The 288,358-nt window shown below is 45.0% G+C and overlaps 5 protein-coding genes across 8 annotated transcripts; 2 read left to right on the top strand and 3 right to left on the bottom strand.

The window, feature by feature from the left end:
• The first annotated feature begins 61,507 nt into the window (after positions 1 to 61,507).
• Positions 61,508 to 187,322, top strand: TMEM131 (transmembrane protein 131). 2 transcript variants are annotated; one of them, XM_080917167.1, is made up of 41 exons: positions 61,508 to 62,493; positions 100,205 to 100,266; positions 109,638 to 109,678; positions 119,592 to 119,660; positions 130,119 to 130,242; positions 139,239 to 139,355; positions 140,512 to 140,634; positions 142,770 to 142,850; positions 145,988 to 146,138; positions 146,233 to 146,289; positions 147,232 to 147,293; positions 150,715 to 150,823; positions 152,056 to 152,164; positions 152,868 to 153,021; positions 153,109 to 153,279; positions 154,655 to 154,765; positions 154,854 to 154,988; positions 155,319 to 155,423; positions 156,967 to 157,053; positions 160,151 to 160,303; positions 160,396 to 160,471; positions 160,590 to 160,707; positions 163,551 to 163,689; positions 163,802 to 163,911; positions 164,262 to 164,328; positions 166,947 to 167,098; positions 167,346 to 167,488; positions 167,991 to 168,177; positions 169,092 to 169,277; positions 170,321 to 170,479; positions 170,811 to 171,394; positions 175,242 to 175,420; positions 177,372 to 177,499; positions 180,437 to 180,564; positions 180,741 to 180,890; positions 183,300 to 183,456; positions 184,187 to 184,308; positions 184,402 to 184,498; positions 184,700 to 184,797; positions 185,375 to 185,526; positions 186,341 to 187,322. In XM_080917167.1, exons 1-41 carry the CDS (start codon positions 62,316 to 62,318, stop codon positions 186,620 to 186,622), a joined length of 5,613 nt encoding a protein of 1,870 aa, XP_080773293.1. In that variant the 5' UTR covers positions 61,508 to 62,315; the 3' UTR covers positions 186,623 to 187,322. The 2 variants fall into 2 exon arrangements, with proteins under 2 accessions (XP_080773293.1, XP_080773292.1); XM_080917166.1 differs by having other exon boundaries at positions 185,372 to 185,526.
• A 3,249-nt stretch (positions 187,323 to 190,571) lies between these two features.
• Positions 190,572 to 208,364, bottom strand: ZAP70 (zeta chain of T cell receptor associated protein kinase 70; the record flags this gene model as incomplete). Of its 3 annotated transcripts, XM_080916786.1 has the most annotated exons (13): positions 190,572 to 190,695; positions 191,591 to 191,703; positions 191,800 to 191,940; positions 192,031 to 192,223; positions 193,173 to 193,379; positions 193,721 to 193,913; positions 194,231 to 194,282; positions 194,441 to 194,484; positions 194,568 to 194,652; positions 194,745 to 194,883; positions 200,954 to 201,114; positions 201,707 to 202,117; positions 208,302 to 208,364. In XM_080916786.1, the coding sequence occupies 13 exons, from the start codon at positions 208,362 to 208,364 to the stop codon at positions 190,572 to 190,574; spliced, it is 1,926 nt and encodes a 641-aa protein (XP_080772912.1). The 3 variants fall into 3 exon arrangements, with proteins under 3 accessions (XP_080772912.1, XP_080772913.1, XP_080772914.1); XM_080916787.1 differs by lacking the exon at positions 208,302 to 208,364 and having other exon boundaries at positions 200,945 to 201,114; positions 201,707 to 202,108; XM_080916788.1 differs by lacking the exon at positions 208,302 to 208,364 and having other exon boundaries at positions 194,231 to 194,276; positions 201,707 to 202,108.
• Positions 208,365 to 224,207: 15,843 nt separating this feature from the next.
• LOC308421205 (uncharacterized protein C2orf92) lies at positions 224,208 to 245,609 on the bottom strand (the record flags this gene model as incomplete). The annotated part of the gene is made up of 8 exons (XM_080917479.1): positions 224,208 to 224,340; positions 225,950 to 226,100; positions 228,707 to 228,808; positions 231,045 to 231,146; positions 237,383 to 237,466; positions 238,442 to 238,516; positions 241,288 to 241,350; positions 245,525 to 245,609. 8 exons carry the CDS (start codon positions 245,607 to 245,609, stop codon positions 224,208 to 224,210), a joined length of 795 nt encoding a protein of 264 aa, XP_080773605.1.
• A 6,097-nt stretch (positions 245,610 to 251,706) lies between these two features.
• Positions 251,707 to 262,178, top strand: ACTR1B (actin related protein 1B). The gene is made up of 11 exons (XM_080916682.1): positions 251,707 to 251,866; positions 253,378 to 253,442; positions 254,692 to 254,767; positions 257,730 to 257,855; positions 258,106 to 258,230; positions 258,388 to 258,604; positions 258,791 to 258,883; positions 258,986 to 259,160; positions 259,706 to 259,767; positions 259,904 to 259,944; positions 260,100 to 262,178. Exons 1-11 carry the CDS (start codon positions 251,819 to 251,821, stop codon positions 260,200 to 260,202), a joined length of 1,131 nt encoding a protein of 376 aa, XP_080772808.1. The 5' UTR covers positions 251,707 to 251,818; the 3' UTR covers positions 260,203 to 262,178.
• A 4,810-nt stretch (positions 262,179 to 266,988) lies between these two features.
• Positions 266,989 to 268,830, bottom strand: COX5B (cytochrome c oxidase subunit 5B). Its single transcript, XM_080916879.1, has 4 exons — positions 268,670 to 268,830; positions 268,103 to 268,176; positions 267,827 to 267,926; positions 266,989 to 267,182 (listed from the first exon to the last, which is right to left on the bottom strand). Exons 1-4 carry the CDS (start codon positions 268,770 to 268,772, stop codon positions 267,070 to 267,072), a joined length of 390 nt encoding a protein of 129 aa, XP_080773005.1. The 5' UTR covers positions 268,773 to 268,830; the 3' UTR covers positions 266,989 to 267,069.
• Positions 268,831 to 288,358: the final 19,528 nt, after the last annotated feature.

Below are 288,358 nucleotides of genomic sequence, written 5' to 3'. Positions count from 1 at the left end.
TTCTGAAGGATGGAAGTCTGAGATCATAGCATCGGTAGGGCCAGGTTCCCTCTGACCCTCTTTCTCTGGCCAATTTGATTCCATCCTTGCTTTAGCTTTTTTCCGTGAGCAGGAATATTTTATACCCCTTGCCTGGTATCTGTATCATCTCAAAGTCTGTCTGCAATGTCACATGCTAGTCTCTGGTCTGTGTGTCTCTTCTCTACCTCTCACAGAACAGCCGTTACTGGATTGATTTCGCCTATGAAGATGGAAGTTGTAGAATTTGTCTACTCTAGTACGACGTCATGGAGACTTGGTTTCATCTGCAGGATCCTATTTTCGGAAATGTCACATTCTCAGCAGCCAGTGGAAAAAAACTGCAACTTCTTTTTAGAGGCTACAACTCCAAAAGGGCAACTAAAAAGCCAGTGAAAATCTGGCTGGAGAGATGGCTCAGCAGTGAAAACCAACTGACTACTCTTCCAGAGGTCCTGAGTTCAATTCCCAGCAACCACATGGTGGCTCACAACCATCTGTAATGGGATCTGATGTTCTTCTGGGGTGTCTGAAGACAGCTACAGTGTACTCACATACATAAAGTAAATACATAAACATTTTTTAAAAACAGTGCAAATGGGTGCAAATCTTAGAAAACATTGTACTCCTGGGTCATCTGAAATTTTTGGTGGATTATAATATAATTATGAATAACATTTATCTCTTTTTTTAATTCTTTTAACTAAAAAAATTATATGATATATATTGATTATGGTTTTTACTCTCCTCCAGTTCTTCCCAGGTCGTCTCCATTTTTCTATTGTTGAGGGCTGTGCCCGCCCCACCTCACCCCACCTCACCCCACCTCACCCCCCCTCACCCCACCTCACCCCACCTCACCCCACCTCACCCCTACAGAGCTGTAGCCATTTTGTTCCATGCCCACCAGCTATTTCACAGTTGCTGTCATATGCTTGCCGGTCATTGACACAGAAAAATAACTTGACTCAGAGCAGGGTCATGCTGACCACATACCCTGTTATATTCTGCATGAGGCTTGTCAATCTTAAGAAATTCCACAAAAGCGTAGGACCCATCAAATTAAAGGTCAGTATAAACTGTTATGTCTAAAATGGCTTTAGTCAGGGCTGACCACTGAGCAACACTTCCTGCATCTGCACATGTGCTCACTGTGGTTTTGTGATTTTTAGCCTTTATTATTGACAAAGAAAGATGTTCAGGGTCAGAGCCTCAGCCCTGAATTCTGAACTATGGCCCTGATCCATCAGTCTTAGGGTAACTGTTTAAACATCTTGACAACTCCTCGACCCCAAAATCTATCCTCCTACCTTTATATTCACACGTACCAAAACATGCTATAAACACATGGACCGAAAACAAACAAATGAAAAATAAACAACCCAACAAAAATGGAAAACAAAATAATCAAGGAAAAAGACCAATAAGACAAAAAAAAAAAAAAAAAAAGGACTAAACAAAGCAAAATGAGAATAATGTCTAGGAAAAAAAAAATGCCACTGAGTTCGTTTTGTGTTGGACATGGCACTGTGCCTCATGTAGTTAGTGTGCCCAGTGAGACTCCATTGGAGAAAACTAAATGTTCCTTTGTCTGCAGGTATCATTTGTAAATACTTCTTAGCAGCTGGGACCCATCTGTCTTGAACCTGTGTAGACCCCGTGCTTCTGATGCTACCATGAGTTCAAATTTTCCTCCTCCTGTTGTGTTTGGAAGACACTGTTTCTTGGAGTCACAGGCCACCTCTGGCTCTTACAATCTTTCTGCAACCTCTTCCACACAGATCCCTGACCCCAAGGGGAAAGGTTTGCTGAGACATCCATTTAGGTCTGAGTTTAAGACTCTTAACTTACATACCTCTGATTGCAACAGCGACAAGTATTTGAAGGCTTCCCTGACAACAATTAACAATCTAAGACAGGCTTCCTTAAACTCCACACTACAGACAGCTGAAGCAGTCTGGAAACCCTAGAGACCCCTTTGTATATGAGAATTCCTACAGCTAGGCTGTGTCTGCAAGGGCTGATAGGCTGATTTGTAACAACAGTAACCTGGAGGGGTTGGAATGTTGCAGGTCCAGAGCTTAATTACAATGTATCTTGAGACCTCATTAGCCACTAAGTAACCATTCTTTGCTCTCCTCTGTACCTCACTCAACACCTTGTGACAAATAAAACCCCCTTGGAATGTATTAACAAAACCCAAGTTTCTCCCAATCAGCATGCTAAGAGTGCTGTCTGACAGCATTCAAGGCCTATAGCAAAGCTTGCTCCCATCCTGCTATAACCAACCTACCTGGTGTACCTACCTGAAAAAATGACTTGATTTATGGCTCTCTTTGTTCTCTTACTATAATCAGCTCATGAAATGCTGCCTCACTGGAATGTGGACTTTGTGGAGACATGACAGTCCTCGGGCAATGTTCCCTCCTTCCCTCCAGAATAAACTGCCTCTTATCACTATTGAGCTGAAAGCTGTGCTTTGTGTTGACATCCTATTGAGGAAAAAAGTTTTAATACTAATAAAATTAAGTACGTAGGAATGCAAGGGAAAGCAAGTAATTATACAGAAATATAATTTTCAATATTTATTTTTAAAAGATTTACTTTTGGGACCAGGAAGAGCAAACACCCAGATAGACAGGACTGGCAAGAACCAGGTGAGAACGGATTCCAACTAGCCAGGGGACAGAGAGATCTCAGCGGAGCACGCAGAAAGTGAGCGCCCGCCCAGCTTGATCCAGGGACCCAGGAACCTGGCAGCATTGGGCCCTCTGTTCCCAGCGGTTTTTGGGGTGCACAACAGGCACTTGGACCATGCCGCACCAGAAACAGCGGAGATCCAGGGACACAGGCCAGGTACAAGGGAAAGGTGAGAGCCAATCAATGACAACAAGATGGCAAGAGGAAAGCGAAAGAGCACACCCCAGGGAAACCAAGACAACCTGGCAACACTAGAACCCAGCTCTCCCATCACAACAAACAGTGGAATGCCAAAAACTCCAGAAAAAGAAGACTCAGACCCGAAATCCTACCTCAAGTTGATGATAGAGATCCTTAAACAAGAACAGAAGGAAAAGCATAAAGAATTAGAAGCTTTTAAAGAAGAAACAAAAAAAACACTCAAAGAACTCAAAGAACTAGAAGAAAACAGAACCAAAGAGATGAAGGAATGGAAGAAGGAATTTAAAACGGAAATGGACACAATAAAGAAAACACTAAAAGAGACAACCCTAGAGGTAGAAATCCTAAAAAAGAAATCAGGAGTCACAGATGCAAGCATTTCCAACAGACTACAAGAGATGGAAGAGAGAATCTCAGGGGCCAAAGACAACATTGAAAACATAGACAAAACAGTCAGAGAAGATGCAAAAACCAAAAAGCCTCTAACCCAAAATGTGCAGGAGATCCAGGAAACAATGAGAAGACCAAACCTAAGGATAATAGGAATAGAAGAGGGCAAAAAATATCAACTAAGAGGTACAGTAAATATCTTCAACAAAATCCTGGAAGAAAACTTCCCTACCCTTAAAAATGAGATGACCACAAGCATAAAAGAAGCCTACAGAACTCCAAATAGGTTGGACGAGAAAAGAAATTCCTCCTGACACATAATAGTCAAAACACCAAGTGCCCAAAGCAAAGAAAGAATACTAAAAGCAGTAAGGGGAAAAGGTCATGTAACATATAAAGGCAGACCAATCAGAATCACACCCAATTTCTCAACAGAGACTATGAAAGCTAGAAGAGCCTGGACAGACATCATGCAAACCCTAAGAGAGCACAAGTGACAGCCCAAGCTGCTATACCCAGCAAAACTATCAATCACCATAGATGACAAGATGAAGATATTCCAAGAAAAAACTAAATTCACACAATATATGACCACAAACCTAGCACTACAATGAATTATAGGTGGAAACCCCAATACAATGAGGGGAACCACCCCATAGTAAAAACAAGAAAACTTCTAAGCAAGAAAACCAAAAGAAGAAAGACACACAGGCACAATTCAACCTACCAAAACAACAATAGCAGGAAAGAGCAACCACTATTCCTCGATATCTATTAACATAAATGGACTCAACTCCCCAATAAAAAGGTATAGGCCATCAGACTGGATACATATACAAAACCCAGCATTTTGCTGCATACAGGAAACTCATCTCAGAGACAAAGACAGACACTATCTCAGAATAAAAGGTTGAGAAAAAAACCTTCCAAGCAAATGGCCCCAAGAAGCAAGGTGGAATAGCCATTCTAATATTGAATAAAGTAGATTTTCAACCAAAAGTTATCAAAAAAGATAAGGAAGGACACTTTTTACTCATTACAGGGGAAATCTGTCAGAAGAAACTCTCAATCCTATGCTCCAAATACAAAAGCACCCATATTCATAAAAAAAACCCTACTAAAGCTCAAAAAATAAATTTTGCCCCAAACAATAATAGTGGGAGACTTTAATACCCCACTCTCACCAAGGGACAGATCATGGAAACAGAAACTGAACAAGGACACTGCAAAACTAGCAGACACTATGAACCAACTGGAATTAATAGATATCTATAGAACATATCATCCTAAAACAAAAGAATACACCTTCTTGTCAGCACCTCACGGCACCTTCTCGAAAATTGACCACATAATTGGACACAGAACGAGCCTTAATCAATACAAGAAGATTGAAATACTCCCATGCTTTGTTTCAGATCACCCTAGTCTAAGGCTGGCCTTTAATAACAACAAAGACAACAAAAAGCCCATATACACATGGAAACTAAACAATGCTCTATTAAATGATAGCAGGGTCAAAGAAGAAATAAAGAAAGAAATTAAGGATTTTCTGGAATTCAATGAAAATGAAAGCACGACATACCCAAACCTATGGGATGCAATGAAAGCAGTAGTGAGAGGAAAACTCATAGCTCTGAGTGCTTCCAAAAAGACACTGGAGAGAGCATACACTAGCAACATGACAGCACAGTTGAAAGCTCTAGAACAAAAGGATGCAGATACACCCAAGAGGAGTAGATGGCAAGAAATAATCAAACTTAGGGCAGAAATAGACCAAATAAAAACAAAAAGAACCATTGAAAGAATCAGCAAAACCAAGAGCTGGTTCTTTGAGAAAATTAACAAGATTGATAAACCCTTAGCCAGACTAACTAGAGGGCAAAGAGAGAGTATCCAAATTAACAAAATCAGAAAGCAAAGTGGAGAAATAACGACTGAAACTGAGGAAATTCAAGAAATCATCAGATCCTACTACAAAAGGCTATACTCAACAAAGCTGGAAAATCTGGAGGAAATGGATGAATTCCTAGACAGATACAAGATACCAAAGTTAAACCAGGACCAGGCAAACCATCTAAATAATCCCATAACACCTACAGAAATAGAAGGAGTCATCAAAAGCCTCCCAACCAAAAAAAGCCCAGGTCTAAATGGATTCAGTCCAGAGTTTTATCAAACATTTATTGACCACATAATACCAATACTCTCCAAACTATTCCACAAAATAGAATCCAATGGAACACTACCTAACTCATTTTTTGAGGCTACAATAACCCTCGTTTCTAAACCACACAAAGACCCTACAAGGACAGAGAACTTCAGACCAATTTCACCTATGAACATTACATAGTTTCTTTAGCCTTACAAAGTTTCTGTAAGGCTAAAGACACTGTCAAGAAAACAAAACGGCAGCCAACAGAGTAGGAAAAGATCTTTACCAATCCCACATCAAATAGAGGCCTAATATCCAAGATATACAAAGAACTCAAAAAGCTAGACACCAGAGAATTAAACAACCCTATTAAAAATGGGGTACAGACTTAAACAAAAAGTTCTCAATCAAGGAATATCGAATGGCTGAGAAACACCTAAGGAAGTGTTCAACATCCTTAGCCATCAGGGAAATGCAAATCAAAACAACCCTGAGATTCCACCTCACACCAGTCAGATTGGCCAAGATCCAAAACTCAGATGACAACAGATGCTGGCGAGGATGCGGAGAAAGAGGAACACTTCTCCACTGCTGGTGGGGTTGTAAACTAATATAACCACTCTGGAAATCAGTCTGGTGGTTCCTCATAAAAATGGACATAGTACTACCTGAAGACCCAGTTATTCCACTTCTGGGCATTTACCCCAGAGATGCTCCAACATACAACAAAGATACATACACTACAATGTTCATTGCAGCTCTATTTATAATAGCCAGAAGCTGGAAAGAACCCAGATGTCCTTCAGTAGATGAATGGATACAAAAATTGTGGTACATTTACACAATGGAGTACTACTCAGCTATCAGAAACAATGACTTAATGAAATTCTTAAGAAAATGGATGCATCTAGAGAATATCATCCTGAGTGAGATAACCCAGTCACAAAAGAACAGACATAATATGCAGTCACTGATAATGGGATACCCACCCCAGAAAGCTCTGAATACCCCAGAAACAACTCACAGACTGTTCAACAAAAAAAAAAAAATATATTATAATTAAAATAGAACTGTATCACGTCCCCCTTTCCTTCCTACAGCCCCTCCTAGTCTCTCTCCTATCCCCTCAAATTAATAGCCTCTTTTCCTATATTGTTATTACATATATACATATGTGTATGTATATGTACCCACAAATACTTAATTACAACCTTAAAAAATGTATTCGTATACTTTTATGCAAAAATGCTGAAATTTTGTACATTTATCTTTGTTTTTTAAAATAAAGTAAAAAAAGATTTACTTTTGGTAACATTTGTAATGTATGTGGTATGTATGATGTGTGTGAAATGTGCGTGATGTATGTGTGTGATGTGTATCTGTGATGTGATGTGTGTGTGTGTAAGGTGATGTGTGCTCATTTGCATATAGTACTCATGGGGGCCAGGCGAGAGTGTCACATCTGGAGCTGATGTTACAGGTGGTTATAAGCCACCCAATGTAGGTGCTGGGAACTGAACTCTGGTCCTCTGGAAGAACAGCAGAAAATGCTCTTAGATGTTGAACCATCTTTCTAGGCTCCTGTATATCTATAAAATGAATATAAACATCTGGAGACATGGGCAGCAAACAGGCCATCAATGATGACCCCGAAGCTGGCTGCCACCTTCCTGTCTGCGGCTGGCTGATAATCCTAAATGAAGGAAGTGCCGGCTTTCAAGCTTTCAACTTGAAAAATTTACAACACGTTTGAAGTTTACCAAAAAATTACATAATTTTTCCAATCTAAACTGATGAACTTCTTGATTCTGTCCTTAGAATCATAGAAAGTCTACCTGCCATCTCTAAAAGACACAGAGAGTGTGTTATTTTCGGATGCATATATTTTAATCTGTTATTCTTATTATCCTCATTGTATTAATTACTGTGTGTTTGTGTGAATGTTGGTGCACATGTGTTTGAAACTTTTGTGAGTTGCCCTTTCCTTCAACCTTGTGGGTCCCAAGGACAGAACTCAGGGAGTTACATTTACACAGCTACTCCCTTTACCCTCGGAGCCACCTCACCAGCTCAAGGAAATGGGCTCCTAATTAAGAAGCTAATGGCCCTGGGGGCTGGGTTGGGAGTTAATTTTGTGACACTGTCCACATTGAAGTACTCACTTTAAAGTGGACTGTAAGTCCTCTCCATCTCCCCCTCTTTCTCCCTCCCTCCTTTCCTCCCTCCATTCTTTCTTCTCCCTACCTCCCTTTTCTCTTTTCTTCTTTTCTCCCCTATCTCTCTGTCCTTCTTCTCCGTCTCCTTCTTCCTCCTCCTCTCATTCTTGTTCCACACAGAATCCTGGGATCCCAGATCTGTATATGTGCCACGAAGGAGGCTAAGACAGAAGTGTGGCAGCCTCTGAGAGACAGCAGGTGAACCACAGAAAGCAGGGTGGAAAAGGACCTGAGAAATAACTGAATAACTTGGATGACAGACAGACTGGCTGACATAGCAGAAGACATTGACCGGTACAGATTGCTAATGCCAGTTGATGACTCATTTGATGGATTTGTGAATATTTGAAAGGTGTTCATGGACAACCGAGACATAACCTTGGAGCATGCCTGCCGCATTTCCTGTATGCCTAGAGCCAAAAAGACAAAGCTGAGTTAGAATGCTTCCGATGAATCTCTCTCTGTATGTGCAAGTTTAAAACCTAAATAGATCAATAAGTAAAATGCTGCTACTATTTCACTGTCTACTCAGAGCACTAGATTTACAGGCATGCATTGCCATGGCCTCTGGGCTGGATCTATTTTAAAAGCATTAAAAGACCTTCCACCAGAGAACTGTCATGGAGTCTATGAAACAGATTGTCCATGTTAATAATAGCCCTTGGTAAATCCTTAACCATGCTTGTCCCTTACTCGGTGTAATGGCTCAGTGTATAGGGCTGAGCTCCAAGCTTACCTCTAAATGTCTCTGCTTGTCTTTCACTTGACATACACCATAAGGCTGTGCTCTGTGAAAGGAAAAACACAGCCCCAAGTCTCTGGTAAGAGGAGGCTCTGCCATCCATCCATGTAATCTAAACAACCCACCTTCCTGGATCCCAATTCTGCACAGCCTTGCCTTGTAAAGGGGCCTGGGCTAGACTTCCAAGTCACAGTCCAGCTTCAGCCCTTGGAAAAGTCCTTAAGGGTAGAGCTTATTGGCATGGGCGGGGCTTATAGGCATGCCCTGGACACCCAGCCTGTTTGCAGGATGCTGAGATCCAAAGTCCAGACTAGACAGTAGCACAGCAATCACTTTAACGACCGAGCCTTTTCTCCAGTCCCCATTTCATCATAGTTTAGTACCTTTTATTCATTAACGATCAACGATATTAATTCAATGTGACAGACATTACTGGGTTGAATCACTGCTCAAGGACTAAAAGATAACTTGACAGAAGTTGGCCCCTTGTGTGTGTTCCCTGTGATACACAACCCTTCACTAGGGAAGAGAGCACTGTCTACATCATAGACTTTGTCCTCTGTTCCCTAGCCTGTAATTATTAAAGCAGAATTATGTAACATCAAATGCTGCTGCATCTGGTGGTTGGATCCAGCAGACATCTTCCCAACAATTCCAGAAGAATTTCCACCATTGCTTTTGTTAGGTGATCATTGAAATAAAAGCATAAGAGTTTAACATTTTCTCCTATGTGCCAGGTGGTGGTGGCACACACCTTTGGTCCTAGCACTCGGGAGGCAGAGGCCGGCAGATCTCTGAGTTCAAGGCCAGCCTGGTCTACAGAATAAGTTCCAGGACAGCCAAAGCTACATGGAGAAACTGTGCCTGGAAAAAACACACACACTATCAGAAAAAAAAAATTCTCCTGAGTTCACAGCTCTCCGGAGAGGTATGCCTGGGTGCCAGGCTGATGGTAGGTTTGATGGAATTATCTTCTAATGTCTACATGCAACCTCCAAAGGAAGAGTGTAACACACCCCTAAGATGATCACTTCTCTCTCTCTAAATATTTTTGGAAAGCAGAATATAGATTTTGAGAACCACTATGCTGGTCTTGAAATCTATATTCTGAAGAGAGATTCCTTGAAGACCTTGACTGTGGACAAAGAGATTGACAAGATCAACAAGATAGGTGACATGTATGTCTCTGTAAACTGAGACAGCTCTGGGACTGTCTGAGACTTGTCTCTGTACGGCCAATAGCACTATTGGGTACAACATTCTCTTGACCTATTACTATACACCATCCTTTAAGATGGCATGAATGGAAATTTATATTGTAGTTTGATTAGGTGATCAAACCAACCTCTGAAGAATGGCAGTTGTCTTTTCTTATTGGTCTTCCTTAATCAATCTGTGCACCCTGAACATTCCATATGAATGTCTTTACAGACCTATGTGTTCTTTGTAAGATTTGTATATTGTAGAATAAAAGAGAAGAAAGACATTCATGACAAGATTCAAACTCTGGATGCTGAGATTCTGAAACCTTCCATTCCAGTTCCTTGCTTGAGTCTACCTCAGCTACACCAAAGCTGTTTCCTCAAAAGACTGGCTTCCAGGACAGCCCAGAACAGCAAACTTGCCCGTCCAGCCTTTCAGACTGTTACAGTCAGGCCTTTAGCTAAGCAATGAACTTTGTCAGCACATAGAGACTGGAAGGCAAATGATACCAGCTAGGCTTCCTTTGACAAAACTACTTTTCCTATTTCCCTTTGGACCCTCAGAAGAGAATTCTTTATCCCAAATCAACTAAAATAAGCAAAAGAAGAATATAGTCCTGCTCCCTTGGGTTGGGTGAATGGTTCTGGTTATTAAATTATAGATAAGTTGTCATTTTAAGGGATAGTTTGCAAATGTTATAGCTTTGGACAGGGAGAAAAATAGAGTATTCAGACTCAAGGATTCCTGCCTTTCCTTTTCTATATCCTTCTTTCTTAAGTAAAAAAAAGTGGGGGGAAATGATAGGGGAGATATAGTAATGTCATAGAAATAGAGAATTAGACAATTGGGAACAGGCTATCAAATTTACTCTTAAACAAAACATTGTATAGCCATAATCTTACATTTGTAGAACTCTTTACAATTAATGCAAACTGAAGTTATTATTATTTACACTGAAAGAGAATTTATAGATTGATGAAGATTTAAGGTTTTTATTGGTATAAATTTTTTATATTAATGCAAAATTTGAAATTAATATTGTTACTTTTTGATAGGCATTTGTACCTATGCAATTCATTTAATAATACAAGGCTTAGACCCAGTCCTTCTACAGCTGCTATTAAAAACTGTTTAGGGTGATTAAGTAATGCAAGCTAAAGGGCAGATATGAAACACATGGTTTTATTAGATTCTGATCTAATTTTATGAGGTGCTTTCTTAATTTTTTTCAAATATAAGTAGCTAAGTGTAGTCAAGGTTTAATAATTCAAGTATACTATATATTGTATAAATATATAGTATAGATAGTCTTCAAAAACATCAGAAATCTACAGAATCTGACATTTAATTATTTTATTATTATTAGAAATTTAGACTAGAGACATGTCTGCTCCTGACAATACTCCTTTTTACAGTTCAAAGAAGATACTGAGCATCAAAACCTCCACATGAACTTGCTCTAGTAGTGGCGAGTTAGCCACCAGACAAAAATAGCCTTATTCATCAACAGTAAAAAAAAAAAAAAAACCTAAAAATACTGTCCAGAAAAGAACACACAATGCAGGATAATCAACAGCTTGGCTCTGCCAAGACAGAGTAAGCTAGTACTTTGTAGTTCCTGCTTCATTTAAGGTCTGTCAGATGATCTTGGACCAGAAGGCTGAAGACTGATGCACCAGCATTTTGAGGAATGAGGGACTGTCCAGGTAGTCAGCTGTCTCTACCAAATGTTTAAGTTTTGAAAGCTATATTTTGTGCTTCTTATATACTTGGGTAGTATTTAATTCATTCTTGGATTTCTGACAGTTTTGGGCTTCCTATATTGTCAGGTAATATTTAAGTCATTCTCAAATTTCTGATAGGGTTGAAGACTAGTTATAGTCTCATAATCAAACTCAAGTTTTTTAGCACTGAGAGATATGATATAGACTTGAAAGGATGAATTTTAAACGGCAATACAATCTAAAATCAGAGCATAATTCAGGTATGGAATTGTAAGCTCTTTAAGTTAGGATAAATGGTAATGATTTACCTAAACTGTCAAATATAATAGACTGAGTGTTATATCTTATATTTTATAATTTGCATAATTGGAAGGGTTGTTCTCTTTTATATCTGAGAGAAAAGAGCCTTTTAATTGGACAAAAAGGGGGAACTGTGAGTTGCCCTGGTGCTGTTTGTATTTTGATATTAATTCTGCCTCCTCAAGAGGGGATGCAGCTGATGAGGAAGAGATGTACTCAAGTAATCTCACTGAACTTCCTCTTCATTCTAACTGGGCAAATAAAAGCTAGAGCCTATGATTGGGCAGTGGAAGGGAAAGGGGACTGGATGTCCCAGAGGAAGAAGGAGAGAGGGAGAAGAGGGAAGAAGAGGAGGTGGAAGCCAATATGGAACAGAACCACATGGCCTGAAGAAGCTGCAAGTAGCAAGGGGTCTCATAGCTGGAAAATAAATTAGTATAGTGATAGATCTGCCCAATCTAGGTGATAGCTGATAAATATAATAACTGGGTTGTGTGAGTATTTTATATGGGCTTATTGGGGTAAAAAATTGCCACAACAGGTGGGCATGGTGGTACATAGCTGTAATCCCATCACTCAAAAGGTTGAGGCAGGAGAATTCTAAGCTGGAGGAGCACCTGGAGGGAAGACCAACATCCAATACATTTCAAAACATCATCAGACTCAAGATGACTTATCCAAGATCTCCACTTTTCCCATTCCCTGCTAACCAGTAAGGAAATGGGTCGATAAGGTCCAAACCAAAAGGCATAATACTATAGAGGGAACAGCCTTCGGCTGGCAGGTGTGCCATCTACAGGACCAGCTTCCTAAGTGCTGGGATTATAGGGTTGAACTGTTAGGCCAGGCCTTTTCTGTTTCCTTTCTTCCTGGCTAATACTGTATTATTTGAGTGCTTTAGTCTTCTATTTGAATTTATCTATAGCTTTATTTTAATATTATATGAACTTTTATCTAATTTATTAAACAGTCTTAAATAGTTTCTCTGTGGTCTTTAAAAACCGTTTTAGAAAGCATTACCATTTTTTGCTTTCATTATTAACCGTGTCAAGACCAGGAGGAAAGACAGGAGGAAAGATAGACTAGATGACTTTTTGTTTTGGTTTGGTTTTTTGAGACAGTGTTTTCTCTCCATAGCCTTGGCTGTCCTGGGACTCATTCTGTAGACCAGACTGGCCTTGAACTCCTTTGTGTGTAGAGGACTTCCTTTAGTCATTATTTGGGGATCAATCTGCAGGTGACAAGTTCTTTACTTTCCCTTTACCTGTGGATGCTTTTTTTTTTTTTTTTTTTAGATTTATTTATTATATATAAGCACACTGTAGCTGTCTTCAGACACACCAGAAGAGGGCATCAGATTTCATTACAGATGTTTGTGAGCCACCAGGTGGTTGTTGGGATTTGAACTCAGGACCTCTGGAAGAGCAGTCAGTGCTCTTAACCACTGAGCCATCTCTCCAGTTTATTTTTTAAACACTGTGCCAGAAAAAAAGACTCTAAGCTAAGAGTTCTTTCAGCTCTCCACAGGGTTGGTGCCTCCTCAGGTCAGCCTCCAGTGGTTTCTGATAACAGCTCTCTTGTCATTAAAGCTCCTTTTGCCCAAAGAGAAAATCTTCCTGATCTTTTTTTTTTTTTCTCTGTGTTACCTTTCAGACCCCGGACAAGGGACGGAGGTGAGTGTTTTACATGTCAAAGCAGACCTGGCCTCCAGGTTCTCCCAGCATCCTTCAGTCTCTACCTCGCACACCCGGACCCAAACTCTGATCTTTGAATATCACAGGGGCTGGGCTGCCCTTCCCCCAGGGGCTCTTCCCCATATAATCCGGAAGGGTTGGTCTCTCTCTCCCCCTCTCTCTGTCTCTTTCTCTCCCCCCCCCCCTCTTCATTGGGACTTCCCTGGCCTCAGTCCTGGCAGGCCTTGAACTTGCCGGAAAACAGCTTCCCAACAAACCTGCGTTTACTATACTGTAATCCGGTTTTAACTGGCTCATTACACCGCTGGAGAAATGACTTAGCACTCTTTAGTCTTCAGACAATTCCTCACATTGCCTGTGCTGACTTCTCCTCCTCCTCCCTCTTCTTCTTCATCTTCCTCCCACCTCCTCCTCTCTCCCTCTTCCTGTTCTTGTTTCTTTTTAGTGTTTTTTTTTTTAAACCTTAATTCCCTTGTTGTATTCTTGTTATCTTTCATTTGTGCCTTTATGTTTCTTATCAAGTCTGAGAATTATTTCAGTCCCTACGTCTACTAGCACTTAAAATTTTTTTTTTTAAAAAAGAGCTCTATTCTTTTGAGACTCTAATGAGACAATTATTAGGTCTTTTGTCACAGTGTAATAAATGCTGAGATCTAATCAACACTAAATTTTTTCTTTTGAAATTTCAATTTACAAAATGTCTCCCTTTTCATTCCTCCCTCCAAGCTTTCCCATATACCACTTCCCGCTCTCCTTCTGATCCACGGTCTCTTTCTGTGTGTGCGTTACTGCGTGCGTATATGTATATAGAAATCCACATACTTGTTTCTTGAAGTTGGGTCATCTCTGTTGCTCTAGCTTCGTACTCTCTCATTCCCCGGCTTCTCTTTACTGAGCTTGCCTGTTGTAGTTTCTGGGATGCTGCGCCGTCCGGTTCTAAGATGCCCCACTTCTTCATTTGCATTTATCCTATGCCCTAACCATGTGCATATGTGGGAGGAGAGGGATGCATGTGAGTGCAGGGACGCACAGGCCAGGGGCCTCAGATTCCCTGGAGCCGGAGTGACAGGTGGTTGTGAGCCACAAATATGGCAGCTAGGACCTGAACTCATGTCCTCTGCAAGAGCAGCCAGCACTCATAACGCTTGAGCCTTCTCTCCTGCCCCTCCACTCGAGCCATCTCTCCTGCCCCTCCACTCGAGCCATCTCTCCTGCCCCTCCACTCGAGCCATCTCTCCTGCCCCTCCACTCGAGCCTTCTCTCCAGCCCCTCCACATGGTTCTTCTTCGTGGTTCTGGTTCCGTTACTAGAATCTCAGTTGGTTTTGTTTTCAGGCCTATTCATAACTGCCGGTTAAGGTTTCTTTGCCTCTGTAGATGCTTTAAAATCTCCCTCAGATGACCTCAGTGACTGTCTGCCACCTCAGGGCTGGAACTTATTCATCATTTTAAAATTTACTTCGTGAGCTTTCAGGTTCCTGTTACAATGGGTTACTTTTCTATTGTCTCATACATCTTGAGCGCTACGCTCTGAGATTTTGGGAATTATTTCAAATGTATTTTACTTGCTTCTTTTGATAGTCTATCAGGGGAAAAAAAAAATGAGTGGCTACCTCATTACTGCCAGGTGAAAGGAGAGGCCCAGGCTCTCTTTCAACATGACTCCTTCAGCACTAAGGGAGAAGTGGCCTTCTCACTAAGAGGTGCAGGTCAACATTCTGGGCCCTTGTACGCTGTACCTCCTTAACAGTTAAGGACAAGTGGGTATTGTCACAGGACCTTCAGGTGCCAATGAAGGTAAGCTTGTTACCAAATTGCACAGCAAGGAAACTCAGCCTTAACTTGCATCTACTGGGAAGAAGGACCTCAGTAGCAAGCTTCAGTTTGTGGAAGATCACCAAAAGACACAATTTCTAACATAATGCTCTCAAAGTCCAACAAGGAACTTCTGGGAAGAGGGAGCAGGTATATTGTTGCTGTTGTTTGCAGTATTGGAAATTGAGCCCAGGCTCCATGTATACCAAGAGCTTCACAATTGAGCTTCCCCTGGAACCATTGGCATTTCCAGATCTCATTTCCAGCTTCTGCTTTTCCCTGGAACAATGCCGTGTGTGTGTGTGTGTGTGTGTGTGTGTGTGTGTGTGTGTGTGTGTGTATGATATAAATATATGGAAATGTCTATACACATATTCCACATATGTATATATGTATATATGCATGTATATGTGTATATACATGTGTATGTATATGTGTGTATGATACAAATATATGTAAATATGTATATACATACATTGCATATATGTGTATGTATATGTGTGTAAGTATATGTATATATATATATGTATTATATATGTGTATGATATAAATATATGTAAATGTGTGTATGAATGCATTCTGTACGTGTACACATGTGTGTTTGAGTGTATGTATACGTGTATGTATGTATTACATGTGTATATATATGTATGTATGTATGATATAAATATATGTAAACATGTGTATATGCATATATACCCTGTATACATGGAACTTGCCACAATGTTATTCTTCAAGTCCTAAAGTTCCTAGTGTTGTGTTTATAAAAAGAGAAAGAGAGGAGGTATATGTTCATGTACTACGGAGGTGTAGTGAGATATGGGGGAAGGGGGTGCCTCTGGTGGGCCCATGTTGAGGCATCCCTTCCCCCTGAGGGATCAGTCACATGACTGGTTTACTCAAGAGAGGAGTAGAAAAGTAGAGGCCAGGCCATGAGCATGTGGAGAGAGAGGGGGGAAGGCAATGGGGAGAGAAGGGACAAAGGAGGAAGAGAGTAAGAGAGCAAGAGAACTAGAGAGCAAGAGAATGAGGAAGGGGCAAGCAGCCCCTTTTAACATGTCAGGCCTACCTGGCTATTGCCAGGTAACTGGGGCAGAGCACACCTGGCTATGGACAGGTAAGTGTGGGTTGGAGCTTAGACAGAATGCTAACACCTAGTCTGTCTGTTGTCCCCTCCTCCACCATTCAGAATTTTCTGTTTGTCTGATGAATAATTCTCGGTATTAATAAAATATTAATTTAGATGTATAATCACTCCTTTGTATCTCAGGGTTTCCCATCCTCAGATTCACCCAAATAAAAATAAAACAATATGCCTGTATCAAGAGGGTAAGAGCTTGGTAGGGTACACAGGCCCTTTCCATAGCCTTTATGCTGTGGTTGATACTTTGTCATCTAGACATGATTTAACGCCAGTCGGATGACACATGTGGGTTATGCACAAGTACCATGTGATTTTACATAACCTGAGCAACCCAAATATTGAGTCCTGTGGGGTCTGCCAAGTTCTGTTTGATGCTCACGTGGCCCATATGCAAAGCAGGTGCTGATGTTGGGATTCTGTAAACCCCACCCTCAGCTAGGTAACCCCACCCCTCAGTTACCTGGTAATAGCCAGGTATGCTCTGCCCCAGTGACCTGACACTATAAAAGGGGCTGCTTGCCCCCTCCTCTCTCTCTTGCTCTCCTGTCCTTGCCTCTCCTCTTCCCCTTCCCCACCTCCCTACATGCTCATGGCCAGCCTCTACTTCTCTGCTCTATTCCTCTCCCTCTCCCTCTCCCTCTCTCTCTCTCTCTCTCTCTCTCTCTCTCTCTCTCTCTCTCTCTCTCTCTCTGCCTCTACTCCCCCATGACCTGAATAAACTCTATTCTGTACTATTCTGTGTGGCTGGTCCCTCAGGGGGAAGGGATTCCCAACATGGATCCCCCAGAGGCGTCCCCCTTGCCCCCAGGCCTCGCCACACCTCCATGGGTCATATCCCCCCACTCTCTTCATCCTTTCCCTAACACTGGTGCTGAGAACCAGAACGTCATCTTCTAACAACAGCTGAAATGCCCATCCTATAAATGGGTACAGTTAGACGTGGGGAAGAAATGAGTTTCACAGGTAAATCAGAAAGCCTGTCACTAAGGTAGCTTCTTCCAGAGCCTTGACATCATTGCCCACTCCCATCCCTTGCACATAGGGTAATACGGTGCTGGTGCCTAGACTCGGTGAATCCTTCACTTAAATTATAAAGAATTTATTAGTAAGAAATATACTGCAAGTTAAGAATCTATAATTCTTAAATTATATAATACTAAATTATAATAGCAAATACATTAAAATTGTTTATATGATATAATTTATTTATTATAATAAATATATGTAATATATAATATATGGTATTGTATAATCTATTATATTAATATGTAATAATATGCTGTATGCAAATATAAGTGTGTTATATACTTATTTATTAATATATTAATAATATTAATCCATTATATATGGTTATGATATATATATATATATATATGTAGTATTAAAATCTCTCTGAGTCTGCTGGAACGATAAAACATCCTCAAGGGCTTGGTCCTTTGGTTCTCAGGCAGACCACTTCCTTGACTGCCTTGTGTGACCCATGCTCATACATCCCTGCTTCAGTAGCTACTACTGCCCTCTGTCCCGGCCAGGGCTCTTTTTCTCCCTTTATAACCTCAAAGACTCACATTTTATCCTGGCGTTGACCCAACACATACAACCAAAGAAATAGTCATGAGCCGCAGAGCCTACCAGAGACTTGGCTGCTTAAACCCAGCCTCGGTAGTGTAATGTATTAATGCTTTATCTTTAATATCAAAAGTGGTAGCAAAGGGATATCCAGCCCGTCACACTGCCTCAAAGCCCCTCCAGTTCCACGGCTCAATCAGAACAGGGCACGCAGGCCAAGTACCCCCTTTAAAGAGTCCTTAGAGCTGGCAGGGGTGGAACAGGCTCCTCACACACTCCTGGGCTGTAATATCCACGGGTAATCAATCATGGTTATTTGTTGTTCGTCAGAGACCCAAGAAGGGACACTAAAGCAAGGGCACGTCGTGAATTCTGGCCTTATGTTTGTGTTGGGGGCGGGGGGGGGAGCACAAAAGCCCGTAGGACTGTAAGCTCAGCCATTGGTGCGGGCAGGGACAGCTGAACTGAGACTCCAAAGGCCAGCCTGAGCTACACGGACAGGGAGGTGTCTCAAAAGTAAACAAAACAAAGAATGGGGGTGCAGACTTGGACGGTCCTCCACTTCCTTGTCAGTCTTCCACCTTTGAGACCCGCCAGTAGAGCTTCGGTTCACCCCTTATTTGGGGGCGCATGTCAGCCTTTCCAGATGAAACGCATTTCCTGCTAACGTCTGCCACGCTCCGTGCTTGTTCTCTCTGCTTTCTTGTGTTGCTACAGGAAGACTCAGCAACGTTCTTGTCACGATTCCCAGCAACAGCTGACTGGCAGGGAAGGCTCCTCCTGGGCCCACAGCCAGGCAGCCGGCAGGAGCAAACTCTACGGACTGGACTTGAGGCCTCTCAAGCAGCAACCTGAGAGTATAAGGAACCCAGGTTGGCCAGGGCCAGGGCAGAGGGGGTAAGGGGCCTCCCCATGGCCTTGTGTCTTGCTGAGCTTGGGGTCTCAATGAGCAGCAGGTGTACCCGAAGGTGGCCACAGGCGCCCATATGCCCATCAATGTGGAGATTGGATACCACCCATGCTAACATGGCTTTGGCTGCAAAGAGTTAAAAACAGGAATAAAAAGTCTACCTGGGGGAGGAGCCTATGGTGCAGTGAATACCACTGCACCCAAAGAAAACCAAGCTACAGAACCTAGGTTTTTGCAAATGAGGGCTGCCTAATGAGCTAGCTCAGACTATTTAAAGTCTTTGTTTAACCCACTGGGGACTGACAGCCGAAGGACAAATAATTGGAGGGGCCCCTCGATAAAGCAAGTAGGCGCATTTATTTTTTAGCAGATGCATTTATGATACCTAGATAAAACATCTTTAAATATATATATATATATGTTCCATCTCTGCTGGGAATCCTAGCCTATCCGGGTGTTGGCTCTGTATTACATTCACAGTCTTGCTTGGTAATCAATTTTACCCAAGTATAATTTACATATAATTAAATGTACACAGTCTGATGCTTTTGACAACTATAGCTTGCTGTGCAGCCACTGTCACGACAGAGAACATTTCCATCACCCTAAAAAGTCCCCTTCTCCCCCTGCAAACAGCCTTCACCCTGATCATGGCCCCAAACCACAGTTGACCTGCTTTCCATCAATGCACACGAGTTGGGACTTGATTGAAATTTCACATAAATCTACCCTTTTGTGCCTGCCTTCTTGTATCTGTGTAAGGTGCTTTTGAGATCCTCCCTATGACCCTCTCTAGAATGAAATAAAACAAAACAAACAAACTTGTGCCGGTGGCAGCTTGTCCCACGAAAGGAAGCCAGCGCTATTTCAAGAACAAGTTTCCCAAATTAGGAGACAGCTCTCCTCCGCTGGTCTGAGGTTCCCGGCTGGAAACTTTCCTTATTAGAAAGGAAAGGATCCAAGCTAGTTGTGCAGAATGAGCTTACCTTGGTGCTAATAAATTATTAATAATTTCACTTTGAATTTAGTATCCTCATTAAATTGAAAGGATGAGAAAGAGAAAAAGGTAAGCTTAGGTTGGAGGGGAAGAAACTCATGAAGACAAAAATATTTATAGTAGAGATCTTGATGAAAGATGGTATGTGTTCAGTTTTCAAAGCAGGTTAGTCTCTAAGAAAGGCAGCATAGGGGCCAGACTCCTCTGTGTGTGTGTGTGTGTGTATACATATATGTGTGTACACGTATATGTATATATGTATGTACATGTATGTATATGTGTGCACATGTATATGTATATATGTATATAGTGAGTAAAGCATTCATCATACAAGCCCAAGTTGATTTCAGATCCTCATCACCCACAAAAACACCAGGTTGGTGTTGCAGCCTGCCTGTAATCCAGAGCACTCAGGTGACAGACACAGGGGACCCTTGGAGCAAGCTGGCCACCCAGGGAAGCTCTGAAATGAGAGACCTCCTCAACACATTCAGTCGAGAGCACTTAAAAAGACTTTCAACCTCAACCTCTGACCTTCACACTAATTCACACACACACACACACACACACACACACCAGAAGGCAGTATATTTCATCTTAAGGTGTAAAATAGAAATCAAGTAATTTTAGTGGTCAACTCTAAACACACACGTATACAAAGAATACCAACTTTCCTCAGTAGGTATGAGATATATACATACATGCATATGTAGAATTATAGAATAAAAAGGTCATGAATTTGAAGGGGCAGGGGAGGAAATAGGAGAAGGAAGGAAAGGAACAGAAATAATATAAAGACTGGGCATGAAGCTCTTAAAAAAATGCAGATTTTATGGAAAGATGGGATGAGTTTTAAAATGTTTATGAAGCAGCAACCTCCATGGCTGCCTATGCCACCCCATGACAGTACCTACTGCGACCTTCAGTTACAGAGGACTGACATTTGAGCAGCAGCCACCCCAAAGATACACAGTGATGTTTTAAAATAAATCAACTACTGAAACAAAATGTAGGTGTTGAGTGACAGGGAAGGCATACCCAAAGGTGAGTGAGGCTCCGGAACCATTACTAACGCCAAACAGCACAGCACAAATGGTTTAAAGCCCTGGAGGAAGGGCAGTCAGTGAGAACACACAGAGGGGGTTTCTCTGCTAGACACCTAGCCTCAGTTTTTTGCCTTCACCAGAGAAACAATGTTTTCTTGATCATCTCCTGAGGTCAGTGTTTCTTCACACACTATCCCCAGAAGTTAAGGAGAATGTGTTTATAGATGTCTGTCCCTCTAAGTACCACACACAAAAATACCTGAAGTGCCCTAGACGTTCCTTTCCCTGACTGTCTCAACCAATGGTCGTTTTCCAAGTCCTCCGCCATCTGACTAAGAAGAGAATCTCGAATCTAAGCATGCATGCTTTACTCTCTGCACGAACCGGTTCTGGAGACTGAAGGGCAGGGCACCTGCCCAGCTGGGAGTCTTCTGGGAGGACCTCATGGTAGATGACATCACAGTGGCAAGACGGTTTGTGAGATGGGAGGTCATATTTCCAAACTTGACCCCACAGGGACTACAATCCAAAGTGCCTTCTAACTGACATCCCCAGTTGACCTTAGGGCTGGTCACTAAACCTGGCCTCTCCCAGATGTCATCAACCTCTTAATATTGCCACACTGGGGACCAAGTTTGTGACACATGAATCCTTGGGGGACAGACAACACTTCAGCACCAGGCCAATTCATTCTTTTCTCACAAACAGTCTGGGGTCATCCACTCCACCAGCCCGGTTCTTGTGACAGCTGGGTGACATTGTGACATAACTGCCTGAATTTATGCAGGGACTTTAGACCCAGTTAGCCCTTCCTCAATCTAGAGCCTTCCACAGGCCCTTCTCTGGTGTCTAGTTCAACTGTGTCCTCCAAACACGATCAGTTGATTTCTGACTCCTGCTGTAGGATGTGGCTTCATTTGGAGATACCCTCGAAGTAGTTCTAATTAGTGAAGAGGCATCTGTCCTAGAGAAGTGTGCCCTTCTAATCCAGCAGGGCCAATATCCTTATCAGAAGATGAACCGTTGACACCGACTTCCTTGTCAGTAGGACCCTAAAGCCATCTGGAGCTATGATTAGATCCCTTGATAGCTGGTTATTGCCTCCCTGGATTTATAATAAGAACAACTGTTAGGTCTCGAACCCAGAACAAACTGCTCAGGTGTCTATTTCACATGTCAAAGCAGACCTGACTTCCAGGTTCTCCCAGCATCCCTCAGTCCCAACCTGTTACAGGGTAAAGCTGGCATACCTGGCCCCCTGTGCCCAAACTCTCCAGTCTAGGGGCTGGGTTGCCTTTCCCCTAGAAGCTCTTCCCTATATAATCCAGACATTTACATTACCTGCCCCCTCCCTTTAACCTTTTACCCTCTTGGCTGCTGCACCTGGTTCCCTTCTCCCTTCCCCTCCCCCCTTCCCCTCCTCCACTCTTCTCCCGTGGTTCTGGGTCATGCTCTCTCTGGACTCTCCCAGATGTCCCAGCCCCTGGCTATGTTCTCCCTTTTATCTACAATAACCTTTCTCCTTCACCACACCTAGCCCCATTCATGCCCTTTTCTTTTTTCTTTTTCTATTCAATAACTCAGTTATTTTTATTGAAAATCAAATTATGCAATACATTTTGCTCAAGTCTTCTGTTCCCAACTCCTCCCAGATCTTCCCTTCCCCTTCTCCATCCAACTTCATGTTCCTCTCCTAAAAGCAAGAAAGAAACACACACACACACACACACACACACACACACACACACACACACAAGAAAATCAAAACAAACCAGCAAAAGATCTATAAAGCAAAAAAAAAAAAAAAAAAAAAGAAAAGAAAGAAAGAAAGAAAAAAAGCCAAAGCAAAATAAAATAAAGAGCCCTCAAAATTACCAGAGTTCATTTTGTGTGAATTAACTATTCCTCCATTTTAAATTAAATTGTTTTTAAATGTAAATCAAGTTGCATAGTCCTCAGGGAAATGAAGTTGGTTGTAGGTTGTTAAGGTTCAAACCCGGGACAACTGGCTGAGGTGTGTCTACTTCACAAGTCACAGCAGACCTGGCCTCCAGGTTCTCCCAGCATCCCTCAGTCCCTCCCAGTTACAGGATATGGCTGTCATATCCCACCCTCTACCCTGAACAGTCCAACCCAGAACCTGTGCTGCTCTTTTCCCCAGAGGCTCTTCCCTATAGATCCAGACCTTTTGGTTTCCCGCCCCTTTCCTTTCTGCTCCTTTTGTACCTTTGGCCTTCTATGTGCTACACTTGGTTCCTCGCCCCCTCCTTTCCCTTCCACTGGTTGGGGTCACGACCACTTTGGACTCTCTCAGATGTGTGTCTCTGGCTTTGCTCTCCCTCCAGCCACACACACATCTATAATAAAGTTTTTCCTCCACTATACTTAAGGACAGTCATATGCCTTCCTTTCCTTTTTATTTCTCTTCTTCACTCACTGGTGAGGGTAAGAGACCATGGGGTGCTGTTTTCCTCCCTAGTTGGTCTGTTTGGTATTTGATTCCTATTATGGTTTGACCTCTCAAATGGTAATGAGGTGACTTAAAGGACTAAATGAGTTAAATCTCTGGGGAGTGTGGTTGCTCTCTTGGGACTCTCTTAGTCACAGCGAGAGTGGTTTGTTACCCAGTGACTTTGCCACACTCTCCTGGCCCTCTTGCGTGTTCTTTTGCCGTGTGCTCTCCCCCACTGGCATCTTCCTCTTCTACGCATGGCGTTCAGACCTCTGGCATGAGCTTTCTGGATGGAAAGGGAGGTCAGCAAGTGTTGCTGCGATACAGAGACAAACAGACTAACTCGTACTGGAGTTTCAGCCCCTAAAGCTGTGGGCAGAGTAAACCCCTTTACTTCAGGTACTTCTGTTATAACAACACAAGTAAGGACATTCCTCTGTTTATTTTAAAAAATGCCAGCCCCTGCAAAACTTGACGCTTCTCTTGGTTTCCTTTCCAGTTACTGTGACAAGAAGCAGAAGCGATTTAGAGGAGAAAGATTCATTTGGTCCAGTTTACAGTCACTCACAACAGGAGAGTCAGAGTTTGAAACAACTAAAGAACATCATTCAAGTCAACACAGAGAGACCAAATGCTTTCCTCTCAGTGGGTTCTCTCCGAATTCAGTCTAAGGCCTACCCCAGGAAATGGTTCCTGTAGGTCTTTCATACCTCAGTTAACTCAAGAAAATTCCTTACAGACACGCCCATAAACCATCCTAATTTAGATGGTCCCTCCCTGTGACTCCCTTCCGGAAGATTCTAGTTTGTGTCAAGGTGACATTTAAAACTATCTCTCTAGTCCACAGTAGCATCAGCCTGCTGTGGCCCCAACAAAATGGCATTATAGTGTTGTTTGTTTACATTTTTTGCCTGGTAGAAGCATAGGAAATGTATAATCCTTTTCAGTCACCAGGCAGAGGGACAGGCTGTGCTGTGCCATCATGGCTTTTGCATAGGACAGCTTGGCCATCCGCAGAGACAGCATTTGATAATTCTCACTCTAAATGCAGTGCCTGCATTGGTAGCACCAGAAAAGACCATACTCCCAACCCACATTCAGTTCCCTAATTAGGACTTAAAACAACTCAACACTCAGAAGAGCGGCCAGAAAGTGAAGCTTTCAGGTTATGCAAAGCATTTCTGGGCACTTCTGGTTTTGAAACTGTGATTTGAAGAGGGCAATTTCCCTTTTTATCTGAGAAATCACCCCAAAACAAAAAGGAGACTGAGAACAGGAACCAGAATCTCCCTCTTCAAAGAAATGAAAAGTTAACTGTAACCCCCCGAATCGAAACAGATAAGGAAGGGCTTCCCCCAGGGAATAAAAGTCAGGGCAGCCTCTGGAGAAACAAGAGAGGGTGGTCAGGTTCCAGATATTCTCAGCAAAGACAAGGAAAAAGAATTTCTCACAACAAATGACACACCCTGACACACTCAAAAACCAAGGAGTCAATCCATTTGAAAAAAACGGAAGAGCAAGCAGGTTCAAGATTCCCTACATTGTAAACTCTGGATTCTTGACACTAGGAAAGGCAGGGCAAAGAGGAAAAGAAAGGGCCCAGACAAGGTCAGTCTTCACAGTGAAGTGAAGGCGGGATGTGGGGGAACCAGTCTGGCCTCTATGAAACCTTGCTTCAACAGGTTTGGGGTCCTGGGGAGATGGCTCAGCAGCCCAGGGTTGGTCCTCAGCACCCACACGGCAGACCACATCCTCCTTAACTCTGGCTTCAGAGGGTCCTATGCCCTTTTTGGACCCTTTGTGACACGCACACATGGTCAAAACATCCATACACATAAAATAAAAATAACTTAAAAAGAAGAGGCAAACAAGGCATTATTCCACCATCAATCCTGACACCACCAGGTAATAACAGGCATAAGAGAATGTGAGAAAACAGTTTCTATACACCCCCACACAACTGAAGGGAGAGGAGGCGAGTCCTTTACGGTTGAGATGTATGAGTTTATTTTTAAACATCAGGACGGATGTTCCAGATTCAAGGAATCTCGAACAAAGGTGATAAATTATTTCTCCGCCCGCAAAACAAGCCAGTTCAAGCCAGATCAGATTATATTAAAGGCAGGTTTATCGGGAAGCTGCTCTCAGGCAAGTTCGCTGGCCCCAAGGTTGAGGACTAGGGATGTAAACAAGGGAAGAAGGGGGAAGAGAGGAGGGGAGGGAGACCAAAATGTCTGAATTATATAGGGAAGAGCCTCCTTGGGGCTGGAAAGTTCGGGGTCAGGGTGTGCAAGGTAGGGACTGAGGAATGCTGGGAGAACCTGGAGGCCAGGTCAGCTTTGATATGTAAAATATGCACCTCAGTCCCTGGTTGGGTGGGGGAGTCCGAAACCAAACAGAAAACAATGGGGTGGAGGAGTCATACAAGTTCCTCTCCCAGGTGAGGGACCCTCACTCTGGAGGCAGACACAGAGACACACAAATGACTTTCTTTGTTTCACTCAGTTAATTCTCATTAGCATTGCGACCTTGGGGCTATGTTAATGAGACATAGTAACAATCTCTAGGGTCTTCCTGGTGTATTGTTTAGTGGTGCTGGGGTAGAACCGAATGGTAGAGCAGTGCTGGTCTTTCTGTTGTTACTAGGGTTCTATTATTAAAAGCTGCCTATTCAGTGCTTGAAATGTAGAGAGTGAGACCAAGAAGTTGAACTTACCTTTAGTTCATTCAAAGGCAGCATGTGCTAGCAGTTCTGGAAACTTCCTTAGACACACTAAGTGCCTGTTTGCTGTGGTGGCTTCCTCAAGGTTCCTCCTAGTTGCAATCATGAATAATGTTGAATAATCCTTGTGACAAAGTTCCAAATTAGATGACAGTTGTAAAGGAGGAAGGTGGCCTGGGCCCTACTGCCTAGGAGCTCTCAGCCTAGAGGGAACTGACTGGAAGCCCCGGGGGCCTCATAGTGAACACAGGATCCGGTGACATCTCTGACTCAGCTTCTCAAAGGCAAATGTAAGGCAGGGAGGGAGATGATGGAGGACCACAAGGGAGGAGGTGTCCTACCAGCCACTGCCACAGGGACACTGGGCTCTGGAACACACAGCCAACCCCCATGCTGCTATTTAATTAACCCACCAAACCATGGCAGAGAATGAGCATTTCTTCAACTTGGCCTCTACTTCAGTTTATTTCTAAAGCATCTGAGGAGGATTGTAAGAACCTGCATCAGGATAGGATAAAAATAGTGTTGAGAACCTAAAGAGCCCTTGGACAAGATTCAGTCTTTCTGAGCCTTCACACATACTTAAAGGGAAGAGCCCCAGCCTCTTGTGGGACATGGGACTCAGAGCACCAGAAACAGCAGCAGGGGGACCTGGGCAAAGTTTGTTAGCTTTGACAGTGTCTCTCTATTTTATGGCCCTTTCTCCTGGAACTCAGAATCCTGCTGCTTCAGCCTGCTGAGTCCTGGGGTTACTACAGGTGCAAGCCACTATGCCCAGTGCAGGAGACCTTCTCAAATGAAAAAAGAAAGGACGGAAGAGAGAGAGAGAAAGGAAGGAAGGAAGGAAGGAAGGAAGGAAGGAAGGAAGAAAGGAAGGAAGGAAGGAAGAAGAAAGTTAGGAAGGAAGGAAGAGAGAGAGAGAGAGAGAGAGAGAGAGAGAGAGAGAGAGAGAGAGAGAGAGAGAGAGAGAGAGAGGGAGAGGGTTTTTTTGTAGAGAAAAAGGAGAACATAGCCAGAGTCGGGTGCCTGGGAGAGTCTGCAGTTGTCAGGGCCCTGAGCACTTGAGGAAAGGGAGGGAAAGGGAAGGAATTCGAAGAGCAGGAGAATCAGGGGCAGCAGGCAGACCGAAGGTACAAAAGGCGGAACGGTAACCAAAATGTGTGGATTATAGAGAAAAGGAAAGCCAGGACTCCTAGGCTGGAGAGCTCAGTGTGGGGGCTGGGTATGCAAGCCAGGACCCCGGAACAGGTAGAGACTGAGGGGTGCAGGGAGAAGGAGGCAGCAGGTCTGCTTTCATATGTTGAATAGGCACCTCAGCTATTCGGGCATAAAACCTAAGGGCATCCTACCAAACTGTTGCCTAAAGAAGGCAAGCACCACAGTACCCTCCGAGCTCTATAAATACAAAACACATCACACACCCCAAACACCAGCGCCCGGCTAATCATAGGTGATTTATGCGCATCCCCTCCTCCCCCAAACATGGGCAGGTGTGTTCATTCCCAACCCACCAGTGCCCTCGGCAGATATTGTGGATTCACAATAGGTTTATTGGCTGGACCCTAATACAACTGGTATCCTTATAAAAGGACATTTTCATACGGGTGGATGCACAAAGGGGCCGAGTGAAGCTGGAGGCACTTACACAGACCGAGAAGCACGCCCCAGTCCTCACTGATAGGGTATTTCTCCACCGCAGCCAATGAGCCAATTCAAACCAGATTAGATTATATTAAGTGAAGGTTTATTGGGAAGCTGCTCTGACCCCAAGGACCAAGGCCAGGGAGATCGCCTAGGGAGGAAGGGAGGAGGCGTGCCCAACGAGAAGAAGAGAGCTGGAGACCAAAAATGTATGGATTACATAGGGAGGAGCCTCTGGGGGAAGGGCAGCCCAGCCCTTGGTCTGGAAAGTTCAAGGTTGGGGGCAGGGTATGCCAGATAGGGACTGGGGAATGCTGGGAGAACCTTGGAGGCTAGATCTGCTTTGGTATGTAAAATATGCACCTCCTGTCACTGGTCCCCGGGTCCGAAGCCAAACCCCACACTTCAGGAAGTAGGTCCTTCCCCTGTGAGTTCCAGGAAGAACATGGCCTCCTTCCTTACACCTTGATTCTGGACTGTCAGCCTCAACAACTTGGAGGTAATAGTTGACAACTGTTCTCAGCAACCCCAGGAAATGATGCTGAAGAAATACCGTGCAGTAAATTTGAACAACTATAGAAAGAGCACAGGAAACTATTTACTTACTTATTTATTTACATATTATCTAGAGAGCTAGAGAACACGAGAGGTTATAAGAGCTGTCCCCACATCATCTGACGGCATTTGCACGGAAAACAGAAGTGTGGCGATCAGGCTGGGAGAAGGGACGCAGAAGTCTAGTGGGGAGAGGTTTACGAGGCACAGTGAGAAATGTTGGAAGGAGTCACAGGTACTGGGTGATGCTGGGATAGCTGGGAGGAGCCACAGGAACTGAAGGAGGCTGGGAGAGCTGGGAGGAGCCACAGGAACTGGAGGAGGCTGGGAGAGCTGGCCAGTCGTGGCTTTGATATGTTAAATAGACATTGGTTGGTTGGTTAAGGAACTCTGCATCCTGTCCGAAGCCAAACGAGGCTGCCTGGAAAGGAAGGAGGGGCTTCCCGTTAAAACCTGAAGAGAAGAGGGCCATTGTTACTTCTTCCCCTTAAGAGGGTTCAGTTGAACAAAAGGTGAGACAGACACTGAGGAGGCCCGGAAATGAGCCTTCAGAGACCCTCCCAAATGAAGGAAAATATCTGGCTCTCAGAGTTGATGGAACACTCCACATCATGTGATTTAGTCTGGGATAGCCACAGACACATGGAGGACCAGGAGGAAAATTCACACACACACACACACACACACACACACACACACACACACACACACACACACACACTCGGACTTGTGTGGAGTGTGTTGACTTCAGCTTTGGTTTTCACTGATATACTGCAGTCACATGAGACATTGAAAATGGTGTGGGTTAGTGTATCTCCTGCCCCAATTAAATCAGAGTCAACCTGTCACTGAGATCTTTCTCACTGCTTTTAACATTAATGTACAGGCCCGTCACCATAGCTATAATTTTTCATCTCAAAAAAAATGTTTCGTAGATAGAATTACATAGTATATAACTTTCTGAGGCTTATGCCTTTATGACTTAACCTTTGTGGTTGATTTAAGTGGCTGCTTCTATCAGTGAGGGTTCCCTTTGCTTGCTGAGTATCATGCCGCATCATGAATACAAGATGACCCTCCCTGATACATAATTTCAGTTACCTATGCTCAGTGACAGTTCAACCATATTAAATGGACCAAGAATAAAGCCACGTGTAAGCTTTAAATCACACACATTCTGAGTCTCCTGATGAAAGCTCACACCAATCCATACCATTCAGCTCCATCCCATTTAAGCTAATGGGTCACCTGTTGTACAGCAGATCCAAGTGTTTATACCACTTGCTCTCAAGTCATTAAAGGGTTGTTAGTTTCTATTATCATGTGTATGTGGCTTGGTATTAACACTGTTGTGGTTTCAGGCATCCACTGGGGGTGGGGAGCTTGGAATGTGTCTCCCAATTTGTTTAGTCACCCATTGAAGGACATCTGGATTGCTTCTAGTTTTAAACTATTGTTAATTTTTTTAAAAAAATCAGCTATGTATAGGTTCCGTTGAATAAATGTCCAGGAGCACACCTGCCAGATGTTTGGCTACTGTGAGTGTTTTGTGCTCTTCCTTAGAGGGCTGCCACACTCATCCCATGGGAACAGCATTTTACATGGCCACCAGCAAGTTGGGACCGGCCTGTTTTTCACATGTGATACCACTATCTTAACTTTAGGCAATCTGATAAGTAGACAGTGAGGATCATATTGTGATTTTAATTTGCATTTCCTTAATAGCTAATAATATCCAACACCGTTTCACAGTTGAGCTCTTTTGGTTTCTCAGAATCTTTCTACGTAGCCCAGGCTAGTCTTCTGTTTCAGCCTGCCGAATGCTAGGGTTCCAGCTTGTGTCTCTAATAAAAACTGCTTCATATCTTTTTATCCATATTCTAGCTGGGCTGATTTTCCTAGAGAACTTTATATCACACACACAGTTGCCGAGAGTTTTCTATCATGTAAATCATTCGAGGCAGGCTTCGCAAAGACCGATTGCTGACAATGTTTTCTTTATTCCTAGTTGTCAAGTTTCTTAACAAAAGCAAATAATGCATTTTCCAAATGCTTCTCCTTCATCAGTTGAGGTACTCAAGAGGCTTCTAGATTCGAGCACTGGACATGGTACGTACCAAGCTCTGGTTGATCTGAATGAGGCCTGCATAGAAGGGATAAGTCCCACTGCATGATCTTGTCCACTTCCTGCTAAAGATGACTGGCTTCTGGGTTGCAGTGGGTTCCTGTCGGTTCTTGAGAGAAAGCCGAGGCTGGTTTTCTTTTTGAGCACATGGAGGGGGACTGTCTTTCCCCAGCATGGAGGTAAATGAAAGTGTTCCCTTCTCTTCCACCGTGAGTGAAAAAGACAATGTGGAGGGTGAGAAGGTTCACTAGGTAAAGAAGATCACTGCCAAGTCTAACGAACTAAGTTCAACCCCTGGGACCCACATGGTCAAAGGAGAGACATGATTTGCGCAGGCTATCATCCAACTTCTACATGCACTTGTATAAGATCAATCAATCAATGTAAAAAGAGTGAAGACATTTTATAAAGTTGATGCTGATGCTTCTTGGCAATTAGCAGAGTCTTCTAGAGATACGACATATACCAGGATATTATTGGACATGATCCTTAAATTATAAGCTTCTTTTTTTTAGTGACCGTGGAGCTCGGTGGGTTACTTGGCTTGTTTTTTTTTTTTTTTTTAATTTATTTTTTAACAACTTTATTTTACAAAACAAAGATAAATGTACAGATTTTAAGCATTGTTTGCATAAAATTATACAATACATTTTTGTCAGTACTTTTTTCAGATTTTAAAATAATTTTTACATAAAACTGTATGAATGTATTTTTTTAGTTAGTACTTGATTTTTTTAAAGGTTTGATAGTATGCATTGAAAACTTAATAGTTACAATGAGCATAAACTTGGCTTGTTTTAAGTTTTGGAAGCTTGTGCTCTTCAGGACAAAGTCTATTTCTTCCACGTTGTGAGCTTATGAGAATGATGTTACTCTTAGCTGTGCTTGTGTGGACCTCTCCACGCATCCTGATACCCTGTGTCAGCCCTGATCATCCTAAGCTATGTATTTTTGAAAGGACAACATAAACCCCATTTGTCTCCATTTAAAGACCAGGCTTGATTTTGAAAAGAAGGTCCTGTTATGATTTGTATATGCTTGGCCCAGAACTAGGCACTACTAGAAGGCATGACCTTGTTGGAGTAGGTGTGTCACTGTGGGTGTGGGCTTTAATTGCCAGTCTTAGCTGCCTAGAAGTCAGTCTTCCACTAGCAGCCTTCAGATGAAGATGTAGAACTCTCAGCTCCCTCCTGCAACATGTCTGCCTGGATGCTATCATGTTCCTACCTTGATGATAATGGACTGAACCTCTGAACCTGTAAGCCAGCCCCAATGAAATATTGTCCTTATAAGAGTTGCCTTGGTCATGGTGTCTGTTCACAGCTGTAAAACCCTAAGACAGGCCATAAGGCACCAGCTCCAGGAACAGACTGTAAAATCCAGAACAAGATCATAAAACCCCCTCCCAAAGAACAGCTTGGACATGACCACACGAATGTAAAAGTATCTTATCCTAAGATGAGTCATCTGTGCTGGGAAGTCTTATCTCATCCTGTAGTTACATGTTCATGACACAGGACTGCCGACCAACTGACCACCTGACACAAGCCAATCAAAAGCCGACCCCTGTGGCTTCCCCTGCACGCACCAATGGAACTTTAGATCACTTAACCCACTTTCTAAATATAGAAGAACTAACATAGTAGCCAAAGTTACACTAATGTCTCTGCTCTGGCCCCTGCCAATCACATTAAAGATTACCTAATCCTTCTAGAGAGTTCCCCTGGTTCCCTATAAGACAGCCTATATGCCTTTGTCTGGGGTTGCCATTTTGGAGAATGGTTGGTCCCAGCATGCTGGATGTTTCTGCAAAATAAACGCTCTTTGTCTTTGCACACTCTTTGAGCCTAGGGTCTTCCATCAGCAGTTTTTGGACCCTTACATTTTTCCCCTTTGTCAATCCTTTGCTAGAAGCCCCCAGTATTACTGATGTTTTTGAAGGGTCAGCTCTTTGTCTCATGATCTCCACATCCACAGATGTTTCATGGCTGAGCTAAGCTGTTCACACAATGCAAGACTCACCCCCATAAAGCACACAACGTTCAGAGAGTGGGCCCATGTCACTGCTGACCCTGAAACCTTCCTCTCACCCTACAAAGCGGTTTTAGCCATGGTTACTGCTGCCCAGCCCTCCCATAGTACTCTGACCACAACTAGTCAACCTCGTTTCTCTGGATTTGCTGACTCTGGGTATTGTGCAGACAGACAGACTGGGGATGCCCATAAGCCCAAAGTCAAGAGTCTAAGGCACAAGGATTTCAAGTGTGAGGCCAGCCTGGGCTAGGCAGGGATAAGGAGGGAAAGAAGAAGAGGAAGAGAGAGATGGAAGAAGATAATAATTATCGCATGAAGTTTTTTTTCCTTACTGTATTTTCATTACTTTATCATTTTCCAACAATAAAACTGTTGACGAAAAACACAGGTCTGACCTCAAGGGAGGGGAGAGTTTATTATGGGCCAGATGTAACTAACCATATAGTCCAGGAACAGAATAGACTCAGGCTATCCCCCCAGTGACCTGTTCCATCCTGGAAGCATTAACTTCTGTATAGCCACACATCAAGACATTTACAACATTCACTGAATGGGGTCCTCAGCCAGGCTGACAGGTTATAATAACAAGGCTAACTGAGCGCTGAGGCTCAATGGCTAGCTGAAGGTATTTTAGCCTTTTGATTAGTGGTCCGATAAGAATACATTTTAAAGGTTTAATCTGGTAGTCAAAGGACAATAGGTCAGATACCGAGGAGAACAATGAAGGGCTATTAAAGAAACTTACAATAATCCAATATTCTGGATCAGCAACATTCCAACTCTTAGCAATCACAGAGCTCCAATCAGTGAATCAGACTTGCAGACTCTTGAGCATTAGGTCAGGTTTCTTCAGCTCAAACAGCATAAATGGATGCTTTGCTCCTTTTTTTCTAATGCTTGTGTGCTGGTTGAACCCAGGGCCTCAAACTTACTAGACAAGTGCCCTACCTCTAAGCTACATCTCCAGCCCCTTCTGTCCTTCTTTATCCCTGAATAATATTCCATTGTTTATCTGCATAGTTGAGATCCGGAATATTGCCCAAGGGCCTGTGTTTTTATTAAGAGCTTAGTCCCTGATGTTATTAGTGAGTCAAGGAGTTTGGTGCAATAAAACCTGGGGACATTCTCTCTCTCCCTCTCTTCCTTGTCTCCCCCACCCCCGTTATGAGATAAATAACGTTCCTCTCTATGTCCAGCTGCAAAGGTAACTTTTCTGGGAATCAACCTGCAACAGCCAATCATGGCTCCCAGACCTCTTGAAGAGACATCAGCTTCCTTCCTTCCATTTTTTCCTCCCTGGTGGTGGGTTTTCTCATTGACTGTGAGCAGTTGGTTTTCAATGGCTGCACAGAACACAGCTGGCTGACTGAAACGCCAGAAGACTCAAGTTGTGCCTGGCTTTTCATGTGTGTGCTGGGGATTTGAACTTAGGTCCTCAGATTTGCATAGCAAGCTCTCTGAGTGGGGCATCTTCCCAACTCCCCAGTTGTTCCTGCTCCAGGGAATCTTGTTCCTTTAAGCAAGTATTCTGAGATTGATGGCAGCCCTTTGGTTCATTTCCAGAGTTCTTAAAAACAAAGAAACGAGCAAACAAGCACATGTTGATCCTGAAATGTCTGCTGCCCTTTCTTAACGGCTTTTGGGAAGAGTTCTGCTGGTCAGTTGTGGCTGTTTTCGCTGACATGGCATAGGATGGATTTGGAAGCCTTTCTTCTTCTCTGTGCTACAGTTTTCCACTCTTTTTCCTGTACTGTTGCCCCAAGGCTCACTCTTTACTTGGAGATCATTTCAAAGTATTTTTCATAATCCCAGTGTTTAGAGTTTCCCGTTGTCTTTCTGTTTTCCGTTGCTATTTGGATATTCTAGGAACTTATTTTTTGTGTGATTTTTTTTTAAGTCTTTAAGATGTCTTAAGGTTTATATTTCTTATTATTTTTCAGAATATGATTGGATATGAATGTGACTGTGTCGTAGACATTTTTTAAAAAAAACAATACAAAAGCTGGGCATGGTGGTATTATAATCCTAGAATTTGAGAAGCTAAGGCAGGAGGATTGCCAAAAGTGAAGGTCAGCCTGGGCTATATAGAAAGATCCTGTTATAAAGTCAAAGAAGAAAAGGAAGAGGAGGAAAAGGAGGAGGAGTGTTACACTGTTGCCAGGAGTGTTTTCTAAATAGAATTAAGTTTTGTTGGATGGTGGTGCTGTTCAGGGATCCTGTATCAGAAAGAGCTGGGGAGATGCCCCAATAAAAGAGTTCGCTATACAGACCTGAGGACCTAAGTTCAAATCCCCAGCACACACATAAAAAGCCAGGCACAAACACACATGCACCCATAACCCCAGTGCTACATATGGGGAGAAGGGACACAACTACCGGGCCTTGCTGGCCACCAGCATGGGTCTAAGTTCTCCCTCTCTGGTGAGAGACCCTGTCACAAACAAAAATAAAGCAGAAAGATGGTCTCTATGTACATATGAATACCTACCCTTGCTAACATACAAGAAGAAAACCTTGTAGACTTTGGTTTAAGTCTTTCTATCAGTTGTTAACAGTGGAGTATAGGCATTCTTGTTGCTTACGTACCTGTCTATACACAAAGACACATACAATTAAAGGTACACACCTGTCTTCCTTACTTTTCGACTGCTATAAGAGACCACAACCAAGGCAATAAACTTTGCTCCAGATCCCAGTTCCAGAGTGTTAGAGTCTGTGACCGTCCCGTCAGGGAACATGGCAGCAGGCAGGCAAGCATGGCACCGGAGCAGTTGCTGAGAGTTCAAATCCGATCAACAAGCACAAGGCATTACTGGGAATGGTGTGGGGCTCTGAAACCTCAAAGCCCAGCCCCAGTGACATACCCCTTCCCAAAAAGCCACACCTCCTAATCCTTCCCAAATAGTTCCCCTAGAAGTCATCTAGGAAAGGCTAAGGCAAGCACGTGAGCTTTCTGGAGATAACCTGCTGTTCTGCACGGCTGTGATGGGTGCACTCTGGAGAGGCATGGCCCCCAGAGACTTTATCCCAGGATTGCTCCTTGCTGCTGATACACCTTTCCTGCCACTATGACATAGCCTAAGGATTCTTGGGCATCAGCTCATTCTATTGGGCAGATTTCCTACAGATAACATGAAGATAAACGTTATGAATTAATGCTATTTAGATGAAGTAATGACTTTAGAGAATTTCTGATTTGACTCAAATACTTTTAGGAAGAAAGTTTTAAGAGATGGTTTTAGTTGTTTTGCCAGAAAGATGTAATAAAGTTAAAAATCAAGAATAGAATGCCCCCTCTTCATAAAATAGTAAGTAAAGGCTGCATAATAAGGAATACAATGAGTTTTCATAATTACACTAAGAAGAGAAATAAGCTTGGGACAGATTTGTGATCAAGGGAAAACATTCATTCTAGGTGGGTCCAAGGATGAGGCCACAGGCCATGGGAAATTGTTGCTTTGAACTTATAATGAGCTTATAGAATGAAGCACTGCTTGGAACTTATTATTAATATTCATTCGTGACTCCTCTTCTGTGTAACATTTTATCTATGAAGTAATTTTCTAAAGAACATTTGGCTAAAAAGATATAAAATGCCTAATAGAGAAAATAAAATGGGGCTGTTGGAGCTCTGCTCCATTCATCAAATGTATATATGTGTATCTGTCTATATGTATCTACGTACATATGTATGTAGGTCTGTGTGTATGTATATAAATATGCATGTACACTTGTGAAATTGATGAAACAGGTGGTCAGGCCCAACCAGTGTGTGTGTGTGTGTGTGTGCACGTGCACACATGCCTGCCTTTCTTTCTCTCTCTCTCTCCCCCTTTCTTCCTCTCTCTCTCTCTCTCTCTCTCTCTCTCTCTCTCTCTCTCCTCTTCTCTTCAATTCTCTTCTCTTCTTTTCCTTTCTTTATAAAATTACCAGAAGCCAGCTTCTGGCCTCCAGAACAGTAAGAGAGTTAAATGGCAGAGGTCACCAGCCTTTGACCTTTATTTATATTTATTTAGTTATTTGTTTTTTAGATTTATTTATTTTATGTATATGAGTACACTGTAGCTGTCTTCAGACACACCAGAGGAGGGCATCAGATCCCATTACAGATGGTTGTGAGCCACCATATGGTTGCTGGGATTTGAACTCAGAACCTCTGGAAGAGCAGTCAGTGCTCTTAACCACTGAGCCATCTCTCCAGCCCCGCCTTTGACCTTTAAACACTGTATTTCACCTCACTCAGTACCTGACCCTGTGTAGTCTGACCCCTGTACCCAAGCACTCAAATACAGGAGCTGAGAGTGTAGGCCATTGTTACTCAAACCCCCACAGCACCCATAAGACTCATCAGAATCTATTGTTAGCAGTGCTGAATCACCTCAAGGAACATCATTCTTCCACCCACCCACTTTTCAAATACAGATTGACAGCACTTCCTACCTGCATGCTGACTACCATAGCAGATGCTGTCTAGGTTTTTGCCACAATCTGAAAGAACGAAATGGTTCCTTGACTTTGCCCCCTGTCTCCTGACAGGTCATTTTGGCAGGTGGAGAGTTAATGGGCACCAATTCTTTATCCCAACATTTTGGCTTCTGTGTCGCTGCCTTAACAAGCTCTGAACAGGACAGGCACCGTAGCCATGCTGGTGTGCGGAAGCTGCATAGAGTCCCACCCTTAGACAAAGAACTATGGACAACTAAGAGGTTTGAGAACTAGAGACTTAGCCTTCCTCTAGAAAGATGCTTCTGATTGATTGATTGATTGATTGATTATCCAGTAGCAAATTGTCAGCACCAAAGTCATGAACATGCAAGCAACATGTACATATCAGCAGAAATTAAAGAAGAGGAATCTAGGAATTTGAAGAGGGTATATCACATAAGGCATTTAAAAACAAAGATGGAATGAAATGAAATTATATATGCATATTTTAATAAATACTTTTTAATTTTTAAATCAGAATACAAGGTATTAAATATTGTTATGACATTTTCAAACAAAGTATGCTTTACATACAAACAAAGTAGATTCTCCCCCTGCCTTTCCTTTGTGTCCCCCACCCCAGTCTCTTTTCCTATTTCATGGCCTAGGTGTGATTTTTTTGCCCATGCCCCTTCTCATCACCTATTTTTGAATCTGTTGTTTTATGATCATTTTGTCAAAATTGGAAAATGTTCTGTGGTGGTTTGATTAAGAATGGTCCCCATAGGCTCATATATTTGAATGCTTAGTCATCAAAGAATGGTACTATTTGGGAAGGATTAGTAGGTGTGGCCTTGTTGGGGGTGGGCCATGTGGCTCTGTCTTCCTTCTACCTATGGATCCAGATGTAGAACTCTCAGCATCATGTCTCCTGCACGCCACCATGCTCCCCACTGTGATGACAAAGGATTAAACCTCTGAAACTGTATGCCAGCCCCAGTTAAATGTTTCCCTTTATAACTGTTGCCTTGGTCACAGTGTCTGCTCACAGCAAACAAACAGTGACTAAGACCGTGCTGCTTCCGTTATTTCTTAGTTCCATTAATTATTTCTTTTCTCATTTAAAAGTCCAATGGCAGAAATGTTTATTTCTCACTATAATCCCCAAGCCTCTGCTCATTTCTTTCCTGTTTGCTTCTTCCGGCTTCTCCCTTTCGGTCATTGCTATTCGATCTTCAGCTTGGCACTCTCTTCGATTACAGGTCTCCTAATACCATTTGAGTTTTTTAACTCGATGACACTGGTTTTGGTTTTGATGGTTGTACTTTTCTGTTCTATAATTTCATTTGTCCTCTGCTATTTTTCAATAATCATCTGCTTTCCTGAGATTATCATTTTGCTTTGTTTTGATTTGTTTCTGTCTGTGTTCTAATCACTCTTTATTGCTTCTGGAAATCTTTTTTTTTTTTTTAAAGCTTTTCTTTTGCTCTGTGTGGAGGTCTCTGCATGCTTGTTCAGAAGAGGGTGTCAGATCCCATAGAGCTGGAGTTACACAGTTGTGACCTGGTGTGGGAGTTGAGAATGGAATTCAGTTCCTCTGCAAGAGCATCCAGCATTAACTGCTGAGTCATCTCTCCTGACCCTCTTAAGGCATTTAGTTATCTAGTTAGTTAGTTAGTTAGTTAGTTAGTTAGTTAGTTAGTTAGTTTGAGACCAGGTGTTACTATGCAGCACTGTCTAGCCTCTACCTTTTTTTGTAGACTAGGCTAACCTCCGACATATAGAAAATCATCTGCCTCTGCCTTCCAAGGTCTGGGACTAAAGGTATGTGCCCAAACCCCTAACCTCTTTCTATTTTTAAGTTTTATTTTTATTTTTAATTATGTGTGTATGTGTGGGGGTTTGTGCACATGAGTGGAACATCCTCAGAGACAGAAGAGGATCTTGAATCTCCTGGAGCTGGAGGCACAGGCAATTGTGAGCCACCTAACATGAACACTGTGACCATGGGTGCTGAGAACCATACTCTTGTCCTCGGCAAGAGCAGCATATGCTCTTGTCAAGTGAGCTAGAGTCTCTCCAGCCCTGCCCTGCCCTGCCCTGCCCCTCGAAGCATTTTTTTATGATGGCTGATTTAAAGCCCTTACCGTGCAGTTCCGACCTCTGATTCATCTCAGTATTGGAATCTGTTCATTGTGACTTGAGTTATGATGAGTGATTTCCGGTTGTATACTGAACAGTTTGGATTATTACATTTGACTGTAAAACCCTACCATCACCACCCTTTTTTTTTTACATATACTCATTTATTTTAGGTGCAGGTAGAAATCTGTTCGTGGACCCACCTCCCTGATGGCCTCGCTGACACCATCCTGACAAACAATTGAACAATGACTCACATTACCTATGAATGAATGACTACTACTAGGGTGGAAATTCAACAAGCCTAGTAGTCCCATCATAGGCTTCCTTGTTGTCTACAAACAGCACAGACTTCAATCCCTGCTAACCAGGAGGACAAGAACCATGACCTACCCTGCCAATCTGCCATGACCGTGCCTACCTGCCATAGAGCAAGTAAATGAAGATGCTCAGCTAACCCCTGGGCTCCACTGCCCATACCGAAGCAAGAAAACTGGAAAACAGTGTGATCCCCATACCTGGGAAGTGGAGGCAGGAGGATGCTAAGTGTCACACTGACCTGGGCCAGAAATCAAAACTCATTGCAGAAAGGCAGATATCTGGGTGGGGCTCACTGTGGGAGGGCAGACTTCCTTGACCTAAGCCTCTCTTCTGGTCCCATGGTGGGGAATCAGCCTTTCCCCCTCTGTGCTTTTCAGCTGTTTTCAGGCTGCAGGTTTAACGGGGCTCCATTCAAAATACAGGGGAGGCAAACAGAAAGCTGGAGGAACTCACTCCGGGTTCGGGGTCCTCAGCCAGTCTCCACTTGCGCCACCTTTCAGAGCCTCTCTGTGCTTTCATGTGCGAGGGGAGACAGAGACACAGGAAGAACGCAAGTAAGAGTTCCTTTTGGACTAGATACAAGACCGCTGGTGCTTTTGTATGAAGATCGAGCATGGTGTGGGAAAGACATAATGCTACATAAAAAGACGCTGAGGGTGGCGGCTCCTGTTGAGGGCTTGGAAGGCATTGGCAGTCCGAGGCCAGCCTAGAGAGCCTGAACCCCTATCTCATCATGAAGGAAAAGGGGAGAGAGATGGGGACAGGAGAGAGATAGGGAGAGAAGGAGGGAGGAGAGGAGAGGTGAGGTGGAGGCAGAGGGAGGGAGGGTGGGAGGGAGGGAAGAGGAGATGGAGGAGGAGAACATCAACAGAGTTTATTTAATGAAGTGAAAGAAATTAAACGGAGTAAGAAGGGCGGTGTGGTTGAACACCCTTCCCCTTATTTTTTCCCGACTGATCCCACTTTCATGTCCTGAAATTCTCAGAATAAATACAACCAACATCCCCGATAAAGCATTCAAAAACCTCTCAACTCATTTTGAGTAAGCACACACGACCTGCTCCCCCCCCCCCCATTACCTCTTGATCTCAGCCTTCACTTTCTTCTCATTATGAATCTATTATCTCTATCTCAAGGGCATTTGTCTGGGAAGAGGTGAAAATCAAGAATTGGACTATGGCTCCGGTTCATCTCCCTCACTCTCCCCCAACCTCTCCCAATGCCCCCCACTCCGATCAGCTGCCTATCTGCCCTGCTCCAGAGAAACCTGTCCCATCTCTCTGATCACTTACAACCTAGGCTGCTATTGTCTTGTTTCCACACGAATTAATTTGCTAATGTCCCAACCAACACTCTGCTCTGTAATTCTCCCCCATCTACTTCCTTACACTCAGCCTTAGCACTTCCCAGAAATGTCCAGAGCCGTGTTCTCACTGAGGTTTAATTAAACGTTGCTAGAAGTTTGGGAGACCTCTGGTACACACAGGACTGGAAATGTCTTGACAGACTCCCACGCAGGTCACCTCTGCTGTGAGGGGCCCATGGTTCTGAGGTCATGTTCTGTGAACACAAACACAAAAGTCTTTCCTCTCCACACCGTTTCCAGACTCCTGAGCGAACCTGTGCCTTTTCAAAATATTCTGTTGAACTTTAATTTCTCATGAGGAGGATGGTGGTGATGGTGGTGACGATGATGATGGTAATGGAAGAGATTCCACAATATCTCTCCCTCTGTGGCTACCATAAACTAGCGGACAATATAGATGAAGTCTTTGTAGGTGTTAAACAACACACAACAACACAAGTCAAGGAGCCCAAAAAGTGAGACTCAAGACTGCCCAAATCTCTGTCTTAGAACAGCTTTCCAGTTGAAGAACATGATGGTCTAGTTGAGAAGGAGGAGAAAAATAACGATGTTGTGTAGCTTCTGGGGCTGGAATCCGAGAGGGCACTCAGTAGAGGAAGAGAAGTCCATGAGGGATGGTCTGTCCATGGATGGGGCAAGGCCCTCCCACCCCACTCCATCCCCCAATAGCTTGACAGACAGCAGCCATGGCAGTGTTGAACAGCATTGACAGAGACGGCAGAACAAAGCAGTTCTTGATGATGGAGTTGACTCCATTTCGGAGACCAGCAGGAAGACCCTCACCTGGTCAGCATCACATACCTCCCGCAGAGACACTGGAAAGCTGGAGCCTAAAAAGACCCAAGAGCAGGATCTTCCCATCCTTATTTTCTCCCATGTGTATGTCTATGTGTGTGACGTATTCATGCCTGCAGTATACCTCAGTGTGTGTGTGTGTGTGTGTGTGTGTGTGTGTGTGCCACATAGGGGCCAGAGCTTGATATCAAATGCTTTCCTCAATTGCTAGACTCTCTCTCTCTCTCTCTCTCTCTCTCTCTTTCTTTCTTTCTTTCTTTCTTTCTTTCTTTCTTTCTTTGAGGCAGGTTCTCTCACTGCACTTACCAATTCTTTTAGACTTGTTGCCCAACAATTCCCAGGGAGTCCTGTTCTTGCCTCCCCAGAACTGATTATAGGCACTAACTGTCTGTGATGGTTTGTATGTGCTCAGCAAAGGGAGGAGCGGCACTGTTAGAATGTATGGCCCTGTTGGAGTGGGTATGGCTTTGTTGGACTAGGTGTGTTACTATGGGTGCGGGCTCTAAGACCCTCATCCTAGCTTCCTGGAAGCCAGTATTCTGCTAACATCCTTTAGATAAAGATATAGATCTCTCAGCTCCTCCTACACTATGCCTGTCTGGATGCTGCCATGTTCCCACCTTGATGATAATGGACTGAACCTCTGAACCTGTAAGTCCACCCCAATGAAATGTGGTTCTTATAAGAGTTGCCTTGGTCATGGTGTCTGTTCACCTCAGTAAAACCCTAACTAAGACGCTGTCGCAGCTGACTTTTTAATGCAGGTGTCAGGGATCAAACTCCGGGTCATGTGCTTCCCCAGCAAAGCTATCTCTTCATCTTCTCCAAGTCCATCTTCATGAAGCCCAAATCCAGGTCCCATCAAAGCATCCTTACTTCAGAGGGATGTGGGATGAAGTGTCTGCAGCTGAGACCTGCTGAGGTACAGGGGTTGGGGAAAGCAGGTGTGCTTCCTACCTATCAGTACTCATGAACGTAAAAGCAAATCTACATCAAGTCACAACGATTGGCTGCTGGTTGATTATCAAGGCATCAAACTAACTCCTGCAGGAAAATATAACGCACATTCTGGAAAACGCAGGATAACAGCAGTTATGATGTGTTCTTTGGTAACTCAACAAGGAGAGAACCCCAACAAATCAAAGCTATGAAAAGTGTAAATTCCTGAAACAAAACACATTTTATTTAAGAGGCTTTTGTTTATCTGTTTTTGTTTGTTTGTTTAAGAATTCTGTAGGCAGGTATGTTGAGAACTGTGTCTCAAAAGGTACATTCAGGTTGGCCTGCTGTGTTATTTCTTAAAACTTTTAACAAGTTTCAGTGTTTGGTGGGTCTCCAGTAGGGAGCATTAGATGCAGCATGTCTGCTCTTTGGCTGTAGAACTCAGCACTTGAGAGATCTGTGACTTGCAGGACACTTTGAGGATTAGCCCTGGCGTTTTCAAGTCCAGAGTCCTGTAACTGGGCTCGTTCCCTGGCCTACTGTCCTCATTGCACCCACACTGGGAACATTTCCTCTGCTCTATCAAGTGACACTGATGCCCTCTCATCGATCTAATTCATTACTTATCTATCAAAACTTAGCTTAAGAGTCCCTTTTTAGAACTGGGGAGAATGTGCCTGCCACCAGCAAGCATGGCAACCTAAGTTGGGCTACTCAGTACCCATGTAAAAGCCACAGTGAAGTGGTATAAGGGTAACCCTAGTACTGCTAGGGTAGGGGTGGTGAGGAGGCAGACAGGGGCATCCCCTGAAGCTAGTAGACAGCCAGCCTGACCCAACTGATGAAATTCAGGTTCAAGGAGCAACCCCATCTCAAAAACTAAGAGTGATCCGAAAAGACACTCAACCTGACCACACATCGCATGCACATCATGTGTGTGCACACACAGTAACATAACAAGCTCATCATCACACACATACAGCACACCGCGCGGGTGCACACACACACACACACACATACACACACAAATCAAAAATTGTATTCCTTTTTCTTATTCCTCTGAAAGTTTCCCCAAAGTTCCTCTCGTGGAATCAGCCAGAACTCTGTAGAAGTGCCCAGTGCCTCACTATTGCCATGCTATAATTGCAGGGTTCCATCTTGTGACCTCCTTACAGGGTTGTCACCTCCTCGAGGGCACGCAAATTGTCTGAGTCATCTAGATTTTCTCAGCCACACAGCACGAGGCCAAAGGGTTGGAGGCATCGTAGACATTCGTGGGGTGAACAACATCTTACTCCAGAAGGCGACAGCCAATGGAATGCAGCCACCAGGATAATACATGTTCCAGTTTTTAGTGGCACGAAGGTGAGTCACACAGTCATCAGAAGTGTTGTGTGCTGTGGCGATTAAGGACACGCCCTGAGACCAGACTCTGCCAGGGCTTGCACACATACTTTATCTCTCGCTATCTTTATAGCTTAAGGTGATTTATCTAGTCTACCTTAGCCTTAGAATTCTTGTCTGGAAAGCTAGGGCACCCACATTCTCTTCTTCCAAGGATATGAGAGGATTAAATGATGGAACCAGAGGAATGTAGTTACACAGCATCGTATACATGATGCTTGGTGAGTCGTGGCCATCTGAATCCTTACCTGTTTCGGCCTGTCATCTGTCTGCTACCACCTCCCCTGGGAAGCATCAGTTAACAACATTTCCCCTTCACCTTCTTCCTGCACCTAGCCCGCCTCTTGCATCTCCTGCTCCCCAATAGCACCATATTCACCCCTGCATGCCAGCATGGTCCAGCCTGTGCTTGACCCTCATGGCCAGACTAGATCTGAGTCTTCATCTGCTCTTAGTCTCTCAATCTCCTCCTACAGTTGTTTGCATGATGTGGCATTTGGCTGTGTTCCCCCATTGTTGTATATATGCAACTTTAGAAGGACTATGGCCTTACTCAGTAGAGCCCTCCACACATTCTGTTTCCTTCTATGACTACATCCTAGACTCAAGGCCCAGGGGAGAGCCATTGCAAGAGAGCTCTGGACGCAGCAGAACATCAGAACAACCCCTTTGAGATCATGGTGATTGTACAGCAATAGTCACATGTTCAACCACAGCAGCTAGAATGGCTGTTTGTGTCAGACACAGGCAACACTTAAGATGACCAGACATCATAACTTGTCAGTGTAATGTGTTATCATTTGGATGGTGCTAGGGGGCATTGACAGCATCTCACACCTCTCAGATGGTGAGCCATATCATGTTCCTTCCTCATGCTCTGGGACATGCAAGGGAGGAAAGAAAGACCATTCCATCACCTGGAAAGCTAGCATCAGAGGGTGAAAAGATGGTGAACTCTAAGAACATCAGTTGAAGCACAAAGCACAGAAAAAGATTGCTAGGGATTTAGAAAACCTTGATATCTAATTTTGGCCACGGCAGAGCAAGGAGATCTCAGGCAAAGGTTTTTTTTTTTTTTTTTTTTTTTTTTTTTTAATCAAATTCCCTTCTACAAAACCATGTGGACAAGTAAGTGTCTGGGGCAAGTGCTTTCTCCGTTCAGTACCTCACTCTGATCTTCACTGTAGAAAAACTGGCCTACAGTTGTCTCTTCAGATGGAGACCATGAAGCAATATGAGTCACAGACTATAAAGTGATTGGTCTGGCTGTCATCAAGGACATTCAGTGTGGACTGTGGGCATTACCTTGTGATAGCTGGACTATATCACTGCAGGAGGATAAAGGTTATTGTACATGTCCATAGGCAGTGAGAGATGCAGGAGATGCATCAAATGGTGGGGTATAGTTTAAGAGCTGATGTTTTAAAACAGCCCAAGCAGGTTGAAAGAAAGATTTGAATAAAAGAAGATTTGGTATAGTTCCAATGAGTCCAAAGGAGTGGGGGGATGGAGAGGATAGGGATGATGGGGAAGATAGGGAAGATGGGGAGGATGGGGAGGATGGAGAGGATGGGGAAGATGGGCAAGGTGGGGAGGATGGGGAGCATGGGAAGGTGGAGAAGATGGAGAGGATGGGGAAGAAGGGGAGGATGGAGAATGGGGAAGATGGGGAAGATAGGGAGGATGGGGAGGATGGGGAAGATGGAGAGGATGGGGAAGAAGGGGAGGAGGGGGAGAATGGAGAGGATGGGGAGGATGGGGAGGATGGAGAGGATGGGGAGGATGGGAAGCATGGGGAAGGTGAGGAGGATGGAGAGGATGGGGAGGATGGGAAAGAAGGGGAGGAGGGGGAGAATGGGGGAGGATGGACAGATGGATAGGACGGGAAAGGTGATACACTAAAAGAACTCGCAGAGAATTTACTGAACTCAAAGGAAGAGTGCTCAGGCTGGACAAGCAAACTGACTAAGGTAAGTGAAAAATCATTCAACTAGAGTTGCATTACAATGAAACTGAGGCATGTCCAGTGTAGAGACAAAATAGAACTTCTTCTTAAGAAAAAGAACTGAGGGGCTAGAGAGATGGCTCAGTGGTTAAGAGCTCTGACTGCTCTTTCAGAGGTCCTGAGTTCAAATTCTAGCAACCACATGGTGGCTCACAACCATCTGTAATGAGATCTGATGCCTTCTTCTGGTGTGTCTGAATACAGATACCATATAATTTTACATAATAAATAAATAAATCTTAAAAATAAAAAATAAAAGAAAATTTAAAAAAAGAAAAGAAAAAAAAAAACTGAAGCAGATTACTGAGAAGTTTTGTTTTGTCTTGTCTGGTGGCCTGGCCATCTTCAGCTTCCAGCCAAGGAAGAAGGCAAGAACTGATGAAAAGCCAGGCTTGTCCAATGGAAAGTGAGATATTTGGATCATGCAATTGCTTAAGCTGGGGTCCGACTCTACTTGACAGCTCCTGGCCTATAAAGCAGAGGCTATCAATTTACAAAATGCATCTTTTTAAGGTTTTGATTTGATTATTGCTAGTATGCATCCTCTGCACATACAAACATGCACTTGTACATGTACGCACACATGTGTGCATGCATGAAAACACGCACACAGTGCACATACGCATGTCCACACACATACATGTGCACTTGCATATGCACACATAGGTATACGTGCATGCACAAACATGCACCTGGCCCTACTTGGCACATAGACATAGTGTTCCACCTTCTTTTGGGTCTGGAGACTATACTCTAGAGTCTTTTCCTCCTGTTGCACCTTTCCTCCTGGAATACCTTTCCTTGCCTTTGAAGGGCAAGTCCTATTATCCATTGAGATATCAGATTAGATTCCACCTGCTCACAAACATCTTTCTGGATCACCACCTTCCAGCACAATCTAAATTGAGGCCCCACCACAATTCATTCACAACACCTTTTTCCGACATTGCAATCACTGGGGTTTGTAGCTTTGTACTCCCACCAGAGAGCGAGGTCTGCAAGACAATGGCTAGACTGTCTGTGTCCACCAGGCCTATTGTGAATATTACTTGTATGAATGGGTAACTTTGCCCGATTTCCCAGAGGTAATGGGGCCCAAGTGAATGACTAACAGGTATTAAGTGAGGTTAAGGTTTCAAGTTTGCCTTAGTCTCTTGAGAAAGTCACTGATATTGGGCATATACAAGTAACTGCTCAAAAGCAAGATTGTTCTGTTCTTGTTTTTTGAGATAGAGTCTGATTATGTTACCCAGAATGCTTTGAGTTTTTCAGAATGATCCTCCTGTTTGGGCCCCTGAGCAGCAATGGCTAGGTGTGTGCCATTGCTGGGATTGAAGGACAGTTTCTGTTTATCTGACGATGGGGAAGATATCACATGTCCCAAGGCCTCCTTCCCTACGTGTACTCAGAGGGAACAAAGTCAATATGGCCCTATCTGTGCATTGAGGGCCTCCCAGATCTGGTCCCGTTAGTCTGAGGAACTTAGAACAGGGTTGGGGTTTTCTGCTCTCTCAACCTTCTTCTGACCACCGATGCTGCCACCGCCTCAACCCACACCACAGATCCTCCTCGTGGAAAGGGTGGGAAGACTCCTTCTTCATTAGCAACTTATTCTGTTGAAGTGTAAACTCGACCTTTGAGAGCTGACGACCTGGACACAGACCGGGTGATTCCAGCAGGAACTGAGACTCTCTTCACGGCTTTCACTGGCAGAGCAATTTGGGGAGAGGGGATGGGCATTCATTTCAATTAATGCGTCTTAAGCATCTTCTCTGGTTTGCGAAAGAGTCTGATTAAATGACTTTGATGAACCCTTCTCTTGGGGGGAGAGTTCAAGCAACATGCTTTATGTTTCTGAGCTTTCGTCCATGAACAGAACAGATCACAGAGCTGGAGTTCAGCTGTGGTAAAGAGCACAGGCATACTTAGACCTCACAGCGGGGCTCCCCAGACTGAGTCATCAGGAGTGGGGACCATGCTTATGAACTTTCAGGAGACCCTGCAGATGGTGTTGACTTGAACCAATGGTTACTACTTCAGGTGTTTCCTCTTAAGTATAATACCATACTAATACCTCAAGTTTGTTAGAAAACCTTGACAAATGATATTGTGAGCTCTCCCTTCACAAGATTCTGTGGCTTTGGTTGTAGGATTTATTTGTTCAAAGGGGACTTTAGAAGAATTATTTGTTACAATTTATTTCTTTTTATTTTATGTATATTGGTGTTTTGCCTGCATGTGTGTCTGTGTGAAGGAAGGTGTTGTAGTTACAGACAATTGTAAGCTGACATGCAGGCACTGGGAATTGAACCCTGATCCTCCAGAAGAGCAGTCAGTGCTCTTAACCACTGAGTCAGCTCTCCAGCCCTGAATTATTTGTATATAGTAAAAGAATTCTGGGTACTAATGCTGGGTTAATCCATATGACTCTCATATATTCATTGTTTAAGTTAAATGATATGTAATCAATTATATTTGACTTAATGAATTATATCCATCACACCAACTCGTCCTTTGGTTTGGGGGGTGGGGCAGCTGCCTTGGATAGTGTGATATCTTACCGAGAAAATGTTCCCATGGCCTTCGTGATGAGAAAGCAAAGTGTAGGTGTCTGTCCGCCAAACTACTCCTCCATTACCAAACAGCGAGTCCTAAGAACTAGACGAAAGGTCTTACATTAGGCCTGAGAATCCAGAACTGAAACAAACAATGGAATTGAGAACAGAAATTACAGGCACAGTGAAAAGCAGAACATGGCTGGGGCACCCATGTGGGGGTGGGGTGCCTCATCATTGAACCCAATAGGTGAGAAAAGTGACAGATATGGGGCAGTATCAGGACGCTGGCCTGTGTCTCAGCCTGCATAGAGCAGAAGGGCATTGTGTCAGCCATCTTTGGATGAAGAAATCACCCTACCTCTCCACGGGAGTATTGTACATAAACTTCTGTCCCTTCACCTCTGGGTAAAGGTGGGACAGAATGGACTTAAATCTGCTTAATGCTTTTATCTGGTCAGAATCAAAGTGAGGTACAGAAAGCACCCTAGGTTTCTTGCACACCCAAGTGCGTGGAGTGGAAAATACCCCACCACACAGAGTTGCTGTTGCTCGGTACCTGTAACTGTCATGGCTGCCTTCTTTCCAGAAGCCTTAGCACCTCCACTGTATGGCTCAAATGAAGATCTTTAACATACCCCAGCTTCCTGTTTGAGACGCCATCTTCTCCAACATCTCCAAGAATAGACTGCCCTTGCTCTCTCCCTCGCCTATTCATGCCTTCTCCTCTGTTTTGTTCATTTATTCTACCGACACCACACATCAGAGAGCACCTTAGGTAACAGGAATGTGGCAGGGAACAGATAGGTGTCTCTCTCCTGAAGACTGTGTTCCAAAGGGGGATGTAAACCAATCAATAGGTGATGTGCCAAGAGATGACAAGCAGTTTGATGGTAAAAATAGTCAGGGGAGGTGATGAAGAAATATAGAGGAAGGGACTATTTTTGAGTGGTCAAGCAGGCTTTGCTGTCAGCCTAATTTTGAGCAGACAGCCCTGTTAGCTTTCAGAAATACTTTACAGACATGACATCCTCTGATGATCTGCCAAGTGGCGCTTGCAGCAGTGGCCCAAAAGAAAGGCTAAATCAGGTGACCTCAAAAAAAGTAGACAAATGTTTCTAAAGTATACACCTTTTTCTTTAAAAAGATCTGTTTATTTGTTATATATGACTATACTGTAGCTGTCTTCAGATACACCAGAAGAGGACGTCAGATCCCATTACAGATATTTGTGAGCCACCATGTGGCTGCTGGGATTTGAACTCAGGACCTCTGGAAGAGCTCTTAAACACTGAGCCATCTCTCTAGCTCTAAAGTATACATCTTGATGGATGAAAGAGAAAGTAGAAAAAAAGACAGGAGGACGATAGGAAAGAAAGAAAGGCTTGGGAGATGGTTCAGTTGGTAAATGAGGCCATGTAAGCACAAGGACCTGAGTTCAAATCCCCAACACCCATGGAAAAACGGGGCACTGTGGTGTGTGGTACATGGCAACACTGGGGAATCAGCAAGCAGGGCTTGCTTGACAACTAGTCTGGTCAAAACAGTGGATTCTGGGTTCAGAGAAGAGACCTTGTCTCAAAACACTGGGAACCATCGAGGTGCCTGGTGCTGACCTACAGCTTTCACGGGTCTGAATACATTCGTGCATACACACTCTCACACACATACATGGTAGAAGTGAACTGTTAATAACAATGGGTTCTGTAACATGCCCAATATTATATTTAGTGAAAGAAAAAAAAAAAAAAAAAAAAAAAAAAAAAACTATGACAAAGCCTAGACATCAAAACTGCCTAACGGATGTTTCTAAAGAACAGTTGGCCTTCTGTATCTAGGCTTCCCAGTGTCAGGATTTAACACTCCATGGCCTGGAACTATTAAGAAAATAACAGGGTAGTGTACTGAACACTCCATGGCCTGGAACTATTAAGAAAATAACAGGGAAGTATACTGAACACTTACAGACCTTTTCCTCTTGCTGTAGTATTATTTACATGTTACCTAAAGATGATTCACAGTTATTGGAATAACCATAGGTGCAAATGTGCTGCCATTTTCTGTTTTCTGTAAGGGACTAGAACATGTGTAAATTCCATTACCTGTGGTCAGATCCTGAAACCAATCCCCCGGGCTATAGAGAAATGGCTACAGTGTGTCTCCTTGTACTTTCTTGATTGAAAAGGCTGAGGTTCCGAAGTTCTTGGTTCCAGCCCTGCTCTAGAGTTCCACAGGCAATAGACAGTAGCTTGTGGAAGGCCTCCTCTTGACTTCAGGTAAAAACAGGTGATACTGTGGAAACAGGGAGGCTCTGGAGCAGGCGGACCCAGGCAGGAATGGAAACCGAGATGGTGAAGTTAAACTACGTACGCAGATCACACAGCTCAGTCAGGCTGGGATGAGAGCTCAGGCAGAACGCAAGAGAATTATGCCAAGAGAGAAACCAGCTGATCTCGAAAGAGTGCGTATCTTCCTGTTCTATTTATGCACTGCTCTCTTCTCTGCTTTCCGACTGGATCTCACCATGTAACCAAAGTTCACAATCCTCTTGCCTTGGATTCCTAAGTGCTGGATTTGTAAAAACTGTTGAAATAATAAAACTGCAGAGATAGGGAATAGAATCCAAGTTACAGGAGTCAAAAGACGTTGTCCATAGTTACTACAGAAGAGAGCATCATGGGTAGCCTCTATGGTGTTGAGACAGGTTGGTGTGTTGCCTGTGGTTATGATCACACAAAGCTGTGTGTGACAAATTTCTCAGAACTAAGCACACAGAAGAATAAATCGAGGGCTGGAGTGATGGCTCAGCAGGTAAAAGTGCTTGTCCAGTAAGTGCGAGGTCCCGGATTCAGATCCCTGTGCCCGCATGAATGCTTGGTGAGTGTAGTGGCCCTCCTGGGATTCCAGTACTAAGAAGGTGGAGATGTGGATCCCCAAAGCAAGCCGGCTGGCTTGACTAGTGAGCTGAGTTGAAATACGAAACACTGCTTCAGTGAATAAAGTGGAGAGCAATCAAGAAGGAGGGCCACTTTCAGCCTTGGACTTAGACACACCTGCACACAAATGTGCGCCCACACATATGCAGATGTACACACATGCAAACAGAAGAATGAATTAAGTCTGGGCACAGTGACACACACCATTAGTACCAGCACTCAGAGGCAGAGGACAGTCAGCCTGGACTATAAAGAAAGTTCCACGACAGCCAAGGATTATGTAGAGATGCCCTGGAGAGAGGGGAGAGGGGGTGGGGGAGAGAGAAAGGAGGGGATGAATTATATTGATGAAAAGGTCTCCATGGGTGGGCTTCGCAGTGGTTTCTGGTCTTAATCACACACTATAGGACTGGAGAGACGGCTCAGTGGTTAAGAGCACTGACTGGTTAAGAGGTCCTGAGTTCAATTCCCAGTAGCCACATGGTGGCTCACAACCATCTGTAATGAGATCTGATGTCCTCTTCTGGTGTGTCTGAAGATAGCTACAGTGTACTTACATATACAAGAATAAATAAACCTTAAACACACACACACACACACACACACACACACACACTATAACTATGCAAGACATTCCATCATTAGAACAGGGAAGGTATTAGGTGAAAGTAGCTAGGACTTTTCTATTTTTGTTTCTTAATGCTGTATGTAAATATATAATTATAATAGTAAAACCCTTTAGCCAGATGGTGTGATATTAATATTTTCTATTACGCTGTGACACTGCACTTCTTTCCTTAATGAACAAGGAGAATACTTTGAACTTAAAGGCCTCTTACATTTATTTGCTTCAATCCTTACTTTCTCATAATGTTGCCCTCACAAAACATCTTGGCCTCGTTTATTTAGATTTTTTAAATAGGGTCTCATATAGCTTAGGCTTGCCTAAAAGTTGCTATGTGCTCTCAGCTGCCTCTCCAGTCCTGCCTGTATGTGACCATCCTTCCTGCCATGAAGATAATGGAATAAATCTCTGACCTGTATGTCAGCTCCAATTAGATGTTTTTCTTTATAAGAGTTGCCATGGTTTTGGCATCTCTTCGAAGCAATGCAACAGTGACTAAGACAATTAGTAGCTAAAGGAACTACTTACCAGGGGCTGGAGGGAGTGCTCGGAAATTAAGAGCATTTACCACTCTTCCAAAAGACCCAGGTTCAATTTCCAGCATCCGCCTGGTACCTGAGAACCATCTGCAACTGTCTGTAACTCCAGTTCTAGAGGACCCAACACTCCCTCTTGACCTTCTTACACAAAACACTCATATCTCTATATCCATCCATCTATCCATCTATCCATCCATCCATCCATCTATCTATCTATCTCTATCTATCTAGATGTAAATAAACTTAAAAAATTAATGGTCCACATCAAAGGAGGGAACCTATTTGTTTGCACTGAGTGCTATGATTTGGAAGTATCTCTAGAAATCTTGGGTTACACACTTAACACTTAGGCGATGCCTTTGTGAGATACTTAGGATTAGATGAGGCCCTGAGGTTGGAGCTCTCACAGTGAGCTCACTGGCTTTCCGAATGGAGGAAGAGTTTGGCTTCCTCCCATCATTAATACCCTTCTGTGGTGTTACCATAGAGCAGGAAAGTTCCCCATAAGATATTGGCAACCTGCCATGTTGGGTTTCCCAGGCTGTAGAACCATAAGAATATGTTTTTGCTCATAAATTACTTTGTCCTAAATATTCTGTCATAGCAACAGAAGACAAACCAAACCACCAAGTAACAGTCCTCAAGAGGGTGGTATAAAGGGCCCTGGGAATATCTGCAGTAGGGATTTCAGATATAAGTTCTGCCAGTGATATTATTTAGACTCATCTTCAATATTCATATCTCTTAAGAAATTGCAAACATCTGATTAAGCAACCTTAGGACAGGAGTTCATAGTCGATCCACCAAGGCAGGGCAGAAAATGTCACCAAGAACAAGGGCTTGTATCTATGTGCAGGGTATCAGCGTTTTCAGGAGGACAGCATCTATGCCAGCCTTCTCCAGGGATTACCTGAGCAAAAATTTCCTTTAGAAAAAGGCATGCAGTAGCTTGACTATAGGGTGTCAGGCTCAGAAGAGATTTTTGTTGAAGACTTAGGATCTCTCAGGGAGGAAGAACATTCCTGCTAAGGCGTCACGTCACGTCCCAGGTCACACTCAGACTTCTGAATACCATGTAGACATCATAAGTCTCTCTGCATACTGTGTTACAGCACAAAGGATCTTGGGAATCCTGCCAGTGTCACAAGGTAAACAGGGGAGTTGAGCTGGTGCAGAGCTGGACCTGGGCCATGTAAGCTACATGAGCAATCTTGCCCTGGGAAGGCTCCAGTCCCTTTGCTGGTGCTGCCAAGTTGGGCAAAAGCTACTGGCTTCAGATGCTGGGCAAGTGTAGGACTTCCTTGGGTGAGCATTTCCCAGAGCTCGATGAACTTTTAGGTTGACTCCATGGGTACCGACAATGGTCTAAGGTCTCTTGTTATCCATCCATAGAGAAAGTAACCTGAGGAGGATGCGGGGGGGGGGGGGGAAGCAGCTGAGGATATATTATAGTATCTGTGAGTGTTTCACACTTTTTATTGTGGAAAATTCCAACCTGTCTAAAATTAGAGGCATTAGCCTAAGGATCCAAGCTCTATGCACCGACCACTCAGCTTTGATCACTGATCCATAGCCAATCTTTGATCATTGGTGGCCTTGCTCACTACTATTCTATGGATTCCCTTAAGAGTGATCTCATTGTGTCATTTCATCCACAACTCTAGCAGTATGGATTTCTGAAAGGCATGGTCTCTTTTTAAATATCTATTATAGCTAGCCGTGGTGGTGCATGCTTGTGATCCCAAATCTTCAAAAGCAGAGGCAGAAGGGTTATGAGTGTGAGGCCAACCTGGGCTTTAGAGGGGATCCAAACTACTTTACCCTACATAGTTAGATCTTGTCTCAAAAACAGATGAGCCAGGCTAAGCAGGTGCGGTAGGATGTGCTTCTAATCTTAGCACTCAGAAGGTAAGGAAGGAAGACTGTGAATTCAAGGCTGGGCTGAGCTACATAGCATCTTATTATTAAATTATTCCAATATTTTAATAATATCCCATTTTATTAAAAAATTGTTCCAATATTCAATATTTTTCTATTTCTTTTATTATTATTTTAATATTATTTTATTATTTATTTTAAATTATTTATTTTATTATTATTCAAAAGTTTAAAAAAGAAAAGAAAGAAAAAAGGCCTGGCCTCCCTACAACTGCTTTTAAAAGTATTCCCAGAGACTAGAGCTCAGTGGTTAAAACCTTGTAGTCTTCCTGCAGAGGACCCTAGTCTCATGTCAGAAAGCTCCAAGGGATCCAATACTCTCTTCAAGTCTCCATGGGCACCTATACTCCTGTGTTTATAACTCTCAACACACACACACACACACACACACACACACACACACATCACTGAAAAGAAAAGAAACCCCCCTTTAAAAAAGCAATCATAATAAAATATATTAAGGCAACAAACAAGCAAACTGTAAGGCTGTTCTTTATAACTTGAGGGCTCCTGGAGAATAAAGTTTCCATCTTTTTTCCTCCTTCAGGCCATCGTTGCATTTCTCTATTCCATACAATCCACTCCTATCCACCCCCCTAAAGAAGACAACACCCGTCACAGGACTATATGAATAGTCTCATCTTCATTTCCCAACTGTGTAAGAGGACGGAGCTCCACCCGTGTCTTGAAGTTAGCTCTGATCACATGACTTGCTTTGGCGCATGTGTCAAAGTAGAAGTAATGAACTGTCAGTTCTTGTCAGAAATCTCAGCTGATGGCAGGAGACACTCCGAAACCCTCCTTCCTCTCTGCCCGGGGTGGCTGAGATTATTTATCAATCCTGAGTGAATGGATATTAGGAGAGGGAAACACTGAAACTTATCACTGCAACACCCCACTCATGGTACCAATTTCTGTCCTAGTTTGCTTTGTATTGCTGTGACCAAAATCAACTAGGGGAGGAAAGGATTTATTTGCCTTATGGGTTCAGCATTGAGAGAAGCCAATCCGAAAACTTGGAGGCAAGTACTGGAGCCAAGGCCATGGAGGAATGGTGCTTATTGGTTTGCTCCCCAGGGCTTGCTCCTTTTATATAACCTAGTACTTCCTGCCTAGGGGTGGCATCTCCCTTAGTAGGCTGAGCTCTAGTATATCAATTATTAATCAAGAAAATGCCCTAGGGATTTTCCCACTGGCCAATCTGATGGAGGCAATTCTTCAGTCGATGTTGCCTGGTCCCAGGAAGCTCTAGTTTGTGTCAAGCTGACAAAAACTAATGAACAAAAGCAGCCTCTATGACTCAGGTAAAATACCTGGGCTTTAGTTGGAGATTTCAGAAACCTCCAAGCAACAGTTAAGTGTGTCTTAGTGAAAACCTGATTGAGGTGATTTCATTCACCTTGGTGTTTTTGGTTTGTTTTTAATGATTTATTTAATGTCAGCTGGCATTTTGCTTGCTGATATGTCTGTGTGAGGGTGTTGGATCCCCTGGCATTGGAGATACAGACAATTGGAAGCTGCCATGTGGCTACTGGGAGTCGAATCCCGGTCTTCTGAAAGAGCAGCCGGTGTTTTTAACTGCTGAGCCAACTCTCCAGCTTCTCATTCAGCTCCTAGGATATTCATTAATTGTTCTTTGCCATCATTTCTGTTGAGCAGGACATTTTTAAAATTCTTTCACCTTTAATAATTATAAAAGTGCTTTGCCAAATAAAACCCCATAGTCACATAAACCTTTCCATTAATTGGTCCTGAAGATGGAACAGAAGGCGTGACCCTGGCCCAGGAGCTGTGTCTCCCTCCACTCTGCCATTATCTTGGACAAGTCCGAGAATTTCTGGGCCTGGTTTCTCTTTTTAGCAATGATCATTGTTGTGACACAGACACTAACAAGTGTCTGTTTACATTATGTATCTCCTTGAAATTTAGTCCATTCAAGCCTTACAACTAACCTATTCACTTTTTAAAATCACTGTTAAAGGTAGGAAAGTGTGGAAGCTGAAATTGAGTAAGGCTGAATATTGGTCATACCATGGCCAAGTACACATGAAAAGTTACTTCCTGGCATTTTCTTTTTTTCCAGTGCTGAAGGTAGAACTTGGTGTAGAAGGTGTATTTCTTATAAAAGCCCATAGGGCTCTCATGATATTTATGGTTATTTCCAAGTCTAACTATATTGTCCAAACTCCCTCATACAAAGCGGTTCCTTTACACGGAACTGTGTTTTCCACAGAGTATCAGGACGTACTTTATGAAGACCAGAGACTGTGGCATTTTCTTACCTGTGTTCTCTTTAAGGACTCAAAGCCTCAAACCTTTCTAACAGCTTGATGGGATCTAGCGTTAAAAATGAGTTACCTGTTGAAGCCTGAAAAGGGAATAGATTCTAAGTGTTCCTACTCAAAAAAAAAAAAAAAAAAAAAAAAAAAAAAAAAAAAAGCAAGTGTGTGAGGTAATGCTAAATGGCCATTAGCTTTGTGAAGTCATCCCACAATGTATACATTGTTACAAATTATGTTGCCACATATAGCAAACATATACACACTGTATTTATTTATTTAAAATTATTATGACAGTCCTCCTGCCTCTGCTTTCCCAGTGCCCTGCTACCCCACCTGGCTTCGAACTTTTGTTAACTGTGGCCACTGCATTAGTTGCTTTTCTCTGGTATTCTTTCTGAGTTCTGTGTTTGTTAGTGAGGGTGGGTTGTGGCTGTGGCTGTGGTCACCGATGAGATCTTAGTTCATGTGAGTTTGTAAATTGGAAAGGAATCTGATTTCATTGAGGAATATATAAAGAAAAAGATATTCAGATAGAAGCCCAGCTCAGTAGCTTCTGCTTGTAATTCCAGCTTTTGGGGGGCTGACACAGGATGGTCAGGAGTTTGAGGCCAGCCTGGGCTTCTAAGCAAGACTCTGTCTCAAATAAGAACAGAAACAACAAACACCGTTGTTCAGCTAGGAGGAATCAGACTGAAGCATGGAATCCACTGCAGAGAAGTCCAGCCATTTGCTCTACCATAGGGTAATTTCCACAGTCAAACTGCCTCAAAGCTGAAGTTTTATGAACTAGGTTTTTCTTTTGTCTAAAAGCAGTGGAAACCCACCAAGGGGCTCAAAACCTCTTCCTACAGTTTTGCCTTATCCTTTAGATAAGGTGTCCTGTGTGCCCCTGTCGCTCTGAGAAACCAATCAGATCTCAAAGTCTAGGGCGTGGTCTGAGCCGATCGCTCTGTAGACTGAAAATCAGAGATGATATGTGGTGTGGATTCTCGGCCACTCAACTGCTGTGGGCTTTGTTCATACATCAGAACACATGAATGAGACAACTGAAGACAAAGGGGATAATCCCTGGCGTGCTGGTGAGGAGGAGGAGGAGGAAGAGGAGGTGCTTGAGGCAGAGGGAAAGCCTAGAAAGTAGGTCCTGGAGCTACCAGCATGGCAGTGGCCAGAGACACTGAGATACACACAGCCCGGAGGAGTGCAGGAGAGACAGCTGTCAAAGACCACAGTGAGCAACATTGTGTGGCACTTTGGGAGCCATCGGAAGCTCTTTGGCTTTGACACCGAGATGAGATCTCTGTAGCAGTGTCAAGTATAAAACACAGGCCACCCAAACTACATGCATACATAAAAATCAAAGGCACTTGCTGGAGAAGCAGTTTGTAAATTGGGAAAAGTCAAGGTTTCCTTTAGTGCTAGACAGAGGGAAGGTGGAGAGAGGGTGGTCCCTGGTGGTCATGCTAATTGAGGATTAAAAACAAAAATGCATTCTGGGCAGGGCTAAGTAACACTGACAGATCCTTCTGCAGTTGGGTCAAATCAGGACCGATAGTGGGGTCACTGGAAGTTACTTGATCAGCTCCAGTTGTTTCAGAACCAGGTATTACAGCATCGTATTCCAAGGTGATGTCTCACAGGCTGAAGTCAGAAGTGGAAATTTCCCCCTTTTCAGGTTGAAGTGGAGATCTATCCTGCTTTATCTGAAATCCAGGAGATAGCAGAGCCCACACCAGAGCAGAGGCTACAGGCAGTTTGGGACCGAATAGAGAGCATTCGATGCCTAGGGCTTTTTTGCCCTGAACAGCTTGAGGGCTGGAGTTACCCTGGAGATAAGAACAGTTGTGGGTGGAGTAGGTTTGGGGAGGGGAAGATTAGAGGTCACCCCAGTTTAAAATGACTGTGAGACTCGAAAGCAAGGCAAGAGTCAGGCTGGTGTGTAAAGTTGCATCTGGAGATGTGGGTAGTGCTGAGTGGCAGGGAGCCATGTTCGCGTGTGCACTCTCGGGATTCCCAATAGTATCTTCGAGTGTGTGTGTGTGTGTGTGTGTGTGTGAATATATAAGAATACACATACACACATACAGGGAATGATCAGTGGTGCGTTGGTAAGGAGGTGGAGGTGCTTCAGGAGAAAAAGAGCCTAGTAGGTGGGCCTTGGAGCAGCCAGTATGGCAGCAGCCAGAAACACTGAGCTACACCTGGCCTAGAGACCATGGTGAGTCTGAACGCGTGGAACTGTGGGAACCAGCATGGGTACTTTGGCTTTGACCTGAGGTAGGATTCTCCTGGTAGTCTCCTCAAATATTCTGTGTAATCATTTTTGGGATGGAAACTGGTCAGTGATTTTTTTTTTTTTAAAGTCTCACTGTATAAGATAGTGTTTTTGGAAACTAGAAACTCTCACTAATTATTTTTGTGACTCCTCCATGAGCCAGACATTATAAGTTTTACATATACATTTTATTCTTATTTAAAATACAAACAACCTGTAATTTGGGCCAGAAAGACGGGGGGGGGGGGGGGGGAGGATGAATTGGAAGCCCAATGCACCAGTGGCAATTCCCGGATCTGCGGTAGAGAGCCAAAATGAACAACAAAATTGCCAGTCTCCATAACCTGAAATGGCCAGTACTAATAAATGGAGAGTTTTCAGCTTGGAGCACAGACCAAAAATCTCCCAGACAGAAAGTACTGATGGCTGAGCCTACTCTGTTCAGAATGTCACAGACCTGGAGTGTAGCAGGATGATTTGTATCGGCAACAAGTTCCCAGCTGTGGCTGGTTCTAGGGATTCGAACCAGTTGCTCAAGGGTTTTCTCTGACTTTTCCCAGCTAATAGCCTCTGCCTGTAATGTCCAAATCCTGCTAATGTTCCAAAAGGTGACTGTGGTAAGTTCCTCCTGGCCTTGTCATTCACTCTAGGTATGACATTGCCAATGGCTGTCAGGTGCAGGGGAGGTTTTGACCTGATAGAACCATCTTGGCAAAGATAATCTAAAAGGCTCTTGAATGGCTGCTCCCTTTAGCAATCAGACTATTCAAATGGTAGACCCCAAGGAACTGGAATTTCCCCAGGAATCTCCCAATGAGGGAAGTGAAAGGCTGGGGACCTGGTGCCAGCCTCAGGAGGAACCTGTCACCCAGGAAGAGATTTGCCACAATTCTGACAGCTTCTAAAACTGGAAGGAGGCTGTGGACAGAAATGGGAAGGTCCAAGCCTTGATCAAGACTGCTTAGGTATCAACACCTTTTGCCCTCTGTTTAAACTCAGACTGTGTTACACCACTAAGATGGGCTTGGGGGAACTTTAACCCTCCTCTTCCCACTGTGGCCACACTGAATAAATCTCCGTGATCTGCTTTTCACTTAATTGTCTTTTTAATTGGTGCTCCTGAGGAAGAGGTCGGCCAAAGACTACCTTACCTGTTTAGGGCTGCAGCTGCTCAAATGCTGACTCTAAAGAGTCAGGTTTAAGTATTCCAAGGAGCCACTTAAAAATAAGAACACAGCTAAAAAATACACACTTAGGTATAGGGTCTCGGTAAAAACTTGTGTTGAAAAAAAGGGCCCACTACAGAGGCAGTAGATTAGTGAGAAGCTGACCTCTGTTGAACCTGTCCGTATAGGTTCCAGGACCGATGACACACACATGCAAATGGTTTCCCACGGGACTTTTGAGCCCAGGGCTAATATGGAATGTGGTTGGTGCCTGCTTGAGAGAACCAAACTTTTCAAGGTCGGAGGGACTTGCTTGATTAGGCCTTGGCTGTGGAGGAAGGGCAATTGCCAGCACCCTGGAGGCTAAACTATGACCCAGTGAAGCACTTACATATAGCCCTGGGCTTAATTTCTCCCAGTGTTAAAGACCTTCCATATAAATCTCTTGCCTTAGGCACATTTAAAAAGCCAGTTTAGAAATAATTACTGATATTTCATTACATTAAAAAGAAAATATAAGCCCTGGATTGGATCCCCAGAACTGAAAACAATGAACTCAAATTTAGTGCTAGTATTCATAAAAATTAATGTTCTTTTAAAAATCATTAGCAGTCATGGATAGTGGCACATGCCTCAAATCCCAGTATTCTACAGATTTTTAAGGAACACAGTGAGTTCTAGGTCAACCTAGGCAACAGAAGGAGACACCTGGGAGGTGGGAGGGGTGCTTAGGGAGCAAACCAAAAGTCATCAGGGGTGAGGTCACCTTCATAATATATTATTAATTTATACGGTTGCTTCACAAACAGGACGACAGCACGTTGAGTACCTTTAAAAAAAGACTTTCTGAAATCCTATTTTCATTTTTAGCTTGTTCTAGGACATGCAATAGGCAAATGTGGCCTTTTAAATAGATCGACTAACTCAACCAAAAGCTGAGAAAAGCAAAAAAAGATTCTGGCCAGGCTCTAGGGGGGAAGTGACCAGGCTAGCAAACTGTGACAACATCCTTCCCCTTCTCAAAAGTGCCTAGATTAAGACTTGTAGAGAGCAGACACACACACACACACACACACACACACACACACACACACACACACACACACACTTTAACCTAGGAAACATGAGGTGGCTTCTTACAGGAGACCAAGACACAACGCATTTGTTTTGGGCCTTTGAAAGGAGTGCATAGAAACATTAATCATTCCAAGACAGAGAAAACCCAGTCTGGCTTCTATGGAGGCACATTTCACCATGTTCCCCCACCCCTTCCCAACTGATGCTTTTTGCACACACGGTAAGTTTCCAAATACAAGCAAGCAAAGAAACAACACAAAGAGGTTTCCTGTAGATAGGAGGTACGAGGATTCTATTAAACCCCTCTTCGGTACGCTTTGGAAGGCACAAACGTAAACAGAGCGGGTTCCATTCTCAAGGATGCACTGCCAGAAATTGAATCGGACCCTGAACACTCCCCACGTCAAAGCTACCGAGGGGCAGAGGTGTGACCCAGAGGAGTCACTGGCACGGACTGTAGGCGCTGGGCTCCGGATGCGCACTCAGACCTCTGGAAGGCTCCGACATTGCAGTACCACTAGACTCGAGCTGGTCCTGGCGTCGGAGGCGCGGCCGGCCCCGCCCACGCACCAATGCGGCTGCGCAGCATCCCTCCCAGTCTCCCCCACGTGACTGCCATCACTGCCTCCGTGAAGCTCCGGTCGCCATCTTAACTTCTGGCCAGCCCCGGTCCCTGTCCCTTCTCCTCCCGGGCCGGGTAGCGGTGACAGGGTGCGGTTGGCCGCCCCGGCCGGTCCGGTCGGTGAAGCCCGTGGGGTTCTGAGGGCGGTGCGAGGAGTCGGAGCTCACGGAGTCCACGACGAACACGCGAACCGGCGGGCCGCCCAGGTGTTGGCACGGAGGGGGCGGGTCCCTGCGTTCCGCCCCGCCCCTCAGAGGCCAGCGCCGGGGCCCGCGGCCCTTGCCCGTTTCCAGTATGGCCGCCCGCCGTGCCTGACCCGCGGCCTCTCCGTTCCGGCTCTTCGTAGGCGATGCCGATCCCGAGGCTGTGACTGACACTCTCGCTCCCACGCACGCACCGACCCGGACCCACGCCGGGAGCCCGAGCCCTGGGCCCACAACCGCTCTCTCCGGCACCGCGGCCACAGCCCGGACCACGGCTCCCGCGCCGCTGCCGTCGCCTCGCGGAGAAGGGTCGCGCCGGACCTCGAGCTCGGCGGCCCCCGACCGGCCAGGATGGGGAAGCGGACGGGAGGAGGAGCAGCCGCCGCCGCCGCCTCCGCGTCCTCCCGGGCCGGGCTGGAGCCCGCGGCCGGCCGCGGCGGGGGTCCTCGGAGCGCGGCCGCCGGCCTCCTGGGAGCGCTGCACCTGGTGATGACCCTCGTGGTGGCCGCGGCGCGGGCTGAGAAGGAAGGTGGGTGGCCGGCGGCGGGCGGCGGGCGGCGGGCGGGAGAGGGAGGCCCGTGGCGGGCGCCGGCGCGAAGTTGCTGGGTTGCTGGGTCGAGCCCCGTCCCGAGCCGGCGACTCCCGGCTCGGCGAGCTGTTTTTGTCGGCCGCGCGCCGCCGCTCCGCGATTCTTTCCCCTCGCCTTTCCCCGGTCTTCCCTTCGTCTGCTGTCAGTGCCCCTTTCAAAACTTCCCGAGCTCTCCGGACGTTCTTGCTACTTGGCCCGCTATGTGAGGAGGCACCCCGCTTCTTGGTGGCTCCTGCTAGATCGATCGTGGGACGCTTTTCTGGTTTCCCCTTTGTCGGGTTTTAAATTGTGCATGCGGACGGGGCTCACTTTAAAATGCTGAGGTTAAAAAAAAAAAAAAAAAAGAGCGAGACTGATGGAAAGGCTTCGATACATAGTTTATAAAATTTATATTTGCTGGGACATCTCTTTGAAGAGGCTCTTGTTTCTTTAGTAGTCTTCAGTATCCTTTTGCGGTGTGGAGAATTGTTTGCTTGTTATTAGCCCTAAATAGAATCTCGTTTGCTTCTAGTAAGCTACTGGAAGCCGGTTTCCATTTCTGCTTTAATATCCTCACGTAATTCGGTGCCTTTCTCTTTGATGTGTGAACCCTTAGAAACAAATGTCAAGTTCCCAGCTTGCATACTCTTTACCTGTAATTCACAATTGAAGCCTCACTCGTGTTTTAAAAACTCCCCTAATATTGATATTGTAAGGCTGTAAAACTGGTGCTTTGACAAGGTTAGAAATTACTTTGTAATATTGAAGATCAAAACTGATTTGGGGGCCCGGGCGGAATGGGGGTGGGGGACGGGCTCTGGATTACCTGTTTCTGAACATGAGCCCAAGAGGGGGAGGGAGGAGTGTGAGCATTCATTCACAGAGCCTTCAGGAATTAATTCACAATAAATGCTGCCTTAAAAAAAAAAAAAAAAAAAACACTAAGAAAACTAGTTAGATTATCTTTCATTACACACCAGAGGAATTCTACAAGAAAATTTCTTGCCTTATAATTTTGAAGTTGTTTTCTTGTATGATTTTAAAGTCTCTGTTACTGTCCAGCAGCTGCGGAGGTAAACCAGATTCGCCTTAAAGTGCAGCTATGTGTCAATTTATTATTTATATTCCTTAGAAACATTACCTTTAACTCTAAACAGCCTTAGTCTGGTGCAAGCAGGGATTTGGCAGAGGCAAGATTATTTTAAACATAAAAATGCTGCTTTAAGATGGCCAGGTCTGAGATTGTCATAGTTACTATTTATGATCCCTTGCTAGTTTAATGTTGTGATGGGTGACCATGGTAGCCAACATTTGGACATGTATGTTGAGGAAACCCGTTTTAGTTTGATAATTGAATGGGCATGTCTTCTTGTGCCTCACAGAGGGGCACTTGCTTTGCTTTGCTGTTGGTTTCCTTGTGTGGTACAGGCATACAGTAGGCGCCTAGCTTTTTCCAATTGTCATTTTATACTCTGATTTTGGGGGTACAGTTAAGTAAGTACAGTTATTGTTTGAAGACATTAGTCTTAAATATACTTGCATATTTTTCATTTGTACAGTTTACAAGTGCCCAAGCACCTCTCTAATATCCATAAACATATGTAAGGGCTGAGCCAGTAGAGTAGCTGCCAAGGTGTTAAGTATGAAAGGAAGTGATTGAGTCAGCCCCTGGGCCTGGCTGAATCCTTTGTGGCTGTGTTGTATCTGGGGGAACAATTTGTATGGACCAAATAGTTATTGAAGATATTAGGAGTAATTATATTAATATAGATCATATTCCTTGGTCTCTCGTAAATAGGTCTGGTTTTAATCAAACGTTCCCCCCAAAAAAATCTCTCAATAAATGTTCTACTCTCTAAACATGCTTCTAGATCAAATTCCAGTCATGTTTTCATTTTGAATAAGTAGGGGAAATGGAATTGATTTTCGCCCAGGATTGTGACATAACATCTTTGGCCTCTGCTGTGGCAAATATAACATTTGCCCCAGTGCTGTTGAGTTTTTTTGTTTTTGTTTTGTTTTCAGAAAGTTTGTCAGACTTAAAGATAGCTAAGTTTAGTTTTATCTCTTTACTCCCTGAGGGTCTTCTATGTCAAGTAACTTAGTTTGACATTTCCAAGAAGGGATCTACCAGCAAGTGTAGTTCTCTGTGTAGTTTGTATGTTTGTATATTTTTCCTGCATTGCAGTAGAATTTCCTAGAAAATCAAGACAAAGTAAAAGTTACTGTCTCCTAGAGGAAAGCTGCAGGCAAAGCTGGGTTGCCTAATGAAGTTCTGAACATTTGAACCAGATGGTCATTCATTCCTTGTCTTAATATCCTTAGATCTTAACACATACCTCAACTGACCTGTGAAGTATGTTATCTCTGGTCCTGAGGAAAGGGACCTTGTTTGTAAAAACTTTGGGATAGTTGCCGGAGTGAAAGTCACTATAATTACAATGGATAGCCTTGTTAGCCTCAAGAGATTTCCTGAGAGTGACGTTTGCATACTGAAAACAGTCTCTTTCTGTCTGCCTCTCTGTAATAAAATAAATTATTAAAATATGCACAGTGAAGATACATATATGTTATGACTTTTGATGGAATCTTGAGTTATAAATCAGTCATTATGGCAAGCAAACTTTATTTTTAAAGTTTTATGTGTTTGAATGTTTTGCCTGCCTGTAAGCATGTGTGCTGTGTAAATACCTCATGCTCCACAGAAGAAGGGAGCATGATCCCTTGGAACTGGAGTTACAGATGCTTGTGAGATGTCTGATGTGGGTCTTGAGACCTGAACCTGGGTCAACCTCAAGAGCAGAAAGTACTCTTTAACTGCCAAGCCACTCCTTCTTCATCATGTGCCCAGCTGATAAGTTTTTAAAACATCTTGTCTATTAATTTTTTTGTGAATTGGATTTTGGAAGGTATGACTTTTGACTTACTCTAAACTTACTATTTACATACTTTGTAAATAACGCTTGGGACTGTTTCATTCAGTGACAGTTTGAGTCTATGTATTTCCATTAATTGGTAGTTAAAGGCAAAGCCAAGTCTGTAGTTAAGACTTTGTTTATTTATTTTCTGCCCATGTGTGATGCTTTCATGCATGAACTTTATTTTCAGCTGTATTTGTGTCATAAATACAGAAAAACGGTATTCTCTATGCAAAGCATAAGAACCAACTGCTTAGGACTTACCTCCAGAAGATGGGAGATAAAAACTTGTTAGTGAGTTGTCTGTCTTGGGCTCATAGAATCCACTAGAGAGAAGATAAGCACTTTCTAAGGTAAAGTTACATTTTAAGGAGAGTGAGGTGTTTTGCCCTTTGGGTAGAATGGCTGCATTTTAATTCAGTCTGTTAAATAGAGTAGAACAGTATGAACTCCATGAATGAGCTTGTTTTGCTTTTTCTAAAAGCTGTTCAGTCAGAAACATTGGAGTGCTATAGTTGGAAGAAGTATGCCCTTTGTTTTCTGATAAGCATCTTCCTCCTCTCCAGTATCTCTCTGTAAATTCATACAGTCAGTCCAGAGAGTCACCTGAAGAGATGAGCTTTGGAAGCAGTTGTAAAATCATCTCATTTGTTACCTAAACATGTTCCTCTTGGCGGCACAGTAAGTATGTCTTACTGGGTTCTCAGTACCTTAGAAATGCTCACCCCTGTGGCTTGAGATTTCTCTTTGGTTTGCCAAACCAGGAGGTCTGAATTCTCCTTTTTGTCTGTTGAGAGCACCTTGGGCCTTATGTGAGGAGTGGACGTTGTACTTCTTGGTCGTCACTGTGTCCTAGCCAGCTGTCACTGCTCTGCATGTGCCAGTTGGATGGTGTCTGTCTGCATCTGTGTGTCTGGCCAGCAGCGTACACTAAGGTTTGGGCAGGATTAGATTACACCTCCTCCCATTTCTGGTTATTAGTGCCAGTCTTGACCCTTTACTTGGTGGTTCCAGTGCCGATGACCCCCCTTTGGTCAGCTCTTCCTACGAATTTCATCATCCAGCTCAGGGAGCCGGTCCACAGCCTCCTGCCTCCCTACGTTTGCTGTTCGTGTGCAGTCCTGCTCCCTTAGCATGTGGAGTCTGTTCATTCATTTTATATCAGCAGTCAGTGACTCTACAGCCTCCTTCACCCGGACTAGACTTTCTGTGAGGGATCTGCAGCATGAACATAGTTCAGAATGAAGATTTGCTTGAAATGATCCCACCTTCCACTTTTTTCCAAACTGATGATCTGGAGTTTAGAGTCAAAAATAGGTAAAAATCCTCAGGTGTAATTGTCTTTAGGAAGTGTTACAGTAGGATATTGGGTAACACCGTTTTTTTTTTTTTTTTTTTCTTTACCTACCCCTGTGTTGCTTTGTTTATAGCTAGAATGAGTTGCTATACTTACCTAAACCTTCACTCCTGGGGCTGAATGTGTGTGCTCATGTGGACCCACATTAGGTTTCCAACACCCACATGGGAGGCTCACAGCTGCCCGTAACTCCTCCCCTGGGAGCTTTGATGCTCCCCTGCACTCATGCACAGCGCCCCACACTGATTCACAGCAAACACATAATTAAAGTCAATAAATAATAGACCATTGTTGCCTTGACTCTAGCACCTTTAAGATTTTCAGATCCTCAAAATAGTGAGACTGGCATAGTGCTCAGGTTATAGCTGGTAGATGGCAAGGCCAGGACTCCATGCAAACCATTGTTTGCCTGAGCCATACTATAGATCCCAGTGAGCATTCATGCGTGCAGGTGTCATGTTAGGGTCTCACTGAAGAAAGAGCAAGCATGCCTGTGCACCAGCTAGTTGGTAATTGTATTTTCTAAGACTGGGTCTCCCCATGACTGCCTGGAACTAGCTGTGTAGACTGGCCCTGAACTGGTGTAGATGATTGCTTCTGCCTCCTGAGGGCTGGGATTAAAGCTGTGTGCCACCACACCCGGCTAATTCCTTCAATCTCAGTAGTCATAGTCTGTCAATTTGGAAAACATTAAAATGTTCATAGCATCATCAGAATTCTTAAAAAGAAACTTCCCTATTAGTGGATAGTCCAGGGTGTTGAATATTTGCTGTTGGTGGCTACTGACTGTTGAGTTAAGCAATATTGCATTCTGCAAATGCTCCTTGACTCTTTTAGGTGACAGGTTGGTCTAGACCTGGGCATTATTCTTAGAAGTTGATCTTACATTAAAAAATACTAAAGAGAATACAAAGGCCTGGAGTAGAATTTGTTGTGTTGTTCATTGTTTGAGTTTGAGACAGAGTCCTAACTGTGTTGCCCAGGCTGGCCTTCAGCTCCTTATTCTCCTGCTTCAGCCTCCTGAGTGCTGGGATTGCAGGCAGCCGCCACCATGCCCAGAGAGAATTTGCTTTGATAGAGAAGGAAGTCTCTGTTAGACTTCAGCTTGAACCCCAGGGTTTCAGAAGAAGCTTGCTTCTAGTGCTCTGGTTTTTCTTACAAAGACCTTTGAGAAGTTTCCCTTTGCTTCATGGGGCAAAGGTCTGAAAAATGTCTAAGAGGACCTTTGACGTGTTCTGTCATGATAAGAGTGTAACACCTGCATTGCTTGTATGTCCTTTTAATTGTGATGAAATCCCACAACATTTACCATATTAACAACCATTTTAGGTGTGCAGTAGTTACATTAAGAATATTCACGTGTTGTGCACTAGGTCCCCAGAACTCTTTCATCAAACGTCATTGGAACCCCTTCGCCTATAAACAACTGCCATTCCATGCCGGCCATGGTGTCTGAACTTGATGACAGTTGCCTAATACATAAATGGACTCCCACAGCATTGTCTTTTTGACTTGTTTTATTTTATTTGGCATGATGTCTGTAAAGCTTATGTTGCAGCATGTGTTGGAATTTCTATTTTCTCCCTGTGTGGGCCAGGATGGCCTCGACTTAGGAGCCTCCTTTCTGAGGCTCTATAGTGCTGGGACCCTAGGCAGGCAGTCACGGTTTCTCCTTTCTTTCCTCAGTACTAGGGATTGAACTCAAGGCCATGGTGATGCTAGGTAAGTGCCTGTCACTCAGCTGTACCCCTGGCTCTTTTTAATTTTTATTTAGACACACCAGAAGAGAGGATCCCGTTACAGATGGTTGTGAGCCACCACGTATTTGCTGGGAATTGAACTCAGGACCCGTGGAAGGACAGTCAGTGCTCTAACCACTGAGGCATCTCTCCAGCCCCCAGCTTTTTTTTTTTTAAGAGACAGGATCCAGGATCTTTCTAACCCAGGCTAGACTTGAACTCGGCAATCTTCTTTCCTCAGCTTCCTGAGTGCAGGGATTATATTTGTCTTCAGCCATGTTCAGCCTGGTTTATCATTCAGTTTTTAGTGTACAGAATAATGGGTTTCATTATGACATTTTCACGTACGGATGTCATGGTGCCTTGTTACTATTTGCTCCTGCACAACCCTCCCTCTCTTTTATGTCACACGCTGGAATTTCAGTACCGTGTATCGTTGATGCCAATATGGTAGTGAATACGCAGTATATGGTAGAGGGTGCTCAGTGTTTGCCTCTTCTACTCTCACGATTACCTTCCAGGCTGGCTTTTTATGTCTCGAGTGTGCACTAGTATACCCCCTTCCCCACCCATGTAGGCAGGAAGATTACAAGTCAAGGCTAGCCTAGTCTACGAAGTAAGTTCTGGGTCTATCAGGGCTACATAGTGAAATATTGTTTAGCAGTCTCAGAAAACAAACAAACTACCCCCCCCCACAACAACAAAAACAAACATGGGGAGAGTGAGAGTGAGAAAGAGAAGAGAGGGAGATGGGCTGGGGCTGGGGGACCAGAGAGGAGAGATGCCTGCCTGCATGGGCTATGAGCTGCAGTTCCAGTTGGGAGCCACCTGGTGTGGGGGCAAGGCACTAAACCCGGGACCTTCCCAAGAGCAGAAAGTGCTTAACTGCTGAGTTATCGCTACAGCCCTGGCAAATAGTTTTAAAAACTAAAATTTCTTTGTAGCTATACTACTACATTTGTGTCAAAGAATGTACTAGCTGGAAACTGCACCTTCAGTAAAGTTTGGGAGGTTGTGGAAGGTAATGTCACTGTAACTGACAAAGTGTGAGCAGTCTGCTGAAGACCTGGCAAGACGCTGACAGGTTTTCCCGTTTGAATAATGCTGATAAAGGAAGCGATCCGTTTTCAGAGGGAGTTAATGGCACGGAGGTACTTTTTGTATCTCACTTCATTTCCAGAGAGCTTAGAGATGCAGTTTGTCATTCCAAAACTGACAGAGTGGGTGCTCTCAAGCAGCACTCAGGTAAAGCCAGATCACTTTTAAACCACTGCTGCGAACCCAGGCTCTCTGAAGTGCTGCTCTCTGGTTAGCAAGTGGAGTAGTGGTCAGCACCCAGCAGGCCAGGGCATGTTCTAGATGCAAAGTTACTTCTGGGGGTGGAATAATGGTCGTGGTTATGTCGTAGATGCAGGGAGGCACTTCGTATGAGTGGCCGTGGTTAGCACGGTCAGCAGGCAGCAGTGGCATGTTCTAGATGCAGGGAGCTACTTTTTGTTTAGTAGCTTTGGTTACTGTTCACAGGCTTTACCTGGGCTGTTGACTGGGCCTAAGGGAAGGTAACTAAGAATCGTGCCAAAGACAAAGATGTAAGAAAGAAGATTCAGGCTGGGAAATCAATCCAGTTTTATTGGAATCCTATAGATTCTTATAAACATTTCTGGATATTGTCAGTTTCTTCCTGACTGCATCTGGATGAATTAATAATAGTCACAGAGTATTGTGGGCTTCTTGACATTAGGGCATGTTATCACTAGTCCTAGCCATTTAAAGGGGTTCACCACACCCAGGCATGGTGGTACATGCCTATAGTCCTAGTACTGAAAAGGCTGAGGTAGGAAGTTCATGTTGGAAGCTAGCTCAATGACATAGGGACAGTTGCGCCCCCCCCCCCCGTGTGTGTGTGTGTGTGTGTGTGTGTGTGTGTGTGTGTGTGGAGTTCTACATTGGCAGGTGTAAATTTTTGTTTTCTAACACATACTTGAGAGAATGAGATTTTAGACAGGAAAGGTGTCCAGCTTACCCTGGGGAGACTTTGGTCCATGGCTGTGAACTCATTGCTTTTAGGTTTGTGGCAAAGCATGGTGATAGGCTGTGGCAGAGCAGAGTTGTGCAGCACAGGATATACCAAGAGCGCAGGTCCCAGCTCTTCTAGTTTTCTCCATTCCTAGTAGCACTACTTTGGAGACGCTGCCTCTTGGACCCAGACCTTTGTAGCACACTGGAATCCAAGCTAGCTTCAGGAGAAGCCACAAAATAGTGACTACTTCTAGGTGACCCCAAATGTAGGGAAAGTCCTTCTTTCTGAGCTGATGGCCTTTACACACCTGGTTTCCAGCATTTTAGGGCTGTGTGCCAGGTGAACTTGCCTATAAGTGGAGACCGCTGCTTCCCTGATACTCCTGCTGGGTAACTGCTCAGGCTGCCCAAGGCCTTTCTTGCTTTCAAGTGTGGCGCTATTTGCATTGCATACCTCAGCATAGTCAATCCTCACAGGATGACAGCCTCCCTCTCTGCCTTATATTGGTTTAGCCTTGGCTGGAGTGTACCTGTGGCATACTGCCCAAGCACTGCTGGAGGGACTTGTGACAATTTACTCAAGATTCTAGTTTTCCGTAAGGAGAGGTGGTGTGATATGTATGAGCTCTTTTCCACACTTACAGCTTACAGACTGACTGTGGGAGGTGCATCTCCCACAACCCCACCTGTGTATCCTGGCTGTCCCAGAACGCCACCTGTAGACCAGGCTGGCCTTGAACTCAGAGATCTGCCTGCCTCTGCCTCCCTAGTGCTGAGATCAAAGGCATGCGCCAACCACTGCCTGGCAGAGGCTTCTCTCTCTCTCTCTCTCTCTCTCTCTCATTCATTTCTTTTAAATTAAGCAAAAACTAAAACCAGATCATCAAATAAAGTCAAATAAGTGATGAAAAATTGGTTCTCTTCCTTTTTATGAGAACCCCCAACTTATTGTGTCTTCCTGTTCTTTTAAAAAAAGATTTGTTTTTATGAGTCTGAGTATTTTACATGAATATATGTCTACTTGTGTGCCTGGTTCTCACAGTTACAGATGGTCGTAAGCCGTGGGTTCTAGAATTAGTGCGTGTAACCTCTCAGCTCTCTCTCCAGTCCCTCTGTTTCTCACTTCAAAAGTGTATATTGCCAGATTGTCTATGTTTCAACATACTGTATGAGGACAGCCACTTCCACTTACTGTTTCCTTTTTTTTAAATCATTAAGTCACACTGATGAAACAGTTACTGTGGTAAGGCTGGGCACCCTGAAACACTTGCTATTTCTATTTCTGTTTTATTGTTTTTTTTTTGTTATTTTCCCCATTGACATTTGGATTTTTAAACTTAAATGAGTGCTTAATTAAACACAGTGTTTTTCCAGGTTTCTATTTGTTTTGGAATTATTTTTAATTTTTCTATTATATTTAATCTGTCAAATCTGCAAACTCCCATTTTTCTAGCTTTGTTGTTATTTCTCAAAAGCCACACAAAGCCCCGTGTGTAACAGTGGTATGCTCACTAATATTTCATCTTCACGCTTCTGTTCTGCAATGCAGATCATAAACATACGTATGCATATATTAACTTGTGCTATACGAGACTGGCATTTTTATAGGTACAGAGTGATTAAATAGCATAGCAGAGTTTCTACCTAATATTGATCTGTATTTTTGTATGAATTATTGCATTGACTAGAATTTGAGAGCAGTGTTAGATGTAAGTAGTAAAATGACACCTTGTCTTATTCTAGTCACTGAGGTAGAGACACCTTAGGTGCCTCACTTCCAAGTATGATTGAAGTATTGGATTAAAGTTAGATGTTCTTGATATACTGCTCTGAAATACTTTAGTTTTAAGTGCTATCAGTAGAGGTTGCAATTTACCTGGTAATATTGGGCATTTTGATGGTGGTTTGGGCTGTGTGAAGGACAGCAAGCAGCATTCTCCCAGTTGAGCTAAGACTCTAAGACTGTTTCAGTCTTTTTCTTTTTGGTTTGGATGCTTTGTTTTGAGACAGAAGTGTGCGAGCCCGGAAGTGTGCTCCACACTTTGTCAGGTGTGCCCTCAGGCTGAGCCACTGTGAGCAGCTGCATCTCTCATCTCTGTAGAGTGTGGCTTTTTAAAAACTGCATCTTAAAAAAAAAGTTTTAAAATAGTTGAGACACTGCAGGGAGCTATATTTAGTATCAGCAGCAACAACAAATGTCTGAAGAACAAACTCTAAGAACCGGGAAGGACATGATAGACTCCGTTAAAGACACTTGTACCCGGTGGAAAACACAACTTACCATCAGTTCTCATTTAACCTGATAAAACTTAAAAACATGAACAGAACTTTTTGTGGCATTGGGAAAATTGATAAAGTTTACATAGAAAACAAATGTGGAAATGCTGGGTGGGTACTGGAGGATGGAGCCACAAGAGCGCAGTGGGCACCAGCAGCTATTGCGACAGGCTGTTAAAACTCTCCTAAGTGAGGACCTAAGGGATCCATTAGTGGGTACAGTCGAGTGGAGTAATGGACCAAAGTCTGGGAGGTTCATGTAAGATGACTGGCAGTCTGACAGGGTGTCCATGTGATCAGCTCTAAATAAATACCTTTGAACCCGTTATTGGCTTCCAATAGAAACTTTATTAGGTTACTGTCATAGTGGCTTAAAACAACACAAATCGTTCTCTTATGGTTTTTAAGGGCAGAAGTTTTAGAGCAAGGCATTAGTAGGCTGTCTGACTTTAGTGGCTTACTCTGTGCCTTCGAGTCTTCTCACTTATAGAGGCTCCTCCCACCCCACCCCCCACTTTCTCACACACACACACACACACACACACACACACACACAGTAATTTTGTTTTGTTTTGTTTTTTTGTTTGTTTGTTTTTTATTTTGTTTTTGCTTTTTAAGACAGGGTTTCTCTATGTAGTCCTAACTGTCCTGGAACTCACTGTAGACTAGGCTGGTCTCAAACTCTGAGAGCAGCCTGTCTCTGCCTTCCAAGTGCTGGGACTAAAGGCATGTGCCACCACTGCCTGGCCTTCATGATTCCTTTTAAACACGAGTCCCTCTTCATCCTGCCTGGTGTCTTGTTTCTGTTCTTTTTCTCTTTAGTTATCTGTGGGATCCTCATGCTTTTCAGACAGAGGAAGTTTGGCTTGACAGCTTTTAACTTTTGTTGTGCCTTTGGAGATGATTTTTTTTTCTTATTATTTATTTTAGTTATATGAGTACACTGTCACTGGCTGTCTTCAGACACACCAGAAGAGGGCATCAGATCTCATTACAGATGGTTGTGAGCCACCTTATGGTTGCTGGAATTTGAACTCAGGACCTCTGGAAGAGCAGTCAGAGCTCTTAACCGCTGAGCCATCTCTCTAGCCCTGATTTTCTTTTTTCTTTTTTCCCAGTGAGGGGTGGAAAATGAATTTTAATATGAATTACCAGCCTGATAGTTCTTGCTTGGTCATCAATATTATCCTTTAAATGTATTGTTGGTATTGTTTGGGAGTTTTGCATTTTTTTGTCCCCAGGGTCACTACTGCTGTTTTCTTGTAACAGTTTTGACAGAGTCAGATTGACTCATAGTCCGTGTTGACAGCTGTTTTTGTCATTTGCTTTGGAACAGTTTGTACAGCATTGGTACCACTGACACTATTGGACATTTTAAGGCACAATGTAACATTTTAGAACATAGTACTCTTTAGTTTTTTTCCTCCCTTAGATGAGCTTTGGTGACTGAACCTTAGATTTGGGTATTTCATTTAAGTTGTCAAATTTATCAACAAAATTATTCCTAATATTTCCTTGTCTTTTTAATATTTACTAGGCCTCTCTTGTTCTTGGTATTTATAATTTGTTCTCTTGATGAATTTCGTTGCCCTAGCTGTCCTTGAAGACCCCCTTGAAGACTCTGCCTTGACCTTCTCGGTGCTAGGCTTATTTCTGATACATTTTTATTTTTTATTTTGCTTCTTTAGGATATAATTTGCTGTTTGTGTTTTATGATTTTTTTTAAGGTAAAAACTGATTTTTGGCCTTTAGTAGGTATTTATTGAAGATTTTCTTGTATCTATAGGTTGGATGTGCTTTCTGTCTTGCCCCTGTACTCCATTGTAGACGCTCTGAATAGCCCACGGAGGATGAAGCTGACCTTTAGCTGACCTTTTGGATCAGGTTTTGTGTTGAGCTTTCCACAGGCTGCTGTCTCACCTGCTCGCTGGCCTTTCCTCCCAGGGTCTGATCTGCTACAGTATCTGATACACTGTACATCTCACTGCAGTGTCCATCTGTAGAAGTACTGCTTTATCTTCTTCTGTATTTTATTTCTCTTTTCTCTACTTCTTTTTGCAGTGCCAGGGCTCAACCCAGGACCTTGGGCATGTTAGGCAAGTCTTGCACCACAGAGCTACGATCCCGGCCTCGCTTTTTCTACTTAAAAAAATTAGGTTTTTGGTACAGAAGACTGAGTCCAGGGTCTTGCATGTGCTTTTTTAACTTTCTGCTTTGAGATGGAATTTCAGCAAGTTCCCAGCTGACCTTGAATCTACTGAAGCTATGGCAAGACTTGAACTTGATGTCTTCCTACTTCAGCCTCTAGAGAATCTGGTGCAGCAGGCCTTTGCCACAGCCAGAGGCTGCCATCTTCTTTCTGAATATATAGAGCACATGTATGTTTGTCATACTGTGTTGCACACCTCTCAGTTCTAAATGAGTGATGGCTCACTGTTCTTACATGTTTTCCTGTGTGCTGAGTAACCTCAGGCTGAGGTGGGTGGTCCTACATTGGTGAGTGCTATTATGGCATTCTTTATTTCCTTCTGTAATAGTTGTCATCTCCGAGGATTACTGCCTCCATCTGCTAACCTAGGCCTAGTTCTAGAAACTTTTAGTCACCATTCAATTGTATCTAGGCCTAGAATGGTTTCAGCCTGGTGGGACTTACTGCTGAATGAGCTCACACTTTGTTTTTTTTCTGAACTCTAGCTGGTTGCTTCAGCTCAACAGTTCTGGCTCAAACTCCTCTCCAAGCTGACTGATTCAGTGTGGCTTCTCACTCTGCCTCTCTTGAATGGCTCTGCTTGGCCTCAAACCAACTTTGGCAATCTGTTCTAATCTGGCTCCTTCTCATTCTCTGGCTCCTTCTCTCTTTACCTGGGTCTAGCTTGTTTTCTCTTCAGCCCGTCTCTGTACCACCGTCCCAGTAAAACTTCCTCCTTCCTCTCTTCTCTCCCTCTGCACTGCCCTCTTTAGAAAGTTCCCTTTCCTCTCTCTTCTCGTGAGAGCTGGGCAGATGCTATTCTGTTAGATCTGTCTCTGATCCATCACTTTGTCTGCCACTCAGTTAGACATCACTTTCAAACATGGCTGCTTCCTTCCACAAACTAACTTTATTCGCATTGTCTGGGATTAAAGATTTGTGCTAAGGCTGAGCCACATACAACTGAAAAGAGGGTGTTTTGTTTTATTTTGCTGTAAGTAACAAATCTTGGGATTCACATAGTAATCAGGTATCTTGCAACAAGATGCTGGTATCTTTATTCCTTGTAAATGTTTTGAGCTATGGCAGAAGATGCAGAAAGTGACTTGGAAACATTTACACTCCATTGAGGTCTTGCTTGTTGGTTTCTGGTGATGCTGGCCTTGAATAAGCAGGCTCTGTTCTTTGAGCAGCTTCCCCAGTCCCTTGAGGTCTGTAGCAGGGTGGCTCAGGGTGGATTGTTCTCCAGAACTGAGGCATGACTTCTTGGTATACCCTCCAGTTTTCTATGAGTCATAGGGTTTAGTTTTGTTTTCAGTGTCATGGGTTGGAATAAGTGGTGCTCCCGACCCTCATGAATGCCAGACAAGGCGTCACTAGTCCTTTTGACCGACTCCTTCCCCAGCTGTAGTTACCTCAGGTACATGTGTGGTCAGCAGTTTGCTGAGTGCTCCGTGGAGAACCCCCATTCTTCTTCTTCTTCTTCTTCTTTTTAAGAAAATTTGTTACCCTTTCAGATTTATTTGATTGTGTGTGTGTGTATGTGTGTGTGTGTGTGTGTGTGTGTGTGTGTGTGTGTGTGTGTTTGTGTACATGGGTGCCCTCAAAACCCAGAGGTGTCAGTTTCCCTGGAGCTGGAGTTAGAGGTTGCTATAAGCCACCATGTTTGTGTGGGGAACCAAACTGAGGTCTTCAGCAAGAGCAGCCAGTGCTCTCTATCACTAAGCTGCCTCTTTCCCTCATTCTTGAGGTTCCTCTGCTGCAGCTCCCTTCCCTGGCGTTCTTTCTCAGGAATCCTCACTGCCTGCTGTCTGTAGTCTCAGCTTTGTCTCAGCTTTAACTTGGAGAATTTGCTGGGCTCTGCTGGTTTCTCCTGCCACACGAAGGCTAGCAGTGCAGCACTGAGCCCGCTCCGCCTCATGCTGCTTCTTGCTTCCAGTCTTCAGGGTATCGGGCCACCCAGGCAGTCAGAGTCATCTCCTAAGAAGGATCAAATAGGACCGTGACTTCCACTGCACCCGTGGTGGCTACTCCTCACATGACCTACCATATTCACAGGGTCTGGAGATGATGACGTGAACCTGCCAGGACAGGCTTGTGGGCATTATTATGTACTCTACAGATAGACGTTTGTAGTACCACAGTCCTCTGCCTCAGGCATTTTCCTTTTTATAATATGGATAACTAAGGTATGATTTTATATAAAAAATTTTAACGTGCATGCATGAAACCATATTAGAAGTAGCAAGGCTGAAAACCTGCTTTTTAGTATGTTGACTTTGTATAGCTTTTCCTTTGTAAATTCAAGTTAGGGTTTCTTTGTGTCGCTTTTGCTGTCCTGGAACTCATTGTGTAGACTAGGCTGGCCTCGAACTCAGAGATCCACCTTTTGTTGCCTCCCAAGTGCCGTGATCAAAAGTGCCACCACCCTCTGCTGTAGGTATTTATTTAACCAGGTGTAACTCTCATCTTTATGTTGATATTTTCTCAGGCTTTGGGACTTGTTAATTTCTACAAAGTTTTCAAGCTTATAAAAAAAGGCTACCATACAAGTACAGTTTCAGGAAATATGTCAGTTGGCTTTTTCCTCTTAGAAACTGTATAAAGGTATTCCTTCCTCTTGCTTCTGTTTATCACACTAATTTACCTGTTGCTTTTACTTGTTTATCAGACAGAGCAAGTGCTTACATGCCTGTGCTCTTTTCCTCGCAGGCCTTCAGCAGTGCCATGTGCCAGCAGTTCCAGAGCTCCCTCGCAGATGCTGGTGTTGTAGGGACTTGATCCTTCCCAGCACACAGCTGCTCTGCCAGGGCGCATCACTCCACAGAAGCTGCTACAGCTTTCGCTGGGCGCAGTACTTGACTTCTGTCTTCATACATTTAAATCACGACTGATAAACTGAGGCAGATGTCACTGTGCATGGGGAGTCAGTGATGTCGGTCGTTCTCTGTCCTCTGTCTCTCCCTGTCAGCTGCATCACAAACTTGACACATCAGAGGGCTTGCAGGTCAGTGGCCTGGGCTGCTTTGGAAGTGCACAGGTGTTGCTGGGTCTGCTGCTGCTTTACTTTCTGCTGCTCCTCCAGGGTAAAGATGAGCTAGACAGGCCCAGAAGGGCAGACTGTTGGAAGCTGGTCACAGTGCTTGGCGATGCTTTGTCTTTGTGGCAGAACTCAGTCTGAACTCTCTCTGCTGGCCCTAGCCCTGGGACCCTGTCAGCTGAGCACCCGTTCTTTTATTTTACCCATCTGGTTTCTGCCTAAAAGTCATTGTTTGCTACATAGGCAAGTCAAAGATTCCCAGATGAATGGTTCTTATATTAGTTTGTCATTTATTAGCCATGCAGTTTCCTGAGTGGCAAACTGCAGATGCTGGCTTTCCTTGACTGTGATGTGGGCATGATGTGTTTCCTGCATTCTCAGGCACTTTGTATAGGATGAGTAACGTTAGTTAGCTTTTTACATGGAGACATTCTGCACCTCGTTCTGTCTTCTCTACACTCTTAACTTTGGCCAGCGTCTCTGCTTACATCTTTTTACTCTTCTTATTCAGTAAAGCTGCATAAAGTTACTGTATTCATCGATAGCTTTCTTCTTACTGAGCAGCTCACAGGCAGAGTGGAGCCTAAGGATGGACTCCGTGAATCAGTGCATTGCTTTAAGGCGTTTACTTGTGTAGTGTATGCCAACCTTTCATTCTACTCCCTTACCCAGTGTTCCAGTAGAAAAGCAGGTTTCCTAGTGTATCCCCTGGAGGAGTCTCTTGCTTTGCACTTCAGCTTACAGCAGCACTTTCCTGGAAACGTTTCAGTTCTGGCCATAGCTGCACTGGGGTAGTAATTCTCAGTTGCTGGAGGAGAGGTGGACCACGCCAGGATCTTAGATTGCAGAGGTGACTGGCCTGGAGGCAGATGCCCATATCCCTGCAGAGCTCCACCCCAGACAGGGTGTTTCAAAATGTTCGGAGCAGAATTTAGAGCAGCGACTGATTTGCATTGCATGATAACATCTGGTAGCTCTGGGATGGATGAAAAGAAATCATGTGATGGATGCAGCAGCACTGGGGAGAGTGTGAACTTGGGGCTTTCTCTATCCTCAAGTATCTTGATGATATACATATTAAGTCTGTTTCCTGTGAGCAGACTATCTGTAGGGAAGGATGAAACAGTCTTTACCAGGTGGGTGTGGAGATAGATTCTGACTCACTGCAGGACTGTACTCAAACTCAACAGCAGCCTATCAAGAGCTATGTCAGCCCAGAGATACTCACTGGAAGATAGCAGAGAAGGCTTGAAAGGGTCAGTAATGAGGATCTGTAAAGGAAATGGTTTTGAAAACATTAGATAGGCTTTTAAGTGTCTTAAGAGAAGGGGGAGGTTTCAGACTAGCAGAAGTCTGCAAGGAAGGCGGTAGCTGGCCTAGAGCTGGGAAGGACCTGGTGATAAAACAGCAGTGTTTATCTAGGCACACACGTGGCCACTCCTCTCTTCAAGGGGCTGCTTATAAGACACAGTCCAAGTTTTCAGTGACTTCATGTCTGTAGAGGTGGAGATAAAGGGCTTAACTTAGATGCAGTAGTTACAAATTGTTCCTTAGTGAGTGAATTTATCAGTTAATTAACATAAATGTTGCCATATCCTTTATTGTAATGGGAGGTTCCTTAGGAAACTGGCTTGAGTGGAGAGTTGGAGATGGCCTGTAGTCCCTGATAACAGTAGCCAGGAAGCTTGCTATGGCCAGTATCTGTCTGCACATATGGGACAGGTGGGGGCTGTTGAGAGCCCCCGCTCCTGCACTTCCCTGTAAGCCAGCACTGCTTGACAGTTTATAAAGATTTCTGTATCTAAGCAGCTCCTCTCTTAGGGTGGAGAGGCCCCATTAACTCTCAAGAGGCCCCATTGCAGGGAGAGAGGGGGCCTACTATTTAATCTGTAGTATACATGGCCCATGGCAAGGGCTCAGTAATTCTGGCTTAACCAAAAGTGGAACTATACTTAGGAACTGGCTTCTGTCCCTCTCAATGTTCACCTCAGGAGTGTTCACTGGTATCTTAAAGTCTTAATACTTAATATACTAAATATACTTAATACTAAAATCCACCTGAATTTTAAATTAACTTTTTTTACATTTACTTTGTGTGCATATGAACACATGCACACAGCTATGGCACATGTGTGAAGGTCAGAGGACAACTTGGTTCTTTCCACCATGTGAGTTCTGGGGCTAGAACTCTGAACTTAGGCTTGGCAGCAAGTGCCTTTACTGGATAGTTCATCCCACTGGGCCTTTTAGTTTATTGTATTTGATAAATACAGATTTTGTGAGCCCCTATCTAGTAGTTACTTATTATTATTATTATTATTTGTCTTGCTTCTGTTAAAGACATGGTCTCAGCTAGATGAGCATGGCCTGTGTAGTCAGAGGATCCTGAACTGCTGTTCTCTTTGCCTCTGTCTCCTGAGTGTGGGATTACAGATGTGTAACACCATACCCTGTTCATTTGGTGCTGGGATGGAATGGAGCATGCTCAGTAGACAACACTATACCAGTTGAATTGTCTTCACCCCTTTCACACCTCTCTTTATGCAGGCTCCAGCTAGGTTAGACTGAACACTGGTAAGTTTATTCAGTAGCACCATGCCCTAAGAGAGACCTGGAAACAGTCTTCTATATGATGGCTGAACAGGCAGGCCTCTAGTCAGACACTTAGCTTAACTGTTGGTTGTTGTGATGGGCCTGGAATTGGGGACGGGACGGTCTAAATGAACTGGGACCGTTGGGAAAGGCACACCTCAGGAGGAACATCTGCATACACACTCAGTGTGAGTCAGTCTGTGTGCCTCCTATCAGGATTATTTTCTTATGAGCCAAGTATTCAGCTTTTAGGAAAGCTTTTGGGATTCCCCAAAGAAACAAGTGACTTCTAAGCTGTCACTGCTCAGGATGAGTGACCCATTTGGGAGCTTAGGAAGCGAAACACTGTATCTTTGTTATAATGCATCTGTGCCTGCAGAATCTTGGGTTTCTTCTTTTGCTTTCTGCTCCCTACCTAAAAAAGAACAAAACCAGAACAAACAGGAAAAGATAAGCACAGGAAACGATGGTGGAAGGCAACGCAGTGCATCAGGATGTGAGAGAGAACGCTTAGGGTTAGAAAGCAGCAGAGACTCCAGGACTGACTCTGCAGGCCAATCAAGGATCCTCAGTCTGGTTTCCCTCAGTCTAAGTGGGAATAACTTTAAAGGTTCCTCTGCTACCCACCTTTACCTTCTCTCCCTACTGGCAACCCTTTTGAAAAGGTTCCCAATGCAATATTTTATTTACTGGATATACATTTTTACTATAAGTAATCTAAGTACTTATTTAAATACCTTCCATTTAATCTTACTGTTTTTTTAAAGATAGATTTATTTATTTGTTTGTTTGTTTGTTTATTATATAAGTGCACTGTAGCTGTCTTCAGACACACCAGAAGAAGGCATCAGATCTCACTACAGATGGTTGTGAGCCACCATGTGGTTACTGGGATTTGAACTCAGGACCTCTGGAAGAGCAGTCAGTGTTCTTAATTACTGAGCCATCACTCCAGCCCTCTTACTATTTTTTTAAATGTGTGTTTTTGCCCCTATGCACATGTGTATGTGTGTGTACTTGTGTTTGTGTTCACAGAGGCCAGAAGAGAGCACTGGATCCTTGGAACAGGACTTAGAGGCAGTTGTGAGCTGCTCCATGTGAGTGCTGCTGGGAACCAAATTTGGCTCCCCTGCAAGAGAAGCAAGCACTCTTACCCACAGAGCCATCTCAGTACCTTTATTTTTATGTTCCCTCTTTTTGGCCTGGTCTGGAAATGAAATAAATGGAACCTCCTCAGATAGCTGATTTCATGGCACATACAGGTTTAGCTCCCACAGTGTGTAATGATACACCTCACCTTGTCAGTGAACATTCTACATCAGTGCTTTTTGAATAAGCTGTTGGTCTTAGGTAGAATGTAAAGAAGACATATAGTCATTAGCTTCACACACACACACACACACACACACACGTTGATTGGCTTCTAATGGAGAACATAGCCCTAGTGAGGGACTTAGGGCAAATCAAGCTAACTCAGTTTTACTGAGTTTGAAGCCCAAACTCAGCTCCTTAACATGTATCTGACTTAGCAGTCTTGCCTTTGTTTCCTAAGTATGTTTGTGTGTTCATCACCCCTGAACTCTGGCTGTATAAATCAGAGTGCTCCGGAACTCACCATCTTCCTGCCTCAGTTTCCCAACTGCTGGGATTTCAAGAGTGTCCCACCATTTGCAACTATAAGTATGCCTTGTTTTGTTTTAAGTAGTGGGTGGATCTATGAACAGTCTAAAGCTTGGTCAGAGCAAGCATATGCATACATCTTCCTGATAAATGATCACCTTACCCTTGAGTAGGGGACAGGCTCCTATCTCATAGAGACGGAGCACATTTGGGAGATGGGCTTGCCTCTGACCTTGAGCAAGTGGTTTAGCCCTCATGTCACACCTGTCTGATCTGCTTGGGTGGGTACCATGGAGTACTCACCTTCTGAGGTGTGTGTGTGAGTACTGAATGGTCATGAATAGGCATGGCAGGTAGCAGGAAGTACGAGATCAGGACTAGCTCTTGTTGTTGTTACATATTCGTAGTGTGTTTCAGAGGGAGGCACTTATGTAATACCAGGCAAGTCACATTGCAGTTATTTTTAGCTGGACTAGACCAGTTCCTTGGTCTGAAGATATTCGATACATTCAGCTGAGCAAACCCATTCATTGAGGACCAGTGTGCCAGACATTGGGTTGGTCATCAGCACCCCAGCAATGAAGGGATCCCCACCCTCCAGGAGTTTGCATTTTCTTTGTAGTGTTCTTTGTCTTCCCAAAGTGCTGTCAAGATCAGGACACAGATTTCTATTTGAAAAGCAGGAGAAATTCTAAAAATCAGGAGCCATCCATCCATTCATCCCTCATCAACCTACCTACCTACATTTCATGTGTTTTTTTTTTTTTTTTTTGCCTGTGTGTAGTGTGTAAGGGTGTCATCCCCTGGAACTGAAAGCACAGAAAGTTGTGAGCCACCATGTAGTTGCTGGGAATTGAACCTGGGTCCTCTGGAATCAGTTTTCAACAGCTGAGCCAGATCTCCCTCCAAGATAGCGCTCACGCTTGTGTGTACGTGTGTGTGTGCGTGTGTGATAGATTAAAGTACATTGTTCCTTCTCAGATGTTACTATTACCACTCTAGGAAGATTCTGTCTGGGTTGGATATGGGAAACGGTTGTTGGTTTATTAATGCTGAATTATGCTGCAGTGAAAACAGCCAACTTGCTTTGTAAGATTAACATGTCTTGTGGATATGTTGTCTTCATGATGGTGAAAAATGTATTTATCTGTATCAGATAGTGAGAGCAAAGGAATAAATTTGGTAACTTTACACTTAAACTTTTGAATTTTCAGAGCAGGATGTGGTAGTATTTTCTATGTTCCCAGTGTTTCAGAAACTAAAACAAGATTGTACATTCTTTTGCACATTAGACTGCACAGTTGATTTATTCCGTTCTATACAGGATCTTGCATTGGTAGCGGCCGACCTTGAACTGTTATCCTCTCCCCTCCAGATGTTGGAATGACAGGTGTGCAACTACAGGAGTAGTCTTTTTTTTTTTTTTTTTAATTAAGAAAAATGTGTCTGTATGCATGCATTTGGCCTTGTGCCCATCTGTGTGTGGGTACTCTTGGAAGCCAGAGGAGGATGTTCAGATCCTGTGGAACTGGAGTTAAGACTGACACAGGTGTTGGGAACAGAACAAGAGCAGTACACACCTTTAACTGCTCTTGACTGCCAAACCATCTCTCCAGCCCCTGCTGTTCTTGGTCAGAATCTTCTTTTCGACTGGGTTTTCTTCTCAGGGCCTGCTCTTCTCCTGTTGTTTTTATGTGGTCCTTCTCTCTGTACTCATTGAAGTTTTAAGATCCGGCTAAAAGAACCACATAGCAGAAGTCTTGGGATACTGCCACCTACACCTAATTGATCTCAACTCAGAATTACACTTAGGTCATTTATTCATGTGCAGGCAGAGGAAAGGAAACATGGCAGCTTTTTAGGCTAGCCTAGGCATAAGCTAGTGTGTATCCTGGAGAACTTCTTCGTGCTGTTTAGAAGCCATTTTAAAATAATCTCCGATGGTTGGGAAGCTAGTGAAGTTGTGCTGATCTTTTTTGGTTTTGTTTGGTTTTTAAAGACATATCCCATTGTCTTGGCTGTCTTGGCACTAATGTAGACCAGGGTGCTAGGATTAAAGGAACGTGTTACCACCCACCTTAAGCTGTGCCAGTCTTGTCCTGGGCATTCCCATTGTTCACTACACACGTGCTCAGCACAGGGTTCCATGCACATCCCTGACAGGAAGTACTGGTAGGTTGTGGCTCTCTCATGTGTCCCAGCTCCTCATGCATACTTTGTAGATAGGGACCCAGCTCTGACCCAGAGTCTGTGCTTTCCCCAGTTTTCTTTAATAGTAGCTAATAATAAAATGTAAATTTATTATTAGTTAACCACCTCATCCCTAAAAGCATTCCAGAATCTGAAAAAAAAAAAAAATCTAAAACATTTCAGTTTGTAAATGTTTCCAGTATATGACACTCAGTTTGTACTTGGTAGTTTATTTCTGCCTTAGGAATTTTTACCCTTCTTCCCAGTGAATTAAGCCAGTGTACACTCATTACCCAGGAGCACAGAGAGCACATAGTAGGTGCTCTAGACACTTGTTTTCCTGCTAGTTTTTTTCCATTTGATGTGAAGGGGGCAATAAGGAAAAGAATTTGCAATGGAATTGACTTAGAAGGGCATGTGCCTGATGTATATTATGTTTAGTGATAAAAGTGGACCTATTCTTAGCTGTGTGGGATTTTTGTTTTCCTCAGTAACATTTATTTAACTATTTTAAGGAAATCATGGAAAATATTGACTTCCTTCCTAATGATGGTATCCCCTGAGGCTTTCCTACACTGCCACTGAGTTTGCTCCACACGAGTGGTATGTGACTCTGGACCTAGCTTCAGAAATGGGAAATGACTTGAGCAACAATTACAAGGAAGTAGAGGTCAGAGGTCAGCATTGAGTAAACTCAGCTTAAGAGTAGAATGCTATAGCAGTTTCCCACATTCCTCAGCAGTGTTTTGGGCACTGAAGCTCTTTCCATTGAGAAAGGAGAAGAGGCCTTTGACTGGTAGCTGGGGCTCTGGGGTTGTGTGGGAGTTGTGGCAGTTACTGCTCTTGGCAGCTGGGGCGATGGAGCTGTGTGGTGGAGGTGCAGGGCAGCCGCCGTCTAGAGACGCTTCCAGGAGTGAACCCTGGGTTTGCGAGTTTCTTAGAAGTAGATTGGACTATCAGAATATTCCTATGCCCAGCTGCTTTACCTGAGCCTGTGGGGAGAGAAATGGATTTGGGGAAAACATTCTGATTTTAAGGATGTTTTATTCTTTCAGATGTTAATTCAATCCAGTGCAAATATTTTGAACTTTAAGAGTAATGTACCATATGTGCTTGCATAGAGCTAGAACTTGTAAGAGTGTGTGATACAGTATTAACATCGTATGTTGTTTATTCATTTGATGATTTAATGTATAGTCCCAGCTTGTGATCCTGAACTTGTGATCCTCCTTCAGCCTCACAGGTTCTGGGGGTAGAGGCACGTACCACCAACCACTCCTAGTTCATTTTTTGATTCCAAACTAATGTTCTAGTAATTACAGTTTCATTGTTTACTTTCCTTTCTCTTTCACTCATGCGCACACATGTGTTGGAGACTAAACTCTGGTTTTCATACATTTTACTCATGTTCTCCCACCAAGCTTTACCTGACTAGTTACTGGGATCTCTGGGTAGAAAAGCCATGGAAATACAGCACATAAGAGTCTGAACAGACAAAAGTAAGGGCAGCTGTGTCTGTCTGCAGAGTGTGAGGGCTGTGGCAGGAGTGTTAAGAGCTGCCTTCTGGGGGGCCTTATCACATTGTTTTATTCATGACACCCTCTACTAATGGAAGAAACAGTATGGTGACTACATTTTTATAGAATGCATTTCCCCCAAATTCCCTCCTCTTTTTCTTCATTTGTTTCATAGGAATAATTCTTATGCAGTAAGCTTCACCAGTTTTAAGCATTCTCAGATTAATTTTATAAGTGTGCAGCTGCAGAAACAGGACCTTCATAGAGATTTCATGTCTTGAAATAACACGGGCTTCTTCACAGTTAGTGTCTCCCTTCCTCAGTGAACTTGTTGCTTTGTCTAGACTTTCAGATTAGTAGATTATTTTGTATGGAGTCTGAGATTTTTGACTTGGTTCACATAGCATAAGCTTTTGAAACCCTTGTGTTGTGTGTGTGGTGACTTAGTTTGTTGCTAAGTGGAGTGATTCCTCTGTATGATGCAATGAACATTCATGACCTGCTGGGGAACTTAGCTTTGCTTTTCTCCACCACTTTGTAGCCATTGTGCTTAATTGTTCAAAGTTTTATTTATTTATTTTATGTATGTGAGTACACTGTAGCTGTCTTCAGACACACCGGAAGAGAGCATGGATCCCATTACAGATGGTTGTGAGCCATATGAATGTCCAAAAAGCCTTTTTTAAAAAAGGTATTTTTTTCTTTCTTGAAAGCACCTAGAATGGATTGATGTGTTTGATCAGGTGGTGATGTTTAATTTTAATAAACTGTCAAACTGTCCTCAGTCTTGTGAGAGTTCCAGCTCCTGTGTAGGGCATCTTTGTCAGTGGGTAGTACTGAGTCCTGTTATTGTCATTTACATTTGTGAAGTGCCTAATGGTAGGCAAGGGGCATCTCCTGTTCTCTCTGGCCATTTATAGAACTTTTGTTTTCAGTGAGATCTTCTTAATTTTTATTGAGCTGTTTAATAAATTTTTGAAAGTTCTTTGTATCATGGGTGTGAATGTTTAATTAGATATATAGTTTATACTTTTTCTACTAAGTCGGTGTTTTCATTTTTGTCTTTTTTTTTTTTTTTTTTTAAATGGATGTAGGCCTGGAGAAATGGCTCAGGGGTTAAAAGCTCTTTCAGAGGACCCAGGTTCATTGAATCAATCGAATCAGTACCCACATGTCGGATACAACCGTTTATTTATAACTCCAGCTTCAGAGTCTAATGCCCTTCTCTGGCTCCTGCAGGCGCCATACACTCACATGGTGTACCTGGGAGCAAGGCACCATACACATAAAAATTAATTAATAAACATTTTTTGGTTGTTGGTTTTTTGAGATAAAGTATCACTTTGGGTCTCACACTCTCAATCTTGTCCTTGTGACCACAGCACACACCTAGCCATAAACAATGGCTTTTGAGGGTAAATGTTTTAAATTTTAATGAAGTCCAAATTAATTTTTTTCCTTTATGAATCTGTACTTTTTGTGTCCTGTAATATTTTCCCCCCTGTTCCAAAGTTACAAAGATTTACAAAGGTTTGCATGTTTGTGTAGAATACTATAGTTCAGGCTAGGCGAGACTGTTGTTACTGAGGTCTGTAGTGCCCTCCAGCCCCAGCTTCCCGGGACTTGAGTTGTTGTGTATGCCAATTCGGCTCTTTTAGCACAGTAAATGGAGACTTTCTTCCATCAAATTGCTGTGGCACCCAGTGCTTTAGATTGTCTGTTCTATTTGACCTCTGTCGGGTGGAGGTCAAACACATTCATATACCACGCCCCAGGCCTCTTCTACTTTATGTTGTTGTGGCTCTTTTCTTCTTTTGCTTTGTTTGTTGAGACAGGAATGCGTTATGTGCCCCAGAACTCTTGTTCCTTATGCCTCAGCTTCCTGAGCTGGCTAGGACTGCAGGTGTTAACCACCCTGCCTGGCTGCTTTTCAAATGTCTCTGAATGTCCCTGAATTTTAAGCTTATGAAATTAAAGTTTATAATTGACTCACACATCAGTGAGATCATAAGTAGTTTCTTCCTCCCTGTCCTCTGAGCTAGCTGGTGTTTTCTGTTTATTGCTCAGAGTAAACACCAACCCTGGTACCCAATCTTGTATAGCAACCAGGGAGACTAGAGGGAGGAGAATACACTGATGCTTGTGTGTTCACAAAGCAGATGCCAGAGACGATGAAAGTTATAGGAACAGTAAAACCTGCTGTTCAAAGGCAGGAAGTACTTGGATATAACCCAACTTTTGGTTTGGGGTCTCAGATTTTATTTGAAGCTACTGGATTGGGAACCTGTCCAAACCCAGTAGTTTCTTTTTTGTCTCTTTGTAAAATCTCTCACATTTGACTATCTGGTTTTAAGATTCTGTTGAACAATTCTTCTAACTTAAAATTTATCAGATAAGCTTTTAAAGACTGCCAATGAGTGAAACTATTGAGTCGTGTTTAAAACGTATGTTTAATAGTATTAAAGGGTTAGTTTATACTATGTACTAAAGAATTATAGTCTTCAAATCTTTTTCTAATTATAGTACACTCAATTTAATATTAAGCCTACATGATAAACTTAAATGAGGCCCATGTTTTTCTAACTGCTTGGAGTTGTTAATTTCACATAAAGCCGTTTTAACTGTTAAATGTTTACTTGTGCATAATGCAAGTCTTTGTCAGCATCATTCTCCTGCCTATTCTGTTCTTTGCTTCGGTTCTGGGGCTTCCCTCTGAACTTTATAGAGTACGGTTCTTACTGTTCTTAAACGTGGTTGTTGAATTCTGAAGGGCATGAGTGCTTATTGGGTGTATGGTCTCATTTGTCCCTCCCTATAAGGTTTCTCTGTGTAGCCTTAGCTGTCCTGGAACTTGTTCTGTAGACCAGGCTTGAGCTCAGAACTTAAAGATCTGCCTGACTCTGCCTCGTGAGTGTTGGGATAAAAGGTGTGTGCCACCAACTTCCCTGTAACATTTTTAGTTTTTGATTGCTGAGCAGTTTTTATTCCATACTGGTAAGAAACTTACCTGACTCTTGGGCAGGCAAAGAGGAGTTCATATGCAACCTCCTTCTGAAAAAGAAATAAAAAACGAAAATATAGATAAAATAACAACAAAACAGAATATTATATTGTGGAAGCTATAGTGTGTCACAGGATGTCTGTCACACTGTATACTTTGTCCACACTTTTTTACTTGCAGACGTTCATTGCTGGTATGGTTCGAGGCCTCTGGTTTCTGCTACACCATCAATACTGGCTCTTCACGGGGACTCCTCCCAGATTTCCTGTTGTTGCCCTGTGTCATGGAGGCCCACAGCTTTGAATCTGCAGTCCCGAACCCTTCATAGGCTCCAGCGGTTCATAAATGAGGCAGATGTTGAGGTGGGCCAACTCAGAGCCCGGGATCTAGGCTGGGCAGTACTGAGCTGGTGAGCCTGCTAGTTTTCCAGCACCTACATCAAGGCCTGCTCTCCTGCACTGCTGCAATGCCCAACTAGCTTACTGGATAGCACAGCCAAAAGGGGTGTGGCCTGCTCTCCTGCTCAGGGCAGGCTCCCCCACTTCAGCTCTACTAGGCTGCCCAGCAAGGTTCAGGGTCTATTCTCCCAAGGGCTGAGCTATTGAAGGATGGGACCGAAAAGCTTATTATTCTTGTCACAGTTAGTTTGTGGTCGCAGTAAAGACACCAGTCACTGTTATAACCAGCACTCCCCACTTGGCATGTTTAAATGAACTTACTGCACTGATATGTCTTGTAAAAATACATGTAGTTATCTAATGTCATTTTTTATACCTATGTAAGTGCTCTTCTCTTTGTAAATGGTTTTTCTTCCCCTTCCTACCTTTGTTCCCCCTTTCTGTAGCAAGAAATTGTAACCCTCCCCTTGAGCCTCTGGAGTGTAGGGAATTACAGTGTGTTATACTATCACACCAGGTCTAAACTTGTTTGCAGTAATCTCAGCCTTACAAAGTGTGGGAGGAGCATGCTGTACAGGTGAATAGCTGCTGTTGACAGTGCCCACAGCTGCTTCAGTGTGTGCTGTTCACCTTCCCCCAGCACTTACGTGAGAAAGCCAGGCCCAGCACCACATACGTGGAACCCCAGCATGGGTGGGGAGTCACTGTCCTGTCAACCTGGTTTCTTTGGTGGGCTCCAGGCCAATGAGAAAACCTGTCTCAACAGCAAACACCCAAGGTGCATAGCTCCTGAGGCACAACATCTAAGGCTAGCCTCTGGCTTGCATGCGCATGCAGACAAGTTCATACAAAAAGAATTTTTATACATGAAAGAACTGTAAGTATGAAGTTCTGGGATATACATTATCTTACCCTGTGCTTATATAGTATTTAAAATGCAATTAAGGTAAATTTTGTAGAGAAGATTTAGGAAAAACACAAAATCGGGTGTTGTCCTTTTGTTGTTGATTTAAAATCTCGAGTGGCTTGGGTTGTAGTAGTAAACAGTTTGCCTAACAAGGGCATGGTCTTTGGTTTGAAACCCACCACCAATCAACCTCATTCCACCCATTTGGTCTTGAAACAAAGCAAAACAAAACAAAGAAAAAATATTGAACAGAGCAGCCTCCTTATACATACTTGTAACCCCAGCACTTGAGAGCCTGTGGCCAAAGAGTACACTTGCAAGGCCAGCTTGATCTACAAGATGAGTTCTTTCTTAAAAACAAAAGAGCAGAAACTAAGACAAACAAAAAACAAAAACAAAACCATCCAAGGGCTGGTGATGTAGTTCAAAGGCAAAGCTGAGCTGGACTGGCCCTACCTACCTCTTGGGTTCTGGTCGCCTGTTCCCAGAGACCCACTTTCCTGAAGAAAAATTGCCACAGTGTCTTAGCCTGGGCACAGGCTGTGTGCTTAAAGGGGTTTGCCTGCTGATCCTGGCTTTTTTTTCAGGATTCTTACTGTCCTCTTTTTACTCATGGTCTTGTTCTAAAATGGAAAACAGTACAGGTGGTTATTGGTGGTGGTGGAGGAGGAGGAGTGTGTGTGTTTTGTTTTGGAAACGGGGTCTGGGTGGACTAGAACTTACCATGTAGAGCACGCTGGCCTCAAACTTGCAGTAGTCTTTCTTTCTGCCTATTCCTCTGCCACTGTGTCCCATGACTGTTTTTGTTAAGGTTCTCATTTGTATCAGGGGGAGGGTCCTTGTCCAGCTCTAGCCATTGTGCCTACTGGGGTTTCCACCTTCTGTCTCCTTTAGCACTTGTGTTCTGAGCTTCAGCTTCTGATCCTCTTGTCATTGTGGTTTGCTGTGGACGTCAAACGTGTGCAAATTGGAAAACTAAACCTTTTATTTCCTTAAAAGACAATGGCTATTTGTGTTTCTTTAAAAAAAAAAAAAAAAAAAAAAAAAAAAAAGGTCAGAAGATTGTAAAGTTCTAGAAGGTCTATGTCATGTTGGAGTTACAGACAGTGATGGGCATCCAAAAAGGCTCTGTACGGCCTGAGGGGCTCCTGCCACCATCTCTGTTCTCTGTTCTCAGGCCTCGCTTCATAGTGCTCTTCAGTGTCTGGCTTATCACTAGAGACACAGGAATACACTCACAGCTAACCCCAGGCTCCATGAGGAGCCCTCGCGGGTAAACCAGGATGTGTGTGGGAGGAGCCGCATCCAGGCACTCTGCCTCCTCTTTAGGCTTGCTGCTTCCTCACAGCAAAACACGGCCAGTGCTTGAGTAAACATGTCAGAAAGTTTTCCCTAATAGTTAGATGCCCTACACGATGAAATAGTTTTAGATTAAAAGCGAACCTGAAATACTGTGATTCTCTGACCAGTGTTCTTAGGGTCTAAGCTTTCTACAGAGAGACAGCTCTATGTCAGATCAAAGCTGTACAGGTGGAGCCTCACAGGGACTCAGGGTACAGGTCATGTAGACAGTTCTTTGGAAATGCACCTTTGAAGGCTCGCCAGCCCTTCCTGCCTCCCGGGTGACTGCCAGGCTGGTTCCCACTGTGGAGGTGACTGTGGTGATAGAGTTAGAGAATGGGAGCAGAGCCAGGTGGTGCCACCAGTTCCCTGGGTGTGTTGGGTGTCTTTTACAATGCAGGCCGGTGCTCGTTCACTAGTTGTCCCTTTTTGTAAAAGAAAGGCTTTCCAGAGCTCTTCAGTGATGCCATTTTCTTATTTGTTCTTAAATATAAGTGCACTGTAGCTGTCTTCAGACACACCAGAAGAGGGCATCAGATCTTTTTACAGATGGTTGTGAGCCACCACGTGGTTGCTGGGATTTGAACTCAGGACCCCTGGAAGAGCAGTCAGTGCTCTTAACCGCTGAGCCATCTCTCCAGCCCTGCCATTTTCATAAACGGCATCAAACCTTTGAAAGTCAAGATACTGTCACCGGTAGTCTGTGTTTACAGAAAGCTGTCCTGAGATTTTCATAGGGTTTGTTTTTTAACTCATGGATCTATTGAAAAGATTGGACATATTTACATTTTTTAGTCAGTGAATGTGACGTTTGCCCATTTAGACTTTTTAAAAAAGTATTTTTCCATCTGAAAATATTTTTAAAAGTTTTGATTTCTTGTAAATAGATAATGTGCTTCAGTTTTTTCAGTCCCTGTCATTGCTCTCTTCTACCCCTTGCATTTCCCACTTTCTTCCCAGAAAGGCCGATGTCTCCCCCAACCCTCTATCCCCATGCCCACCCCCACCATGTCTTGTTGCTTTGTGACCCACCAAGTAGCGTTAGGGCTGCTTTCAGGATGGTCGGTGAGACGGTACTGGAGCAGGGCAGCTTGCCAGGAGCTGCATCACTACTTATGGAGGCGTTGGTTTCTTTTCCATCTTTTTGTAGATTTCAGTATATGTGTACTATACAGTACCAGGTATTTTATTTTATTTGAATAATTTCTCACATATTTATGTTCCTATATAGAAACGTGATGTTATTTGTGGGTTGAGTTTGTATCTGCAACTTTGCTAAATTTACTTATTCTAAGTAATTCTCTCTCTCTTCCCTTTTCTTTCTTTTCCTCTTTAGTACTACAAACACAATTATCTAGTCTGCAAATGGAGATAGCTTTATTTCTTTGGGGAAAGGTCTTCTGTGTGCAGGGTTCCTGATAGCGTGTTGAACAGAGGCGGCACGGAGAGCCTCCTGCAAGCTGAGCTTGGGGCAGTCCCACCTCCCCTGCCCTGTAGACAGCACTGCTGTGAATGAGCTCAGGCTTCTGACTATTGGTAGTTACATATGAGGATAGTTAAGTTTTAAGTTTTTTCGTCAGCTTGTATAACTTGAACAAAAGCCTTGGCTATAGCGTGGAATCTTTCTACATTGCTAGGATCATTTTGTTAACATTTTGTTGAATAATATGTTGTATACATTAAAATTAATTTGTTCTATAGCTTTAAAGTAACATTTGATTTTACACTTGTAAGTATTTTTATTTAAGTATTTATATAATCTGGTAACATTAGTTACATGAACAGTTGCTAGGCAACAATTATTAGCATCTACTTTTAAAAGTTTCATTACCCTTTAGACTAAATAAGGCTAAATATCTGTTAAGCAGTTAACTTACCACCACCACCACCCAGTTTCTCGTACTTTTATGTCCATTAATTTGCCTACTTTAAATACTTCATGTAAGTGGAATTAGAATATTTGAATTTATGTGTCTGGATTAATTATGTCCTCTACATAATGTTTTCTGACTGATGTTTCCTGGTTATATGTTGCACTTTTGTTGGTTGATTCATTTATGGTGGACACTTTGATTGTTCTGTTTGTCTTCTGTTAGTCTTTTTCTTAGCAGGCAAGGAAGCCCACTGACCTCAGGTCTCAAGTGGCTGTTGTGAGTGGTGAGGTCTGTAACTGTAGTTTTCAGAGCCACTCCGGTGTCATTTGTTCTATCTGTCCTGTGGGGCTTACAGGTTAACTTTGGGTATTACATTCCTCCCTTGTGTCTTGGATCAAATCCTTGGCTCTGTGATAGATACTTGTTTATTTTGGAACTAACAACCATCAGCTTAATGGTACCCAATATGGATTAGCATTTAGTTATTGTATTAGTGATATAAGAGCTAGCTGTAATTACCAGAAGCAGGAGGGCCAAAGGCCCTGTGATGCTGACATCAGAGTTACTATCCAGAAGGAGTCTGGAAGGAGTCAGGGCCCAGTCATGTGTCTCAGGTCTCCTTTTGTAGTGTTGCTTGAGTACAGCCAGATTATAACCTGAATAGTTTGTGCAAAAACAAGTTTTCGAAAAGCTGTATAATACCTGTTGGTTCATAGAGAACTTTCCTGACCTTATATGGTGTACTACTATTGAGTACAGCAGAGCATTCCATGACTCAGTTTACCAAAATAGCTAGAGCTTATTAACAATGCTGCAAAAGCAAGGTGGTTAGACATATCTCCTAAAGTCAGTCTCTGTTAGCCTGAAAAGACCTTAAGCCCATCTCTTGAGTATTATTTAATATTCAGTGCAATTTGTTTCATATTTGGTCCAAAATTGTGGATTTGGTTTTCTCAGGATAACACCAGTCTTTCCCACTGAACCATCTCACCAGTCCAGCTTTGTATTAAATATGGGGAAAGATAAGGGTTTATATTTTACCTTTTACATAATAAAAACTGCTGCTGACAGAAACAACGCTCTAATTACAGAATGTCTTTCCAACTGGAGGGGCTCCATACAAACCAGGATAGACAAACATTTGCATTGGCCCAGCTCTTTTTTTTGAAACAAAATCTTGAGCAAACAGAATTTTTAAGAAGCTACGTGGGTCATTAACAGTGAGTCTAGCATAAAGCCACTGTTTCGGCCAGCCTTAGTTTACTCTTCAGCTTGTCCTCAAGGCACAGGTTTGATTAATAAGCAAACGAAGACTTGGCAGATTGTGGTGCATTAACACAGGGCATCGGAGCTGCCAAGAGCAGTCAGGGAGGCCTCACTGTGGGAACAGAGGAGACAGCACCATGACAGGCAAGGTGGGCTCCTGAGCCCTGCATGTGTGGCGTTTTGTCTTCTTGGTTCTCATAGAGGAGTTAACACCCTCTTTAGCCAAGAGAGCCCATGATGATCTGAAAATAAAGACCGCTCAGCATACACTCACATGTGCACACACAGTTTGTATCTTTGGAAGTTACTTACTTGGCTATTTTTATAAAAAATTTAGAATGTATGTCAACTAATTATCAGTTGCAATATCTGGGAAAATTTTCCTTCTTCAAAAGTTATAGTAGAAACTGTCAGTGGTGGCGCAGGCCTTTAATCCCAGCACTTGGGAGGTAGAGGCTGGCAGACTGAGTTTGAGATCAGCTTGATCTACAGAGTGGGTACTAGGACAGTCAAGGTCACACAGAGAAACATTTAGAAAACAAACAAAAAATTTTATGGTAAAGAAAGACTTGCCTTTATAGCATAAATGTCACCCTCCCCCTTCAATTCTGGGAATTGAACCCAAGGTATGTCTAAGGGTTTGAGGATGAGCCACTTTGAATGTTGATAGCACGGTCCTCTGGGCTGCTGTTCCAGCCCAGGAAAGGGAGAAATGACAGTGCTCACTTTTCTGCCTCCTGACTGTGGGTAAACTGTACTGGCTACTTCATGCTCTGCAGCTGGCCTTGCCTGCCACGGGGCCCATATCCCCTCAAGTACGATCCAAAGTAAGTTCTTCTTCATTCTTTAAATTGTTTCTTCTCAGACATGTCCTTGGTCATAAACAGCAAGGAGAGTAAATACTATTGCATTTCCACTGTACTGCTCAATATGGCCTTATTGTCCGTTTCCTCCCTTTCCTTTTGTCTTTTTTCCTCTTTCTTTCTCTTCCTTTCTTTTCCTTCCTTCCTTCCTTCCTTCCTTCCTTCCTTCCTTCCTTCCTTCCTTTCTTTTTTTTTGGAGACAAAAAAACCCCACAACTCACGATGTAGTCTTGGTTGGTCTCAGATTTATAGAAATCCACTTGTCTGCCCTCTGCGGTATGTGCCACCACCTTGACACTCCAGAGTTTTCTTGTTTAATTGTTTTTTTAAGACAAGTTCTTGCTGTATAGCCCAAGCTAGCTTCAAACTCAGAGTACTCTTTTCTTTGCCTCCCAAATCTTAATGAAATAAAATAGATAAAATAATAACTTACAATGGCAACATAGTATCTGATTCTTAGCTTGAAGTTTAAAACAATGGAAATTGATCTTCATTAGCTACTTATGCTTTTATTATATCTGATTGCGTGTCTCAGGTGCAGACCTGGCTGCCCTCAAACTTCTCCCTCCTTCTGCCTTTGATGGAGGCTGGGACTACAAGTGTGGGCCACCATGTCCTGCTCCCTGATTACTCTGTATGCTTTTTATGGTTTATAACCTAGTAACTGCCAGTGCTTGTCTTAGTTTGGGTTTCCAGTGCTGTGAAGAGACACCATGACTGTGGCAACTCTTGTAAAGGAACTATTTAATTGGGGTTGCCTTATAATTCATAAGATTAGTCCATTGTCATCATGGTAGGAAACATGGCAGCCTGCAGGCAGGTATGGTACTGGAGAGGTAGCTGAGAGGTCTACATCCAGATCCTAAGCCACCAGGAAGAGATAGCAACACTGGTTGTGACTTGAGCATCAGAGACCTCAAAGTTCACCTCCAGTGACACATCTCTTCCAACAGAGCCACACCTACTCCAACAAGGCCACACCTACTAATAGTGTCATTCCCTGTGGGCTTATGGAGCCATTTTTATTCAAACCACAAATACTCAAAAGGATTAAATATGTGGCTAATGTCTTCCTGTTTTAAGCATATAATCTAAAGTTACTAAAATTGGTCACCTAGGCCAAATATTCTAATTTTGTTTCATTAAATAATAAATTCAATTTTTATAGTTAAAGAGAGTTGATAATATTTTTCTTTTATGACTATCCTAGCTACTGCTATTAAATTTCCCAGTTGATAAAACTCATAGTATTCTTCTAATCTAATTAAAAGTATTCAGCTTGCTGATGCTGTGTTCATCAGTTAGATGGGTGTACTATGGCCCTGTTGAACAGTTAACAAGCCCCACCTCTTGCTGGCTCCTCTGCTGACTAGGTGTGGAGCTGTTAAGGAAGTTCCTGTTGTGTTTCACGTTTCGAGCCACTCCCTAGTTAAGCTATTCTTAACTAGTACAGTGTCCTTATGTCAGTAATTGTGTCTTCAGGGATATAACAGAAATATATTCTGGATGTGTTAACCAGTGAGAAGGCATGGAGAATGAAGTGGGTAAGCTGGGCACTTACATGGTGCTGGAGAGGTAGCTGGCAGCACCATTGAGTTCATGGTGCTTTCTTTTATGGCATTTTATTCAGAGGTTCTTGTATAGAACTCATGGGTATCAGTTCTGAGATGAGATTATAAACTAGGGCGAGAGGGAAAGGTCATCTGTGCCATCACAGACTCCAGCATTGACACCCAAGCAAAAAGATGCGTTTTGTCTACATGATCAGTGTTTATATTGGATTTCTGTATGTGCTGAGGACTGGAAGAGGTGAGCAGAAATGGAACAGTTCGGCTCTGTGATTGAAAAAAAATGTAGAGAATTTATGGGTTTTCCCAAAACAACATCACCAAGATTACTGCATGAAGAGGCCTGGAAGGCCCAGTGAGCAGGAAACACCATCCAGTTAGGCAGTATAATCAGCTAATTTCTTAACACTGCCTGGCTTTCCTTTTGCCCTCTTACAGAAGTGAGGTCATTGAGGTTTTGGTCTTGCTATCTGTTGTTATGCTGAGTGTGGGGTACCCAAGACCTGGACTTGGGGTGGGAGGAGATCCAGGAAGGGGAAAGAAGGTGGAGGAAGAAAGAGAAGCCACCAGGGCCCCAAGGGCTGGCCCACTAGAGTTAAGAGCAGCCCAGAGGAAACAATAAAAACTCGGGGTTATTTATAGGAAAGTAGATGCTAATAACTTAGAGGGTAGATATCTGCCTAGCTCTAGTGCTATTTAAGGCTTATTGTAAATATAAAGGTTGTGTGTGTGTTTTATCTGGGAACTAAATGGTCAAAAATGAGGTAGAAACCCTGGGTCGAGATTAAAATTTTGTACACACTAGGTATGTGAGATTGCAGAGTGGACTTCCACAACCGAATTCCACAACTCTGGCATATGGGAAGCCAATGAACTCCATATTCAGACAATGATACATCACTGATTTACATTCTTTAAAAAATAAGCTTTACATTTTAGGACAATTTTAGATAAAACAGTTGAGAAGATAGCATAGTACCCGCACATCCTACCCCCAGGCTCCCCTATTGTACACATTTCACACTAGTGTTTTACTTTTTTAAACAATTAACAAACCAGACTCAAGCCATTCTTATTAACAAAATAAGATGCTTTGCCCAGATATTTTTAGTTTCAGTGCACTGCTTCCCTTATATTCTAGAATAGCATCTAAGAAGTCACATTTATAGTCTTGGCTCCTTAGGTTTTCCTTGTCTGTGTTTGATGACCATGACAGTTTTGAGAATCACTAACTAATCAGGTATTTTGTAGGTCACGTCTCTTAATTAGGATTTGGTTAGATCTTTTCTCACTATTAGGCTGAACTCGTGTACTTAGGGGAGGATTTTTCTATGTCCTATCAAGAGTACATATTATTGATACAACTTTTCAGCTAGTGTTGCTCTTTCTTGATCTAGCTGAGGTCTCCCCACTGTAAAGTTGCCCTTCCTTCCCATACGGGTATTCTTTAGAAGGAAGCCATATTGTGTGTAAAAAAAGTATAGGGTGATACCCCTCCCCCCTTTCTCTCTTCCCAATTATTAATTTAGTATAATTTGCCTGTTTCAGTATGGACTTGGGTATTTGTTCTTTGATGGGTTACAGCCCAGGGACACTTGGTCTGCTGCTCAGACTGCTGTAGCCTTAGTCACTTGGAATTCTCTGTTAACTGTTACTTCTCCGTACAGATTCTCATCAGCATGTTTTAAATAGATTGTTCCTGTTTTAGTGCAGTGTTTTTTCTGATGATGCTCTGTTCCCATTGTGTCTGTCTTATCCCAATCCTAGATTTTCTCTTGAAGCCCCAATTCATTCCATTGGAATAGTCTCAGAACTTAGGCTCTGGGTGTAAATGTGGTCATTACTACTGGGTGTCACTGGCTGAGTAACGAAGTACATCTCTTTATTCTAACAGGTATGCACACATATGATGTACCTTTCTTCCTTAGGACTTTTCTTTTTAAGATTTATTTATTTTTATCTTTATGTATGGGTGTCTGCCTGCATGTTTATCTGCACTATATATATGCTGTACATACAGAGGAGGAAGAGGTGTCAGACCCTCTAGAACTGGAGATACAGATGGTTGTTGGCTTCCATGTGAGTGCTGGCAATCCAGCCTGTGTTCTCTAAGAACAGACAGTTCTCTTAATGCTGAGCCATCTCTTCAGCCCCATACCTGTGTTTCTATTTGTAGCCCCCCCATGCTTCTGTGAAAAGTCTTAGTCCAGCTGTGAGGGACCTGACATACTTTGCACACGTCTGTACTCAGTCATTCAGTTCTGGTGAGTACAGTGGCATCAGACTTGCTAACTTCTGTGGAAACAGCCTTCATACGTTTGTAATACAAAAAATGAATGGTTATGAATAAAACTGCTTTAAGGAATGTCATATAGATTTACCTGTGGACAGCTTTCAGATGGTTTTGGTAATTGTTAAGCTCATCATTAGCATATTGTATAACACAGCTACTGGCCTTTGCATATGTCATCTTTGCCTTATTTAGTGTGCATTGTTTCTTGCAATAGAGTAAGATTTGTTTGCTAGTGTCCCATGTAAGTGCCCATCCCAAGGCATATTGGCATTGCAGTGGATCCGACGGTGCAGTCAAGCTGCTCCATTAGGTGAAAAATGCCTGCATACCAGGGTCGTGTGCAGCCAGCTGATCAACTCTGCCTTTCTCACAACAGCAGGGGTGGATCAGTATTTTCAAGGCAACTTGCACAGCTGCATGATCAAAGCTGTCTTCGTACTGGTCTTGATTACACAGCAAAGCATTTCCAAGTTCTGAGGCATTTCTTGTATTTCCTTCATAACCGTTACTCTCAAACAAGCAGTGTTTCATTGGTTTGTTTGAATGCAGCATTGACCCCAGGGCCCTCACACATGCTAAGCACACGTTCTGCTGTTGATCTACATTCCCCAGTAAGCAATATATTAAAATGTAAAATTGTATTTACTGCAGGTAAAATTGGGTTTCTGTTCCCATCAGTGATGTTTGGTTTGTTTTCTTCACAGCATTCATTCAGTCAGACAGCATAATAGAAGTCCTGCGCTTTGACGACGGAGGGCTACTACAGGTAATGCTCTTGAGCAATATACAACTAGTCTCCCCAACCCTCACCCCACCCCCAGAAACCAATGTAACTCATTTTCCTGAAGTATGTTTTATGAACTGTAGACAGTCAGGGGAGTCGTTGCATGGACTTTCTACTAGAATTACTTTTTAGAGTAAACATTTTTCTGACAAGTGAACTCCATGTGCAGTATGGAAGCTACAGGTGAGTCAGTCAGAGTCTGTCCTATGGCTGTGAGGACGTGTACAAGTCAGGTGAGATGAGATTGGGTCTGTCAGCTCTCTGGTTGTTACAGTGTGTGGAGCCTCAGCATTTACCTAGAGAAGAACTTGTGTGCACAGTGGGCAGTTTATGTCTTGTCCGACTGTCTGCCACTTGCATGCTAAGTTGTGTCTTTAACTGTAGGCTTAGCCACTGCACCAATGACAGGCTGTCTGTGATGACAGTGTCAGGTGGTGTGCCTGCTATGCTGTCAGGTAGCATGCCTGACCATAGCTCACTCATTTTATGTTCAAGGGAGACAGGGTTTAGAAGATGTGCCCAAGATCCCCTGACTTTATAGCCTGGGACTGACCTCAGGTTCCTGTTTTACTCCCAGTGTGAGCATCTGCATTGCATGATGGGTTTGGGCTAGTTTTCTGTTTTCAGACAGGTCTCACTGTAGCTCAGCCTGCATTGTACCATTACCAGTGGCACATGATACATTTCTGACTTGTGTTTAACTGACTCAGCTCTTCTGAGAGAACCTCACACTGTAACTCATGGCTGGCCTGGAACTTGTTTATAGACTAGGCCTGATGATTTCTTCCTCCAGCCTCCCAAGTGCTGAGGTTCTAAGTGGGAACTACCACACCCGACTAAACTCTGAAAAGATATTCCTGTAGCTTCTAGTAAAGATGGGAAAGTTAACAGTTTAAGTCCCATCAGGCAATACAGAAAACAGTCTCACTAAGGTGGCACCTGTCACTTAGTCACATTCCAGCCTTACCGAGATTGCTGCAGAGCCTGATGCTGAGTGCTGTGTGCAGTGAATTGTACCTCAACTTGTAGGAATTGTTAATGTAATAATAAAACTTGCCAAACTCAAAAGCCGTCAAAATCTTGCTTCCCTTACTTTATAGAACTAAGGAAAACAACATGCACACTAGAAGTTCTAATCTCTTAGCCTGTGTTTAGCCCTTGTCCCCTCTGTTTGGCGAGGCTATCAATATTTACTGTACGGAATAGGTGAGGAAGACTGAAGGATTCCTAAGGTGGGCAGGACACAGGGAAATGAGTATGAAAAGGGGGTTTTATTAAGACTTGGCATGACAGGATGCCTTGACTGCCCATTTATGTATCACTCCATCCCAGCTAATAGAATGCTTCCCCCAGCTTGTTCCTTTGAAATACAAGGGCAGTTTATGAAACATTTTCCCATTTATGAGCATTAATCCCCTCCTGACCTAATTTATATAAGGAAATGAAGCCAAGCAAGGAAAAGTATAAGGGAAGACTATATGCTTGTCATGATCCTACCAAATAATGAACAGAATTCAGAAAGGTATTGGAGGTGCACACCGTTATGCCCAGCACTTAGGAAGGAGGCAGAGGCAAGTGGATCTATGTGACTTTAAGAGTTCAAGGCCAGCCACTCTACAGAGTGAGGTCCAGGACAGCCGAGGTTTAACAGAGAAACCCTGTCTTACACACCCCTATCCCCAAAAAGGACATTGGAGTATGACTCTAGCACCTTCATGGTGAAACATGCACTTTTGTGTGTCTGGAGGGCAGTATTAAATTAGACATTTAAATTAGGAACTTCAAGAAGTCTAGAATTGTGTTCATTTATTATTTTAAAAGAGTCAGTTATGAGCTGTAATTCCTATATAGATGCATAAAATGTGATAAGAGATTTGTACAGTAAATCGATGTGTATACCACTCAGCTTGGAGCAGATATAAGCCACCACTGGCGGATGTAAGTACCCTCAAGTTCTTGCAGTCAGTGGCCTCGAAATGGATAATTATGCTGAAGTTCATGCCAATTTCCTTTCCTCTAGCTTTAGCTGTCTGAGCTTTAAGTTGTAAAGGCTGTAGTTTCACCTGTGGTTTCAAACCTACATGTTTTGTACTGTTTTTGGCTTCTTTTTCTCAGGTTATGTTTCTAAAGCTTTCTGTGTAGATGAAAAACTTGTTTCAATTGCAGCTTCCAAGGGTATGGGTGGGTGGGCTCAATTCAAGTATCCTTTCTGTAAGTGCAGATACTTTATTGCTTCTAGTTTTCAGCTATTAATTATGAATAAAACTTTTCTCTAGTAAATAGCACGCTTCTCATAGAGTAAGCTATGACTAGTAGGTTGTGTGTCTTCAACTGAAATGGTCTTTTATGTTTCGTTCTGCACGTGTGTTTGTGTAGATTTCTGGGAGTCAGGATATGAGTTTGTGCTGTTTGCTCTGTAGTTCAGGTAGAGGTAGAGGCCTTTGCCTGCCAAGCCATCGGGGTCTTTGGTTTTAATAGACAGTGACAGTGGTTTCCCAGTTTACAATCCCACCGTCAGGAATTCCTTGATTTACATTCAAACACCTTGGCACAGCCCACTAGAAGCACCCCTCCCTTCTCCGCTTAAGAATAGTCTATCACTATTCTTACATGATGGGTTGTTCTCTTGACTTAGGTAATTGTGACTTCAAATAAACAGAAATTCTTTATTCATGAAGTTTAGCTTGTTTAGTATGACTTCTGTCTGGCTGAAGAACCAGATCATGTGGTTGGGAAGATAGCTCAGTTGGTAAAGTGCTCGAATAGAGGTTCTATCTCCAGAACCTACAAGAGGAAGTTGAGCTTGGTGGTGGGCACTTGTGATCTCAAAGCTGGAAACAGAAGATTCCCCAGGGCTCATTGGCCAGCCAGCCTAGACTGTCAGTGAGCTCTAAGTTCGTAAGAGACTTTATCTCAAAAACCAAGTGAATGACTTCCTAGAAATAATACCCAGGGCTGACATCCAGCCCCAGTGTGTATCTGTGAGTCCACACACATATGCACTTCCACACATATATGTTCATCCGTCCATCCATCCATCCATCCATCCATCCATCCATCCATCCATCCATCCACCCATCTATCCATCCACCCATCTATTCATCCATCCATCCATCCATCCATCCATCCATCCATCCATCTATCCATCCATCCATCCATCCATCCATCCATCCATCCGCACACTCTGGATGATCTTAAATTTAGAATTTCCTTGGGCTGCTCTCCTTAGGTACCGCTGCAGTTTCTAAAATAACTTCAGTGGAGGCAGAGGGCAGAGCGCACAGCTTCCTTGTTGCTGTTCAGTTGTTTTTGTGTCCTTTGCTGAGTGTCCTGCAGTACTTTGTTACCTGCTTACTCTTCAGCAACACTTCTCCTGGTCGGCTGCTAATTCATGTGGGAGCTGGTTTTCTGGGCTCTAGCATCCTGAGCCTGTTTGTCTTTGCAACTACATTTTTAAAAGTTTTGATTTTTATTTCCTTCCACTTCGACATGGTTCTTAGTAACCACGTCTTTGTTGCCTAAAGTCCTGTGCCTTCCATATGCACTTGTAAACTCTGTATGTACCGTTGGGTTGTTTCTTAGGATCTGAAATCAGTTTGGAGAGAATTAAAACTCTTTGTGGGAAATTAAACCAGTATACACTGTGCAGAGTAGTAATAGCACCCTGACAAATAGAATGTGCAGAACATTTTACTAGTGCTAAGGGGCAGATCACAGGAAGCTACTAGCACCTTCTTTCTTACTGCTGAGTCTTGGTGTGAATCATTTCTATAGGGCACTCAGTTACTGTGGTGATGGGTTATGTGCACAGAGCCATCTCTAGGCCTCCTGTCAGTAGTCAGAGCTAAGTTTCAGGTTACAGTCAGCACCACTCTACCTCCTATGAATGAGCTTCATGGACAACCTACTACTAGCGCACCTGAAGCTTCCTACAGATGCAGCTGGAAATCACATTTGACTGCAGCACAAGACTTGAGTGAGAACTAGCAACTGGGGCACCTGAGCACCATAGTGGGCAATAACAGTAAACTGCGCTAGGCCATGCTACGTCAGAGGGGCAGCAGTAGATAGCCAGAGCTCTGCTGGGACTGAAGCCTGCCTGCTTTGCACTCAGTTTTCCCTATTGTTTCAGAATCCCCCTTTTGTTTATCTGTAAGAAAGCCCAGTCAAAGCTCTGCACACCAGAGCTTGATAGAAAGCCTTTTCTTGGTTAGATGCACTCATGTTGCAGGAACGTGAGGTCTCCTGGTGATAGAAAGTACAGGTCTGTGGTCAGGACACTATTCCTTTAGAATCAAGCTGATATTGTTCAGCAGGGTGTTGTTCTGAGCTCTGTGAGCTATTCTGGTGAATAAGCAAGCCAGGAGATCATGGACAGCCTTGCATTTATAGCTGGTTTACAGGTGACCTGGGGGCCCCAAAGTACACAACTGTATGGAGTGAGGGCACAGTCATCATCTGGATTCTCATCTGACTCTGGCTGCTTAGATAGTATTTGAGGATCGTAATCAAGTCCACCAGGAGCGTTTCCATTATGTCTCATATGAAGACAGGTTGTATGGTGCTGTCTTAGGAAAGACTTTGATATGTAGGGATTTAGTGGCTTTGGAAGTGAGACACTATGATACTGCTGCTTTTTACCGTCTAAGCAAGAGTTGGCAATTGTTCTGTAAGGATTAGACATTAGCTGTCTGAGGGATCGGGCTAGCGGTCTCCGTTTAACCACTCAGCTACTGTTACTGTGGTACAAAGCAGTACCTGTACTTCCATCCCTGGTACCTAGGAAGCAAGCATAAAAGCAGTGGCAGAGTGGCTTGGCCTGTGGGTTATAGATCAACAATCTTGCGGGGTGGGCTCTCTGTTCTGTAAGGGACAGGGAAGAGAGAAGGAGCTAGGACCCAGTTTTATGAAGGATTAGAATATTCACCTGTATTAAGAGACATGTCAAAGTTTACAGAAATTTGGAAAGCATAGAAAATTTGGGTATTGCCTAGGCATGCTTTATTTTTGGTTGGTTTTGCTCTGGAAATCAGATGAAGTGTCTGTGTGTGCTGGATAAGCACTTTGTTGCTGAGCTATAGTGGCCTCTAAATTCTTAAGTGAATGCAGTAGGCTTATGTAAGCAGCTTAATGTACAGAAATCAGTAAATTTACCAAGTAATAAATGAGTGAGTGATAGAACCAAGCCTTCCCCTAAAGCTTCCCACATAGACGGAGAAAGTGCTGTCTCCACTACCCAGATGCAGTACTCACTGATGCCTGGGTTCACTTCTCGTGCTGCTTGTTCTCGCTAAGCGTGGTTTTATGTTCTCACTATAGGCAGTTTTACAACGTAGCAATTAATTTTATACCACAAACAGCCATTCTTCATCAAGTCAGAGGTCACAGGAAGTAGTCATAATTGATATGACAGCTGGACACTTTAAATTATAATGCAAGAAGATGTTATTACAAATAAAAATTAAGGGGGCTGGAAGGTGGCTTCATTAGTTAGCTCTGCCTGAGGACCTGTACTGGGATTAAGACACCCAGGCATGGTGTATATGTAACCCGAGAGCTGGGGTAGGAGGGATGAATCCTTGGAACTCACTAGCTAGCTAGTTTCTTCAAATTTGTGAGCCCCAGATTCAGTGAGACCCTTGTCTGAAGAAATAAGGTGAAGAATAATAGAGAAAAACACCCAACATTGACCTCTGCCACATATAGGCATGTTTATGTACGTGTGGACACACAAGTACAAATGAAAACTATAATTAGTAACATATCATAAAGTTCAGGAAAATTTACATTTTGAGCTAAATAATTAATTGTTTGGGGAGTCAAGGGAAGACTGCCCTGTGCATCGTAGAGTGGACATTAGTGTCTTTGTCCACTTGATGGTAATAGTACATGCTTTGTGACAATTAAAACGTCCTTAAGGTTTGGGGAAGAAGTTTAGTGGTGGTGATGGCCTCACATGTGCAGGGCCGGGTCTTGTCCTGCACGTGGAAGCCCCTAGCTAGACTTCACTCTCAGCCCACAGGAATCCGTGCGACCTGGCTAAGGAAACTGAGCTATTGTGAGTTGCATTTATGATGAGAACTGACAGCATCCCAGAGCACATAAGTGCTCATGCAGAGGCTATTATATTTGATTGAAATAGTCAGTTTTCCTCTTGTGAGCCCTGTTGAGAGATTCGGAGCTGTCTGAAACATTGTGTTCAAATTGGTGGTGAGCACTGCATGCATGTAGTGAATTGCATGTGGGAAGGAGTGTGTCCTCTTCTGGATAGGCAGGATAGAAGGATAATCTGGGTTCACTTGGGGATCACCACCTTGACTTTCTCAGACTCTGGGAACTTTCTTTGAAACACTAGTGGTAGTCATTTGTGATGGCTTACATGATACAGATAATTTCTAGGATCCAGAATTCTCCTGCTACGCTCTGTCATGGACTGTGATGGGCCAACTGTCCCTTCACTCAGATGGTATAATCTGATTATTCTCTGTAGAGCTGTACTTTTTAATGAAGTAGTCAGTCATCTTTTCAGATGGTTGTGGACCATTTACTCCTCACCCCCACCCCCTGTGTGTGTAGGTGCAACTCTTGCCTGCTTCCTGTCATGGAGGTCTAAAGTGGGCATCAGATACCTCCCTCTAAAACTGTAGTTATGGATAGTTGTGAACCAACATGCGGGTCCTGGTAATGAGGTCCTCAGCAGGAACCAGTGTCCCTGACTCCAAGCTATTTTCCCCAGCCTCTGTTTTCCTGGAGTTAATTTTCTATTCTTGTTCTTTGTTTTTATTTCAGTCCCCACCCCCTTCCTTTTCACTGCTGTGTGAAAGGAACTCTCCTATTAGGAAACCCCTCCTGGTGCACTTACTCACCATCACTTGCTCTGTTCCATTGTTTTGCCGCAGGTCTTGTGTCTGTTCATTCCACAGGATGTGTTTGTGGTTAAGCCTAGCTCCTGCCATTCAGTGTACTGAAGGGCGCTTGGTCTCTTCCACCTACTTTTTACGTTTTCTGTTTTGCTGCCCCATGTTTAGGTCCAATGTTAAGATACACCTTAAAGACAAATTTAAACTTTTATTTCTCCACTTACCTCAGAATTTATTATATTTGTCTCCTTTTAGCACTTGGGACACAGTGTCTGCTTGCTATGAGATTTTAATTATTATAGCTTTAAAGATTGTTATGTTGTGTCTGCCTTATACTTCAATAAAAAGCATTTATTGTTCTTCTAATATTATTTCTTATTGAATATCAGCTAATTTTTTATAATATGTTTTCATAAGGTTTCTGTTGCTGTAAAAAGACACCAGAACCAAGGCAACTTTTTTTTTTTTAATTTTTTAATTCTTTTATGTTATGACTACACTGCTGCTATCTTCAATCACACCAGAAGAGGGCATCAGATCTCATTACAGATAGTTGTGAGCCACCATGTGGTTGCTGGGATTTGAACTCAGGGCCTCTGGAAGAACAGTCAGTGCTCTTAACCACTGAGCCATCTCTCCAGCCCTCCAAGGCAACTTTTATAATGGGGAACATTGACTGGGGCTGGCCTTCATCATCACCATGCTGGGACATGGCGGCATGGATGTGGTGCTGGAGAAGGTGCTGAGAATTCTACTTCTTGATTCCTCAGCAGCGGGAGGAGATTGTGTGCCACACCGACTGTAGCTTGAGCTCTAAGACCTCAAAGCCACCCCACCAGTGACACACTTCCTCCAATAAGGCCACACCTATTCCAAACATGCCACACTCCCTAAGAATGCCACTCCCCATGGCCAGAGGTTCAAACACATGAGTCTGTGGGGGCTATTTCTAGTTAAACCACTACAGATGGTTTCCTGGTTTGTAATTGATCATCTTGAATAATTTTGCTTTTCTCCTTGTGCTTCTTCTACATTGTCTTTATGATGTTTTATTCCTCAAAGAATACACAGGGTAATAGATTTCTTGAGTTTCTGTTGTGTGGGAGCATGGCTCCTTATGCTCTGATGTTTTCATCACCCTTCATTGATCTATGAACAGCATACAGTGTATGTGTGTAAATTACACAGATTGGAAAGGTTGACATGCTGTTTTATACTGGAAAATTATAACTATAGTCCAATAGTGAGCACACCCAGCTCCCCTAAAAGTCTCCTGCACTCTTATTCTCTGTCTCTAGGCGACCTCTGTTCAGCTTTCAGTCACTGAGTTCCAACATTCACCATAATAGTTTTGAGATTTACTTATGATGTCGTATATATCAATAATTTGTCTTTTTGTGGCTGAGAAATACATGTTATCAAAATTTTGGTTCTAGTAAAAACAAAAAGCTGTGGTGAACATTCAGATACAAGTCATTGTGTAGATAAATGCTTTATTTCTAGAAGTTCCATAGAGCTGTTATATTGTCTTAAACATTTCTTTCCAAGATTAATTTGTGTACTGTATAAAATAGGGTAAAGGTTCCTGTTTCCTCACTACATTGTCTGGTTCTGTCTGTTGAGAAGACACTCAGTTCTATTGAATGTCATGATGCCTTTGCTGGAAGTTAGGTGATTGTATACATGTCCATTTCTGGACTTGCCGAGTTTCATGAACCTATCTTTATGGCACCACTACTGTACTGTCTTGATTACTAAAGGGTTTTTTATATGTATAAGACATAGAATTACCATTTTTAAGTATGCTGTTCAGCAGAGTTAAGTCTGCTCATACTATTCAACAGTGACCTCCACCGTCTAAGTCAAGAGTGTCTTCCTTCCAAATTGAGGTTCTTTATTGAGCAATGGTTCCCATTGCCTGCCATCGGTGACTGTTCTGTTCATGATTGAGACTGTGCTACATGTGTTACAAAGGTGTACCCATACAGAACATGTCTTTCGAGAGTGATATATGTCTCTTAGCACATTGTTTGTGGTTCTCAGGATCTGCACACTGAAGTGCTTCCTTATTTCTGTAACCAGTTCTCAATGTGTGTTTGTTACTTAACTAGTTTGCCCTCCGATTCCCACTGTATCTTCAGCTCCATAATGGCAATAGCCATAGATCCCAGCACTTCACTGGCGGTTGGGAGGAAGGGTACACTCTGGGGCTCATGACCTTACATGAAGAGATTGTAAAGGAGACTTACCTTCAGGATTTGTATTGTTTGCCAAACATAAGGAAACCAATAGCATTAGTTTGTGGTGTTCTATATGTGCTTAAAATTGAACCAAATTATTCTTTTACATGATTTGGGACAGGGTCCAACCTGAAAATCAAGGGTGGGAATGGGCTGAAAACAAAAGACACAATAAAATATGTTGATGTTTCTTCTGTCTGTCATAAGAAACTTTGGCTTTGGCAGTTTCATTCTTGTTTTCTTCATTTTACAGACTGAGACGACACTTGGCCTCAGTTCATATCAACAGAAGAGGTAAGTAGGACTTGCCTGTAGCAACATGAAAACATGCTTTCAATCCTCGGATCCCGCACCACTCTCACTCCCTCTTCTGGGTTACTTTCTGAACATGCAGCATTGTATTATAAGACATTCTGTCCTGCTTTGCTTTTCATTGTGTTGTCATTTGGTTTGCTTGATTTGGGCCAGGATCTTACTATGGCTGGCCTGGAACTTTCTATGTAGACAAGGTTAGCCTCAGACTTAAGAGAAATCTACCTGCCTCTGCCCCCCAAGTGTTAGGATTAAAGGAGTGCACCACCACACCTGGCTTTATGCCATGTCTTTCTAAATACCAGGTTTAAGTGAATTCTCATGTGGTGCAGTAATGTAGCACATTACTCAGGAATAGTGTCCAAGACTATAACAAAGACCTAGAGTAATTGCCTGGCAAAGAGAAAAGGTCTGTTTGACTCAGTTTTGAAAATTGCCCTCCCAACACAGCATGGCACACCAACTCTCTCATCAGAGAGTTAGAGATCGAGAAAGGGTTAGGGTCCCACGGGCTTCTTCAAGGGCATGCTCCTAATGACCGAAAGCCTTCTCACCAAGTCTCTCTGGGACCAAGCTCCCAAACATGGGCCTTTCAGGGGCATGTAAGATTTACACTATAGGTCCACCCCTGCCATATATAAAAGGGTCTTTACTCAGAACAGAGGTACCCCTGTCTTGCAAGAGTATCATCAGGTTTATAAGTCCTTAGTGGGCTCTAGAACAGGCACATCCAGAACCAACATAGAAAGGCACACCCTTATTCCAGCAGATTGGAAATTAGCTATGGAATTATCTGGTTTATAGTTATGGAGATGATATTCATCCGTTACTAAAATCTGGGCTTAGAGCTGGCTCAGTGTAGCCATTAAGAGCACCTCTGCTCTTGCAGAGGAACTGGGTTCAGCTCCCAGCTCCTACATGGTATGGTCTTCTGACTTGACAGTCTAGCATTGTAGTCTCTTTGGTTTGTCTCATAATGAATATGGACTTTTGCATATTCACTCTATTTTCTCTGTGGGCCAGCCTTTCCCAGCACTCAGGAGACAGAGGCAGGTGGATCACTGCGTTTGAGTTTAGCCAGGTCTACAGAGCAAGTTCCTGGACAGCCAGAGCTACACCAAGAAACCCTGTCTCAAAACAAAACAAAACAGACAGCAGCAGTGTGGAGGGGGAGGGAAGAAGCTGTCATAACTGAGAGGAACTGGTAAGAAGTGTTAGAGAGGTGAGGGGTTGATCAGCCCGTTTGTCATATCTTAGCATCTTCTACATGCTGGGGTTGTGGATGCACTTCTTTAGGATCTTGGAGGACAGAGATACATTTCTGAAAGGCTCTAGCAAATCGGTGCTATGTTTTTTTTTAGAGGGTATGGCACCTGAAACACAAAGCTCTGGATGGTGTCTGTCATCTGTGAGGGTGTCCTGACTTCAGAACCTGTGTACTGGGACTGACTGAGGGCACCTGCTGTGCATGGTCTGCTGTTATGTATGCAGTCTTTGGTGGGAGATTAAGAATCTCTGCTTAGATAGTTATCAGTTCACCAACTGTGCAGCATTATAAAAAAAATCCTGAGAAAATTTTTTCTTAGCAAACTGGGATAATGAATTCACCATGTGGCATATATTGTGTATAGTGAAAGGCAGTGCAATTATATAAGGCTGTTTTGAGATGAAATACAAACATTTATGTGGGTACTAACAGCTTGCAGATACAAGCAGATGACTGAAAGTTGTAGGATATATGAGTCATTCATTCATTCAGCAAATATTTACTAGGATTCTTATGTATAGCAGACATTGTTCTAACCACTACCATTCATTCTCCATTGCTATAGAATAAGTTATTAATACTCCAGCAGTCTTAAAAACAGGATTCTTTGTTGTCTAAGTCAGAACAGGTTATCATCCAAAGCTGCAGACTGGAGTTTGGGTGAGTTTGGTGGCCCACCTGTAACACCTTTGGCTTTAGCAGTTTCTTCTGAAGGGTTGACAGGATATCCGAGGCAAGCTGGCTAGCCAGATTAGTCATATTAGCCAGGACTCAGTAAGAGACTTTGCCTCCACGCATGCCCAAAACTCCCCATAAGGTGGCATCTTTGAAGTGTCACATGGAAAAACTGCCATTGTAGAATGCTACACTCTTCAAAAATATACTTTAAAAATAAAGACATTTCCAGACAGAGGTAAGACAAATGTTGGCAAGAAAGAAACACTAGTCTAGCAAACATTAGGACGTGTTAAAGGCTGAAGGTAATTAAGCCATTCCAAGTGGAAACATTTAACAAAAGAATGAAAAGCATCAGAAAAGTAAAGTATGTTGATGCATAGAGAAATGTTTTCTGATTAAATTTTAATTAGCAGATTTATAGAAACGAACAGATTTTAGGAGATTTATTGCATGGCATGTAACCCATGTATAACGGTAGACCAAAAGACCCGAGTGGAGCGCAAGAGTTGAGCTCTACCCTGACTTGTGTAGAGCGGTGTGTTATGTATAGACAGTGATGAGATGAACCCTGGAACTATTAAGGTCACTTTAGAACGAACAAAGACATACAGCTGACACAGGGGTCAGAGATAAAATGGTAACTGAGAGTTTTCAGTTATTCTGCTTTTAAAAGGTAGGACAGAACAAAGGGACCAAAAAGCTGTCAGAAAAACAACAAACCCTAGAAAACAAGCAGCAACACGGTAGAGGGGAGCCAGTTGAGCGATGCGGTGCATGAACTGTCTGTGCACCAGGTGTCACACTCACTGTGCACATGCTCTGCACAGTGACACCAACAACACCTTTGTTTCTAACGTATGCTTAATACTTTACCTTTTTACCAGTATTTTATTTTTGGAGAATTTAATACAATGTGTTTTGAACATGCTCACCTCTTGTCTACCCTCCCATTCCTTCCCACCCTACTTTGAAATTATTATTTTTTTCCTCTCTCCCTCTCCCCATGGAATCCAGTTTGTGTTGCTCAGCAGGTCTTGGGAGTGGCTCTTGCCCTGGTGCTTGATAGACCTAATAGGGATCACATGGTAAAGAGAACTGACTCCTTCCCCCAGCAGCTGTCAGATGACCTAGCTCCCTAGTGGTGGGATTCTGTGCCTGCCCTCTGTCATCTCTGTGCTGGGGTTTATCAGGCAGGAGCTGGTTCAGGGCTGTGCATGCTGTCATAATAGCTATGAGTTCGGGTGTCCATCTGCTCTACTGTGTGGAGAGCATTGCTTCCTTTATCTACTACCTCTGGCTCTTAAGATCTTCCTGCTCCCTCTTCTGAAGATCCCTAAGTCTTGAGAGGAGGGAGGGGTGAGATATGAACGTAGAATTTAGGGCTGAGCCACCACAGTCTCAGTCTACAGGTTGCCCCATTGAAGGTGTCTGTTAACTGCCATCTATGCAGGTCAAACTTCTTTGAAGAAGGTTAAGAGATGCTCTGACCTATGAGTATAGTGCTAAGCCACTGGGGGGTTGTTTTGTTTTGTTTGTTTTTTAATTATTTTCTACACTTATCATAATAATAGCATTGGGCCTAGGGCCTAGGACTATTTAGCCACAGGTTCTTGGCACCTTTAACAGTTCTTGGTTGATAGGAGTTCTACTTCATGGAACAGTCCTTAAATGGAATCAAAAAGTCTTTGATAACATTTGCACGGTCTCTTAAAAATTATTTTAGAACTTAGCTCTTCTCTGTGGGAAGTAGAGTGTGGAGGCATGGGTGCAGGTGCATGCGTGGGAGCCAGAGGGTATCTTCTGTGCTAGTTCTCAGCTTCCACCCTGCTGAAGCAGGGCTGGCCTTGTTTCTGCTGCAGTTTACTCCAACCTAGCTGTTCTGTAAACTTTTCAAACTATCCTCCTGTTTCCAACTTGAACTTCATCACAGGAATGCTAGGATTACAGCTCATGGCGTTGCTCTGGCTTTTTTCTTCTCTCTGGGCACAAAAGTCAGACTTCAGACTTAGGTAGCAAGGGCTTTTACAGACTGAACCATCTCCCCAGCACTAGTGCATTCGTGCCTGCGTGTGTGCATGTATACAAATGTATGCATGTGGAAGTCAAAAGTTGACCTCAGGTGTCTCCCTCTGTTGTGCCTTAGGTGTTGAGATGGGTTCTCTTACTGACGCTGCAGCTCACAGACTTGGCTAGACAGGCCGGTCAGCAAGGCGCAGTGATGCTCTCTGCAGCTTCCCACGCTAGGGTTCCAGGTTACACTGTGATGGGCACAAGTGACCATGCCCAGCTTTTTACATGGCTTTTGAGATCTGAACTCAGGTCCTTTGTGTTTATGCCGCCAGTTGTTGTCTTAGCCTGTGACAAGTGATTATTGTGTAAGTTAGGTCAGTTGTCACATTAATGTCTTCCCTTGTGTTTACTTTCCTGACTCTTAAATAGGATATATGATTTGTTTTCCTTATCTTTATAAAAGACTTTGGAAAAGCAAAGGAAATAAAAAGAGTCAGTGTCTACCTATTTATTTAGCCCAGACCAATCTCCAGCTCATTCATAATGGGCAATAGTGAGCCCACATAGAGAGGCTGAAAGTGTAAAACACGCAGAATAAAGTGTCAGTCTTTCATTAGAATTATTTGCAATCTGGGCAAATTTTTTTAAAGATACCAAGAACTCGTACCATAAAAGAAAAATGATAAATTAGATTTTATCAAAACTAAAAATGTTTGCTGGTCAAGATCCAACTACTAAAAAGGCCAGGGGCATGTGTTGTCTGTGCCAGAGTCCCAAGATGTCCATAATACACAGGCAACCACGTAACTCAGACAGCATCTCTGTCTAAGAGAGGTTAGAACAGACCCTTTAAAGAAGACAAATAGTTTGATAAATAAATGGAAAGACATTTGATATCATTAATATCATTAGTGGAATCCATATCAAAACTAAAATGTCTGATATGTATCCTGTATTACTCAGGGGAAAGTCCTGTTCATTTATCTTAAGTAGCTGCTCATCTATTGTAGAAGTCATATTGGGAACTACTTAACTATTAATGGTTGTAAAATTTTATACCCCCCCCCCCCCATGTTTCTGTAATGATTTTTGTGAGTCAGCATACAAAATAGTGCTTCTGCTGCCAGATGTGAGAGACTGCTTACAAGTTCAGATTTCTCAGCTTTGTACTACATGCAATGAATCAGACTCTGAAGATGGGAGCTCGTAATTTGCATTTCCATAGGAATTCTATGAGTTTAGGTACAAGTGGACCATACTTTTTTAAAAATACCGTGTCTAGGTAGCACCTTCCCCACCCCTACTCCCACCCCTGCTATAATCTCAGTGTTCATGAGGCGGAGGCATGAAGAGCAGAGATCTGGGGTTAGCCTAACTACAGAATAAGACCCTGTTGCAAACCTTTCCCATACTGAGTCAGAGTAACTTTTGTTTAGTTAGTAGTTGATTCTAACACACATCTGTAGAATCCCTAACTTAACACCTCAGCATCAAGAAAGTCCTGTAGATTTCATTGTAAGTCACCTGCTTAACTTCCAAACAGTAGAGTCATTGTTTCCTAGCTTGAGATCAGAATGCATTTCTACACCTCCAAATCTGGAGGGAGGTGTGTTCCTGTGTACTCACGTGCAAGAGTGGGCACAGATGTAGAGAGGAAGTGTACTGACTGGTTTTGTGTCAACTTGACACAAGCTGGAATTATCACAGAGAAAGGAGCCTCAGTTGGGGAAATGCGTCCATGAAATCCAGCTGTAAGGCATTTTCTCAACTAGTGATCAAGGGGGGAGGGCCCAGACCATTGTGGGTGGTGCCATCCTTGGGCTGGTAGACCTGGGTTCTATAAGAAAGCAAGTTGAATAAGTCAGGGGGGAGCAAGCCAGTAAGTGACATCCCTCCATGGCCTCTACATCAGCTCCTGCTTCCGGACCTGCTTGGGTTCCAGTCCTGACTTCCTTTGGTGATGAACATCAATGTGGAAGTGTAAGCTGAATAAACCCTTTCCTCCCCAACTAGCTTCTTGGTCACGGTGTTTTGTGCAGGAATAGAAACCCTGATTAAGACAGGGAGAGACAGAGCATCTGTCTGTGGTCTGTCTATCTGTCTGTCTGTCTGTCTGTTCATGTGCATATGTGTACATGTGGAGGCCAGAAGACAGCATCCAATGTTGTTCCTCGGGCATCACCCACCCTTCCTTTGTGAGGCAGGATCACCCACTGCCCATTAGTCTAGGCTGATAGACCAGCAAGCCCCTGGGATCTCTTTTCTCTGTCTCCCTAGTGTTGGTATTACAAGTGTGCCCCCCACCATGCTGGACTCTTTTCATGTGGGTTCTGGGGTTCGGACTGAAGTCCTTGTGCTTGCAAGGCAAGCATTTTACTAAGATAGCTCCCCAGTCCTGCAAATAATTTTTCATAAAAATTTAGAAGACAATTATTGATAATTCAGAGCAAATAATTGCTCAAGAAAGCATAATAGCTGTGTCAGCACCCCAGGTTGGCCCGCACTGAAACTGACAAAGGGAGATCGGCCGTTTTCATACTGTATCCCTTCCATTTTTTTTCTGTATCATTTCCAAATATTTGCGCTGTTACTAGAGTATTAAATAGTGTCTTGCCATAAGTAAATAAACATGGTAGAATCATCTTATTAGTTGCAGATACCTGACAGCCATGTTACTGCATTTTTAGTTTTTTAAAACAAGGCATTATATGAGCCTGTTTGTGTTGACCCATTTGAAATTATTTTTTAGCGTGGCTCTGCTGTTGTCTTGAAAATACAGTTATGAAGGACTCATCTTTCACTCTGCTTCCTCCTTTCTCATTTGTGACTGTTAATCAATCCCATTAACAGTTGCTGGGTGCTGCTCCTGCTGAGTTTACAGGAGGCTTTAGCACAGAGCATTAAAACCTACTTCTAAGGAGGTGCCAGGAAAGGAAGTGAAAGTGTTCCTTGTAGATGACTTGTCTACAGTGATTGTTCTGGGTCTGGACAGCGCATATGGAAACAGTTGGAAAGCTGGAGACAATGCTCCGGCAGTGAGACCAGAACTGGGCAGGATGTTCTTTTATATAAGCAGTTGCCTGGGTATCCTGCTACTGCTTACTTAGCTCCATTCAGATAAGATACCTTATTTAAATGGTCCAAACGATGTTCTTCATCTTTCCACACAGCCCTTTCTTCTTTTAGTCTCCCACTCACAAGTCATCAAAGTCTCTAAGTCCTCCTTGGTTCCTCTCTCCTACCCTTACAGTCCCGAATCAGTACAACTGTTGTCTAAGTCCCAGGCTCAGGAAGCAGCTGTCCTCTCCACTGCGTGGGCTGCTGTAGCACTGCCCTGCTTCCTGCCCGGGTTTCCTCATCTGTTGTTCTTCACACTGCAGCCCACAAGCACCCTGCTACACAGTGTCCAATCCCAGGACTTCTTTGTTAAAGCACTGCTGTGCTCCTCATTGTCACGGAGTCCCTGAAACAACTTAAGGTGTATAGCCGGGGACGCAGTACTGTCATGGCAGACTAAGGCAACTGTCATTGCATCCTCAGCAAGGGAACAGGAAGCCAGGCCAGGTTACAAAGCCACAAGCCCTGCTCCAGTGGCCCAGTTCCTCTAGCACAGCTCAACTTTCTGAAAGTTCCACAACAGTGCCACTAGCTGGGGCTCAGGTGTTCAGACACAAGAGCCTATAAAGAACACGTCACATTCAAACCTCCACAGCTGGAGAGGGCACTTCTTACATTTGGAATAATAGCACACTCCTCACTGGACCTCTCACCTTCCCCTCTCCTTTCCTTCCCTTCACTGGGAGTTACTCTGTCTCCTGATTCTCCTGATTCTCCAACTCGCACATTCCCACCTTCTACCCTTGGTCTCCACCACCCAAGCTTTGGGGTGCCCTCCTCACTCTGGCTTTGTCCACTTTGCTGGGTATGTGAGCAATCACATTTGTGTTAAATGCATGGACTTTGTTCACGCCTACCACTTCAGAAGTATTCATGTGCAACTTCCAGGATAGATTCTTGATTCTGTGAGCAGAAGAGCTAGATCATGATCTCCTCTGTCCCTCTAACACTGAGCGCACATGTGTGTGTGATTAGTGATCATGATTGCGTCAGGCATTACCTTTTCCTTTCCTCAACTTGGTATGGTTTTAGACTAGCTTAAAACACACGAGCTAGGGCTGGGGAGTTGGTTAAGAGCACATGTGCTTCTTGCAAAGGAGCTGGGTCCAGTTCTCACAACTCACATGGAGGCTCACCACCTCCTTGGACACCAGGCACACATATAGTGCACAGACAGACATACGCACAAAATAATAAAATAAATCTTAAAAAAGCAAAAACGAAAACGAAACAAAAAGCAGGTGCACTGACCATGTCTCATTTTAAAGTAACCGAGAATGCTGACCGTGCCATGGCTAAGGAGGAGTGGAAGTAAGAACGGCCTGTCTGCAGCCGAGTCTGTGACTGTCTCCCAAGAAAGAACTGTGCCTTCTCCCCCTGTAGTTTTGTCTTAGCACAGTACGGTCTTGAGCTTTGCTGTGTTTTTTCCTGTTTCTGTCATCTTGAGCACGCGCATGTAGAAAGAGGGACGGATGCTCAGGTAGCACAGAAGGAAGGACACTCCAGATCAGCAGAGTTCAGAACATTTGTGGAGTTTCTGCTTTCAGCTCAGTGGCCCCCATTCCATTTTTAGTGTATTTCCTGGATCTGCTGAATGAAATTACATCATTTAGGAACTTGTGTTCGTATGAATTTATTGTGCAAGTGATGGGAATATAGTAGTCTCAGATTATATGTCTCATTTCTTCAAACAAAAATATCAGAATTCATCTTGAAAGTTACTTTACTGGCTGGCTGCGTTTCTAACTTCATGGTATCTAAACATAAGATTTTACATATGGAAGCACCATTTATTCCCAAAGATGCTCCAGACCTTCCATCACACTGTGTCAGGGTATCTGAGGCTTGCCATACAGAATCCTATTTTGTTAACAAGTTGTAGCAGCAAGTCAAGTAGAAATGGTACTTGAATATTTCGGCTAGAATGTCGTGTAATAGTCTTGGTTCAGTGCTCCAGTTCTTTGAAAGTTCTAGACCAGATTCTTTATGTTTAGTCCTTTGCCACTCAGTTGGAATGTGATTGTAATTTTTATCTCCATCTTATAACAAATCTATATAATTGTATTAACAACTTATCATATTGTGTCAAAAAAATCTAAGAAAACATGTTAAACTATATTGTTACCAATAATACCAATCAAGTAAATGTCATTAGTCTGTTGAGAAATATCTGCTTTCCCAGGCTGTTCTGTAAAGAGCAAGCCCTTTTTTTTTCTTTCTTTCTTCCTTGGTGGTTTGTTTTTTCCTCCTTTTGTTTTGTTTGAAATAGGATTTTACTATATAGCAGAGGCTGGATTTAAAGGCACACACAAGCCTCCTGCCTCTACATTCCACGTGCTGAAATCATAGGTACTTAAAATTATAGGTGTCTCTACATTAGCTCATTTACTAAAACTCATTCATTGTTTTCTTCTGACTTAGAAGAATGCACTGCACATTCCCAGGAAAGCCTGAGGTTCTATAATGCGTCTGTGTGTGTGTGTGTGTGTGTGTGTGTGTGTGTGTGTGTGTGTTTGTGTGTGCAGGTTGCTCTTGTGCCTGGAAACTATCCATCTTGTTTTTAAGACAGGCTCTCATTGGTCGGGCCAACTGACTAGAGGGTCTTGAGGATCTGCTGGCATTGCTGCCTCAAGGCTTACAACCATACCCAGAGGTTTTTGTTTGTTTGCTTTTAATGTGGGTTTTACATGCAGCTCATATCCCCCACTTTACCAACTGAGCAGTCACCTCGTCTCAGTTCTTTTGAAATTCCTGTTCTTCTGAAATGCTTTCTTGTGACAGAATTAAAGAGCTGCTTCTCACGCTTTTTCTTTTTCTTTCCAGCATTTCTCTGTACCGGGGTAATTGCAGGCCCATACGATTCGAACCACCCATGCTGGATTTCCATGAGCAGTAAGTAACTTGGAGCTATAGCACAGTTTGACTTGCATTTCCCCTGCCCTTTGCTGTGTTAGCTGTGTGTGGAAGCTACACATGCCTGTGCTCAAGCCTTAACAAAGCAAATGATGTTGAAGCCCTTTGAGACTAGAACACTGCATCTGTTAAGACTCTGACATGGTATAAACTAAGAAAGTCTGAGCATTGTCCACCTGCTGCGCTCTGATTCAGAGGATCCTGTCATGAAGTGGAATTCACCTTGGAGCTTCATCTGATAAACACTTTGTCTCTGGCCTCTAAAGTCACTCTTATTGTCACTTTACATGGTATGACGTTCTTAAAGTGCATGTGTCAACATGTCACCAGTAATATGGTCACCGGCCCCATGAAAGGTTGTATAGCCAATGACACAGATATAGCTGAGCCAGTCGCCTCCTGCTTAGGGACTCTAGTTTCACACATCTCAGGTACTCAAGGAAAAACAAGTGTTTGCCCTATTGGACTCAGTTGCAGCGTATAAGGGGGGCATCCTGCATTCATCACCAGGTACAGAAGACTTTTCAAAGGCTCAAGAGCAAGCTGTGGATTAGTGTCTTCACAGGGAGCACGTGGTCTAGGGTTTGGTTCTCTGTGTGTGTACGAATTCAGTAGTATGGCTTACTTGGGTGTGGGCAGACTGTGCAAATTTATTTTGATTTTTATCACTAACTTAAGCAATTGTCTATGCTGTAAGCCTGTTCTAAATGAAGTTTAAATGTTATACACATTCTTGTGGGTTTAATTACTCTTCTGCCCTTGGGAATATGGGTTCGTCAGTCCATTCATTCTTCTTTCCTTCCCTCCCTCCCTTCCGTCTGTCTTCCTGTTACTACTAGAGTGAGTTTCTAAGCAAAAACGCTAAAGTTTCTGTTTTCAATTTTTGAGCCTGGTAAATAGGTAGTAGATTTTAGACAACATGTGCTTTGCTGAGTCAAAGGTTCTAACTGTCTTTTACAAGAGAAACATTTGTGTTCCACCTTCTTAGACATTTTATTGTATCAGTGTTTTAGGTCTCTTCTGGCTAAACAAACAAAAATTAGAGTGTTCTTTTGTTACTGTCAAGGTTTACTCAGCTGCTTTTGCTGTAATATACACAATCAGTTTAAGTGCCTTTCCCATAGTTCCAGATGTAGAAATCAAATTTGTCATTTGTATTTTCTGGAGCAAGGCCTGGTAGTTTGCCCAAGAATCAAATGACACTTCATAGCCTATTTTTTTTCTGATGATGATATTCTTACAGAGATGATGGGTAAGGGGCTTGGGCATGCAGAGAAAAGTGTGTGCACTTCTAGATAGGGTCAGTGTCAGAATCATTGTATAAGTAAAATTGACTTCATTGGTATTTAGTTTTAAAGACCAAAATGTTCAGATAGGAAATAAATGTTACATTGTTCTGAGGCAGGTCTAAGTACTGTTAGTACTTACTTACAGTAAGCCTCAGGAGAAGGTAGCTTTTCCAGAGGTTAAGCAGGGAGGGCTCTGCCTTCATGAGTTATGCTGTTGGCTCAGGGTGCCCACTATTCCCATACAATACCTGCAGCAGTGTTAGGACAAGTCAGGAAGACCTGGACCAACACCTTGATTATGAATCTCCCAGCCTCAGAACTAAAAAGAGGTAAGTTTATTCCTATGTATACATACATAAATATATACATATATTGAAATTTGTGTGTGGACATCTGTGTGTGTCTATGCCATATGTTCATTTAGGCACAAAAAGAATATCGGGTCCCCTGGAGGGAGTTAGAGTTCACTGTGAACCATCCGATGTGGGTACAGGGAACTGAACTCAGGTCCTCTGGAGAGAGGAAATGCTCTTAAGTCACTTAGCTATCTCTCTAGCCCTTGTTCACACCCAGGGCCTTGTGCATGTGCTAATCAAGGATGTTCCCACTTTGTGTGTGTGCAACTCCCAAGCCCAGAATTCCTATTCTTTATGAACTATGCAGTCTGCTAGAACAGCACAGAATGCTCTAAGACAGGTGAGTGGTAAGATTGCAGGAAGCACAGAGTTCTTAATTCAGTTACAGAATATATCACAGTCCTCTTTTAAATGAAAAATATTTAGCAAAAAGGGGCATGTATTTGGTGTTTATCAATATGGTTAATTTTTTAGAAATAAAGGCTTTTCTTTCTCTGTAGATTTACCTTTGAGTGTGTTCTGAAGCTCGATTGTTGAGCTCCATGCCTACACTGTGGAGTTAGCTAATCTCAGTGCTGTTCTCAGGTGTGGATTTGAGAATGAGGAGGAATTCACAGCACCAAAGCTGTATCAACATCAACACTCTTGCAAAAGTTTCATCTAGTTTTGTTTTCTCCATTTGGTGTTTTGGTTTTTGGTTTGCGTATGTTTGTGTGTGTGTGTGTGTGTTCATGTGTGTGGCTAGAGATGGATGTCAGAGGTCAGCGCTGGGTGTCTTCCTCCATTATTTCCAGACAGACTGGCTGGCCAGCAAGCTCCCGAGATCCTGCCCAGCAGTGACATTACAGAGGTGTGCCATCACACCTGGCTTTTTACATGGATACCAGGATCTGACCTCGTTCCTCACTCGAGGGCAGCAAGAGCTGTACTGACAGAACCTTCTCGCTGGCCTTTCATTTCTTTATTGAGGGTGCTTTGTTTCATTTCAGTTAAAAATACCTGAACTGAAACTAAAGGTTCATGTCCTCTTGCCCCTTCTGCTGTCTGTGGGTAGCATTTTGAGCACACACCTACATATTCACCCCATCTGGAGCCTGCCGGGAGCACCTTTCCTCTTGTCCCTCCATACCTCTGGCAAAAGCCTGTGATTCCCAGTCTGTCCCTATTCCTCACTCAAGGAGGCATCTGGGTTACTTCCTCTCCTCTGGAGCCCTCACTTCTATTCATCAGGAAAAAGGTTTCTACCAAATTTATGTATGCTCTCCTGGCTCTGCTACCTTCTCTTGGCTCAGGCCCTTGTTATTTGAAAACTAAGACTTTTGCTACATACATACCATTAGTATATATGTATATTATATATATATATTATATGTATATATGTATAATATATATATATATTACTGACTTATGATCCATGCTGTCAACAAATTATAATGTTAAAATTTGATCATGAGGCCAAGGAGATGAGCAAATGGATCTACTGCCATGCCTGATGACCTAAGTTCAATTTCTGTTATCCACATGGTGGGAGGAGGGAACACACACGGGAGGGGGTGTAACACATGTAATTACCATTTTTATAAACTTGATCACTTTATTATTATCCTCTCTCAAAAAGTCCTTTAATGGCTCCTGCCATCATGATAAATGCTGACTTCCTTCATTTCTTATTCCACTTATATGGAAAGCTGTAGACTGTCTTTCCAACTTAGGGCATGTTCTACATACCTTGAAAACAATCTCCTTCCTTTGTTTTTAAAGTGTGTGTGTGTGTGTGTGTGTGTGTGCACACACACACACACACACTCTCAAGCACATGTACATGAGTGCAGGTACCCATGGAATTCAGAGAGCTGGAGTTACAGGCACCTGTGAGCCATCAGGCATGGTTGCTAGAAACCAAACTCAGGTCCTCTGGAAGCAGTAAATGCTCTTAACCATTGATCCCTCTCTCAAGGCACCCTAAAAACAGTATTTCCCACACATAGGAAGTAGACAAATGATGACTGTATACTGACTAGGGTAGCAGCTGTTCATTTTTTTACATTTGTGTGTATGTAGGTCAAAGAACAACTCATGAGGATTTAAGTCTCTTTTCACCATGTAAGCTCTGAGAGTTTTATATATTTCTTAGACAAAGGACTCTGTCACTGAACCTGGAGCTCATCCATTCAGCCAGACAGCTGGCCAGATAACCTCAGGGTCCTTTCTGTCTCTGCCTCTTTAACGTTGGAACGATATATGCCCAGGTTTTATGTGGATGCTGGGATTTACACTCAGGTCCTCATGCTTGAACAGCAAATGCCTGATCAACTGGGCCAGCCATCTTCCCAGGCCTTCTAGTTGTTAAGCTGTCTACAAGTAACAGGCACCATGATCCAGTCATATTTTTAGCTATCATTTCCATGTATTTACAGAATTTGAAAATTGGCATTGAACATAGATTGCCTATCGTACTTCTGCTTCAATCACTGCTGTAATTGATTGTAAACAAGAGAACCCTGACTGAAATTCCTCAAGGCAAAAATAAGACTGATTCAGCCACCATAGCAGACAGGCGGGTCCACATTCTCTGAGGCGGCCAGGATTCCCGTGTCCTCACCTCGCCCACTCTCTCCTCGTTACCAGTACTGTTTCCCTAGTGACTGCTTCCACCCTGCCTTCTGTAGCCTTCTTTCTCTCTAGTGTAAAATATCTTAGCATAGGGCGGTGGCCACCCCAGGTGGATTCATTGTCCAACCCTGAAGCAGCTGTGTGAGAAGTGCTATCAGTGGATGTGTGCTAGTCCTAGTTTCTCAGGGTTTCAAGAGAGAAAGCCCATAGTGGGCAGCAGCTCCTATTGAAGGCCATCTTAGACCTTGACTCCTCATGTTCCTGAGGACCAGTCAGTAGAGTTCAGTCCTGTTGTGCATAACAAGCTTCACAGCTTGTCATCTACAGATAGAAAGTGCCTTCCCCTGTTCCATGCCATCTTACCTGGCACACAGGGGGGTGGATCACCACCTAAAGTCTGGTTTGAAGGTCAAGACTGCTGTTGTCACACACAGACATACCCTTAGAGGATATAGATGGGGTTCCTATCCTGACTTCCTTTGATGTGGAAGCGTAAGCAGAATAAGCCCTTCCTCCCCAAGTTGCTTTCATGGTGTTTCATCACAGCAGTAGAAACCTAAAACATGTATTTCTAAGTAACATAGGCTCCCTTTTTCTCTATTTTGTGTGCTTTTTAATTTGCTTTCTGGAATTAAATTTGAAGCTGGAACTTAGCAAACACTCAGCATATTCTCCACCTTAGACCAGCCTGGGATCCCTTAAATGTGCTTAGAACACTTACTTAATATTCATAGCTCTCTTCTAATGACTGGCTGGCCAAGGCCATGCCTACTCTGCTACCCAGAGTTATAGAGAGGGTAGGCCTGCATAGCTAAAGCCCAGAAAGAGATCTAGGACCAGAGTACAATTTCTAGTGACTGCATATGACCTTAAAAAGAAAACATGGTTCTGGCCAGCGTAAGTTAGGGTCTCTATCTGCACTAACACAATGAAGCTTTCTGGAGAGACTACAGCAGACCTTCTGCATGGCTGAGGGAGCAAAGGAAACCAGCTTGGCTTCTATTGTGTTTCCCGTGAGGGTGGTGGAGGTGGCAGTGGTGGCAGCATGTGGATTCTTTGGTGTCATACCACGAGGGAGCATAGGGTCTTTGTGTCCTGCCTAGATGTGTGTTGGGGGTGGAGTGTCAGTGGCCCACGAACTGCAGCAGCGTCATACCAGAAGTGGAGTTTATCAGTTACCCATGACACCTTCCAGTCCGGCCCCTTGGGGCTGTGTGAGGCATTCCTGGCTGCCTTCTGGGAAACCAGCTGTTCTCACGTCTGTGGTCACCTGGATTAGTAATGCTCATCTCACCACACAGGTGCAAAATTAGCATTCTGAAGAAATGGGACGTTTAAAAACAATTTTTGTGTCTCTATGCCTGTGTGTGTTTATACCACATGTGTGACTGGTCCCGGGAGAGGTCAGAAGAAGGCATTGGACCATAGAGCCACAGCCAATTGTGAGCCACTGTTTAAGGGTTTAGGTGCTGGGAACTAGACCCAAGTCCTCTGCAAAAACAGGTGCTCTTAACCACTTCTCCAGACCCCAAATAGGTTTTTCTTGGCTTTTTTTTTTAATTAGCCTTATCTTTAATGTTTAATTTCTGCTTCATCCTTTCTCTCCTGCCCAGTTTCCAGTTAACACTCTACAATGATTTGGGTACTCCTGACCTCCCCTTCTTCCTCCCCAAATTATTTATGCCAGCGTTATTAAGTGTTTTCTGTTTCCATAACAACATCTTTCTCTCAGACTTTTTTGGGGAAAGTAACACTTTTATAAAAGAAAAAAACTAAAGTGTCATTTTTGTTCTGTTTTCAATACAAAACCACAAGGGCCTCAATGATACTGAATAAATCAACTTTGTAAAGGAAATAGGAATTTTTAATTTACATTGACATTCAGGGTAAGGAAGACCTTTCAGTAATCTTTAGTCTAATCTTATCCCTGGAAGAAATTTCTATATTTACTTCTATACATTGACCAAAGTAACTTACAGAATAGAGTTTATTTGATCTCATGATTCTAAAGGGAACATCTTTCATGGCCAGAGCAATAACAGTAAGTAGTAGCAGGTCTGACTGCAAGGGCCTGGAGGCTGAGATCTCAACATTCTAAACTGCAAACATGAAGCAGAGAAAGAATGGTGAGGTGGGGAGCTGATGTACTCTCAAAGTCCTCCTAAACCTGTCCAATTAGAGCAACCAATAGGGGTGAAGTGTTCAAATGCCCAAGCCAATGAAGACAGTTCTCATCAATATCCTATACATCAACCAGCTTCTCAAGCCATCCTCACTTGCCCTGGTCCCTTCCTAACTTATCTCCCTCCAGCTTCAAGTCTTCTGTTATCTCAACCATTAAGACCAATTCATGCTCATGTGGTTTTTGAGTTTGTTTATATAGTGGATCACATTGATGATTGCTGTATATTGAACCATCCCTGCATCTATGGGATGAAGCCTACTTGATCATGATGAATGATCGTTTTGATGTGTTCTTGGATTCAGTTTGCGCGAATTTTATTGAGTATTTTTGCATCAATATTTATAAGGGAAATTAGTTTGAAGTTTTGTTTCTTTGTTGGGTCTGTGTATGGCTTAGGTATGAACATAATTGTGGCTTTGAAGAATGAGTTGGATAGTGTTCCTTCTGTTTCTATTTTATAGAATAATTTGGAAAATATTGCTATTAGGTCTTCTATGAAGGTCTGATAGAATTCTGCACTAAACCAATCTGGTCCTAGGCTTTTTTTGGTTGGGAGACTTGTGATGACTGCTTCTATTTCTTTAGGGGTTATGAGACTGTTTAGATGGTTTATCTGATCCTGATTTAACTGTGGTACCTGATACCTGTCTAGAAAATTGTCCATTTTATCCAGATTTTCCAGTTTTGTTGAGTATAGGCTTTTGTAGTAGTATCTGATGATTTTTTGAATTTCCTCAGTTTTTGTTATGTTTTCCTTTTCATTTCTGATTTTGTTAATTTGAATATTGTCTCTGTGCCCTCTGGTTAGTCTGGCTATTAATCAGGGTTTATTAATCTTGTTGATTTTCTTAAAGAACCAGTTCCTGATTTTGTTGATTCTTTGTATATTTCTTTTTGTTTCTACTTGGTTGATTTTAGCCCTGGGTTTGATTATTTCCTGCCCTCTATTCCTCTTGGGTATATTTGCTTCTTTTTGTTCTAGAGCTTTCAGGTGTGCTGTCAAGCTGCTAGTGTATGCTCTCTCCAGTTTCTTTTTGGGGGCACTCAGAGCTATGAGTTTTTTCATTGTGTCCCGTAAGTTTGGGTATGTTGTGCCTTCATTTTTATTAAATTGTAAAAAGTCTTTAATTTCTTTATTTCTTCCTTGACCAAGTTATCATTGAGTAGAGCATTGTTCAGCTTCCATATGTGTGTGGGCTTTCTGTCGTTTTTTGGTGTTATTGAAGACTAGTCTTAGTCCATGTTGATTTGATTGAATGCATGGGATTATTTTAGTCTTCTTGTATCTGTTGAGGCCTGTTTTGTGACTGATTATATGGTCAATTTTGGAGAAGGTACCATGAGGTGCCGAGAAGAAGGTATATTCTTTTGTTTTAGGATGAAGTATTCTATAGATATTTGTTAAATATAACTTCTGTTAGTCTCACTGTGTCCCTGTTTAGTTTCTGTTTCCATGATCTGTCCATTGATGAGAGTGGGGTGTTGAAGTCTCCCACTATTATTGTGTGAGATGCAGTGTGTGCTTTGAGCTTTATCTCTTAGACATTTATTGCAAGCAGTAAAGGATCTTTGGAATAGAAATTTGTTTCACTGAATTCTTTGGTCCATATAATTATTAGGTCCAGAAAAATTGGCTTCAAATCTTCAGTTTGAAATCAGTGTGGGGAAGGTCTTTGTCCCTAATTACTTTCTGGTATTCCAGTGAAATCAATGAGGCTCCCTTCCTAAGAGTTGTTTGGTGCCATGTGGCTTTCCACTTCTAATTCTTACTTCCACGTTTGCTTTTATAGCATGACTTTGTGAGAACTGCAGGACTCTGTGGTGACTGAGTTGTACAAAGTGCTGATGTTGAGCTTCCTGCCCAAGGCTGCTCAACAGAGTGCTGTTACCTCATTCATAAACTTTATCTAGGGGCACTTGGGAAACCATTTCTGCAGCTGTTTCCTGCCTTTGCAGTATCTTCTTACTGTGATAGAGGAAATGCACCACTGACCACAGGATTGCAGCTTACCTTCCCAGCTACTCCGGTTCCTAGACAATCCTACTCAGGTTTCCTCCCAATTCTTTGGAACCTAGGAGTCCTCTAGAATCTTGACAGTCTAGAATCTGAACAGTGTGGTCTTGCAGCACAGAGAACAAAGATGCCCCACTGCTCTGCCTGTGTTCATCTGTAACTCTCCCACTGTTCTCTCTGACTCCTCTGTTTGGAGCAGCCAATGGAAACAAACAGGACTAGCACTGGCAAGGGATTGCATATTTGTTTAGCTTAATTTTTAAATTCAGCTTGTTTAGCCAGGCAGCGCACACATGCTGCTTGTGGTAGACAGAACTGTCAGATGAAGGGAGAATTTCCAGTTTCTAATACACCTGTATACACCTCCTAGCTTTACAATCAAGCACCAGTCCAGATATGATGATAACCAAGGTTCTAAATCCTATGACCTTTAAAATGGAGGGCTATCTGTGTGGGCCGGACCTATTCCCAAAGCCTTCAAAGACTGACTTCAGAGTGAGGAGCAGAACTGTTGGCTTAAGTAGGAGAGGAACTTGCAGCAAGGTTTCTTTTTTCTTTTTTTTTTTTTCTTTTTCTTTTGCTGGTTTTGGAAGTAGAGGTGCTGCATGGCAGAGGGTCAGAGCAGCATGAGTCGAGCCAGCAAACTAAAAGCATTTAACCGAGGACTGTGTTCTGCACAGGAACCCTGTGTACCCACCCCTCTTCTGCAATAGTCACCGAGCCTTCATCGTAGGGGTTGTGTTGTCTAGATGTGTCTGTTGGAGTTGGGCACCCAGTGTGGATTTACCCTTCCTTAGTTTTTTAATTTTAACATTGTTTGGAGGCATTGGTGGAGGAGCAAGACTAATAAATAATAATAAAAGTTACCATTTTTAAAGGAACTTAAAGCCCCTAATTTGTTTTCTGAAACTGGTGAAAATTATCAAACTATTCTTTGGTTTGTAAATTTCCCAAATGATAAGTTAGTCAGAGAACTGAATTGAAGAAAAGGTAGGGATAGAACATGTATGCTGTGCACTTGACACAAATAGAAAGCACAGCTCTGGCTGTGCTCAGCTGCTTAGGCTCTGAGGTCTGTGCACAGACAGGGACAACAACTCCTCTGCAAAGGAGCTGGTTGTTCACAATCTGAAGGTTCTACTCTATTCCACCGTGCAGAATCTGCGCGGTGGAAACCTCACTAGTTACTTGGGTTGAAAACGTCAGATTCTGGAGGGCATTTTAATATTGAAAGGGAGAAGAAACAAAGCGATCGAGCGAGCATGTGACGTGTGTTCCCACACATGCCTCTGTCTGCACTCATTGAATGATAAGTGCACTATGCGGTGAGTACATGCTATATATATCCTTTGTCTTTGAAGTGCTGAAAATCTTGACAGGGACATAGGACTGACATGCCAGTGAGACCATCAGCCCTGAAAAAGACTCGTGCAATGCCAAAAAGGCTGCAAGGATATGAAGTGCAGTGTGCTGCAAGACCAGACACACTAAGATTGCTTTTAAGGGACACCAAGGGGACATTACAGTGGACCTTTGAGCCATTGAGGATGTATTCCATAGTGTTCCTAGAGAGGAGGCAGTTTGTTTGCTACAGGATCAGGTCATGGATTCAGGTTCAAAGTGTGGCTGTGGGCAAGTTAATGAAGCTTTCTTCTGTCTCCATGTCCTCTGTTTAGAGTGGCAGAAGTCCCCAACTCCCAAGATATCTTTATCCAGATTTGCTGCTAAATGTGTCTGTCTGTGGGAAGATCAGCCTAGACCGGATGGTAGACATCATCCAGCTGGAACCTAACCCAGTGTGTGACATAGAACCGACACTCAGATATCTGTTGAGGGTTGTGTGCATTTCACTGCTTTACAGTATTTGCATATGAATTCGCTTAATAATCTATACATTCGACTTTTAAACAATTACTGCTTATTCTAAAACCTACAAGTATCTTTGAATTATTTCTGACAGTTTTCTTTTTATTTTTGCAGGCCAGTTGGAATGCCAAAAATGGAAAAAGTCTACTTACATAATCCTAGCTCTGAAGAAACTATTACTTTGGTATCAATATCTGCTACCACATCACATTTCCACGCATCATTTTTTCAAAATAGGGTAAGCTTTTCTACTAAGAACTGCTTTTGTTTGGAATTGAAATTCTGCATTTTATCAATAACTTTATTTTGCTCTGATTAAAAATTGCTTCTAGTATTTCCATACTTAAGTGTCAGTTTGTCTCATTTCCTAAGAATTATAATATTATCCTTAAATGCACAGTGTTCTCCCTTCAAGTAACAGTAACTGTTCTAGGGTTTCTAAGCATCTGAAAATCCAGCCTTCTCATAGCTGGGGTGTGTGTAGGGGGGGTTGTTTTTGGTTTTGGTTTGTTTGTTTGTTTTCCTAGACAGGATTTATTTCTCTGTGTAGCCCTGGCTGTCCTGTAGCTCTTTCTGTAGAGATCCGCCTGCCTCTTCCCCACCCGAGTGCTGGGATTAAAGGTGTGAGTCACCATCACTCTCCTCACAGGCAGGCAGGTCTTCAGCAGTGAGTTTCTGTCGCTGGGCAGTGAATTAGGGAAGTTTGCTGACTTCAGCAGGCGCTCAGTCGGGACTAGACTTCATAGTTCAGTGAGTTGTCTGACGGCATATTGGAAAATGGAGTTAAGATGGTCTAGGCTCCGTCCCTCCTATCAGGGAGGCTCTGAAAGGAAGTGGACCTCCAGACTCATTAAGTCTTTGATGGAATTACTTTGTCTCTGGTTGCATAACAGAAGTTTCTATGGTTAAAATGGCTACAGTTAAGGTTTTCTTATCCCTCTCTTTGAAAGTGTTTCTAAATAAAGGGTTTGAACATCAACATATTGCTTTGGTAATTAAAGTTTAATTTCTCTGTGGTACTCATGGAAAATATTCCTTTCTTAAAGTATTTCTTAAATTTCCCTTGAGCTATTTTTTTTAACCTAAAAGCTATTTCACAGTTTTTATTAATGTATCAGCGGTCTTAAATAACAAAATTCTAATACTGAGGGAGATAAGTATATAAAGGAGGACTAGGTCTCAAAAGAGTCATGGTCAGAGATTAGCCATCCATGAGTTACCTCATACATGGCCATAGCAAGTGCTACACACACTGTAACCTACCAACAACACCACCTCTCTGTGTGGGTATGGGTGTGACTGTGTGGTATATGTCTGTGTATGTAACCTTCTGAGCTTTCAGGCACTGTTAGTGTGCAAGTGTGCTAAGTTGGAAGGCAAGGAAAAATGGAAAAATCCCAAAAGTAGTGTTTGATTGTGCTACAGTTACAAAAATGAATAGTTAACAATGTGTTGACTCACTGTGCTAATTCCCATGATGCTTTGCTCTGGATGTTCAAGATGTCCTCTGTTCCTTTGACTGCTCTCCAAGCCTAGAGCAGGTGTTGCGGCTACTGCTGGATGAGGGAAATGGGAGGAGGTAGGGGTACAGCTGAGGTGCTGGAAGTCCCTGTGAGCAGCTACAGCTTGCCATTACCTGGTAGCCACCTTGTGGGATGTGGAAGCCCATGTGAGGTTGTGAGTTTTCAAGACAATACAGAAATAAGACTCTGTGTCTCTCAACTTACCTGCATTTGAAACGAGTTGAATTTACTGAGACAGAGTAGAGAACCCAGCATAATTAGCTCTGCATAGCCGGCTTAATACCTCTAAATTATACTCTCCCAGAGACATTTCTGCTGATGGACTTTATATAAAGAACATATTCTCTGGGAATTCCTGAGAAGATAGATTGTGTGTGCTGTCAGTCAGTTCCAGGAAGCAGAGCTAAACAGTGAACACCATGACTGTCACAGTGTGTCTGTGGACTCATCGGGTCAGCTTTATGACAGTTAAGATGGTGGCCATAGTCAGCTTCCATCTTCGCTTTTCAGAGAATGGGGATGGGGTGAGCCTTCAGGGAAAATGAAAGTGTCTCTCCCGTGCAGGAGAGCAGGCCTTCCTGTATATCCCCTCTGACTTAACTCCCCTCGACACCCCCAGAATCCCCATCACTTCTTATTTGTTTGGGAAAAGGGTGTTTCTTACAACGCATGATGGTTTTATTACCTAATAACATGTCTATATTAATGTCCAGCCAATAGAAAATAGAGAAAATTATTTAAATGACCAAGTTTTATATAGCTACATCTGTTACATCTTTAGTCTATAGATGAAATTTAAAACTTTTAAGCCACTTGCTTTATTGTTATGCTTTAAAATAATGGCTGGAGAGATGCTCAGCAGTTATAAGCACTGGCTGCTTGCTCTTCAACTCCTAGGAACCATACAGTGGCTCACAGCCATCTGAAATTCGATCTGATGCCCTCTTCTGGTGCGTCTGAAGATGGCTACAATGTACTCACATACATATAATGAATAAGTCTTAAAATAATCTTGTGGGTTGAAGGCTCTTGTGAGCATTGATGATTACTTTAATTAGGTATAGAAGCCTAACATTGCTTATACCACCTTAGGTTAGACTCTGATATCCATGCATGTTGTCAGAAACCGGGATATGTGTGCTATACCCTAGGGTGTAGTATTGGACAGATAAAGAATGAAGCCTTTCTTTATATGGAATAATATGCATAGTGCGCTCCTCCATAAGAAAAGTAGGTCATACAGAGAACGGGCCATTTCATGAGAAGCAGTGCTCTCTCCCGGTTTGCTGTGTTAACAAGAGCCAGGGTGCACTGCAGGTAGCCATGTGGTGATGAATGACGTGGAGAGGGTGGGACTAGAGGTGCTTAGAGAGCACTGACTACATGTAAGGTAAAACACACTACTGTTATAATTTATAGCATGGAGGAACTATAAATTTAAAAACCAGCTTTGCCACCTATATAGAAGTAACAAATGCATTAATTTAGCATATATTGCCAGGATTTATCACTGAACAAGAGATCTCTGCTCATGATACTTACCCCTAGGGGAGGTTGATGACTTCAGCAAACATAATAAATATACTTAATGAGACCTAAGAAGACAGCATAATCTAAGAAAAAGAAAAGCAGCAGGGCACAGTTGGTGCTGGGATGGTTCGGGTTTAAATAGCAGGCAGGGTCTGACCTGAGACTCCAGACAGGTCCTGAAGCAGCAAGTCACAGAGCTCTGCTGGGAAAGGTACCCAGGAGGAGCAGGGCCTCCACTTGTGAGGGCTGCTGCATGCTACATAAAGACCAAGGCTCTGGCTCTTTCTGAAAGAGGGAGGCATCAGAAGAGCTTAAGCAGAAGAATGGAATTGTTACAGTTTATTTTAAAACAGTTACTGTTGATCAAAAATAGAAGATAGGGGAGAAATCAGATGCAGGACTGCTCTGGTTACCTGCTGTGTGAGTGAGCTTTGTTGGATTTTCCAGACTGTGTGTGAGTCTTTCCACTTCTTCTAGATATTAAATGTATAGGCATATGTATAGGCATGGGGTTGTATGTAATGCCATTTTTTGCAGGGAAGAGTAGACATAATCATTTTCTTATAACAATTTTATACATATATAATCAGACTATTCACATTTGAGCAAAAATGTGGTATTTGTTTCTCTGAGTTGCTTCATTTGCTGGGGTGCTTTTCAGTCACCCCCGTTTCCCTTCGAATGTCTAGAATCCATTGTCCTGACAAGACGTCATTGCGCATGTCCACATGCTGGACAGCCAGGACGCTCCAGATCTAGGCTGTTGTGAACAGCACAGCAGTAAACATGGCTGCGCTAGTTCCTCTGGTGTGCTGACTGAGACCCCCTTAGGTACATGCCTGGCAGTGGTACAGACTGTATCACCTGCTACTTTAGTCTAATTTTCATAATAGCTATGACTGTTTTCATTCCCACAGGCTGATGTTCACCTCCCTTTGCTGACGTTCTCTTCTTTGTTGCTGTTTTCTCTCTCAGTCTAGGATCAGTCTCCTTACCTCACTCATCTGTGTGGTTGTTCTTGGGGGTTTTGGATATCATCAGCTGATTTTGCTGCTTTGGTTTCTGATTCTGTTGAGTTGTAATCGCAGGAGAAGCTGTATCTCTGTCTTCCCACGTTGCAGTTTGTGCATGCTTGTTTCAATGTCTTCCTGTTTTATTTAGTGAGCAGCCTGCCTGAGAGCTCAATTTTCTTTCCACTTAGAAAGGAGAAGGCAAAAAGCTATAGCATCTGTAACACTGAATCTTGAAAGACAAAGAAATAGACCAAAAATAAGGCAAACCCTACCTGCACATCACTGTTTAATAAAACTTGACAGCACTAATGGAGAGTTAGCTTTGAAGTGAAGAAGCTATTTTGAGTGCAGCTATCTAGACAGCTCAGTGGTTAGAGTGCTTGTTGCTCTTGCAGAGGATATAGGTTGTTCCCAGCACCCACTTGACTGCTCACAACCATCTGTAACTTCAGTTCCAAAGGCTCTGGCACCGTCTTCTGACCTCATCAGGTACCAGATACACAGGGGCTGCACAGACAGACATGCAGGCAAAAGACTCAGACACAAAAATAAGTCTTTTTTTTAATTACTTAAGATACAGATGAAAATAACAAATGGATGAGGTAAAAGAAGAGACAGGGAAGAGAGAAATAGAAGCAAAGTTAGAAAACAAAAGAGGAAGAAGAGAAGCATGAAGAAAAGAGCAAGAGGTTAGACCAAAGAAAGAAAATGAGGCTACAGAGGAGGACTCAAGTTCAAGTCCCCAGTACCCAAATAAAAGCTGGTTACACAGTGTGGTCTAACACTAGCACTCCTACAGGGACATGGGGACAGACATGGAAGAGTCCCTGCAAGCTCTTAGGCCAGCTAGCCTGCAGTTTGCATTGGGAATCAACAGAGACCCTACCCTGTCTTAAGGGGGAGGCAGGGAGTCGGGTTACTTTGCTTTTCCTGGTTCTTGTGCCTGTGCATTATTCTGACATCATCCATTCACACCATGGCACACATGTTCCACATTTACATGTACGCACATGTAAACATGACCAAACTTAGATAAGTAAAAGGGAAATAACAAAAATTAAAATGTAAAAGATTTTTAAAGAACAAATTAAGTCAAAAATACAGATGAGTGAAAAACCGGCAAACCAGAGCAAGCACAGAAAGGGAAAGAAAAATATAAACAAAATTAGCTAATGTATGAAGGGGAACAAAAACGGAAGCCCAAAGCTTTTCATATGATGAGAAAAAAAAATACTCCTAATGGTTTAGAAAAGGAAACTGGATAGCCAGTGGGGACACTGTTAATGGGTGCTATTCCTCTGGGTCTTTGAAACTTGGAGGTTGCAGGTATGTGCAGATATGTGCGGGTCAGTTGAACTTGAGGACTCGAGTCTTCTGTGTCTGTGCTGGTCCTTAGCCTGTATTGCACAAGTGTACACTGTCTCTAGGGCTGTCTTTAGTCTAGTACTTTCTCTTCTTTGCATACTAGAGGCTCCTACTAGTCATACTTGGCTTTTCAGTCTCCCACTTAACTGAGCCCCAACTCCCACACCCAATTCTTACTCAAATTAATGGTCTCTCTGGGGTTGGGGATGAGGGGGTGTCTCCTGAGTGTGTCAACATTGGAGAAGCTACAAAGGCACATTCTCATCACTTCATTCACTGCCCTGCTGGAGGAACGCAGCTGTGGCTGTTGGTTGGGGAGTATCCTAGAGCTCAGAGTTCTTGAACTCACAGCAGGTGGCTCTAGAGGTCCTTTCACCCACATGAGTCAGTGGGGGGAGGGCTGGTGCAAGATCTTGCTCACCCAGGAATGTGTGCAAATGTGTCCCCCTTCTCCCTCTCCCTCCCTCCCTCTTTTCCTCTCTCTCTCTCTCTCTCTCTCTCTCTCTCTCTCTCTCTCTCTCTCTCTCTCTCTCTCTCTCTCTCTCTCATGATGAATTCTGGCTGTTCCTGTCTCCACGGAAACTTAGCTTTAAATGGTAGTTGTTTCTTCAGATAGCTGCTAGCTAGACACAGCAGAACTCTCTACTGCTGACCCATCCTCAGAGAGACCTATAAATAGATTTGAGCCTTGTGAAAGCTGTGGTATTGTCCTGAGCGAAGGGCTGGTGGCCCCCTTTCACCAAGTCTCCTTGTTTACCTCTCAGATGAGGCTTCTGTCCCCCTCCCCCACAGCTTTGGCAACCCTTCAGTTGCTCCAAACTTTGAGCTGTCATGTCTGATTGTCCTCTGGGGTCTCTCTTTGGAGCAGTCTATTATGTTGGTAACACAAGCCCAACTGCCCAGATCCACCCTCATCTCCTTTCCCCTCTAACTTGGCTTGTTTGTTTTGTTTTTAACTTTTCAAATTTGGTTTGATTGCCCAACTATTCTTAGGAGTGAGGAGTTCCTTAAAGAGTAGTTGACCTGCCGGGGGTTACACCATTAAAGAAAATTGACTTTCTTTTCCAGTAGCTGTAAATTACAAATAGCTCCTCAGTTCAGGATAGGATTTTGTGCTCATCTCCTTCTCTTCCATCCCCTCTGCTCTCTCTCCATTGTCTGTCTCAGGCTTATATAAGTCTTGTGTTTGTTGTTCATGGAGTTCATATTTACAACTGCCCTATTGTATCCAGAAGACAGTATTCCTTGAAGTTATCTACCACCCCCACCCCCATCTGAAGTCTTCCGTCCCTCTCTCCTGAAGAACCATGAACCTTGGGATTTGGGTGGCCCCTTTAGGGCTGAGCAATCCCAGTCTTCACTGTCTCTTTGTTAATTGTCAGTCTACTGCAAGGAGACACTTACCTGAAGAGAGTTGAGAGATGCACTGGCCCATTAGTGTATTAATGCAATTTATGTCAGTACCTGGTCCATTTAGCTGAATAGTAGTGGCTGCTCACCAAAGCTGATGAGTTACAGGCTGTTGGCCCCATGAACAGTGCCAGGTATGAGTTCTATCTCATGGAGCAGGCCTTAGATTCAAGCATACAGTAGTTGTTAATGTCATAGCTCATACCGCTGGTACACCAGTGATCATATCTACAGGCCTGTAGGTATTGTAGCTCTCGGGATTCACAGCTGGATGACATTAATGATTACTTTTCTTCTCTGGTAGCATCCATAGCACCCTCCAACATTGTGAAAGCTAGCCAGTAGGGATGCAGCTTTCAGGTAAGTACTAGATAGAATTCCCTTGTTCCATGACTCAACAATGCAGTGTCCTTAGCAAGAGCATTGGTAATAGCTTGCAGTGTTTGGAACTCTGTTGGCCAATAACTCAAAAAGAGAGAACCTATTCCTGCCGCTAGGGTTTTTATATGCTAGCATGTGGTATCTGCTTAGGGTGCTGTCCCCCATTATAGGGTAATCCCATTTAAACTCTTTATATGCACATGCGTGCTCACACACACTCGCGCACACACACATACATTTTAAGAAGCTTCTATGGTAGCAGGTTTCAATATGGCTTTTCAAAAGGCTTTTAGTGTTAGGTGCCCCTTCCCGTGTTCTGTCCTCTAACCTGCCCTCCCACCCCACTCCATTTAACTCACCTGATATGTTCTGTCCCTATCCTGTGACAGACCCACTTTTCCTGTGGCCCTTTACTGGTTTTCTGACTTCTTTTGGTATGGAGCACTCTTCCTGTTTGTAAACCAGATATTTCTCCTTCACCAGGCTACACAGAGGCAGACAATGTTTGACCCTCTTTCTCACGGGAGCCTATATTCCTTTTACCTCCCATAGTGTGTAGATGTACAGTGTATAGTATAGACCACGTAGAAAGCTGTGCATGCTTTAGCTCCGTGTGCCTGCCCTCTCTTCACACATTCTATAGAGTTGACCATCAGCTTTATAGGTCTGAAGTACCACCTTTCATTTATTTATTTTGCTGCTGACTGTTTTTTGCTTTCTGGTTCATCAAATTTTACCTGACTTTATTCTTTTTACTTACTTTGGGTTTCAATTTTTTTCTAGCTTCTCATAGCAGAAATATAAATTTCTGGTTTAACGCCTGTATGTTCAAAATATGTAATGTTATAAACTTTCTTCTATTGTTTTAACTTCTCCCTGTGTTTTAATATATTGTATTTTCAGTTCAAATCAACTCATGAGTATTTATGTTACCATGTGACTACTTTAATAGCCAGTGGGTTATTTAGAATTGTATTGTGGGACGTTTACCAGACTTAAGTTCATTCTTAAATTCAGGATCAGGTGTGAATTCCTTCTAGTGTTTATGGGGGGGGGTGCTGTATTCCACTTGACACCATGCCATCTCTAACAACTGTGGATGAGTGCTCTGTGTGCCCTGTGTGATGGCACTGTTGTCTTTCATTCTCTGCTGTGGTGAGGCAGCGTTTACGTTCCATCTCTGTTTGGACCTGGTCATCATCCATACATCTTTTGTGATGGATTTAGGAAAAGTTAGGATTTCTTCCCCCCACTACCCCTGGGCTTTGTTGCTGATAATGTAGGATAAATGTTCTTTCTAGCTTTCTTCAGCCAGAGCCTCAGGCCAGCTTTGAGCTGTGATTTGGGTAGCATTTTAGAGTTCTCACAATAGAAGCAGAATGACAGATACTGGTAGCTTTGCATATTAAATGTCCTCAAGGCTGCATTGCAGCAAAGCCTTACTCTTGAATGCCATGGAATGTCCTCCATTACTTTATTGTAATAAAATTTACTTTTACCAGTTACGGTGACATTCTCAGTCTACGGGAAATAAAAGGAACAACTCCCTTCTTTCCTAATTTAAGTTGCTGGGACATTTCATACTTCATATGAACAAATGGCAGAGGTCAGAGGATTGAGGCCTAAGCTTTTTGTTTATAGTACAACATTTTATCTATATAGAAAGCTTAGCTCCAGCCCCGGGCCTTTTGTCTGGTTTTGGAGCTAACAGTGTCTAATTAGGTACTTTATTCCAGTCCAGTGACTTTTGAATGAAGAGAGTCTATGGGAGCTTTCTGAGCAGAACTTTAGGCTGGTAAAGCACAAAGACAGGTAATGAAGGCATCTTTTATTATTTTCCATTGTACAACAATGTGGCTAACTTGAAGGTTGAATGTTGAAAGGAAAGCAGCCAGTTTATGGAAATGATTGTAAGATGTGTTTATTTTGTAGAACTTTAACTATCTAATGTTGGCCAGTAGGCTCTGGCTGTTTTTGATAACCAGTTTAATTTTCTTGCTTTTCTTTTTCAGAAAATTCTTCCAGGAGGAAACACATCATTTGATGTAGTTTTTCTTGCAAGAGTAGTAGGAAATGTAGAGAATACTTTATTTATTAACACATCTAACCATGGGGTGTTCACTTACCAGGTAAGACCAGAGTTTATGTTTCCAGTAGAGACATAACCAGTGAATCTGATAACCTTTAGGAACCTGGTGTGAACTCCAGGGAGAAGAGGAAATATAGGACATTAGACTTAGGAGAGACTTGGAACACTTACACACTGGGCCTCGGTGCGCGGGGGGGGTGTGTTTTATTTATTCCTTGTTGTTTGTTTGTAGTACAGGAAACGTGGTGAGGCCCTCACATATTCTAGATGTACACTCTACAAGATGGCTGTCCCGCTGGCCACCTTGTCAGCTCCGTGAATGACCATTACAGAATGAAGGGCTTGGCTCTCTGGGGGCACAAATGTGCACGCCGTCATAGTCAGTCTACAGTTTCTGCGGGTTACAGTCAGGTTGTTGTTGAAATGAGCTTCAGGGGCCTGCTGCACTCTAGTGTACATCTGTCCTTTCCCACAGCTGGTGCCCCTCCAAGTCTGTCCTAAATATACCTCATCTGTCTGCTACTCTTGGCCCTGCCCCTGCTCTCTCTCAAGTGCCACCTCTGCATTACAGGGTATCTATCTCTCCTGCTACCTCTCACTGTTCCCCAGCTCCTTCTCTTTCTATGACTTACTTTATAATCACAACACATTTTATAAGAGTCTGTACCTTTACCACATCCGCCCAGTACTAGAGTAAGTGCTAGAGTAAGAGCCGTGAGCACAGGGTTCATCAGTGTGTTCGCTACTGTGTATGTGCTGTGTCCGGCACAGCATAGACAATAAATAGTTGTCATTTGAATAGCTGCCTTTCCCTGTTAGTTAGCCTAAGTAAGATGTTCCAGTGTGGGGTTAACTGGAGCCTGGGCTTCATTGCTGAGCACTGTCTGAGTCTCGGCTCCATCTCTTTCAATAGTTGGAGTGGGGAAATGTTCAGATCCCTGTTTGCTTCTGTGTGTAGTCCATGGTCTGCTGAAGGGCTGTTCACATTTTAGTTCCTCGTGTACTGAGGTCATCCAGAGTCATTCTGGATGCATGTATAGAGTAAAGCAGGTCTGTGCCGTGACATCTCAAGAGGTGGTTAGCATTTCTCATATCAAAATTAGACCAGCTGCTTTCCAGAGATAATATGGAGTTGTAACTGTGAAAATGCTAGTTTACAAAGCAACTCAAAAGCTTTTTATTTCCCTTTGAAACAGGTATTTGGTGTTGGGATTCCAAATCCGTACCGGTTAAGGCCATTTCTTGGGGCCAGAGTTCCAGTAAACAGCAGCTTTTCACCCATAATAAACATACACAATCCTCACAGTGAGCCTTTACAGGTGAGTGTCCGTCCTTTTCCAGAGGGTAACTCTAATCCTCATTTTGTGGGAATTAGTACCTGAGATCTCAAGCCTGTCAGAGTTGCCCAGACTGTAGAATTAAGTAGTAGGGTTTTATAGATGGGCTCAAGAGATGCTGGTAAGTCCACAGCTGGTAAATGTTACCCATTTTTCTCAGTCTCAGTGTGACCTAGTTATCTTCACTTTGGATTTAATTTCTCTACTCCTTTCCCAGTTACTCCTTGTTTGTTTGCTAAAGGTGTGGAGTCTTGCCGGCCTCACACTTGCTAGACAAGCATTCTGCTGCTCAATTGTGCTCAGAGTGTGTGGCCTTCACAATACACAAGGAAAAGCAAGCAAGCAGAGAATCTTTTCAGCTTGTCTTGGGGTTTTGTGAGTCTTACTGCTTTGTTCTCTCTTACTTATTCCTGGGAGAGTCTGATAAGACAAGTAACAGAGTCCCCTAACTTTGCTTCAAACTTATTAAAGCTAATACAGTGTATCTATTCTTTGTAAGCACTAAAGTTCTCTACTATTAAAGGAAAGTTTCCTGCCATCTTACCTACTCTCTTCCTTAATGTTTACCTACAAGAAAGGAAGACATGTGTCCATACTGTGTCCATAGTCAGAACCTACCACAGCTTCATGTCACCAACACTGTGGTGAACACTGGTGACAGCCTAAACATCCATCAGTGTGTGGATGTACAGGAAACTGATGTAAGACCAGGCAAGTTGGTGTACATTTCTAATCTCAGTACTTGAAAAGGATTGTGGGTTCAAACCACCTTGTTGTACAGTTAGCCAAACAAACAAAGGTAACCTAAAGATGGCAAAGAAACGAACTGTTAATATGACATGGTGAGCCCCAAGGTAATTACACTGAAAGGAGGAACAAAACGGGCCGGACATCAAAGCACATGCCATGCACTCTGTCTGTAGAAAACTGGGAAAGGGCTGGGAAGGATAAGAATACTTTTTCTTCCAACACAAAGTCCTAGTGCCCAGCTCCCACTTGGAGACTTGGCACGGTGGAACTCACCTGTAATCTCAGCACCGTGCATAGGAGGAGAGTCGGTAAGACACGGGACTCTGCACCGACACAGACTAGGTTTGCCTGGGAAGAGGAGGCCACAGAGAGACAGATAAGCTCAACGGTATAAGGAGGATGTCAGAGCACTGGCTGTACCTGGTATGGAAAGAGCAGTGTTGGCCTCGTGCTGGGCACAGAGGATCAGCAGTCCCACGTTCATGTCACAAAGCGTTACAGGCAGGAGCCTGGAGACCACATACCTTCGTATTTCTGTTTTAGCTGAAGCATGGTGACTACACATATTTATGGAACTCTCCCATTTCAGTACATGTCTGAAAGAGAACATTAATTCTGTACAGTTGCCTTATTCATCACTTCCTACTCTGTGTATTAGAAACACTGGGAATCCTCTATGATCTTTGAAATGGCCAGCTAACTGTTGTCACCTGTAGTTCCCTCCATACCACAGACCATGAGATTTTGCTCCTGTCCAGTTTGCAGAGTTGACTGCACATTAGCCAGCCTCTCTCTCCAGCCTCTGTGGTATTGGGGTCCAACCCAGGGCTCTGCACATGCCAGGTACACACTCTCTCAGCTCAGAAACAAAGTGTTATGATCTTAGTAGAATTGTACATGTACCTCAGAGTGTCACGGTTCTCGTGGTTATTGGACCCACCACTAGATCTAGCTAGATACATTTTTGGTTTTGTTTTTCTGAAATGGTCTCGGGTAGCCTAGGATGGCCTCAGATTGTGCAGCTGCAGATAGCCTTGAATTCAAGATTGCCTCAGCCTCCCAAGCTGAGAAGCCAGGCATGTGGCACTGCACCCAGCCTTAAACTTAAATTTCAAAAACATCGTCATTTAATTATTTTTAATTACTTTTAATTTTTATTTTTTAAGAGGTGTTCTGTTGCTTCCTAAAATCTAATTTCTGAAACTACACTGCTTTGAAGTTTACTTTTCAAAGTTACCTTGATTCCGTGTAGAAGTCCTGTTGCTCATGCAGATGAGCACTGAGAGCCGGCCATTGCCCTGCGCGTTCAGCAAGCTGCTGGCAGTAATAGTGGCCTGGTCGTGACCGTGCTGTGTGCTTTGTCGCAGGTGGTGGAGATGTACTCGAGCGGAGGCGACCTGCACCTGGAGCTCCCGACAGGTCAGCAAGGAGGCACCAGGAAACTGTGGGTGAGTAGAAGCGGAGTTTGTTCTCCGTGCTCGTGCGAAGGTTTACTCCTACCATTCACTTCATACATTATGAAAAAGTTCTGGGAATCTATGGAAGAGGGCATTCAAACCAACATGACAGTCTTTTGATGTTCAGCATGAAGAATGGATTATGAACATAATAACTTCAAACAATATAAACATGAAATACTTTACAAAGTGAAACGAAACGTTGGTTTTAGGTGTTTGGTCATAATGATTCAACACAAAGGGAATTGATCTAACTTCGTCTTCAGATTCCGTTCAGTATGCAAACAAGGCGGCATTTTTACATAAAAGCCAATCTTGTTCAACTATTTACTGTCCGAAATAAGACACTTTCAGAAAATGTGCCCAAAATTTTTGTTTAAAGAAAATTCACATTAAGAAAACTATTTTAGGCTGTGGGACAAGAGTGAGGGGTGACTAGAAAGATGGCTCCGAAGGTAGGAGCACTGGCTCTCTAACTGGGATTCCGTCCCTGGCGCCCACACAGCGCTCTCGAGCTCTAATTCCAAGGAGTCCAGTGTCCTCTTCTGGCCTCCTTGTACACCAGGGAAGCATGTGAAATGCTCAGGCATGCAAGCAGACAGAACACCCATACACATAAAATAAAAGTCAACCTAAAATCACACACGTGTGTATGTATGTACACACACAAAGTATGAATCTTTGTTATATTATCTCAACAATAAAATCATTTTGAAATGGCTTGCCACCCATAATTACTTAAACTTGGTTGTATATTGGAACATGTCAGTTCATCCTTAGATTCAACAGGGCTTAAGAGAAAAGGTGTATTGTGTGATTTCATTTTAAAAGAAATAAAACTCATTCTGTATACCACTGCTAAAAGAACCCTTCGAGAATCTTTTCATCTAGTATTCATGTTCAAAAGTGGAACTAGAAATATGTAGCCTAGAAGTCTGCTCTGAGAATGAGCCTGCCACCCGGGGCTGGAGAGATGGCTGAGCAGTTAGGAACATACACTGCTCTAACAGAGGACCCAAGCTCAGCGCTCAGTGCCCACATGAGCTGGCCTAACACCACCTGCAGCTTCAGCTCCCGGGATCTAACTCCTCTGTCCTCAGTGGGTATGTGCACACACACAGACATGCTCACACACAGTGAGGCACTGAGAGGCACAGCTTACTTCAGAACATGAACTCCAGGCTCCATCACTTCTGCTGGGCTCTATAAGAAGTCACCTTATATCACATGCTTCCTGTTACATACATTTATAGAAATCCACAGCATGAAATGTTTACATCAAACTTTGAAACTTTGATACAACGACAATGTTTTGCTCAATTTTCTCTTTCACAGGCTATTGACCCATTGTGTATTTACAACTGGGGGGAGGGGAGGCTTTGGATGTATATGTCTTTGATCTGGCTTCCTGTCATAGATTGTTTTCTCTTCCTTGTGAAATTGATAGGCAGTGCCTAGTAAGTGTCTACATGAATAGAAAACCACTTAGACTTGTACATAACTGAGGTCTACAATGAACCTGGCAGAGATCAGCGTGACCTTTAATACCCAAAACAATTGCAAAGCAATAACAAGTAATGATTCCATGGATGAGGAAGCAGTCTGTGTCCTCATGCTAGTGGTTGGGGGGGGGGGGGGTATGTTGTCTTCATCAGGAATTTTATCTGAGACACTGGAGAGTTTAAGCAGGTTTACTGAACAAAGACAGATTGGAGAGGGCTGTTCCTATAGTGGATGTAACAACCCAATCGTGTTGTGGGTTTTAAGTAAGTTTTGTGAATATTTATGAAGTAGGTGGCATGTTTGTGACATAAAATGGTTCTTTCCCCTCCCAAATCTTAGTACATTTAGATTATTTTCCTGCACCACAGGTAGTCCTTCCCATGATCCTTTAGAAAGGTCCTGAAAGGGGATGGAGGCCAACTACAATAAAAATGATTTTCTAACAGAAGCAGGATCTTCTGAAGATGCAGACCTTCACTAGTGCATGGCGAAAGTGCCCTGCACCTTAGATTTTTGGTGTACTGAGAACACTGTCTTCAGCCATGAGGAAGTTTAACAATGAAGAGTCTCTCAAACCATCAGGAGATATAGCTCAAGAGGCACAGCTATAACTCCTGTGGTTACCTTATAACCTGCTGCTTGGGTCTCATAGTTGATGTCTAGGTTTTATCATGAGAGCTGGAGCCAGGGCTTTACAAGAGGTTGTAGGCTGTGGAAGCAGGATCAGAACTTTGGCTGTCTATAGATATCCTGTGGCCCAACTCCAATGTTCCTGTCGTCTGCCTGATGTCACCCTTCCCACTTCACTATACATCAGAATGTCCCAGGGATGCTTCCTAGAGATGGAAAACACATCTGGGTTTTCCCCAGGAGGTTTCCAGTTACCTGTTTTCTACTTTGAGACTACAGAGTTAAGAAACCAGTAGGTGAAGACTAGTAAGTTCTAGAACATGAGGTTTTCCTAAAATAAACTAGAAGTGGTTTTCAAGAGAATTCCTGTGATTTTCAGACAGCCAAATAAGTTCTAAAATCTGGGGGGAAAATTTATATACCCACCTCTGTTGTGTTCCAGTGCAGTGTGTGTATGGGTGTTTTCATTTAGAAGACTGAAAGTTTATGGTGTACTTGAATTTCAAGAAATTTACTTGAATGGACTAGGCAAAGTGTTGGGTTTTAAATGAAAGAAAGCAGAATTCAAAGCCAACCTGGTTATCATCTGGAGAACACTATGTACTTGTGGAAAATACTGTCCTCTGATAGGGATATTTCCATTGCTTAATTTCAGGACTGAATACATAACTAACATGTTATAAAAACAAAACAGCTGATTGTCTAGACTAGTCAGGCTCTTAAGAGGTTTTTTTCACCTTATAGTTATTTTCTGACCATTGGCTTGACTTACTTGTCTTGACACAATATACATCACCCATTATGAAAAGCTCATTCTTTTGTATCGTAACATTCTCTAAGATTGGAGGTTTTATGTGCTACAGTCAATGATGTACTATCTTTTCTTGGTGGATGTATGAAGTAAGGGTGCACCTTCAGTCTGTCACCAAAATGAATAAACGAGGCAGTTGTGCAGCATCTGGGCGCTTGCTACATTGTAGTCTGTTTGCTCACAGGAAATCCCTCCTTATGAAACCAAAGGGGTGATGAGAGCCAGCTTTTCCTCCAGAGAAGCAGATAATCATACAGCCTTCATAAGGATAAAGACAAATGCATCAGACAGCACTGAGTTCATCATTCTGCCGGTTGAGGTTGAAGTTACAACAGGTCAGTGGAGAGCTGGATGAATGCAGTTTCTTGTTTCCAGCACACCCTGTCCTGGCTAAGAGAATGACCATTGTGCACGGTTCTTTTTTCCCAGCTCCTGGAATCTATTCCTCAACTGAAATGTTAGATTTTGGAACACTTCGAACACAAGGTACAGTAACAAAAGCCTTTATGGGTCTGACTTACTTTTTTGTTGCTGTGAAGAGACACCAAGACAACTTATAAAAGAAAGCATTTAATTGGGACAAGGGGGAGTTGCTTAGAATTCTAAAGGTTAATGCATGAACACCCTCTTGGGGAGCATGGCAGCAGGCAGACAGGCATGGAGCTGGAGTAGTAACTGGGAGCATACATGTTATCTGCAAGTTGGAGGCAGGGTGGGACTGGGCCACAAAGCTCACCAACAACAAGGCCACACCTCTCCTAATCCTTCTCAGAACAGTTCTACCTCTAGGGACCAAGCATTCAAGTGTATGAGCCTGTGGTGCCAGTCGCCTTCAGAACATAGGGTCTGAAATAATCCAATTGGGATTCAGTTCTGGTGGCTGTACTTGTAATTCAGCTTTGAAAGTTATTTCTCAGTTGGTCCTGTGATCTTGTAGAAAGTGTTTTTAAGAAGCCTACCTCCCAGGTGAGAAAATAGATTGAGTTAACTTGAATCTTCAGGTAGAAAACTGAAGCAGAAAATGGTTTCTTAATCCAATTCCTCACACATTCAATTGTGACGAATGTTTTTTTCAGTAGTAAAATGAAGGAAGTTAAAGACTTTTTCTGGATTTTTTTTTAAGGCATGAATTATTTGGTTGCATTCGAATGGCATAATTTTATTTATCCTAAGTGAGCAAAGAAAATTCTAATCATAAAATTATAAACAACCAAGCTAAGATTATTATTATTAAGGGAAAAGTACAAAATTGAGATTGATTTAAACAATTTGTAATTAAGACTTACTTGTCCAGGATTAAAGACCATATTTTTGGAATTTGATTTGCTTTTTATATGATAATTTTTGTAGTATCTTATAAGGTAAAGATTCTAATTTGCCATAAAGAACACCTCTTAAAGAAACACTTCTCTTCTTCCATTTCAACAGATCTACCAAAGGTTTTAAATCTTCATTTACTAAATTCAGGAACAAAGGATGTACCAATAACAGTAAGTTTTTAAGTGCCTGTGTGTGTGCACGCATGCACATTTGTGTGATTTAACAGCAGGGCTAAGTCCTTGCTCTGTATTGTGGTGGCCTGTAGACTCTTGGCTCTGTGGGATATGAGAATTCTGGTCTTCATTCATCCTTTTCACTCGTTCATTTACTAATTGTGAACATCACGTGTGAACTAGGCTGTGTCCTGAGAGTGGAGTTATGAGTCAGACTGCCCAGGCCTCTTTATCACTGAGCTCACTTTGAACCCAGGCTTCTTTGGATCCATCTCAGTGTGATAAGAAAAGGACTAGCTGACTTACACTTTGTAGACAAACCGTAGCTACTTTGGCATAAGCGTAGAAGAGAGACCAGCCAGTACTGGAGAGGTCGCAGTGGCAGACATTTATTTCTTACATTCACTGAAAAACTGAGTTTTCCGAGAACCAGGGTTTGCTTTGTGTTTTCCTTCTATTTCAGCATTTCTTTCAAATATTGTTACAAGATTAGAGCCTGGCATGTCTTTAGAGAGGTGTTTTCCTCTAGTTAAGCAGTGCTAAATGTTGTGTTTTGTTAATTTCTCTTTCAAGAGCTGATTCTCTTTTTAAACACTGTAGTCCTTCCCAGTGCATGATTTTTAAAGAGCAGGGAGTTCCAGATGTGTTCCTCACCTGACCGTGGACAGAAGGCCCACATTCAGGTCATCCTGTCATGTGGCACTGAGAAAGCAGTCTTCCTGACATCATAGACACCTGTGTGCCTCGTATGTCTTCAGAGGCAGGGTTGCATGAGCAGTCCATGATAGCTGATGAGTAGGAACTGTTTGTATCCATTGCTGTCTGCTGTAGTAAAATGAATTTATGCATAAAATATTAAGAATTCAGTTGCTATGTGCTAACAGGATTTACCTTTGCTTGCTGACATGCTTCAGTGTGTCTTGAATTTAAAAACAAAACAAAACAAAACAGGGTTTCACTATATAGCTCTGGCTGGCCTGTATGTAACTCACTGTGTAGTCCAGATGACTTTGAACTCAGATCCACCTCAGCCTCCCAAGTGCTGGGATTAAAGGCGTGCACCACCATCACACCTGACTTAATTACTGAGTGATAATCTGACCTGAAATCATGAGAAAAGGCTAAAAATATATTAAGAACAGATAGAAGCTGTCTCTCCTGGGAATCTTGCCATATTTCCCACTTCTTAATAATCTTTAAATAAGCAGTAGTTGGTGACTAATACTGAAATGACCAGTATAATTAAGTTCATTACAAAGTAATGACTTTGTAATATTTTCTATCTTAAGTTACCAGAATGAACTTTAAGTATTTTATTCTGATTTTTTTTTTTTGTTTTGCTTTGCTTTGTTTTTATTTCCTTAGACAAATGAGTTTTACCTGGTGATTCAGGTTTATGTTTATGAGTGTATACAGTTCAGACTAATATAAAGTGACTCACCAACTGCATTTATTTACTTTTAGTGCAATGTGTTTTGAAGTGATGACTCTAAATGTAAATTTTCCCCTTGTTTGGAAATGCTTAAAGTATTGCATTTGAAGTAAAAGAATCATTTTTCCCAACATGTATTTTAATTTCTTCCTGCTTACAACTGTATCTCAGCAAAAACCATGACTTGTTCTTTTCGGCACAGCTTTGCATAGGCTGCTGCCACACAGAGCGTGCCACAGTGGTTCCTCATGAACTGCTTCAGTGTGTGAGCATGTTCGGATATGTCTGTCTGTGCTTCCATTGTTGCTGTCTCTGTTCCATGAAGGCCCTCTGAGGCCTCAGCCTGCAAGACCAGCTTTCTAGCCAGCCACGAGCTTATACAATCACTGGACTCTGTAGACAGAGAATATCTACTCTCGTCTCCCAGGATGTTCTTACCAGTGGGGAACATGAACTGAGGGTGTGGGCAGTTCAGGCTCCCTGAACCCCTGCCATGCGTATCTGCTACGTTCCCTCGCTAGTGTATAGAATATATAAAATAGTACATAGAATAAAAGCAGTGAGACTTTCTTCCAATTGTAGCTTAGCTAACAGTTCTAGCAGTTCTTTGTTTACTCTCAGAAATACATATCCTTGAGGGACTGAAGAGATGTGTATTACAAATGGTTGCTAGTAACAGTGAGCTTATTGATAAGTAAGATGTTGCTATGAGCAGACCTTCTAGTTCCCAGCCCCAATCTTCAGGGTACAGTGAGGCAGATGAGAAGATCTAAGTGCTGGCAGAGCAGGCGGCCTTGAGAATTCCAACACATGCATCTGCAGGAGCCATCCTTAGGGCCAGCGCCCAGGCCTGTAAGGACTTGCTAGCACCTAGGTAATGGCAGTACATGGGAGAGTGAGCTGCTCTGGCAGGCCCTGGAGTTACTATAATCTTCTTAGTTCCCTGCCATAACAAACACCACACTGCAGGGCCAGTGTCTTTTTTCATGTTCTTCACACATTGTGCCTTCAGGGGATTCACGTTTGATGCTCAGACTGGGTAGAACTCTCCTTTATAAGGGTCAGCCTAGAATGGAGAAGGCCTTGCCAGCCATGTGAGCAAGCATGTGCTTCACACAAGGAAGGTTGTCTTCTGTGGGAAATAATAGGCTTTGGCATCAAGTTTATACAGTCCCAATAATTTGATAAATACCTAGAATTTGGGTTACTGTGCAATACTGTGATTCCATGAAGATACTTTTGTTTGCCAGGATGTCAGACAAGTGGCCCTGTACCAAGTCAGGAGGCCCGACTGTTTAAACATTGCATTATACTCGAAGGCCCTCTTTATCAGAACAGTGTGGGTGGAATTGGTATCTTTTAATTCTATCAGTTCAAATAATTTGTATCATTTCGGATAATAAAAAAATTAACTAGACCTTATAATGTGTTAAATTTTAAATATACACTAAAAGTACACCATTTACTTGGGGGGGTGTTTTGTTTTAACTTTAAGTTTGTGTGGTTAGACCTGACTTCCTAAGTTGTAAAGCATCTGAGCCTCACTTCCAAGTGCCTCTGTGACTGGCCTCAGTGCCAGCCTTGCCCTTTGGCCTTGCTTACACTGCAGAGGCCACATGGAGGTCACAGTGCCCTGAGGTATATACTCATCCTTCCTACTAGGGACAGTTCCAGGGCACCTTTGTGTGTAGATTTCTTCAAGAAGGATAGGTCCTGAGATGTCTTCATGTTCCTTGCCTTACAAAGATGTTCATGTAGAGAGTTAAGACCGTTAGGTCTTCTGTTGTGAGTTGGTCCTGAGGTTTAGACTTAGTCATCTCCTGCTTTCCCACCACTCCGCTCCCTGGGGCATTCATTCTTGTGAGGGCCGGCAGTGCACTTGTCTTACTTCATTCACAGCTGCTATAGCCACTGTGCCTTGATTGGAGTATGCTTTACTTTCTAGCTAAACTACTACACTAAAATAACAGGTTTTTTTCTTTGCAGAGTGTTCGACCAACACCACAAAATGACGCTATAACGGTACATTTTAAACCAGTTACATTAAAAGCTTCTGAAAGTAAATATACCAAGGTTGCAAGCATTAGTTTTGATGGTAAATATTCATTTTTTTCTCCTAGAGTGGTTATTATTTTGATAAACTAGAAAGCATCTGTGTTCATGAGTTAATAGAGAAATCCAGATTATTTTAACATTACTGCCTCAATTGATTTTCCCCTATGAAAATTAATCATTTAACGTATCTTATAAATTTATAAAGTATTATAACTTCATAAACCTAAATCAGTATCTATAATCAAGAAACATTAGCAGATATATTAGGGTTAGAAATTTCTGTAATGTGGGAAAACTTGTCACAGTTATCATAATTTACCTTAATTATGAAGTCATTGGTTGTTTTAATTAAGTGATAATATATTTAACTTTCAGAAGCACATTTTGGTTCACAGGCAAAAATAATCTTTTTAACGTTTTTATATATTGACTTTTTAAGCAAAGCAAATAGCTCTAAGTTAAAATAAGAGCCTTTGTATATTATCAAACTAGCCACTGTCAGACGAGTGATATGTATCATTTGAAGTGTTATTTCATATCTACAACCATGCCACCTTGGGCATACCCAGTCTCACCTGAAACATCAGCTCAGACTTCAGCATTTTTACAGTCTGTCTTCATTCCATTTCACTTGTTTTAAGAGAAATTTACTGAATTTGTTATTGCAGATTTTAAATTATGGCATAACAGCTGCTTAACTAGATACACAATTAAATAAGCACTGAACTCAGAAGAGGGCCTGTGGTCCTGATACCCTTGATACCCTGTTGCTCCAACACCCACATCTTAGAGTCCAGCTCCTCGGAGGAGGGCAGTCAGTGAGGGGTCAGCAGCCTGCCAGGCTCAGCAGTGTTTGTGAGAGTGTGCGGTCCTCACAGGTTCACCGTACTGAGGTTAAGGAGTGCCTCAAGCTGTGGGGAAGTGACTTGTACTTACTTGCTAGTGATGAGCCTGTTTGTTTCTACAGGGAAGAGAACTGCTATATAAAATCTGAGCGATGTTTGTAAGACAAACTTCAGTTTGCATAAAGTCACTCAGACTTAGAAGCAGTAAAAAGTAAGAGGCTCTGTGCAGGCCTGACAGCTTAGCTTGTGTTCAGTCTCTGAAAAAGCACAGGAGGAAAGAGATGACACTTGTGTGTGCCATGACAGCTCACCCACACTCACACACGTATCACACAGACACACACAATAGGCAAATGTAATTTTTAAAGTTTATACACTCCACCCCCCACACACTCAAATAAATAGATTTTTTAATGTTTCCTTGCAGCTTCAAGAGCAAAAAAGCCATCTCAATTTTCTGGGAAAATAACTGTTAAAGCAAAAGAAAAGAGTTATTCTAAACTCGAAATCCCCTACCAAGCAGAAGTTTTAGATGGGTGAGTTTTGTCTTGAAAGAAGGTTTGTAACTTTTTGTTTGTAATTTTTTTGCTAATTGATAAAAGTTCATCTAACCTGTGGGTTATTGTGACAAGAACAATCAACTGTAAGGAAATCTGTCTGTGTCCTGTTCATTTCTGACTTTTTAAGGTGGAAAAAGAAAATGGAATGTTATGGTTTGTGTTAGATTTAGTAACTTAGAAATCAACTTGTGTTTTTTCGATATTTAAATCATTGGACCCTTTTCCACCATGTCCTTCTGTTTGAGGTATGTCAGAATGTTCCTCAGTGACTTGGCAAATCCTTCTGTCCCTTCCTAAACCCCTAAGTCCTTCTAGGCCCCTGATGTGCAATAGCCCCTGAGATGTTGCTCTTGTCTATGTACCAGAAGCAGTGAGTGGCGCATCCACACAGCCTACAGGTGCTTGCTGTGGCCATGCACGTGGTGACCGCAGCAGCATTAGCCTTCCTGCAGCTGAGCTCTCCATCGATTCGGTTTTGTGCCATCCCCCTTCATTTCAGTATTTCAGGAGTTAAATGTTAAGTCATGTGGTGGACGAAATTGTAAAAATTACCATTAAATACTATAGTTCTGAGTCCATGCTGTGGTCCTTAATGCTGAATGTATTCTAAACAAGCTTGGGCTCTAAATTAGCACATGGAAATAAGGAGGGTTCATCCTGCTTTGTTTTCTTCCAATAGTTATTTGGGGTTTGATCACGCCGCCACGCTGTTTCACATCCAGGACAGTCCTGCTGACCCAGTGGAGAGGCCAATTTACCTGACTAACACTTTCAGTTTTGCAATCCTCATTCATGATGTGTTGTTACCAGAAGAAGCCAGAACAATGTTTCAGGTACGTTGAGCCAGAGCCGCTTGCTTGGCATTCGGCCGCTCGAGCAGCCAGGTGAGGCTAACCTGCTTTTCTCTGCTTCATCCCCAGGTGCACAACTTCAGCAGCCCAGTTCTAATTCTTCCCAATGAGTCGGGGTACATTTTTACCCTGTTTTTTATGCCATCCACGTCATCCATGCATATAGACAACAACATTTTACTTGTTACCAATGCCTCGAAGTTTCATTTACCTGTGCGGGTATACACAGGCTTTTTAGATGTAAGTATGCCTCTCTGCTTTCGGATGTTGTCAGGCAGTTGGGCTACACTCTTGTGATTCACACATTGATCTGACTCCTTCCCAGTCAGTGCTTTCAGGATACAGAAATACACACACACACACACACACACACACACACACAGGATTCCAAAACTAAGGGTTGCTATCCTTCAGCGTCCAATGGAATTGATCTTGGAATCTACTACAGATGCCCAAATCTATGCTTATTCCCGGCCTTTATGGAGAGCCTATAGCATTTATAGCCAGTGACGTTCATGTGGGACCTACAGATTGGGAAGCCTGACTGCCCGTGCTGTGTTTTGTTCTAATTTAGAAGTTAGAGTAAGGAGTGGTAAGTGGAACACAGGTTAATATGTAACACGGTGCTGTAACTGAACTATCACTTTCAACCTTTTGCATTAGGAAAGCACTTTCTAGCTTTTCTTCAGCATGTGTAACTCCCTGGATCCATTGCCCTTGCTTCTTGGGACATTTATAAAGCACAGGAAGGGTTGAGAAAACACAGTTTCCTTCTGAGACTACAGGATTGAGGAGTGAGTCACATAGACAGGACTGGACACACAGGAGGAAGGACTGATTCGTGTTCCCACTGGGACAGCACAGGCCTTGCTGGCTGCTCAGAGGAGTAAACCACGGAAAACTTAGGGATTACTAACTTTTGGAATTTTCCCTTGAGTCTTTTCCCCCCATGATATATTTAACTCCTTTAATTCCAGTATCTATCTAGAGCTTTTTCTAAATTATTTTCTCTTGGTTTGCTTAAATTGTACTGACAGAGTCTAGAACAGAGACAAAGGAGAGTGGTGGGCAGGGACACTGTTAGGAAGCTCAGTGCTGACCTTGATTGGTTATAGTTGAAAACACCAGGACAACCCAAGAACCAGAGAAGGAGGCTGGGTGGTAAAGAAGCACATTGGGCAGGTAAAACAGACAGCACAGAAGTGAGGTGTGGAAGTCTTCATGGCACAGAAACCCACCTTTGGTAAGTGATAAAGAGCAAGGTGGGACATGACCAGGACTTACTTCAGCTAGGTTTGTGCAGCTCGAGGGCTCAGTCCAGGCAAGGAGTTAATTATTATTTGTAATCTGGCCTCGTGAGAGCACAGACTTCTGCCAGATTGCAGGGGCTCCCTTGGCTCTCCTAGTCCTTCAGGGAAGTAGCTGCTAAGAAATGGCTTCTCTCCATCCCTGATTCCTCTGATCGTCCTTGTCCGAAGTTCTCTGTGTATCAGCTGCATGTATAGACATAAGTAAGATACGGAAACTTCAGTGTCTCCTAGTGGTCACTTTATTCGATAATATTGTTAAACACATGTGATCTGGTGTTTGATACAGTCTTTTTCTCTCTCTCTAGTACTTTGTATTGCCCCCCAAAATAGAAGAACGCTTCATAGATTTTGGAGTACTGAGTGCTACAGAAGCAAGTAGTATTTTATTTGCAATTATAAACAGCAATCCAATTGAGGTAAAGAAATTGTTTTTATCCTCAATTACACTGAAGGTCTCATGTTTGTGTTGCAAGATCACAATCACTCTGTGTTTTCTCTTTGAAGCTGGCAATGAAAAGTTGGCATATCATAGGAGATGGCTTATCAATAGAGCTTGTAGCTACAGAGAAAGGAAACAGAAGCACCGTGATCGCAAGCCTTCCAGAATTGGAGAAGTCCTCTTTACCTGACCAGTCCCCGGTGAGCGAGCCGGCTTACTGCTTTGGGTTAGATGGGTGCTTCAGGCCCGAGTGAAAGAGCGGTGTGCTGTGTGCACCACATGGCAAGTGCCTTGACACGCTTCCCAGGGACACTGCAGGGGCCGTGTGGGGGTCATTCTTTTATGATGAGGGCACAGAGGAATTGGAGGGATCTCTACCACACTATGAAAGGTGTGCAGCTCTGATGCTGTCACACAGGGTCTACACACGGCTCTGTGTAGGTACAGCTCACCCCCAGAGCGCTCCTTCCCACTTCAGTAGGACCCTTGAGCCTGCACAGCTACTAACGATGCCATTTTTACTGCTTCAGGTGACATTAGCTTCGGGACACTTTGCAGTGTTCAGAGTCAAACTTACTGCCAAGAAGCTAGAAGGAGTCCATGACGGGGCCATTCAGATCACAACGGACTACGAGGTAAGCACATTGGGGGTCCATGCCAGTTAGGTTTTCTGGATCTTTCTGTCTGTTGTTAACGACTGTGCACACTGGTAGGGCTTTCCAGTTTTTGTAGAAGCCAAGAGCTACATTTATTGAAAGTATATTCGTTTTGTACCTTTAACACTGAGCTTTTCAGAGCCATTTCAGAACACGGGTATTCATTACCTCCCAGTTTTCTGCTAAAACTTATACTTTCCAACTAAACCACAGTTTCAGAAAACTACCCTTAGCACATGAGAATTTACACTGTTAAAAACCTGCCTGCAGAAGATTACCACATAGAGGTCCTGACTGGATTTCCTGAGCTGCAGGTCTGACTCTGCACTCATTTTTTGCAGTACTCTGGAGTTGATCTTAAATTCACTAAGATCCTGATTACATTTGGCAGATCTGATCTTTTTTTTATTTTATACTTTTGATTTTTTTTTTAATAACGGGGCTGGAACTCACCGTATAGCCTAAGCCAACTTGAACTAGCAGCCCTCCTACTTGAGTTTCCCAGGTGCCAGAATTACAGGTGTAGGGTTGCTTGCCTGTCTCAGACCTAAATACTTTTAATTTAACACTTACAGATCTTTGGGCGGTTGAGTACTTCTAAATTCAACAAGTTGCTCTCTTTGTCCTCCTGAGTGGTTTCAGCACACACAAATCCAGTGGCAAAGTAAACAGAACTGGCTATTCAAATAATAAATGATTAGCGTATATCCAGTTACCTCCAAAAGTGAGGAATTCATACTTAACATTCATATAGAAGTAAGTGCCTTTCAGATTGAGACAGTTTTGTTTTTTGTTTTTTTAATGGATGAAAATAAAAATTAAACACAAGGGGCTGGAGACATGGTTCAGTTAGGAGCACTGGCTGTGCGTCTAGAAGACCCAGGTTCAATTCCTAGCACAATGGCTCATAACTATCTGTAGTACCAGTTCCAGAGGATCTGGTGCCCCCTTCTGGTCTCTGCAAGCACCAAGCATGAGTGTGGTAGGTATTCAGGCAAAGTAGCCATACAATTATTAAACACAAATATTCCCTCATACACTGCATTCATGGTTCACTTGTGATACTAACTAAGAATAAGCTGGAATCCTAACTCCAGATTGTTCAACTTGTCTTTAAAATTTGGGTTGAAATCCATTTTTGTCTACAAAACAATACTGAATTCTGTAGCTGTAGAAACCCTGGCTGTCTACAGATGCTGCTTTAGGAGCACAGCTTTCCTGCCTCATCTGTAGAGGACTTGCGTTTTGAAAAGCTGTTTTTATTCCTCCCCTGTGACTTAGTCTTAACTGTTTCTAGCAGGTAAATGAGTATTCTCTGGCAATGTATTGTTTTCGTTTTATAGAAACCTTGAACAGATTAAGAAAGCTTCCAGGGTGGTTTTAATACTGGGTTTGAGTTATTGTCAGTATATGACACAAAATAAGCTTTGTCTTTTTAACTCCTAAAACAATGAAGTAATTGTCAGTAGCAAACATCCCAAACTTCTTCTGATGTGCTGTGGTCTGCCTCTTCCCTCCATAGATCCTGACCATCCCTGTGAAAGCTGTGATCGCTGTGGGCTCGCTGACCTGTTTCCCCAAGCACATGGTTCTTCCCCCTTCCTTCCCAGTAAGATGGCTCACACTTTGCTTGCTCATTGTTTTCTGTTGCTTATAGCTCGAATGGGAAAGACACTTCCTGCTCTCAACATTCACTATATAGTGAAGCACTGTGCCAGGTTCTTAAGGGAATGTAAAGTGGAATGAGAAATAGACCCTCCCTCAGGGAGATTTCCATGAAGAATGGGAACTGGAGGCTTGGTGTGTAAAGCAGAGGATGCCAGTTGCCCTGCAAAGTAAAAAGGGCTTGGAGAGAAAGCATCTTGCAGCCTAACTCAACAAAGTCTTTCCAGCAAGGCCTCCCACTGTTCGAAAAAAAAAAAATGGACTAAAGAAATGTTATGTTTTGTATAGTTTTACACACACACACACACACCAACCAGTGAACTTTATTTTTAAACATATGAAGCTGTTTAATTAGGTTGTTAGCAATTTAGAAAACCAGTTAGTAAGAATACATCCTGTTGTCAGAGAGAGAAGCAGCTGCACCAGGCACCAGGAGGTTGAGGGCTTTGACAGAGAGCCATTTTTAAAGAGTCCTTTGGGAGTTGGAGAGACGGCTGTGCGGATAAGGGCACTTACTGCAGAACCCAGCTGAGCTCCAGCACCTGCATGACAGGCTGGCTCACAGCTGTCTGTAGCTCCCATTTCCGGGGACGCAGTGCTCTCTCCTGGCCTCCATGAGGTCTAGGCACACATATGGTCCGTGTACATATATGCAGACAAACAATCATACACACAAAAGCAGGCACTCTTGCTGCAGAAAAAAACCTAGGCGGGCATGTACAGACAATTTAAACACCATCTCCAAAAATTTTATAGATGCTTTAAAAATGTCTTTATGCTAGGGGAAAAAATCCACATCGGTTTTTATTCAATAGGATTAAAACCCAACTGAATTGTTTTTCTACATAGGAATATAAATAGATATGTAGTCACATAAATAAATGCATACAATATACAAATAAACTGGGATTTTACATATAAAACTAAATATATGCAACATAAGAATAAAATCTCTAGATGTAATCAATATCTTTTTAGTTATATTTTAATTTAAATATGATTAAGAAGTTTTCAGTTGCTCTGAGGTAGTTGGCTCAGCAGGTAAAGGTGCTTGCCACGCCTACTAACCTGAGTTTACCAGGACTCACATGAGGGAAGGAGAGCACCCTGACCTCCACACGCACTGCGTGATGTATGTCTGAGTTCACCACCACACACACACACAAGTAAATAATGTGATTGTTTTAACTTAAAAAAATAAAACACCTGTATATAGGTTATTAAGTAAAGGAACTACAAAAATACAAATATTTCTTGACTACAGAAGGAGTTTCATGTGTGATTCTAGAAGACTTTCATAGTTTGATGGTTTTTCACAGCCTGTCTCCCTGGTGTGTTTCTGGAGGTCCTCTAGGAAAGGAATGAAACACCTTTTATCCCAGTGATGGGATGTTAGTAGGTGATGTATGTGAGGGAGATGGTAGAGAGGGCATTGACAAAAGATATTACACAGGAATCATCAACTCCTTGAATGTCCCAATGAGGTCAACACATTGAGGCAACTGAGAGAGATGAAGCCAGAGGACTCAGCTGTGCCTCAGAGTTTGAGCCTTGAGAGAAGAAATAGGAAATGCACTGGTTTTTTGAGGAAGAGTCAGGATGCATTTGGCAAATATAGGCAGGTAGAAATGGAATCTTCTTGAGGTAGAGGTCTAGTGGGTAGGAGATATGGATGCCAGATTAATAAAGCCTAATCCAAGATTCTGCCCCTTTTAATATAAAATTTTAGTAAGTTCATCATATTTAATATGGGGCTGTAATCAAGCCTTTACCTTCTTGTGTTGTACTATGTCCTGACTGTATATTACACCCACACTTTGTCTTTCATGCACAAGAGCCTTATTCTTCCTCAGGCACCATTAGTGCTTAGTGCACACCAGTCTCCTCACTCTCCGCTACGGAGCCGTCTGTCAGACAACATTTCAAGAAAATTATAAGTAGAGTTGCAAAAGGAATTTCATTTTTTGATCTTTATGTGGCCCAAGGACAGACCAGAAGGAATTACAGTAGCTGTAGAAACAAGATGGCTGCCAAGATGGTGGTGCATCTGTTTTCTGGGACTAAACATTAGAAAAAGCACATTTCTTATTTGATAAAATTCTTTTAAGTGGATAAGAATCATATGTACAAAAACATAATTCTGTATTCAGTCAGAAAGTTTACGAAGGAAAGCTTGTAATGTACTTCTTAAGGATAATTTGAGTCTTTTTTAACTCGAGATTTACTAATTTGATACCTTCTGAAAAAACGAAGCTGGTACCTGGTAAGAACAAACACTGATGAAAACTTTACTCTGGGCTGGAGAGATGGCTCAGCAGTTCAGAGGCTTTTGTGGAGAGGATAGTTGAGTTCCCAGCACCCACATGGCAGCTTGTACACAGTGCACTTTACATATGTGCAGCCAAAACATTCATACACAGAAAGTAAAAATAAGTAAATCTTTCTGGAAAAGAAAAGATCTAATTTCTAATTTGTATGCTGTTTTGTAAAATTCTTTGGTAACTTATATGGTATGTGTTTTTACTTCTAATTACTATTTTCTGAGACAAGAACTACGTGGCTCTGTCTTCTGGCCTTGATCATTCACATGCTGACAGTACACGCATGTACCCCCATGCCAGCCAATAGCCTAAATTTTTAAAGAGATTTCGTTATCTCTTTAATGGCAAAATTACTGTTGTATTTATAAGGAAAGCAATTTAAAGAATATGTTTCAGTCTTTCTTGGTTAGATTTTAGAATACAGTTATTTTGGTGTTAACAGACTTTACATTACAAACCAAAGTGACCCTTGTTACTTAAAGCTCCCTCTGTGCCTTCTTGGGTACTTGGTGTGTCAGCACAAACTGAATTCCTGTGAGTTCATTCCAGAACTTCTGGAACATGCACAGCAGCAACAACAAAACAGCTGTCTTGTGATGTCAGCTCTTCAGGCAGGTCTCATGGTCCTCACTTCAATAAAGGGATGGGTTTTTGGCTCAATTGCATATTTAAAAGGTTGTCAATTGATGAAAATTCTAAATTTGTGTTTTCTTCTTTCAGGGGAAAATAGTTCACCAGAGCCTAAGTATTATGAACTCCTTCTCACAGAAGGTGAGGATACAGCAGATAAGGCCTTTGTCAGGAGATGGGCGATTCTACTACAGACGACTGCGGGGCAATAGGGAAGACTTGGAGCCAGGGAAGAAGTCAAAGGTTTGTTAAATCTGTGAGTTCCCGGCTGAGAGTACTTTGTGACTGGCCATCTGTGCCTTCGGGACTCATGGTTGTCCTGTGATTCTTTACAGATTGCAAACATTTATTTTGATCCTGGGCTGCAGTGTGGGGACCACTGCTATATCGGCTTACCTTTCCTATCCAAATGTAAGTCCTCCACCCACCTTACCTTCACTCTCCTGCCTCAGCACTGTAGAACTCACTGGAAGGGGTACTGGTAAGGGGCGATGGTTGAGTCCATGCTGACTTGTGCTTCCTCTTTTAGCTGAACCCAAAGTGCAGCCCGGGGTGGCCATGCAGGAGGACCTGTGGGATGCCGACTGGGAGTCCCACCAGAGCCTGTTCAAAGCTTGGATGGGAATAAAGGAGAATTCGGGACATAGGTACGGGCTTCTGCTTTACCGAGGGTTTCCGCAGTGGGCCACGGGCACTTGTGTCATTACTACTCTGTAGGCTTCACTGTATTTTTATATTGGCTTATGTTAGTTTGCAGTTACGGCAATATCACATTGTCATTGTTAGCATGCATCGCTAAGAAATGCACACGCTCCTGTGTCCGTGTATGAGGTCTACTCGAGATTGTGTACATAGTGACTGCCATGGCCACCTTAGACTCGGTGGTAAGGGTGAGGAAAAAGGCTTGTCTGTCATTGGCCTCTCCAACAGAAGACTGAATTTCTTTGTTCCTTATGAAAAAGCTCCTTCCTTCTTTAAACAGGGCCCCTTCAATGGCCTCCCCACTGCATCTTTGGCAGGTCCAAATATGCCACTGGAGAACCAGTGCTGGGCCTGGACTCGGACCCCATGTGGCTTTGGATGTGGTGTTGATCACAGTAGCCTGGCCCTATCACACACATAAGAACATTTCCAGAAACAGCAACACTGACAAAAGTACTTTCTCACTTAGCTAACTTGATATATATTTGTAAACATCACAAGATTCTATAACAGTAGTATGACATTTTAAAGCATTAATTTTTGTTAGCATACAAAGAATGGGTGTCACTGACATCTTTATGTGCACTTTGTTTTTGCTGTCCCTCTGCCTCTTTGCTGGTCCCTTTCTTTCCTGAGCAGGATCCCCTGCTTTTGCTCTCATAACGTATTTTCATTACCTTCTTTTAGTACCCCTCTTCCCTTCCATGAGACCTTTCCCGGTTCCCTCTTCGCTCTTGGCTATTTTAGATGGTGCAGTGACAAATACTGCTATTAGCAAGTATCTGTATAGTATGTTGCCCTAGCAACCGTAGGGAATGTCCCCTGGATAACAGAGCTATAGTAGTTGTACTGTTAGTTTTCAAGGAACCTCCATACTGGTTTCTATAACAGCTGGCCAAGTTTCTGTCCCCACCTGCAGCAAGTAAAGGTTCACCCTGCCCATCTTCACTAGTGTTTGTTGTTGGGGTCAGTTGGTTAGTCAGGGGAGTGAGTGTGTGTGTATTTGTGAATAATAGCCCCCCCAATCTAACCCTAACCCTAACCCCAATCCCAATCTCAGAAGTTTTAATTTGCACTCCCCTGACGGCTAAGGATGTTGAAGACTTCTTCAAGTGTTTCTGGACTTTGGTTTTTCTTCCCTTGAGAACTGTCTGCTCAGCTTATTCGTCCATCTGTCCACTAGATGATTCAAACCATTAATTGTTGAGAATGAAGTTTCTATATTGTGAAATTTTTTCCTTAAAGTTTTCTCATTAAAAGTGGTTCCACCAAGTACACAAAGACTTGTAAAAACCCCCGAGAAGAGCTCCTTTTTTCCCTGTGTCTCCATAGTGGACCTTGGGAAGTGTAGGCAGTCTCCAAGTGTTAACTCATTAGTGCAGCCAGAGAGCCCCTTCACTACCACCACTGGTGTCTTCCTTCCAACATGCTCCTCGCCAGGGCCCTGGGCTCCCATCTGCCCTCTACCTCCTTATCTGGTTGACAATGAGTGTAACATTCTCCATGTGCCTACACTTGTGTTACTTTGTTTGTATGCATGTTTCAAGAAACTCTGCTCCTTTTATATTGCCTGTATGCATACTTGTCAGTACCCCAGAATCATAACTGAGTAGTACTGACTTTGAGTGTGCTTTGGTGGTTGGACCCAGATACTTGGCATTTACAAATACATTTCAGGTCCTGAACTCCTGACTCTTGAACACATTAGCAGGGCTGTGTTCAAAGGAGGTCCTGAGCATGGCTATGTTGGAACACAGTCTGTTATTTCCTCTTGAGCTGACATCTTCATCATGTGAGGATGTTCCCTTGGTTTTATATCCAGAGGAAAACAGTGGTTATATTGAGCAGGACCTCTCTCCGAGTATCCTGCTAGGGTGTCTGCATCCTTCCCATATAAGCTATGGAAGAGTTTTAAAGCCCTTGAATAACTGTCCCAAATGTTCAGCTTTCTTTATTGAATTAATAGTTTTAAGTATCTTGGAGGACTAGGCTGTTGTACTTCAGTGGTAGAGGGCTTTTCCTAACATGCATGCACTGGGTTCAGTCCTCAGAACTACCAAGAAAAACGTTTCTGAAGATGTGCACACATTTGACAGGTTACTGGAACTAAAGCTTGTCATCCTTTGCATACTCTGTACAGAGCTACAGCAGGGTGTTGTAGATAAACATATGACATCACTGAGAGATTAGTAAAGCTGCATGCCCACTCACAAGTATGGCTTCTCTGTCACCTCCTCAAGGAGCATCACCCAAAATGTGCAAAGAACATACAAGCCAGACAAAACGGAGGTGGTGGTGAGCTACTGTGGATGTGTCATAACTTTCGCACTCTTAGCTCATGGCTGTGATCACCTGTATAAAATCTCTGTAGGACCAGGCCTGTCAGCACCCTGTTGTGGAGTTCAGGCTTCATGAGTATCTGTGTGCAGATAATGGGTGATGTTGGGGGAGAGACATGTTTGCCAGTGGTGTAGCCCCTGGCAAGGTAGACAAACACCCACTCCATACTCCTATAAACTGCCCTGAGACTCACTGGGTTGCAAGAAGAAAAAGAAAGTAAGTACAGGGTAACAGAGTGACTATTGGAACAAATATATCAAGTTTATGTATGAAAGTAAAACTAACTCATCATTGTGCAATAGTAACATTTTAAAGTTTAAAAAAATCTTGGAAAATAGAATAAGCTTTTGTTTTTAGAACCATAAAAAAAAATCTTAAGTATGATTTCTTATGTTCAGAAAACTCAAATGCTTTGTTTTTTATACTGACCTAAAAATTGTTTTTCTAGGTTGAATGCTATGTTTGAAGTAAATACAGACCTTCAAAAAAATATAGTATCAAAAATCAGTGCAGAGCTCTCTTGGCCTTCCATCCTTAGTTCGCCCCGGCTTGTGAGGTTCCCACTCACTAATACAAATTGCTCTTCAGTAAGTATTCAAATGCAGTGAGTGCTCAGAAATGTGCCGAGTGTGGTTAGGAAGTAGATGCTCTAACTCCTCTATGTGGGTCTCCACTAATGCATCTTGGCTTTGCTTTAAGGAAGAAGAGATTAGCTTAGAAAACCCTGCAGATGTCCCCGTGTACGTCCAGTTCATCCCACTGGCTTTGTATTCCAATCCCTCCGTCTTTGCAGATAAGTTAGTCTCAAGGTAAGCATTTCTGAGATGGTCAAAGGGTAAACAGAGTCTGAGTTTCCTGGGATTGGGTTGGTATTGAATTGAACATATAGAAAAGCTTTCAACAGAATGTAAATGGGGAGCTCCCACTTAACAGATTTGTAAAGAGACAATAGACAAAGCAATTCCACTATTTTCTTTTTAAAAGTGAGCAAAATATTAACTATAACTGATAGCCTTTAGCCCTTTAAGTGGTATTAATATACTACTGGTCCCAAGACCTGCCAAAAGAGAAATTGGCAAATAAAAGCACAAGCTTGGTTATCCTCCACAATCCCTAGTTGTGATGTTTATGAAGATAAACATGCATTTTTTTATTTTAGGTTTAACTTGAGTAAGGTGGCCAAGCTAGATTTGAGAACACTTGAATTCCAAGTCTACAGGAACACTGTAAGTACAACCTCCACATCATTTATGGTGCCAGAATCAGGGCCAATAAGAAGGACACCTGCGGGCTGTCCTTAAGCCGAGCTGAAGGCGGCTATTGCAGTCCAGGAATTGACTTGAGGCAGAGGAGACCAGGAGTCAGGGGGTTGCAGATGCACTGGGTGTGCCAGAAGGTTCCTCTTGATGGGCATTAACCCTATAGTCAGCAGTCAGCCCACGATAGCTCAGCATAATACCACCTAGAAAGTCTGAGACTGTACATGAAGGAGGTAATGCAACATTTTATTTGTAAATGTTAAAAGATTCAGCTGAATCCTTTAATCATTCTTTCTGTATGTGCATTTGAGACCAATACCTGGCTATATGCGTATCTGGCACAGCTGTGTATGTTTACCTCAGTAGATAATGGTGACTTTTATAATAAATTGATTTGTTCTGGGAATGAAAGTGTCCTCTATTATTTAGGTAAGTGACTACTAGCCACTCGTTATTGTATCAGGCCTTGATGTGGAGGGTGCATGTCAGCTAGGAAGGTTTAACAGGACCCTGCAGGCTGGCTAGGGTCTTCTGCCTTATTGTCTTTTTGCCCAAGACCAGACTCAAGCCTTATTCTGATTAGGATGTTTGTCCTTCCTGTTTAGAGCACATAGTACTATTATGTAGAATGTCTCCCCAGCCCTGGCCAGCCTGCTTGCTTTGTAGTTCTTCATCTCTGCAGTCGGAGGTGAGAACACACACAGTAGTGTAGACACTCCTGATTCCCGTGTCTTTCTCTTGGGCTCTCGCCTTGCTCCTCCCATCCATAAAGTGCCATTGTAGCAGGCACTGGAAGTCATTGAGAATTGCCCAGTTACTAGAACTTAGTTTCTTCTGCTTTGATAGGGAAACACAGAAGTAAATGAGCTGATGATCTCATGCAGTAACATTTGCAAGACATAGGACACTGATCTAGTCTCTAGAGGACAGACAGATGAGGAAAACCTCTGGACCTCAGGAGGTTTCCAAACAAGAAATTCTCAGTGTGAAACTATAATTGCAGAGAGTTCTTTAAACATGCTTCCTTTTCAGTCCTGTCCAGTTCTAGAGAGGCATGAGTTCTTGTTGAAATTTAATAAATTATGTTTGCTATTGTTCAAAGACATTTTTTTTCATTAAAAATGCAGACTGGGGAGCAAACAGTGGGAGATTTAGCTCACACCCAACAGCTAGTTGTATCAGTCCCCACTGCTCTTCTGATCAGTGTAGTACAGACAGCATCCTAAGCAAAGAAAATGCATCTGTCTGTTACTACAAAAAGGATTTCTGAGATCACCCAGGGGTCCCTTGGTCAGTCTACCTGACCCTTGAGCCCACCACTGCACAAGTATGGAGCCCATTGGTGCTGTTTCAGGGCATCATACTATCCCAAAATGCGTCTTAGACTATCAGAAGTTAAAATAAACTAGTATTTTGGAATGCATACATTCTTTCATTGTGCTCATAAATGGGGCCAGCATGATGGCACACACACTTAATCCCAGCACTCAGGAGGCAGAAGCAGATGGATTTTTTTTTTGAGTGTGAGGCCAGCCAAAGTTACATAGTGAGACCCTGTCTTAGAAAGTGGGTGGAGAGGATAGCCAAGAAGAGCTTATTTACAAAGGAACTTACTCAGGCACTTCGGAACAATCAGCATTCTGTTATCTTAGTAGATTGTTGATAGACACCAGTGTGATCTGTAAAAGGAAACATTTTCCTTCCTAAGCAGGAGTTAAGCAGTGTGCTGCACCCAGTCCATATGGTCCATTATCTTTGTCGGCTCATGCTGACAAAAGCAGATGGGTCTGTGTGCATTGACCCAGTCATGCCAAGGGACTCAACTCACTCTTTCCACATGTCATCAGGACCATGACAGCCCTTCCCTCAGAATGTTTAAACTTAGTCGTCTTTTAAAAAAACAAAACAGAATAATCTGTCTTCATGTTGAAACTGTGTTTTTTAACATAAAACAAAAGAACTCTGGACCATTTTAAAACTGGCTATAAAGTCTTATTTAAAATTTCAAATTAGTTATATCTTAAATCAGATGCCTGCAAAGCAGTAATTAGGTACTTAGTCTGCAAAATAGGATTAAAGATTGGTCGAGTAGAAGTCAACAGCACACATTGACTCATTTTGGAGGGCTTTCTCCACTTCCTGCACAGGGCTCCTTACCAGGCTGCAGTATCATAGGACTTAGGTGCTAATTATCAGTCTGCCTACCTTCTAGTCTTGAGTGTTGGCTTTACAGTAATGTTTTGAGCTATTTGTCTTGGGTCTGTGTCCCTTCCTATATGTGAATTGTATTTCAAATTTAAACACACACGTGTATATGTTAAAAATATCTGTATACAAATACAGAATGCATAGAACTTGAAGGCTTTGTAACTGGGAAATAACGTCTGTGTTTAACTTACACAGACCCGGAATGCATCTCACTAGCTCCCCAGCTCTCAGAGCTGGTGCCTAATGCACAGAGGATAAACTTGTCTATATGATCAACTCGAGAGGCTATATATACTAGGCCTAGAGGGGGTCAGGGACAGATGGTTTTTCCAGAAATCATATTAATGATTCGTGTTTGTTTATAACAATAATTCAAGGCTCATCCACTGCAAAGTCCAACAGGATTTACAGAGGGTCTCTCTCGGCATTTCATTTTAAACCTCATTTTAAAACCTGGAGAAAAGAAATCTGTCAAAGTAAAGTTCACTCCACTTGACAACAGAACTGTTTCTTCCCTGATCATAGTCAGGTAGGTTCTGGATGTGCGTGTGGGTTGGTTTTCAGGGCTTACCTTGTGTCACACAAGACCATGAATAGCATCTTTTGACCACGTGAGACTTAACATGAAAAATATGTGCTCTTTGTACAGTTTTGAATTTTCACCCATAAAGTCAACATATTAATAATTTCTTTGTGGTTGTTTACAGTGTTAGAACTTGTGTGTCAAAAAGTATGCGAGGTTAATTGGAGAAAATCCATAATGTTCTTTTTCACAGAAACAACCTGACTGTCATGGACGCTGTGATGGTCCAAGGCCAAGGGACAACAGAGAACTTGAGGGTGGCAGGCAAGCTTCCAGGTCCAGGGAGCTCCTTACGCTTCAAAATCACAGAATCCTTGCTGAAGGACTGCATCGACCGTGAGTGTTCTGAGGAAGGCCTGGCTTTCGGCCATCAAGGACCCCAGAAGCAAGAATAGTGTCCATATGTGCACACCTGCCTTCTGGTCAGGAGCACTTAGTATGCTGAGAGAGCTCCATGTCATACATCAGAGCTGTTTGACTTGGCTCTTGCGTGGGTTTATTCTAAGTGTGAAAAGTATGAAACATGCCCTTTTTACCGTGACAGATCAGAGCCTGCCAGGGAAAGGCACTCTGCAAGTCAGGGTGTGGGAGGCTGAAACAAGGGATGTAATTAGTTCAGACCCAGTCAGGAGTACATACAGAGACCTTACTGCCCAAAAATAAATACATGAAGCCAATTAATTATAACTAAGATGACAGATTCCAGTGAATGGCTGGTCTTTTTGGCATGCGGGGTTGATTTGTAACATCCAGCATACTGAAGCTCAAATGTACCTCGTTCACACTGGAAGCACATGACACCAAAATTTATCCACATTTGTGATTTTCCCCCCTTTAGGTTTGAAACTAAGAGAACCAAATTTCACACTGAAAAGAACATTCAAAGTAGAGAATGCAGGACAACTTGAGATCCGTATAGAAGCCATTGAAATCAGTGGCTATGTGTGTGAAGGATATGGTTTTAAAGTGATTAACTGTCAAGACTTTGCACTCAGTGCCAACGCCTCTAAAGACATAGTCATATTGTAAGTATCTTCTTGTCTGGTTCACCACTGTGCAGAGATCCGTTTCCATGGTTAAAGGGTCTTTGTCAGGGACTACAGAGACGGCTCATTGGTTAGGAGCACTGGCTGCTCTTCCAGAGGAGCTGGGTTTGATTCTCAGTACCCACATGGTGGCCAACAACCTTCTATAATTCCAGTTCCTGAAGTAATCTGTCCTCTTCTGGTCACTGCAGGAACTGAATGTGGTGTACAGACATACATGCAGGCAGAATACCCAGACACACGTGAAAATCAGTAAATATTGTTAAAAAGTCTATCACAAATGTATTTATTTTACTTTTTCCTACTTCAGCTAAAATATTGATCCATGTGTTTGTTTCCAGCATTGCAAAGCTTCCTCTGCCCTTAAATTGGATCATATAATCTTAGAAACCAATTTCAATATTTCTTCCAAGGTCATAAAGCATAAGATATTAGTGTGACTTTGAAGTGTCTCGGCCACAGAGCAGAGACCTGCGCCTCACTTTTGCTATACGTCCAACATGGAGGCTTTACCCAGAGACAGCCTCTGTGCCCTCAGGGTTAGGTACAGCTATTGAGTGATTGATAACAACCTCTGCCCCTGGATTACACAACAGTTCTATGACTTTCTGTGACTGTTAAGATCAGCACTGAGTGTATATTGCTCCAGGCCACCTGAATGTTCAGGGAAGGGGGAGGCGCTGTTCCTCACAGTGTATACAGCGAATGACAAAGGAATCACAAGTGACTGCAAGTGTACAGGAAGTGACAGCGACACTAGGGATGCGACTCATTGTGTTGTTTTAACAACATCAGTATGAATAAGTCACATTTAACAAAGAAAAATGACAGAACAGAGAAGACATTTGTGCATCTGTTTGAAAATAAACCTCACTACTGTTCCTGTGTCTTAGGTTTACTCCAGATTTCACAGCCTCTAGAGTTATTCGGGAGCTGAAGTTTGTGACAAGCAGCGGCTCCGAGTTCGTGTTTGTGCTGAATGCCTCTCTTCCATACCACATGTTAGCAGCTTGTGCGGAAGCCCTCCCTAGACCTAACTGGGAACTGGCGCTTTACATCATCATCTCAGGGGTCATGAGGTACAGTGACTCCTCCTCAAACAGCACCTCCACTATGTCAGGCTCGTGCACTAGTGGGACAGTTAAACAACTGAACCCTTCTTGGGTAACATAGATAGTAAAGTCTTGCTACCTTTGAAAGCTGTTTAACAAATGAAGTCTATGCTATTTCATAAGAAAGCAAGCACAAAATACCAGGTATACTTGTCTTATTTGGACATACATAATTAACATAATGATATGCCTAAGCAACATAAGAATAGAACTATTTCTGAAGGCTTCTGCATCCTTATCTTTTTATCAGTTTATTTCTTTATGTATTTTAGAGACACAAATATAATAAATTTATAGCTACTTATACATCCTTAAGGGAAAGAGAATTGAACCTCCATCCAGTTCCTCTGTGCCAGGGTCCGGGATCCCACCCTGGAGAAGAGAAGGGGAGGAGGAATGGGTGGGAGGGACTTGGTGAGGGGGAGCAGCGGTTGGGGCGTAAACAAATAAATAAAAATTTTAAATACAGGAATGCTTCATGGATTTGCACGTCAGCCTTGTGCAGGGGCCATGCTGTCGTGCCAAGATTAGTACGTGAGCTGCTAAAACTAGCCCATCGAGTTCTCTTGCTCAGGAAGGGTTGACCTGCAGGTGTCTCCTGATCCACTTCATTGTCTTCACACACGGCTTCTATATAGGGCTGTGAACTTTTAACGTTGGTGTGCAGAGACTGGAGAGACGGCCCAGTGGTTGAGAAGGTCCTTGATGGCGATCCCCCAGAGGACCTGGGTTCAGCTCACCCACCTATAACTCCAGCTCAGGAGAAGCTGGTCCCTTTATGGCTCCTGTGGGTACTGCATGCAGGCAGTGTGCCAGCTTACCTGCAGCCTGGACACCTAGGAAACTGCTCTGTAAACTCTGGCCTCTGACGCTTCATTTTTGTCTTTCCTTTAAAATTGTTAGAGACAGTTTGGGGTCTTTACATCATACTGTAGTTATCAAGAAACCTGCCTCAACCAAACTTATCCTTGTTTTGGCAAAGAATGTTGACTCGTCTCTCTGCTCCACAGTGCGCTGTTTCTTCTGGTCATTGGAACAGCCTATTTGGAAGCTCAAGGAATTTGGGAACCGTTTCGAAGGCGACTCTCCTTTGAAGCGTCAAACCCGCCCTTTGATGTGGGAAAGCCATTTGATCTCAGGAGAATCGTTGGTATTTCATCTGAAGGAAAGTATGTTCACATACTGAAAGTCCACTTTTTAGTGCACATAGACTTGGCAAATGTGACTACAAGAAATGAAATACTAGAGATCTTTAAAAAGACTATTCTGGTGCTCAGTTACTGAGACCTCATGAGATTTCTTATCAGACAAAATATGCTTAGTTATTGGTTAGAGTACTAAGCTGATTTATAACTGTCAGAGGTGATAAACTGTAGAAGGTTGTAGCTCTCGCCAGTACCTGCTTCTGTTTTTAGTTTCTGGGTTTACTAATGAAATTTTTTTCTTAGTATTAGGTTGGAAATTGTTGCTTACTGATTTCCAATTGATCCATTTTTTCAGCTTGAACACACTCGGCTGCGAACACAGTCATGGTAGGGGTTTCTATAGTAACGCATCATCCCGGCCTGGTACAGGCAGTCACAGGCAGTGTGGCTCATCAGTCCACCCACACAGCAGCCATGGCGGCAAAAACTCAGCTGACATGGACAACATCAGAACCAAAAACAGTTCAAGTATGTCAAGCAGGACTTCTCAAGCAGCCGCCTCACAGTCTACAAGCAAAACAAGCCCCCTAGCCTCAGAGGCAGCTGCAGCATCCCAGGGTCACAATGCAAGCAGGAAGTCCAAAGGGGCAAAGCAGGGCCAGCACAGCAACCAGCACCATAGCCACAGCCCACTGGAGCAGCACTCACAGCCTCCACCACCAGTGCCTCAGCACCAGGAGCCACCACCTGAAAGGCTGTCTCCTGCCCCCCTCACACACCCTTCCCACCCCGAGCGAGCCAGCACCACACGGCACAGCTCAGAGGACTCCGACATCACCAGTCTCATAGAAGCCATGGACAAAGACTTCGACCACCACGACTCCCCGCCCCTAGATGTGTTTACAGAGCAGCCTCCATCACCGTTGTCAAAAAGCAAAGGTAACCCTGTCCTTCCCCTTCACAAGAACAAGGCATGTGATTAAGGAGCAGTCAGGATCATAGGCAGTGTAAGCAGCAACTTGGCGGTTGTTTGGTAGCTCAGACCCACCTCCTGGAGAAGCAATGGCCTCTCTGTACCGCAGTGCAAACAGAAGCAACTGCTTGTCAGGAAACTGTTCTTCACTTGCTTCTCCAGATCAGAAATCTGTTGGTGGCACTTCCTGCTATTCTTTGGGCTGCTGGTGAGAACTGTGTTACAGTCATTGTTAAAAATTATTTTGAGGCCAGGCAGTACTGATGCACACCTTTAATCCCAGCACTTGGGAGGCAGGAGGATCTCTGAGTTCAAGATCTGTCTGTTCTATAGAGCAAGTTCCAAGACAGATAGGTACACAGAAAAACCTTGTCTCAAAAAACAAAAAGATTTTGAAAACAGGGCTAAAACCAAAACCATCTACCTCTTAACTCAAAAATAGGATTTCTAGCTGTACATGGTGACACATCTGTAATTCTAGTTCTGATAAGGTAGAGACAAGAAGTTATAGGCTCAAGGTCAGCTAGCTACACACTGACACCTCTTCTCTAGATAGGAAAAGGGGTACAAAAGAAGCCAGTAAGGAAATAGTTGGTGAAACCAGGTACCCAGAGAGGCCAGCTCAACAGGACAGGGACAGCAGCAAGTGATGGCCATGTACACATCGTGGTCTTGTGGGCAGAGGCATGAGGGATGTACCAGATTTGTGGGGCCAGAAGGAACCTTACAAACAGGAAAAGTGTGAGCAAGCCAAGGGATGGGAAGTCCAAGGCCAGTTGTGGTTAATGAGGCAAAAAGTGGCAGCAAGGTCACAGTGAGCAAGAGCAGGCTTTTCAGAGTGGCAGTGGGGTGGGGACAGACACATGGGTGCAGCCTTGTGCACAAGGTACTGAAGTAAAGAGGAATACGGTTTATTGGCAGTGGCAAGGTCTCAGACTAGAGCAATCCAGAATCACAAGATTTTGGGGATTCAGAACCTTGGGAAGAAATGTGGCATATAGACCATGTGATTCCTAAGACTACAAGCAGGCTTTCCATCAGTCCAACTAAGGTGGTGCAACCAAACGTCATCGGTCTTGGTACATTTCATTTCAAGCAAGTTAGGGGACGACAGCTTTGAGAGGTTTTGACTTTCAGAATTACAGATTAGGCACAGGAGACCAAGGGAGAAAGTCCCTGTGATTGTGTGTATGCTCCTTGCAGAGCCAGGAGAGTGCGTGGGCTACAGAATAGCAGGCCAGGTGCCATGACAAGACACCATGGCCAAGGCAATGCTTTTAAAAGAAAGCATTTGATTTGAGAGCTCATGGTTCCGTGACCGTCAAGGCAGGGAGCATGGCAGCAGGCGGGCCGAGCGCTCACATCATGAGGCAGAAGACATTGCTGACTAAGACTGTTGTGAAACCGCCAAGCCCACTCCAAGGATACACTAATCTTTTTCAAACAGTTCCACCAACTAGGGACTAAGCCTTAGGGAGCATTATTACTCATTCTACTCCCTGGCCCCTTAGGCCTGTGGCCATATCACAGTGCAAAATGCATTTAGTTCATCTTCCAAGGTCCCTACAACTTTTCAGTATCAACACAGTGGAGAAGTCCAAGACTCTTCTGAGACTCAAGGCTACCTCCTGACTCTAACCCCATAAAATCAAAATGCAAAGCACATGTCTAACACACATGGCACAAAATATATATTGCCATTGCAAAAGGGGGGATGGGCAGGCATAGTGAGAAATACCAGCCAAAGCTTGACCAAAGCCTAAGGCAGAGTGTGGCTGTGTTCCCTGGGTCAGAGGGCGTATGTGGCTCTCCTGCCCTTCCAGCTCCCTGAGGACAACTCTCCCTCCTGGGCTGCTTCCACTTGCATTGTAGCTCTCTTTGGCCAGTGCCCCACGGCTCCATCATCCCAGCATCTTGGGTCTCTCCTGTACCCCAGGTCTTACTTCACAGCTTCACATAGAGGCTCCGTGGACCTTCATGCAGAGATTCCCCTGCTTTCTCTAACCACAAAGGGAGACTCCCACCTTTTTATTCCAATTCCTCATGACTAAAGCCAGAACCTCCTGTTCAGTGGAGTCTGGAGCCTGGTCCTCTCCTTGAATTACGTCTGCATGAGCCTGGGTTTGTTGCTGATTTGGGGACCAGAAAAATCCCTTAGACTTTTTCCTTCACAGATTGTAAGATCAGCCAGGTGAGGTCTTGCCTCAAGGGCACCACTTCCTTCATCCATGTTTTATTTTGTACCAGGACTTTTATTTTATTTTATAGCACAGGACTTGGCTCTGATGGTAAATCTGCTGACCCTCTCTCTTTTCTCAGATTGTTTTGGTTTTGTTTTGTTTTGCTCTGCTTGCTCTTTCTCATTGTAGATCTGCCTAAAAGTGGTCACTAATAACCTTGAGAAAGTGACACTGTTCAGCAGCCTTGAAAACTTCTCTGTCAACCCCCTTAGCCCCAGGCAGATTCTTAAAGTAAGGGCAAAAAGCAGCCAGTCTATGCCAAAATATTCCAAGCGCAGTCTGTGATCTTAAGTAGGGCCTTCATAGTCCACATTGTTCTCATCCCTGCTGTCTTCCGCCCTCCTCCTGGGGTGGCCCATTGAGCCCCACCTACAGCATTCAACCATTTTCTTAGCCCAAAACCCCAGAGTTCTCCTGTCTTCTCAAAAAAACAGCATGGCCAGGCCTGTCACTTTGAGCCTCCTTAGGAAACCAGGAGACTGAAGTACCAAGATGAGGGGTAGGCTGCAGCACGGTTGAGCAGGAAGAGTACTCACTCCTGCAGTATCCTGGAACCACATTGACGGAGGAGCCCAGAGCACCAGCTAAGCAGTAAGCAGAGTGCAGTAAACCATTACAAAACTGAGGTGCTGACCACAGCACCATAGAGGCTGACGAATGAGACTGGGGTATGACTCTGTGGAAGTGCTTGCCAAACACATACAAGACTCTTGTAAAATTTTCTATTTAAAAATGTTGTCTCTTACCTTCAAACCATACAAAACAATATAGGTCAGTTTTAGCCCCAGATCTACTTTGCCAAGCCGTTACAGATGCTAAGGTTTTCATCCCAGCTGAGTAGTTAGCAGATTGTTTGAGGTAAGCATCAGAAGTCTAGATGAAGTCAAATAGGAAAGCACTATTTTAACTCGTGTGTTTAGAAAGGATGCCAGGAAGATGCTCTCAAGTGTGGCCTCTGCAGGTCTGGGGGCTCAGTTGCAGGTGCTAGAATCTGGAGATTTCTATGCCTCTCTCGCGTTGTCTGTAGAGTGTCAGCTCCACGAGGCAAGGACTGACTTGTTCAGTATTGTGTCCCTGGTCTTGGAACACGGCTAAAAACTATGCTTCTGTTGGTTCTGGGAGCATGTTTACTCTGTCCTTAGTGACACTGTGTGTCCTCTGCTCTTCTAGGGGCTTTTTACAATTCCTCACTTTAGTCCTGCAGATCATGAGCCAGGATTGGACCCAGCAGGGGTGTTAGCACACCCAGGTGACACATCACCAGCACAAGAGGCCCTGCCGTGCTCTGCTGGGACTCTTTAACAGCTCCATCACCTTCTGGCAAACATTCTCAGGCCTGTTTGCCAGATCTGCTGACAGACGTGCCACTTGTAATAGGGGTATAGGCAGTTGCACGTCAGCCGTGTCTCAACAAAGCTGACTTTAAACAACCTCCTCACAAAGACAAACCTGACGGGCAGCTGTAAGTCAAGAAGGAAAAACTAGTCCAGCCACTCCTAATAAAACTTGGAACAGCTCTGTGTTTGAAGCTGTTTGACCAAGCTATGATTTTACTCCAATTATTCATCCCCAGGGAAAGGAAAGTCTCTCCAACAACGCAAGGCCAAGCCTCCGAAGAAGCAGGAGGAGAAAGAGAAGAGGGGTAAGGGGAAGCCCCAGGAGGATGAGCTGAAGGACACTCTGGCTGACGATGACAGCTCCTCCACCACCACAGAGACCTCCAACCCCGACACAGAGCCACTCCTCAGGGAGGTATGTGGATGTGCACCGTGGGACTTGAGACCACCTAGCTCAGTACAAATTAATGTCTCCTGTTGTGTCTCTCCTGCGGAGCGTGTGTCCTGTGTGTTATTTATGCCTGCACTCTCCCCCTGCAGAAACCAGCCCAGCTCTGCTGTTGGGTGACTTTGTTTCCCCTGGAGAAGAGTATTTGGAAATATTAGTCTGAAACTGAAACCCTGCTGAAATTAGGGAGCAGTGGGATGTAATCATGAAGTCTGTTCATGGCTGCAAACATCAAAGAGTAGAAAGAACTGAACCTGTTCACTGTCTAGCAATGCTGGGAGCAGGGCTCAGTAACTGCTCACCTCCCTATCAGTTGTCTAGTAATGCTAAAAACAGGGTTCAGCAACAGCTTGCCCCCAAGGCAGAGGCAACAGTGGCTCCCCCAGAGGGAGTAATGTAGCTGTCTTTGCTACTTTGTGGGTTCATCTTTATTCCACCCTCCCCACCCCTGACACTAGACAGGAGAAAAAGAAGGGTTGAGGAGAAAGATCTCTGAACCTAATTTTTTTCCTTTTGTTTCTTTGAACATGGCCACTAACAAACTGCAACCAACCCTCGATAAACAACCAACAACCACATATCCCACCTCTTGGGGTCTTCGAATTTATGTTCCCTCTGAAAAGTTCCTGGAGTTCCAAACATTACACAGTCACGGAAATTATTTGCAGCTGGCAAAACCATACTTCTTCAAGGGCACAGGCAAATCATGGTCAGCTGCTGTGGACAGTTTAAAATGAAAACACATTCTTATTTCTGTGTTTAAAGAAACTGAAATTCAAGAATTTCCAAAAATGTCATTACAGAGTAGGTTCAATATGACATTAGTGGTCACAGGGACCAGAGCCCAGCCTAGGACACATGAGCACATGGGGGCAACAGCCATGGGTGACTTACACTCAGAAGGCCTGCCACGCCAGGTCCAGCAGGGCGGCTGTAAGTGCTGTGTCGAAGGCAGGCTCCGACTCGCCTTTGGCATTTTTTATTTTAGGTTTAGGTCTAGGATTCTCTGTGCAGCCCATAACGCTGTGGATCAGAATCTGGCTTCTGGTTTCCCTCTAATGGCCTAAGGAGTCCGATCATAATCAGTGCCGGCTCTATTCACCGAGTGATTTCATGTTTCACATAGGATGCACACGTCCACGTGTCCCCTATCCTCTCTGCATTGCCTTGCAGTCGGGCTGGTGCCCTATCTACGTCTATTTCATTTGTAACTGTGCTGGAGAATTGGACTTGGTTCCCATTTTAGCAAATGACCAGAGAAGCAGGGGACCTGCTGGTGGGGAGGGTACCGAGACACACGCCCACGGCACCGAGGGGAGGGTACTGACACACATACCCACGGTACTGGCAGTTGAAGTGGACCACCGAGGAGTAAGCATGCTAAGTGTCTCCCTGCTGCTCTCTTAATCTGAGCTTCCTCTGAAGGATCACATGTGCTAGCTCTGTACTGTACTCTCTGCTGGATCTCTCTTAGGAGCAGAGCCCAGGCTTACTCCCAGTACTTTAGGAAGAAGCTAATTCATGCTGCCAATAATCACCTCCTATTGACATGTAAATGTAAATAAACTAAAGGACTTACACTTCAGACTCCACAGAAGACAATTACACTAAGTTAAAAACAGCTAAAACATTGACAAGTTCAACAGATTTCAAAAAGGGAGTTTATGGGGACAGGCACTGTACTGTACTCCTGTAAACCCAGATTCAGGAAGCCCAAACATGTGAACCTTGATTTCAAGGCCACACCTGATCTACAAGGAAATTCCAGGCCAGCAAGGAGCTATGTAGTGGGGCTCTGTCAGAAAAAAGGGGGTTGTCATTTCTGCAGTCTGACATGTATAGCTGTCCCTTGGATTTTGTTTTCATTTCCATTGTCTTACTAGTCCTTCTGAGCAAGCGGCTGCATCTGTCTTTACAGGATACAGAGAAGCACAAGGGGAGACCAGCCATGCCTGAAAAACAGGAAAGTGAACTATCTCAAGTGAAGCCAAAGAGCAAAAAGCTCTTAAATGCTAAGAAAGAAATCCCGTCGGATGTGAAAGGCAGGTGAGTGTCTGGGGTTGCTGCTGGGAGCCACTTCTCTAAGACAGCCTCTCGTGTCTAATGTCTGCTGGTCAGGTGGATGCTTGGGACATGCACCTGCTTCTGATGCCAGGCATGGACAGGGCAGGGTTAGCAGTCTGTTGTGAAAGCTTGGTTTAATACATACACCCACAGCACCGTGTGGGCAGAGGTAACCTTGATGGGCCACCCGCTGGTACAGAGCTAACTTTTCTCAAGAGCCTGGAGTCTGCAGTGTCACAAGCCCAAGGATGCAGTTGGGATCTAGAATTCTGTGCTATAAACCTTAGAAGAGTTTTTCTTGCCTGAAACATGTTCTGGGATGATGTCCCCAACGAGACCAGTCTACCATGGGAGAACTCTGGTACCAACGGCAGAATTCAGGCAGGCTCTATAAGGAGGCTTTCTGTGGACTGCTCCCCAAGAAAATGAATATGTTGAGCTACTGGGTTGTTGACAAAATTTCTTCATATTTTCATAAGCTCTGGGCTAGCATCTTTCTAATGAACTGATGTCAGCGTTAACATGGTGGAGGTGATGATTGATGGCAGATGGGGAGTGAGGCGGGAAGAGGAAGGACAGGAGGACGGAAGGACAACAGCCTCTCTTGGTTAGCGCTGTTAATCTGAGCCTTAGATTTCCAAATGCAGTCCTATAGCTTCTGCTGCCTTTCAGTCACCAGCCCTACTTTATAGTATTCACATTCAGAATTCATAGAACAAAGTCTTTTTCAGACAATGAAAGATTTCCTTAGACGAGAGCCCGTTGTGCCCACTGAGGTACAGTAGTAATGGCATGCTCTATTGTCAGACATCAGGTCCACCTTTCATTTTGCCTCAGAATCCCATCTGCCATGCTGCTGTGTGTGTAAAGGAAATGTGCACACATTAAAGTGAGATTTATCTGGAAGCTTCTTAAGAGTTTTAACTGAAGGAATGGCTCAGAAGCCACCTCTGTCCGCACCCTGCCCTGCTCCCTAGAAAAGTACCAGGAATGTGGCTGCCAGGAGAAGCATGGGGCTGGGTGGTGGGGCTTCCAGACAACTGAGTGAGCCTGCAGACATGGGACTTAGCTTCCGCTGGAGTAGGAGATCCGCCCAGCTGTTAGCAGACACTATCCACTGATCCTTTATTCTGCATAGTAACCCTGCCTGTTGATTTAGTAATCTGCAGTAAGCAAAGATAGACTGCTAATCCACTTGGTGGCAGGCTTAGCCCAGGATCCACCAGGGAGAGCCTTCCTTGTCTCAGTCACCACCCTGCACCCGAGAAAGGCCACACAGTGTGAGACATGAATAAAGACCAAGCTGGCGTCTGAAGTCTGAACCATTCTCACCCTTGATGACGGAATCATTTCAAGTCAGTTGGCTGTTGTCCATTTTATTTAAAAGCTCTAAACTTTTTTTTCTTTCTGGAAACCATCTGGCTTAATTTGGAATGTTGACTTAGCAAAAAATAAAACCGTCTGGCACCTTTTTTTTCCTTTAAAGCCAATTAATTTTACAGTGGCAAAGTTAAGCTTTGTAAAATAGACACCCCCCACAGTTACAGATGACTCACCTAAAAATAGCTCATACAACCTCTACTGGGGGCTGGGGGCTGTGCTTTGGGAGTCCTTCTGCCATTTTTAGAATCTGGAATTTTAAACTCACCCTGCCAGCAAGGAGGAGAACAGAGGTGGGGGAGGGGTGCCTTCGTTGCTGTTGTTCCAGTTTGTTATGCTACTTAAAACTTTACTAATCTGGAAAAGAGGCCATTTGGTTATCTCTTTTAACTAATTTCAGCAATACTTAGGGACCCTGGCATAGTAGCATATAATTTTAATCCCAGCACTTGGGAGGCAGAGGCAGGAGTTTGGGTGACTTGGAGGTTAGCCTAGTCTACATAGTTCTAGGCCAGCCAAAACTACATAGTGAGACCCTGTTTCCAAAAAAGAAAAGGTGTGTGCGCGCTTGCATGAAGTCACACTTGCCTTCCTTGTTTTCATGGTCTAACAGGGAATAGATGAGGATTTGGGGGCTGCTGGTTCTGAAAACCTGGAACTGTTTGGATGTTTGAGCTCTAGAATCAGTACAGTGCTTTATTTTTTACCTTGAACCCAGCAGGAATTAGCAGCAGCCTAGAAATGAGAGCTTGGGGTTAGAGAGGTGCAGAAAGAGCTTGAACACTCAACAAGGTGGGGTCTAAGGGATGTGCTGACGTCACACACAGAAGGTCAGGTACTGGAAGCATACTTAAGGAAATGTGAGAGGCACAGCTCAGAATATACCTGTTGGAAGCTGGGTGTGTGGTTCTAGCTCCTCAAAGGCTGAAGAGGGTCAGAAACTTAAGCCAGCCTGTGCAGCTCAGCAGGCCTGCTGAGAGTAGCTCAGTAGGAAGAACCTGACTGGCACGTGCAAAGCCCACACTTAGTACCCAGCACTGGAAAAGGAGAAAATAAAAGTTATACAGACTTTGCAGATCTGTCCCAACAAGCAGAGTGTCAGCTTTCCTACCGTCAGCAGCCAACACTGTCCCCAGCCTGACTGACCTTGGTGGCATCACAAACGGCTTTGTGAAGGGCACCTTAGTCCCCCACAGGCGTGCTGCTGTTCTGCAGGGGCTAGAACTTGTCTCCACTCGTGTTGGAATTTGTGTTGGAAAATACAGGAGTCCCAGTGTGGCACCGCTGCCCTTGCTGGCTCTAAGCAGCAATTCCATGCTCGAATTTCCTGAAGCAGACACTGCACGCCACTCAGTGTAGCGGAGGTTAGACCTCAAGTGTACATGTCTATACACACACACACTCCCAGAATGTTTAGAGCAAGTCCAAGTTTAGAACTGGGTAGGTCATATCTTAGGAAACCCTATAAATAAGGCATGCAACTGAACTATGGGATTGCTCCAAACATCAGGACCCACGGTGTGACATCTTGTCTTTCAGTTCCTTTGAACTACCATATACTCCCTCACTGGAAAATAAACAGCGTAGAAATCTCCCAACCAAGATTCCTCTTCCAACTACACTAACAACAAGTGGATCCAAATCACGAAATCCCCAGAAAACAAAAGGTATTGTCATGTTGATCACAGATATTTTTGATTCACTGTTTTTTGTGACTGCCAGTGCCCCTTAGTGCAGTGGCTGCAAGCTGTGTTGTGACCCAAGGCTGTGTTGAGGGGCCACTGAAGCAGCTCGTGAGAGGAAACCCTTCCCACATTAACTTTGCTTTCTGCTTTCTGCACAGGTACAAGTAAGTCAGTGGAGAGCAGGCCAGCCACCCTCTCAAAGTTCCTCCCCAGCAGTCAAGAACTGGGCAGTACCAGTAGCTCAGAGGGCGAGAAAGACTCCCCTCCTCCAGAGTGGGATACGGTGCCAGTTCACAAGCCCAGCAGCTGTAAGTATGGGTTTAGAAGCCACTGTGGTCCATGGCTACACCACCTTCAGGTGCGGCAGGGGGGTGTTATTTCCATAAGTGACCACTGTGGGTGGCCTGCTGTAGCCAGCCTCAGCCAAAGTGCATCTGTCTGGCCAGGGACAAGGAACAGTGTTGGAGACTGGGCTGCTAACACCAGAGACGGTAACAGAGCCAGAGCACCTTGGCCAGTGGGAGGAAAGCCTGAGCTATGTCTGCACAGCCCTTCAGTGCTTTTCTACTGAGAGACGGCCTCGGCCTGCTCTCACCACCAGCCCCACTGGAAAGTTCTGCCAGGGCTCTGCTGTCTCCAGTGTGGGCAGAGGAAGCCAGTGAGTGTCCAGTTCGCACTGTCACTGTCCCTTTTGGACACCTCTACTACCTTAGTGCCTAATTTTTCTTCGACGTCCCATCTTCCTTAGACCCCACCTTCAAGTGCACATTAGCAGGACACTGTTGGCTTCAGAGCTGAGTCAGGACAAAGCATTAGTCAAAGGACTTTTGTATCCTGTGTGCATGGTCAGGATCCATTCGGCAGCCCTTAGCTGGAGGCTTGCCTTGGTTTCCGTTGCTGTGATGAAACACTGTGTCCACTGAGAAGGAAAGGGTTCAGTCAGCTCATGCTTCACGTCAGTCTGTCGTCATGGAAGTCATGGCAGGAACTCAGGCAGAGGCCATGAAGTACTGCCTACTGGCTTGTTCCCTTAGCCTGACGTTATAGCACCACAGGCTTACCTATAGGCCACTCTGGGTGGGAGTTCCCTTTTCTCAGATAACCCTAGCTTGTGTCAAGACTAGCCAGCAAAAACCTTGTACCAATAAAGGAAGCCAAGAATGTTCTTTATGGCTTAAAAGGCAAGAAAGTGCCAAGAAAAGGTCAGGATGTGGTACGCAAAGCCAGAGCTTCTCTAACTTGGAAAAGCAGTGTGAGTTTAGCCTCCGCTCTTCCCCAGTCTCAGACCTCCTCTCTTCTGTTCATCTGCCTTTGTCAACCGCATCTGCACACAGAGCTTCCCCATAGCTCTCGGGAGAAACAAGCCAATAGAGGGCACTAGCCAGCTTTTCTCTCTCTTTCTCTCTCTCTCTCTCTCTCTCTCTCTCTCTCTCTCTCTCTCTCTCTCTCTCTCTCATCTCTCTCTCTCTCTCTCTCTCTCTCTCTCTCTCTCTCTCTCTCTCTCTCTCTCTCTCTCTCTCTCATCTATGGTGAGCTGGCTCTGTTGCTTTTAGGTCTATAGCAAAGCAGAAAACATGACAGAAGGATGTGGCTGAGCAAAGCTGCTCAACTCGGCAGCCTGGAAGCACAGAAATGGGGACAGGGAGGGATGTGACCATGAAGGGCAACTTCCTCAAAGTCTGTTTAGCTACTAATCCACTAACAGCCCTCACCTATGAGCGATGCTGCTGGAGTAAGCCTTCAGCACACCAGCCTTTGGGCACAGTTCCTATCCAAACCGCACCAGAGTGTGGCCTGCTTCCAGTATGCCTTCCTTCACCAGGGGCAGGTCAGAGAAGGTACCCCACAAGAAATGAACAGGGAAGGAAGGATCTGGGCATTTGTATAAAGTCTCCCTTCAACATCAGTGTGCTGGAGACTTCCAAGAAGCTTATGAACAACTCAGGCAAGAAATTTCACACGCACAGCATTTGTGATGAGCACTGGGCGCGAGCAACAGCAAAGCAGCCATAGAGAGGTCACCTCTGTGGTCAGGAGTGGGCAGGCTCCAGGCTTAAACAGTGATAAAGGTAACAGTACTACTGGGCGCGTAGAAGAGAGAAGGTGACCCTGACCATGGAGAATAGGGACTATGGGCTTCAGAAGGGAGCTATGCTTAGCACTGATTTTACCAGGGTCCTGACATGCCCCTGAGGGTTTAGAGAGCAGTAGCTTGTGCTACACAGCTTTAGCTGAGACGTGAGATCAGCACAGCACAGAGTCCAGAAGCAGGGCAGGCTGGGAGGGAGCCCCGGGGGCTGCAGTGTGTGGTGCACAACAGGGCTACTGAGAGCCACAGCCACACCGTTCGCACATAAGGCTGAGACAAGGAATCTTGTTGGACTTGAGGGCATTCAGCCTATGTACTTCAGCTGCTGCAAGTTAAACCCTGGAAGGAGGCACAGCCTCCCTCTGGTCCTCAGACAGTGGCTCCAGCTGCTCATAGGTAACAGTGGAGAGGCCCAGCCACCCTACCCCTATCTGTGGAGCAAGTGCTTGAATTCTCTGAAGCCCCGGGGCCAAGAGATTCGAATTTCCCTTCTTAGAATCTCCAAGTGGAATGCATAAGTCTCCATTCGTGTCCTTTATAAAGCATTTGAATTTCACATCAAAAATGACTGATTGTGAAGAATCCAGATGAAACTGTCACATTAATGGGACCTTTTGTTAATTTCCAGCTACTGACAGTCTTTATAAACTGTCTCTGCAAACCCTCAATGCAGACATTTTCTTAAAACGCCAGACCTCACCAACACCAGCCTCTCCTCTGTCCACCGTTCCCTGCCCATTCACGTCCCGTGGCAGCTACAGCAGCGTTGTCAACAGCTCCGGCAGGTAGGCTACTCACACAGATGTCACACTTTTGGTCCTGCTGCACATGAGCCCATTTTTCATTATTAGGTCCTTTAGCCTGGATTAGCTCTTTCAATGTTCCAGGCACCTGACCCCAGCAGTGACCTTATCCTATCTGGGAACACGTCTGTTACTGTGTTTTAGAACTGAGGGCAAGCATCCCACAATGGAGCACTTCACCTAAAGTGCAGACATGGAGTGCACAGGCAGGCTCACCGCAGGGCACTTTGGCTTAGTGGCAGGTGACCTCCCACTGTACCAACAGGCCCAGTATCACACAGGCATCATTTCCTCCACACAGGCTTCTTGCAGAGCAGCAACAGAAGCAGTGACCCATGCGGGGGAGGGATCTTACTTACTGGGGCCCCCACTGTAATCATGTCCAGGGGAAGAGCCCTGAAGAATGGACCTGCCCTGCCAGCCACACCAGTTGGCTGATATTCTGCAGGTTTCTTTGCCAAGGGGCCTTCTTCAGGTTCTTCCAATGTGACCCCCACCTCTTCCCATTCCCAAAATTGTGATACCCACCTTGGTCTCTTTCCATGCTTTTCCAGGAACCCCTCATTTTCCATATGGTTAACTCTCTTGGATCCCAGAACACTTTCACAGGGCTTCTCTGTGCTCTGAGCCATCCTGGGCTGCCACCCCTGGGTGCCTGACACTGCTAACTGTCGGCACCACCAGTGAGGGGAATTCTTTCTTCTTGCTCTAGTGACACAAAAGCAAAGCAGCCGAGCAGCAGCAAGAGCAAGCTGACAAAGGCAGCATCTGTCCCGGGCAAGAACGGCAACCCCACCTTCGCTGCAGTCGCAGCAGGCTACGACAAGAGCCCCGGTGAGTGGCCTGCACCCACGGCTACCACACCTGGGCGTGGCCCACGGGCTCTGTCCAGCTGCGCCTCACACTCATTCCCAGTCCTTGTTGCAGGTGGAAATGGATTTGCTAAAATCTCTTCAAACAAATCAGATTTTTCCAGCAGCCTTGGCATTTCACACATTCCTGCTGACAGTGACGGCTCTGACAGGTAGGTGGGTCACCCGTGGCCAGCAATGAGGTTGAGACTCCCCGGGGCAGGAGACATCTTTCCTACAGCAGCCACGTAGTAGATTCCCCCCTTCTCTGTGCCTTCATATCTGAGCCCCCAATTGAAGCAGCTCTCCATGAAGCTATAGATGGATCCCGCTCACTAACCACCATTTTGTGTATTTTCCCTTGCACCATTCAGCTCAGGTTTGTGGAGTCCTGTCAGCAACCCCAGCAGCCCTGACCTCACCCCCCTCAATTCGTTCTCAGCCTTTGGAAATTCTTTTAATCTAACAGGTGGTAAGTATTCAGCCCTGGGTCTGTAAGTAGGAAGCTTATAACAACAAAAGGCATGTGCCAAGTTAGGGACACTTGGTACAGGAGGCATGGCTGCCATCAGAGCAGGGGGCATCTTTCAATGCAACAGCTGGTAACAGGTTATATGGAGGTCTAGGGGAAGGGCAGGTTGTACTTCTGTCGTGGGGGGCTTCTGGGAACCCAGCACACATCCAGAAACCATGTGGAAGTCCTCCCTAATCCCCTTGCCTGGGCACAGCAGGACACAGAAGTGCATGCCTGTTGCCTTGTGCTCCACAGCGCATGCTAAAGCGCTTCTAAGAGGGATTCTGGTCTCAAGTCCAGTCCTGCATCTGTGGGGCAGTGTGTTTGCATTAGCCATGAGGTCAGGACCAAACAGCTGAGTCCTGGTGCCATCTAGTGATGACTGCGTTAGATGCTCACATTGTGACCGTGTCCCCGAATTCTTGGGAGCTGATGAGGTGTCAGCTCACATGCATGGCACTGGGGTGTGTTGTTGAGACACATCTCATCCCAGAGGCCTGAGGCGGCTTAACCCACTGCCTCGTTTTTTCAGCAGTTTTCAGCAAACTGTCACGAGCCTGCAGTCAGTCATCCCAGAGAAGCTGGAATGAGTTCAGCAGTGGCCCCTCCTACCTTTGGGACTCTCCAGCAACAGACCCCAGCCCTTCCTGGCCAGCCAGTTCCAGCTCGCCAACCCACACAGCCACTGTGAGTACCCAAGCCCCATCCTTTGTCATTACCAGTCCTGCTGTCACATGGACTGTGCTGACAGTCACAGACAGCAGAGACACCGGAAACGGAGGGCTGTGCTGTCAGGGTCACACTTCTATCTTACGTTCTGCCCACGGTGCCCTTCAGAGCCATTACAGCCAGAACACTGAGGAAACTGGGGCTGTGGTTCAGGCCCCAGCTTCCTCCTCACAGGACCATCATAGCTCAGCCTCTTACCCGGGTGTGGCCCTGGCCATCCGATCTCAAGGGGACAGCCCTACTCCTCCCACAGCTGGGGGGTTGCATGTGTTTTGTTCCTGAGAGCCCTCACCCCCTAGCTCGTGTGCATTCTCAAAGTTTTCTGCAAAGATTATGCATCCTGAAGGTCCTCTACCCAAGAAAAAGAATAGTCATCCTTTATAAAATAGTAAAAGCTTTGCTTCAGAAAACCCCAAGTCACACGTGCGTGGTTGGTAGGCAGTGCTGTGAAGATGGAGTCATAGGAAACCTGACTTAGCAGTAATTCTGCCTCTGCTCCATAGCACCGCGACCAACCTGAAAAGCAGGCCAGCAGATTCTCTGTACACATCAGGAGGTAGTCAATCACTTCCACACTACTTGGTTAGCTTTGCCTCTTGATACAAGTTAGCATAGCCAGGACCCAGTGAGATCCAGGCTCAGACCCTGCTATGGCCAAATATATGGAATAGTCTTTAAAATAAATAAAGACTGGAGAAGTCTGTGGACCACTCCATTCCCTGCCTGCCCAGCTCACCCCACACTCAGCATTGTGTTTTCTGTTTTGTCATAGTCCATCCTTGGCAACAGCAGTGGCCTGTGGTCCACCACTCCATTCAGCAGCTCAATCTGGTCCAGCAACATCAACAGCAACCTTTCTTTCTCCACTCCAACAAACACACTGTCAAGCATCAGCCTCATGGGCACGGAAAACGCCACCACCCACGCTCCTTCCACCTCCGGTCCAGCTGACGACTTGGGACAGACCTACAACCCCTGGCGGATATGGAGCCCTACAATCGGAAGAAGAAGCTCGGACCCTTGGTCTAATTCACACTTCCCTCATGAAAATTAAAATTAAGCAAAAAAAAAAAAAAAAAAAAACCGAGTGGGGGCCCCTCATCCTGATCATGATATGCCAGTTCCCAAGACATCTGAAGGCCTCACTGCCTCCAGCCTCCTCCCCGCAGGGCAGGCTTGTTCCACCCGCTTCTCTCACATCTTGTGCAATTATGATGCTCTGAGATTTGCTGCTGTGCTTGTAGACAAAAGTCTGGACTCAGCCACAAACTACAACCTGTCCACCTGAAATCTTGACTTACCCAGTTCCCCACCTGTCTCTTCCTGCCTTCTTTATCTGTAAGAACACAAATTGGGCATTGCAGATAAGGGAGTAATTTGAAGTGATTGACAAGTCCTGGCATGTGACAATTTTACTAAATTACCAAGTTCGGTTTTTAATAATTTCACAATATTATGCGCCAAGATCTAATTTTAAAAATGTATGAGGACTTTGTGCTGAAAATACAGAGTATTTTTTTAAAGTAAGGCTATCTTGGTTTAAAAGCAGACTACAGAAATGTAACCCAGCCTAAGAACAGTGGCTGAATGGAAAGCCCAGTGGAACCACACGCATTCTCTGTGCTGTTTGTACTTGAGGTATGTACCATTTGTATACCTGAACGTATTTTAAAGATGAACTGAAATACAGAGCCAAGTCTTGACATTACAAGACTGTGTATTTCTTAAAACACAACTTTGTGTTGTGCTTTGAAATAAATGATGCTTTTTTCAAAAGCCTTGAATTGTTTTGTTCTGCTTTTTTTTGCACTAGCCAAATTTGCCACCACAGTGGGCCGTGGTGTCATTTAGTGTCCCTCTGGAGGTGATCAGTAAAGAGGTGTCTGGCCTGTCAGGGCTACAGTCAGCTGTGGGCTACTAAAAATTCTCCCGGTGATCAAGAGGGTCTCTGATAGGAAATGACTCAGAAGACTGTTGGGATTCAGAAGTTCAAGGTCATCTCTTACTACACGGTGACTTTGTAGCTACCCTGGACTTTGGGGAAAGCCTGTCTCAAAAACAAAGATAACCAACATAACCGGGGGCGGGGCTGGAGAGCATACTAAGTAGTTCGCAGCTCTTGAAAAGTGGCTGACGCTGGTCATAATTCTAGCTCCAGAGGACCTGACACCTTCTGACCTCTGTGGTCACAAGTACGCATGCCGGCAAAACATTCACAAGCGCAAAAATAAAACCACGAAGCCGAATAGGGTCTCAAGTCACTCCTCCGGACTCCTTGTCAAGGCGGAGGGAAGAAGGCAGGAGGAACCCAGCAGCTACAGAATGTCAGCTGGGGGGCGACATCCACAGGCAAAGCAGAACCTGGGGTTAAGAAAAGCCTACGGGACCGGGGTGGTGGTGCGTGGGGGCTGCAGGAGCAGATGGTATTGGAAAGGAACAAGGAGAGAGGTCCCACCATACAGCCTCATGGGGCGGGGGTGGGCTCAGCCCCCACTCTGAGCCCTTCTAAGGCCCTTCTCCAAGGCTGCTGCCGCCCCTCCCCCTCCTCCTGGCTGGTGGCAGAGAAAATTGGGAGGGGTTTCTCTCTACAGCCGGGCTCAAGCGTCAGGCTCACCCGTCCTTGTAGTTCCTCAGTTCCTTTGGGATCTTCCCATTCCTTGTTCTACATTTACTTTTACCTTTACAGCCAACGTTCGCAAAGAAACTGAGAAACGGGACGGTTAAACGACTTGCCCTCCCCCACCCCCGGTGGGGCAACTGGGGTTAAATCTATAAGCATAGTATGAGTTTTCCTAGGGGCGAGCAGCAGAAAAGCGTGCCAAGCAGAGGCCACGCTAAATACAACGGCCAAAGAGCCAGGATGTGTTCTGCGGGAGGGTGCGGAGCCCGGGTCCCAGAGGCTGGCAAGACACATCCTGTGAACGGGTCTGGAGCGAACACTTTGCAGGAGGCAGAACCCGGGCCGGAAGATCGAGTGGGAGTCTGAATTCTGTTCCCTTGCTGAGAAGCTGCCCGAACGAGGACAGGTGAGCGCCCTGTGCCAGAACTGAGCCCGCCTTTGCTTTGACAGTGGCGCCACCCTGTGGTGGTCGTTTAGAACTGCAACCTCTTCAGAAGATTCCGTCATTGCCAAACCGTTCATTCCTAATGGATGATGCTTTCATACCAAACCAAACAGTATGCTGGCCATAAAATCAATAAAAATGTATTTAGTTTCTTAAACGTTCGTGCAACAATATGTATCATTATCCAGTAACAAGTGAATTCTAATACAACTGAAATATTTGCAAAAGGAAATTAGAATTTAACAGACATTCTAAATCCTACCACTGAGGAAATTTTTTTGATTAACTTATTAGAAATTTAAAAGACTATTTAACTTTTAATACTGTTTATGAATTAGTAATACAGCTTACATACGCAGTAATAAAGTCCTCTTCTAATGAAAAACATTTATCTCGCTATTCTCAAGGTACTGCTAAGGGATTTTTCTCTTGGTTTCGGGGTGGGTTTTTTGGGGGGTCTGTTTGGAGTGTGTGTTGTGAACATAGGGTCTCATTATTGAACCCAGGATCACATGCAACTTGTGACCTTCTTACCTCTGCCCCATAAGTAAATCTTAAAGACAAAATGGGGCGGAATAGAGAAGTACTCAGTACTTAAGGGTGCTTACTGCCTCTTTAGAGGAACCGAATTCAATTCCCATCACCAGTGTCAGACATCACAACCACCGGGAATTCCAGCTCTTCTGGCCTTCCCAGACACCCGAAAGCACGTACAGTTAGTTCACTGTCGAGACACACCTCGGACACGCACGCGCGCGCCCACGCACAGAATGAAAACAGATAGTTAAATCAAAATAAGCTCTGTACCAGAACCTCGCCGTCTCAGCATTGCCCTGATTCGACACTATGCACGTGTCGTGAGGGCTCCAGGACTCCTCGCTGCCCTCAGTCCCACACAGCAATTCTCCTGGGACCCCCATAAAACTTTCACAGCCTTTCCTGAGCGTCTGGCTTCCCACAAATAACAACTAACTTTCCTTTCCCAGAATTCCCAGCAAATCTCACCTCTCATTGGCTCTAAGTATGATGATACACTCCCCATGCCCCCGCCCCCAAATCACTCTGTCCAAGGAAAGGGGACATTGGTTGGCTGCTGAGGGAGGAGCCCATCTCGCTGAGCGCACAGGTGGCACAGGTCGTACCATTAAAATCCTGGCTCCATTCCACCTCACTTGTTGGGTTATGCCCTCCGTTTCTTGGGTGGGGAAACTGAGGCAGGAGGCCTTAGGGAGTTCTGAGTGGACCTAAACTGGCACTCAGGATTTAGAGTCATAAACTGGACCCTTGCTGTGACTGCCCCGGGAAGTTGGGGTGGAAGACAGGTAACAACCGAGTCAGGACTGGATGTGAGGACTCCGTCACAAGGCCTGAAAACCTGTTTCAGCTGGCTGGGGAGGGGGGCAGGTAGTCTGTAAAAACGTCTCCAGGTGATCCTGGTTTGTAGCTGTTACAGACAAGCGGGTGGTGTCCAATCTAGTCAGGGATGCTGAGGCCCCTGGCACACACAGCCCTCAGCCCTCACACCTCCGTCTCCAAGTTAGCCCTGGTGCCTCTTTCACCTGAAGATAACCCTACCACAGAGACGTGGGGATGCCAGCCCTGTCTTCCATGGGGTCCCTAGAGGAGGTTGCTCCGGTTTTCCTTACCCGGTCCTTTCAATTGCCCAGCCCTTCCCAAGCTCCTGGCCCAGAGAGGATGAGAAGACTGGAGTAAAGAGAAGAGTTTATTCTGAGGAGGGACAGGGACCCCTGGAGGACTCCGAGCTCCCCAGTCAGAAATAGCAGAAGTAGACTTTGGGAGCACATATCCTCTCAGTCCCACTGGTGATGTTTACCAGTGCCCCATCATCTCCATGAGGTAGGGAGAGTCACGTGGGACAGCCGATCGGGCTCCTGAACACTGCCCATCCTGGACAGAGGGTGTAGGGAGGCCTGAGGCTCAGCCGCACGCAGCCTCGGCCGCCTGTTCACACTGTGGGGATCCCTCAGCCCGGCTAGCCAGGCTGTAGTAAAAATTCCGAATCCGTTGTTCCACAGCCAGGAAGTCGGGGCGATCTTCCCACCTGTGGGAAAGACCCAGAACCCAGTGTCAGCCAGAGGGCAGAAAGGTACCAAGGGATGGGGAGTTGGGGCAGACTTTTGGGGCTGGGGGGAGGGGTCTGTTGGATGAGGTCTCCTTGGTGTGAGATCGATTCTGGGGTGGCCAGCCTTAACAAGCAGAGCTGTTGCCTTACAGAAGACAGACACAGACGCACCGGGGCTCAGAGAGGACAGTGCTGCCCACAGGGAGCAAGGATGCCAAATACAGCCATGTTGGGCGCCTGAGCCAGGCACAAGCTTACTCAGGGACAGGTATGTGGCTTGGGATGGAGGTATCAAAGCGCAAGCAGATTTGACCAGGGGGGCGGGGTGGGATCTGGCTTGGGGCTCTGGGTCTTTTCTGAGAGAGGCTGAGTTGAAGTGGGAAGCATGGACCCATCCCTGTCTGTCGGACTGTCTCAAAGTCAACGCTGCTCTGTCTTACAGCGTATCAAATGTCGGGATGCCATATGTCACAGTCGCTGGGAGGTGGCTCGTTTGAGTGATTCTCCTGTCATCTGATCTGGGTGGGGTCGGGTGACTGAGAAAGGCTAGTGGCTTCCCCAAGTCTCTGGATGCTGAGTGTCGGCTGGTAGGGGTTGACGATTAAGCACTGGAAAGTCATTCCAGGCGTGGGACACTAACAACACGTTGGGTGACCATGTGACTGTGGTGGTCTAGTGTGCCAGTGGTGGCCATGGCTGCAGTGCAGGGCCAGTGTGTTGGGGAGCCCAGCACGGATGGGAACGGATTCAAGGTAGAACTAGGGTGTGAGTCTCTGAGTGGAATACCAGGGTAGAGGTAGCGCTCATTGGGCATGAGAACTTCTTCTCCAGGCCCCGGACTGTATGGCCACATCCCCTCCCACCTGGAACTCACTTGTATGTCCAGCAATCACTCATAAGCGCGTACATTTCGGGCGGACACTCTGGCGGGCACTCCATCCTCTTACCCTGCTTGATGAAGTCCAGGACCTCGGGGCCCTTCATTTTCTGCTCAGACCAGGGACAAAGGCACATGTGAGGAGCCAGGGGTTCCCCACACTGATCCACCTCCCCAGCCCACCACTGCCAAACTGCCCAGCCTACCTTGTAGGGCTTCTGACCGTAGGAGAAGGCCTCCCACATGGTGACGCCGTAGCTCCAGACGTCACTGCGGCTGGAGAACTTCCGGAAGTTGATGCACTCTGGGGCATACCACTTGAGAGGCCACTTCCCTGCAGAACGGGCCTGAGAAGGGGAGGAGCTGCTAGGACAGGAGCCTGGGACCCCTCACCCACCAGCCACCTCCATCCTGGGCACCGCTGGGGTGGGGCTTACTGTGTAGTAACTGTCATCAGCACCCAGTGCTTTGGACAGGCCAAAGTCACTGATCTTGGCGTAGTGCCGATTGACCAGCAGAACATTCCGGGCTGCCAAGTCACGATGCACAAAGTTCTTCTCCTCCAAATACTTCATGCCCATGGCCACCTGGTGCAGTAGTTCAGCCACGTTGCTCACTGGGATCTCCTCCCTGGGGTGGCGGGGATGGCGGAGTCAGCCTTGTTTCCCATGGCGCATGGGTATGGCACAGAAAATGGGCGGCGGTGAGGCGCTGGCATGTGGACCATCCTTGTTGGCAGTGCCAGGTACTAAGAGCTTTATTAAGTGTTCAATGCTTACAGGAGCCCTGGGCACAATCCTGCTGCCACCACCATGGTGCACATGGGGAAACAGAGGCAGTAGCTCCTCTTTGCAGTATGAGTGTGGGGATGAGAGTAGGGCAGGCATGCCCACGAGGAAGTAAAGTGGTGTGCACTCTGACTGTCTGTGTGTGTGTGTGTGTGTGTGTGTGTGTGTGTATGTGTGTTTCGGTTTGTGTCAGTCTGTCTGTCTGTTTCTCTGTGTGTCTATATGTTTGTCTATGTATCTGTCTGTTTGTGTCTCTCTGTGTCTCTGTCTCTCTGTATCTGTGTGTGTGTGTGTGTGTGTGTCTGTGTCTGTGTCTGTGTCTGTCTCTTTCTCTGAGTATGTATATCTGTCTGTCTCTGTGTTTCAGTGTGTGTCTGTCTCTCTGTCTGTCTGTGTGTGTCTATGTGTCTGTCTGTCTCTTTGTGCCTGTGTGTGTCTATGTGTCTGTCTCTCTGCATGTATCTGTGTGTGTGTTTCAGTTTGTGTCAGTCTGTGTATCTATGTGTTTGTCTATGTATCTGTCTGTTTGTGTCTCTCTGTGTCTCTGTCTCTCTGTATCTGTGTGTGTGTGTGTGTGTCTGTCTGTCTCTTTCTCTGAGTATGTATATCTGTCTGTCTCTGTGTTTCAGTGTGTGTCTGTCTCTCTGTCTCTGTGTGTGTCTATGTGTCTGTCTGTCTCTTTGTGCCTGTGTCTGTGTCTGTCTGTGTCTGTCTCTGTCCGTGTATGTGCCTGTCTGTCTGTGTTTGTGTCTCTCCCACCCCACCCCCGCCCCCCCACCCTGTGAGCTCACTTCTTTCCAAGCAGGAACTTGTGCAGCGGCCCGCCTCCCGCCATCTCCATGACCAGCATGAGCGCCTCTGCCTGGCACACGCCGATGAGCCGCACGATGTAGGGGTTGTCGAGCTGGTGCATGATCTGGGCCTCTCGCATCATCTCGTCCTTGTCAGCTCTCTCTGTCCCCTGCTTCAGCACCTTGATGGCCACATCGATCTGCTTCCTGCCCAGACACATGGCCACAGACAGACACAGCACAGGTGGGAACGGGGCAAGCACGATCCACATCTGACTCTATTGTCCCCCAAGTTCTACGGTGCACCCTCTGGCTCGCTGCCAAGACAGCCTCCCAGGGAGGGCTTACATGGCCTGTCAACACAGGTAACAGGGTGCCCAAGCCCTCCTTAGCATAGGCCAGTGTCTTCCTCTCAGGACTCCCAGACTTTCCAGGTCACATCCCACCCACTCTAGAGTCTGCTTCTCACGCAAGTTGTCACGAGAGACCCCAGTTCCCACAGCGCCTCTGCTTTGACGCCCACACCGAGGCAGAGGGGTTCGCCATACTTGCGCATGCGGTAGACGCCCTGGCGCACGGAACCGAAGTTGCCGCAGCCGAGCTCGATGTCAGCCACGAGGAGGTTCTCTCGCTTCAGGAAGAGCTTCTTGTCCTTGAGTTCCTCGGGGTCACTGTAGGGGCTCTCGTACACACTCGTGTCCATGGGCATCGGCCGCGGCTTGTCTGCCGACGTGAGGCGTGCTGGGTATACACAGACAGTCGTGGACTCCCAGGTTAGAAAGGGATGAGGACAGGAGAGGGGGAGGGGCACGCAGAGAGCACAAGACGCTCAGACACACCGGAAACATGGACACAGGCCATGATTTACCCACATGCGTCAGGATACAAGAGACACAGGCACATGGGCAGGCAAGATGACTATGAGCATCACTGTGCACAGGGCAGACCCCTGGCAATGGCTCTGGCTTTGTCATCTCTTGCTAAGTCCCACAGGCCAGTCCAGGGACCCCGCTTTCATCCGGGCACAAGCATACCCACAGTCTGTCTGTCCTGCTCACCTGGTTCAGGGGTGTATCCATCTGAGTTCAGGGTATCAACTCGTCTCTGAGGCTAAAGGTCACAGGGTCAGCAGCAGTCAGCAAGACCCAAACCTCTCATAAGACCCATGCCCACCGGGGACACCCCAGAGACAGTCTTTCCTCCACCCCAACCTCCCTCCACTCATCTTCCTGACGTCACGCCTCGACGCGGAGGTGTCATTGGCTCACCTGGGAGAACGTGGATGGGTGGGCTGGGAGGGTGGGCGCAGCAGCTGTTGGGGAGCAGAAGGAACAGTGAGTGTGGAAGGCAGACCTCCTACATGCCCGTCTGACTCCTGTCTCTGTCGCCTCTCACCTGCGGCGCTGGCGCTGCTGTTGGGACAGACCTCCTTCAAGCGGTAAATGAGACCGTCCGCCTTCAGCTTCAGGTACTCCACCAGCTGTGGAAAGGGGTGTGAGGTGAGGCATCCCCCACCCCCCGCCGCCCCAAGCTGAGCACACCGGGGTTCTCCTAAGAACACGGGCGGCCTACCTGCCACAGCGTGTCAAACTTGGTGCCTTCGGGGATGCAGTACTTGCCAGCCTTGTCCTGGCTGATGAGATAGTGGTACACAGTTTTCCCGTAGACTAGGGACAGCGCATATGTGCCCTGCTCCTTCCTGGGCCTCAGCCTGAAGTGGGGGAAGGGCGTCACTGAGAGAGGGAAAAGCTGAGAGGACAGGAAACACGAGTAATCCAGAGGCAGACTTGAATCCCTACCCAGGGGAATAGTGATGGTCCACAGAACGTCGTGAAGGTAGGTCGCCCATCCACAAAAGCCCTGTTCCTCCACAGTGGTGAGACACTTGCTACCCACTGAGAGGCAGTTATCCTCAGGGGTACCCAATCACAAGGGGTACATTCAGCCATGAAGGACAAAGGGACCCATAATCTCTGTGTGTGTTCACACGCATACACACAGTGGCTACCATCCCTGTGCATACTTGGATGCTTGTGTGCAGGCATGTATGTGCACGAACACACACACACACACACATGTACCAGACACATACTGAGAATCAGGCAACCTCACATGAAACCCCATGGCAAAAATCACTCAACACCTCAAACAACACAGTATCATATGAGGACTACTTAACCACCCGTGAATGATACCCAGCCACTGTGATGGTTTAAATGAGAAGGAAACCCCAAAAGAACATCTATGTTTGGTCCCCAGATAGTAGAACTGCTTGGGAAGGATTAGGAGGTATGGCCTTGTTGGGGGAGGTGTGGCTTGTTGGAGGAGTGTGGCCTTGTTAGAAGAGGCATGTTATTATACAATATGAGAGCTATGTAAGTTAGAGGTTCTTCATCTGAGCACTTTTTCCACCACCCCATTCCATACTCATACTTTTCATGTCCTCCTAGAGGCTTTAGCCTGGTGGTATCCTCAAATGACCGGTCCTTATTTGTCCATAACCTGGGTCCCACAACCAGTATCCCAACCTATTCTGGCCACCTACCAATGCAGTCCAAGACTTCAACAAAGACCTGTTCTACCCGAAACCACTCACAGGTCCCTTCTGAGCCACCTTCACTACCCTCTAGCTACCCAGACTTCCTCTGTTCTCCTCCAGGGTCTAGCCCAGTAAGTACCCTTACCTCCCCATCTATAGGTTTTATATATATATATATATATATATATATATATAACCCACTAGATTTGGCCTGGCTCCCACAGCCAGCACATAGCCTTCATAGTCTAACCTTCACTGTAGAGGATCCCAGGGTTGGCACGGGATCGTTCCTACCTAGCCCCCAAATCACAGGACTTTCCCAAGTCATATTCAACCTTTCCATCAAACAGATCTACCTGCACACTCCAGGCTGAGAACAGAGAGCCTGGGCTCCTGTGTCCACCTGCTTTCCTTCTGTCCAAGCTTTTTCCAACATCTAGATCCAACCTTCCTGTCCACATTCCATAACAGATTTAGAACAAAGGAAGTTCACATGCCCAGACTTCATCACAAGAATACCAATATTAAAGATCAAACCACTAACTTTTCTCCAAACCCCACCAATCCTTAGAAAAGTTTGCCAACGAGGATTGCTTACATCATTGGTTCTCAACCTGTGGGCTTTGACCCCTTTGGGGATAGAAAGACCCTTCTATGGGTGTCCCCTAAGATCATTGGAAAACACGGATATTTACACCAAAATTCACAATAGCAGCCGAATTAGAGTTTATGAAGTAGCAACAAAAATAATTTTAAGGTTGAGGTCACCACAACAGGAGGAACTGCATTAAAGGGTCGCAGCATTAGGAAGGCTGAGAAACCACTGCCCTGGACGAACTCCAGGATACAGAAGTTAGCCAATCAAAAACCTTCTGGAAGAATTTAGGGAGCTTAAAGAAGACACTAAGGAATGGGCCGGTGAAGTTGAGGAGAGAAAGCTTAAGGAGAATAGCTGCCGGAGCAATGCCCAGGAAACACAAGTGTGAGGTTGAGGGAGGGATGAAGGTAATATCCAGGGCGGGAGAACAGGAGACTCAAGCCGACATGAAGGCGGAACTGAAAAACCCCAACTAGAAAACTCAAAAGCAATGCACATTGAAGGAATCAGGCAGGAGAGAGAAAAACAGATCTCGAAGATAAAGTAGAAACTCTAGACCACATATGCAAGGAATACATACACACAAACACACACACACACACACACAAAACTTTAAAAATAGTAACTTTGGGACACTGTGAAAAAAACCAAGCTCTAGAACTATAGGTGTAGGTGGTGGTGGTGGGCAGTGGGGAGAATCTCAAGTTACTGGCAGAGATAAGTTCTTCAACGAGATCATAGAAGAAAACTTCCCCAAGTCAAGACATGCCCACACATATTCAGCGACTCACAGAACACCAAACAGACAAGACCAGAAAAGAAAGTCCTCACAGCATGTCATTAAAACATTAAGTATATATAACAAAGAAAGTGTAGTTAGAGGGGCCAAGGAAAAAAAAAAAACACAAGTTGCATATAAACATCAAAAAACATCAGATTCCCCAGTGAAAACTTTGAAGGCCAAAAGAGCCTGGAACAACGCAAGCCATGTTCTAAAAGACTGACTGCCAACCTGTGGTTGTTTGAATATGCTTGGCCCAGGGGTGGCACTATTAGGGGGTGTGGTCTTGTTAGTGGAAGTATGTCATTGTGGGTGTGGTCTTAAAGACCCTCATTCTAGCTCCTTGGAAGCCAGTACTCTGTTTGCCTTCATAACAAGATGTAGAACTCTCAGCTCCTCCTGCACCATACCTGCCTACATGCTGCCATGCTCCCACCTTGATAACGGGGACTGAACCTCTGAACCTGTAAGCCAGCCCCACTTAAATGTTCTGAGAGTTGTCTTGGTCATGGTGTCTGTTCACAGCAGTAAAACCCTAAGACGCAACTTAAAATATACCCAGCAAAACTATCTGCCATGATTGAAGGGGAGAGAAAAACTTTCTACAACATAAACAGCCTTAAAATCTGTATAGCTAAAGGCTGTGAGATGGCTCAGTGATTAAGAGCACTGGCTGCTTTCCCAGAGGTCCTGAGTTCAGTTTCTAGCAACTACACAGTGGCTCAGGACCATCTGTAGTGGGATCTGTTGCCCTCTTCTGACATGCGGGTGTACATGTAGCAGAGCATCCACACGTTAAATGAATGAATGGATGGATGGATGGATGGATTAATTAATTTTAAAAATCATATAGTCAAACTCAAAGAAAACACAGAAAGCCTTATTTGGGGACAAACGGGAATGAGCATAGCAGACAGACTGTAGAGAGAGATACAAAGGCACGATTATTAAAACAGAAAATAACAGAACACAGTATCAATACCCTCAATTCTCCAATCAAAAGACACAGACTGAGGGACCGGATCAAGAAACAGAAATCCCTCTCTCTATCGCCTACGAGAAACACCTCAGTTTTAAAGCTAGGCACCTTAGCATTAAAGGGCAGACAGAAATACTCCAACCAAATAGGACCAGGGAGCGAGCAAGCAGGCATTTCTATCCTCATAGCTGATGATAAAGGTTCAGGAGGAGAACCTGCCTGGTTCTCCAGCCAAAGCCAGCCTCGCCTAATTATCCAGAAATCTGGCTCTTCATAGTTTTTCTTAGTCTCTCTGACCATCCTCTAAATAAGTCACTGTCCCTCGTGATACCACTGTTTGTGTTTGTCTCTCTGCCAGTCCCAGTACCGCCGCACCTGCCACGCCCCCACCGGCCCAGTCACGCCCATCCCACCGCTCTGCCACGCCCCCACCGGCCCTGCCACGCCCCATACAGCGTGTTGCCATGCTCCCCTACAGCGCTGGGCCTCCAAACCTCTTTGATTCGCCTGTTAGCTCTGGTTTTTGTATTTTGCTTTTTGCTTTTGTTTTTTTGAGATTTCTCTTGTCTCAGTTGACTACTAGCTCTCAGCCTGCAACTTGTGGTTGTGTAAAGTGTTTGCAAGCTTAACCTTTGGGCAGTACCGTTTTGCTAAACAGCAACCAACCATGGCCAGTCTCCGCTGTTGGAGGCTCGGAATCCTACCTGCCACATGGGCTGGAGAGCTTTATGTCAACATGACACAAGCTAAAGTCGTTTGAGAGGAGAGAACCTCAATTAGCAAAATGCCTCCCATAAGATAGGACTGTAGGCAAATCTGTAGGGCATTTTCTTAATTAATGACTGGAGGAGGCCCCATTGTAGGTGGGGCCATGCCCGGGCTGGTGGTCCTGTATTCTATAAGAAACCAGGCTGAGCAAGCCAGTAAGCAGCACCTCTTTATGGCTCCTGCCTCCCAGTTCCTGTTCTGTTTTGAGTTCCTGCCCTGACTCCCTTTGATGGTGAACAGTGATTTGGAAGTGTAAGCCAAATTTAAACCCTTTCTTCCCCAAGTAGCTTTGGTCATGGTGTTGCGAAGCAGCAATGTTAACCCTAGCTAGTACACCCTTCCAACCTACTGAATCCCAGCCGAGCTAGCCTAAATAGAATTGCTCAGAGGGCTCACAAATTTGTAAACATCTGGTGGGGTCAGAGTTAATAAATTCGGGGACAGTTTGTTACACAGCAAAAGCTAACTGATGCAAATGCAAAGGTTTCCTCTTAGGCAGGATGGGGGGGAATGCTTAAGCTAAGTTATTCAAAGACTGTCTTCTCTGGCTGGAGAGATGGCTCAGCAGTTAGAGCAATATTGCTCTTGCAGAGGACCCAAGTTTGGTTCCCAATATCACAGTTGCCTTTAATTCTATTGTCAGACAGATCTGACACCTCCTCAGTCACCCTCATACAAGGGAGCATCACAGATACCTGCACATTTACATAATTTAAAGGAATACTGTTTTAAATTCAAACACACACATACATTGTACTCTAAGTTGAACCTCGTCTCTTAAACTGTGGTCAAGGGGACTGAACAAAGCACACACTCTAATCCTGTGTATATCCCCAGCCCTAGCAAATTATTATTAGGCAGAATTTAAGAGCTATCTCAGGACTGACTGGGACTACATCTCAGTGGTAGAGTACTTGCCTACAGTGGGCAAAGTTATGGGTTCAATCCCCACATTGTGAAAAAAAAGATGGAAAAACACTATCCCTCCAATTTAAATTCCAACACATTTTAAAATATTATTTCATTATCTAATTTTGCCTTCAATATATCCCAACCACAGTCCCCCCCCCCTTATTCCTCTTATTTCCATCCTACTCTATCTCCCCTCTCCCCAAGATCCACTTTATTATTATTATTTTAATTATTTGTATGGGAGGCCGGGTATGTGCCTGTGAGTGCCGGCACCTGTGGAGGCCAGAGGCGCTGGACTCCCTGGAGCTGCAGTTACAGGTGAACATACGCCACCCCGTGGATGCTGGGAACCGCTGGTCCATCTCTTCATCCCTTTATACACATTCTTCCCTATGCAACAGACAGCAAAGTCCTTGAGAGAATGGTAATTCTGGGGAGGCCTGCAGGTTTTCAGCACAGACCTCATGTGTGGTGGAAATCAAGGCTCAGTTCTTCCGAGTGGATCGTGGGAAAGGGACAGCCCTGGAGAAGGAGGCGGAGCCCTGCAGGGCGCCCAAGAGAAGAGAGGCCCTAGGAACTGTCCCCCAGGCTACTTGGTGTAAACACCGGGCTCTCTTGGGGTCACAGAGAGGGGCAGGCACCAACTTCTCCTATCTGGCTGATATCTGAATAACATTTATACACAAAACACTCACACCCAAGCAAGAAAATAGCACCTGGCCGGGCTTTCAAATGCCCAGCAGGCTTCTAAAACAAGCTTCAAGAGTCTCTTACCAGAACAAGCTCATGAACCCAGACACACACAGACCCCGTCACACAAGGAACAGGGGCTGATATCTAACTTGCCCACACTACTGCTTTACATGTATTAATTCCCGTGATCCTTTACACAGCTCTCGGGCAGATACAGAACAGATTGCTCCAATATCCTCCCTGTCTAATCCACATCATCGCCTGCTGCTACCCAGCCCAAGTCCCATTGTCTGCAGGCGGCAAAACCTAGGCTCAATGTAGGCGCACCAGATTTGGAGTCCTTCCAGTTCACTATGAGGACTTTACGGTATCAAAGTACCTCTGCGCATGTGCACACAGACATAGTTGCTCTCCTAGCCCACGTGCACACTCAGGTCTGCCCACCTGGCACCCAGGATTTCAACCAATAAGCCCTGGCCCCTCATCAACTGCACCCCCATGCCCCACATACAGGAACTTGCCGTCGGTCTGCTGGCCGGAATAGAGTTTGCGCTCGGCCTCCTCGCGAGTCAGGCTGCTGTGGTACCAGGGCATTCGCTCGTGGGCTGTGGTAGCAATGAGTTTCTCCACCTGTGGGGCCTGGCTGATAATGGCCTGCTCTAGTGCATCGCCCTGAGAAAGGGAGAGAGAGGAGTGTTAATGGGAGTGGCCAAGTGGCCAGCCACCAGAACCCACTTGCTTGCTCCCTGTAAGAGGAACCCAGCCACCTAGGCACCACTAGGGTGTGTCTGCAAGCTGTGGGGGGGAACCCCCCACCCCCGTCCCCACGCGCCATGTCTAAGGTCTCCTTCCTAATACAACCAGAGAGGCGCCGTGGCCAGGTTTCACCTTCTAGCCCAGTTTGAGGCTCACCAGCTTCAAGATCCTACACAATTTCTGGCTCAAGCATACACAGCACATGCTGTGAACTACAGCCCATAGTCCCTGTCTGCCATCCTTCTGTAGGCCACAGGCCTGCCCTTTTGTGGGCACCTTCAACCACCACTCAGGCTGCGCAAGACAAGCAGCCACCAAGCCCGGTTCCACACATCATCCTACCAGGTCATGGGCTCAACTAGGGACTCAGCACTCTGTCCCTCCCAAATCTCAGGCCGTGGAGCATCTAGCAGGTCAGTGAAACAGAGCAACCCTTGGGGACAGCAATCCTCTCCGGCCACCATGCCCCGCCCATGCCCCGGCCCCGCCCCTCTGGCTACACCCTCACCTCCAGTTTCCAGGTCTGGCGCACGTAATCGCGCACCATAGCATCGCGCAGGCAGTCGAAGACCCCGGGCTGCGGCTCGAGGCCGGGCGGCCGGTTGCACGGCTTACGCAGGTTGCAGGGCAGCCCGTCCGGGTCCTGCGAATAGAACTGGCAGAGCTCGGCCGGGCCGCAGTGCGCCTTCCCGCCCGCGATGGCGTACGTGCCGTTGAGTTGGCGCTCGATGGGGAAATGGTGGAAGCGCACGTCGTGCACCAGCGACAGCACGTAGCCGCCCAGCGAGCGCAGGCACTGGCGCAGCAGGAACAGCCCGTCGGCCATGCCTGCCAGCTTCAGGTGCTCCTCGGCCTCGGCCCGCGAGATGCTGCCGTAGAAGAAGGGCAGGTGCGCCGCGGGATCGGGCATCGCTGGGCCCTGTGGGTGCAGAGGCGTTCCACGGCCGTCAGGTGCTGAGCCCCTTTGCACAGGAGTCAGTTCCAGAAAGGAGCTGCCCTGTCCTGGCACCCGCTTCTGACTTTTCAGGGACCTGTGCACAGCATCCAGACGCGCCGTAGGTCCTCAGGCCTGAACTGTCCCTTTGTTTCCCAAACACATGTTGCTTTTTTTTTTTTTTTTTAAACATTTCAGACTGAAGATATTATACATGAAATACTGTCCTTCTCTTTCCCTTTCAAAAGCCACACATGCTCAGGTGGTGGTGGTCGGTGGTGTGATAGGAGTGACCATTACCGCTACAGATTGAAGTCTGGGTTTTTAAGAATGATGTAAGAGAGAAAAGAAGTTACCATGGCTAGAAGGCCCTCCTCCTCTAGCCCAGAGCATGAAGATAAGGAGGAACCATCTCCTCAAAAAGAACATTTATAAGGGAAGCTGGGCGCTGTTGGCGCATGGCTTTAATCCCAGCACTCGGCAGGTAGATCCAGGACAACCAAGGCTATACAGAGAAACCCTGTCTTGAAAAAGCAAAACCAAAAGAGGAGAGTGTAAGGCAGAGTAAGGCTAACCACCAGGGAACCTGGCCCCAGCCTTCCTGGCTTCACAGAAGATGCCCTTGGCCTTCTGCAAGTCCCTCTGCCTGGCCCCTCTGCCTGCCTGAACCAGCTTTGGAAAGTAAGAACTAATCTGACCATCTATAGAGAGATGGTGAAGAGTCAGGACTTAACCCTAATGTTAACTCGGATGCAACCATTAGGACAAAATGGGGTGTGTGGTTGGGGTGAAGAAGGGAGCAGGGACAGGCATGGTGGCTCGGGTCTGTTACCCCGGCATTTGGGAGGCTGAGACAGGAGAGTCATGTGAATTTAAAGTCATCCTATGATGAATAGATAGATGAGTGGACAGGTGGGTGGGTGGACAGATGGATGGACGGACAGACAGACAGATAGGATGGACACATAGATGATAGATCTGAGATAGATACATAGACAAATCGGAGGATAAATGATAGTAAGAAAGAAAGAAGGAAGGAAGGAAGATCTGAGACAAATAGATGGTAGATAGATTGATAAATATATACTAGACAGATCTGAGGTAGATAGACAGATAATCTGATAGGCAAGTGATTTTAAATTGTCTACCATGAACCCCCTGGAAAGCTGCTAGTATCCTATATCTTGTTCGGGCTTGGGTTACACCAGTGTCTGAATTAATCAAAGCTCCAAGTGCATTAAGATTTATCATATCTGCTCCATCAGAGAACCGCACAGTGCTGAGCCCCAACTGCAGATCTGCCTGCAGAATGTTCAGGTGACGGGCACTGTGACTCACGCTGATAAACATCTAAAGTACTCCCAGCCGGTGGAGAGGGATGGGTAAGAAGGCTGTCCACTCTTATCATGCACATCAGTTCTAGAAAAATCTCCGCAAATACTGAAATATATACTGAAGAGCAAATGCACACTTAGATCCCCTGGCCATATGGCCAATATATAACTACTGGGGAGGAGGCTTGAGGTGGGAGTCTCAGCCCAGGTTGGCCTCAAACTCATTATGTTTGTTGAGACTGTTTGAACTCTTGATCCTCCTGCCTCCACCTCCCATGTACTGGGAATATAAATGTGCACCAATACACCAGGCTTAAAGGTATGGCCTAGGCAGGCCTTGAACCTGTGATCCTCCTGTCTCATTGTCTTCGGCATCTGCCTAACAGCATTGGGTTCCCATCAGAGCCAGCTGTAGTGTGTGTGTGTGTGTGTGTGTGTGTGTCTGTGTGTGTTGTGTATTCCACAACACCTGATTGACTACCCATTGTTGGGCTGGATCTGGATCTGTCACTGAATCTCTGCCTCATATGAGAAGACCCAAGAAATGTGCCGCCCCACAGGAACAAGAAGCAAAGCCCTATATTGCTCATGCTCTGTGGCGATGTGATCATCCATGACTCAATAATTCTTTCCGTTCAGTGTTTATCTGCAAAAGGTGGGGGAAACACCATATTATTTTGAGGATTGCAAAGTTTAGGCAGCAAGTGAATTCTCAAGTGCGGAATCTGTGAATAATGAGGGCCGATCTCTCTGATAAGGGAGCCGACTGTGAGCTGCAGAACCCAGGGCTAAATATGAGACCATTCATTTTTTCCTTCCTCAGGATTCTTGCTTTTCTGCAATGTTGGAAAAAATTAGCTCATCATAACAATTGCCTGTTACTGAGCTGACCCTGGAAGACTCGGAAGGGACTCAGTGTCCTCCTTATGCAAACGAAGGCAACGGGGTGTACGGACAGGCTTTGTAACTGAGAAAGGCTGTGTCTGCTAGGAGTGTCCAGGAATGGGCAGAGATAGAGATTGAAGCTGAAGAAGATACTTGGGTGGGAGCAGGTCAAAGCCATGGTCTGGGAAGCCAGGGCTGCAGATCACATGACACAGGTGCATGACGGGAAGCCATGGACTGCCCCGCCCCTTAGCAGTTAGTGGCGAGCAGTAATCAGAAACCCGCACGATCAATGGTACAATCCTTGTCTTTCCACTGGACAAGGGTGTCTTCCAAACTGGCCTGGTGATACACACTTGTGATCCGGGTACTCAGGATGCTGAGCCAGAAGGCTTGAGTTCCGGGCCAGCCTGGGATACAGTTAAGGCCGGCTGAGATACTGAGACCCTGTCTCAGAAAACCAAAAAAGGAAAGGGAAGGGATGGAGAGAGGGAGGATCCTTTAATGTTTGAAATTATTTTGTTTTGTGTATATGAGTGTTTTGTGTGCCTGGATGTCTGTAGATCATATGTGTGCCCGGAGCCCACGGAGATCAGAAGAGGGAGTTATAGACAATTATGAGTGCATGCGGAATAAAACTCAGTGCTCTTCTCCGCTGAGCCCCAAGAGAACCTTTTCTTAAAAGAGTCTTTTAAGAGAGTATTTCAGGAGACTACTTGAAACAAGTCACCAAGTTACAGGCTCCTTGGAAAAAAAAGTAGAACCTTATAGAAAAATCTCCAAGGGAGTAGTTTTATAGCAATTTTTATTCACAACTGTCAAACGTTGAATGTAGTGTAAACATTTCTCAAAGGGTAAAGAGAAGCAGGGGCCTCCGGTGCAGACAGCACAGCAGCATGCCAGGTGACCGAGTGACCAAAACAAAGAGTGGCTGCAAATCGGGCTCCGTCAGAACCGCAGCATGGAGACCCTGTCAGTGACTAGAGGGTCCTGAAGGAATCGGGGAATAGTCTACAGTTTGACAAAAGTAGCAGTTTCTTGTCTGCACACATCTGTCAGATCAGACCTCTTCCATGGGGGCAGAGGATGTAAACTCCCTCCATTTTTAAACAAAGGTAGGAAGAGCAGCTGCGAAGTTTAGACACGTTCATGCACTCAGCAAGAACCGGAGCGGGAAGACTTACAATGGGTCTGGTTGGCTTCACTCCTGTCTCCATCTCTGACCCTCATTCCAGCTCTCATCCAGCCTGGCTAGGGTGGTACCAGGCAAGCACCTGCTGCCCCACACCAGGTCCTCTGGGTAATGGGTGTCATGTCACCTCCCTTCTGTTCGGTCTCAGATCTCTCTGGTCCTCACAAGGTCCCTGGCCTGACCCCTTTGGCCCTTAGACTTCCTGTGTGTACTTTCTCTCTCTCTCTCTCTCTCTCTCTCTCTCTCTCTCTCTCTCTCTCTCCCTCCCTCCCTCCCTCCCTCTCTCTCTCTCTCTCTCTCTCTCTCTCTCTCCATCCTCCCTCTCCCCTTTCCTATTCTTGCCCCCTTACTTGATCATCCTGCCATATCTATACAAAATGTACACCATCTCCCCCAAGCCAGCTAGCTCTGTAGCCTGGTGCTGGTTTATGTCACCACCGCCTCCTTTGATCTCCACCAACTGTTTCTATTAATACAAACAGACCCAGATCTCAGCCACAGAATGCCTGTGGTTAGCTGGGCCCTCTACTGTCTGTTTCCACTTGAGCTGAGCTCTGAGGCCTGCAAGCTGCTCCTAGGTGATTTGTCACCATGGCCTGCTTTGCTCCAGAACCTACTATTGCTCCTTCATTGGGTCAAAACTCCTTTACCCTCTGCTCCAGCCAGGCTGGGTTACTTGCTTTTCTTCAGACCCACTTCCAGATGTCTGTCCATGCAGGACTTTACTGAGTGTGCCCTCCCTGGCCCTCTCTATCTCCCCACACACAGCCAGCCCTTCCCGGAGACTCCTAAGGCTGCTTCACAGAGTATGAGGCTGCAGAATAAGACAGAAGGGTGGAGGGCTGGGGACGTGCTCTAGGGAGGGGGGGGTCGGTAACAAGGATGGTCTCTGAAGCAGGAAGCTGTGGCAGGAAGCTGTCAGTCACGTGGTTTGAGCAGCTTTGCCCCCACATGGCCGCAGGTGCAGCCTGGGCAGTCAGATGTTGATTATAGAAGAGGAGCCGGGAAGGTTGGTCATTATGGCAACCATGCCCTGCCGACAGAGCTGCCTGCATCCAGGCATGGGTCTGCATCCACCTCCCTTGGCTTTTTTGGCTCGTTCTCCTATTCATACAACATGGGGACAAGTCTTTAGGGATACTGCAGCCAGAGATGCTGAGACCAGAGGAAGATGACAGGAACAGGCAGAAGATGAAAGGCCAGGGACAAGATGTTTAAGCACAAGTCTTTGTCTCCTGCCTGCAACCAGGCCAGACTAGTGCGGCATAGCTGCTCCCAGAGCCCCCTCACCTGCAACCTCCCAGTGCAATCCTAGACTCAGAGCCAGGACACCACCTCTCACTGAGACCACCTATCTGTCCTCAGTGAGTCCTTCAAGCCCACCAGGACCCTGAACGCTGTCTGGGCTGACCCAAGGGCCTCATCATGGGAGAAAGCAGGCAGGGCTTGGGTTAAGAAGCCCACTGCAGTCTTGACTCCTTCCCATCTCAGGATTACCACCACATTGTCTCTTTCAGTGCCCCAAGACTTGACAGTGAAGCCAGAGGAAAAGGACATGTCCAGGCTGGGCACCTACTTGCCACAGCTGCATTCAACTCTGCAAAGTGGTTATTTCTCTATCATCGTCCTTATATGTGCTCTACACGGTCCTGTATGACTACCCATGGCACAGTCAAGGCCAAGAATGGGAGACTATCATCAACAGGAAGGTCGCCTCCATCTTCCAGGAGGGAGAGCTTGCCAACATGGATCTACTGGTATCTTCAATGCCACAAAGAAGGTCAAAGCACACTGTGTGGAACCAAGAGGGTCTTCATCTCTGGCCCCCTAGACTAATGTGGGCCTCACTTGGGATTGTGAGCATTGCTTTCTGGAGCACCAACCACTCAACCGCCTGGCCAATGTCACCCATGACAACCTTGACGCCATTCAGGGACTCTTGACCACATTCCACACCATCACCACCACCCAGAAGACTATGAATAGTCCCTCTGGGGAACTGTGATCATGAAAACTGCGTCCAGAACATCATCCCTGCATCCATCCAGTGGCATGTGCTAGGAAGTCTGTAAGTCAACCCAGAACTGAGCAGGAAGTTCACGGGCCTTCTGTGTTCCTACCCCCAATATGTCTATTGCCGTGAATCTGACCCACCCAACCTGGAGAAAGTTGCCAGATCCAGGGACATCTGGTGAAGTAGACACCAGAGGCTCTCCTGAAAGCCATCCTGGACTATATACTATATACCAAGTTGTCTTCTGCTACTTGAATAGAGATACATATTCCTCTGCCTTCAATACCGAGGCTGGTATTGGCTTCAGCAACTACATGTCAAGCTCATTTCTTGGTATGACAGGCTTTAATCACTCATCTATATTCCCGGTGCCACACAACACACACACACACACACACACACACACACACACACACACACACACACACACTTTACTTTCTTGAAACAAGGCCCTTTTATATATTAATCCTCCTGCCTCTATCTGCCAACTGCTGGAATTACTGGACCATGACATCACTCTTGGTCTTCCCGGCCTTCTCTTACTTATCTAGAATCCCTGTGTCTCTGTCCTAGCTCCTGTGCTCTCCCCCTTGGACCCCATAGCCTTCACCCAGAGCCCCTCTGAAGCCATGATTGCTTATTCCTAGGCCACACCGAGCTCCTCACGACAGACACAGAGCTGGTATCTGTCGCTCAGCAGAGTCCCATCTCAATTATACAGTAAGAACCAGGAACCACAGTTACCTGTACTAAGCATGCCGTGGAGGGCAGCGGGTTTCTTCCTGGCTTCCCAGGATAGATTTGCATCCCAGGGTCTCAGCTCTCCTACAGAATGGTGGTACGGACCTGGTCAGAAAGCTGGGCTCCCCGTTGCTCTGACACAGGATCAAGGATGATGCTCACATCTGCCAAGCTGCCAAGCAAGGGGCCTGGTTCCTTCCTGCGCTAACACACCTGCTCTGCCCTCCCTCCAGCCACAGGATCCTCCTGAGTCTACTTGCTCAAGCCCCTCCGTGGGGGCGCAACCATCGTGGTCCAAGCTCAGGGCTCTGCTCTGCTTCTACACTCCCTTCAGGTCAGTCCCTGACCGGCCTCTTGGTGGCTCTCCACCCCAGGCCCATCTTCCTATGCTTTACCACTAAATATGACACGCGCGTATCAGTACGTTGACATTCTGGTTTCTTGCATGCTGCATTTTCATTGCCACTAAACATCCGGGAGCCAAGAAGGGCTGCAATTGGCTGTGATGAACAGGGGCACCCCTTCAAGAGACGGGCAAGCATGAGGATCACAAGAAGGGCTGGGAGTGGGAGGCCTGAGGCTTCACCCTTAGCACACAGGGCTGAGAAGACATGCTCAGGGGCCTAAGCCTGCCATGCCCTTGCCCTGGCTATACGCTACAGGATTCCAGCTGCCAGTCTCTGCTAGAAAGTTCATGTTCCCATGTTCACATCATCCTTCCCAGAATACCTCAGGTATCTAGGAGGGGGAGCCTTCACAGCCCCCACCTCCCACCTCCCAGCCTTAATGGTCACTGTCTGTCGTTCTTTCTCTGACTTCCCTGAGCCTGGCTCCTCCAGGCCCAGCCCACAGCAGCCTCTCTTCTGTCATAGCCCCTGTTTCCTCCCACACAGAGAGCAAGGCCAGCAATTCCTTACAAGGCCGTGGGGGCATCCTTTAGGATCTGCTCTGCTTAACCAGCTCCTCAGCACAACTGCCACCTAGGAACCGACACTCCCATTCCTCAGCTGGGCAAACTGAGGCTTGGAAGAGCTGATGCCAGGTTCGCAACCTGACCTGCAGTCCAACAGAAACCGGCACTGATATTTCCAACCAATCCCACACAGAACAGAATGCAGGACTCTGAGCCAAGTCCCTGGGAACTCCATGTCCCCAAAGACCCCCAACGCTGCAGTTGAACTACTTGGGCTATTCAAAGGCCTTGAGTGCTGACTTCAAAGCCAGCTTGGTGAACATATGTTACCTGATGGGACAATGTCCCTCCAACCCTGCAGAACAGTCAGCCTCCGCCCACTGGATGCTAAGAAGTACGTGACCCTAAGCAAGGCAGCTTCTGCTCTCTGGATCTCAAACTGTAGGACGGCGAAAGAAAGGTAGGAAAAACCGAGGTGACCCAGGACAGGGCCCCATAGAGTTGAGGGACGGGTGAGGAAGAGTGGGAAGGGTATTTGATAACATTCTCAGCATCTACCCATTGTGTGCCTGGACTGCCCAAGTTAAGACCCAAAACATCTCCAGATACCAGCATCCCTGGGGACAGGCGACCTCAGCTGGCTCTAGATCAGCATCACCTCCATCCTTGGACCCTGGGCCTGAGCAGGGGTGGTCAGTATGGGATGGTCCAGATGCTGCAGGCCCCATGGAAGTTTCCAGAATCTGTGATCAGGGCCTGAGACCCTCAAGAGCTAATGATAACAATTAGCTCCCTAACAACCAATTAATTATATGGAACCCGCTATGTCCTCGAACACAGGTGAGTGATCTCAAGCCCTATGAGGACTCTGTGAGTGATGTGCCAGATACAGAAACTGTGAAAGCACAGAGAGGTGGAGTGACTTGCCCAAGGTCACACAGCAATAAGTAGCAGGCAGATCTAGATGGACCCAGGCCCCTGGCCTAAAAGTGTAAACTTCAACACCGTCTAGGCTGCTCGCCCACCAGGGTACCAGTCAGGGTCACACAGTCGAGACAGAAGGTCAGGTGAGAAATGAAAAAATGCTTTAGGTTTGTCAGAGGAACCTCAGCGAGTGGCACCTTACATCTTCCAACCTAGGATTCATTGACCCCAGTCTTTCAGTGAGGCCTCAGTAAGCACCTAATGTGTGCTTGATGTCCTAGCTAAGACAAGGGCAATGAATGGCACTGTGACCGTTCACCCCACAGACCCTGCTCTCTGAGGTATCTCCTCCAGCCTCTTAGCCAACCAACAAGGCAAGCACTTAACAGGCAGCCAAATCTGTGCCTGCCTTTTAACAGGCACGCAAACTTAGATTCAGAGAGGCCAAGAAACTTGTCAAGGACACACAGCAATTGAGCGGAGATCTAGTGGTGGGTTCCTTTGCCTTTAATATGACCTGCCCATGAGTGGAACCTGACTTTTGCCCCTCACCAGAGCCACTGACATTTTGTTGTCTGAGCTCACAGGCCTATTGTTTCCTGCTTTCCGAAGCCCAGGATATGCCCCAGCCGGAGCCTAGAAACCCAGGAAGCATCTTCCAGTAATGCCAGCACCCCTCAGGTGACTTCTCCCCCACCCCCAGGGTTGCCCATTAGCACCCCCTCCAGTCAGATACCACCCAGTTCAGTCCCTTAAATCCTCCTGGCTTAAGGCTTCAGGATGGGCCAAGCACGATTCCATCCGGGCTGCCTTAGGTGATATGTAGTCAGAGCCAGGAGGCCACTTACAGAGTCTCCGGTCACCACCACTTGGGCCCTACCCAAGCCCAGCCTCAGGGCCCTGTGAACCCCACCCTCCTCACCCAGGGATCAGAGTAGGAAACTGATACCCACTCTTCCTCCCTCCTCCTGGGGCTCCAGTCCCCAAAGGCCAAAGGGCGGCCACTCACCTGGACACCTCGGTGCTTCCACCGCTCACAGAGCACGGCAGGGCCTCGCCGGAAGGCCTGGTGTCCCTGGTGCCCTTTTTCTCACCGACACCTTTCTCTGCAGCTCAGCCTATTTCCTTGATGTGAAGACAGGAAAGAGAGCCGTGTTTGAAGTTGACGTCAAAGCAACAAAATGCTGTGTGGAAGGAAAATCACAGGCCACGTGCTCCCGGTGGGGCAGAGCACATTTCCGGGGTCATGCAGCATCAGCCCCAAAGAGTTGGGAACACAAGAGGAAGATAGGTGGGGAGATCTCAGTAGCCAGGGATCCTGGGTAAAGCCTGCTGTCCACAGTGAGCCCCCCCACCTGAAGGGGGTAGAGACCTGGAGTGTTGGAGAAGGACAAGTTCTGGAAAGGAGGGGACCCCAGGGTGTTCCTGTCCTAGTTAAGGTCACTATTGCTGTGATTAAACACCATGACCAAACCAAGTTGGAGAGGAAAAGGTTTATCTGACTTAGAGTTCCACAGCTTCAACAAAAGTCAGGGCAGGAACCTGGAGGCAGGAGCTGAGGCAGGGGCCATGGAGGGGTGCTGCTTACTGGCTTGCTCAGCCTTATTTCCTCTAGAACCCAGGATCACCAGCCTAGGGATGGCCTACCCACCATCAGACTGGCCCACGGCGCAACCTTACAGAAGCATTTTCTCAATTGAAGTTTCCTCTCAGATAACTATAATATGTGTTGAGTTGCTATAAATCTAGCCAGCACAGTGTCCAGTTTCTTGGAAGCTTACTGGGGCAGGTCTGTGCTGGAACCTAGAGGCAGGCTAAAGCCCTATAGCTGGGGTGGGGGAGGGGTGAGTCCCCTGGGACACCAAAGCTAGGCTGTTGTTCACTTAGAAAAACCCAAGATGGCAGGGCTGTTCTGGAGGGGCTCTGGGAAGTTGGGACATGAAGACCGGGGTCCTCCAACACTCACACACTCTAGTCCAGCCCCACACAATAGAAACATGAAGTATCTACTCCAATGCCCCAAGGCCTCTGGAGCTCCCTGTCCCCCAACCTCCTTCTCACTGCTTAGATAGATGCTCTGGAGAATTTCTCTCACATGGATAGCTGGCTCCTGGGTACCCCAGCCCAGGTCTCCTCAGTTCCTTCTCACAGGGGATCTACCATGATCAGCTTCCTAAGACCCCTCCCCATTCAGGAGGAGGCTCCTAGCTAGGATCCACTTTCCCTTTCTCTACAAATATAAAATCCCAGGTGCAAAGTGTCCTGGATGTTCTGTTGCTATGGCAAGAGAAACAAGCTGGCAGACCAGAGAGAAAGCCCAAAGTGTTGGAATCATATATAGCAGGAAAGAACCAGCCAGACACTGTGACGACTTCACAATGACATGTGCCTTTTAATCCATTTTCTGATGAAGGACACAGAATCCAGAGTCAACAGATACAGTCAGTGGCTCACACCACTAATCTCAGTACTCTGGAGGTGGAAACAGAAGGAAGAACTTTCCACAGGTTCGAGACTAGCCTGAGTTAGTGGGAGACCTTAACTCAGAAAACGAGAGGACCTGGTGTGACACACTGCTTTAATCCCAGCCCCAGGAAGCAGAGGTGGGCAGATCTCTGTAAGTTTAGGGCCAGCCTGGTCTACACAGGAGTTCCAGGACAGCCAGGGATACACAAGAAACCCTTTCTGAAAAATCATTAACAAAATCCAGAGGGGACCAGAGGCAAGATGGCACAGTGCCTGCTACCATGCCTGACCTCCTAAGTTTAAACCCCAGGAGCCACATGGTGGAAGGAGAGAATCACCCCCTGGAAGTTGTTGTCTGGCCCCCACACGTGTACCACGGCATGCACGCACTCATGTGTGCATATCCACACATACACACATAATTTTAAAATGCAATTAAAACAAAGCAGACTGCCAGCAAGACAGCTCAGTGGGTAAAGATGTTTGCAGGCCAAACCTAGTGACTGGAAGGGCACCCTTAGAAGTCACAGAAAGGTGGAGGGAGAAAAAAAAAGCAACTTCACAAGTTATCTGAGCTCCGTATGCATGTTTACCCCTCCCCTAAAAAACATTGTGTGAGCATACACACACACACACACACACACACACACACACACACACACACACACACAATGAGAGGGCTGAGAGGAATGAGGGCTGGGTGGCATTCCCTGACTAGAGTAGTCTTTCTAGTGCTCGGAGAAAGGGGATCCTGGCCTCTGTAAGCCACAAGCCCTGTACTCCGCCCCACTTCCTGTCCCAGAAACTTGCGACTGGAAACTGTGTGGTGGCTGCAGGCCCCAGTGCGTCCACTTCACTGAGGAGAGGATGCAGATCGCCCCAGATAAGAGCAAGTGTCTTGTGAGGTGACAGGAGGAAGATGTGTCCTTTGAACTTCAGAGAGAAGGGCGGGCTACCTGATGCTTGGGAGCCCGGCAGGTTAAGTTGTGTGCAGTGCATCTGGGGCTTCAGTAAACACTGAGGTGGACTCAGAATCTGGGAAGAAACTGAACCTGTGACCCCCCCAAACCTCCAGGTGTGCCTTCAGGAGAGGCAGTGTGGCTTCCTCCAGGAAACCGCCCTCCACCTCACACTGGCCAGAGAGGCCTGTGTGTGCAGGCAACTGAAGTTGGGCAAGCCAGGTTTGACTCCATAGCTAAAGGAACATCAGGCCTCAACAGGGAAATATCTCAGCCTTCCAGAGAGGCCACACTTAACACCACCACCTTCCCCTGCCCCACCCAACCCCCAAGCCACAAGGACAACCTCCTCTACCAGCGTCCCTTCTGGTTTGCACACACACACACACACACACACACACACACAAACTCAGCTACCTTCTGGGCCTGGCTAGGGTGCCTTCTATCCCCTCATCTCTCTTGAGGCTGTTACAAATATTAAAACGGGCCTGAAAACAAACTCTGCCTGTGATGGCTCTTCCCTGTTGTCAACTTGACTACATCTGGAAGGAACTACAATCCAGAAATAGAGAGCACACCTGTGAGAGGCTTTCTGCTTGGTTTGAAGAGGGTGGATCTACTTCTAGTTTGGACCTTTGAGGCAGGAAGACAAACCTTTAATCTGGGCCACACCTTCTGCTGGAAGCGTCAGGACATGGGAAGACACTTTTGCTCTTTGCCCGCTTGCCCTCAGCCTGCTAGCAAGTCCATTCCTTCACTGGCGTTAGAGCCTGCCTACACTGCAGACCAGTGGAGACACCCAGCCTTTTGGACTGAGCAGCTACTGGAATCTTGGACTTTCTATCCACTGCCAGCCATCGTGGGATTAGCTGAACTGCAGCCTGTAAATCATTCATTTATGCTGTGCAGCCCCCAGCATTGCCTTGCGCCCTCTAGTGGAATCTATGGGGTATTAAACTCAGCCAAGCTCCACGTAGGAGGCTTGGAAAGATTGAAAGTTAGCAGCGATCCTTGCAAAAGAACCCAAGCTGAGTCTAAGGAGAACCGATTGCTCGATTGCTCCCTCGACTGCTCGCAGCCGCCTCTTGCTGAGTGCCCTTCCAGCGTGCTTCTCAAATGGCTGGCTCCTTCTGCAATCTTCAAACTGCTGTGACAGTTGCCAGTACCTGTCAGTACAAGGCCCTGGGTTCCGCCCCCAACACCACGACTTGTACCACACAGTGGTACATATCTGTAAGTCCCAGTACTCAGAAGGTACAGACCAAGAGTTCAAAATATGGGCTGTGGAGGTGGTTTGCTGGTTTAGAGTGTGTGCTAGTCTTGCAGAAGATCTGTGTTCATTTCCCAGAACCCACTTAAGGCAGCTCCCAACCTCCTATTAACTCCAGCTCCAGGGGGATCTAACGCCCTCTTCTGGCCAGTGTGGGTACTTGCACTCCTGTGCATATATACCCGAGAAGGCCAGGCTGATTCCAGGACAGACTTCAAACTGGCAGGAAGACTAGGCCTAAGAACTGGGCAAGCCCAGGCAAGCCCAAGCAAGTCAATTACTAATAGAAAGAAAAAAACAAAAATAGGCTCCAGCCTTCATGCCCGGATAATAGTTCTAGAGATAGAGTAAGATAAGGCTCGTCCAACCCAGAATCCAATGTGCTTTAATTCAAGCCTTTGAGCTCACTTGATTGTCTCCCTGTCTTGGGAATAGGAGACCTCAGCGTGCTGGACTCCTGCAGAGTACAACACTCTCTGTATTAACGTACTATTTGAGTCTGGGGTGTCATTCTTGGGCACATCATGGACCCTTACATACGTACACACAGTCACACACATACACATAAGAAAAAATAATCTAGATGTTCAAAGTAATCCTTCAGCTACGTAGGGAGTCTGGGGTCAGCTTGGGATACCTGAGACTGTCTCAGAAAAAAAGCAAACGAAGCGAAGAACGGTGTTTGGTGATTATTGTATGAGGAGATGAAGTTCCAGAGATGGGCTTCAGGACAACCAGCTCTGGGCTCAAACAACGGCCCCAGGGTTGTTGCCAGCCACCCGATGGCTCCTCTCCCAGCCTCATTTTCTTCCTGGGCTTCAAGGTAGGGAGTTGACTTCAAATCCTGTCGAAGAGCAAGAATTTTTTTTTTCTCAGTATTCCCAGAAAATACCCCCAAAACAATACATTTGTTGAGTGGGTTCTATCTCTATCTCTAAATAGTGAATTCCAACCAGTCTCTAAAGCCAGTGGATACGTATGGGTGTGACCAGGCCAGGCATGGGTGAAAGGAAGAAATACACCGGGAAGGCAGAAAACTAAAATATTATAGATATAAAACCAAAGATATATAGATATAAATAGATGGTATAGATATAGATAGATGATATAGATATAGAGTAGATATATAGATAGAGATAGAGACAGAGATATGCCAAGCAATACTTTGTGCCTGCAGTGAGGGTAGATTTGATACCACAGCCCCACCAAGGAGGCTAGTCTGTGTTATAGAGAGAAGCCGGCCAAGAGTGAGCAGATGTGAGACTTCCCTAGGACATGGTGTAGCACAGAGAGAAAACAGCATCTGCCCAGCTGGACTCTAAAACTCAACACCATCTGTTGGCTCACCCAGAGAGTGACAAGGGGACAGGAAGCCCACCAGGTAGAGGGGAAATGATAAGACAAAGGGGGACCCCCTCTTGGTGGAAGTGAAAATGAAGGAGACAATCGTGGGCCCACAGGCAAGGGGTGCACACACACAGAAGGAGAAGCCTGGGAGAGGGACGGGAGATCTGGGTCAAGGTGGGCTGCAGTTCAGAACTGGGAGCTCAGAGTGGACGGAAGTCGTGAGGGTACACATGACCAGACTGATGCTTCTCATCTGAGCTCCAAAGGACACCAGGCCCTACTTTCTACAGTGTCTCCAGCCCAGCATAGTGTCTGGCACACAGTAGGTATTGTCAGAATGAGAAAGCCGAGGCTCAGAGCAGACCTAGGCAGGACCAGTAGCGGAATAAGGCTGGGCCCAGCACTAGGTTGGAGAAGCAGCTAGAATAGTGTGATCTCAGACAGGCAGTACCTGTGAGGCTGAACACATTACAGCTGTCACCTTCTCCCTTTGGTCCTTCGATGACCAAGCTCACAGGGCACATTCAGGCAGCAGAGGTATTAGATAAAGGGGTCAGCTCTGATGGACTGTCCCCCCCACCCCTCCTGTCTCTGTCTTCTTTGTGACTTGAGGAGGCCAGGCCCATATAAGCCAGGAGACTGCCACAAGGAGGGATGCTGGCCCCTGTGCTCATTACCGGCTCCATAAAAACATCTGCGGATGCTAATGGGGAGTCAGCTGCCTCCTCTCCAAGTCCATCCACTCTTCCCTGCTGCCCTTTGTAGCTCCCTCCCCCACTATTCCCCCACTTCTAACCCTCACCTCATGCCCAAGCCCCTGGAAGATCAGCAAGATGGGAGTATGCGGGGTGCCCCATGGACCCTAACTCTTGGCTTTCTGGCCTTTTGGGGTGGCATCTTGGCAGGGCCACCTCTGTCTAACACATCAGGTTGCATGTGACTTCAGCATGGCAATTTTGAACTTAATGGCCAGTAAAAGCCCCTTTTCGGAGGTGGGCTGACTTTTCTACTTGGCCGGGAACTGCAGAGAGTCCGCTGGGGGCAGTCTTGTCTTCAGTCCCTACGTGGACAGGTTCACAATCGCTCCCATCTGACAGGTGACCTTGGGACTTCTCTATCACACCTTTGGAGACTTTAACTAAGAACCCCCAGGTTCTATCCATCCATGAAGAATTAGCCAGGGACCTCACAGTATCATTGCTGTCCCCTAGAGCTACAAGCACACTGACCACACCACCAGGGACACTGTTCAGCCAGGGTCCGCCCTGCCACCGCCTGTCCCACCAGTTCACATGTCCTCACACTCCACAGTAGTCCAACCGAATCTTACATGCTCTGGGGACCAAAACAGCAGAGAAAGGCCCTTTGCCTGTGGGCTACATTCACCTGGGCATGCACGCAGTCTTCCAATCTCTTGTAGTCATGCCCTCTGTGCATTAAGAATTCCAGTGTGTCCTGGCCTACCTAAAGACCCAAGATCTCCTCCTCCTCCCTGCCTTGCTGACACATTCTGCTCCAGAGTTGCTGGGCTTCACACCACTGGACTTGGAGCCTCGGGTGATGCCTTTTCCATAGATCATTATTATCAATTTATTTTATGTGTAAGAGTACACTGTGGCTGTCTTCAGACACACCAGGAGAGAGGGCGCATTAGATCCCATTACAGATGGTTCTGAGGCACCATGTGGCTGAGCCATCCCTCCAGCTCCTATGGATTTTTTTTTAAAAATTTTTTATTTGTTTTATGTATATGAGTATTCTATCTACACCAAAAGAGGGCATCAGACCCCATTTTAGATGGTGAACCACCATTTGGTTGCTGGGAATTGAACTCAGGACCTCTGGAGGAACAGCCAGTGCTCTTGATCGCTGAGCCATCTCCCCAGCCCCTCTCCTATGGATCTTAAGTAAGGGCTGAATCCACCTTGACTGTGGCCTTGTCTCTGACCCATCAGCGGACACTGTTGGCATTCCTTCTAGGCTCCGCCCCACAGTTACCTGACTCACCATACCATACATCCACCAAACATAACCCTGGCTTCCCTATCTTTTTATAAAACACAACAGATACCATCTGATTCCTCTGATTCACATTTCATCCCTGTCTTCACCCTTCCCTTGGCATTCTTAGAACTGGGGTGCCAGGCATGAGGTCCCAGCATGGGGAGCTGTTCCATTGCCTGAGTACATCCATTTCCCACTGGTACATCCCCTTCTTGCTGGGGTGAAACATGGATTCAGCCTTGAGCTGTAGACTTCAGGAGAAACTGTAGCCATGTCCACTGTTACTGGGTTGCCTCTCTCCCTCCAGCCACACCATTCAAGGCAGGTCCCGGCTCCCCTCTGTTTCCGGAGAGCTCCCTCCAAGCTAACCCAAGAAAGGAAGCTGCTTTTCCTTCTTTCGACCTCCCAATCTCAGCCAGCACTTCCTGTTGGCAGAAAGCCAACAATGCCAGATGGTGAGGGAGTCTGAGGAGTCAGGGCTCCGGTGATAGTTTGAATGAGAATGGGCTCCCAGAGGCTCACAGATTTAAATACTTGGCCACCAGGGAGTAGTGTTCTTTGAAAGGATTGGAAAGAACCCTTGTTGGAAGCAGTGTGTCCCTGGGGCGTGAGCTTTGAGGTTTCAAAAAGCCCATTCCAAGCCCAGAGTCTCCTGCTATTGCCTGCTGGTCCAGATGTAGAACTCTCAGCTTCTTCTCCTGTATCATGTCTGCCTGTGTGTCACCATGCTCCCTGACATGCCACCATGCTGATAAACAGATAAGCCATCCCCTAACTCAACGCCTTCTCTTATAAGCTGTGGTCATGGTGTCTCTTCACAGCCGTGAACGCCAATTAAGACATATCTGCAGCACTGTGCAGAACAGAACAGGAAGAGGAAGCCTGCAGAGGGACAACAGGTACACCCCAGCAGGACCTCACCCAGTCCCAGCTGGAAACTGATGAGAAACTCCCAGGGCTTGGTTTACTGAGCAGAGAAACCTGAGCACTTGCTGTTTTACAGAACAACCCAGCTGGTTCACTACAGAACAATCAGGCCAGCTAAGCTGCGGGACCCTTAGGAGGCCAAGAGTCTCCCAGAGGACAGACAGAAGACAAACCCAAAGTCTGGGACCTGCCACACCGATGTGGTGTTCTGCAGAACATTCAGCTACCCATCAAGTGGTACCACCATTAGAAAAAGAGTCCATAGATCCTTGAGGTGGGGAGACTGGCTGCTCTTCTGCTGATGCTTCTCCAACAGAAAGCAGCTCTGTGAGTGAATAAGTCTTAGTAGAGACATTAAATCAGACTCCGAGGTACCGAAAACGGTAATATCCTCTCCAATAAGTCATATGGGAGTCTGCGGTGGCTAGTTTTATGTCAACTTGACATAAGTTATAGTTATGTGAAAGAAAAGAACCTCAATTGAAAAAAATGCCTCCATAAGATCCAGCTGTAGGGTATTTTTTTTAAATTAGTGACTAATGGGGGAGGGCCATTGTGGGTGGTGCCATCCCTGTGCTGGTGGTCCTGGCTTCTAGAAGAAAGCAGGCTGAGCTAGCCATGGGGAGCAATCCAGTAAACAGCATCCCTCCATGTCCTCTGCATCAGCTCCTGCCTCCAGGTTCCTGCCCTGCATGGGTTCCTGCCTTCACTGCTTCTGATGATGAGCTGATATATAAAACTGAGTAAAGTAACCCTTTCCTCCCCAGCTTGCTTTTGGTAATGGTCTATTACAGCAGAGTCTATGGAAATTGCTTATGTCATTTTGGTCAATAACAGATTGTTGATTGTTGTATAGGACAACAGTCCCATGAGGTCATATCATTTAGAGGCTGGGAGTATAGCTCAGTGTTTGTGTGTGTGTGTGTGTGTGTGTGTGTGTGTGTGTGTGTTTGTGTATGTGGTGCATGTGTATGAGTCTATATGTGTGTATATACGGTGTATGTGTGTGAGTCCATGTGTGTGTGTTTATGTGCATGTGTATATGTGTGTGTGTGTGCATGTGCTAGATCACTTGCCTAGCATGTATAAGCCCCTGGGTTCAATCTCCAGCACCCCATAAAACATACAAATGTTTTCCCACCTAGAAAAGTCATATATAACAGTGTTGTTAAGTACACTCCACGGTAGTCAAACACCGGTGGTGTTACCTAACACATTTCTCAGACTGTATTCTCATCAGTAAGTGACACATGTATGCATACACATGTATAAACAGGTTTATGAACTGACAGGTGGACCCCAAGTGCCAGACTCCCCCGTGTGTGCCCCGTGTGTGCTCCTAATGTTTCTACTGCACTGGCCCCCATGGCCTCTCTTCAGCTAGTAGAGAAACACATGGTCATGGTTACAAATGAGTCTACTTCAGGACCCACCCAGATCCAGGCAGCAGTTACTTCACTGGCTACTCAGGAAAACCTTGAGCAACAATGAAGCAGACATCTCAGTGAGGTTGTCTAGGTGCAGACCTATACCAGAGACTCAGCCTCTGAACTAACGAGATTTCGAGCTGAATAATTCCCTAGTGGGTGGCTGGGCACTCCTGTGCATTGTAAGATGCCTAACAGCATCTTTAGCCTCTACCTACCAGATGCCAGAACATCCAGATATACAGACACATACATAAATATATACATATACATACACACACATAATTCATACTCATACACACATACATATATACATATACATACACACAATCACATTCATACATATACACACATACACACATACATTCACATATAAACACACAGACATATACATACACATACACATGCATACACATATACATGCAAACACATACATACCCATACATACATACATACACATAGATACACATACAAACACACACGTATATATATACACACACAACCAGAAATTGCCCATTGCCCCAGATTGAAAAGCCACACTCCACATCACTTTGTGGCCAGTAGCCCTTGACCTACCAAGCAGACGAGAGACTTGGGACAGAGAATAGAAGACTAGTTATTAACAAGATTTATGGCCAGTATGATGGTTAGTCTTTATTGCCAGTGTGGGTTTAAATAAAAATGTCCTCCATAGGCTCGTGTTCCTGAACATTCGGTTCCCCCATGGGTGGCACTATTTGGGAGGGTTCAGGAGATATAGCTTTGTTAGAGAAGTATGTCACCAGAGGTGGGCTTGTGCCATTTCTAGTTTATTCTCTCTGCTGTATGCTTACAGATGGGAACTCTGAGCTTTCTGCTCCTACTGCTACACTTCTTTGTGATAAACTCTTGCTCTCTGGAACTGTAAACCCCGCCCCCAAATAAACCCCTCTTCCTTATATATTACCTCAGTCTTGGTGGTTTTGCCATACTGACTGCCTGTTACACCAGGCTACCCCATCAGAGACTCTCCACCTGGAACTGCAAGCCAGAGCAAGCTCTATTTCTTGTAAGTTGCCTTAGTCCTAGTCTTTTATCCCAGCAAGAAGGGTAACTAAGAGAGCCAGTCAGCTTAACTCTACGGTTCTCAGATCAAACAGCAGATGCCTTGCACACCGGAGATTTACATTACGATTCAAAAACCGAGCGAAATCACAGTTATGAAGTAGCAACAAAATAATTTTATGCTTGAGGGTCACCACAACATGAGGGACTATATTAAAGGGTCGCGGCATTAAGAGGGCTGAGAACCGTCACCTTGAATGTATTCAGAACCCCCTAGGAGATTGCTGAAATATACTTTTGAATGTGTCTGGGAGGGTGTTTCCAGAGAAAACTCAGGGGGGAACACACACCCCTCCGAGTGGGTGAGGTCCTCCAGTGGGTCTGAGGAGAATAAAAAACAGAAGGAAAGAGAACGTCAGCTGAGGTTCTGCACTCTCTTCCTCTTTGTTTCCCTGTCAGCCATGATGTGAATACCCCCCCCCCCCGCCCACACACACACAGGAACCACTGGCCATAGAATATGGCTCAGACACGGGACCAACCAACCAATGACTAACCCTATGAAGAAAGTAAGATGTCCTGCCTTCAAGTTGTTCTCCTGGGTTATTATTGGTCACAATGACATAAGAAGAGAAAGCCATCTTGGCTTAAGAGGGCTTCTTGCTTCTTGTAGTGAGGCTCCACGTTTGGTTTCCCAGCACCCACGCCAGCTAGCTGGCAGCTACCTGAAACTCCAGCTCCAATGCCTCCAACTCAAACTCACATGTGCATACCCCACCACATATATAATCACAAAATAATCTTTAAAAATAAATACATAAATAAAACCTCACAGCTTGCCCTCGGTGACCCTCACCCTCCACTATGGTGTGACCTCTTAAAGGCACCACAATCTTCCAAAACAGCACAGTCCACTGGAAAGTGTGCTCAAACATGTACCAAGTACCCTGTCCTGGTCCTTCACACTCTATCAGCGTCCAGTGGTCCAGTCCAGGTAGGTGGATGAAGGGAAACATTTTTATAGAACACACCTCACAACTCTGCCTCTAAATGCCTCTCCATGTCAAGACTCGGTGACAGGACTCCCCTTGTGTTGTGATTCCAAGTTCTAGTTGAGACAGAGAAGAAGAGCCCACCCCTCCCTGGGCACAGGAAAGGTGGCAAGCCCAGTTCAAGTCTGTTAAAGTCATCGTCACTGTTAATGCTGGGTTCTACACATTTCTATAGCAAGCACTACTTCTAATATTTGTTTTCTGTAAATGAGCAGATGCTAAGATGGGACAATTTGACCCTCTAATTAGCATCAGTGGCATCTTCTCTTGCCATCCAAGCTACCTGTGAGCAAAAGGACTGTGGTTCTTAACAGAGCCGCGTGTGCCAGCACCATTGTCTTAAATACCCAGCTGATGCCCTGAGACAAATAACGCAGATCACAGCTGTGAGTTAGTTCTACTTTGGCCAATTAAGGAGCCTACCCCCTCCAAGAAGTGACTCCGAACAAACAGCAGGTGCCTTGAATATCAGAGATTTACATTATGATTCAAAACTTTCCCCTGAAGAAGTGGCCCTGGAGCAAGCCTGTGATTGGTCCAGAACATAAACCTGGAGAATCAGAGAACTGACCCAAACAACCCTTCAAGATTATTTAAGTAGGATGCTTTTTGCTCCCACCGAGCTGGCTGTGGGGCAGACTCGTACGTTTGCTGCGGCTACAGTGTCAGATACAGTATGGTTTTCTGCATGATCTTGCTTCGCTGACTTTTCAGTAGTGTGGTCTTGCGGCAGAAGGCAGCCTGTGTGTGACAGCTGAGCGAGCGAATGCCTGAGGCCAAGGCTTGATCAAAAATGATCCTGGCAGGTAGGTGAACCCAACGTCACTCAGGGTCACCCACAGGTGTTACCCAAACACAGCCCAACCCAGTGTGGTTCTCAAACCCACCATTGCCAGCTGCCCGAAATGAAGTCTGCATTCCCAAGATCGGGGCCCCAGCTTCAGAACTCAAAGTTCCTGTAACAGGGAAGAGGTCCAAGTGTTCTCATCTCAGAGGAGTCTCAGTGGCTGGTGCCGGACACACCTCAGACCTGAGCCAACCTAGTTCTACAAGCATGACGCTACTGCGCAGGACACGCTAAAGATGCAGACTGGGAAGCCCACCAGCCCAGCAGGATTCTGCTCCTAGTGACCCTAACCCCTCCCAGAACCCGTTCAGTAACCGCAGCCCCACTTCCTGAATGCTGCCCCAACGGAGGAGGCAAATAACCCCAAGTCGTCCTGGTGACAGGTCTGACAACGGAAGGGACAGCTGAAGAGTTCCCCAGTGGCAGAGGCAGAAAGAAAAAAGTAAGTGGAAGTAGGGATGACGCTGTCAAGTCTTTAGGGTGCGGGGTCTCTGATAGCTGTAGCTCCGGCTGCAGCCAAGAGCCAGGCGAGCCAATGCCGAGAGGCGTGCATGAGACTTACTGCGAGGGGGCGCCACCTATCACTGCTTCCACCCACCCTCACTGAAGTGAAGCTCACATTTCTAGAGACCAGATATAGTTAATTACCTACCCTTGATTTCTGTCCATGTAACGCAAAAGAACCCTCAGGTCGTGGCTGGGTGGCAGTTTGCTGGCCCCTCCACCGGCTTAGACGAAGGAAGGGTACTCCAGGCGTTTCTGCTTTCCCGTGAATTTTTTGACTTGCTTATCTTGGGGATTTTGCCACCAAGCCTTCCCGTTCATTATAAAAATATTGTACGTCATGCTCGCTGGAGGAAACCTAAAATGAAGGGGAAAAAAAAACCAAAAAACACCGTTCACTAAACACACAGGAAGGCCACTGTCTGCCTGTTGGGCGGAGACATAGGCTGCAGTTTCTGATGGATTTGAATTTCTGTTACCTCAGGGAAGGTCTGTCCTGAATGACATTCCCTCTGACCCAAGGTCACATGGTGACTCTAGGAAACTCCCCATCGCTTGCTTTTCTCCCATATCCACGGGTCGTCCTAACCAGTTCTATTCAAGAGAAAATTGGTCCAAGGATGGGCCCTGGTCGGGGTGGTGAAGTGGGCCAAAGTTATTTTCAGGTCCCTCAGATCCAGGCTCCTCTTTTGCTTTAGGAACCGCATGCCTGTCTCAGAAGAGTAAGCTGGACATGAGGTAGCTGCTGGCTAGTCTGCTTGGGTTTTACCTCCAGAGGCCTTGGCATTTAGAGAAGGTAGTGATACGCTCCTCAAGAGAAATTTAACTACCATAGCCTCAGCCCCAAAATAAAAGGACAAGATGGGTGTTAGCCCAGGAGGTGTACTGTAACCAGCTGCTTTCCCCTTGGCTGTCAGGGATGTGTGTCTCAGAGGATGCCGAGGGGCACTCCATTCTCTAAGTAACGGTGCATATGCTGTTCTTTCAAGTTATTTGCTCCTGGTGTCTCTCTAAGGTTCAGTCTGTGCCTGAACCCTGTCTTTGCCCCTTGAGGCTCCTGCTGTGCCAGTCATTGACCCAGCCCTTACAGGACCCAGAGAGATTCCAGGAAGAGTGGCTTCTTGGCAGCTACTAGAGACAGTCCGCTCAGCACAGTCAAACCAGTGTAAACATACTGAGCTCAGCCTCTTGCTCTCCCCATCAAGCCTTCTCTCTCTGCATCCTAACGAGGTGCTTCGGCTTTTCTACATCTGGAATCCTAGCTTCTGTAGGATTCTGGAGCCACGTGTGATAGCATATGCCTTTAGTCCCAGCATTCCACAGGCAGAAGCAGGCAGATCTCTGAGTTCAAGGCCAGACTGGTCTAGAAGGTGAGTTGCAGGGCATCCAGAGCTACACAGTGAAACCCTCTTTCGGGGGGGTCAGGGAAGAGACAGTCCTAGTTTCCAGTCTCCTAACCAGAGGCTCTGCCATCTCCCGTCCAGTTTCCTCTCGGCCTGAGGAAACCTGGTTAATCTTCATGGCTGTGAGAAGCAAGCATAGCCCACATCAGGGACTCTAGAGCTTCAATGTACCTCAGAATTGACAGACAGGGTCTGAAGCCTGGGAACCTGTAAATATTTATTGACCAAGCTTAGAGTTGCTGAGACATAACAGGAAGAGATCCCTGCCTTCCTAACATCTGGAATTTGTAAGAAGCAACTATGCCTCCAACTCCCTGAGTCATTTGTTTGGTTAAAAAATAACAACAACAACAAAACCCACTTATTTTAACATGCATGTATGGGTGTTTTGCCAGCATGTACCAAATGCATGCAGTGCCCTGGGAGGCCAGAAGAGGGTATTGGATCCCCTAGAACTGGAGCTGAAGGTGGTTAGGACCCACCTGTGTGGAGAGTGGGACCTGAGCCATCTCTCCACCACCCACTTCCTGAATTCTTAGCAGACAGACGCCAAGAGCCACTCACTTTAGATGTCTCCGCCTTATACACGTGACCACCACGAGCACCACCAACACTGTGGCCAGGAGGATTGCCGCCATGGCAACAGAGGCAAAGATGATGTTCTTCTGCAGGAAGCTCAGCAGCTGACCACAATGTAGATCGTCCCTGTAAACTTCTGAATAGGAAGACACAGGAGCAGTAGCTAGAAGTGGCCTGAACCCATCCCTGCCAGGTGACCAGCAACCAGGACAACCCAGGGGTGGCCTTGCTCAGAGAAGAAGTATACATATTAAACATGCCAGCCACTGGCGTCAGAAGTCCAGCGGGGAACCCAGGCCTTGTCGCCAGTGACAAGTTGAGATTCAGAGGATGTGGGTTGACAAGCAGCGACACATTCGTGAAGAAGGATGAGCAAACCATAGTGTGCAGGAAGCAAGAAGACAGGAGGTGCGGTCCATGGGGAGGGAGAGTGTGGCGGAGTTGGAAAGGAGGCAGGAATGTCCTACTTCAAAGGCTGTGAGAATCATGGAGGTGGTACTGATAGTGTAGTTCAATGGCCACCCACTTGTTTAACATGTCAGAGACACCAGATTAAATCTCCAGCCTGGGAAACTGGATAGCAAAGGGTCAAACATTTGAGTGACAGCTACACCTGGCAGGGGCCAACACTTCTCTTTACTACCCTCTCTTCCTGCCCCATCAGCTTTCTACTGCAGATTCACTCTGACTTGTGTGAGTAAGCATGACTGGACATCTTAACTGTGATCTTGAGTCACACATAGGAGATTAGAATAAGTGCTCACATGTGTGTATGTGTTTGTGTGTGTGTGTGTGTGTGTTTCCATGGCTGACATGTGAGACAGTGACAGAAAGTGGAGATCAATCTTGAATTTGGGTGGCACCATTCAAAAGGCTAAGAGCCCACAAAGAATATAAATAGAGAAATGAGAGAGCCAGCCATTGAGAGGAGGTATATCTACAGCCTATAGACAGTGGCTGTTCTTTACTGACTGATGTTTTTTCTGCCTCATTAGAGCCTCAAAACAAAGGGAACAGTAAACCATAGACTGGCACCTCTGAAATCCGGAGCCAAGATAAACCCCCTCTTCCTGAATTTATTCCTCTCAAGTATTTGCCACATCGATGAAAAACTGACCAAGATTGTGGTTTGAGAGATTCCTGGCTGTCATTCTGTATAGATGGTGCCAGAGATGACTCTGACTTGTGACAACCCTCTGGGTACTTTGAGAAATCATGAGGCTGACTTTGGAATGCCACTGAGCATGGGTTTGGGGTGCAAAAAATCATGGTTAGATCTCAAAGGAAGAAGATCCTAGCTGACATTTGGGGGCTCAGGGGGCATCTGTAATTCTATTTGCAATCTTGCCAGAGGAAGAGGAGGGATTGAGGGCTGAGGGAAAAGATCCATTGGGAGGGATCAACACTGAGATACAATTGAGATACACTGAGATGCACTGAGATGCACTGAGATACACTGAGATACACTGAGATACATTGAGATACACTGAGATGCACTGAGATACACTGAGATACACTGAGATACATTGAGATACACTGAGATGCACTGAGACACACTGATATACACTGAGATACATTGAGATACACAGATACATTGAGATACATTGAGATAAGCTGAGATACATTGAGATACACAGATACATTGAGATACATTGAGATACATTGAGATGCATTGAGATGCACTGAGATACATTGAGATACACTGAGATACACTGAGATGCATTGAGATGCATTGAGATACATTGAGATGCACTGAGATACATTGAGATACACAGAGATACACTGACATACATTGAGATACACAGAGATACACTGAGATACATTGAGATGCATTGAGATACATTGAGATACAATTGAGATACATTGAGATACAATGAGAATGTGAGACAGGCTGAAGAGATACTTTCTTGGGTTCTGGGGGAAAGCCGGAGCCCAAACCTTCCTCCCAGGTCCACAGGAGCATCTCTGAGGACTATGGTGCAATGGTTCAGCACTAGCAAGTTTTAAATTACATTTTCTTTGTGTGTTCACGTGTGTGCATAAGCATGCATACACTCGCCATACACAAGTGTAGACAGCTTGTGGGAGTCTGTTTTCTTTTTCTACCATGTCTACCATGAGGGTCTGAAGGACTGAACTCCAGTTGTCAGGGTTGTTGTTTAATTTCTGGAATAGAGAATGTAATAATGGGGCATCATTTTGATGGAGCAGTTGTATGGAGGGAGGGTATAGTGGGTGTGGTCTAGGCATGGGGTCAGCCTCTCCCCACTATCAACAAGTGTGAGCTAGCTCAGTCAACCCAATAAGAAGGATGAAGTCAGACCCACAGGAGACTAGATAACCTAAGAAAGCTTCAGAACCCAGCAGGGAGGGACAGGGGCTCAGAAGAGGATCCCATGTTCTAAATGACACTGGCTATTTGGAAGAAAAAAAAAAAAACATGAAAATCCTTTAGAAAGGATGGTCAACTTTTTGAAATGTATTTAATTCATAATGTGTAGACCATATGAATTGTCTGTTTTCTGTTTTGCTTTTTAGACAGTTTCACTTAGTAGCTCAGGCTAGCCTCAAACTCATGGTCCTCCTGTCTCACTCAGCCTACAGGTATGTGACCCGAATTAGCTGCAGGTGAATTAAAGGTACACCGACTCCATTCGGATAAAATACCATGAAAGAAAAACACGTATCCTGAGACCTTCCATACTCCAGCCTCTTGCTTAGATCCTATTTTAAGGGTGATACCTTGGGTGTTTTTTTGCAGTGTTTCTTTGCCGACAGCACTCAGTTGATTCTGTACATCCCTGCTGAACAGAGATGGTTCATTATTCTTCTCAGCAATATGAGCTACAAAAGACAAAAGAGAAGTCTAGATTGAATGCTACCCAAAAATCCATGTATGAAAGGTTCAGTCAGGGGGCACTCTTAAAAGGTACCGGAACCTTTAGGGGGTAGGGCTTATAGAAGGTTCCTAGCTCACTTAGTGCCCTAGAGGAATCTTACCTCCTCCTCCTTCTTCTTCTCTTCCTCATTCTCCTCCTTCTCTCTCTCTCCCCGCCTCTCCCTCTTTGTCTCTCCTCTCTCTCCGTGGACATAGGGTGAGCAGATTTGATCTTCCAAACACTCCTGCCATATTGCTCTACCTCTCCACCGGCCCCAAACATGGAAACATGGGCAGCCATAGGCTAGAATTTCTAACTTTCAATAAGTTTATTAAAGTGACACTAAATGATGTCTTCTTTGCTACTGGGCAAATATTCTAGAAAAAAAAAAAACTATCAAGAAGGTAGGTTGGGAAAAAAAAAAAAAAAAAAAAAAAGAAGGTAGGTTGGGAATTTCCTTAAGGTTTGAGATGTGATAAGTTTGTTTCAGGGGAGCTGATTCCAACAGAGCACCTGGCCTTCCCTAGTGTAACAAGGGGCAAAGAAACAAGCTCTCATATTTAAAAATGATCTCACACTCTGAATACTTTAGAGGGGAGAACATTGTCTTTGTTGCTGTTTAATGACAAATACTTCGAGTACATCTCTGGCCTATTCAGTTAAAGGCAGGATGACTGAATACAGTCCTAGACACTGGGGTAAAGTGTCTAAAGATAACATTCAGAGAAGGTTGCTCTGGCTGATGTTTGAAAAACAAAACACAAACTAGACATAACTGGTATTACTGTCATCCTCAATTTGTGGACCAGCACTGCCCTCTGCTGGACGCTAGATCTGCACCAGGTTACATAACCATGGGGCGGGGGGGGGGGGGGGGGGCGGGGAGGAAGGACCTATGTACCAGTTACGATACAGGCCGGACTGCTGTGGAGATGAAATGGGTAAATGCAGAAGAAAACTCCAACACCTGACAGCCAGTGAGTGCTCACTCGGTTTTACCACAATAGCAATTACTACTGTGCCAGTCACCCTCAGATCCATTTATAAAATCACATTCGGATCAGTACTTCATATTCCCTAATGTGTTCCATGGGGCAGAGTCTAGCCTGTACCAAACAGTGCTGTGATCTGCCTGACTGTCATTTTAAAACGTGGACTACATGAAGGGCAACTATCAGGCTCAGCGAGACACACAATGTGCAGATACTCAACTCACATATAAAAATACATAAAGCTCAAGAAACAAACCTACCACAGCAAATAGAAATTGAAGAATTCATTCTCAATATGTAGACATATGTGTCTGTATGTGTTTGAGAGGAAGATAGATGAGAGACAGACAGACAGACAGATGATAGATACTCTTTCTTATATTAGTCCCATAATTTCTATCTTTAAGAAAAAAAGACTTATTATTTATTTATTTAATATATTGAGTACATTATCACTGCCTTCTGACACACCAGAAAAGGGCATCAGACTTCATCACAGATGGCTGTGAGCCACCATATGGTTGCTGGGAACTGAACTCAGGACCTCTGGAAAAGTAGTCAGCGCTCTTAACCACTAAACCATCTCTCCAGCCCAACATCTATCTTAATCAGGAGACATTACAAGAATTTCCCTCTGAGAGAGATACTAGACAGAGTGTAACTCTATTTCCACTGCTCATAAAGATTGTCTTGGAGATAGTAACAATGTAATTAAACAGTATGGGTGAGAGACTGCAATTTGTAAAGTAAAATTATATCTGTAGATGCCATATCATAAACACACATATATTCATATTAATATACAAGAATCAAGTAAGGTCCAGTCTTAGTTTACTATGATAAACATCATGGTTGAGAGTAACTTGGAGAAGGAATGGGTTTATGTGGCTTCGATTTTACAGTTTATCATTACAGGAAGCCAAGACAGGAACCTAAAGGCAGGAATGAAGACAGAGACTGCAGAGGCATGCTGCTTACTCACTTGTCTTTTTACATAGCCCAGGACCAAGGATGGCACAGCCCTCTAGGCCTTCCTGCATTGGTTATAGAAATTACAGCAAAAGGTTTAGACACTTTCTTCAGTTTTCACCCTTGACAGTAACCCACCAGGAGCTGTTTTCCAGAACGTTCAGATCACAGCACAGAACGCCCAATACAACACAGCCTATAAGAATGCATGATCATCAAATCCAGTGGCAATATACTTGCTTTGGTTCGAGTCTTTCCCCATGAGCAGCTCATCAGCTGTTTTTTCGTCTTCTTTTGGTAAATATTTTGAATCATTAGAAAGTACCTGCCACAGAATCTCATCTGAAGAGAAACAAGCAAAAGCACATTAACAACACACATGGACATAATTTTGCACTGTACATGTTCAGCACATCCGCGATTCATGAAGAAATGACTTGAACTCAGCAGATGCAGGATGCTCTGCTCTAAGATGCTATTGGAACTATAGAATCATGATTGCACCAGATATCCTGGGCAGGAAACACCATCCAAACATGGATAGCTAGAAGCTTTGGCCCCTGCCTGATATGGAGAGACAGCTTCCTTCTTGTTCCTGCCATTGGGACACCCATCCCCCATAACACTCCAGGATTGACAGGCCAATAAAGACAGGCTGAGGCTATGAGTCAGAAATGAGGCAAGACATGTTAAATTGTCATTAGTTTATTTTATAAAACTCTTACTGGTAGGACTGGAGAGATGACTCAGCGGTTGAAAGCACTGGCCGCTCTTTCAGAGGACCTAGGTTAGATCCAGGCACCCGTGTGGTAGATGACAACCTATTGTAACTCCAATTCCAAAAGATATGTCACCTTCTTCTGGACTCCTTGGGTACTGCATGCATATGACATACTGACATACATGCAAGCAAACATTCATACACATGGAATAAAAATAAACCTTTTGAAAAACTGTTACTAATGTTTTGGGATTAGATAGATTTTTTTTTTTAATGTTTAACACCTCCTTCTCTCTTAACATTTGGAGGCATCCATCTATTTTTCCTTGGGATGTGAACAGTTTACCTCTCTCCTAGGCTTCTTTCGCTAAGCTGCAGAAAACAGTCATCAAAAATCCTATTCATTACCCACAGGCTCTGAGACCATTCCCAAGGGTGTGTGTGTGTATGTGTGTGTGTGTATATATGTATGTGTGTACACGCACGTGCACGCTCAAGTACTCTTTCTAGTAATCCTTAAAGATTTTTCAAAGTTTGGATTTTTAAATTTTTATTAAAATTATTTTCATACAATATATTTTGACCCATATCCTTTTCCCTCCAAAACTTCTCAGATTCTCCCCACTCCCCACCCATTCAACTTCATGTTTTCTCTTTTTTAAAAAAGCACAAACAAAAACAGGGGGAAAATAATGAAAATCAAAACAAAATTAGAGAAGAATCAACATACAAAAAATATGAAAACAAAACAAAAAGCACACCACACACACACACACACACACACACACACTGAGGTGTGTTTTGTGTTTACTCAGTGACATTCTATTGGAGAAAACTGATTTTTCCCTGTCTGAGCAGGAGTCAGACACAGATAGCTTCCTGGTCTGGGGTTGGGCTTTACAGCCTCTGCCTCTCCTCTGTACTGGTTCTGTCTGGTTTGAACTTGGGCAAGGCTGTCAGCCTCTACAAGTTCCTATGCACACCAGATCTGCTGTGTCTGGAGAACACACTCCAGCAGACCCATCTACCAGCTCTGACCCTTACAGCCCTTCTGCCTCTTCCACATGGACCCCTCAGTCTTGAGGGGAGGGGTTTGATAAAGATGTCCCATTTAGGGCCGAGTGCCAAAGTCTCTCACCCACTGTGTATGGTCCAGTTGTCAGTCTCTGACATTTACCATCTACTAGAGGAGAAGCCTCTCTAATAAGGTTTATGTGATGCTCTGATCTATGGGTTCAGCTGTGTATCATCAGGATTTTCATGTTCCTTTAGCAGGATAATAGGATTGGGCTTTCCCCTAGTCCCATGACCTATCTAGTCTCAGATTGTTGGCTACTTTAGCACTGTCAGGCATGGGTTTCATCTCTTGGGTGAGCCTTAAATACAATCAAAAGGTGGTTGCTCACTCCCCTGACATTACTGTACCACTCTCTCCTGTCTCTGCTGTCGGTTACAGAGTTTGCATCTGGGTGAAACTGATGACTTCTTCCCCTTCCAGTAGCCCGAGAGGCACCTTTCAGCACCACAGACATTACTTAGTAGGAGTAAAGCTTCTAGTTGGGCAGTTTCGCCGTGTTTGGGGACACAAGTAAGCTGCGTCTTCATCAAGGGGCCTAACCATCGGGTTCACAGAGTAACCAATAGCCTTGGAAACAGCCTGCAAAGTTCAGGTGGTTGGGGCATCTAAGGGAGCCCTTTGGCCAACAGCTCAAATAAATGCAAACCATTCCTGGCCCTGAAGGTTTTACCTGATAGTATCCTCATCTAGTTGAGGCGTTGTCTTCCTCGTCATATGGCAATGCCGTGTAAATTCTTTTCATATATGTATATTTTTAAGAGCTTCAGCAGTAATATGTTTCCATATGGCTTTGCCTTTTTGTGTTAGCCTTCCTCTCTCATATTTGCTCCTTCCCATCCCCCACCCATTCAACCCTCCTATTTATCTCTACAGTACTGTATTTCCCTTTCCTTGGAAGACCTCCCCCCCCCCCACTACACACCTGACCCCTTTCTAGGTACACACCCTTCATAGTTATTTGAGTTGAAACACACAAGTCTAAAGCGTAAAAGCTAACTCTCCCTTATAAGAGAAAACATGTGCTATTGATTTTGGTATCATATCTTGGTGGGACGGAGCTCACAACGAATGCCAGAGATGAGCCCTCTCAGATTCACCACAAAATCAGCAAGTCCTCTCTATAGCCTTTTGGAAGCATCCACTATCCCGTAAGGCCCTTGAAAAATGTCGCTCAGACAAATACACCCCAAGAAAGCCACAGACTTGACTAACCTGGGCTCATAGGGGGTCGGGAACCAACAACCAGGGAGCCTGGAGTCTGTTCTCTCCTACGTACATGGGTTCTGGAACCAAACACAGTTCATCACACTTGGGTCACACACACTTTTAACTGCTCACCCTACGCAGCATCTTTCTCTTTTTTTAAGTAGGTGTGTGTGTGTGTGTGTGTGTGTGTGTGTGTGTGTGTTGTGTGAGTGCAGGTGCCCATAGACACCAGAAGACTTGGATCCTCGTGGAGCCGGAGTAGCAGATGGACATGAGATATACGGATACTAGGAATCAAACTCCTCAGAGAGAGCAGTGCGTACTGTAAACTGCTGAGCCATCCATCTTTCCAGCACCACCTCTAGGTTCCTCAAGAGAGTAGTCCGGAAGCCTCGGGAGTCCAGAGAATTCATGCTGCCTTAGCTCTTCGATGGTCCCGGCAGCCTCTTCCTTAAGCACTGTAAGGATCTAATAAGTCTCCTCTCAACAATTCTGAAGACAATTGTCCCATCATATGGTAAGTCCATACCACGTAGTGAGAGTGTAGCACTCCAACTACACACGATATGCTACCAGGTGAACCCCAGCATAGGAAAGGGTTGCATCTTTTTGACTGATTGGCCCATAGCCTTTCCCCCCAAAAAAACATTACAAGCTACTGACAAATGGCTGTGGTTATCCTCCTTGACCCGTTGGTAAGACCCCATTGCTGAAGATGCCGCATACCTCTGTCACTAACACCAAAAAACTGAACTGTTTCTCAAGCAGAAGCTTCACCCCTACTGGCTGGCACTCATAGAGTTGGAAGGTACTATACACCCTTCCAGAGCAGAAAAATGATTATCAATACCACCCATCTGTGAACCCTGAAAGCTACAACATGGGCCTGCCCGCAAGACATACCCCTGATGCAGTATTGGCACAAAGGTTATGGGAGTAACCAAATATGTTTTTAAAACTGAGTTTAAGGACCAGTCCATAAAAGGGAGCCCATAATCAATCCTGCTAATGAGGCTAAGAACCTGAGATTAGGGAGCACATGGCTCTAGAGCAGTGGTTCTCAACCTGTGGGTCACAATGGGGGGGGCTGCTGAATGAACTTTGCACAGAGATCACCTAAGAGCATCAGGAAACACAGCTATTTACATTCTGATCCGTAACAGTAGCAAAATGACAGCTATGAAGTAGCAACAAAAGTAATTTCATAGTTGTGGGACACCACAACATAAGGAACTATTAACAAGTTACAAAATTATAAAGGTTTAGAACCACAGCCCTAGAGGACAGTTACTACCAATAGTCTGCTAAGTGAGTATAGCAACAAAAATGGCTCCTGGTGACGTACACATAGACATATGCGTCCCTCCACCCTCACCAGAGAAGCAGCTTCCCTTTTTAAATTCTTTAAAGATTTCTGTAGATTGTCCTGAAGCTGTTTGTATTTTAAGTTAATTCCACTTCCCCAAGAAGGGCTGCCTAGTCATATATTCAAGAGGTGACTTTATCGGAACCTTCCCATTTTAATTAGTAAATAAAGGAAAGCCAGTGACGGGGGGAGGGGAGGGAGAGAGGAGAGGTCTGAGGAGGCCAGAGGATGGGGGAGTAAAGGTGGTGGCAACATGGAGCTTCCCAAGGGCCAGCTGGCCCCAAGTGGGATTGATTGGTATTAAATAGCTATGAAAATTAAGGATTTTACAGGTCTAATATCTCATATAGAAGGACAGTTTGTATCTTTGTCTATTTGATGCAATCTTGTTATATAGAGGGTTTGTGGATTGAGAGTTGAACATATAAACCTGTATGAAAAGCGATCGGGCTGTAGAGTTTTATTTATGTAGGATTTTGGGGTAGAGAAACACCCTGGGACAGAGGCAGAGAACAGGCAGCAGAAAACTGCCAGGGAAGGGAGTTTCTCGGACAAGTTGAGCCATGGCAGCGATCCAGACTGGGCACCAGAGGGTTCCCAGTATCAGGGTCGGGCCTGAAGAGTGAGACCTCAGGGCTAGTAAAGAGATAGACCCATTATTTTTATTTTTTTAATATTTACTGCAACAAATTTCTCAATTTTTAATTTATGTGTATGAGTGTCTTGCCTACATGAATGTCGGTGCCCCTTGTGCTCTTGGTACCCCCAGAGGCCAGAAAATGGTGCTGGATATTCTGGGACTAGAGTTAAGTTTGTTTGTGAGCCATGGTGGTACTGGAATCGAGCCCAGGTCCTCTGGAAGAGTGTCCACTGCTCTCGATGGCTGAGCCATCTTTTCTTGCCACAGATGATAATTAACACAGTGACCTACAACTGGGCCGTGAGAGACCCCGAAGCACTCAGCTCCAAATGGGGTGTCTTTATCAAACCCCCTCTCCCCAAAGCTCAGGGAGCTGTGTTGAAGAGAAGATTATAGGGGGTGCATAGAGTGGGCTAGAAGACCCCAAGACAGCATTCTTTTCCATACACAACAGGTCTGTTGCACTTATGAACTCAGAGAGCCTGTGACTGCACACACAAGACATATACAAGCTCAAACCAGACAAAATCCCTGCACCGAGAAAGTGCTGCGAAGTCCTAGCCCTAACCAAGAAGCTATTTGCAAGTGATAGCTGCTCAGAGGAAGGGATCTTCAATGGAGTGGCATTGGGCACATCAACCATGCTACAGAGCAGGCCCCAGGCTCAAGAGTAGTTGGCCAATATGAAATGGACACCGTGTGTGTGTGTGTGTGTGTGTGTGTGTGTGTGTGTGTGTTGGTTTGGGTTTGATTTTTTTGTTGTTGCTTGTTTTTAAGAGAGAGAAAGAACATGGAGTTGGGTGGGTAGAGAGCTGGGATCTAGGAATAATTAGGAAAGGGGAAAGAATATGATTAAAATGTATTATATGAAAAAATTTAAAAATAAAAAATAATACCCACATACTGACACTCTGTTAATATATTCCTGGAGCTCCCCTTTCCCTGCCAAGTTACATCTAGAGCTTCACCTTTCTCAAAAACTGAGTAAGAGTTTCAGAGAGAACGCAGCTCTGGAGGGCTGTCAGATGTCTTAAAGCAAAAGTCTTTCCACACGCCCCAGGTTGTGACATTTAGGCAGGTCAACCTGTTCTGGTCACCCAGGCTATTCTCACCTGCCTTGAGAAGCAGAGTTCTTTCTCAGTGTTTGTATTCCACTTGCTGCTTATTTCTTTGGGACTCTAATATTTAGAGGAACAGATTCTAGCCATAAGGTAACCTGCTTAACTTCCCTTTGAAGGAGCAGAACAAGTTACCTCAGCCAAGGAGTTACCTCAGAGATAGCCAAGGAGTTACTTCAGAGACAGCCAAAGTATTACCTCAGAGAGAGCCAAGGAGTTACTTCAGAGACAGCCAAAGTGTTACCTTAGAACAGCCAAGAAGTTACCTCAGAGACAACCAAAGTATTACCTCAAAGACAGCCAAGGAGCTACCTCAAAGACAGCCAAAGTATTACCTTAGGACAGCCAAAGTGTTATCTCAGAGACACACTGAGTTACCTCAGAGACAAAGACAAACAGGAGAGTTCTTCAAATACAACCTAAAGCTTGCACAGAAGGAGGTGACTTACCAAATATCTTATCCAAGTAGTCATCTTGCTTATGTGAACTTGATACAAACTCAGAAGCGCTGACGCCATTATGGTAGGAATAGGCTGTGGAAAAACAAACTTCGGTTATGATTGAATCTTTCCTCAAATCTATACCTCATCTCTCTAAAGCTCCACTCCCCTGCAAGGTACTTCCACAGGAACAGCACACAACTGGTGTCTTAGTCTCCCATTGCTGTGAAAAATCTTCCTCTGGCAAAAGCAACTTTGGGGAGAAAGGATTTATACATCTAACCCTTAAACCCTTCGAGGAAAGCATGCCCTACTGGATCAACTAAAGGGGCAGAACAAAACGGGCCACAGAGCAAGCTAAAAAGATTATGCAATGAAAGTGTTTACGCTTGTGCCTTTGTTGAGTGGCCTTCAAAAGGCATTGGCAGGATGGTTAGTTACGAGACTGCTTTACCTATAGTGTAATTTCAGCACAGTGCATGTTTCTGCTTTGTTTTGCTAAGTAATGACCTACTCTCAACATTTCTTAATGGAGGTGGCCTTCTCTACTATTCACATGATTGGGGCTCACGGGCATGGGGTGTTTTATGTTGCTTTGGTTTGTGCACTCGGCCAGATGTTTTCTCTTAGTATAAGCTCTTGAGCATGGGTGTTATTGGAGAAATTACAATAACAAATAGTTTACCAAGGCTGAGGCAGGAGGGGGTGACAAGGAAGTATGTGAGAAGACTGTGCACCCCAAGACTAGCAACCGGGGCACCTCTGGGCAATAGGCTATAAAGGGTGGATGAGAAGAAGGCTCTAACACAATGCCAAGCTGTTACCGGAAATAGTGACAGAAGCTGCCTGACCCCTCACCACAGGACTTCCCCCTCCCCAAATAAAACAGGCACAGCCATACTTTAACCACAGGCTTTGTAAATGATGAAGGTTACAATGAGGGTTCCCCATCCTCTTTCTCCGCATCTCAGTTTGGCAGCGCCCCACAGACAGCTGGTTCGGAGGCACACCCACTACCGCACAACCTGTAAGAGCACGTGCGCTTTGAACCCATTGACATATACTTGCTTTCGTTCACGTCTCTCCTCGTGATCAGTCTGCCATCATCTACACTGCTGGAAAACACCTGCAGCACGATCTCATCTGGGGAGAAGCGAGCGAAATCGTTAGCACCGGATGTGAGTGCGGTGTATTATTCCGTACCCATGTAGCCCATGCTCGGAGATGTGAATGAACCAGAAGTCAAACTCAGCAGATTCATGATGCTCTGCTCTAAGATGCCATCCTAACCACAGAATCCTGATTGCCTGGAATATCCCGGGCAGAGGGCACCACCCACCAAGCACAGAAGGCTGGAACATCTCAGTTTCTCAACCTGTGGGTCACTACCCCTTTCACAGGGATCACCTAAGACCGTTAGAAAATGCAGGTGTTTGCATTATGATTCTTAACAGTAGCAAAATTACAACGATGAGGTAGCAATAAAAATAAATCATGATGGGGGGGGAGAGTCACCACAACTGTATTAAAGCAACATTAGAGAGGTTGAGAATTATCTGTCTAGTTCCTGGAGCTATTCTGGCCTGCCTCTAAGTCTGTTCCCAAGCTGCCCACAGGCAAGCGAAACCTGTTTCTTATGTCTACAAGACTCACATCTTTTCTTCATTTGAGATGTTGTTGCCTCTCCCGGTGTTAAGTCAAGGGCCCATTCCCTTAAGATGCTAGTTACTCCAAGAGGCCAAAGCCCACAGCCTGAAAAAACATATCGCCCCTTTCCAATCCCCTCAACCCCACCCTCCCCAGCTCTGTCCTGGGACAAAGGGTTAAGCTGTCTGCCACATGCTCTGTATGGTTTTGTAGCACCTAATGAATGGTTCTACCCAAGACCTGCCTCCTCCAAGTGTGTCTCTCCTTCCTGTCTGTGAACACAAATTGTCAGACACCTTCCCTGTTTTTTTTTTTTTTTAAGATTTATTTATTTACTATATATGAGTACACTGTTTCTGTCTTCAGTCACACCAGAAGAGAGCATCGGATCCCATTACAGATGGTTGTGAGCCACCAAGTGGTTGCTGGGATTATGAACTCAGGACCTCTGGAAGAACAGTCAGTGCTCTTAACCACTGAGCCACCTCTCCAGCCCTGTCAGCCATCTTCCTATTCCTACTGCTATGCCCTCTCTGCCACTATTAACTCTATCCCTCAGGAGCCATAAGCAGAAATACGCCCTTTTCTTCCCTAAGTAGCTTCCCATGTTTTATCACAGCAACTAAAAAGGAACTAACACACGTTCTTACTAAACCCTGGAGGTTTTACTCCTAAGGCCCAGCTGTGCTGGATTTAATCTGCTGTCCTATTCCCTCCTAACACGCTCCTGAATCTGGGCTCTATGTGGTCTGGCAGCCCTTTCTCCTAATGAACCTCATCCCTGGATGCAATTACATGCCAACCCTTTTCATGAACCGACAACCTACGCCTTTATCCTTTTCCCTTATCTGACACCGTGAAGCTCGCTATGATTTGAGAGCCAATGGCTACAAAAATCAAATCCCAGCTGAGACATGATCTTGGACCAGTAGCTTCACCTCTTGGATCTTTGGTACCCTCGCCAGTAGGATGGGGGAAGCTTTTGACTCAGAGGACTCTTGTGAAAACTGACTGTCACAGTGTCTGCAAGGCACGGCGCACAGGATGACCGGGAACACAGTGCCCAGCGCCAAACACCTCACTTATAACAATGACAGCAGAGCAGCTTGGGGATGTGTCCGCGCTCTGCTCTGTGGACTACAGAGGTCAGGATGGAAAGGGGGTGTACCGTGCAAGAAACAAAGGTGTCATTCACATAGGACAGAAAAATGGGCTTTCTGTCACAGAGTCTATGCTGTTCCATCCCTAGCTTCTGCCACCTCCTTCTGCATCTAGTCTGCAGTTGAAGCCTCAAAGAGTGCGAACCTCTGCATCCTCAAAGGAATTTCCTGTCCCAGCCTCCCTGGTAGATGTGTCAAAGCCACACAACACACAGAGGTCCTCAAAAGACAACTGAGACCCTGGAAGAGTATTGCTTCTCCAGAGAAAATTTTATTAATTTTATATATTTTGGAGGGTGGTTGACACAGGGTCTCACTATATGCTCTTAGTTGGTCTCTGTAGACCAGACTGACCCGAAACACACAATCACCCTCCTCTGCTTTCTAAGAACTGGTTTTAAAGATGTGTACCACCATACCCAGCTTGTATAAAAAAATTTAAATTTGGGGGGAGGCTAGAGAGAGGGCTCAGCAAGTTAAGAGAACTGACTGCTCTTCCAGAGGCGTACTCACATATATGAAGTAAATAAATCTTTTAAAAATTTTTAAAATTTTTAAAATTTAAAATGCTCAGCTTGAACTTCCTTATCTGGAAAAGCAGGATGTCTGGATGCAATGTCTGGAGCTGCAGCAGCCATTCTGCATGAAGACACAACCATCAGAGAAGGACCAGATGATCTCAAAGCACCTGAGGTGCTTTTTTAAAAAAAAGAAGAAAAAAAATACACACACACACACACACACACACACACTGTAGCTTTCTTCAGACACACCAGAAGAGGGCATCAGATCCCAGGACAGATAGATGGTTGTGAGCCACCATGTGGTTACTGGGAATTAAACTCAGGTCTTCTGGAAGAGCAGACAGTGTTCTTAACCGCCGAGCCATCTCTCCAGCCCAACCTGAAACCACCACCTGTCCCCATTTTGAGAAACAAAGATCTTACAATTGGTTTATTGCCCAGTTTGCTTAATATCTGGGTACTTGGATGCTTAGAGGAACTGCTTCTTAGCCACAAGGCAGAATATTCCCCTTTTCTCCTACCCAACCCACTAGAAAGAGGTGGCTTCTTCAAATCCAGCCTCAGGTTACAGGAGACTACTTACCAAATAGTTTAGCCATATCTTCTTCGAGATGCTTTGAACTTGAGGAAACATTGTTCTCCACACCTGCAGGAGAAACAAGATTCTCTGTGATTCCATCTTTCACTGGCCAGGGGAGCATAAGGACGCACACCGTTGATTCTAGTATTTTCAGGGTAAATGGGGGCAGGACCAGGAGTTCTTGGCCAACCTTGACTGTAGAGCAAGCTCGAGGGCCAGCCTGGACTTCACAACCCTGGGTCAAAAATACATGCATAAATAACTTTCATTTCTATGTTATCACCTCTACCATGCAGGGTACATTCTAAGACCCCAGTGGATACCTGGGCCTGTGCACAATACCAAAGCCCACGTATGTTTTCTCTCATATGTACATGTCCTGTCTTTTCCATGGTAACTGTTACTTACCATGCTTGATGGTCATAACTCTTGCTGCCTGTGGTATAATACCAACAGGCACTAATGTTTGCTACTGTGGGATCCCAATTGTGGTTTAGTGATAAAGACACGGAGCCCACGGAGCCGTCTGATTGCTATAAGGCTGTTGGCCTGGTTGCTGGGGCAGTCTCTGAGCCCATCTAACTTGAATGGCCCGTCTCCACATGACTCTCTCTGCTCTCCTCCCTGCTCAGTTCAAGTCTCCCTTCTGTCCTGTCATTCTGTCCATCCTCCTGCCCCAGATACAGACACCAGTTTAGTTTTTTAATTTGGGTAATCATATATATATATATATATATATATATATATATATATATATATATATATATAGTGTTGTGAGCCACCATATGGTTGCTGGGATTTGAACTCAAGACTTCTGGAAGAGCAGTCAGTGCTCTTAACCACTGAGCCATCTCTCCAGCCCATCAGCTTTTATTATACAAAAAGCCACACTCCTTACTCAACCAGTTGGCATTGAGGGCTGCCTGACAGTTCAGCTTGCCTTTCTTTTGTAAATGTGAGGGAGCTAACATTTACATATCCTGCTAGCTTTACACTGCCCAGCAATTAACAACTGAGAACACATGGGCATGCTCTTCCAAAGCTAGTAAATAAAACATAGTTGTGGGTCATTCCAACAGTTTGCTTTCTCCGATTGCATGAATAGAAAATTCAGTCTGGAGTTGAGACCGAGGATGAGTAGTAAAGCCCGTGTTCAAAGTCTGAGTTCAGTCCACCCCAACTGTACATCTTATCAACTGCAACATCTTCCTATAGTCAACAACATTTGTCTTGTCACTTGAAAAGAAGTGCTTCATTTCTTTTGCCTGCCCTGTTTAAATGCACTGCATCACTACCCTGGATTTGGGCCTTTATTGAGAGAGCAAGCAGGCTTAAAAGATGGCTCAAGTGGGCGTTGGCAATCCCTCTAGGCTCCTCCCAACAGCTACCTAGCAACAGCTTGCATCTCTGCCTGCCAGGTACAAGCCAACCTGGCCCAAAAGAACTGCTCAGCTACACAGATCTCCCTCCCTCCATCTCTCTCCCTCCCTCCATCTCCCTCCCTCCCTCTCCTCCCTCTCCCTCCCTCTCTTTCCTCCCTCTCCCTCCCTCCCTCTCTCTCCCTCCCTTCATCTCCCTCCCTCCCTCCCACCCCTACCTCTCATCCCTCCCCCTTTTTCTCCCCATCTCCTTTCTTCTCCCTCTCCCTCTCCGGCGAGCCTCTTCCTCTCTTCTTCGGTCCTTCTCTGTACTCTGTTCTCTGCCTCTACCTCTTTTCCAGCTCCCCTACCCTTCCCACCAATAGGTCTGTCACATGGCATGACTGTCCAAGGGGACACTTTCACTGCGCACTAAGGCACTACTTCCTGCTGCATTGTCTGTGGGTAAAGAAGACCCTTGCCTTCAAGCCTGATGACCTGAGTTTGATCCCTGGGACCCACAGGAAAGAACTGACCTCCATTCACTTGCCCTCCGACCTCCACACATGCACACAACAAATAATAAATAAATGGCGGCGGGGTGGGGGGGGAACGGCAGAGAACAGAAACTGCTTGAACACAAGCCCTGTGACCCCATAGCATTTTCAACACGGTGCCAAAGGTGTTGTGACAAAAGAAAGGCAGCAAACACGGTGTGAACACACTGAGCGAAGCAATGGCTCCCCCTGTAGGCAGGTCAGAGCAAAGAGGTTCCTCGGTTTCATCAAGGCTACAGAGAACTGTGTACAAATTTAAAACAACTCTTCCATCCATAGAACTGTGAAGAATGCAAATAATTTTAGTGGCCAGACAGCAAACGTTATGGCCACCATGAGTAACAAGTAACCATTAAGTAGGAAAAGCAGAGAACATGCTTATGAGAGAAAACACTCTTGGGCTTTGGTACTGTGCACTGGGGTCTTGGAATGGATCCTGCACAGTGGGGGGTGATACATAGAGATGAACATTATATTTGAGACTGGAAAGTAATCAATAATACAGAAGTTGTCATTGCTGCTGGCTGCCCAGCAGTGATTGGTGCGATCTTATGACTGAAGATATCACAGGTTCCGGTAACAAGACAGAAAAATCGAGCTGAGATAGACTGGAAACGCCCCCCACTGCCCATGACCCTCAGAGTATTAGAATGTGCCATTCAGGCTGCTGGGGAGAAACTGTCATTGTCTTTATCTTGTGTGTATGAATGTTTTGCCTACATGTATGTAAGTACACCCTGTGCATGTGTCAGATCCCCTGGAACTGAAGTGCTGGGTTATTGTGAGCCACCACGTGGGTGCTGGAAATCAAACCTGGGTTCCATGCACAAGCAACACGTCCTCTTAACCAACAAGCCATCTCTCCAGGACCCATCACCAAGTCTTCCTAAGACATGGTTCCTGCATGCTACACTACCAACTAGCCAGGCAAAAAATACCCACTAGTACAACCGTGGCAAGTCTGTTAATGGAGGCAAGCAACCATATTTTAATTGGATTTAAGAGAGAATTCCTGTCTGGTACCTTAAACCTATGGGTGGGAGGTCACAGACCCTTCTACAGAAGCTACAACTACTGCCCTGCTCAACAGTCAAGACCCACCCACCAAGTAACTTTGTTCGTGTCCTTACAGTAGGACTTCGAGCAGTGGTAACTACAGAGACTCACAGATGATCAAAGAGACGAGAGTAACTGAAGGTGGAATCCCCAGCCATGCAGGGGACATCTAGACCATACCTTCGGAGTTGCAGGGAACATTGCAGAAAGGAGACAAGAATGGAAGAGGCGGGGCTGGAGAGATGGCTCAGCGGTTAAGAGCACCGACTGCTCTTCCAGAGGTCCTGAGTTCAATTCCCAGCAACCATGTGGTGGCTCACAACCATCTGTAATGGGATCTGATGCCCTCTTCTGGTGTGTCTGAAGACAGCTACAGTGTACTCACATATAATAAATAAATAAATCTCATATGAATAAAATTAAATCTTTAAAAAAAATAGTGAAGCAGCGTGTGTGTGTGTGTGTGTGTGTGTGTGTGCACTCACACGTGCATATGCACAGCAACCATGATTATCTGCATAACACCTCCACACTCCCTGAGGATTTACATGCTAATAATTTGGGGTGGGGTGGACATTATTCAGTGGTGTAGCCACTGATGTGTTGCTTCTACAGACTCGCCCGGCTAGAAGCAGCGTGATGCAGCTCACTGGGCTATTTTTAAAAAGATGAAATTACAAGTGAGACTAACTTGAATGAGGAAGGGGACTGGGGGAAGAGTGGGATGGAAACAAGAGGTGACAGGTGAATTTAAAAGATGCATTGCACACAAATATAAAAGTGTCATGACCAGCTGGATATAATCGGTATATACTCTTTGAAGGCCCGGCTGTCCTGAAGCTCACTATGTAGACCAGGCTGGACTCAAACTCACAGAGCTCTGATTGCCTCTGCCTCCCGCCCAAGGGCTGGGATCAAAGGTGTGCACCAGCACCACCACCCGCTTTAGCATATACCAATTTTAAAATGTGCATGTGTGGATAAGATTGAGAGGTTTGTGGATAGCTGTTCTTTCTATTGATCTTTCTACTGGTGAGGTGTTCATGGATATTTTTTAGCAAAGGGTTGACGTTTCTAAATGTGGAATAGTCTTACGAAGCTCTAGGATTTGCGGGAGCATCATGGGTAGGCAAGCTCAGATAAAGGAAGTAAGACAGGAGGAGGGCTCACCCCAGCCTGGGTAGGAGGGGCCCACCAGCCAGCCTGGTTGAGGCTCCCTGGGAGTCTTCCATCCCTCCAGTTGCCAAGACAATATACTTGTGATGATACCTTCAGTCACAGCGATAGACAGGGGCTCTGTGCCCCAATGGCTGCCCAGGAAGATAACAAAGGAGAAGAGCACAGTGTCGCTCATCTTTGCCACAACCAGCATGCCATCAGGGAGGAGCCATTCTCCTGGAGTTCTCGTAGACACACTGCCCCAAGTTCCAGGATGTTGTGGAACCCGTGCTCTGTGAGGTCACTGGAAAAGGGGCGAGTCTGCAGTCAGGGACCGAGAGGGACACTAGTGATCCTCAGTCTCTCTGTTCACAGTCTCAGCTTGCTGAGGTCTGGTCAGTCATGCGTGCCCTGCAACCTTAAGATGGGAATGTATCAATGGGACTCTTGGGATACACGGAACAAAACTCAACTGTGGTCTCTTAAGCTAACTGAGTAGCTAGAGCCACCAGGAATACTGTATTGGTCAACATAGCACATTAACAGGAGGGGATGTACCTTGGTAGTAAAGGGCTTGCTTGGCTCATATGAGGCCCTGAGGTGGAGCCTCAGCACCAACAAAACAAAAAGGGATCACATTTGTGAAGTGTACTCACTATAGGTTGGATCTGAAAGGGCCAGATATCAAAGATCTGGTCAGCAGCCTATGGTCTTGTTGGAGATGACAGGCCCTTTAGGAGGCAGGACCTAGCCAGAAGACCACCAGAGATGGGCTGTTCCAGGTGAAAAGAAAAGGCTAGTGATTTCCCACCAGCATCAGGACGCCGAATGACCCTTCCCTCCCAGGAGGGCATGTTCCAGTCTTATCTAGCCACAGTTCTGGAGTGCCTTCAAGGCACTGGGTGGCCCTTCCCCCCACCCCCTAGTCTCCGGAGTGTGGGTCAGGAACCCTGACTCGGCCCAGGTCGGAGGCAGCCAGTCACCTTAATTGACCCCACCAATGCTTGTATGTCTAATCACCATTGCTGTAACCCACCCTCTACAAAATGTATAAAAACTGTACTAACAGAGTTTAGGGTTGCCTCTCCTCTGGATGTAGGTCAGCCCCAGCACGTTGAAACAATAAACTTCTTGCTTTCGAATTGATCTCCAATCTCTGTCTCATTCAAGGAAGTCTCCTGGTAGTTAAGGCTCTATTCGAGTCTTGCACTGGGATGTGGTGGTCTGAATAAGAATGGCCTCCAAAGGGCTATATATGTGAATGTTTAGTCATCAGGGAGTGGCACTGCTTGAAAAGGACTGAGGAGGTGTGGCCTTGGAGGAAGTGTGTCACTGGGGGTGGGGCTTTGGTCCAGTCTCTCTGCTCTTCCTGCTGCCTGCACATCTAGATGTGGAACACACAGCTCCTTCTCCAGCACCATGTCTATTTGTATGCTGCCATGCTTTCTACCATGATAATGGACTAAACCTCTGATACTGTAAGCAAGCCTCAAATCCTTTTTTAAAATAAGAATTGCCATGCTCATGGTGTCTCTTCACTGCAATAGAACAGTAACTAAACAAAGAGATATTGGGACCCTGCCCCATCCTGCTTCTTGGCCATCTACCAAGCACTCAGTGAGGCTCTGCCTCACTGGGTTCACATACTCAAACCTCTGAAACAAGGAGTCAAAGTAGAGCAGGCTGGCCTTGAACTCAGAGACCTGGATTTGGGTTTAAATTAGAAACTAGCGTTTAACAAGACCATCTCTACAAGCAATTAACAGTCACTGAGAGACTCGGTCTTCGGGTCAAGTCCCAGATGGGCTATCCAGCCCTAAAGAGGTCAGTCCTGAATACGTATGAGCAATGCTAGATTGTCTCAGCAGACTGTACTTATGCACACATGCATCAATTATAGTTAAAGAACAATGGGCTATGAACTTCAGGAGTGGGAGGACAATGACAGGACCTGAGGAAAAAGAGGAAAGGGGATGATTGATATAAATACAGTGCTCACATATGAAATTCTCAAAAACTAAAATTAAAAAATTTTAAAGGAAAAGTACTTTTAGAAATTCTATTTCTGGGCTGGAGAGATGGCTCAGCAGTTAAGAGCACTGACTGTTCTTCCAGAGGCCCTGAGTTTAATTCCCAGCAACCACATGGTGGCTCACAACCATCTGTAATGAGATCTGATGCCCTCTTCTGGTGTGTCTGAAGACAGCAACAGTGTACTCACATACATGAAATAAATCTCAAAATAATTCTATTTCTAATGTACATGCATATGTGGGGTTTTAAATATTTATATTTAAGTGTAAACATAAAATGTAATGCCAAAATACTTATTTTAAATATTACGTGTGTTAAATTATTTTAGTAGGCCTATACATATTAATGAAACTCCACACCAGTTTTTTCTCTAATACTTTCCCTTTTATCATATACAGTAAATTTTAGATGTGTATGTATCTATGTGAGTGAAGCTGTGGGATCCTCTGAAACTGAAGTTACATACAATCTGTTGTAAGGGGCCCCACCTGGGTACAGCAAGCATTCCTCATGTCTGAGCCAAATCTCTAGCCTTCACATGAAGTGTTTTTGGTGTTTTTGTTTTTTGAGAGTTGTTTTTTTAACAACTCTCAAAAATTTATTTTATGTATATATAAATTTATTAATTTACTTTATGTATATATAAGCACACTTTCTTCATGTACTTTGGAAGAACAGTCAGTGCTCTTAACAATGTAGCCCCCTTACCATTTTCTCCAGCCCTGAGATGAGGGAGGGGGTTGTCGGTTACTGCTCTAATTGGCTGTGTAAACCTGGAAGAGTAGAGCCTAAAAAGATGTGTGTGGGGGGGGGGAGCTAAAGTCCCATGCAATAGCCAACATTCTTCAGAGCATCAGACCATTTGTACTCTATGGGTTTAGAGTCATAAGAGTAGGGCTGGAGAGATGGCTCAGTGGTTAAGAGCACTGATTATTCTTCCCGAGTTCGAATCCCAGCAACCACATGGTGGCTCACAACCATCTGTAATGGGATCTGATGCCCTCTTCTGGTGTGTCTGAAGACAGCTACAGTGTACTTATATATAATAAATAAGTCGTTTTTAAAATAGGAGTCATGGGCAAATCATCCAATCACACAGGGAAGCCACATGTATCGAATAAATCGCAAATGGCAACAACAAAAAACATGTTTTTTCATAGAGACATAAAAAAATAACAGGTATTTGTAATGAAGAACCTGAAGTTAACTCACTCCTGATACACCTGGGAGGGGTGAAAAGCATATTCCAAGAACAAGTCTGTGTTTTTGAAGGAACTGAGACTCTTCTCTCGTTTTCTTGGCATTTTCTCACAAGCGCTCAGAATTACCCTCGAAAGACTCCATCCTTAGACCATGTTCTGACAGAGATTGTCTGTGTAGCTCTGGCTGTCCCAGATCTTACGCTATAGTCCAGGCTGGCTTCAATCTTGGAGATCTGTTTCTGCCTCCGGAGTGCTAGGATCAAAGATGTGGTCACGATGCTCAGCTGACTTATTCTTGGTGTAATATATGCTTTTTCATTGTTTCTGTTGAGGTCAGCATAAGGCTGTCTTACATTTTGAATAGTTTTAGTAATTATTTAAAAATAAATTATAAAAAATAATTCAATTATATATTGGAGGGGTTGGGGTTTTGTTTTGGGGAGTTGGGTTTTTCTGTTTGGTTGGTTTGGTTTTTTCTTTTTGAGACAGGGTTTCTCTGTGTAGCTTTGGCTGTCCTCTGCAGACTCACTCTGTAGACCAGGCTGCCCTTGAACTCAGAGATCTACCTGCCTCAGCCTCCCAAGTGCGGGGATTAAAGTGTGTGCCATCATTGCCTGGCTTATATTGGAGATTTTTAATTAAAATTATGTAAATCTGGGGCATGTATATGTAGAGTGCATATTTGTATATGTGTTTATGTGTGGGGGCAACTTTGTGAACATCATAGTGCTGAGAGCCCAAAGTTGATGCCCAATGTCTTCTTTGAACATTTTTCAAATTATAGAGACAAGGTCTCTTCCTGAACCCAGAGCTGGCAGACTCTGGTTAATCTTGATAGCCAGCTTGCTTTGGGGATCCCCATGGTGGCTCCTGACTATATGCTGGGACTATCACATGCCTGCTTGCTTTTACATGGCCTCTAAGGCTCAGAACTCTGGTCTGAGCCATCTCCCCAGATGGGTAAATTAAAACAAAATTCTCTACCCTACATTAGAAATGCAAAGGTGAGTCCAGATAGAACAATTACTTCTTCGTGGGAAAGACCTGGGGATGAATTAGGGAAGAACTTCAGCCTAGACATGGACTGAGCACAGCTGAGATTCATTTGCCTTAAGACTTCATGCAGTCCTGTGATTTGTTTTGTTTTTATATGTATTTGTTAATTTGGTGTGTGGGTATTAAAAATGCAAGCACCATTGGGAAGACTAGTCAGTGAAATCCAAAGCCAGCGTTTTGAGGAGATGCTGTGACCCTCCTGTTGTGGTGACCCCCAACCATAAAATTATCTTCATTGCTACTTTGTAACTATAATTTTGCTACTGTTATGAATCACAACATGAATATTTATCTTCCCATGGTTTTAGGTGACTCCTAATGGGTTGCAATCCACAGGTTGAGACCGCTGCTCTAGCCAGCCTTATCAGGGTTTTTTTTTTTTTTTTTTTTTTTTTAAAAAAAAGGCATCTCAGGTGTGTCCAATGAGAAGGGAAACATCTCTACAGACACTGAAAGAAAAACCTAGCTACATTATGGACAACTTTTTTTTTTTTTTTTTTTTTTTTTTGCTCATTGAATTGACTGAAAGCTAACAAATTCCATGACAAATACAAAGTAACAAAACAATGTAACTCAAGAAGATACAGCAAGACCACAAGTGTGGCTCAGTGGTAGAGAACTTGCCTAGATGCAGGCTCCATGTTCAGCAACCAAAAGGAGGAGAAAGAGGAGGAAGATGGGAAGGGGAAGCTGTCACCATCACCAGAATCAGTCTGCATCTCATTTAAAGAAACTTAATTTGTATGTTATAATCTTTCACAAAGAAAACTCAAGATGTAGGTAACTTTATTAGTGAATTCTATCAAGAGTTAAGAGGTTTGACCTCTCTTAAGATGATTTCCTCCAATGTTGGGCCCAACAATATACAACTGATACCACAAGTCTATATCTTATTGGCTGATAGATCAATGAAACAGAATATAAGGTAGACAGAAAATATCAAAAAGGCACCAATGAAGATTACATATAGTCTCACATTATGATTTTATATAAATATAAATTGTATATTATATATAATTTTTTGAGGCGGGATCCCACTATGTAGCCTCTGCCAACCTCTGGAACTGGCCTGCCTCTGCCTCCCTATTACTAGGAATAAAGACATATGCCAATCCCCCACTTTTTTTTTTTTACATTATTTTGTGAGTATGGGCATGTGGTTGTACATATTCCATGGTGCACATAGCAATCAGACAACTTGTGGAAGCTGGTTCTCCTGTCATGTGGTTCTCTGGGATCAAATCCCAGGAAGGCAGCCTTAGTGATAAATGCCCTTACATGCTGAGCCATCCCATCTCCAGAAAGTATATTATTTTCAACAATACTGGAATAAACTGAGTGGTGCAAAAAAAAAAAAAAAAAAAAAAAAAAAAAAAGAGCTCCAATGCTTACCTGATACATGTACAGAACTCTAAAATAGACCTAAATGTAAATAAATCTATGATACTTCTAAAGTAAAATGCAAGAGAAATTATTCACCTAGGGTTTGGATTTTATTAACATCCAAAATTGTTGCTTGGTATGGTAGCACATGCCTGTAATTCCAGCATTTGTGAGGCAGGGGTTATCACAAGTTCAAGGCCAGCCTGGGTTTCACAGAGACCCTACCTCTAAAAACCAAAAAGATGAATAAATCTAAACTGACTCTCCCGTTGAAATACTCAGAGCTGATTTCCTAAGAGGAGTGCTTACAGATGTTTCATCAAAAGACGAGCTTCCAATAGATAAACTCAAAGCCTTCTTGATTTCAATAGACTCACCAATTCCTTTATAATTCCTGCCCCCTTTAAGAACCCAGCCATGACATCATCTTACCGACGCCGCGCAGCCTACCTTGGCAACGCCCGGCTGTTCTTCCGGGAAGTTTCAATTGGTCAGCCGGCTCCAAGAAACCCCTCCTACTTCCCCCAGCAACCCGCCCCGGCGCCCGCCGTCAATCAGGTCAGTTGGCACCTGTGATTGGCTGCGCGGCCGCGTTTGCGTAGGCAGCGCACTGGGGGAGGGGAGCGGCGCGGTGTCTGGAGTCGCGTCGGGTCCAGGTCTCCCCGGGAGCCTTGTAGCCCGCCGGTCCTCCTGCAGCCCGCCTGCTGGGTAGGGCCGGCTTGGCCGGGCCATGGAGTCCTACGACATCATCGCTAACCAGCCGGTGGTCATCGACAATGTGAGGCCGGGCAGCGGGGGGAGGGCTGTGACCCGCCGCGGGGTCGCAGGCGGTGGCCCACGTCGGTGGGGCCAGGGGTGGGCCTCGGGAGCACCTCCCTCGGAGTCCAGTATGTGCGGGACAGCTGGACACAGCTAGGCGATCCTTGGTACTCTAGGCCGGTGAACGCTCTGTCTGGGGTGGAAGCAAGTTAAAACCCCTGGTCCTTTGCTTGGTTGATCAGCTCTGACCGCCTGATGGGGGTCGGCTGACGTTTGGTCTCTTGCACACTGCTGGCTTTATCTCTTGGAAGGCCTGGTGATCTTTACAACACTTCCCAAGGGGCTGCACACAGAGGCAAACACTGAACGCTAATTTCCTCCAGGCACCACTTGGTGGCCTCTTTGCCGCTTTAAACCCCCTCACTCTAAATGATCCTTCCGGAGAGTACGGGGCCACTTTCCCCAGAACGGAGCAGTTTGGGGTACTTGTTTGCAAGCCTGAAAGAAAAGACATCCTGCTTCCCGGAGCTTTGTTTTCCAGCCTGGTTTCTGCTTGCCTCCAGTGGCCCTAGAAGCTGTCTAGCCTTAGAGGCCTTGACGTGCCTGGGGTTTTCTGTGGCCGTGCCCAGAGCTGATGCCTCTGGTGTGTAGGCCTTGGAGCATTTGACGGTGACACACTTCTTTCTGGGAACTGACTCCTTCCCACGTGAGCCCCTGATGGAATCCCTTTGCGGCTGCCTTTTTTTGGAGCACCCACGTGGACTCCCTTAAATCATAACTTGTTTATGGGGGGCCTAGTCTGGGACTTGTGCTTGTGGCAGGCTACAGTGTATATCAGGCTAACAAACTTATGGGCTCAGAGACACCTGCCTGGCCCCGTTTGGGCCTAGAGCCTCTCTTGTAACTTGGACATGTTTATTTCAGCCCTGATAGAAACTGGTAGGCAAAGGGTGTGTGTGAGTGACTCATTTAGTTAGTGGAAGATGTGCTGAGTTCATGTTGAAAGCCTACATCCAGGGACAGGGACTGCCCCCTCCTCTTACTACCCAAGAGAGGTACTTGGAGACCACCAAGTGGTAACACCACCCCCCCCCCCACCCAGTGGCCCAGTACGTAGTCTCTGTTTCCTGGTGAAGACAAGGATTCTTGGATAGAGTAAGGCCGAGGTGTAGCATCTAGCTATCTTTAGAGGGGAGCTGTACTCCTCTCCCTTACAGGTACTAGCCATAGCAGCACAGAGTTGTGTGGTTTCTCCTCACTGATGCCTGTCAGTGGGCTGGCCCTTGTTGATGACATCATCTCTTTTCATTTCCCCCTTGAGTCCCCACACCCCCCTGCCAAACAAACCTCCCCAGGACAGGAAATGCAGCATCGCACCTAGTTTTAACCACAAGTGATCTCCTTCTCTGGGTCAGGTCTCTGGCTTCCTCCCTGCCCAGCCTTGGTGGAAAGTGCCAGTTCTGTCCACCTGGGGACACTGACTGCATCTGGAGTCATTGGCAGGAGCTAAACGTTGCTTTTTCCTTGCAGGGTTCAGGGGTGATCAAGGCTGGCTTTGCAGGAGACCAGATTCCTAAGTACTGTTTCCCCAACTAGTAAGTGTCACTGGGGCAGCAGCTCCCCCACCCCCTTATTTGCTTTTGGGCAGAATGTGGCTCCTGTGGTGTTACAGCTCCCTTCTTGGAGGGCAAGTCCCTCCTCTACCTGGAAGAGGAAACACCAGATTGGTGGATGTGGACCCTGCTAGAGTAACTTCTGGGTTTCCAATCCAGAGCCTCAGCGCCTTTGTTTCTGGCTGAGCCTGAAAGGAGAAGCAGCCAGCCTTGCCCTGGGGATGGGGTGTGGTGAAGGCGGGATCGGGGAATAAGAGGGACCTCTCTCCAGGGAAAGAACTAAACTCCCACAGGGTGGGGGGGGGGTGTACAATGCTACCCCTTCTTCCCTGGAAACTATTTCTGATTACTGTGGAATTTGAACCCCTAGGCTCTACAAAAGCTAAGCATATATTCTAAGCTATATCCTCCCAACCCCTAGAAATGTTTTCATTGGGGCTCAATTATGTATAGCATCTAGGAACTGTTCCAATCCAGCCATACCCCAGGTAGTGCCAGTGGTGAAAGAATACAAGGTGGTTCTGTCCCAAAGCATGGAGTGCCTGGGTCCTACCTGTCCACTGGGAAGTTTCCCCTTGAATCACCACTCAGAGCTTGAAGGATCTGTCAATGGCCTACAGATCAGAGCTGAACCCTAGAGTGGCTTTCAGAGCTACAGGCCTCTCAGGGGAAAAGGCCAGCCTGGGCTTACAGAGGGCTTCAGCCTTCTATCCCAAACTCTGGGTGGGTGTCAGGGAAGGCTGTTGGCAGTCCATGGGGAATGTGGGTCACACTTTAGAATGGTAGCTCATCAGATACATGTTTGCCAAGAACCGAATCTCTATTCTGGAAGCCCTGGCAGGCGGGGGAAGAGTGGCCACTGTGGGAGGGTACACCAGGAAGCCACCTCAGAGTTCTAGGGCTGTCCTCCATCCATCAGCAGACAAGAGGGTGGGTGGGCTCAGTGTGGCTACAAAAGTGTGGCCTTGCTAGAGCCAGGCCATGACGGAATCCTGTCGTTCATACTCAGCCCTCCCTGAGGAGAGATTCGTTCCTTCAGACCCAAAATTACTTGTGCTTCTAAGGCCCACACTGCTGTCCCACTCCCCATAGGTCTAGCCTCCGACCTTTACCCTGAGCCACTTCCCAGTGCTTAGCATGCCACCCTCTAGAGTCTAGAAGACTACAGTTTTCCTAGACACAGGTTCAGCCATGCACCTGCCCCACTCACTGACCTTCTGTGACCTTGCAGTGTCGGACGGCCAAAGCACATGCGGGTTATGGCTGGAGCCCTGGAGGGGGACCTATTCATCGGACCGAAAGCAGAGGTAACTGTCCCTGAGTTCGTTAGTCACAGGAGAGCGCACGCACACACACACACACAAAACCCACTTCTGTACAATGCCAAGGAAGTGACATTCCTGAGGAACTCCTAGTTTGGTCTCGTGTCCACTTTCAGAAACTGGAGACTATAAGAGAAAGAACTGATTAAGATAACAGGCCTTCTAGGGTCATAGCACTTGGGAGGGGTGAAGGCAGGAAGATCAGAAATTCAAAGTCATCTCCAGCCACCTCCAAAAGTGAGTTAAGAATTAGAGTCACAGGTTTGCTGTGTCTCATACCTGCTCTGGGGAAGGCTGGGGCCATTATTCTGGCTAGGATGGCTTACATGGTGACTGCACACTGGGTCAGACTCTGAGGGAGCCAGCCACGTAGGCACCTGGGGAATAAGGCACCTGGAAAGGGGAGGCCTGAATAGAAGGGCACACGAGAGGTTGTAGGGGATGAAAGCCAGCCACTGTTGTATGAGAAGCTAAGTGTCCCCTAGATGGACACCGAAGGCAGGTAGAGAGCTAGGCCAAGAGGTCAGAGCTCCAGCTGTACTCTGGACGCATGATGGGCTCGGGTGGCCTTGGAGAGACGGTGTAGACAGAACACTGGTTGCAAGTGGATGGCGGTCAGTGTATAAGGAGATGCTGAAGAAAGCCTAGGCAGTGAGTGAGGAACATCTGTGGGGAGAGAGGGACTGGAGGATGGACATGTTTCAAGAATTCTTTCCCTGGGTAGACATTAGCATTGCTTCTTTCTAAGGCCCCAGTGAGAGACCAGAGTTCACCCTGGGAAACCAGAGACTATTGACTGAGACATTAGTGTAGGATCCAGGGAAACCCATGACAGCCTTAACTGTCTTTTTCTTAAGCCTTCCCCAGCCTGTGTACACTACTGCTTCTCAAGACCCTGAGACCATATGCAGGTAGGGTAAAACTGCCTGTCAATGGTTGGAAGGTCCAGTGACCCTCCCCATACCCTCTTCTAAGGGAACCTCAGCAAGGCTGCTCAAAAGGATTCTGAGGTATTGTATTCTGTAGCACTATACCCCTTCTTTCAGCTCTTACAGGCTACACACACACACACACACATACACGCCTCCGTTCAGCCATGCTCCCTGGGCCTTGTAGGGGTGACGTAGATATCTGGCTATTCAGCAGGGTACCAAGTCCTCATATCATCTTGACCATCTCTCCATGTCTATAGTCTTGCTGATATCCTTCTGAGAAACAAGAAAAGGCAGGAGAGGGGAAACATAAAGAGATCCAGTGGAAGCCAACAGCAGAAAGAGCCCAAGTGTAAACATGTTTGGAAGACACCTTAGCCAGCCCATCACATTCAGAGTTGTTTCCTGGTTAGGGCCTGTGACTTTCTCCATCCAGGAAGCATTTCTGTCTGAGCTCACAGCCCGTGAAAATTCCTGTCTGTGGAGCCAGCCTTAAGTCTAATCGGAAGGTTGGCTGTACCTATAACACTTCATGCCATTCAAAACGGGCACTTCATGGTGTAGCATACAAGGGCTGCCACCAGGTAGGGCTTTGGGCCATAGTTTTCCCGGCAGTTTGCGTAGTGCCCTCCAGGGCTAACCAGTGTCAGGGGAGCACCTCACCGTAGTCTCAGCAATGACTTCAGCCAGTACGGCCATGCTTTCTAGTTTTGGTACACAACAGCAGCAGTGGCAGTGCCCTTTGTTGTTGGGGGTTTGTAGGGCCCCCGTGGTCAACCCACCCCTGGCACTGGGATTCTCAGTTAATAGCCTCAGAGCCTCTAGATCGACTTCCACGCTCAGAAGGTATCCTGCATTCACTCTGGCTGTTACATCCAAGGGTCGTTGCTGAATTCTCAGTCACCTGTAGGGTTTCTATTGCTGCGACAAAACACTGTGACAAAGAAGCAAGCTGGGGAGAAAAGGGTTATTCAGCTCACACTTCTACACTTTTGTTCATCAGAGGAAGTCAAGGCAGGAACCTGGAGGCAGGAGCTGATGCAGAGGCCGGGGAGAGGTGCTGCTTACTGGCTTGCTTCTCATGGCTTGCGTAGTCTGCTTTCTTATAGAACCAGGACCACCAGCCCCCATCAATCACTAAGAAAATGTCTGACAGCTAGCTGAGCTCCTGCTGGCATTTTCTCAACTGGGGCTCCCTCCTTTCAAATAACACTAACTTGTGTCAAAAGAGGACAGAATGTGAATGTGCGTTGCAGTACCTCATTCACACGGCAGCTTCCCTCTGGGCTTCAGGGACAGGGGCCTCAACACTAGGTAGGGGAAGAAGGTTAGAGGGAAAGGGAGTGTAGACCTTGTGAAGCTACTTCTTGCTGGTTAGGGACATTGAGTTCCTAGGGTGAGTCCAGTCTTCATTGTCAGCTTCAAACGACAACAACCAAGGATGTGGGGTAGGGTACCTTCTTCAGAGTGGCCCTGGCCCCATTTGGGGCTCTGGTATTTAGGCCCTTCTCCAGAGTTCCCAGAATTAAACTGTCAACAGTTGGCAAAATGGTATAATCACCTGCTATGAAGCAGCAGCTCATCCCACACCTGGGATTAAAACAAAAACATTCACATAACTGAGGTTTTAAGAAACCCAACTCTACAGCAAACAGAGAGGTTATTGGGTTTGCCTGGTGTGGGGGAGGGGCTGGTTATAGGGAAACCTGAAGCACCTGGAAAGTTCCCACCTGTTAGGAGTGATGGAGCTTCCCTCAGCTGGCCTTCACCTGCTTGTGATGGTGTCTTCCAGCTGGCACTGTTGCTCTGATGAGAATGGCTGTTGTATTCAATAAGACTGTATTCAATAAGGCATGCTGTCATTTTCCCTTGTCCTGAGAGAGCTGAGCCAGCTGAGATCTCCCAGCCTCTGTACACAACAGGGAGATACCCAGCAGGCAGAGGCAGGAGGTGGCGTCCTGGTATGCAACATGTGAGGGTCAGGTGCTATGTCTGGCTTTCTCCCTGTCCTCCAGGAGCATCGTGGACTGCTGACCATTCGATACCCCATGGAGCACGGTGTGGTCCGAGACTGGAACGACATGGAGCGCATCTGGCAGTACGTCTACTCTAAGGACCAGCTGCAGACCTTCTCCGAGGAGGTATGGTACCCACCTTTCCCTGCACACTCCCAGCTTTCTGACTGCCTATCAGTAGGACCTCGTGTTCTGTGTGGTACGTGTATGTGTGTGCACCCAGTGATGGCCAGGCAGAATGTTCCAAGGCCTGGGGTTTAGAGCTGATTCAGATGGAGTCTTCAAGAGGGATAGGTGGCTGTTCGGTAATGCTTTTAGCCCAGGAAAGCTCTTATACGGCCTAGCTTGTTTTGTGTGATTCCCTCATCTCTCACAGCATCCAGTTCTTCTAACGGAGGCCCCACTGAACCCCAGTAAGAACCGGGAGAAGGCGGCAGAGGTGTTCTTTGAAACCTTCAATGTTCCTGCACTGTTTATCTCCATGCAGGCCGTGCTCAGCCTGTGAGTGCCCTAAGCCCTGATGTCCCAGAAGGCACAGCCTCCTGGTCCCCTCCATGCCTTCTACACTAGTAAAAATAATATCCCAGGGTCCCTTGCGGGGTTGAGGAGATCCTCTCACCTCAGTGGCTGAAGTAAAAGAATACTGACCCGGTGGCAGGTACGCAACAGGACGCACCACAGGAGTGGTTTTAGACTCGGGGGACGGGGTCACTCACGCTGTCCCCATCTATGAGGGCTTTGCCATGCCACACTCCATCATGCGGGTAGACATTGCGGGCCGGGACGTCTCTCGATATCTGAGGCTGCTGCTGCGCAAGGAAGGGGCTGACTTCCACACCTCAGCTGAATTTGAGGTTGTCCGGACCATCAAAGAGGTGATGAGGAGCATGTGGATGTGGGCGGGGCTGGGGATAAAGTGCATGGGGGGCATGGGTGTGGCAGGGCTGGGAATTAGGAGCATGGGGGCATGGCTGGAGTTCAGGAAGCCGAGATATGAAAGCAAGCTCTGTCTACAAGTGTCCCTGCTACAGCCTGCTTAAGAGCCTGCCCTGCCCATACAGCGAGCTTGCTACCTGTCCATCAACCCACAAAAGGACGAGGCTCTGGAGACTGAGAAGGTGCAGTACACCCTTCCAGACGGCAGCACCCTTGATGTAAGTAGCCAGGCCTGACTCGAGGGCGGCAGCTAAAGCTGACCATGGGGCGGGAGGACTGGCTTCTCTGGAGAACCTGTGCTTCAGCCATCTTCTCCACAGGTGGGGCCTGCACGCTTCCGAGCTCCTGAGCTGCTCTTCCAGCCAGACCTGGTGGGGGATGAGAGTGAGGGACTCCATGAAGTTCTGGCCTTCGCCATCCACAAGTCCGACATGGACCTCCGCCGAACGCTCTTCTCCAATATTGTGCTGTCAGGGGGCTCAACACTCTTTAAAGGTACTGTTGGGGAGATCACCAGGACAACAGGCCCAAGGTGTCTGGCACCTCAGAGCTCTCTGGAACCAGCAGTGTGCCTTTCCATCACCTGTTTGGTGGTTCTTAGCTGAGTTTTCTGATAGGAGATGCTTTTAGCTTGTTGCATGCTAGGCATGAGGGCTTACACCTGCCATTTTGGTACTCGGGAAGATCATGAGTGCGAAGCCTGGCTTACATGGGATCAGACACTCCTTTAAAAAAATGAAAGAAACCAAAACAATAATCGGGCGCTAAAGTGAAGTAAGTTTTCCTTAGCCATAGCTTTGCAGTGCTCACGACCCCATGCAGAGGACATGGGGACAGGCAGAGCTACGTGGCTTTAGATTATATTCCACGTCAGTCTCTGAATAAGCTCTACCAGCCCACAGACGGGGTGCTACATCATGTCCCCTCAGTCCTGAGAAGATGTTCAGGAAGAGAGACAGCAACAGCTAGGGTCTAAAGGCCAACAACCATGGCAAGGATGTTGGCTGTGGTCCAGGGTTGGTCATCCTTTGTATCCACAGGCTTTGGAGACAGGTTACTAAGTGAAGTAAAGAAGCTTGCCCCAAAAGACGTTAAAATCAAGGTAAGATTGAGAACGTCTGGGACAAAGGGTGCTGAGCCTGCTTCCCGTTCTAGACTGTGTTGGACCACTCATGGCCTGGCTGCCTTGGGTTTGAGGATGGCCGCTGTGTGTTTACACAGTCCTTTGCTCCTTCTAGATCTCTGCTCCTCAGGAACGGCTGTACTCCACATGGATCGGGTGAGATTGAGCTCAAGGAGAAGGGCTTGGGGAGAGGCTGGCCAGAGAAACGGGTGGACTTCTTTCCCAAGTAAAAGAGTGAGATCCGAGGCCTCAGGGACGGCAGCTGGCCCTGCCCACAGGAACTAACCAGTATCATCTCTCCACCCTCACAGTGGGTCCATCCTCGCCTCACTGGACACCTTCAAGAAGATGTGGGTATCCAAAAAGGAATATGAAGAAGATGGCTCCCGTGCGATTCATCGCAAAACCTTCTAATGCCCAAGGAGGGTGGACATACTGGGAGAGAGGGAGGAAAGGGGAGCCAGAGCCCTTGACCCCTTTTGGTCTGGGTTCGTGTTCTAAGATTAGGGTCCCCTGCATGCCCTGACCCCGGAGCAGGTGGTGCAGACATGGTCACCTGTAGCCCTCCCCTCCCCCTGTGCTCAACATACACACACAGACACACAGAGTAATGTTTAGCTGCATGGATGGCAGTCCCAAGCTGGAGCATAGGAACTGAGGAACCCAACACTGAGTTGGTCTGAGTGACCCTCTCAGCAGGGCCACTTTGGCCTGTGGTTCCTCGCTCTGGCCTTGAAGCTCTAAGACCAGACTCATGTGCTCCATTTGCTCTGACAGGCCCCCAATGGGGCTAGACTCCCTGGATCTCTGGAGGAGGCTGAAGGGAGGGACTGCCAAGAGCTCCCTTCAGGTTGGTGAGGCTCAATGGTGTGTTTCATGCTGCCGCCTTTTTCTGGCCTGACAGGACAAATGCCCTACATAAGACTGAGTAGGGAACAGCCCTCCATTCCCACTGGGGGAATCTAGTCAAGGATCAGAGCATCAGAGCCATGGCAGCCACAGCTTGTGGTTTGCCCCACTCCTTTCCAAAGCCCTACACTGATTTGCTACTCCCTCCTCTTTCCCTCAGTGTCCCGGACAGGAAGGGATTAATGGTCTCTATTTGCTGAGGGAAAGCCATTTAATCAGGACTCAGACTCAAAGGGTAGACATGTTCTCATCTCCCTCAAGAAAGGTCTTTATGGTGACCAGGGCCCTCTCCAGATCTGAACAGTAATTTAACACAGTTGCCTGAAAAATCCTTGTTTTTATAAATCATTATAGTAATAATTATGGATGAGGCCCGGTGTGTGGCTCTGATTCTTGTGGCTCTGTGCTCGTTTGCTCACCCCTCCCTGGGAGTGTTGAGAGAAAGGACACTGCAGAGCTCAGGAGCTCGAGGTAACAGGACAAGGGAGAACAGCCTTATCCCTTCCTGCTGAGGCCTGCCAGGCTGCTGTGTGTGCCTCACATAGCGTGTTGGGAGCACCCCCACAGGCCTGCCGAGGTGTGCGGGTGCTGGCAGTGATGCGGGCTTACCAGCTTACAGCAGGATGAGAAGGAAGGGCAGCGGAGGAATGGACCAGGCTCCACAGGAAGAACAGTCTGCAGGACTCCTGCAGGCAGCAAGAGCTCACCAAGTGTGAGAAGTTTGCTTGTTAGTATGTTGGTGCATACTGTACGACACATGTTTGAGGCTGATGGAAAGCAAGATACAGCTTTGCCCCCAAAAGCGTTCATCTTAGAGGAGAAAGATGCCAGCCATTTTGGATCAGTGTTGGGCTAACGGTTAGGGCTGTGCCAATAGGTGGAGCACAGCCTTGTAAGAGATTGGTCAGTCAGTAGGGAGAGTACTTTGACAGGCTGCGGAGAGAAAGCTGGCGAGGAAGGGTAAATTGGTCTGTGGCACGGTGACATAAATCAAAGAGGTCAGCTGGGCTAGCATGTGGACAGTCTGAGGAAAGGACGTTAGCTGTGTGCTAGGTGACAAGTTTTCACTGGAAGAATAGTGACCAGAGCCAAGCATTGAAAGCTGAGGCCAAAGTACTCATGAGGAATGTGTGCAGCAGATTCTGTGCGGCCGTGTGGTCATAGCATAGCATCAAAGTTTACACAGAAGCCTGTGCTAAGGAACCTGCAAACCAGCTCTTCTGCAGGGCTCTGCTGGCACCACTGGCTCCAGCCACCTGTGTTTGGAACCTTACTGCTGGCTCCTCCCTCCTCATGCCCACATTTTGTCAGTCTGAGTCTGTGGTCTCCTACCCATCCTTTCCTATTAGGGCCCCAGCCTAGCTCATGACCCTGCTCCATCCTGCCCACCCAGTGTGTTTGCTCATAATCTACTGCGCGGGTAGCCACCTCAAACCTGTAATGAGTTATAAGCCATACAATAAAATATTCATGAGTCCTTATGGTATGAGTAAATATAGCCATGGGGGGAGAAAGAAACAGTTATCTGTGGAGTAGAATTCCAGTTCCTGGGAAATAAACCAGCTGCTTTGATGCTGACCAAATCACTTCTAGGAACCACAGGCTGCCACATTTGGGGTCTTTAACATCCCTACCTTAGCCATACCCAACCTATGTCCTGTTTTTTTTTTTTTTTTTTTTTTAAGATTTATGTACTTTTTGTATGTGAGAACACTATAGCTGTCTTCAGACACACCAGAAGAGGGCATTGGATTCCATTACAGATGGTCATGAGCCACCATGTGGTTGCTGGGAATTGAACGCAGGACCTCTGGAAGAACAGTCGGTGCTCTTAGCCTGAATCATCTCTCCAGCCCATATTTTGCTTGCTAGCTCTGCTGCTTTCTCCACCGTCACGGCCCCTTAATATCTGTCCAAATATCTCATTCTTTAAAGGCCTGCAAACCCTTATACACCTCTGGCAGGGATGGTCTGATAAGAGGTAGCTTGCTGTGATGGAAAGCAACTAGACTAAGCCTCATGCTATACTGAGTTACAGGCATGAGCCGGTTTTAATCTTCTAATGCTGACAACACCTGTGTTCAAGAAAGTACCAGGTTAGAATATATACATGGGCTTTCTACCTGTCTGCTGGGAGGGCCTAGAAGTAGTGGCTCCCCAGGAACTGAACACAGTGTCCAGGTCTTGGCTTCTAGGCACTAGTCTATAGTTCCCTAGGGAAACACAAGATCCACTATGTCTCATGGCATCGTAAAGAGCCCAAGTGGCTGGCTCCCCATCACGTATCCTGATTATTGTGTATTCTAAAATAAGAACCAAAACTTCAAATTTTGAAACAATTTTTAAAAAATATTTTATGTATGTGAGTGAGTACACTGCAGCTGTCTTCAGACACACCAGAAGAGGGCATCAGATCCCATTACAGATGGTTGTAAGCCACCATGTGGCTGGGAATTGAACTCAGGACCTCTGGAAGACAGTACTCTCAACCACTGAACCATCTCTCCAGCCTGAAACAAAATGTTTTAGTGAAGAGATACATGAACAAATGTGTGGCAGTTTTAGTCTAATGCATGTTTTCATCTACCCAATACTGATATTAAAACTATATGAATTTTTTTTTAGTGCCTAAGCAATGCATGGACAGCTTGAAGTAGTCTCCCATACTCTGATTTGTAATATAAGCAATACAATAAAATAGTTGTGAGTCTTTAGTGATCTAGGACTGAGTAAGGGCTGGAGGGATGGTTCAGTTGATAAAGTGCACTTGAAAGCCTGCCTTCATGATAGACTCCCTTCCCTCGAGTTGCTGCCCTGTCTGGGGGACTCTCATAATACAGGCTGTTGCTTGCTTCTGGCTGCCCCTAGTACTTGATGAAAAGACCTTATTGCTTAGGACACCCACACATTGGTAACAGGGCATGCAAAAATCAAACTGGAACTGAAAGGGAAGCTTCCTGCTGGCTCACAGCACTGTAAGGTTTTTATGCAGGCTGCCATGGGGGAAGAGTCACGTCTTATCCAGCTGGGAACTGAAATGATTGGGCTGCCAAGAGATGCCCATGGGTGCAATTGTGACACCAAAGTCTGGGGAGCAACCAATCACTGATTGAAGAAACACGTGCCTGGGCGCAGCAAATCTGTCCAAGAATGAGTAACTGAGGAGGCTGACTGCCCCCAGGGTGAACCTGTGGCTATTATTCTGCTAAAAAGACAGTATCAAACTCCCCTCTAAATTCTCCTTTAGTTAGTGTGGCTTCAGACCTTAACAGAGAAATTAGTTTGTACCTGGTGGATGGTGGTTACCACAAACTTACAAGTGGTCAAAGTGCAAAGACTCCGTGACTCTGTAGAGAGCTCAGATACAGAAGAGATACCTGTGGTCCTCCTCCCCCTCCCCAAGACTCAGACCATCACTGAAGAGGCAGAAAGTTTGTAAAAGCCAGAGGTTGGGAGGGACTGGACTGAAGCTGTGTCTTCTGGGTGTGGCAGGCAGGACTCTCCGGAACTCACAGCAGCTCTGGCCACCTGCACAAGATCAAGCCAGTCAGCCTTCTAGCACAGCATGGAAACAGGATCATGAACTCCCACCCTAGCTGAGGGACTATAGGCAGTTGATTGCTTCTGTGAGATTGTTCTTAAAGTGTTTAAGCTGCTGCTAAACTGACCATGTTCCAGTAGATGGCTCCATACCAAGTATATGAACAGCACAAATGGAAGTTGGGTTATTAAAATTTAAAAACTAGGAGGCTGGAGAGATGGCTCAGCAGTTAAGAGCACTGGCTGCTCTTCCAGAGGTCCTGAGTTCAATTCCCAGCGACCGCATGGTGGCTCACAGCCATCTGTAATGGGATCTCATGCCCCTCTTCTGGTGTGTCTAAGGACAGCTACAGTGTGCTCATATAAATAAAAATTAATTAAAAATTTTTAATTAAAAAAACTATAGGCAAGGTTAAAAGAATGAATAAGACAGGAACTGCCCCAGACATCACAATGCAAGGAAATGTGACTCTGAACCAGACCTTCTTGCTGGAAATGACACTGAGCAGCTGGATGGGGTGACACATACCTGTAATCCCAGCAACTAGGAGGCTGAGGCAGAAGGACCTTGAGTTTGGCAACATTTTCCACTCACATACACCATAAAAAATAAAACTAATGAACATTTAAGAAAACCTGATGCCTAAGGATTATGTGACTTAAATATATAAAATATACTTTCCTAATTTTGATAGCCACACTGGAGGCATTAGGTAGCATCTGTAAGATGTAAGAGCTAAAGACGCAGCTCAGTGGGTTAAGGTACTTAGCATACAAGCTTGGTGTCTCAGCCTCCCAAACCCATACATAATGGAAGGACAGAGCCGACTTCACAAAGTTGTCCTGACAACTTGTAGATAGATCTTGGGTGATTCCAAAGTACAGCTAAATTAAAAGCCTATGGACTCAAGAATTTACTAGTCTGTTTTTCTTTCTTACTGCTGCTATAAAAAGTTAATCAGAATGTAGTGACTTAGGATATAAAATCTTTGTTATCTTACCAGCTCAACATGACTCTCACTGAGCTAAAATCGGTGTCCATAGGCCTTCGTATCTGGAGATATTCACCCTTGCCTGCCTTCCAGAGACCATTTGCATTTCTTCGCTCATTTATTAGTGTGCATGTATGCTACTGCATGTATGCTACCACATGTGTGGAGAGCAGAGAGCAACGGGAGTTGGTTCCCTCCTTCCATCATGAGGGCCCCGGGGATCAAACTCGGTCATTAGGCTGGGCAGTTGATACGTTTCCCTGCTGAGCAAGAGGTAGCCAGCCAGCTGTCCCTAGCTCCAAGGTCAGCAACCTAAATTCCATCTACCTTAGTTCCTGTTTGCCGTATGACCTAAAGCACATACAGGTTTGGGGGGCTCGTGGGGCAGGACGTGGACACCTTGAGATTAAACGTCCTGGAGGTTTTACTTTCTGTACTGGTAACAATTGTTGAAAGAAAAGCAGTGAGGGGGATTTGGCAATGAGAAGCCTGGGAGGACACAGACTAACCTAATGATCTAGATCTTTCTATACAGCGTGAAGGAGCATGTGAAAGCAGTGTGGTGCACTGCAGACAGGAGCACTTCCCAAGTAGTACTCGGAGTCTTCGGGGTACAGCATTTAAGTGAGATTGTCAGAGTAAGATCTAATAGCTCTGTGGGATTCCCTTCCCACAGAAAAGACCAATCAATGCCTGAGCACTCGGAAGCAGAGATGATCAATCATAGCAGAGTGGAAGCCAAGGCTTAGACTACATCTTCCAAACAAGTCAGCAAGATGGTGGGCCCCTCTCCTTGGCTTTCCATCCCTGAAATTCACCCTGACATTATGTATGGTGAACCCGTTTAATAGTCACCAAAGTCACCTCTGGCAAATTTCAACACAGAATGGGAAGATATTTCCATCTAATAGCATCTGCTTTGGGAATTTCACCAATGTTTCATAAACTTGTTGGCCGAGGTGAGCTGTTGCTGTCCTTCCTGATTTATATTTCCATGAGTATTTCTAAAGAAAAACTCCTCACACAGAAAAAAATTAGTAAATACCTAGATACCCATACTAAGTTCAAGTTATCATCTTATTGGGTAAGGTCTGTTACCCAGGCTCAGGTGTCCCCTTAGGGCAGACCTTCAAGTGTCTGGAACATTCATGGCATCACTGTGTCCTGCTTAGTGTGTCCCTCATCCTTTCTCCTTTAAAGGGACACAGACAGGTGCAGTGATCACAGTGATGGCTCTCACTGGAGGACAGAGTACACTGGAGCCCTACAACGTCCTTCCCCTAAACCCAGCTTCAGGGTTAGTGGCTAATGTACGGCCTGGTTATTCGGTCATTAGAGCAAAACAGAACCACGAAGACCCAAGTGAGTCAGCATCTCACTACTGCTCTTGCCCTTAACAACTCCCCGCGGTTTTTGCCCCTCTATCATTATATAAAAGTTAAAATTTATTCTTTCTTAGCCAGGCAGTGGTGGCAGATGCTTTTAATCCTAGTGCTGTGAATCTGAGTTCAAGGTCAGCCTGGTCTACAGAGTGAGTTCCAGGACAGCCAAGCCTACACAGAGAAAAGAGAAACCCTGTCTTGAAAAGCAAACAAACAAGTTTAAAAAATTTTTTTTAAAAAATAAGGATATAACAACTCTATACTGGTTTTACATTCTAAGTAAATGATGTCAAGCTAGGATCAAGAGATAGGTGCTCTCAAAAAAATAAAATAAAATAAATAAATAAATAATCCACAGAAATAAGACTAGCCAGCCGTGAGAGGGGCCAGTACAATGGCTAGTCTTTATTAGAGAGAAGTTTTCCTTTACATTCTGAAATGTTAACCCAGGGGCTGGCTCAGTGGGCCATTTGGTGGGGCACCAGCTTGTAATGGGTTCCACAGTTCGGGCATCGCTGGCTTTCGCCTTTGTGCAACCAAAACCAGATGACAGTGCAGTTGTCCTCTTCACCTGGAAGGGAAAGATGGCTCAAAGTCATCCAGGGCCCACTCACGTACAAAGGGAGGCTCTCCATACTCATCTCCTACACTCTGGACACAGCAACAAAACTGTGGCTGACTAAGAGACCACTTCGAGCTCTGCTCCTTCGGATGAAAAAAAAATGGGCTGAGTATACCTGTGAGTAAGATAACCTTGCATGGGGTCATTGTATGTTCTAACAACTCCAGGCCTTATGTAAAATTCCAAAACGGGATCTGTACTCACGTGTATCCCTAGTGCCTGAAATAAACAGTACCCGACGTGTGTGTGTGTGTGTGTGTGTGTGTGTGTGTGTGTGTGTGTGTGTAAATATAAAATCTGGGCTAGAAAGATGGCTCAGCAATTAAGATAGTGAACCACTCTTCCAGAGGACCTAAGTTTAATTCCCAGTATCCATATCAAGTGGTTCACAACCTTGTCTGTAACTACGGTCCCAGGGACATCTGACTACTGTGGTTTCTCACGAATACTGAGACTTGAGACAGACAGAACCCTTACAACAATTTATACACCTATTTTTATAATGTCAGTCACACACATCTGAAGCAATTTATAGACATTCTGTGTAGCAGCTTATAAACAAATGGGTCAGAAAATAAAAACAAGGTACTTACAGATGCAACCCACTATTCTCTTATTGCTGATGGATGGGACTAGATTAGGGTCTTCCTTGGTGCCCGAAGCTGCCTTTGGAGGTAGCATATTGTACGGGTCCTGAAAGAGACAAGAGTTGACTGTTGACTAATTGTGACAAATGTAACCCCTGCCACTGCACTGCAAAGGGGCTGTTCCTACGAGCTGGGTTGTCAGGACCAAACTCTGGCTAACAGGAGACTCCTCTGATCCCATCCAAGCCCAAGGGCTCCAGAGAACACCGAGCTTCTCCTCACCAGGCCCTTCTGTGCTGCAATCATGATCTCCCTCTCCAGCCCGGTAGCCTGCTCCTCATCAGTAGGGACACCACCTAGAAGAAAAATGAATTATGGCAACTGATATGACCACCATACACGCTAAAATGATTCACATGGGAAAGGTGACGACATTATGTGCTCCTTTGGTGGGCTCCCAAGCTCCCCATTTCCACGGTCCCCTAAGCCGAACCGGTTTTCCCTTCCAACCACGGAACCACGGTTTTCGACTTTCCCTAAAATCAAGGTAATGAGAGTATATTGGCTGGAGGCGGGCAAGGGATTTGAATGTCGGTCCAGCGCTCTCACCCCTCCAAGTCCCTATCTCCCAAGGTCACCCGGTACCTTCCAGTTAGGGCACTTTGAAAGCGGGGTCTATCGGATGGGCGGCCGAAATTACAGCAAGACCGGGAGGAGCGCCGATTCCTGGCGACTAAGGTGGTCAGCAGGGCTCGAGGGAGCTCTAATGGCTGACTCCGCTAGACCGCCCATCACCAACCACTCCGAAGGCCAAGGACACTGGCCTGGAGCGCCCAGCTGGCCACGTACCTCTAGAAGCCATGGAACGGGTGGCGGCCGCGCCACGGGGCCCGTGGGCCCTCAGGGCCTGTGCCGCCAAAACGCCTACTCCGCGAAGTAACCTTGAAGCCATCTCGCCCGAGACAAGCAGATGCACTTCCGGGAACAGGCTGAGCAAGACAGGCGGGACTTCCGTTGGTAGGCGTCTAACAACGCCCTGTCAGTTTTCCGCTTCCTGCCCCCGGCCAGCCGAAGCGGAGCTAGAAGGTAAATAACGCGCATGCGTAGCTCTGCCTCTTCGCCGGGCGCGCAGACTCCCGCCGTCTAGGGGGCGTGGCGTCAGTTACCGAGACAGCTAGCGGCTTTCGGGTTCCTGGCCATTCCGCTTGCGTGCTCGCTCCTTAGAGTCCCAGCCACAGTGTTGTGCAAGTCGAAGTCCCCCTCAGTCAGGGATTTGCAGCAAGGGTGATAACAGCCTTGGGCGTGAGCTCAGGAAAACTGTTGTGTTATGCCTGTTAACCGCGGGTTCGCGTTTGCAGACAGAGCTTTAGCCTTTAACTTGTTGCAGTGGCGCATTCGGTCAGAATTTGACAGCACCTCTCCACAGTCTTAGCCTCAATCCCCGCTTCCACTCTCTCTCTCTCTCTCTTTTATTTATTTATTTATTTTTATTTTTTAGCAAGGTATCACTCACTACGTAGCCCTGGCTGACCTGGAACTCCCTATGTAGATCAGGCTGATCTGGAGCTCAGAGATCAGGTTACCTCTGCTGGGATTAACCTGTTGCACCTCCCTCAATTTTACTCCTGCAGTAGTGCTATGGGAGGTGATGGTGTTGGCCCCAGGGACGGAGTGGGGGGCGGGCGGGGGAGAAGGGGCTTTGGAGGCTTGGATGAAAGCTACCTCCTGGTGGCCACCTCCACAAGGTTATGAACAATGAGGATACTAGGAGGAGGGAGGGAAGGGAGGAAAGTTAATAATGCAAGTGGAAATCACATTTAGGCACTGTGGCCAGAGGTCTCTAATTTAGACAGAAAGCATCCTCCATTGTACACAGATAAAGCATGACAACTTGTGCCAGAACGTTCACTAGAGAACTTCCAAACACTGGCTTCTTCATTTTATTCTTGTTGTGGAACATTCCTGAAACACGACGGCTGCATACAGCATCTGTACTTCCCTAATTGCGTCCCAGTGATGGAATCATCAATACCTTGTAGAGGCCTGACATAATAGCAAATGACAATTAGGAAATCCTGCTGCTTGGACCAAATATATAGTTTATAGGGTTTGTGACCCTAAAGGTCAATTTGAAGAAAACTACAAAGGACTAAATTCCTGAGTGTTGCCACCTACCCCTTGCAGGACATTTTCAAAAGGATTCCTTCAGAGGAATTAACCTGGTCTTCATGGCTGCCCTCACCAAGAAAAAAAAAAGTCTATACTGGGGTTCCAAATTTCTTGACCCTGTTTGAAGATGGGCTTACACTTTGCATGGTTTTCATTGCTACTTCCTTATCTCTACTACAATCATGTGGATTGAGTTGGAAAAACAATTCTGTAATTCGATGCATCTTTTCCCCAGTGGACCCAATTATTGATTTGTACCTGCATTAAGAGGAAAAGAACCCAGCCAGCCCTGTCAACTAGCTTCACCATCTTTTCTTCTTCAGATAACACCGTGACCACAGCAACACTTATGAGACAACACATTTCGTTGGTTTACAGTTCAGAGGTTTAGTTCATTATCATCATGGAGGGAAGCATGGCAGTGCACAGGCAGACATGCACCGGAGAGGAGCCTGAGAACTTTACCTCTGTCCACAGGCAGCATGAACAGAGACGCTGGGCCTGGCTTGGGCTTTTGAAACCTCAAAGCCCACCTCCAGTGACACACTTTCTCCAACAAGGCCAAAGTTCTTAATTCCAGTCAATTAATGCTGTCCCCTAATGACTAAGCCTTCAAATATTTGAGCCCATGGGGCCATTCTTAGTCAACCACCACAGCTGTTGAAAGCACATTGTTTAAAAAAAAATCTCATAGCACAAATAACACGAGCTGGCATTTTGGCTTGTATTCATTCTGCCCCACCCCCCATTCTAAGCCAAAATTTCTCTCAACCTCAGCATGAGTAACATTTTGAGTCTGGAAATGATTTTAAGCAGGAGGGGTTGAGGGTTTCCTTTGTGTATTGTGGGACTTGGAAGCCCTGCCTCCTGGAATTCTACAGGGTGGCAACAGAAGAAACAGAAGTATCTTGAGTACAAAGAAATGTATATACATGAGATGTATTAGCTTGTGAGATAAAAATATAAATGACTGAGAAATTGCTTTTATAGCAACAGAATATTTTGTGGACATCCCTCCAGATCAAACACACATAATATATAATTGCTGCATAATATTCTTTATAGATGTGCTGGAATGGCTCCAACTATCCCCCTGATGGATGTTGAGATTTCTAAGGTTTTGTTTGAGCTCAGTCAGAAGCACAACAGAGACCGTGTGGTTGACCCCTTGCAGTAGAGGACTATCCTGGACAATGTGCTTGTGCTAGGCTGGTATTCTACCATGGAACTACATCCCAATCCTAACTCTTTTGGATTTAGACCAGTGGGTCTCAACCTGTGGGTCAGGACCCCTTTGGAGTCGGCATATCAGATATTCTACGTGTCACATATTTACACTGCAAATCATTACAGTAGCAAAATCACTGTTATGAAATGAAGGTGAAATAATTATATGGTTGGGGGGGTCATCACAGCATGAGGAAATTGGATTAAAGGGACACAGGAAGGTTAAGAACCACTGTTTTAGACAGTCTAACTCTGTACCTCAGGCTGGCCTTGAACTCTTAACCTTCCTACCTTCCACTTCTGAGTGCTGGGAATAGGGGATTGTGTCACCAGAGCAGGCCTGCTCTCTAGTTTCCTGTCTCCTATGCAATAGCAATGTAGCTGGGACCACAGGAGTGTAGGTGTGAGACATTTTGACACATTCGACTGAGTTGTCTGCCCAGAAATGTGTTGCTACCAGAGGGCCTTCATAGTTTGCCTCTAGCTGAAAGAACAGTGCAGAGCTGTTACTGCTGCAAACGAAGTTCACCTACCTGAAATCCAAGGCCTCAGGCAGCACATATTTTCAGATTGTCTTGATCTTTTGCATTTTCTGTGACCCGCTACTCTGGCAAACTACCTCACACTAACCCTGTGCCTTAGTTCTTCTTTTTCTTATTATTTTATTAAGATGCATTAAAGAGTGGTAGCATCCTCCTTTAATCCCAAGACCCAGGAGGCAAGTGCCAGCAGATCTTGGTGAATTTGAGGTCAGCTTGGTCTATGTAGTGAGTTCCCAGCAAGCAAAGGCTATACCATGAAGCCTTGAATGGATTCTTCTGCTGTGTGACATTCCACACACATGTATGTGGTGGGCACTAATCAAATCTAGCTTTCCTTTATGTCCCTTCCCTCCTCAGCCTTCCCAGCTTCTAGCAATTACTATCTGTCTTGGTGAGGGTTTCATTGCTATAAATAAACACCATGACCAAGGCAACTCTTATTAAAGGCCAACATTTAATTGGGGCTGGTTTACAGGTCCAGAGGTTCAGTCCATTATCATTAAGGTATAAACATGGCAGTGTGCAGGCAGGCATGGAGTAGGAGGAGCTGAGAGTTCTACATCTTCATCTGCCAGCAAACAGAAGACTGACTGGCTTCAAGGCAGCTAGGATGAGCAGGGGTCTTAAAGCCCACGCCCACAGTGACACACCCATTCCAGCAAGGCCACACCCACTCCAACAAAGCCACACCCACGCCAACAAGGCCACACCTCCAAATATTGCCACTCCCTGGACCAAGCATATTCAAACTGTTCTACATAGAGCAGCCTTGTTTAGCTTCCATGTGTAAGAGGAAACCCGTGGGGCTCATTGCTCACTCTGCTCACGCCAGTGAATGTAAGTATTGGTAAATGTTAGCCTAAAGGTGTTCTATTCAGTGTTCTCGTGGCGTCATCCTGTTATAAAAGGAGTTCTAGGGCCAGGAAAATGGCCAAGAGCAGAAGTTTGGTACTTGGCACCCCCAGGGAAGAAGAGAACTAACTCCCACAAGTTGTCATCTGACCTCCACATTCATGCCATGGCATGCACACGCCCACAGACTGTACACCAAATGAATGAACGAACGAATGAATGAATGAAACTTATAAGGGGAGGGAGGAATTCTAGACATGAAACAAAAGAAACTGTTACCTCTGTGGACATGAAATTGAAGGGTCGACTTGGAGGGGGCTAGGCTGTGAGGAGAGGCAGGGTGCAAAAAGAACTTCTCACTTCCAATTTTGACTGTTTTGAGCTTGTGTTTACCTCTGCGGTGTGTTGCTGTAATAGCTATTCCTGGTTATCAACCTGACTGTATCTGGAAGGAACTACAATCCAGAATTGGAAGGCTCACCCATGATCCAGATCTTGAGGCTGGAAGACACAGACTTCTGACCTGGATCTTGGCATGGAAATCTTGAGGCACAGTGGCCATGAAAAGTTTAGGCCCAGGCAAAGTAGTACAGGCCTTCAATCCCAGGAGATTGAGGCAAGGAGATCTCTGAGTTCAAGGTCAGCTGGGGACAAAGTAAGTCCCAGATCCATCTTTAGTCTAGGCCAAACCTTCCGCTAGAGACCTACATAAGGACACTGGAAGAAGGAAGAATCACTCTTCTTTGCGTGCTTGTATTTACTCACCAGCACATCTGTTGGAACCCACTTCTACAGAAGACCAGCTGAAACAACCAGCCTCATAGGACCAAGCAACTACTAGATTCTTGGACTTCCAATTTACAGCTGAACAATGTTGGGTTAGTTGGACTATAGACTGTACGTCATCACAATAAATTCTCTTAATATATAGAGACATTCTAAAAGTTCTGTGACTCTAGAGAACCCTGACTAAGACAGCTACCTGCTCAGAAATTATGATATTCTTTTTTAGGGGAACTGTTTGTTTTTCTGATTCTTACTGAATATTAAAGCATTTATACTGAGCCTTCAGGACCAAAGCTAAAGCTGGTTTGTAAGTCAAATAAATATTTCTGCCTTAAAATCTATTGGTGTGATGTGTGTGTGTGTGTGTGTGTGTGTGTCTTATTTGTCTGTCCATTCGTGGATCTGTGTCTTTAGTATAGTCAGAATCACTGAAACTGAAATGGTGGGGTCAAAAGAAAAGGCTCTTCAGTGGGCAAGAGAGATGGCTCAGCAGTTAAGAGCACTTAGTGCTCTTCCAGAGGTCTTGAGGTCAGTTCCCAGAAACCACATGATGGCTCACAACCATCTGTAATGGGATCCGATGCCCTCTTCTGGTGTGTCTGAAGACAGTGTGTTCACATACATAAAATAAAATTTAAATCTCACAACAACAAAAAGGCTCTTCAGGTTTGGTCCTGTTGCCTATGATACAACTCTGACCTTTAGTGGACCCAGAGGCCCTGGACTCCATTGGAAGATGCATGCTGGGCAAGTTTTTAATTATAGCAGGGGTGAGGAGGTAAATGCCCCCCTCTGGCCTGCTAGGCCTAACCCTAAGAACCCTCTGGTGGCCTGAAGAGAATGAGACCCAAGGCTAAACCTCTGGTCAGCTGCTTGGAGCCAAAACCCTTTCAGATCAGAGTGAAATGATTTTATGCAGACACCACAAATCCAAACTGGGTCATCTGAAATTGTTACCAGCATGGGGCCTGGCTACCACAGGGCTCAGGGGGTTAGACTAAGATGCTTATTGAAAACATTTTTTATTTTGTGGAGTGGAGTCTATCATGACAGCTGGGCAGCTGAGTCAGCCCCTACCCCATTTTCAGGTGCCTCACTATGTTTTCTGTGAGTCCCACTGGGCTCCTGGGATGGCCACTGGTTGTGCCAGGGCAGTGGGAGGGATTCAGGTGTGAGACAAAAGCCCACACCTCACCCTGCTTCCCCTCACCCCTATTTCTACCTTTGAGCTCCACCAGCAACCAGAGGTATAGTCTAGACCCCAGGAAATCTTATGATAGCCAGATGGGGCAGAAAGCACCCCTCCCCTCCCCCCAGCACAGAGAGCAGGGGAACAGTTCAGGGAGATCCTGGGAGAGCAAATGGGCAGTGCTCAGCCTTGTTCTGTCTGGACAGCCTCTGCCTCAGCCTAAACTTTAAACCCTGAAGCTACCTGCTTCACTGTGTTAAAAGAACAATTGACAGTCGTGGGAGGGAGCTAACCTCTATAATCCAGCATTTGGGAGACTGGGGAAGGAGACGTGCAGTGAGTTCAAGGATATGTAGTGAGTTCTAGATGAGCCTGGGCAGAGAGAGGGGCGGGGAGGGGGGGGGAGGAAGAAGAGAAGGAGGAAGAAGGAGGAGAGGAGAGAAAGATTGAGTTTGACTCACTAGTCTCACCAGGCAGGTATGGGCACACATACAGATGGTTCCCCAGAACAAGATCAAAGGAAGGAGATGCTAAGAGGAGAGTCATCCAGCTGGTGGACTGGCAGGCCTACCGGGTTTAAAGCTGTCTGGCTTACCAAACCACGGTTTGCACTCTATCCAGGATCGCCTGGATGAATGCTAATGTCCTAAAGACACAAAACTGGAACACGGGAAGTCCCTAAATGAAAAAGAATCCCCTGAAAGATTGGGGAAAGACAGGCCAGGGTCAAGAGGGCCTCTCAGAAGCCTATGGTGGCTCTGAGCCCCAGCAGGTGGCCCTAGAGTCTGTTTCTATCTGGAAACTGGTTAGGTTACCAGCACCCTCTAGTGGGCGGAAGGCAGCAAAGGCGGATCTGTGTATCCACTGAGTAATTCTCTGTATTCTCATTTTGCTGGGCTTGGCTGTGGCTTTTGGTTAAACGTTCAAATGGTGCTCATTAATAGGAACCCGCCTAAACATTTAAGATGGCCCGCGCTTTCCAAAGAACAATAAGGAGTTCAGAGCGGAAGGGCTGATTCCTTGAGTAAACCCAGCCCTCAGTGAGGCTAAGGCAAGAGATCAGATATTTTTATTGGAGTTTGAGGTCAGCCTGTGGTACACAGTGGCTACCTGTCTCAAAAACAGTTAATGAAATCAAAAGTAAAAATGCTTGTTGCAACTGGAAGTCGGATGAGTTAACCGGATCTTTACAAGAAATAAGGGTCAAAGGGGAAGACTTCCCCCAGCACACTGGGGCAGCCCATACCATTCTGGCCACTAAAGAAGAGCTCCCTCCGGAGACAGAATTTGCTAAAATCCCAGAGACAGGCTGGCAAAACTCAGCTCTACTGCCCTCCTGCCTGGAGAACAGGGCCAGCAGATCATTAATTAGCTACAAGTAATGCCTAATTAAGTACTGGTTCCCCAGAGTGTATGGCACGGATTTTCACTGAAGACAGATCTGGCCGAGGCTAAAGCAAAATAACCCATAAAAATGGCCTCGTTCAATGTTAGATGCTGGGACGGGGCTCAACCAATGCTGGCTAACTGTCAATCTGAAGGGTCGACACGCCTTAAGCCTCCTCTCATTCAGGCGTGCATGTCCACGCAGATGTTCACCCTGAACAGATCAGTTCTCAAAGCAGATCATTGGCCAATGTTAACCGGCGAAAGGCGTCGAGCTACGCAAGACTGTGAGATCATTTAGGGCCACTGAGTGTTACCTGTGCCTTCCAAAGAGTTCAAACCCCGGCACCTGCCCTTTCTCTCTTGAGTCACAAGTCCAAGCCCTCCGCTTCCGCGTCTGTAAAACAGAAGCCTGACTGAAATTCAGACGCCTAGGGGCGCCACGTGACCGGCGCGCACGTGGAGGTTTGCCTGGAGCGGCCACGTGACAGGGGCACCTGAGAGGCTACCACCTGTCGCGTCGCAACGGTGGGAGCCCGAGGCGTGGCTGGTGCAGTGGCCTCCACAGAAGGTCCCTCCTGTCTCCCGCCCCTGCTGACCTGCCCACCCCCCACCGTGGTATCCTGCTCCAGTTTCTTGTGCCTCATCCTCTGAGGCTGCCTCGGTGCTTTCTTCTCCCTCCACGGCTTCCGGTTCCCGCTCTCAAGTGCAGGGCTCCCAGAAGTAGGCCTCCATCACAGCACGCCGGGTAGCTTCATTTTACCGGTGAGTTCCTCCAGGAAACACGATTTACTCACCCAGGGTTCATGACTCTCGCCAGCCTGGGCCTGGGACTGCACGCTAGCACAGTGGCCTGGCTCCCTTTGTAAGTTTTCCTAGATTTGGCTCAGGGTTAGCCTTCACTAGAGGCCAAGCCCCACCCAACCCCCCCATGCTCTCAGGTCAGCCCACATGATCCGGATACTACCACCCTGTTCTGCTGAAGGTGCCGTGTGCCAAGGCCTGGCGTGATGGTTTCTGTTTGGGGTGGTGTGGCCTGTTGTGTTTTGTTTCTTCGTGTTTCCCAGGGCATAAAAATGAGTTGTCGTCTGTCTTTCTGGAAACACTGGCTGTTCCCAGGCCCTGCTTGGTTTGATGGATGTAAGAGTTTACAACGCTGGGGTCTGCTTAACTTTTCTTTGAGGGTGACACGCCTGTCTTCAAGTCTTTCAGCTTGTGAACTGAGTCCTCCCTGACCAGAGCCACTGCCCTCTCTAGCATTCCGAGCCAGTAAATATTTGTTTAAAAGAAGACATAAAACATGATGTCGGGAGGAAGGCATGTTGCTGCAGCAATATTTGGGAACTCAAGGCAGATGTAGTTTCCTGCGTTCATCTTGACTGTTTTGACATTGATGCTCAAAGCGCTTTGGATTTTCTATATTCAGTATAGAAAATAGTATATTCTTATTTTCCAAGTATCTGTTCTTATTTTATTTTCCATAAAGCCAGGAAAATAAGAAAGATAAAAAGGTGGGTGGTCACGTGTTGAAATCATATCGTGAGACCGAGATGGAGAGTGGAGAGAATCTTGGCTGTGCATGATTTGGGAGAAGCGCTAACCCAGGAGAAGGAGTACTTGCTGGGCATAGAGCCACACCAACCAGGGGGGCCTGAGGTCACTGCCAGTGAAGCAGAGGGGCTAGATCCTGGCTGGGTGAGTAATGAGGGATTTGGGAAGGAAAAGAGGAAAAAGAGTAGAGGTTGGGTCTTAATTCTGCCTCTCTGACCATAGGAGGCCTTTGTGTCCTCTGTGTTCTAGCCTGGACACCTAACAACTCACCTCTTTCCCATTCTAAGATTCGTGTTTATTCACCTGGAGACAGCTCTGAGCGTGGGTCCCGTAATTGCTAGGGTAGGATCTTCCCTTTGTCATGGTGTCTTATTGGCTTGAAAGTCACTGGTGTCCTTGAAGTCATTAGCATCTCTGTCAGCTGCTTTGTTGATGGAGTGACTTCAGGTTTGGAGAAAGAGTGAGCTGCTGTCAGACCGGATTTCGAGGTCCTTGCACGGACTCCTTTGAAAATGTGTATGTAGTCATGAAATGTGAGCCAAAGGATGGTCTTTGAAAATAGGCATGTGTAATGTGTGTGTATATGTATGTGTGTTTGTATGTGTGTGTCTCTGTGTATGTACGTGAGTATGTGCATGTGTGTGTGTGTGTGTGTGTGTGTGTGTGTGTGTGTGTGATATTCTGGGGGGGGGTATGTACATATACTCGAAGGTACCCACAGAGGCCAGAAGAGGGTGGAGGACCACTTGAACCTAGAGTTACAAGCAGTTGTGAGTTGTCCTATATGGATGACAGGAATGGAACACAGGTCCTCTGAGGAGCAGTCAGAAGTTGACTACTGCACCATCTCTCCAGCCTTATTTCTTTTGTTTCTAAGTTAGCTTGCCAGATGAGCTTTGGGGATTCGGTCTACTTACTACTGTATTTTAAGCCAGCTTAACGACTGTGCTCCCAGTGAGGTTCACTAATTAAGCTGCAGGATATTAGAGTTCCCAGTCAGCACCACAGGTTGTCTGTGGCAGGCTGTATGTTTAAACAGGTGGGTAGGTACCGAGCCTTCGGGGCTGAGTAAGAATCTCCTGGTGATCCAAGGCTGAGAGAGGATCATCCTGGCCTCTGTCCTGAGAGAACAGGCTAGACCCCAAGAGGCCTTGTGTTCTGTGGATTTGACTCCTGCTGTGCCCACTCCCGGATGATTGTTTTTAGCTCTTGCTAAAATTAGATTCTTCCAGCATGCAAAACATAACTAACATTGCAGTGGTTGGTGTGGACATCGCCTTTCTCGCCTCTGCGCAGCATACTCCTGGCTCTCAGATGGAGTCTGAGATGAGGTACTGCTTCCCTGCATCAGTTGGCTGGCTTTGCTTTATCTCCTTTTGATTTGCTTTGTTTAAACAGGGTCTCTTTTATAGCCCTGGCTGTCCTAGAACTTGCTGTGCAGATAATGTAGACCAGGCTAGCCTCAAACTCATAGAGATCCATCTGCCTCTGCCTCCCAAGTACTGGGTTAAGGCCTGTGGCACTAGCTTTGCTTTTGCATCTTTAAGAATGACTTTGGATGTCATTTTAATTTTATTTTGCTTTACAGACAATTTATTTTGTATATGTATGTATATTTGTGGGCACACAAATGTGTATGTGGAGGTTACATATATTGTACCGTAATGTGTACATGGAGGTCAGAGAACAAAGCTCAAGAGTCAGTTCTCTCCTTCCACATGGAGATTTCCTATTATCTGACTGAACTCATGCTTGGCAGCAAGCATGCTCACTTTCTGAGCCATTTTGCCAGCCCTGGGTATGTTTTACTTGTAGATTTTACTTGATCTTCTGTATATGAGCTTGATTTGTTCAAAGTACTCCAAGTTATTTTTAAAAAGTAAACAAAACTAGTTTCCGAGCACCGAAATGAAGTCTTTCCCGGCAAGGATCATCAGTGGATGCTAAAACAGGGGGAAAGAAAGTACGGCAGTAAACGGGATGTTTATGTCGCCTCAGCATCTTCTGGAAGGGAAGTTATAAGAAGAAAACCGTGGAGGGGCAGCATAGAAACGTTGTGGGTCCACCCAGGGACTGAAGTTAGCAACAGCCAACTTGGAATTTTGGGGTAGAGAAACACCCTGGGACAGAGGCGGAGAACAGGCAGTAGTAAACCGCCAAGGGAAGGGAGTTGCACGGACAAGTTGGGCTGTGGTGGAAGCTCAAACCAGGCGCCAGAGGAGCGTCAGAGGAGCGTGCGGCTCCGTATCAGGGTCGGGCCTGAGGAGTGAGACCACAGGGCCGATAAAGAAATAAATCAATTTATATTTTTAATATTTACTGCAACCTTTTGACCCTTTAGTTGGAGTAGGGGCTGGATGATAAATGGAGATTTGCTGAAGCCCAGCTCACAGTAGGCCCTTGTGGGTCTTGAGCCCATCTTCTTATTACCCCAGTCCTAGAATGTTTACTATCCCAGATTTTGGATATGTATATGTATGTGTGTATATATGTACGTGTGTGTGTGTGTGTGTGTGTGTGTGTGTGTGTGTGTGTTGACAAAGGGAGATCTTCACAGAGAGCAGAACTTAAGGCAGTACACATAGTAATACATTTTGTTTGGAAGGAGAAATGGCCAGATGTGCAAATGTTCACTGAACCAATGGACTGGCTGGATGGTCAAGGACATGGAAAGATTGATTAATTGGCGAGAAAAACATCTGAGGAAGAAGCATCTGAATAGATTTTCAAGTGGGCAGAGGATGTGAAGGTACATGGGGCGTGACCCGAGTAAATGCTCATCAAAAGGTGACTTCAGTAATCAAGTAGATAGAATGGCCCATTCTGAGGGCAGTTGACTCTTTCCTCAGCCATTCCTGTCATTACCTCATGAGCCTCTGAACACAGTGGCCACAGTAGCAGAGACAGAGGTTATACATAGGCTAGACAACATAAACTTCCAGTTACCAAGGCTGATCTGGTTACCATTGCTGCTGAGTGCCAGATCTGCCAAGAGCAGAGACGAACACTGAGAGGTACGGCACCGTTCCCAGGGGTTAGATAGCCAGCAACCTGGTGGCAGGTTGACTACATTGGACCACTTCCTTCATGGAAAGTATAGTACTTTGTCCTTACTGAAGCAGATACTTGTTCTGGTAATGGATTTGCCAAATTTTTTTTTTTTTTTTTTTTGCCATAATGTTTCTGCCAAACCACCATCCACTGACTTACAGAATGCCTTATCCACCATCTTGGCATTCCACATTGTATTGCTTCTGCCCAAGAAACTCACTTTACAGCCAGAAGTATGAGAGTGGAGCCACCATCATGGCTTCCACTGGTCTTATCATGTTCCCCACTGTCTGAATCAGCTGGCCTGATAAGAAGATGGAATAGCCTTTTGAAGACAAAGTTACAGAGCCAGGGCTGGAGAGATGGCTCAGTGGTTAAAAGCACTGACTGCTCTTCCAGAGGTCCTGAGTTCAAATCCCAGCAACCACATGGTGGCTCACAGCCATCTGTAATGAAATCTGATGCCCTCTTCTGGTGTGTCTGAAGACAGCTACAGTGTACTCATATATAATAAATAAATCTTTTTTAAAAAAAGTTACAGAGCCAATTAGGTGGCAGCATTCTGGAGGAGTAAGTGAGGGTTCTCCAGAAGTCAGTATATGCTTTCAGTCACTGTCCATCTGTCAGATATATGGTGCAGGTTCTCACATAGCCAGGAATCAAGGAATGGAAAAGGGACTAGTTCTGTTTACTATCACCCTAGTGACCCACTAGGAAAATTTTTGTTTCCTTTTCCTGTGACCTTAAGTTCTGCTGGTCTAGTAGTTTTGGACCTAGTATGTTGGACTATAGTAGTATGGTCCTATTAGAAGCCATAACAAACATTCTGTTGGCTACTGTGGACTTGTTTATTTGTTTTTTTCAAGACAGGTTTCTCTTTGTATTATTTGCTGTCTGGCCGTAAACTCAGAGATCTGCCTGTCTCTGCTTTCCAAGTGCTGGGATTAAAGACATAAATCCCGACCTCCCTCACCCTCTACCACTTTAGACTTTTGATGCCCTTAAGCCAGTTGGCTAAGAGGAATTATAATATTAGGAGGGATGCCTGATGCACATCACCAAGGGGAAATTGGATTGCTCCTCTGCATGTAGGTAAGAAAGATTGACTGGGGTGCAGCAAGTTCTTTAGAGTATCTCTTGGTTCTTCCATGACCTGAGAGGCGAGTCCGTGGGAAACTATAACAGCCTAATCCAGGCTGATGATAAAGGACACAGACCCTTCATGGATGAAGGTGTGGGTCAGTCCTCTAGGGAAAGGGCCAAGAGCTGCTCAAGTGCTTACTGGGGGGTGAAGGAAGCACAAATTGGTTAATAGAGAACGATAGGTATGAATACCGCTAAGATCATAGTTTGTCAAGAATATGTTATAACTGCTGGGTTATTGGACCTTCTGTTGATAGAGATAACCCCTGTTGGATTAGCTGGAACGCAGCCTGTAAGGCATCTAAACAGTCTCCTCTATCCGTATATCCATTCTATAAGTTTTGTTCCTTTAGAGAACCGTAAATGAAACATGGTGGGTCTACATGGTGGAAGGCAAGACTCCTGCAAGTTGTCATCTCATTTGTGTGCCATGGTACACGCTCACACGTACAAGTGCACATGGTAATACTTTAATTAATAGTGTCTTTGTTCTATTCTCACTTAAGTATGCTTGTCTGTGTGTACAGTAATAACTGGGTCTGCATCTGTGCTCTGTGTCTAGTGCATTGGATGTTAATGAACAATGGCCCCTAACTTTCTGTGAATCCTTTCTGAGCCAGGCCCTAGGTTGGGTGCCTGGCACAGAGACTCTTCATCTGTGTGCTGAGTGACTCAAGCTCATCAATGTGGTTGAGACACACAAGCCTCTTTGTAAGGGTGAAGAGGGGCTGGGTGTCATGTCATTTTTTTTCAGTCAGTGATGACACATTTTCTCCTCTGATCCACATTTGGGATCACCCCTATTCCTAACCCCCACTACCAGTTCTGTGGATGGAGCACTGCTGAACTTGTAGAACCCCTGGGTGATTTTGAGGAGCAGCCGAAATGGGAACAGCAAAATCCAAGTGGACAGAACAAAGGCTGGCATTATGTTGCCTAAACTTAGCAGCTCTGCATTGTCAGGATGACACAGACGGCACTTGTGCTCAGAAAAGAAACGGATCTAAAAAGGAGAAAATGCCCTCCCTCCCTGCTGCATGAGGCTTGACCACATGGAATTCCTCTCATCCTTACATCAGCCATTCCTTTTTGTATTTGATTTATCATCTTGGTAGCTGCTCACTGTCTTCAGCAGATGTTGCAGGCTTGCTTGCTACTTTAAAATCCTCAAATAAAATAAACTGTCTTTTAAAAGAGAAGTTTTATGACTTCTATCCCGAACTTGGAAAACCTCAAGAGGCATGGCTACTCAAAAGGAGCTTCCAGAGTCTTTGTCTCTCCCTCTTGCCTCTCTAACAGCAGTACAACACAGGTCATGTTCAAAATAAACATTTTATGTGTATGTGTTTGTCTACATGTATGTCAGTGTACCACATGCATAAGTGCTTGTGGAGGCCAGAAGAGGATGTGGGAAGGAACCCCTGCAACCACACTTAGAGTAATCATTTGACACAAGATTGGTGTTGGGACTGGAAACCTGGTCCTCTGTAAGGACAGAAAGCTGTGCCATCACTCCAGCCCTTATGTGAGTAACTTTTGTTTGACGAGTCTCTCCATCATTGTCCTCTTTTGTCCTTTCTAGAGTCCAGCTTGAGTAGCAACAGTGATATTTTTGCTTTCTGGATTTCTTCTTCCTCCTCCACCTCTCTCCTGCCCCCTCCTTCTTCCTCTTCTCTCCACTCTTTCTTTCTTCCTTCAAACTCCTGGATTCAAGGGACCTTCCTGCCTCAGCCTGTCCAGTAGCTGGGCAAATACCACTGCAGCACACACAGGTGTGCCTGTGCTTTTCTGCAGCTTCCCTGTGGTGTGTGGTCCCCACAGCACTCCCCCTGCTTGGGGTGCCAGGTCAGTGGAATTGTTCTGCTTTTTCCCTGTTGCCAAGCATTTTCATCGCTGCCAAAAAAGAAACATGTGCGCCTTCGCTGCCACACCCAGCATCCCTCCTTTTTTCAGCCAGAGACAGTTATTAACCTACTTTCTATTCTGAGGATTGGCCTCTGGTGGACATGTCATTCATGCAATCTGGACTCGTTTATGAATGGGCTCTTTCACAGGTTTGTCAGTGTAGTAGCATTTGTCTGTATCTCATTCCTTTTTTATTGATGAACAAGATTTCATTATGTCGCTAATACCACATTGATCCATTCATCCAGTGATGAGCATTTGCGGTTTCTGCTTTTAGCTGTTATGAATAATGCTGTCCTAGATGTCTGTATACAAGGCCTTGTATGGTTCATTGGTGAACAATGCTCTTCTCCCTGTGTTCTTCAGGATTATGTACATCCAGCTAATACAAGGTGGAAGTGTTTGTTAGACCCAGCTTTACAGTACTGTTCAGACCCCACGCTTTCCTTCAAAATTTTAAACTATTTATGTAGTGTTCGTTTCCTGTAGCTGTGCTAAAACTCCACAAGCAAGGCAACTTATAAAGTTTATTTGTGATTATAGTTCCAGAGAGTAAGAGTCCATCATGGCTGGGAGTGGTGGAACGCCTTTAATCTCAGCATTCAGGAGACAGAGGCAGGTGATTGACTGTGAGTTTGAGGCCAGCTTGGTTTAGCTAGCAAGTTCCAGGACAGCCAGAGTTACAAAAATAGAGACCACATCTCAAAAACTTCCCACATCCTGCCTCCCTGCACAGACGCAGGACCTCACCAATCCTCAGTTAAGTCTGGAATTCACTATGTAAACCAGGTAGCCTTGAAGCTGTGGCAGTCTTGCTGCTTCTGCCTCTGGCATGCTGAGATTCCAAGTATATATCATCAAGTAAGGCTGCCAGTCTCTACCTTTATGATGTCGAGATGGCTCAGTGGGTAAAGGCACTTGCTGCAAACCTGAAGACCTGGGATTGATTTCCAGGATACCAGTGATATTGAAAGGAAAACTGTTACAGGTTGTCTTCTGACCGACACAGTGTGTTATGACACACACTCATCTGCACACACCTTAGGTAATTGTAATTTTTTAAAGATTTTATTTACACTTAATTGCTGGCTGGGGCTGGAGAGATGGCTCAGTGAATGTGATGGTTTGCATATGCTTGGCCCAGGGAGTGGCACTAGTAGAAGGTGTGGCCTTGGAGGAAGTGTGTCACTCTGGGGATGGGCTTGGAGATACTCCTCCTAGCGGCCTGAGGATGCTCAGCTGTTCCTGGTTTCCTCTGGATGAAGATGTATAATTCTCAGCTCCTTCTGCACCATACCTGCCTGGATGCTGCCATGCTTCTGCCTTGATACTGGACTGAACCTCTGAACCTGTAAGCCAGCCTCAATTAAATGTTTTTATTTATAAGACTTGCCTTGGTCATGGTGTCTGTTCACAGCAATAAAACCCTAACTAAGACAGAACTTGGTACCAGGAGTGGGGTATTGCTGTGATAGGCCTGACCATGCTTTTGTTTGGAAGAATGTGGATTTGGGGACATTGGATTTGGAAAGCTGCAGAAGGCTTTAAATGGGGCCTAATGGGCTATCCTAGTAAGAATATGGAAGACTTTGTTACTGAGAGTGATTTGAAATGTGCTGACTTGGGATCAAGCGGTTTCAGTGGAGAATTTCAGTATGTGGCCAAGAGACTGTTTTTGTAGTATTTTGGTGAAGAACATGGCTGCTTTTTGCCCTTGTCGAAAGAGTCTTCCTTGAAAAAGAAAGTCTCAAAACAGCCTGGTGTAAATTCTGTTGTGTGGTTACTAAAGCTCACCCTAATGAAGAACATTTTAATGAAAAGGAGCAAGTTGAGAAAGGAAAGATACAAAATATATTTTTCGAGTACTAAAGGGACACCAGGAAGTGAAGCAGAGCTAAATCCTGCATTCCAGAATTTTACATTGAATTAAGGAAGTAAAGACAAGACCCCACCCAGCAAATTAGCTCCAGGCGACTTAGTACAAACCTTTAATCCCAGGAGCCAAAAAAAAAAAAAAAAAAAAAAAAAAAAAAAAAAAAAAAAAATCCAGATGTGGTGGTACACACCTTTAATCTGAGGAAATTGACATAGTGATCTCTAAATTCAAAGTCAATCTACATAGAAAGAGCCAGGACAGCCAAGCTTAGGTAGTGAACGACTTAGAAAAGAGGAATTTAGTGATACTGTACTAGAACAAGGGGAGCATGGTCCAGCTCTTGCAAGTAGCAGAACTTGGCAGTTTCAGCCATGTGGCTCTGGCCTTATATTTAAGAGGAGAAGGAGATACTGGGACAATTGATGCTGATTAACTGGAGCTAAGAAATTAGTGGTGATTAAGAAGAGGCAGCATCAGTGAGGTGAAATCTTCTGGGAAGTGTTTTCTGAGAGGACAAAAAAACTGTGTTCCAGAGATAGCCAAGGTTGTACCTCATGCTGCAGCTGTACTTGGTAATGTGTAAGGATCACCCAGGTGGTACTGGTTTTGAAGGCATGAAGGTGTCATGAAGAACAGCTGAGGCTTGGGACTGTGAGAGGCCATGGAAGGCCATTGGTGAAAGTGCAGCCTCAGTTATAGTTGACAATCTAGGATTGAAGGGGTCATGCAAAGGATATAAGGCTTGGCACCATGAAGAGGCTTTTGGTGAAGCCTAGTTGCAATGGAAGACCCCAGTATATTTAAGATGCCAGTACCATGGGATGATTGCCAAGAACAACAGCAAAGGTGTAGTGGGTCAACCTGAGCTTGAAGTGCTACAGAGGGCAGAGCTGGACAAGTGAAGCCAGCCCTTGGAGGAGCCCAGAAGATCATGTGTGTGGAGATGGCAGAATTTGGAGTTTGCCCAGCTGACTGCCTGACTTAATTCAAGAATTACAGTTATGTGATTGGATGGATCTCAGAAGAGACTTTGAACTTTGGACTTTTAACATTGTTGATATGCTACAGACTATGGGGACTTTGGAAGTTGGACTAAATGTACTTTTTATCATGCTATGTTTAGGTATGACCCCCATAGACTCATGTGTTTGAACAAGCCTATGGGGGCCAGGGAGTGGAATGTGATGGTTTGCATATGTTTGGCCCAGGGAGTGGCACTAGTAGAAGGTGTGGCCTTGTTGGAGGAAGTGTGTCACTCTGGGGATGGGCTTGGAGATACTCCTCCTAGCTGCCTAAGGATACTCAGCTGTTCCTGGTTTCCTCTGGATGAAGATGTATAATTCTCAGCTCCTCCTGCACCAACCTGCTTGGATGATGCCATGCTTCTGCCTTGATACTGGACTGAACCTCTGAACCTGTAAGCCAGCCTCAATTAAATATTTTTATTTATAAGACTTGCCTTGGTCATGGTGTCTGTTCACAGCAATAAAACCCTAACTAAGACAAACACCAACTGCTCTTCCACAAGACCTGAGTTCAATTCCCAGCAACCAGATGGTGGCTCACAACCATCTGCAATGGGATCCAGTGCTGCCTTCTGGTGTGTCTGAAGACAGCTACAGTGTACTCTATAAACAAATAAACAAATAAATGAATACTTAAAAATAAATAAATGCACTCTATATAAATAAATAGATCTTTTTAAAATTAATTGCTGGGAAGAAAGGGTTCCTGCAATTTTACCACTGGTTTCTCTATATATCTTCTTTGTTCTTTTATCACTATTTTTTCTACTTAGTTGCTTTCTTTTATAATATTCTGTTTGGATTGCTTCATTTATGCTTACACACACACACACACACACACACACACACACACACATCCATCCAAGGGATATTAGGAACTAAACACAAGGCCTCATACATTGTTAGGTAAGTTTCTAATACTAAGGTACATTGACAGCTCTTTTAAACATTTTATTCTGAGACAGGTTCTTGCTACATTGCCCACAATGGCTTTGAATTTACGATTCTTTTACTTTTCTTTATCTTTCCAAGTTTCTGGAGTTGGGACTATATGCATATACCTTCATGCTCATCTCCTTCTCTGTATATTTTGGGTTCTTTTTTTTCCCCAGGATTGAACGTAAGGCCTCAGGTATGCTAAGGTAGGCATTGTAGCACTGAGCTATATTTTCACCCCCGCCTTTTTCCCTTAAAGATTTATTTATACCATATATAAGTACACTGTCTCTGTCTTCAGACACACCAGATGAAGGCATCAGATCCCATGACAGATGGTTGTGAGCCACCATGTGGTTGCTGGGAATTGAACTCAGGACCTCTAGGAGAGCAGTCAGTGCTCTTAACCACTGAGCCATCTCTCCAGCCCCTATTTTCACCCCCTTTAAGATAGTCTTCCTGGGGCTGGAGATACAGCTCTGTGTTTAAGAGCACTTGTTTCGGTTGAGAGGACCAGAGTTTGTGAGCTGACTCCTCTGGGACTTTCACGGGAACACGTGTGGTGCACATAAGTACATGTGGGCAAAATACTCAAACACAAAATAGTTCTTTATTTTTAGAAAGAAATATTTATAGTAGTTATCTTAGAAATTATCATTTTTATCTCAAATAATTAAGCTGATTTGGAAAACAACAATTTAATGATATATAAAAACCTGGTCCCTAGAATCCCAAGAATATCAAAAAGAAGTATCCGCTATCATTCTTTATCAGACTCCAAAGTTTCTGCTTATAATGTCTAACAAAACATTTTTCATTTTCTCATTTAAAATCAATTAAATATTATGGATGAAACAAATTACTCATTTGTCTCTGATAGAAAAAAATGTTTTGTTAAGA

The sequence above is a fragment of the Micromys minutus genome, assembly GCF_963924665.1.
Source record: "Micromys minutus genome assembly, chromosome: 5".
NCBI lineage: Eukaryota > Metazoa > Chordata > Mammalia > Rodentia > Muridae > Micromys > Micromys minutus.
This window is presented reverse-complemented; position numbering and strand designations above follow the sequence as displayed.

Bases quoted from the DNA above. Each gene is read 5' to 3' on its own strand.
- TMEM131 (XM_080917166.1), top strand. From the start codon at position 62,316: ATGGGGAAGCGGACGGGAGGAGGAGCAGCCGCCGCCGCCGCCTCCGCG. The intron at 167,099-167,345 runs GTAGGTTCTGGA...TCTTTTTCACAG, and splicing joins TCTTCCCTGATCATAGTCAG to AAACAACCTGACTGTCATGG. The intron at 171,395-175,241 runs GTAACCCTGTCC...ATTCATCCCCAG, and splicing joins ACCGTTGTCAAAAAGCAAAG to GGAAAGGAAAGTCTCTCCAA.
- ACTR1B (XM_080916682.1), top strand. From the start codon at position 251,819: ATGGAGTCCTACGACATCATCGCTAACCAGCCGGTGGTCATCGACAAT. The intron at 254,768-257,729 runs GTAACTGTCCCT...CCTGTCCTCCAG, and splicing joins TCATCGGACCGAAAGCAGAG to GAGCATCGTGGACTGCTGAC. The intron at 259,161-259,705 runs GTACTGTTGGGG...TTGTATCCACAG, and splicing joins GGGCTCAACACTCTTTAAAG to GCTTTGGAGACAGGTTACTA.
- COX5B (XM_080916879.1), bottom strand. From the start codon at position 268,772: ATGGCTTCAAGGTTACTTCGCGGAGTAGGCGTTTTGGCGGCACAGGCC. The intron at 268,177-268,669 runs GTACGTGGCCAG...TTTTTCTTCTAG, and splicing joins CCGTTCCATGGCTTCTAGAG to GTGGTGTCCCTACTGATGAG. The intron at 267,183-267,826 runs GTAAGTACCTTG...TTTCCCTTCCAG, and splicing joins GAGAATAGTGGGTTGCATCT to GTGAAGAGGACAACTGCACT.